This window comes from Dermacentor variabilis, chromosome 6 (genome assembly GCF_050947875.1).
Source record: "Dermacentor variabilis isolate Ectoservices chromosome 6, ASM5094787v1, whole genome shotgun sequence".
Lineage (NCBI taxonomy): Eukaryota > Metazoa > Arthropoda > Arachnida > Ixodida > Ixodidae > Dermacentor > Dermacentor variabilis.
In genome coordinates, this window is record NC_134573.1 from 188377148 (window position 1) to 188665505 (window position 288358).

The 288358-nt window shown below is 47.9% G+C and overlaps 2 protein-coding genes and 1 non-coding gene across 21 annotated transcripts; 1 reads left to right on the top strand and 2 right to left on the bottom strand.

Moving 5' to 3' along the window:
* Positions 1-26050: 26050 nt before the first annotated feature.
* On the bottom strand, positions 26051-51008 carry LOC142585971 (popeye domain-containing protein 3-like). Of its 2 annotated transcripts, XM_075697123.1 has the most exons (8): positions 50660-50997; positions 49435-49655; positions 49098-49279; positions 41972-42102; positions 34284-34392; positions 30595-30747; positions 28477-28618; positions 26051-26306 (listed from the first exon to the last, which is right to left on the bottom strand). In XM_075697123.1, exons 1-8 carry the CDS (start codon positions 50677-50679, stop codon positions 26224-26226), a joined length of 1041 nt encoding a protein of 346 aa, XP_075553238.1. In that variant the 5' UTR covers positions 50680-50997; the 3' UTR covers positions 26051-26223. The 2 variants fall into 2 exon arrangements, with proteins under 2 accessions (XP_075553238.1, XP_075553239.1); XM_075697124.1 differs by lacking the exons at positions 26051-26306; positions 28477-28618 and adding an exon at positions 28676-29071 and having other exon boundaries at positions 50660-51008.
* Positions 49819-49891, bottom strand: TRNAT-CGU (transfer RNA threonine (anticodon CGU)). Its single transcript has one exon. It is a non-coding gene; the product is annotated as a tRNA-Thr (tRNA).
* Positions 51009-51448: 440 nt separating the features above from the next.
* On the top strand, positions 51449-200327 carry LOC142585972 (uncharacterized). Of its 18 annotated transcripts, none has more exons than XM_075697125.1 (15): positions 51449-51601; positions 112609-112674; positions 114676-114825; positions 119268-119339; positions 123711-124018; positions 130527-130785; positions 133621-133725; positions 138616-139161; positions 143733-143939; positions 146635-147125; positions 163692-163963; positions 175400-175694; positions 181828-182444; positions 198316-198524; positions 199002-200327. In XM_075697125.1, the coding sequence occupies exons 1-15, from the start codon at positions 51556-51558 to the stop codon at positions 199013-199015; spliced, it is 3657 nt and encodes a 1218-aa protein (XP_075553240.1). In that variant the 5' UTR covers positions 51449-51555; the 3' UTR covers positions 199016-200327. The 18 variants fall into 18 exon arrangements, with proteins under 18 accessions (XP_075553240.1, XP_075553251.1, XP_075553255.1 ...); XM_075697136.1 differs by having other exon boundaries at positions 138616-138945; XM_075697140.1 differs by having other exon boundaries at positions 138616-138831.
* The last annotated feature ends 88031 nt before the right edge of the window (positions 200328-288358 follow it).

The window sequence follows — 288358 nt, forward strand, 5'->3', positions numbered from 1 at the left end:
CTCGGCCAAGGTGGTGTTGGCTCGGGAACGACCTCTCCTCTCTCACCACTTCCCTGCAGGAGAGGGCTTCACGGCGGGAGAGAAGGATGGCAGTCGCCCTCCTCGCCGGTGCTGACGTAGCTGGTGAGTACACACATATGGCGTCACGCAGGCGTCACGAGAACGTGATCTTTTTGGGTGAAGGCAACTGGTCAATAAACCCAAATATGCTATCTGAAGGCATATGCAAGGTTCTCGTGCCGCCTGCGGCAACAAGGACGTTCCACGTCCGCCGCCAAGGTCTGTGAGTGGTGGCGCTGGCTAACAGTCCCAGGGTTTACTAGTACACATAAATACCCAAGAAAGTGGATGGGGAAATAGCGCCGCGGTAGCTCAATTGGTAGAGCATCGCACGCGAAATGCGAAGGTTGTGGGTTCGGTTCCCACCTGCGGCAAGTTGTTTTTTCATCCACTTTAATTTCCATTAATTTATCGTTTCTTCATTCCATTTATTAAGCACAACTAATTTCTCCTATGTCGTACTTGGTGTCAGTGTTTGTTGGCTTCTCATGATATGACTAATAAAAATCGAGCCCCTCGGTTAGCCCCCTTTCTTCTCGTTTATATATATATATATATATATATATATATATATATATGTATATATATATATATATATATATATATGTGTGTGTGTGTGTGTGTGTGTGTGTGTGTGTGAACAAGAATAGAGGGGGTTAACCGAGAAGCCATAAGAAGCCAACAAACAAGTACACCAAGGACAACACAGGGGGGAAACTACTTGTACTTACTAACTGAATTAAAGAGATGATAAATCATTGTAAATGAAAGTGGATGAAAAAACAACTTGCGCAGGTGGGTAAGGATACCACGTCTTCGCATTACGTATGCGATGCTTTACCAATTGAGCTACCGCGGCGCCGTTCTCCCACCACTTTCTGGGGTATTTATCTGTTACTAACTAACCCTGGAAGTGTTAGCCAGCGCCACCATTCACAAACCTTGGCGGCGTATTGGGAACATCATTTCTACCACAGGCGTCACGAGTACGTGATCTTTTTGGGTGAAGGCAACTGGTCAAAAACCCACACGTGCTACCTGAAGGCATCAATGTTGCAGGATTCGTGACGCCTGCGGCAGAAAGGCAGAAAGCTCTCGACCAAAACTACGAAACATAAATACCCTAAGTTTTTTTCTTGTTAAACCAGCAATTATCATGCAAAAAGAGGCGACGAACGTTATGAAAACATTTTAGTAACGTTTCGGCTGAAAGACCGGTCTCCGTCCGAATTAACGTTCAGGTTCCCTCTGACGAAGGCAGGTTCCTCCTCCGTAACGTTATACTAAAATGCTTTCATAAAGTTCGTCGCCTCCATTTTTTCCGTTTGTGCCTTTGGGTCCGTTATGAAATGAATCTTTCTTCTTCATTTTCTATATATAGTTTTATCTTTCAGGTATGTTCAAAGTTTGGTGATGGAGGCACAGTAAAAAGGAGACAATAAAAGATTATTCGTGAATTCTGATTTGGCCTTTCGAAAGGTTAAAAATTTATTCTACATAGCACTTTCAAAACGATGTCGAAGCATGGCCAGTACCAGCATCTGTAACGCAGGTCCGATGAGCAATTACTCTGCATGGGGCAGTCGCGGTTTTGTCAAAAGTTAAGACCACATATCATGCCACTTTATAACATATGGCTCTTACCAGGGCAGTACCATCTACCAATTGCCTTAAACTGTCCACTGGTAGCCAGGAGAGTAATTATCAAGGTGCAGTTCTCTGTGTCCGATCTTAAGAAAGAGTCGTGGTTTCGTCTAACCTAAGCACTTATAGCCATAGCTAAGTATTACACAGTAATTGAAGAAGTCAAGCTCGTAGCTTGCCGGCTGTAAACATTCGCTTCCTAACTATATGATCATGATGCCACGTGCCGGGAGACACACATGAACAGAGTACTCGATTATTGCGAGCACTTGCCGTCACAACACTGGCCCGAAAAGCGCCGGCAGTGGAGAGTGCACGTACTTGACCCAAAGCGAACATTCCATGCTTCGTCACTTCAACTGTCGCATCAAGGCACCACCCTACTCAGGTCGCCCTCGCTCCCGCAGCAGATCACGTGGTCTCAGACGTGCGGTCGTATGCATCGGGCTTGTAGGGCGGGGCCACGCATACACCTCTCACTGGGGACAACATGGCGGTACCGACAACTCTAACACGCCTCGAGTGTCCGTCAACACAATAAAAGCAATACATTACCCAACCAACAGGCGCCACAAACGCCCCACTCACGTAAGCCACGGATCGGTACCCAATGGATCAATGCTTCCAAATAGCTGTTGTAGCCTAAGTGATTTTGAGGCCTTGTACACATTGAGGGAATCAACGTTTTCTTTGCTTACCTTGCGGTAACCAGGATGAGTCATGCTAATGCTTAAAAACTTGCGCCTCTGCTTCATAATGTTCTTTTATTACATAAAATTGCATTGAGCGAGAACAATAAGGTGATCGAAGAGGCTTGATTTTCTGTTATTCGCAACAATATGCAACCAACAGTCAATGAAACCAGAGGGGAAATTAATTGCTTTGTTTAATTGAATTGAAGGAACAATAAGGTAAGGTGAAATGAAAGCGGACGAAACGATAACACACCAGAGGTAGAAGCTGGACCCATATGTTTCGCATTAGACGTGCGGTGATTTACCAAATTAGGCTACCGCAGCGGCCGTCCTCCCTTCCGCTTTCTTGGGCATGCATTTGTGTAAGCATACAACACAAGGCCGGCGAGTTCTGGCCAGCGCCACTCGCAGCCCGGAGAACGGATGTGAAACATCTTTTTAACAGTGGGTGTAATGTATAGTATGCGAGTTTAGGAGCACGCGACTGGCCAATAATCCCGCGTATGCTACCTCATGGAATCAAAACTGCCAAATTCGAGGCCCTCGCCATGCAATGAGCGAGAAGAATAAGTTGATTTGACGGGGCTTCATGCCATGAGGTAGCACTCGAGGGTTTATTGACCAGTTGCCTGCTGCTAAGCTAATGTGACGCTCCACTGCTCATGGCCAAGATCACTGATGTGGAACACAAAAGATGACCTGTGGCAGTAACATACAAAAGTCCCATGACGTGATAAATTATCCATAACCATGCTTCGAAAAAAGAAACGAATGTTCAGTGTCTAATCTTGACCTGTATAACTCATCGCCATGGCATAATTCTGCAAAACTGACTCATTTTAATGAAACGCTGAAGATAAACCTTCTGGAAGCTCTATGTCAGATATAAAAGCAAGAGCATGGCCTTCGAGATTTGCGCGCGCCGGCTGGTTTGCTCGGTCCGTCCCATTCGCCGCGCTCCCCAGCAAGAAAGTGTAATGCGGCACGCGCCCCTGGCTACCCCGAGAGGGCACTGTTAGCCGAGGCGTTTTAGGGGGCTCTTGCTTTTTAGGGGGCCCACGGGCGCTCAGGAGGCCAGAGTAGATAGTAATGAAGAACGTCCCTATAGGGGAACTTCAGAAGAGCATCGCCGTCGATAACAAAAAAAAAAAAGGAGGAAAGAAGGAAAGAGAGCTCGCCATGCAATAGACTACAAAACATGCAGGGCGGCAGAAGAAAGGAAAAGTGGGCAGAGATTGAGGAGCAGTTAAATAGAGAACAAATAGGGTGTATGCGGTTGCAGAAACGCACCTTAGAGACTCAGAAGAGCCGCCAGTTATTGAGAATTATGTTTGGGAAGGGGCGCAACAGAACTAAGTCGGAAAGAAAGGCAGGGGGAGTCGGAATGCTCATCCATCAGGGAGCCATATGGAAAAGAGTAAATTCCAAATGTCAAGAGCATCATTGGTTATCAGGTAAAATGAGCGGGGGAAAAACTTGGCTGGGCGTTACGTATTTGTGGACCGGAAAAAAATTGCACAGAGAAGAATAAAGAGTTAGTGGAATGCATAGGCGCTGATATTAAGGGTTTCGGGAATGGTGCTGAAATTGTCCTACTAGGTGGCGTGAATTCCCACATACAGGATTTAGATGGCTATACCCACAACAACGGGAAGTCAATGCTAGACCTTTGTGAGCAACATAACCTCATTATCGTGAACATAGGGCCTAAGTGTGAAGGGCAGATCAGGTGGGAAGTGGGAAACCGGCAATCGACCATTGATTACTGTCTGATGACAGAAGGAATTCATGATAACTTGAGAGAAATGGTCATTTATGTGGATGGGCAAAGCAGCATAGGGAGTGACCATAAACGCATCATCTTGAAAATGGGATATTTAGTTGGAAAACAGAGCAAGGAGTGCAGAATGGACAGTCCAAATTTGAACGCTGAACAAATAGCAAATATAGTCACTAGAGTCGAAGAAGAACTTGGCAAATGGCCAAGTAGTGGGAATATGGTGATCTTCTAAGTGTAATAACGACAGAAATACGGAAAGAGAAACAACAAGTTCGTTGGAAAGGAAGAAAAAAACTGAAAAGCTGGTGGAACAGGGAAATACGAGAAGCGATCGCCGAATGATAGAAAGCATCTCGAGAGCACAGGCAGGCAAAGAAGGCGCAGTTGCCGCAGGAAGAAGTAACCAGTAAATGGGAAATATACCGGGAGAAAAAGCATATGGTTCAAATACTGGTGCAAGCAACATTAAAAGGTGAAAGCGAACGTTGGTAGTCACAAATACGTGAGAAAAAGAAGGCCGCACCTAGAATATTTTGGAACCACATAAAACTATTAGGCAGGAAGTCAACAACAATAAAACAACATATGCTAAACAAAGATGAAAACAGACTGGAAGGAGAAGCTGTAATACATTACATCCAAAAAATAACAGCCGAATCTTTCCAAGCCAATGACGAGGTTGTATTTGAACAAAAAAAGAGCATGAAAGAGACCGAAGTAGAAAAGGAGCTGGTGCTGACAAATTTCAACTGGAAGAAAGCGGAAGAGAAAATTCCTAAGCGCACAGCCACTGGGCTAGACGAGGTTCCCGTTAGGCTGATTAATGAACTAGGACCAAAAAGTAAGGAAGCTCTGGTGAAAGCAGTGGAAAATACCTTAAAAGATAGACGAATACCAGACAGTTGGCGAAAAAAGTAGAATGAATTTAATTTATAAAGCTAAGGGAGTGAAAGATAGAATTCACTCGTATAGACCGTTGACCATTACATCGGCAATATACAGGCTAGCAATGCAGGCAACCAAATTAAAGCTTCAAGCATGGGCAGAGAATAATGGCATTTTGGGAGAACTTCAGAATGGATTCAGAATAGGTAGGCGTTTAGATGATGACTTATTTGTTCTTACTCAGTGTATTGAAATATCAAAAGTAGAAAGCCGACCGTTGTATGTGGCCTTTTTGGACAATACAGGAGCCTATGACAACGTAGACCACAACATCTTGTGGGATATTCTGAAAGGGGGAAGCTTAGGTGACAATTGTCTACACTTTTTGAGAGAGGTTTACCTAGAAAACACAGTTTGCGTTGAATGGGAAGGGATGAGGAGCGAGGAGAAAGTTCATATCAACAAGGGACGGAGGCAGGGGTGCCCTTTATCCCCGCTGCTGTTTATGATGTACATTGTGAGGATGGAGAGAGCGCTAGAAGGAAGTAATATCAGGTTTTATCTCTCATACAAACAGGCGGGTACAGAAATAGAGCAGCAGCTCCCAGGTTTATCTTATGCGGACGACATTGTGTTGCTAGCTAACAAACAAAGTGATTTGCAACGTCTGGCTAATATCTGTGGGCAGGAAGGCAACAATTTAGGTTTGAAATTTAGTGTTAGAAAATCAGGTGTTACGGTATTCAATGAAAACAGTGAACAGACAGTGGAGATACAGGGCCAGGAAATACCTCGGGTAACAGAATATAAACACCTTGGTATATGGACAAACGAAAGCAATAGATATATGGAAACACAGGAAAAAACCATAAGAGTAAAGGGGAAGAGAAATTCAGCCATAGTGAAGCACAGAGCGCTATAGGGATAAAATAGGTACGAGGTCCTCCGAGGTATGCGGAAAGGTGTAATGGTTCCAGGACTTACTTTTGGAAATGCGGTTGTTTGCTTTAAATCAGGGGTACAATCAGGACTCGATGGGAACCAAAGGTCAGTTGGTCACCTCGCAGTGGGCGCTCACGGGAAGACTACAAATGAAGCTGTGCAGGGTGAAATAATAATAATAATAATAATAATAATAATAATAATAATAATAATAATAATAATAATAATAATAATAATAATAATAATAATAATAATAATAATAATACTTTATTGATGACTTGAGAATAATACAGTGGAAGAATCCGGCCTTCCAAAGCCGCAGTGGGCTTGAACGGCAGTACCTGGAAGACAGCGAGAGAGCCATCAGTAACACGTTATTAGACAACAGTGAAAAAAAAAAACACACATGACAGGCTTCCCATCACGCATTAATGTGTCTAAGAGCCTTTCTAAGACCATATTTCGTTTTCACATCTTGTATGCTTTGAGGAAGTAAATTAAACATTGCTGGGACATAATAGTTACGGAGTCTTCGACCATATCTCGTCTACAGCGGGGTGTAACGTAAGGATTCTTTGGTCTCAGGGAACGAACGGGCACATAAGGAATTTTGTACTGGCATATCCAAAAATGCTTTAAGATAACAGTTTCTAGCAGCAAAGAATTGAAATCAGGTAAAGACAAAGTTTTGAACACATCTGATTTTGGGGAGACATCATAAGCAACATGCTTCAGAATGCCACGAAGGACGGAGTTGACCCGGTTTACCAAATGTTGAGCGCCATGACCATATGTAGATATCCCATACCGGATTACACTGTAGCATAAGGCATGTTCTACAAGCTTTCGGACAGACAATGGCATGTAAAATTTATTATTATGCAAAACACAAGACACTGCGCGAAGTTTTTGATAAATATATGCGAAATGAGAGTTCCAGGATAAATAACTGTCAAAAAAGACACCAAGGTATTTAATTGAACAAGCGTATGGCACAGGGGCACACGAACAGGGATTGCAATGTGATGTAAATATGGGCTGGACTAGTTTTGAAATGAGGGAAGCTCGCAGTAAAATTGAGTATGAAGAACGGCTGAGGTATATGGAAGAAAGTAAATGGGCTGGGAGAGTGTTCAGGTAACTGTACAGGAAAAACGTTGATTCACAGTGGAGGAAAAGAACTAGGAAGCTTACCAGCAAGTATGCGGTCTGTAGGGTGGGCAACACAGCAACAAAGAAGGTCAAGCGGAAAGTCAGAGAGGCTGAAATAATCTCATGGGCGGCGGCAATGGAAAAGAAACCTGCCATGAGTAACTATACTAAAGAGGAAAAAAACGAAATCAGGAAAGAAATAATTTATGATAACTCAAAGGGAAGCTACTTTTCGAAGCGAGATCGGGATGCCTTAGAACACGCACTGTTAGATACGGGACCTCTTCCTGAGCCTCCTTCGAGTTCAGCAGACCACATCGAATCGCGCCACAGCTAATTAAGGAGCGCAGAAGCACATCTACCCCGTTCCCGAAGCGCGGCACGTGCAAACGAGTTGGCTTCCCCCACCTCGTGCACCGCAGGTGGAGATATTCACTTCTTGACTCTTCCCGAAAGTGTAGCGGGAGCCTGGCACTGTTCCAGCTAACGTGGGTCTAGAGGCAAGACGGCTGTAATGCACCGTGAAGCCCTGGCAGCAATCCCCCCCCCGTACGCCTTTGTGACGGTAGTTGCAAGCCGGGACGGCAATACCGCAGAGAGAAGTAAGCGCTCGGACAACTGGCGCCGAAGGAGCGACCCTGTGCGCTGGGTGTGACACAATCGCACGGGCGCCTACCATTGGCTGAAAATGACGACACCTGAGCGGGCTCGCCGATTGGCCGAACGTGACGTGACTTCGAGACACCGAAGGGCTTAAAAGACACAGACGGGGAGCAGCAAAGAGCATTCCTTGATTCATCTCTTTCGAGCTTCTTGCCACGGGCCGCAGCGTCCGAGTTGCTGCCGGCCCGTAATGACTTTATGACTGTTAATGTCTTGGTACTCTCACTGTAAATAATGTAACTAAACCTCCAGTTTTCATCCCGACGACCTCCTCAACCTCGGCCAACTCCCGCACCCAACGGCAAGGTCCAATATCTGGGCGACAGCAATTGGGTTCGCCCTCCAGATCCAACATCTGGTTGACAGCGGTGGGATCGTCCTCCAACTCCAACAACTGGTGGCAGCGTTGGGATCGTCCTCAAACCCCAACAGCACCTATAAAGTGAGATATAAGAAGGAAGAAGAAGCATGTGCTTGCTGCGGTAAAGCTAGGGAAAATATGGATCATGTTTTATTAGAATGTGAAGACGTCTACCCCACGGTCGATTTAGGCACCACTGGCCTCCTTGAAGCCCTTGGGTTCAGCGGGAGCAGTGGAAAAATAAACATGTCCGCAATAGGCATTAGTAAGAGGTGATTGGAGGATTGGTGGAAGAAAAGTGGGGAAACGACAAAAAGCGGAGACGTACAAAAGCACAGTTCGCAGTAGGTCATCAGAAAATTTGGGTGTGGTAGTTCATAGTGTTTTTTTATTGTTTAACCTAGGTAGGAAATTAGGCAGTATAATAGCAAGAGCTTGGTGGTGCAACTCATCGCCCCGTTCCGAAGGGGACGCTTATAACATTGATCCATCCATCCATCCATCCATCCATCCATCCATCCATCCATCCATCCATCCATCCATCCATCCATCCATCCATCCATCCATTTTCCAGGACTCCGTGGTGGTGACAAAAACATAAGTTTTTTGGTCATGCTTTGAGCTTGCTTCTGTTTTTGACTTGCTGATTGTTTAGCCTTTAAATAGTAATTGCTAGTCTTACCTTATTTTATTTTTTGTGTGCGCGGGTGTGTTTCGTGTATATTTGGTTTTGCAGGATAGTCAGAGCGTCCCTTCGCGCCACGTTTATAGCACACGCAACAGTCTGGGACGTTAAGTCTTTATAGCCTTTAAATACTAGTCTGAAAGTCGCAAGACTACTAACTATTAGTGGTTGTAGTGGGTGAGCATTCAACGCTTTTAGGTTCCCTTAAAGAATCTAAAAACGTTGGTTTGCATTGGTATCGGGAATATTGTTTGGTAGGACAGTGAGAGCATGGCCGCGTGTTTGAACACATGCGAACACGTGTCATACCTGAAGTCTGTGCGGCATTAATTGCTTCCAAAACATTGCTGATAATTACTTTGCAGCATTTTAAGGATTTAGATTCTGTGCGTATCGGCCTTTGCTAGAAGGCACATGCTCTGAAACCTTCGGTGTTGTATTGGAAAAAGTCAAGCGCAGTGCCCTCAAGGTGGACGAGCGGACGGATGAGAATGGAGAGGAAATCGAGTCAATCGGCAGACAATGTGATGTCGATGCTAGGCCGAAGAGAATCGAGGCTTTCCAGGATGAGCTTGTCAAACAGGTCGAAGAGCTCAATTGAGCTAAATATGGAGCGCGATGCACAGAAGGCAGTGGAAAAAAGACTTCAGGCAGCCGAAGAAAAGCTGAACTGGGCCGCTATGCGAACGAGAAAGGTCTTCACAATAGAACGCGGTCTCCAGACGCGACAGGAGAGAGCGTGTCAGCAGAGCACGTGAATGCGCGCAACGTGGGGAGGGGGCAGCGTGACACATCTCCACCTACCTTGATGCGGCCACAAAGGGAAAGCAGGAACGCAGGGGTCAATGCCCCTTGTCAAGTCCAAATCAGCAGAAAATGATGGCAATGGGAAGCAGGGAGGGGCCTCAGCACTGGAAAAGAGTCAAATGGTGATTATCGCCGGGGTCTCAAACTTGGCTAGGTGCTCAGAGGCACTTGTAGAGAGGGTGAAAGGTGACAAAAGAGTGGCGGTAGGTACACTTCCACGACGGTCATTGGACGCTGTCATGGAGCAAGCAAAAGCAAAGCTCGCGGAAAATACCCATGGACGCAACCTTGTCGTAGTAGCAGGTGGGCTAAATGACGTATTGAACAGAAAAGGGACAGGTCTAGCCCAGCGCTTGTCGTAGAGGGTAGACGACTTGCGCGAGCTGTCCCCTCAGGTGCAGATCGTGGTGTGCAGTGTCGGAGGTACCTGTATGTTACAGTAACGTACAAAGAACCGTAGTGGCTGCTAATGAGGCTATATGGAATGAGCAGAGAGAAAGGTTTCGAGGTTGTACGAAGGTGTGGTGGTTTCTAACGTGACGGGATCCACTTTAATCACAGGCTTGGACGAGAAGTGGGCTGGCGACTTGCTGGTCGCGCAGTTGCTTTCTTTTTTTTTTTCCTTGGGGGGGGGGGGGGTGCGGGCACACGGGCGATCACGAGGCCAGTGTAAGTAGTAAAGAAGAAGGTCCCCTAGGGGAACCTCAGAACAACATCGCCGTCAAAAACAGAAAAAGGAGGAAAACAAGAAAGACAGTTCGCCATGCAATAAGCTATAGTATACATAAACACGCAGGGCGGCAGATGAAAGGAAAAGTACGTACCACAGTGGGGAGCAGTTAAATAGAGAACAAATAGGGATGTATGCGGTTACAGAAACGCACGTTAGAGACTCGGAAGAGCCGCCAGTATTTGATAAACCACCTCTTTCATTTTCGTGTGCTGCCCTCTGCCGCACGCCACTGAAAACCCCGGGCTTTCGCCGGTTGGTTTGTGTTAAAACCCCTCTATACACGTTTCCGCCGACCAGGTTAAGTACCGCCAACTTGCCCTCCTCCTCCGCGCCCCTCTCCCACTCACCCCCTTAGCTTCCGGCGCCAAGCGGAACTTACGTAGCTGCAGCTTCCTGTTCCGAGTGGAACTGACGTTTTGTTTTTTAGCTTTGCTTACTTTCGCGTCGCTGGAGAGGCTTTAATTGCACCAGCTGCGGTTGAAACTGTGAATGCAATTCCATTCAAGAACCACCGCCTATTGTAACCAGCGATCTGCTCGTGTTCGCTGCTTCGCGTCAACCTGCGACCGGTTGTGGCACGAGCGACAACGTACAGTGGAATGTAGTGCCTGGGCGCTTGGAGACCACTGCTGTTTTTCGTGAATTTGGAAAACAGTGACCGCCAACTACTACTACAGCGGAATACAACAGCTTGTCCCCTTTGCATTCTTATGGCGACTGCCACAGCTCAACTAAGCACGCGCGGGCGTCTCACCATCGTCTAACAGCAGTCAAAGCGGAAATTCCCGCAGCGCAACTCCAGGAAGCGGAAACGCCGGAACCGGAAATACCGGAACCGGATTTGGTGTGAGGAGAAAAGGCGGCGCACAACAAAGGTTGGCGCTACTTAAGAAAGCGGCGGTGGCGCGTGGATGCAGGGGCTTTAGTTTGTGTACCTGCGCCCACGTTGGGTGCGCGTCGGTTGTGCGTTTCGTGGATCGCGAATCATTATTAATGGCTTCTTAAGGACAGCATGTCGTTCCTGAAGCCATGTAGCACTCAATAACTACTGGGTGAGCAGGCCTGAGTGCGCTGTTCTGCAAATAGTGCGGCCGATAAAGGCAGGTTGAGTTCCGTTTGGCGGCCCGGCTGCCTTGGAATTTGTCACTGAATCGCTAAAGCCAGAATTGAACTATGAAAACAGTTTCGTTCGACCTAACTGCTTACATTTCAGTATAGGTTCACCGGTAGCGACTGCACGAATTCGACGGCGCCAGGTTAACCTTCGATGAACAGGATCGACATTGGCTCAAATTTCGTGGGCACGGCTTGAGAGGGTTAAAACTTGTGCATTTCAACTTGGTAGGCGTGCTTGACTGATTTTGAGCACGATTAATTATATATACAAGCGAAGACGCTGTCGCTATTGTGTTGTCGGTTCGACGGCGGATCGCGCGGGGTTCGGTCGAACGATGGTCGGCACGCTCATTTTGCCGGTGCCCTCGACACGAAAGCCTGTCGCAGTACAACTCGCACTCATCGGTTGCGTCGTTGTCGACCTGGTATGATAAAAAGGTTTCAGTGACGCACAACAGTTGGTCAATCATTGGAGTGAGCGTCTTGTGGGTCCCTTATCGACCCAGTGTTGCCGGGCCTTACGAGTACGTGCAGTCAGGAACGCGCTGCCACCACCAGCAAATCAGGACCGACGCTGCAAAAAGACTTCGTCTGCAACATGATGTACTTAAGTGTCGCCCAAGTGTAACGGACCGGTTTTTCGTTAAATTAGCGAGCCAATCATGAAAGGCGGCAACTACCTGGCTCACGGTGCAGTCCAGACAACTCGGACGATGCCCTGACCGCTTTCTCTTTTAAAGTGGAGTTGCGGTCTTACGCTACGCACGTTTTCGGCACCGCACCGACGTCGAGCTACCAGTAGAGTTTCAACGCGGCACACGGCCCGTGTGTTTGCAGCAACGTGCGTCCGAGCGCATTTTTTTTTTTTCGGGGGACTTTCCATCGCGCGGCCAAGCGCGCGGCCCTTCCAAAACGTTTCGCGACTAATCCGCTAGGGAGGGCGCATGCGCCGTCGCGCCGTGAAAAAGGCCGATTATGTTTGGGAAGGGTGCAGCAAAAATCAATCGGAAAGAAAGGGAGGGGGAGTCAGAATGCTCAGCCATCAGGGAGTCAAACGGAAAAGAGTTAATTCAAAATGTCAAGAGCATCTTTGGTAATCATGTACAATGAGTGGAAGGAAAACTTGGCTGAGAGTAAGGTATTTGTGGACCGGAGATACATGTAGAGAGAAGAATCAAGAGTTAGTAGAATGCCTAAGGGCACATATTAAAGGTTTCGAGAATGGTGCCGAAATTATTCTATTAGGCGGCATGAATACCTACATACAGGATCTAGATGGCTATTCCGACAACAACTGGAAGTCAATGATAGATCTTTGTGAGCAACGTGCACAACCTCGTTATCGTGAATGCAGGGCCTAAGTGTGACGGCCAGACCACGTGGGAAGTGTGAAACCGACAATCGACCATTGATTACTGTCTGATGACAGAAGGAATTCATGATAAGTTGAGAGAAATGGTCATTGACGAGGAAAGGTGCAGCAGCACAGGGAGTGGCCATAGACGCATCATATTGTAAATGGGATATGCAGTTGGGAAAGTGGGAAAGGAGCACAAAATGACCAGCCCAAGTTTGAACGCTGAGCAAATAACAAATATAGTCATAAGAGTCGAGGAAGAACTTGGCAAATGGCTAAGAGCGGGAATATAGTGCGGTTGTAAGTATAATAACGACATAAATACGGAAAGAGAAGCATGTTTGTTGGAAAGTAAAAAAGAAACCGAAAATCTGTTGGAACCAGGAGATACGAGAAGCGACCGCCGAATGACAGAAAGCATCCCGAGAGCACAGGCAGGTAAAAAAATCGCAGTTGCCGCAGGATGAAGCTCCCAGAAAATGGGAAATATACCGGGAGAAAAAATCTATTGTTCAAATACTGGTGCAAGCAAAGATAAAAGGTGAAAGTGAACTTTGGTTGTCAAAAATACGTGAGAAAAAGAAGGCCGCACCCGGAATATTTTGGAACCACATAATGTTATTAGGCAGGAAGACTAAAACAATACAACAACATATCCTAGAGAAAGATAGAAACAAACTGGAAGGAGGCGCGACAATAAATTACACCTGAAAAATAACAGCCGACGAATCCTTCCAAGGCAATGACGAGGTTGTATTTGAGGAAGAAAAAGAGCATGAAAGAGAACCAGATGGAAAAGGATCTGGTGCTGACAAACTTCAACTGGAAGAAAGCCGAAGAGAAAATTCCTAAGCGCACAGCCACAGGGCTAGACGAGATTCCCGTTAGGCTGGCTAATGTTCTACGACCAAAGGTAAGAAAGTTCTGGTGAAGGCAGTGGAAAAAAAACTTTAAAAGACAGGCGAATATCAGACAGTTGGCGACAAAGTAGAAAAAAATTAATTTATAAGGGTAAGGGGGAGAAAGAATTGACTCGTATAGACCATTGACCATTACATCGGTATACACATGCTAGCTATGCAGGCAATCAAATTAAAGCTGGAAGCATGGACAGAGAATAATGGCATTTTGGGAGAACTTCAGAATGGCTTCAGAATAGGTAGTCGTCTGGATGATAACTTATTTGTTTTTACTCAGTGTATTGAAATGTCAAGAGTAGAAAGCAGACCGTTGTATGTGGCCTTTTTAGACATTACAGGAGCGTATGAAAACGTAGACCGCAACATTTTGTGGATATTCTGGAAAGAGAAGGCTTAGGTGACGAATGTCTACAGCTTTTGAGAGAGGTTTACCTAGAAGATACCGTTTGCGTTGAATGGAAACGGATGAGAAGTGAGGAGAAGTTGATATCAACAAGGGACTGAGGCTGGGGTGCCCTTTATCCCCACTGCTATTTATGATGTACTTGGTGAGTATGGAAAGGGCGCTAGAGGAAAATAATATCGGGTTTAATCCCTCATACAAACAGGCGGGTACAGTAGTAGAACAGCAGCTTCCAGGTTTGTTTATACCGACGACCTAGCATTGCTAGGTGACAAGCAAAGTGATTTGCAATGTCTGGCTAATATCTGCGGACAGGAAGGCAAGAGTTTAGGTTTGAAATTTAGTGTTAGCAAATCAGGTTTTATGGTATTCAATGAAAACAGTGAACAGACAGTGGAGATACAGGGCTAGCGAATACCTCGGGTAACAGAATATAAATACGTTGGTATATGGACAAACGAAGGCAATAGATATATGGAAACACCGGAAAAACCATAAGAGTAAAGGGGAAGAGAAATTCAGTCATAGTGAAGCACAGAGCGCTATGGGGATACGTTCATAGCATCCGTCGAGCATACATCCATCCATACCAAAACCCCTCTATACTGGAAAGTGGCGCCACTCTTAGTTCTTTGCAGTTACACCCTCACGCTCGCCGCTGTCCACCTGTTTTTTCTCCTCCCTGTCGCCGTGCCGGCGCTTCCGGCACGTTGATTGGCTACAGGGCACGAAACCACCCTATCAGCTGACCTCACGTCAAGGAGACGTAACTTGTTTTCGCTTATTTTTTTTACTTTTTCCCAGCCGCCATTCGTGGGCCGGGTGTGGATCAAGTTGCCACGGCGCACGTGCGTTTTGCAAGTATTGCAACTTATAATATAGCTTATAGGTGAGCTTCGTTTGCCGGAAGAATGCCTGTCTGCTGCGCTTTTCAATGCAGCAGCAAGCGGGAAAAAGGACTAGCATTGTTTGCAATCCCCAGGCGTAAACGAGACTTTGTGCGGCAAAGACAATGGCTCCACAACATCGGAAGACTTCGCACCTCCGAAATACGCCGTTATTTACGAGGTAAGTACTGTACTTTTGATACTTGTAGGCACATTTGTGCGAAGATTTTTGAAAGCTAGATTCTTTGCTAAATTCATCACGGTGCAGCACTACATTTAGCGCGTGTAAAACATGTCGCGAACTATTTTTTCTCTAACTAATCGCGTCATGATACATTGATTTCTTTTTTCGCGTTCACATAATCTTTAAGCCAGATATCCTTTAGAATGTTGTCCCTGCGACTCAGCACTCTCTTAAATAATTATGTGCCTTGTTTTCCCTTTATGGCTTTTGTGTGTAGCACTTGGGAAGCGATGGAAGCGTGATACTTATTGCTCTTTGTATCTTCGTATGTTAACATGAGTCTATGTGCTGCAAAAATATTTTTTTCATACAAGCATTTTTTAACGGTGCAAGGCATGAATCCCACTATGAGGTTAGACAGTAGTAGGAACGGAGTCGCCTCGACCCGACATGGTCTTTCTCGGACGTTACGTGCAGCCTCAGTGTACCCCACCTACCGGCGGAACGCACTATTCCAACTGCCGAAGCAAGGTTTCTTGTGCTAGACCACCTGAGCACAGCGTTTCAAAGCCACCTACAAGTGTACACAGACGGGTCGGTGTGTGCACAAACAGACAGCTGTGCAGCGGTATTCTGCACACCCTCCCTTGAAGTGTCCTGGTCTGGCCGCCTGGATCGCGTAGTGTCGTCCACAACAGCAGAAAGTCGCGCCGTTACCGCGGCCTTTCGAAAGCTACGCACTTATTCCGCACATGACGTCGTGGTGCTGACGGGCTCAAAATCATCGTTACAACGATTACACCATGGCCTACCTCGAGACAAGTTTACAAGGCAATCTCTGGCACTGATAAAAGTTCTAATGAGCAAGGGATGTAACGTAAAATTTCAATGAATCCCATCCCACGTAGGAATTGAAGGAAATGAAAAACCTGACACTCTTACACGCCTGGAACTGACATGCGTCCCAAAAGTAAGAGCGCCAAAGATTTTTCAGGATCCTAAGAATGCAATCCGCATTCACTTTAGGGCGATCCACGAGACTCCACACCCAGCCTGTGTGACCCATGGATTTACTCGGGCAGAAGCAACGCTGTTGTATCGCATCCGAACCAACTCCGCGTACACCCCGGCTTGATTTTTCAAGACTGGACGATGCGCTTCCATGTTCTGTGCCTTCTGTGGTGATATCGCCGACATCGAACATTTCATTTGGATATGCCCGCAGTTCGACACAGAAAGGAAAGCGGTGGTCGACAGCCTGCAAAAGAATGGTATTTCGCACAGGACTTTTGAAGACGTCGTTTTCCCCGGAGGGCCTGCGGCAATTAGGAAGAAAGCGCAACGACTGCTGATTGCCTTCATGCGAGACACGGGGCTCTTCGACATCTGGTGACACACTGTGGCACTCATAGGAGGCTCAGGCGGAACAACTGCCGGCTATGTACGCCAGGCTAATTCCGCCTCCTGCAACACCACCACCAATACCACCACCACCACCTAGGTCACTATCGTCTTTTGACATATATACAGTAACACCTGTAAAAAACATATATATTCTTGCTTATTTTTCTTAAGTGTTTCCTAAAGCAACGCATATGAAATGAACGCATGAATCGTTTGCTTAAGCTTTCCGCACACCGTCCTCCGCCGACCATCGATGGCCAAAGCGGCGCGGTCATGGAAGCCGCTAAACGATAGCCATATTTTAGAGTAGCTCATCTCGGAGTCTATTTCCGAAAATATTCGTCAGCACGACCTATCGGAGGTTCACCATAGTCGTACCAGTGTCATTATGCGATGAATTCCACAATACCGCTTCAAACGAGGGAAACAACAAACGCGCGCATTCATTCTTCCGCGGCGCCCGGTGGGCGCTGGCCCGAATAGCGTGCCGTGCGGAACGCGCCGCGCGTGGGAGAGTGAAATCTGAGAATTGAGAAGGAAAGCGCGCGCGAGGAAGAGAGTGTCGCTACTCTCCAGAATAGAGGGGTTTTAAGGCATTTTTAACGGGTTTTAAACCTCCTCGATCATTTGAAAGCAGCGACTCTCTCCTCCCCGCAGTGCTTTCCTCCTCGATTCTCCACACGCGCCGGCTGCGCGCGCTGCGCTTTTTCTCCTTGGCTCAGGCGAACGGGCCGCAGCATTCGATGGAGTTGCATGATTTGGGCCAGTTTCGCGACCCAGTGGTGTAGAAAATTTTGGAAAGTGGTGATAACCGCATCGAGAATGCTGAAAGTAACCTTTACGAGAAGGTTGGTTTCTTCTTAAAGCCGCATGAATGGGGCATACTGATATAAAAGGAGCTTTGAGGCGAGTTCTAGACTAGACGTTTTTTCTACCATGTGATAGGATGCTTTACTTTGTGCATCTGAGCTAATGTTGCTGGCACATTCCTCTGCGTTGGACTTTCTTTTCTTGCCTGTGCGCGCATGTGCACCACAGATATTATATTCAGTGTGCCTTCTTATAATGAATTAGTCGCGAGTGCATCGTACGTCATTGTCTCTGTCTTCTCAATGTGCAAGTAGCTTTTGCGCTGTGGTCTCTGAACTGAATAGGATGGTTGCGCAATTTCCGTGCGAGCAAGCATGCGCGATCATGTGAACATCTCGCATGGCCTGTATCCCTGAGAAAACCAAATAATAATCGTCACCCACTCACGCGTCCGTGGGAGCCCAATTCAAAGCAAATTCGAGAAATGAAAAAAAAAAAACGCAATGTGGTCTAGCTAGCGCTCATCACCCGCGACACCAAGGGTATACTTGCCATGAACTTTTTCCAGGGCCTGCATTCACTGGGTTCAACTTACTGGCACACACATCGAAGTAAGCTGAAAGAAAGCTCCTCTACAATCTGCTATTTCGATTTTCAGTAAAACAGGCAACGAATCCCAACAATAACGAAAAGTGCGATCAAGAGGCTGTGTCTTCGCACATAATTGTCCACAGCGGAAAGCAAAACCTGTACGCGCCCTGCACGCCGACGGACGCGCCACTGGTGGCGGCCTTGCGCAGAACACGCGGGAGAGGAGCCTGGCGTGCGCCGTAGTTTGTTGTGTCGTTGATCGTGCTTCTCTGTCTTATTCACGTTTTCAGAGCAAGATAGGCAACAGCATTCGCACGTGTGGGGTGGCCAAATGTTCAGGGAATGTCGAAGAAGAATTGTTGCAGGGTGGGGGGCTCAAATACCGGTGAAAACGTGCCGGTGATACGGTTCTAATCATTCCCGGCAAAGCCTCATCAGCGGGAGCAACGGTAGCAAAAATGGACCGTCGTTTCGAAGGGAAATTTCTTGTTCTCATCATTTCCTTTGTCTCGTTGGTGTTGTTTTCCACTCGATCATAGACGCGTGAGGAACGAAGTTTGTCTGCAGTGCAGCATGAGGTTTAAAGGCATTTCGTTAAAGTTCGGAATGCTGTTTGCCGCTTATATTGTTTTCCGCTTCTTTATTGCCTTGCGCTAGCTAGGCAGCACGACTGCACGAGCGCATTGCGTTGTATATGTTAAAGCTACTGAAGTTTGTAAGAACTGAAATTGTTGGTTTCATGTGGCGCGGTAAATCCTCGCACCAGCTGCCGCGCACTTCATGTTTTTGCATCTATTTTATGCGTGGCTTCGCACATGTTTAACTGTTGCTAGTTGCTCCATGCATAACTCTTGTCGATTCTTTTGGGCTGCGAAGTTTTCACCCTGCCTTGTTTGTAAAGGGTGTAAATCACGCTGTGTCTTATCGGAATGATACCAAGGAAGTGCTTCTTTAACAGCTTTATTCTTTTCGCCCGAGGGCATCTTAGATATTGTTTGCGTTTTTAGAAATGTGTTTAGAAAATACGTAGTTCAGGGCGAGAATTGCTAATAGCTGCTACATATGGTATTTTTGTTCCATTTCTCGCTGAAAAGTTCGCGTCCCGTTTGGGAAGTCATCACACCTCGATGCTGCCTGAGCAAACTTAACACGCCGAGTGATTTGTTTGTTTCACAACGTAGTCCCTTCTTGCATGTGAGTTTTGTACTCAACTGAATTCTTTCTTTAACCGGGCCTTGCCGCCAGCGCTCATCTTCTTTGAGTGGCGCTGCTCTGCCTTTAAATATATCATGTGGCACCTCTCTCTAGTAATATAAAAAAGTACTGAAAAGTTAGTCAGTCTTTAGCTTTGTACGTTTCCAAGCAGCTCCCTTGGGGAATTTAAAATTGCACAAACTGCAGCGGGAATGGCAGTTCATCGGCGTATGCAGCACAATTGCATCGGCGGTACAGCACTAACACGCGCTTTTATTAGCCCGTGTGTTTGGTGACTTCGTTGGCTAGTGTACGCGTTCCCATCATATAATTGGCAATTACTCTTCTTGAGGCGACTTCGACTGCACTTATTCGGCGATGTCAGATGTATTCATCGGCAGAAAAATCACAACGGCATATGCAGAGATTGCACCGTGCGGATTTGTTTGATATAAGTCTGAACTAACAACGGGTGCTTATTATTCAGGTACAGAAGCAGCATTGCGGCAAGGGTAGAATGAAAAAAAAAAAACCATCGAGAGATCGCATCACTCAACAAAATTTCTCGGCTAGTGAACATGAGCTCCACGTCATGTAAATGGGGCTCATGGCGTTGGTCTGCGGGACACACCTTGCACGTATGCGGACCATGTCGTCCCAAACACCGGTAAAATCGTGTTGATACCCGCTCGCACAGAGTTCAGCATCTTCCCTACAGCTGTCACCGCAGAAGAAGCAGCCTGACACCCGAACAAAGGAGAAATCGCAGCCGCGAACTTCAGCCATCCTTGCTGCAAAGGGTTGTCGTCTGCTACTGCTCCCGCGTGTACTGTTGGAAGCGTCCGCTAGGTGGCTTTCAGTGGCGCCTCTATAGGCGTTGCACGAGGCATTTCTGACTGAATAACAGTTTACGACATGCGAGGTGATGTAGTACCAGGAGAATATTCAGCATACTGTGGACAACCCCATTTTTATGCAACATACAAGTTGTCGCAGCAAAAAATTGGATGAACAGTGTAGTGAACAGTGTATAGTTGGAGAGCTGTTATTTGCGTCTATGAAACCTGCTGTACTGTATGACGAAATGTGACACTGACTGAAATGCCTATTGCGTGCTCTATTTTTGCAGTTCTCCCTTCTATTTGTTTGTGTTATTCTTTTTCCCATATCGAGCATGTAGAATCACTAGCCAGCGCTACATGAGCGTATTAATTTTTAAAAAATTGTTTGTAACCTAGCGCATCGTTACCAAAGTTGGAATGGATATACACTTTGCTTAGAGATGTTACTTATCTCTCCTGCTGTGAAATATACTCTATTGAAGCTCTGTAGCAATTTAGTTCATCATCATCATCATCGGCCTGGTAACGCCCACTGCAGGGCAAAGGCCTCTCCCATACTTCTCCAACTACCCCGCTCATGCACTAATTGTGGCCATGTTGTCCCTGCAAACTTCTTAATCTCATCCACCTACCTAACTTTCTGCCGCCCTCTGCTACGCTTCCCTTCCCTTGGAATCCATTCCGTAACTCTTAATGACCATCGGTTATCTTCCCTCCTCAATACATGTCCTGCCCATGCACATTTCTTTTTCTTGATTTCTACTAAGATATCATTAACTCATGTTTGTTCCCTCACCCAATCTGCTCTTTTCTTATCCCTTAACGTTACACCCATCATTGTCCTTGCCATAGCTCGTTGCATCGTCCTCAATTTAAGTAGAACCCTTTTCGTAAGCCTCCAGCTTTCTGCCCCGTACGTGAGTACTGGTAAGACACAGCTGTTATAAGCTTTTCTCTTGAGGGATAATGGCAACTTGCTGTTCATGATCTGAAAACGCCTGCCAAATGCACCCCAGCCCATTCTTATTCTTATGATTATTTCAGTCTCATGATCCGGATCCGCAGTCACTACCTGTCCTAAGTAGATGTATTCCCTTACCACTTCCAGTGCCTCGCTACCTATTGTAAATTGCTGTTCTCTTCCGATACTGTTAAACATTACTTTAGTTTTCTGCAGATTAATTTTTAGGCCCACTCTTCTGCTTTGCCTCTCCAGGTCAGTGAGCATGCATTGCAATTGGTCCCCTGAGTTACTAAACAGGGCAATGTCATTAGCGAATCGAAAGTTACTAAGGTATTCTCCATTAACTTTTATCCCCAATTCTTCCTAATCCAGGTCTCTGAATATCTCCTGTAAACACGCTGTGAATAGCATTGGAGAGATCGTATCTCTCTGCCTGACGCCTTTCTTTATTGGGATTTTGTTGCTTTCTTTATGGAGGACTACGGTGGCTGTGGAGCCGCTATAGATATCTTTCAGTATTTTTACATATCGCTCGTCTACACCTCGATTCCGTAATGCCTCCATGACTGCTGAGGTTTCGACAGAATCAAACGCTTTCTCGTAATCAATGAAAGCTATATATAAGGGTTGGTTATATTCCGCACATTTCTCTATCACCTGATTGATAGTGTGAATATGGTCTATTGTTGAGTAGCCTTTACGGAATCCTGCCTGGTCCTTTGGTTGACAGAAGTCTAAGGTGTTCCTGAATCTATTTGCGATTACTTTAGTAAATACTTTGTAGGCAACTGACAGTAAGCTGATCGGTCTATAATTTTTCAAGTCTTTGGCGTCCCCTTTCTTATGGATTAGGATTATATTAGCGTTTTTCCAAGATTCCGGTACGCTCGAAGTAATGAGGTATTGCTTATACAGGGTGGCCAGTTTCTCTAGAACAATCTGTCCACCATCCTTCAACAAATCAGCTGTTACCTGATCCTCCCCAGCTGCCTTCCCCCTTTGTATAGCACCCAAGGCTTTCTTTACTTCTTCCGGCGTTAGCTGTGGGATTTCGAATTCCTATAGACTATTCTCTCGTCAATTATCGTCGTGGGTGCCACTGGTACTGTAGAAATCTCTATAGAACTCCTCAGCCACTTCAACTATCTCATCCATATTAGTAATGATATTGCCGGCTTTGTCTCTTAACGCATACATCTGATTCTTGCCAATTCCTAGTTTCTTCTTCACTGCTTTTAGGCTTCCTTCGTTCCTGAGAGCATGTTCAATTCTATCCGTATTATACTTCCTTATGTCAGCTGTCTTACGCTTGTTGATTAACTTCGAAAGTTCTGCCAGTTATATTCTAGCTGTAGGGTTAGAGGCTTTCATACATTGGCGTTTCTAGATCAAATCTTTTATTTCCTGCGATAGCTTGCTGGTATCCTGTCTAACGGAGTTACCACCGACTCCTATTGCACACTCCTTAATGATGCCCACGAGATTGTCATTCATTGCTTCAACACTAAGGTCCGCTTCCTGAGTTAAAGCCAAATACCTGTTCTGTAGCTTAATCTGGAATTCCTCTATTTTCCCTCTTACCACTAACTCATTGATCGGCTTCTTATGTACCAGTTTCGTCCGTTCCCTCCTCAGGTCTAGGCTAATTCGAGTTCTTACCATCCTATGGTCACTGCAGCGCACCTTGCTGAGCACGTCCACATCTCGTACGATGCCAGGGTTAGCGCAGAGTATGAAGTCTATTTCATTTCTAGTCTCGCCGTTCGGGCTCCCCTACGTTTACTTTCGGCTATCCCGCTTGCGGAAGAAGGTATTCATTATCCGCATATTATTCTGCTCTGCAAAGTCTACTAATAACTCTCCCCTGCTATTCCTCGTGCCTATGCTATATTCCCCCACTGCCTTGTCTCCAGCCTGCTTCTTGCCTACCTTGGCATTGAAGTCGCCCATCAGTATAGTGTATTTTGTTTTCACTCAACCCAACGCCGATTCCACGTCTTCATAGAAGCTTTCGACTTCCTGGTCATCATGACTGGATGTAGGGGCGTAGACCTGTACAACCTTCATTTTGTACCGCTTATTAAGTTTCACAACATTATTAAGTTTTCACAACAAGACCTGCCACCCTCTCGTTAATGCTATAGAGTTCCTATATGTTAACAGCTATATTCTTATTAATCAGGAATCCGACTCATAGTTCTCGTCTCTCCCCTAAGCCCCGGTAGCACAGGACGTGCCCGCTTTTCAGCACTGCATATGCTTCTTTTGGCCTCCAAACTTCACTGAGCCCTATTATATCCCATTTACTGCCCTTTAATTCCTACAATAGCACTGTTAGACTCGCCTTGCTAGATAACGTTCTAGCGTTAAACGTTGCCAGGTTCATATTCCAATGGCGGCCTGTCCGGAGCCAGGGATTCTTAGCACCCTCTGCTGCGTCGCAGGTCTGACCACCACCGTGGTCAGTTGTTTCGCAGCTGCTGGGGACTGAGGGCAGGGGTTTGATTGTTGTGTTCATATGGGAGGTTGTGGCCAAGTACTAAACCAGGGTGGCCAATCCTGCTCTGGTGAGGGCGTGTGTTACCGGTTCTTATCACCGGGATCAGGCCACACTCCAGGCCCGTTTATGCAATTTTATCAACACGCGGATTTTTTTTTTTTAATCCGGTGGAAAATAGCGCGGCACCAGGATTCGAATCACGGACCTCTTGCACGTGAGCCGTGTGTTCTACCTCTATGCCACCGCTGCACATTTGACTTACAATCTAGTTAGCTGATGTTATTTTGTTGCTGCTGCGTACCTCTTTTTTTCTTTATTTAATACTGTTTCTTTATGTATGTGCTGTACCATGCATTATATAAATTTTCATTTTCTTAGAAGCACTGCTGGGTAAATATGCAAAATTTTAGTTTAAATCTCCCTGCGATACTGGAATACCTTATTCACACTGACGTGTTTAAAGGCCTTCAGTCCAATTAAACATAGTCAAAACAGAATGCATAAGTTCCCCAATTCCGTGCCTCCCTGAAGGACTCATTTGTTGTGGGTGCCCCTCCGCCCCCAGTCATAACATCCTGGCGCCACCCTTGGAAACGATAAACAATGGGGGTGCACAAAAACAAAGTTCCTAATGAGGGTTTAGAAAGTTTGGTGATGGGGATTCTTTGTGGTTTTCGTTCTTTTTTCTTTTTTAACATAGGTAGGACATTAGACAGTATAATAACAAGAGCTTGGTGGTGTAACCCACCGGCCCGTTCCAGAGGGGACACTCATAGCCTCCATCCATCCATGCATGCAACAAAAGTGCACGGCGCGACATAACCCACAACCAGAAAGAGGCTACTGTGACAGGAAGCAAAGGCAGGTGAAGCAAATACATCATGCAGACTTCTGGTCAAATCTGCCTATTTCGGCGGAGCAAATATTATTGCTCCACAGAGCGATCCAGAATTGGCAGCAAGTCCCGATCTGCCATTGGAAGAGGATTGCTCCATACAGAGGAGAAGAACTTGATTCAGATCTACCATTGGAAATCAACATTATGCTGACCCGTGAGTGTGAGGCTGGCCGAGTATAAATTTGGCGAGTACTTGAGCAAAAAATGAATGTTCTGATTATTTTCTGACTATATGGTGAAATTGAAAAAAGGCATCGCTAAAATTGTTTCGGCGGTGGCAACATCAAAACTTGATCCAAGCGCACCATACTCTGAACGACTGTATCAAGAGCAAAGGACTCATCACGGAACTGTGCAACCGCCGCATTATCCGCTGCACAATGCTCTCACGTATACACTGAACTTCCCCATTGCTTCAGACCTACAGGTGCACACACATGTACAAGTTTCACGTATGTGCCTGTAGCTCCTGTCCAGAGCCGTCGCAGCAGCGTCGATGCTCAGTCGCCGGACGCTTCCACTTCCACTGCCTTCACTGCCCAGTGCTTCTTGTCTTGCTCCTACAAGTGTGTGTGTCCACATTTCGCGCCTCCACGGCCCGACGGAGGAAGTTTGGAAGGGAAACGTCGCAGGTGAGCGCCAAGCACTGTGCGCAATGCGAGCATGGCTTTTGCTTTCACCTCCGGCACCGCAGGGTCTGGCGAGTCCTGATCCTCCTCACGAATTTGAGGTGACGAAGGATCAGGAGTCACCAGACCTGGTGGTGGTGGCGACACAGTGAGAAGTGAGCATGTTCAATGCCGAGTGCCGAGTTTCGTTACTTCAGTCAGTGGGCTGGCGAAACTGCTTTGAAACTGGCTGCTTTGGTGAGCCAGCTTTGAAACTGACTCCCAAAAGGATAACATATTATTACGATATCATCGACCGATCCTCAAGAGACGAGCCGCCGCGAGAACAACAAAGAAGTTGGCCGGTGCCCTTGGCACGAGCGTGTGTCAGCCTGGTTGCCTGGCTCCAGTGTAAATAGCGTGTATATACCTGCAAATAACCTGCAAATTTCTAACTATAATGCTATTTCAGCACATGATGATATTTTGCACAGACATTCCACTTCTACGTACTTACTTGAATGAAGCGAGTGTATACCTGCAGAAAAAAATGAAGCATTTGGGAAAATAGCTTCCGGCACGCACTTTGACCCTCGTACACCTTGAGCCGTTATTTCCAACTCAGTAAAAAATAATATAACAGCGCAAAAACATTATTTTCTCGCTTCATCCATGCCGCGGCAACAGTACCAAAGTGCCTGAAAGCCTCCGCGACACCTCGCTTGCGAGCACCGTGGCGCAGAGGAGGAACTGACCACGCCCACCTCTGAAAGTACACTCTCTCCGTGTGATTGGGACAGCTGGGGGAAAACCAGCTGGTGTGCGCAAATCTCGGAGGCCATGGCAAGAGTGACTTCTTACTAATTAGGCTCATCACAAGAGCTCAACCAGTCACCCTGTCTTGTTCAGCACATACAGAGCATGCATAACTTCTTCAACTTGCTGAGGAAGAAATGGTCACACAATATCTTTATCAGCATATTTATTATATATTAAAAAGCCATCATAAATTACCCTAAATATGACTAGAACAACAATCAATCTCGTGAAGCATCATAGAACAGACAATAGCCAGAATAGCCATAACCTAGTAAGCATAAGCTTGCTTGAAGTAGGGTTCCCTTGTGGCAAGTCACTCTTATTCAGATGATGCTTGCCACTTACGAGATCTCCTAAGTCTCTTCTTGGTTTCTCGCACAAGTGTCTGTTGACTTGTGTATACTGAAACAAGAAAAATGTAGTAGAATGGTAGAAAAATATGCAAGAACAAATGTTCAGGAGCCCCTAAAACGAACAAGCATAAGTAACTTCACTCTTCTAAATACAGCATAAAATATAAAATAATTTTCAGAATAAAGTAAAAGCAAACATAGTGAAGGTCGGCAGTAAACCTAGAAATACATTGCACTACCATGTAAACTACAGGTGTGGCTATTGTATTTGGTGCTTTCATTGGTACTATATATGAGTACTATTTATAGTACAGTAAAACCTTGTTAAACCCTACCCGCTTAAAGAGTAGTTTCCTTTTTAAAGTAGTAAAGTCAAATCCCCGACTCAGTGGCCATTGAACATAATATGTTTTGTATCCACACAAACCATACTAGCTTATTGCGTATGTGTCGGTTAACACGTAGTGTTTCCACTTTTCGTTGCGCAAGCGCGGCGGTGCGTCATCTCCATCGGGTCGCCTGGCAGAACAACAAGACTCAGAGATAGGAACCATGGATCAGAACAGCGGCCTCCAAGTGCCCTATGCATTTGCGCGTGAAGCCACATCAACATCATTTCGGTGCCGTGCCAGAGAGCGTTGTCTAGCCTGTGGTGTCGTGCAAACAAGGACTCGTGTCATGCTGAAGCTCGGATAAAAAAGATGCCGGGTGCTCAGCTTAGAAGGAAAAGACATCGTTCGTGCTTTTGAACGGGACACCAAGAAGTCGGTGCTGGCCCGCGACAGGGATCGACTGTTGACTACGGTGTGTGGCATTTGGAACGCGAAGCAGTTCCTCGGCAGCAGTGCTGCGACCGCGGAGAGATGTCGGCTACGAGGTCCAACTTTTCACATCATTGCCAAAGTGTCGCCTAGCGACAGTGATGAGGACAACACAGAAAGCGACAGCACAGGCGATTCAGGCCTGACAATGGCAGAAGCTGCGCGTTACATCAGCCTCATGAATGCAATCGTCGCGATGGGAACAGCACCCCGCAATAAAGAAGGCGCCCCGCGGCATCTGCAGCGCTACCACGTTTGTGCACGGAGAACATGCAACGCCAACAAAGGATCTGCCATGTGAGTGTTTGCCATGAAGAGGGGGCTGTGGCTAAAAAGCTGGCTCGCAGCTTCAGTAAGTTTGAGGCCGTGGTCGTCGATGTTAGGCTGCCGCAGCATCAAACGAAAATAACACTTTTGTTGCGCGAAGTGAATAAATACTGCACATTCTTTTCCCATTTCCTTGCACTCTCTCTGAGTTCTGTTTTTGACAGGTAAGTTGGCGATCACACGCTATTTCGGTCATGCAGTACTACCGTTTAGTACATACTTTTTCCGAGCTCCGGCCAACTACAGTTTAACGAGGTTTCACTGTATAAGCATTGAGCATAACATATCACTGAAACATTACATACTGCAAGGAACATTGACTTCATCTGCGTGTTGCAATTAGCTTGTAGCGCCTTTGGTGTTAGTAACTGTTAGCTCGCTTCAGAAGACTGCCAGTTTTATTCTTAAGCAACCTCACCCATATTGCATGCTCTAGCAAAATGTACTAAGCCAGTCAGATATGCATTTGAGCTAGTTACTATCCTGACATTGCATTTGCTTGTATGGCCTTTAGGTACACCTTTTGCACACACCGAGTTGCTGCACTTCTCATCTCTTCATTTGGTCATCCAAGAATGGAATTATCCTTCTAAATTTACTGCTACAAATTGTAATTATACTAGCTTTGCAAATGCTCTTCAAGATGTTACAGTGAAGTACCCGGAATGAGACCTTCAGGATTTACCCTGAAGGCCTCGTTCAGGGTACTTCACTGTAAATAAAATAAAAAGGGAAAAGTGAACAATAAACACTAACTGCATGAGAAGTTATTGTGTTCAGCTTTTTTGCTGATGTAGGAAGCACAAGACAGTGGCATCACTACAGCGTAAGGTTCCAGCTTTTCGCTTCAATGACATTGTCATGGCAACAGAAGTACAACAATGTGAAACATCCAGCACCATGGTTGGCACACTGGTACATAATCAAACCAAAATTTTCTTCTTTTTTTTTAATGTGCCAGCCGTAATGTCAACTACATGCTCAAGGAAAACAACTGGCTCATCCTTAAGAAACAACTTCAAATTTATGTCACTACTGATAAGCATATTGAATTAATTTACTTGTTTTTACCTTCATTGTACTTGTAAGCATTCACAGGAGAACAAGTGATCGAGTTTCCTTGACTCGGTGATGACAGCTGTCCACGATAAGTCATTGAACCAGTCACACTTGGAAGGCGAATATCTAGATGTGATCCCTTCTCTGTTACTATCTGCGGTTTGAGAGGTCACATAAAACTTTTAGGTGGCTATCTAACTCACATGCATTGAAATTGAATGAAAGGCATCGTAGGAAAGCTAATAATAAAGTGGTGGGTACACAATAGCCAGCTGAGCTGCAGAGAAATAATGTGCCTCTTTACAACATCTACACGTGGCAACAAAACTTTTTTTTATTGCTATTTTTTCTCTCTAGGTAGCTGTGGCAGAAAAGCAAGTGCGAAATGGTTGTTGCTGAGAATCAGCACCCTGCCCAGATATAAGGTAATGCCATATCATGTTAGAGTGAAGAAGCATGAAAAAAAAGAAAGAAAGAAACATTGCTTCAACATGGTCGCATTCATTTTGTACACATATTGTTGCACATTCTTGTACTTAAACATTATTAATTCCTGTGTATTCCTGCCAAAAAAAGCTTGAAGTCATCCAAAATGTGCACATCCCATCTGAAAAAACAAAGCCAGAATATATATAATCATGGTGCGCACATATGGTGATGCAACAGGGACTCTAAAACATTCATTCTGTAAGGAGTACCCGCTATGCTGGTTCAGTGGCTATGGCATTCTATTGCCAAGTTCGAGGTCGCAGGTTTGATGACGACCGCAGCGGCCACATTTCGATGGAGATTAAATGCAATATGTTTGTGCACTTGAATTTAAAATAGCACTAAAAAAATTATGTGGTCGAAATTATTCTGAAGCCCCCACTACTATGGCATCTCTATGGCGTCGTGTTGCATTCAGGACATTAAACCTCATTAATCAATTAATTCTCTAAAGTACAATAGTCCAAAGTCCAATGTTTATGACGTGTTTCCGGCTCCCAAAATCGCTTCACCGCATCCAATTGGCAAAAGCACAGCCTTTAAAGGGACAGACAACCGCTCAGAACATGAATCGAGATAGTCCCACTGATGGAATGATTCCCTATTGTAGTGGCTAAAACGAGCCATGTTTTTCTCATTAAACATGGATTTATATTTTTGATTCATCGCTATAAGTAGTGAAAAATGTCCTCTGGGGCCCCAGGCGGCAAAAACATGAAGCTGAATAAGAGGTCCACCGCGTGACCTTCTACTAGTGTATGTGGTTGCTGGTCTTTTTTTCCTGACTTACAACGTGCGGATAAGCCTTCGTTTGCAGTGAGCAGAAAAGTGGTGCTGCCTTCGCCTTTGTTTTCAATGAGTTGGCTTAGCTTATCTATCGACAGAACAACAACGACGGGGGCCAGCCAGCCATGGCATAGGCATGTATTTGGGGAAAATGCGGCACAAATATAAGAAATGTCTGTACAACAATGCAAGCTTATACAACCAGCTGTTTATTTTCAAAGTGGTCGATGAGATCAAAATGTAGGTGGTTAAACACAGTTACACTCACTCCTGTGAAAGCAGAACATATTTAACAGGGATAGGCAGCCTAGTTGCGGCCGCCTATCCCTGTTAAATATGGCGGCCAGTTGAAGTTCCACGCCTGTCCTGTGTGTTTCCTTCTTTGTCCTTTGTTGTTTTCGCGGTTACATGATGCATTCCAAGAAAGCAGAAAGATGGGCGGCTTTCACAATTTACAAGGCGGGGTATTGACATCGCTCTCACTTCTCGGCGTTGCTGGAGGAGGGACTCTTACTTTTTAGAGGCTGCTCAGATCGAAAAATTCTGCTTATTAAATATCTACACGCTTTTGGAAGTAACCGCTGCAGATGTAAACACTACTGAGAGTGAGCTTTGAGTTGCGCCACAAAATACTAGGTCCTTAAATATTGGTTGTCAGTCCCTTTAAGATCTGCATTTTAAATCCAGATAGTGCTACCCTAGGGGGCATGGATTGGAGGCCACTTATTTTTCTTGGAAGTCTACACCAGTGAAATGACAGTTTAAAGAATGCATCATGAAAGAGTAAGCAGTCATATATCCACAACCCAAGGAGACAATGAAATGAGCTGCAGAATCTAGGCAAATTGTACATGCCTTTTCATTCATAGCATACAGCTTGGAAGTGATGTCTCTAGCGATCAGCAGTGACACAACCGTTGCAAGCTGAGGCTCCTTGATGAGCAAGTACTCCAGGTTGGAACGCTGCCAGAACAGGTATCGACAAGGAGTCACAGCCAGTATGGACACCTGGAGGGAGACATCAGACGTATGAGATATACGCTCCACAAGTTGACAAAATACAAGTATGACCACTTGTAGTCGAGTGCCACCACATCGTCATAAATAAGTGCATCTGTCTACCACGCGTCAGTATGATGATACCATATGCAGAGCGGAATCGGGACTGTAAAAAAAGCAGCTGCAAGGTATTGTTACAGATTGATCCGAAAATGAATTAACGCAATGCTTGGGAGAGCGACGAAGACGCTTGCATGTGGGCCGGATCAGATATCTCTTCGCCTAGCTTTCCTTGTAAATATTTTGTAAACACATCTTTCGCCTACATTGCACCTCTATCAGACTTTGGTGGAGGTGCGGCGGCATGTCAGGGCTCGCAATGAAACTCTGCAGCGGCCGTTGTTGCGGATGTCTGTCTGCAATCGTGAAAGACATGGCACCTAGATTAGCGCCCGTCACTTTAACAGTCATGCTTGTGCAACCCTGGGGTCCTGGCACACACTGCTGTTCTGGTCAAGCGGATGTTGAAGACTGGCTGGTGGAGTATGAACGTGTGAGTGCTAACAACTGATGGGACCCTACCCTGATGTTGGCGAATATTATATTCTACCTCAAAGGCACGATAACCACAAAGCTGAGATCGGGAGCTGGGACACATGCAAGGAAAAACTACGAGACTTGTTTGGGAAGCCTGTTAGCCGGAAGATCACCGCGAAAAAGATGCTCGCATCGTGTGTGCAGACATCTGCAGAATATTGCGTCTCATACACAGAAGATGTGTTATCGGTTTGCCGAAAGGCCGATGGCGAGATATAGGAAGATGACAAGGTTGGGCATATCTTGAAAGGGATCGCCGACGACACTTTCAACCTTTTAATGTGCAAAAATTTTTCTACAGTTGGCAATATTATGAGGGAGTACCAGTGCTTTGAGCAGGCTAAAAGCTGGCACATTGGCCACGTGTTTGCCTGGCTTCTCAACACAATGGCAACGTCCACTTGTGAAGACCACACGGCAGCACAGCCGTCAGTTCCACCAGATCAGTTGACTTGGATTGTACGCTGAGAACTTGGAGGCCATGACCCTTGCCCCAATTCACGATGGTGACTTGAGCTCGATTATGACTCCATTTGTCCAAGCCATTGTCCAGCCTGAGCTCGCCAACATGGGAATTCACTGTGCGTGCACCGTGGCCAGCCCAGTGCAAACTTCGTGGCATCCACCTTCATCCTATCAAAAGCAGCGATTCCCCACACGATATCACAACCTTGCTACATGGAGAATCCCTGACAATTGACCGATATGCTTTAATTGTCAGCGTATTGGCCACGTTGCCCGTTACTGCGCCACCCGCTGGTTCTCGAACGCCATCTACCCCTTATTGCAGTATGGACCGCAACCACTTGCCTCCTTCAACCCAGTCGTATTTCCCCAATGCCGATGCTCCCACAAGGATATAGTTGCTCCCTGTTGCCGTATGGCCACCACTCACGTTCGCATCCAGGCCGTTGCCTGTCGTCTCGCTCACCACAGACTTGCCGCCCATCATTTCCCTTTAGTCCTGCATGTGCTTATCAAGAAAACTAAACAGCGCAGCACCCAGAGGTGATGCTGCATTGACAACTTCCATTAAAACCCCTCTTCTGACGCTGCGAATGAGACAAAGCTTGTTAGATGTTGATGTTGATCGCGTCACTATTTCTGTGCTCATAGGCACTGGGGCACACATCTCTGTAATGAATGCATATCTTCGTAGTCGTCTTCATAAAGTGCTCATGCCTGCTGCTTGCTGCCTCCTCTGTGTTGCTGATGGAGGAACTCCTGCCGTTCTTGGGTAGTGTACCGCACATGTCTGAATTGCTGGTCATGCTACTCCAGCCCAATTTGCCGTCGTTGAGAAGTGCCCCCCTGACATAGTCCTCCTCTTAGATTTATTGTCCACTCATTATGTCCACATTGATTGTGGGACCAGTGATCTTCAGCTTGGGCTGCCCCGTGTTCCTGATATTCCAGCCGACATATCACCACACTTATGCCCTTGCCATCACGTTCGCTTGCCGCCTCAAGCTGCTACATACGTTACTTTGACGTCTTGGTGGTCGTTCCCCTTCTCAACATCATCGATGCGAGGCAAAAGGTAGACGTCTTTATGATTACTTTGTTCAAATTCAGATAATTAACGCAGAAACGCCAGCTATCATTCTTCTTTTCCACGAAAACGACAGAGGAGACTCCATGGGCTAGATGAAGGTTTGATGACGTCTTCTGTAATCATTTTGTCGACCTCGTTTTGGATGACTTGACGTTCCTGATGGGATACACAATATGGATGTCGGCGCATAGGATTGGCATCGCCAGTGTTGATACGATGAGACATGACAGAGGGCGGTCATCAAAATCAAAGATGTCACAATAGGATGCCAGAACATAGTAGAGATCTTGAGCTTACGCCTGGGTCAGATCGGGAGCAATCATCTTGTTAACGTCATCGAGAGATGAAGGAGCGAAGTTGGCCGAGCAAGAAGGTGGCGAAACATCTGCATCCAAAGCGGCAATCTTACTATCAAGCACGGATATGGCGGCCAGCGACATGCCTTGTGAAATAACCTTAATCAACAGTATGTTTGCAGGGTTCATACAGAACATTTCACTCAAAATTCAAGATCAATTCAAGGATGCTGAAGGCCAAAATTCAAGGAAGGGGAAACGCATTATTTGTACACACACTGAGAAATAGTAAAATCTCCTTAGCTGAAATTTCTTGCAACTAAGCAGCTGCTGAGTTGGACACACGCACCAAGTTCTTCAGGTCGCTTTTCTAAGTTGCCTTTCCCATTGTAATGATGTCAATCGCCTCTGGCATCATGGTCGGTAGTGTCGGACTTCAACCAATAATACTCTTTGAGTCAATGCCAAATGGTTTAAACTTACTTTCTGCCAGGCATTTATAAGACTAGAGCACAAAAATGGAGCCATGATGGCTGTGGTGTGAATCAACTAGCAAAAGAAGCAAACGGTGGCAACGGCTTAGTCACTTGATCTGGCTTTGTCCAGCTCCATGGTGTAACCACTTTGAAGCAATAAACTTTGAAACTTTGAATCTCTAGGATTGCTTTCTGGTAGACAGGGCCCATGGCAAAGCTCTTATGCAGATTTTGTTACAGTGAATGCTCAAAAGTCACCCACAACCCGTTTTCAAGGAATTTAAAGAACATGTTTTTTTGCAAGGAGTTTTGCCCTTGAATACATCTTTTCAAATCCAAAGGCTTTTAAGGATTTCATGGAGGTGAATGAACCCTGTGTTTGAGATTAAACTATTATTAATTCATGTGAATGATAATAAAAATAAAGGTATTTGATCTTTTAATTACAAATTAGTGGCAAACTGTGCATATTCTTGGTCAACACAGGCTAACCATGCTGTATTGTTAGAGCACGCATAAGCAGACGAAAACAAAAGAGAAATTATTAGCTCCACCATCTGTAAATCAGAATCTTACTATGAAAACATTTAAAGAAAGGGGCATAACACTGTGTTGGCTTACCTTAAATTTGTCATCAACACCTGGTCGAGTAGATTCAAATTCAGGGGAATCCAGAAACTCACGGGGATGTATGTAATGTAAAAAATGATGGTCTGTCAGCACGCTGACCCTGAAATATGTAAAACATGCAACTTTTGGAGCACTTAGAGAGAATTTGACAACATGCTGTCTATACAAGGAAATGACTGAGTGAGTGTTTTATCTGTAATGGTACAAGCTGTAAGTTATGCAGTATAAATAAATGTGTTTGCATAAACACAAGTGTAAGGCTGGTTGTTAATTACTAGAGGCTAGAACATTAGGCAAAATGCAAATTTTTTTCATTACGTTATAGTGCCTATGTTATATATAAGCACGAATTATAAGCCTAGAAACATTTCAGTGGTACCTTTGTCATGTCTATAAATGCCTATTTCGATTTTGGCGCCTATATTGGATCTGCAGTGCATAAAAATATATTTCTCTGTTTTGCCATAGCCTCATCCTGCTTATAATGGTATCTCCCGTTGGGTAACTCGGCTGAAAGCAGCAGATTACTAAACAAACATTGCCGATGTAACCTAACACTTATTAACACCTTTACAGCAGATGAGAGTATCACTGTGAGAAGCGCTGAAACTGCTCTACATAACAATACACTTGAAGGTGACCTTAGCATACGTGTGTGCTCACTTCACATTTTAGCTGACATTTTAGTTGAAAGCTTGGATGCAACTCTGACCTGAAATGTGACGCTCATTTTGGACATTCAGGAAATGTTTGACACAATCCGCATTGTACCTGCTGCTGAAAGGTAGTACCAACTTCAACCCATCTCGGACATAAATCTAGGGCTTTCGCTACTAAAAGAACTGTCGAAGGTTCTGACTGATGAACATTCCGAAATTCCAGAAGGCACTGCGCCACTAAACATTCCGAAGTACAGGTAAGTGCTGCCAACTTCAGTGGATGTTGAGTGTGTTCTTTTTCTGCATACAAACTAACATACTCAGTAAAGAAAGGCACAACATGAAACATACAATTTTTTAGATGGTGCTTCTTTGTCACTATTGCACAACTTTTCTCATGGTCTCTAGTCACACTAAACTTCAGATAAAAACTGCAACCTACACAACTTGCCTCACTCAGTTTTATTGAGAAAATAAAGAGAGTATCACAAAACTGGGGTTTAGTGTGCAATGTTCCTCAGAAAATCATAATTTATCTTCAGGTGCACAGCAGAAGTTCTTATACTTGCCTAAAGGGCAGTTTTAGGCATATATGGCTTAAATGACAGGTTTAGTACCTGTTATAGGCACCAAAAACAGCATTATTTAGTGCCTAAACAACTTGTCCTTATTAATTATACACATGTGTACCAAGATGAATATCAGATATCATGATGGTGTGGCAAAGATATATGGTTATCTGATTATTTCCTTTAGCAGGTCCTGTTCAAATTAACAAGCACATGGCATTTAAAATTAGAGTGGTAAACACTATGCCTGCAAGTGTGCTTACTCTTTCTTTTTATGTTTTAAAGGAAGCAGACTAATCATGCAAGAACCTGCTCATTGTGGCAGTGTCCACATTGACAGTGAATGCATCTAATGTAAATATGAGCGTGCATTTACAATGTGTACTTGTGTGTTGTGCACATGTACACTTAAAGCGGCCTTGAAACACTTTTCTAAACCTAAGCAACATGCTGAATGAGTGCGATGCCCTTCAAGGATTACATCCCAAAAGAAATTTTTGATAAGATCTGAATATAATTATAAAGAAGGCAATGTTCACTTTCCTTGTTCCTCCTCAACTCATTAGCTCCTCTCAGCTGGTGTAGCTTTGGTAGCAACACCCTGCTTATCACTCCTTTCTGTATTTTCTTTTCACTGTGCACCTTTTCAAATTGGTGCATGACAAGCATGCCTGAGAACAACAAAAGAGTGGTGGCATAGTGGATGGACGAGGACACATTAAGAAGAGTCACTTCCCTCTTTACTAGAAGAACTGCAAGGGTGTGCATGCATGCTTGCAGCTCAAGATCACGAACGATCATCCAATGACTGGCATCTACGAGCTGTTGTGCCCATGGGCATCTGGGAGGGGGGGGGGGCAAGGGGGGGGGGTCTTGCCACTATAGTGTGCCTCATAATCCGATTGTAATTTTTGCATGTACAGCCCCATAATTCAATTACAGTTTCTCTTCTGCCGCAACGCAATGTGCCATGTGAGGCAATGATAATGCTCAACCCTCTCAGAGATTATGAACAACGGCACACAACAGTGCCTCAAGCAAACACATCTCCCTGTGCGTTCTGTGTATTATGCAGACAGACAGCTGTGGTGCACAGAAGGTAACGTTTAACATCAATTAATCACTCTTGTATTGGACTAAACACTGAAGAAGTTACACATTCACTATCAAGTTCACCGCTCATTATAGTCAATCAAAGCAAACAGCATAGAAAGCTTCACTTACAGAGGTTCCACAGTGCGTGGTATCCACATATTTTTCTGAACTCAAAGATATTCGTGCAGTCTTATCGTGAGAACTTCAGTTTTTGCATAAATTGACATCTACATCTAGGAAAAGAAATCTTGACCACTACACTTTGTGGCGAGAGCGTAACACCCTTCCCTGGCATCACATCTCCTTACAGACTGTCCTTGCCTAATTGCCGTCCACCGCACCACCCAAGCCCCCAAACCTATAAATCTGCTTCTCAAAATCTTGTACTGCACTGAAAGTCAGAGAGGCCAGTACTATGCTTATTATGCGAGCCATTTAAACGGGATTAAGATAGCACCACATAGTTATCTTGGTCCCAGGTAAGTGAAACCAAAACCAAGTTTGGTGAATGGTTGTCTAGCTAAAAAGGATAGTTCATTAAATACGCTTTTTTATTACTGTAAGAGTTTAATACGCAACATTGCATGCCTTGCTCCATTTTCTGTGTGTGAGAATGAGAACCAAGTGCTTCAGAATAATGTAAACATAATGTAAACAATGTAAACACCCAGAAAGCCGCACTGTCATATGGAACTGGTTGGTTGAGTCACGGGACACCTCGTATGGGGAGCGGATGATCGGCCAGGTCAACACATCAACACCACACATTGAAGTCTACGATGAAGTTCTGCGATGAAGTTCTGCGATGAAGTTCTGCGATGAAGTTCTACGACTCAAAAGTCCCTTAATTCAGAGAACCCCATTTGTGCAGCATTTACATACAGGTGCGAGCTGTCAGAAGTTTCATCCATCAATCCCGTACACATGGCCGGTCTGCACATTACTCTTACATACACCCACGTCTTTTCGGCCGGCCGCGAAAAGTAGAATCGTAACACGCGTTTCTTGGAAAGTAAGCCCCTGTCCGTGTGTGCGTCTCCGTGTGTTTGTGTGATTCTGTGTTTTTAAGTGCCCTGCTGTCAATGGAGCTGAAAACAACCATGACAGCGGATGAGAGAGCGACGAGCGGCAAGCAGTGTGGTGTGTCGCTCATCGTCAGTGTGGATGCGCAAGCGAGATCAAGCGAGATGTATGAAGTTGTGAGCGTATATTTTACCATGTAAATAAGTTTTCCTTGAAGATATAGTCATTTTGTGTTTTCAGTGTGCGCACTTAATTTTCCTTTCAATCAATGTGTGTATATTTTCTAACACTATCAACCATGAGGAACTGCCTAGCCAGCTTAGACTTGCGTGGCCCCTAATGATGGACATCCGACGCTTCTTCAAGCATAAGTGGGTGTCTGATGGAGTGTTATCCAGCTGCCCGGCTGAATCTTCTAGTGTGCCATGTGACAACGTCGCAGCATTTGACTATAGTGATGTGAACTTTCATCAGCGGACAGTAGCTGAGGTCGTCGACTCCATGGAAGGGACTCCACTAACAGTGAGCTCCTGTGACGTAGTAAGCCATGATGATTCCCTTTCTCCTTGCTTCGGATTAAATTATGGTGAAAACAGCAAAGAAGTGACTAACTTGTCTCAAGAATATGACTTGGGAGAGTTTCTAGGCAAAGCTAAACACACGGGCATCCCGGACTGTTTGAAGTTAGGCCTTCTTACTGACCCATGGTTGCCAAATGTTACATACAATTTTAAGAAAGATGCAACACCTTACAAGAGGAGTTTTCGCTACCAATGGCTGGCAGATTACGCCACATGGCTTGCGTATTTAGCGATAGCGGAAGACACCCTTCATCGTTTCTGTGTCACTTTTCCACTGAATGCTCACTGGGGCACTCAAGGTAGTTTTATCGTAGTGGCTTTCAGTAAATACAAAAAAAAAAAAAAGAAAAAAAAAATACACGAGGCATGCAGGGATCCCGTAAAATCCTAATGGCACCAGGAGGTAATAACGGCCGCACAGAACTTTATGGATGTGATAACAGGCAAGCAGCTACCTGTTGTACAGCAGTTGAACAGAGCACTGTACAAGAAAGTTGAATGGAACCCTGAGAAACTATTTCTGATAGTTCTTACCAGTATCTTTTGCGCAACGCACGACTTCTCAATTTGCGGGAAGCAGTCTGACATTGGAGTCTTCAATGATGTCCTTGACTTTCAGGTAGAAGCTGGAGATACTCAACTTGAGGAACACTTCACTTCTGCTGGCAATGCGAAGTACACTTCTGTCCAAATTCAGAATGAGATCATCACAATCTGTGGTGACATCCTGAGAGAGCAAATAATGGGTGAAGCTAACACAGAATTCACGTTTTCTGTTCTTGCAGATGAAACTGAAGATATTACACTTTATTGACAAAGTGGGAACCGATGTCTACGCTTGAGAGCAGTTTATTGGATTTTTAGAGCTAGAGGAACTGATCTCCACTCCCATTGCCAATACGATCTTGAAGTTTTTGATGGATGCTGGGGTGATTCTTTCAAACCTTGTTGGACAGGGGTATGATCGATGCTCTACAATGGCTGGAAAAGAAGCTGGAGCGAAGAGAATGATACAGAAACAGCTTCCAAAGGCACTATTTTTCCACTACCAAGACACAAACTGAATCTTGTGATCAATGATATGAATGAGGTCTTTGAAATTTGAAACACAAGAGGGATCATCAAACAAACCATAAACTTCTTCTGTGAGAGCATGCTTTGAAGGAAATTGGCGCCCAACATTCTGATGCTGTGCGAGACAAGATGGCCTGCAAAATACAACTCAATTAGGATCTTCTCTCAGCATTACTGGCCATAGTCGAAGCACTCGAGGGGCTCGCGTCACTGGACTCAACCTTGAATGCTGCAAACAGGCAATGAGCTCACATGCTCAGCTGTGCAAGAAGTTCATCTTTCATCATCTGCTTGCACACTGCAGTGAAGTACAGCACATGGCTGGGACCAGTTATGAGCGTCCTGCAATGTGTATCCATGGACGCGTTCTGTACATGACCACATCTCTGAAATACAGAATATTTTTCGCAGCCATCAGACTAATGATCAGGAGCAATTCTCTGGCAGCATGAAAACTGCAAGTGAAGCAGCCTATCGCTTAAATCTGTTGATATCTGTACCAAGACAAGTCTCTTTCCAGGCCCGCCGAAAAAGCTACAGGATTCAGTCACTGGAGAAATACTACCGTGTGGTAATATAGGTGCCCTACTTGTACTCTCTTACTGCTTCTTTGGCTCGCTGCTTTTCCAAAAGCAACGTGAAGAGCTTCAAACTTCTCCAGCTGCATCCAGCAAAAATCAAGTATTTGAGCCGTGTTGAGTTTGGTGTCCTCGCTGAAGAACTCCAAGGCTTTTACTGCATTGAAAACTTCGAGGAAGACGGCATCTCCTGGTATGAGATGTGGCGCAAAAAACTGGGAACTCTTCAGAGATAACTTACTCTGAACTTCTGCTTCAGGCCAAGATATTCTTCCCCGCTGTAGCGAAAGCAATTGAGGTAGCTCTGGCCTTTCCAGTAACCGCTTGTACTGTCAGTATGATGAGGAGAGTGAAAACCTGGATAAGCTCAACAATGACAAATGACAGGCTGGACGGCCTTTGTATGGTGAGTGTGCACCAAGAACGTGTAATGACACGCAAGAATGACTGTATCGCCCGTGTCATCATGCAATTTACCCAAAAAAAACCCAAGGCGCCTGCAGCTGTTATTCAAGGAAGGCCGACCGACCGACCGACCGACCGAGTTACACATGTTGGCGAACATAATGTGGTGTGTGCTGGTGATAAGTTTTCATGAGTCAAGAAACTGCCCGCAGCGAGACTGATCACTCTTTTACTGATCACTCTTTTACTTTTTACTGAGTTCAAATACGGTGCCGCTGGAAACCAACAGTTCTTTTCTGGTGGGTATCTAGAGATGTTCCCTGGCCTCGTAATCGGCGTCTCGTGGGGGTTCACATCTCGAAAGGGGGCCCAATAGAGGTTTCCCAAGTTGTCTCTTGGGTGCCTCTTGTCCAATCACAGACAACTATGTTGAAGGGTACCTGCCACGGTTATGGGAGGCAAGTGCTGCCACGGGGACCTACCGGTTAAATAGGTACAAGCACACTCCTGGCCAGATATTTGGCCATTATGGGACTTCAACGCTTGGAAAGGAGTGTTTGTGCTCAACGCAAAGGTACCCCCACCTCAATAGGTGCATTTGAGGTGCCACATGGATAATTGCCGCCATGGGAGCAGACCAAACCTCCCTTTCTTTTGTGCTCACAAGGGTTTTGAGGGTTGCGTTGCAGTCTTTAACATTGGGAACGTCGTCTGTACACTGTCTTTTACCCATTCATTGTATTTAAAGAATAATAAACTGAAACTGAATGGGAATTTAGGGTGCAATCTCATTTCCCAAGCGTATCACCCCCTAAGGATGCTGAACGCCACGCCACAGTACACTTGTGCCCAATTGAACCAGTGGGCGCCAGGCAGCAGTGGGAATCGAACCCACAACTTTCCGCAGCTGAGGAGTGCACTCTACAACTAGGCCACGCTACACCAGTTACTCTTGTGTTATTTGCTTTACCACTTCACACATAAAAAAACTATTATCAATGGCGCAGTCATCACTGCACATTGTATAGAACAACAAATTTATGGCTTTGTAAAAACTGTTGCACAACATTTACAGTGCCACAATGAGCTCATCATTTATAACCTCTAAGCACACTTGACAACATGATGCAATTTCATTAAGTCAAAATGACTACTGCCTGCATACATTACGAAATAAGAAGTGATACACAATGCAATGATAAAGCTCTGTCAACAGTTGACAAAGCTCGGTTTCAACACCTGGAGCTTGAACTGTATGGTTTCATTAATGCCTGCAGTGTGGCTTTCTGGAGAAACACATAGGGGTGTTTCTTTTTTAAAAAAGGCATGGTGCTTAACTTTATGCTGGGCAGTGCCAAGTCTGCAGAACACATTTGCTTCTCTTAGTGCACAAAAATTTGTGCCTAGCAGTTTTTACCTCAAATCAGAAATTATGACTGCTGCTTATGACAATCATCATGGCAATTGTTAGATAAGAATATTGCGCTGTTACACTAATAAATATGTAATTTCTTATCAGCTCCGGGAATTTGGCTGAAATTCAAAGCCCAACAATGACAAATTCAGCTAATGAGCAACAACCTTTTTTTATGCAGATCTATTGGCTTTTTAAGCATGATAAAAGCAATTCACAAAATTTCCCTCAGCAGTAAATATGTATTTTGTGAAGAAGAACAGTATGTGAGCAATACTAACTTTCCTGCGATCAAGAGTCCCAGGCGATCTGTCTTTGTCAAGTTTTGCATGGCATAAGCTTCTCCAGCGTGAAGGTTACATATTTGGGCATACTCCAAGCTCACCAATTTCTTGAACAGCAGTCGTGGTACCTGGTGGGGAAACTCAAATTTACAACTTTTCATGTTTGTTTTCAGCTCACGTGTAATCAAATTATTATTTTTGAAGAAATAATGTGAAAAGAGAAACCAAGAATTTGCCACTAAGTTCAACTTGTGAAAAGAAAAAAGAAACTTGGGATAATTGCAAGCTCTTGTGTGCTAAAAAAAAAGAAATTGGTAGACACAATGCATCCTGAAATTGCAAAATCCAAACAGGACCTTTGATTAACTTGAACTTTAGGCTCCCTGAGGAAGCCAACACGAGAGTAAAACAACTTCCACTTCTCCACTGGCAACTAGTACTGTGCATGCAGTGACCACAGGATGGCAAAAGAGCTCTCGGTTTGCATTTAAATGAAGGTTCAGCAGGGCCTCCTTTTTAATACTAAGTAGAAATTTGGCATATGAAGTTGCATATCATTCACGTGCAGATAATTAAAAAAACATGTGTGTGCTGCTTAGGAGCTCCCAGGTACCAACATGATAGCCAGTGTATCGTGCATTTTCTCATGGCACAAAACTCACTGCCCTATTCTCCAACAGGCATGAGGCCAACAAGACCAGCAGAATTGTTGATACGCTGTAAACTGACAACTACATTCAACTGTCCGCACCCACATCTGCAGCCTCAGATTCTACACAAACATGAAAAAGAAGTTCAGCGAGGAAACAGAATTGTTAAAAGGCTTGATGTGGGTGACATGGCATTTATTTGTATGCAATTTTATTTTCGGGTCTAAGAGGTTGCCAGCAATTATTGATTTGCTCACTGGCCAGATGTGCCACAGAGTCACAACATCTGATGGCATCAGATGGCTACCACTGGAAACGTCAAGTCCACTAGTTAATCTGTTTGGTTACAGCGAGTTCCAGCAGACTTCAACTGAATGTGAAGAGGATCACCAGCTCAACAAAGCACCTTTACCACCAGGTTTTCAGCTAGACACTCCACTGGAAAAGCTTACTCGGTATTCAAGTGCTGAGGATGTGAGGGCTCAAGAGCTGCCCAATCCTGCAACAACCAGCAGCCCCATGATCCATCCTCCCAGACTTTCACAGAACCATCTAGTGAACTTCAAGGACTCAGTGGGAAGAGTGTTGTGAAAGAACCCGAAATGCTGTTGGCAACCATGGTATCATACTTCCTGGTACTATTTCTGACTCTGTGTATTCTTAATCAGCCTGCATCTGCACGGCATCACATGCAGATGTAAAAACTGACTTGTTCACTTTTGTGCAAGCTAGGTGCATTTACGTGCATTCAGAACTTCTACATATGGTTGGCTGCCCTGTTTTCCTGACCCTCCATTAGGTGCTGGTAGGATGCCACTTAATGGCCATTTTAATATCAGCATAGTAATAAGTTGCAGTTTCGCATGAAAGGCGAAGTATCAGTTGCAATAGCAAATTATTAGGCAGCTATATGAAGTAAGGATAGTAGTTTTATCAGCTGTATGAACTTGTAAACATTTGCTTAATAACTAAATTGATAAGCATCGTGTCATGTGTGCACAAGCAAAATGAACACATCTCACTTGATTACCATGAAAACTCATCAAAAATGCTGGCTTGAGGAAGTGTGGCAGCAGCAGTAGCAAGCGAATTCACCTTAGTGCTGCCTCTTGCTTCTACATGAACTAAGCAGTGAGAAGACAGCGCACACTAAGTTATCAGCACTATCAGCTATCAGCACTCTGTCTCCATCGCAGATTTCTTTCACGATAGGGCCTGCATGACCATGTTCCGCCACGCCATACACAGCCACCACTGAAGTAGAACCTCCCCGCCCCTGGTGCCTGGTGTGTGACGGAAGACAGCGCTTCCTCCCTTGCATGTGCGAGGTTGAGCCACCATCGTCGGCTCACCCTCGCACACTTTCACTTGCACATACAGCACACGGTGCGCGGCCACAATGTTATCACTGTTGAAATTCATGTGGAACAACACGGTGACAGCAGAAATGCACCTGGAGTATCCATATAACTGCTTTCACAATAGAAAGTATGATACTCTCTGGCGTACATGTGAGCTGGAGACACGATAGTGCTTGCTTATAATTTGAACATATCAAAACACACATTTATTTCAAGAGCACAAGGCTTGAACAGAAGCATTATTAAAATGCAGAATCTAGCCTTGCAGAGGCATGCTTACAATTGCTCCATCTGAGTGTCTCATTTCAAAAGTGTGGGGGATAAATACACATGGGAATAAACATTTCATCACAGCATACAGAGGTAGAACTCAACCAAGTTCACCCTGTATCCAGTGAGTCTACCTACAGCATGGCTGGTGATGTTTAGCATTATGTGCTAGACTTGCTTCTTGCATTCTTGCTGGCAGCATGAAAATACAGTGTAGTGAGGAAGCTTCTGATCAGCCGAGTGCCTCGGTCACGCAGGACTGGTATGGTGAGGACCCCAAGGAGTGACAGTGGTTCATGATGGCCAGCCTTGATAGTCGCTGGATGTTCTCAGGTACTCTCACCATCAGCTTGTATGCTAGTCCTTGGCGTGCAAGACAATCAGCATCTTAATTTCCGGACATGCTGATATGCAATGGGAGCTTCTGGAAGTCCAGGTGAAATCCTAAACTGCATAGCTGCTTGATGCTGCGTAAAGGCTGCTGCAGACAAATGTTAAATGGAGTATCTGGAATACTGGCTTGCAGCCTCACTGCAATACCAGTTGTACTGGGCAAAATTTAAGTTTCTGCAAAACAGCTTCGATTGCGATACTTTTGCTTAATGTCGTAAGAATAACCCGCTCAAACCAGGCAGCACAAGAGGCTCCCAAGGACAGCGCTAGCTTCTTGTTTCACACCAATAGAGCCATCGGTGAATACTTGTAGGTGGTGCCAATATGTTTTATCTAATTGCTCGAGCACTAAAAAGTTGGCCTGTGCCACAGATTGGTGTAATACAAGGAATTCTTAGATGACATTCCACAGACTGAAATAACCATGGCAGCTCTGGTCGCTCTCTTCTTCATGAAAAATTAAGGCCAAGGAGTCTGAGCACTCGGAACAATGAAAGCACAGAATTCTGTTCTTTTTTGGAGGTGTTGGAGCAGAGCTCTTCCGGTGTCTGACTTGCTCATGCGACAAAGCTGCATTAGCAGTCTTTGAAAAGCTAACAGATGTAGAGGGAGTGATCGGGACTTATAAAGGACCTTTTCATTCGCTGTTGCCTGAGGTATCCCAAGGGCAATTTCGAGACCTCGCCTTTGTAGTGATTCCAAGATGTACTGGATTTTGGATGATGCGATCAAAGGCAGATGATGAAGAAGCACTCAGGTGACCACCAGGGCTGTGCGCAGCTTCACATCACTGATGTTGAATGGCTTCACCAACGTGTGCCAGTTATTCTTTGAATCGCACTGATACACAGAATAGGCGATGAAATGATGGTATCCATTGCATGCCACTGCAAGCATGACACCAAGAAAAGATGCTTGCCTTGTCTGCTTGATTGGTAAGCCTCCAATGCTGATTGTCAAGTTCACTGCCCTTTGATACATTTCAGAGAAGAGAACAAAGCATGATTTTTCCATTGATATTTCTAATCCGGCTGCCACCAGGTAAGCCTGCATAGTCAAGGGGCTATTATTTCCAGACATTTGTGCTGGTAACCACTGAACCAAATATAAATGCCATCGGCATACATAGAAAAACGAATTACTTGTTGAATCTCTTCAATGCTTCGGGTAGGCCAGCCATGGGCACACTGAGCAGTAAGGGAGACGGGAAACATGAGGTATGCCTAGGTATGCCTTGTGCTCGTGTTTTTCATGCACAAGATGTGTGTGTGCTCAGAGTAGTCAAGGTAAAATTAAAGCCCCTCCATCCACACATCACTGCCGCTTTGCTAAGTCGCGCCAACCTTTGATGTGTGCTGCCATTCTCTGATTCGTCGCTCATACCAGTTCCAGTAGTTCCATTTCTGGAATTTCCACTTTCACTGGTGCTGCTCGCTCACACCTCAAAGCAGCAATAGTAGATGGCAAATGACATCACTTCCACTCGGGACCAGAGGCTGAGGACAATGTATGCTGCACTTTACACCAACAGCTCAACAAATGAGTGATCGGGAAGAGTGCCTAGGAAGAGGGTACGATGACGGTAATTAACCTAGTCAGTGGGAACATGTACGGAGGGGTTTTAGGTACAACATACGAGGTCCTTTCTATTTACTCTGCACTTTATGAACTAGTTCATGTCCGTTCAGCACCAGTTCTTGTTTGTTCACAGAACTGTCTCATTGCCTTCTGCACAAGCCCTTCTCTACCTCTCGTGGAAGGAACACTGTGGACTCATTTGGCACAAAGCCTGCATTGTGTGAAATGATTGGCAATGTGCAGATACTGTCACGATGGACTGGTAGAAAAAAAGCCAAAATGCAACACCTCCAGAGATAGTCTATTAAATACAGGCAAATTTATACCATCAACATTTTATACCACCTTTTTAGGCAATCTTTAGCGACAGGTCAACTTCCCTCCGATTGGAAAATCGGTAAAGTAGTGCCTGTGTTTAAAGCCGGTGATAAACATACTCCCGAAAGCTACAGTCCAATTTCCTTAACTTGCATCTGCTGCAAACTTCTTGAACACATAATCGCTTCTTTTGTTTAACGACACTTGGAATCTAATAATTTCTTTTTTAACAACCAACACGGATTCAGGAAAGGTTTCTCTTGCAAAACCCAGCTACTAGAATTAAGTACAGGACTACATTGCAGCATGAACAATAACCTCCAGACTGACTGTATTTCTCTTGATTTTTCAAAAGCTTTTGATCGTGTCGCCCATTGCCGTTTGGTTCCTAAATTATCTGCCCTCCGATTAGACTCGCTAACCTTATCTTGGCTCTGTAACTTCCTTTCACTCCGCCAGCAGTTCACGGTTATTAACAATTTCCAATCCTCCCTTTCTCATGTAACTTTGGGCATACCGCCGGGGTGCGTCCTCGGCCCCCTATTGTTTTTAATCTATATATATGACCTGCCGGAAAACATTTCTTCCTGCATGCAAATCTTTGCTGACGATTGCATCATATATAGTCCAATAACTTGTACCGACGGCCACTTACCGCTGTAAAACGGCCTTTACCGAATTAACAACTGGTGCAAAAAATGGCTTGTGTCAGTGAATACAGAAAAATGCAAAATAATCTCCTTCACACACAAGCAAAACATTTCCAACTACAGCTACACCATTAATATTTACCCACTGTCGCAGGCATCATCTTATAAGTACCTTGGTATTCATTTCACACCCAGCCTCTCCTGGTCTCACCATATTACCACCATATGCGCAAAAGCTTCAAAATATTTAGGATATTTATGTTGAAATTTACATAGCTGTCCCACTCACATTCGTCAACTAGCTTATCAGACCTTCATTCGCCCACAGCCTGAATTTGCTGCATCTATCTGGTCCCCCTACCACAATTATTTAATTAATATGCTTGAAGTGGTTCAGAATAGGACCGCCCATTTAATTTCACGCAATCATGACTACCTTAACAGCATAACGCAAATTAAGCTCAATCTTTCACTTCAACCCCTAGTACAGGCCACGACATTACCCTTTTATGCCCTTTTCACAAACGCACACAGCAACAGACCATTCTCACTTCACCTTGATGCTCCTTCCATTACATCACGTCGGCTGCATAATGTTTCACGCGATTATATGGGTCAACTGATGCCTTCAACTTATCTGCTCTTCCTCACGTCATATGTTTGTGGAATGGTCTTCCAGATAATATCGCATCCGAATCAGACCACGATAGTTTCCGTTGACTTTTGCACTCTTTCTTTCGGCAATAAAAATTTACCACTAGATTTTCCAATTTTGTTTTACTTTTTGTGCCATGTAATGTATCCCACCCACGTATTTATTTATTTGTTATTTTTACTGCTTTAAGACCGAAGACATCTGTCATTTTTTTTTTACCACTGCATGAGTTTTCCTGTTTTTCTTTTTTTTCTTCTCAGTACCCCACTTTGTGCCCGACTGCATTTCTTATATTGAAAAATGTTTTTACTGTGCACGCAATTAGACCCTGCATTTTTTATCATGCTCTACCCTTTTGCGTCTTTCAAACAATGTCAACTGTTTCTGCGCCTAGAATCTGCATATTTGGCTGTCTATCTTTGGTTGTAGTTTCTTTTCTTTTTACTGTTGTCATTGTAATTGATATACTTTGTAGTTCTTGTGTGTAGTTTTGCCATATGTATCATGCCAGGCAATATTTTTTTTTTCATGTTATCCTCTTTCCTGCCCAATCTTATATTGCCGTCATACCACATTATCATTGATTCCTGTTTCTTTGTGTTAATTGCAAATGTGAGCCGTATATTTGTACTCTGTCGAGACACTTTGCACTTTTGTTACCCCCCTTACTCATGCCCTGTCAAGGGGCCTGTAAGGTGTGTGTGTGTGTGTGTGTGTGTGTGTGTGTGTGTGTGTGTGTGTATATATATATATATATATATATATATATATATATATATATATATATATATATATATATATATATATATATATCAGATGGACCTTTAATAAGATATCCAAAATTGGAACTGTCACAGATGCCCAAGATGTGCATGGATGCTGGGTATGCAATGTGTATTGCCCATTAGGAGTTCTTAATAAACTTGAGTCAACTATATATTGGCATACTTGGTGAACAGAAGTGTTCGAAGCAGAAGCATCTATAGAGCAAGAAATTAGCCCAATTTCCATCTTTATCACACATATTAATGCTTCTTCAATAACGACAAGATATTCATTCATATACCTTTCTTTAGCTGCACACAATTATGGTAATATGAACATGTCATTAGTGGGCGCATACTTAGAAATACACATAACTTAATGCACTTCAGTGAGCATTTTCTTTTTGTTTTATTGCTTAATATACGACTTGGACATACTGCAACATCATTGGACACAGGGCATGTTTGTGAAATCAATGCTTACTTGCAAAGGCTGGAACATCAGGACATATATATCTTCCAATTCCCGTGGAAACTTGACTTGCCTCATGGTGTACAGAAGGAACATGGTTTGCACCATGTTGAGTATCATGAAACTGAAGCTCCAGGAGAACATGTCTGGAGCACATATCACATTCCATGCCCATGTGGAATTAAGCAGAAAACCTGGGGAAATGAAGCTTTCTCGTGAGCATCACAACTGCAAATGAAATATTCATTCAACAGGCTGCACGCACATACACACGCACGCACAACAACCAAATATTGCTAACTGAATGTTCAAAGCAGCTTGAAATGCTTCACATCGCTGATAGACTAACCTAGAATAAGAAGGGCGTGTAAAAACAGTATCCCATAACGACCATTGGGTGCTAAATAGGATACGCAGAAGCAGGTGTTGGCCAGTTGAAATAGTACATGCTGTGGTTGTTTCCAAACATCACACGTTGTGTCTCCAAAAAGGCCCGGAATGGAAATGTTGCGTATAGTGTACGCCTGGGCGCTTGCATTGGCTATCATGGCTGTCTTTGGATAGGACGAACTGCGCACGAAAGAAAGAACAAACGAAAAATAGAGGATATTCAGCGTTGCACACATCTCCGATCAGAACGGATGCCTTATGCAAAACGAGGTTCACAAACGACTAGAAATGTCAGAATCAGCAAGAAATCGAAAAGAACAAAATAAGAAACAGGATACCACAAAGCCACCAGTGAGGTTCGAACTCACGACCCCTGGTTTACGAGACCAGTGCTCTAACCACTGAGCTATGGTGGCTGACGTCGACGAAGGTCCTAAATGTCGTTCAAATACCCTTTGTCTACTTTGAGTGCTTTCCATGGATCTCGCGTTAATGCGGAGGTGCCGCTTACCCATTGAAGGTACACCTCGCCACATGAAGCGTTCGGTTTACGTAAGGAAATCGCCTAAAATCGAGCCGCCATCAACCCAACCCTTCCCCTGCTCTCACTCGCAGCACTAGCTCAGCGGTCCATTAACACTGTGAAAAATCGGGTCAATCTTAATTTAATGAGTTATCATAATATAAAGACGATTTAGAGGAAAAAATAGGTTATTGCTACAACATGAGGGCAGATTGTATGTGTTAATGCGCCTACGCTCGGCAAAACCGCGCGGTCGGCAGTCCAAACGCTTGCAAACGCGAACTCAGTTTTGATTCCTACGCATCTTGCGCCATTTATTCATAAAACAGCACAAAATACGTCGCACGTTATGTTGAGTTCAGTATTTGTTCATTATTTCTCTCGTCTTTTTTCGTTTTTTTTTTTCGATCTCGGCACACTTTTAAAAAGGTGCGTTTTACGCAGCGCCCGCTGTAAGTACGATTCGTTACTTCATCCGAAAAGAAATGAAATTCGCTAGAACAATACGCACCTCATAATGAATAAATATTAGCCCATATTATACGCAGTGGATAGGAAATAAAAAGGAAGAGAAACACGGGAGGTTCGCCGCGAAAGAAATTGCTACGAATAATAATCCCGTGGCGATATTTCAAATGTATAAATTTAGCAACGAACAAACCTCATGAGCAGTAAATCCATTCATACAGTTGCAAAGCCAGCCGCCTCATTCTTGCAAAGTACAGTTATTCGGCAGAAGTAACAACCAAAACATATGTTCGCACATGGCGACGATGCACTCAAAAATAGAGGAGGCACTGCACTGACGAACTGCAGATGGTGGTGGTGCTCAGGTCAGAATATAGAGTTTCTCACTACAGTGAGAAACTCTATGGGTCAGAAGAACGCTTGATTCTACCGCATCGATCTTCTCTGCATCACGTAGCTAGCTCGCATCACTCAGGACCCTATTATGACTATTAGCTATATAGCTTGTGGTCTTATATCACAGCACTATAAGCGAATTTGTTCGCGTCTTTACGGAATCAACGATTAAGATAATTCACGTCGTAGCACTAGCGCTACAAACATTCATAGGTGAAAAACTTTTGTCGTTGAGGGGCACGCCTGTGCGGACTAACCAACCACTATAACGTTAGGCCTCGAAATTGTTTAACAAGAACGTTCGGCAAAAACGCTCTTGTTTCTACCGTTAGGTGGCAGCACAATATTTAGTTACCGCGCATCTTCACTGTTCGAGGCCAGACAAGCCAGAAACGAGCTTCGACTTCATTTAAATGTTCTTTTATTTGCGAACTATGCAACTAATTTTATTGACCTCAAACTGTGCACGTGAATACACAACTTACGTAACTATTTATGTGTTTCTGATCAATGTCCTTACCTCAGAAATGTGGTTGTTTCGCAGCGCCATCTGCTTTGACAAACTTGCTTCGCATCTCGCACCAGAGTCAAAATGACCACTAGCGACGGGGTGCGGTGTTTTCAGAGCTGGTTCTGTAGGTGTGGTCGCGTGAGAAATATTTACACGCATGCGCAGCTGATCTGAAATCTGACATGGCGGATGATCCGCAGCTCGCCAGCCCGAAAAGAAATACCTCTGGTGAGTCATCATTTTCATATGGGATTCCAAAACGGCACCATCAAGCAGCGAGTATTCATGCGTGCCAAAAGTGCAGCACGTTCTACGGGGATGTCTTCTTGTGCATTACCGAAGACGGGCATCTTATGTTAACCCTAAAGAAATCTGCGATGGTATTTCATTCACTGCGTCGAATGATACGCTTCTTAGATCGTGCCGGTACTCATCTTTTGTTTGTCTTCAGAGAGACTCTGGGAAATGTTGACGGCACTATCTTTCCTTGTCGGCTTGCAGCTCTGTCCCTCTGCAAGCATATTCGTGGCATGCGGTTCTCGTTGGCTGACGCCAATATGAAATGATCCTGACGAGCAATGCATGTGACAGCGCCTAGGCTGCTGCAGTCATTGCGGGCTCTAACTGGCGACACCATGACATATGATTATGTCGAGAAGCGCAGTGTGAAGCGTCTTCCCTCTTACTGCTGTTACGTTTCTACTCCGAACTGAAAATGCCGGTCCAGCACTGCTCTGACCTGCTCCGGGATGCGCATACGTCGTCCTCGGCCTCGCACACCTTGATCGCCAAAAGTAGCCAAATGGTGTGCTTCTCTTTCCAACACCGCTTCTCTTTCAGCTGGTGTGCATAGTTTATGACGGTGCGAACATTTTCCCGCAGCTTTCGTCATGGGCTTGAGATGCAACACCCGCTAGTGCTTTGTATCGTAGACTCCTTTCTGGCCTTAGCGTTTCTCCCTTACTTCAACTGCTATTATGTGCCCTTGGCATGTAGCTAGACGAAGCGCTGTGTTTCGCGGCCACGCATAATATTGCCTAAATGGCCGTCGTTGCTTTGCCGTCTGTCTGAGCGGAAACACGGACGTCCTGTTTATGCACCGCGATTGTGGCGTCAATAACTACGCTGGTGCAGACACTAACTAAACTTTCTTGCCCGCTTGGTCACAGCTTTCTTTCTTTTTTAATTTCCGACTTAGGCGCTTCCTTTTTCTCGAACGGCATGGGCGAGTTGGTTTCGGGATTTAGTTGCATCGAACGTCGGTTGCGATTGTCAGCAGAGGATTTATTTCCTGCTGGACGGATCCTGTTCAAGCCGCTGTTTATATTTTACTTAGAATTGTTGACAGTTTTTCTCGTGTGTCACTCGCATACCTACCCGCGTCACACCGATTAGTTCTGTCCATTGAAAAATTTAGCTTTACCGCATTTTTTGCGTCTTGAGAATCATGTAACGCGTACTTCTGCAGAACGTATGTGAAACCGCTACATGACGACGTACCTACAGAGATGGCACACTCCCAGGCTTTCCTGCCAAACACCTTGCAGTACAGGTCCAATCAAAAAGTGTGGCAAGAAGTATGCCATGCGTTTAAATATCGTTATTTTCATCGCTACTTTTTTGCTTTTGAGGCACGATCACGCTGCGCTTGAAGGGGATATGGCTTTTGTTGAGTAAAGAGAATTATTCACCGATGCGTTGCTGGCGTCAATACCGAGATAATTGTGCGCATGGTGATGTGCGAGTGAGATATCATTAAGAACTAGACGCGGTGATGCCAACGTTGAGTGTGTGCGAACAGTGTCTGGCTGCATAATATTACCGCTTGGTAAGTCGGTCTGCATGAATACGTTGTATTCAAGGCGCTATTTCGTTTATTAGTCTTCAGAGACCGTGTCTTGTGTGGCGCCGCTATTTTGCTACTTTCGCCGGGACCTCGGAGACCTTGCGTGCCGAGGCTGGTCTGTGCCGGCGTCGTGAAATGTCAAGGTTCAAGTTAAGGGATCGCCGGCCGAGTCCGCGGGAAGGCACGCCCAACACAAACCTCTCTAAGTAGGTCTACCCTTAGCCAGTACGTGCGACTTCCTTCAGTGAGTCACGGAATATATCTGCGAGCAGCTTCGGCAGCGCTGATAGTCCTCCACGCGAGACAAGATATCCTCGCTCACCCCCGACTCTATCGCAACCCCGCAGCAGTGGATGTAGTGTGCGTTCGCGTGCATAACAAGTGCCAGAGCACAGAATGCTTCGGGAAGGCGAGGAGGAAGTTTTTTCGGTTATAGGCACGCGTGCATTTTTTCTTTCTCATTCGCGTTTCTCTCGCTGTCTTTGGCCGTGTCGTGCCGGGGCGGAATGCCTCGGACAGGGGTCGCCGCCTTTGTTTTGGCCGCCCTACTGGGATGGAGACTTCGGCGGAGACGCTCACCTCGAGGCCATTGTCACGAAGTTTTCCCTTTGTTCGCGTGCGTCTTCTGTTCGTTTGACATTCGGCTGATGCGACTGCGTTAGTGTGTCTGTGTTGCGAGTGACGGTCGAACAGCTGGCAACAGGATATGAGTGTGTGGTGTTTGTACTTTTGCAGGGAGGTTAATTTGTTTGGGAAGCACGTAAACAAAGCAGCGTTCCCATTTTCTTGTTTCACGTGGTAGGAGTTAACCAGTGCACGCGTCTGATTTGTGCTGCTCTGGTGCCCAAACGATAAGGAAAAAAGGCGACCTTGACAAGTGTGGCCGAACAGGCGCGATAATTGCGGCTGACGACATTTCTCCTTTAATTGATGCAGCAGCGATGCTGTGGGAAGAGGAAGCTGCTATGTAGCGGGTGTGGCTGTATTTTTTTCGCCGCTGTTACCTTCTAGTGTAGTCACCATGGTTCACGTAGTTCGCCATTGTGGAGTAAACAATATATTTTATTATTTATTTTAGTTTTCAGAATGAGTGTTATTCCGTCGTTGAGCTAATTGCGCAATGTCGATGCCTCCTGTACGAACCCTTGTTGGAAACTTCTTGCAAAAGCCGCAGGAACCGTGAATTTTGCATTTGACCATCGTGGTGGCTATCGAAGCGGCGAGACGCACCGGGGAAATTGCGATGCGCTTGCGAACGCGCGTTATAGAGTCGCCAATTGGTGCCGTTTGCATTTCTGCGGTCGCTTGATGTGCTCAATTTAATGAATCGGGACATTCAACGCGTTTGTGTCGTACGGTGTGCGGGACGTTTGCACGGTTGCTTGCGAAATATGTTTCGGAAATAAGGCCTATATCACTCAATGTCGCGCCGTGTTTGATAATGAAACTCCCAGGCCCACATTTCTTTTTTCTTGGTGCACTGGAGGCAGTCGTGTTCTGCTGCTATGTGTGCGAGGTTGGTAATTCGGTTCCCGGCTAACGTCAGTGTTAACCGCCGCAGCCATTTCTCGTTATATACAACGCGGCAAAGCGAACCTAAAAGAAATGGGGGGAAGAAATGACTGTAAACAAGGCCAGTTCGCCAATGATTTTGTTCCCAAGGCCAGCGTCAAGTGTCGGCAGCTGCTTCTTTCTTCGATGCCCGATAGGTGTCGCAGGCGAGAGAGGGGCGATCGGAGCGGCACTGCGGGCGGCGCCGTCGGTTCCCTTCGGTTTGTTAGCAGAAAGGGACAGACAACCAATTTTCGTGGCACCATTTTTTTTTTTTTTAGTTCAATGGAAAGCTTACCGGTCAGAGTGTCTAATCATCAAGTGGTAACGCTGTTATGCTCTACCTGTCAAGTGTGAGAAGCATTCAAACGGGCTTTCCCCATGTCAACGTAATTGCCCTCTACTCCGAAAAGCGGCGTCACCCTTTTTCACTCGAGCTGACACAAAAGTGTAGACGAAGCAGGACAAACCAAAGGGCGAGCCCCCCTCCCCGCTCTCCACAAGCTGACACAAAAGGGAAGACAAACCGAAGGGCAAGACGGCTCCACCCCGGTGCACGCGAGCTGACACGAAAGGATGGACGGCGAAAGCACTGCTACTTCCACGGGCTCCGGCAGAAGACGGCGACGACCACAGTACTGCAAGGTGTTATTTAAGGCCGTGCTGGCCCCCGTGTTAATCAGAACCGCTGACGACTCAGATGAGAGTCACATCCGCGTACCAATGGAGTGCATACAATCTTTTCAACTTTTTTTTTTTCATCATCACTATGCCCGGCTTCGTCGTCGTTTCCAGAGTCCTGCGGTGAAGACCCACCTCACGTGGTCGAGATTATATCAACGCGGAAAATGCCGCGGAACATCCTTTGTCAGACTTTTTCGATGTGCAGTGAGGATGTAGTCGTTCACTGGAAGCATGATAGAAGCGGTGATGGTGAGCGCGATAGCGATTATACGTCGGCATCAGTGAGGGGCAAACTAGTGCGGCCGTAGCTGTGAGAAAGTATAATTTTGTTTATCAAGTCAACGTTCCTGTGATTGATGTTTTCAGAAGTGTTAAAATATTTCTGCGATAATAGCTACGTGTTTTCGTGGTTTTCGGTCCAACGGCTTTGGTATTTAACCAGTCGGATCGAAAACAAAACGCCGCTTTTACCCGTGATACGCAGTTCAGCGTATTGCCGTAGCCATGCGCGCACTTTTAATTTCCGAAGCGTAGAATAAAGCGCGAGTGTCTAATTGCATGGCAACTGCAATTTTAAGCATTAATTATGCTGTACTTAATAACAGGCGACTTACGTACAGTAATCTCACAGAATACATCCGAAGTGTCAAGATTTCACCGCCAGGCCTCGCCACTTACTAGTCTTTTCAGACTTTACCGATTTAAAATTGTAATTCCTAGCGAACAGCTTCCTGGATTCTCTCACTATAAGTCATGCTCATGTCATTTCCGTCAACGCCTCACAACACATTTTGGCCAGCTGTCAGTCCCTTTAATTCCTGACGTCGGAAGCATGAGTCGCGCTGATCAGCACCAAGTCCGGTGACTGTAACGTGGAAGCGCTTGTACCCGGCCGGCGCCCTCGCAGTATAGTCTCAATAAATGTCGTGGGGTACGGATCGACTACGATAAAGAAAAGCCGAGCAAGTAACGCAGTGCGCGCATGTGTGGCTCGTCGTGAATGCGGCTGCACAGCGGCGGCCCAGTGCGTGCACTGTCGAGATCCTCGACGAAGGTTCACGGGCGGAAGGTCCGGGTGGCTGCCGCTCGCCGGAACAGTGCGCCAATCAAGGTGCGCAGCGAGTGCCGCGGCGTGGCTCCAGTAACTCCTCGGCCATTGTCGGGAGGCCTTTGCCTATAGTGTGGCCGTCGGTTGGGCCGAGAAGGTGTTTGCTCGATGTTCGTGTCACGGTGGAAGCTAAACATTTTGGCATAATTGCCGATCTGAAGGAGGCAATCGGGCTTAACAAAGCTGACCACGTGAAAGACACTTCCCGTATGATCAGCGTATTATGGGCAGCCGAGTTTTCCCAGCGCCGTCGAAGGCTACGAGCAGTGGATGGGCGAGAGTTCGAAAACTGGTCAGGAATTCCGCGGCGTCACGTTGTTTGGTCCAGTCGGGAAATGGCCACGATTGAGGCGCCGAATTCCGCGTGTCCGCAATACGCTGCCATCCCGCCTTGGGACGCACGCTGCCGCCGTTCTGCGCAGTTTGCACTCCCTCCCCTCTCACGGCTGCGCGTTGTGGTCGCCCACCAGTGAGACGCCGTCCAGCGCGCGGCGCACGATTTCCCCTTTTGTGCGCTCCGGTCGTTTGACGGTGCTCTCACACGATTCGCCACTTGCGAGAGGCGATAATCGCGCTTCAGTTTGGCTCTTTCATTTTTCTTTCATTGCGAGAGCACCTATATGGGCACTCCAAGCGAATTCTTGCCGTCGGTGTCGCCGTGAGATTCCGCATATATTTAGGTATATGTATGCTATATGCCACGCCCTGCCATGTTACATGCGTTATATGCGAGTTATAGTGCTACCCCATTCTATCACTAAAGTTACTCATACCAGGTCCTACATTCTTGACAGCATCATTTCTCAGAATTTTGAGAATGCAAGCCGACAAACAAATCTCACGAAACAAAACACCGACAGCGCACGCCTCTCATCGTAAGTCATCTCAGACTTAACAGCGTCCGTCCGTGCCTTTTCCTTGTGTGCACGCCATTTGTGTTTCGCTGGTACCCCCTTTTTCGAGTTAACGAAAGTGTGCGACAATAACTGAGCTCTCACATTAAAATGACGCACGTTCATCGTTGCGGCTGTGCACCACGGCCCACGAAAGAGGTTCGAAACATACCCGATACGGAGAAGCGGTGGTAAATTCGCCAAGCAAGTCGTTGGCTTTTTTTAATAAACACAGACGAATGTTTCCGATTTGTCCATGATTCAATCAGAGGGCCCCTAGCACAACAGCTCGTTTTTACTCAGTCAGCTTTAAGTTTACTTCGATTGACACTGCCGCTACACAGTTGCGAGTCTCGCACTTCGTCGTGTAATTTTCTGAAATATTGCTATCGCATTGATTATTTCGCCCATATATATATATATATATATATATATATATATATATATATATATATATATATATATATATATAAACTTCAGAAGACCACTTGCGCCGTTCATTTGTTTTATTCGTTACCGCAGTTAAGGCATATTCACACCGAAAGCGGAGCGTCTAAGCGGACAAGCGGATTTTCAAAGCGGCGAGGCGGCGAGCGCCCGCGCCTGTTCAGACCGGCCGCGTTGTCTGGCTATCCGCGCCGCCGGGAAGGCGGGGCATCTCACAATTTCTTTAGCAATTTCAGGGACGTGCCGCCATCTCGCGGCACTTTGGGTTTGTACGCGCACTTTCGATATTTTTTTCTTCGTGGGTCGGCGCGCTCCCGTCCGCTATCTACTTCTGCAAAATGATGAGCTCAGACGAAGAGGACGAGATCGTTGGCATTTTACTCGCCACTTGTCTAGTCGATTTTCAGGATTTGTTACAGCGCAACACAAGACAAGCACAAAAGAAGGTATAAAGCGACAACACGGCGCCGTGTCGTCGTTTTATACCTTCTTTTGTCCTTGTCTTGTGTTGCGCTGTAACAAACCTTACTATGAATCCCAACCAACTGGCCCAACTTGCCGTTTTCTGGCCCAACTTGCAATTTTCCGCAAAGCGGAAAATCCGCGGCCGCTTGGCCGGATCCGCTTGTCCGCTTGTCCGCTCCGCCTTCGGTGTGAACGTGCCTTTAGGATCCTTGCGCGCTTAAATTCTCTCTTCCTGTGGTGGCTCCGCCACTTGGCGTTCCTACCGTCGGCGACTCCGGGGAGCGCATTCATTTCCCCCGCAGCTTCACCGCGGTGGGCGAAAGGCGCCGAGGCTCGGCTGGTCTCGCCGCGCCTCATCGCGCGGCAAGACGTCGACGCTTGGAGGCTGCTGGCACCGCGGGTCTCGGTTCTTGGTCGCTCAATGTGCAGCTGGCCAGCGAATGCGGAACTGAAAATCGTACTCGGGGAAGCGACGCCGTACTAACGTGCCCGAGGTTCAGTACGCAGCTGGGCCGGACGCAGGATGATGCGCGACAGGAATGCTAAAACGCCGGTGGAACAGAATGGCCGTGCCTGTGGTTGGAAACGCAGGTGTGCGGCAATGATCCGAACTGTACGGTGTCCCTCATGGGCCACGCGTAGGTTTTCTTTTTTTTTCTCGTGTGCCTTATGACCGGAGATGTTTTAGGACGGCGTGATCAGCTGGAAAACGAAAGTTAGTCGCAGCCAACCCTGGTCCGTTATTGGAATACACTCGCGGAAGCTTTCGTGGTCAAATGTAGGCTAAATATTCTCATGTTAGCAGTTCACCGTGCGAAACCCTCTTGATGGTATAACCGCCGGAAATTGCGCTTCTGACTCTTTCCTTGCTGGAGATGTGTTATCGCATTATTGTTGTTGTTTCCGACGCGCAGCGGGTGTGTTCTTATTGCCCCCCCCCTCCCGGCGTCGTTACGTGCGTACACAGTTGGGATGTAGTTATCACAGGCGTTTTGCACATAGTTGGTATCATGGGAACGATGAACGGCTGTTGCACTAAAGGAGTTCAGAGCCGGAGGAATCGGTCGAGCCGGCCGACTGTTTCATTTTCGTACACGTACGTGTCAACAGCTGTGCTTTTAAAAGTAATCGCGTCTTTCTTAGTGGATACGGCGGCCTCCCGACGCCGCCACGGTGTCAACGGACTTCGGCGGCGTGTTGCAGCGCCGTCTAGTGTGCAGCGTGTGCTTCGCGGAGTGAAAGCGGCGCATGCCTCCGCGTTTCCGAACCGTGCGCGGGTCGCGATTGGTGGCTGTGCGGGAGAGCGCGAAGAGGCTCTATTTTCTGCGGCCCTTTAGGGAGCACGACTCAGCGCCTCAGGGGGACATAAAGACGAAAGAAGAAAGCGAGAGACGGTCGAGGCGATCGCGAAGCTCGGAGGCACCGCTGTCAGCGGTAGCCATGCGGCGCATGCGCAATTTACGCGACAGCCCCGCGTCCTCCAGGAACGCAATGGTGCCGGCCGGGGAACAGCAGCTGCGAGGCGTCGGACCGAGAGCGGAGCCCCCTCTTTGGAGAAGGCGGGACAGGAACAAAGTCGAGTGTTTCGTCCTCGCCGCACGGCCGTGTGCCTCCGTCCATGAGCAGCCAGGCTGGCGGTCGGCGCGTGCGGAGAAAGCGGTCGCAGGCGGCTTTTCTCGACGCTGCGCTAATCCGCCGATTAAGGTTGGAGCACTCCGCCGCGCTGGGGCTCGCCTTGCCTTCGACGGGAAACCGCCTTCCTCCTCGTGGAGAAAGCGTGCAAAAGAATTCCTTCCCCGACTTAGGCACCCCTGCGCTAAAGCTTTGTGCAGTTGACAGTGCGCCAGAACACGCAACCTCTATCGAGCGGTGGAAGCAAATTGGGAGGGACGCAATAAACATTCGTGGTGACAATTGCGATCGCTTACCACGGGGCAAAAATGTCCGAGATGTGGAAATGTCTAAGTGCGCTTGTTTTGTACATGAGTGGGGGTGAGGCGGGAACATTCGTGAGCTGGGAGTTGGGCGAAGCTCGGCGCGTAACGTTACTCGGACAGGCGGTGAAGCGTGTGTCGTTGTCGTTTGAAATAGCGCTCTCACTTTACTCGCACGCCTAGCGACCGCTGTCGGCGACGCTGGGGTGGAGCGTTGTAGCGTGACTGTTTTGTCGCTGTTACCCGCTCGTCATGGCTGTGTGAATTCCCTCTGTGTGAAAGGACACACCGGCAAAGCTATGGAGTGGCCACAACTGCGCTGACTTTTCGTCCGATATGGATGCTCTATGGCGGCAAGTTGAGACGCTGCATCCTAGTAATCACAGACACGATTTTGTACTAATTTTTCGTCACTGGGTAATCGCGGCTAACGGTAATCACTGAATACCATATATATTAGAGTAAAAATAGAAAATTAGTTGATGACCTCGAGGAACAAAGGGGCCCAGTAGCCAGTGTTGCCACCTTGGTTAACAAGAATTCCGCCAAGAAGTGTCCTAAGTAGCCGCTAGAATCCGCTTCTTTTTTTCTTTTTTAGCAAAGCCGCCAAATTATCCGCCAACGTATAATGTTAAAAAAACGTTTAATAAGGAAAAGTGTAAGTACTAAATAGAGAGCAAATTTCTGCAGCCACGACAATAATCTTAACACATTAGAATTCTAATGAAAGTGAGCGTAAATAATTACAAATGAGAGAACCACGCTGCTAGCTTGCCCGACTGTCGAATTCAAATGGTGGCTGAACTTATATGTTGAACGTCGGTCCACTGACTAGAAGGAAATGTCACACTCTTGCAGAGTTAGACAAGATGGTGTAGTCATTTTTTTTTTCACAATTATATTTAATCCGGGGCTGCATCGCCTCTGTATTTTGGCACAGGCAGAGATGCCAAAAGGTGACTGCTAGTTCGCCGTCGGTACGTGGGCCACGGCTTCTCACTTGGCAGACCGGATGTTCCGACTGGCTCGCAGCGCCTGTTTAACGGCTCACTCACCATTTCCAGGCATCACGAGTGCGTGCAGCTAAAGCGAAGGATAACACTCTGTGGAAGCTCGGTTAGGTGAAAGATTGGGCCAGTTGGTCTTGCGTCAAGGTCACATAGCAGCGCAGACTCAAACATATTGCTACGAGGCGCTGCAGTAGCGAACGATGATGAGAGGACTGAAGAGGATCGCCGATAGTCGCGCGCACGGGCTCCATCTTGTATGCCGGTCATCTGCCCGTTGTATATATTTTGTAAAAATACTGTCAAACATCTTTTCTCCCCGTAACATTTTGGCAGAGGTTACAAAGAAGCACACCTATGGCCGTGCAGTCCTCTGAAAGCTCGTAGTCGAAGCGCCCCTTTTGTGCGTGTGTCATCGCATTATTTTCAACCAAACGGTGCCCACTTAGCATAGAGAATTCTCATTGCTGTACGCTCACTTTATTGCACTAACCAGCCGCCCCGCCATACAGCTGCGAATTGTCCCTCCCCAGGAACACACACAGGATGTTTCTTTCGGGGGGAGGCCCAACCCAAGGTATCTTTTCTATGCAAACGAGGGGGGGGGGGGAGTACCTTTACTAGTACAAGCGTAAATAATGGGCACCGTTCGCCATAAGTACGCCTAAACCCTGAACGGAGAAATGAAATAAGGTGTATCTCACAGGTACGCCTGTGAGATACACCTCTCCTTTACTTGACAAACAAGGAACCGCACCAAATGGACTCGCGCAGGAAAAGCACTGCCAGAAGTGCAGGAAGAACAGTGCCAAGAAAAGTAAACGAGCGAAAGTCTAAAATAAAGATTTCTAGTAGCGTGCCTTTAATTATCTCTGGAAAAATTAGGGAAATATATATTTGCCGAACAATCACAGTTCATTTTGATCCCTCGTTTCCTGCTCTACCAAGTGCCAAAACCGACTCGTATTGTTGTTTGGAAAGTTGCGTAACGATGCGTGGCCGCCGGTCCCGTACAACCGCGTAGAGCGCAGGACGCTCCGTTTCTAGACGTACTGCGCCCTGCGGCGGAAGGTTAGAAAACGATCCACATAAGCACAGCCGAGAAGTGGCAACGTCAGGCGGCTCGCGACTGGTAACTGTAGAAGCGTCATTCAAAACACACGGAATCATACTCCCCTTCCGGCGGCGTTTTCTGTACTTTTTTTTTTTGAAGTAAAATATGTTGATGCATAAATATTTTCATAAACTACCGTTATATTTGTGAGTTTTCGCTTTTCCTTCCTGTTTGGCTGTTGCCTCGGCTCTCGCGCTTAGTAGATCGCTTAATTTCTCAACTCCTTGCGACTCTTGTTTCCAGTTGCCGATTTTGCGCGAGAAGTGCTGTACAATTGGAGAAAAACCAAACGAAGTAACGGGTGACAGATATATTGCTTATAGGTTTAATTAAGGGTTGTTGCAGGGATTGATGATGGACGCTGTTTCGCGTGGTTTTATTTCCCACTTAGATTATAGCTAACTCATGTCACTGGTATATGCTTCCGAGGATCTGCCAGCGTCGCGGAGGAAATAGTGAAGCAAAAGAAAAGGAAACGCAATTGGCGTTTTCTTCGACCTCAAGTCGTCGCACGAGCATGCAGACCAGCCGACTACGAACTGAATCCTTTTCCCGGTCCCTAGGTCAGTCTAAACAAAAGGTTGAACTAACGAAGCAACAGCGATGCGCGTGACCGTTGCAATAGATGGTGACAACTGAACGCATCTAGAGTTAATCGCGCGGTTAACCGAATCGACGAGAGAACCGGCCTTCACAACCCAGGAGACGCCGATAGCTACCGCCATCCAAAAGGCAGCAAAATGTCGACCGCGGAATCGCCGTCGAGTTTCGAGGTTGATTTGGCTGCGCTTGAGGAATGTGTGTGAGGAGTGACGGCGTGGGCGAGGAAGGGGGCCCCCCACCCTGGGTACGTGCTTGCCCCTCCGTCATGGCTCTTCCTCATCATTAGCCACACGCCACTTGTTTCGCTTGCGTTGGCGCCCACTTTAGATGACACTGTCTTCCGGTTGCGTGCGTGCGTCACGTGACCTACCTCGGGACTTGCCGCTTGTTTGTCTGTGGCGATTGACATGTCGCACCACGATGTATGGAAAACATTCTGCGGTAAATGCGAGAGCAATGCGCTAGCATTATGTCGCACCTCTTTGAGGTCTCGGGAACCGCGTTCACCACATCGCAAAGTTGTTCAGGAGCTTACTCGACAGACGTCCTGCCTCTTCGAGGAACCAATTGCCACTTTGACCTATTGCACAAAACTTGGTACAGCAAAGTACGCCGAGGACAAACCAGGGCAACAATGCGGTGGCAATGAGCCGGAGACTCGTGGAGTGAGCGGCGCGATAGATCTGCCGTCACACTTGAAGCGAGCTCGAGCGCAGCTCGTCTGGCTTGCGCGCCTGGCCGCAGGGCTCCGCGGCAGTGAGCCGGCGCCGTCCAACGCCTGCTCACGGACCGGTTCTGGCCGTATCGGGAAGATCGCTCGCGAAGATATGCCGGATAGAAACGTAACGGGAATTGCTGCCGCAGAGCTCTCCGAAAACATAATGGCACTTGTCTGCGCTCCTGGAAAATTGTAGGCATTAGACGTGTTCGTTATACGCCCAAAACGGGGGTGCCTCTGCGACTGCAGTCTTTCGTTCCGAAGGCGCCCGTTTGCTTTTTTTTTTTTTTCGCACGCCATTCGCGTTTGCGCGAGCTAGTATTAATTCGCAGGGGCGATGGTATTCTGGAACGCACGACCGGCTACCGTCGTGTGCGGTGGCAGCGTTTATTTTTGCAACGTATAGAGCGGCTGGTGTCTGGCGTTTCGCGTCGAGGTTGTGGAATGCGGCCTTGCGAAAGGATAGTCACGTGCGACTTGGTCGACTCGTTCTTTGCCACGTGTGCTCCGCAGTGGCGTTGCCGTTGTGCAGCCCGGCCACGCGAACGCTGATGGGGCAGTGCTCTGCCGGGGCCGAGGTATCGTCGTGTCGATCGGGCACCCCGAGTCTCCACTCGCAGAGTCTTCTCGCCAGTGGCGCGAGCACATGTGCGGTGGCATTGCCACGCATGCTTGACTGCCGCCATCCGACACTGGATTGAACTGTACAGTGATGGATAGTGTGGCGGGAGTTGGTTTGGATGAATGCGTAAAACTTGCATACTACAGTAAGGCAGCGTTCTCAAGTTTGAGCTGGCAGATCTGCTTATGGGTAAATGTAGCCACAGCAGTGGTTAGGTATAGCTTCACTATTCTGAAAAAAAAAAAAAAACAAACAGCGCTGGCTACAAAACCGCCGCGACGCGTGCCGTCCCCCGGCCCCCTTGACTGAGCTCGCGGTGCTTCGGCGACGGTCCCCGTCCCGGGGGTGGCCCGTCTCCTCCTCGCCTCGTCCGTCGCCTGCTAGACACGACGGCCTTGGACGTCCTTGGTGTGAGGCGGAAAGGTGACGCCCCTCCCCGTGAGAGAGAATGCCGCTTTCTGTGTGGTGGGCGGGGTCTGCAGAATGGCGTGCCGGCTTGGGGCCTGTTTTCCATTCACGTTCGGTGCCGCACAGTCGTGCGCCACTTTCAGAGGAACCATTTTTCTTCACCGTTGGATCGCGAGGCCCCGACCGAGTCTTGCTCGGCCGCGCAGCGTCCATTGCTGCTTTGATGTAGCTGCTCTGTACGAAATGCCTGTCGCGCTTGTGACAGAAATTGTGTACACTAACGCACTTGTTGGAATCGGTGTTAGTAAGCGGAGCATTCGCGATGCTATAAAACTAATTGCGATCAGTGCAGTGTTCGTCCTGTGCAACGAGTGATCACACGCAATCATTGTTTACGCCTCGCACAAATCACGAGAAGTGTTCGCACAGAGAAGTACGACATATGTCTAAATACATTTAAAGGGACACTGAAGTTTACCAGAAACTCAAGTTAAAGTTGTTGAGCAATGTTATAGAACGTCTAAGGCGTCAATATAATCGCGAACAGAGCTTTAGTAACCGAGAAATTGAGGTAAATGCATGACACGATTTGAGACCCACCAGCGACATTCCGGTACTAGCCCGATGACGAAAGCACTCCTCATAATTTGTGTTACTAATACTCAACTACTCGTATTAAAAATATCATTTCATTCGATTATAAGACGGAAAAAAATGCTACTTGTCTACGTCTATTCGATTCTAAGAAAAAAATAACATTTTTGACGTTACCCTTCAGTAATATGCCCGGGCGGTCGAAAGGTTTCGTTTTCGCTCGACTCTGCGCGCTCGACTCTGCGCCGCGCACGCTTTGGAGTTTCAGTAGTTTCGTTATCGCGTCGTGGTGTGAGGGTTCTGCTGGCTCGCGAAACTTTCATTTGGAACAAGCAGCGAGAATGCCACGTCCATGTGATGTCGTGGGAAGCCCTCGTTGCTTTCCCGTTCCGGAGAGCCGGTGTCGAGGTTGCCGTCGTAGTACGCAACGACGCCGGCAGCGCGAGCCCTCAGCAGCAGGTCGCGCTCGTCAGTGCTCAGATCGCTGAAGTTGAGCCCAGCATCGCGAGCCAATCTGTCGTTGTCAGGGTCCATTGCGACGAGCGTCGAAGTTTGCGTCATAGAATGAAGTACCAGCTTATGGTCGCGCGTTTCTCCTACCGCTAGCCACCATACTCCCACTTTCGCTCTGCTGATCGGCTCTGTCTTGGCTCTGTTTCTGGCCGCGCGCTTGCGTTTTGCGCAGAAAAGCCGTAGCGCCGTCTGCGGACGCCGTTCTACTCACCGATGGCGCAACGTCACTATGAGACCATGATGTCAGTACTCCTCGATCGGAGGGCGGGCGATTTGAACTGCGCTAGAGGTACGCGGACGCTTCAGAACGCATTTTCTCTTAAAATAAGTCTCTCCTTGGCACGAAACAAGCGTTTCGAGGTTTCTGGGATGGTATTCAACAGTCCACGTTGACTTAATAGTAACCTTTAGTGTCCCTTTAAGGCTTTTGTAGCGCCTCTGTCACAGTGGCACACTGCTATAACGACTCCAGAGTGGGGTAGGCCAAATGTTAGAATTCAAGAAAATTGCGTCGCTTTTAAAATAAAATATTCACTTAAAGCCGTGAACAGAACGTGCAGTGGTCGACCGGCTGTGACAAAAGCGTGGGGGAGAAATTGCGTTCGTAGTGCACTTGCGCCCGCACGCATGGAAGGAAATGGAACTTGGTCGCATTTCTCTGTCAAGGTCTTTCTTAAGTTCGCTATGTCATTTAATAATTTCCTTCGTGAATCTTTTGATTATGTAGTGTTTCTCATTTTGTCGCCGTCCTTGCGTCTTCTGCGCCTACTTCATTCCCTACTTGTCGCCGATGTATACTCATTGCGCGTCTGAGCCGCCTCGGTCTTCACTGCGGCATTATCGCCGCGGTAGTTTGCAGAACGCCGCAATGTCTCCATTTCTTGTTCATTTAACTATCCCCATTATGAATGCTTGGAACCTTACACTGCTGTGTGGACTTTGTTGCAGAAAGCGTGGCCGATGTACTGTCGCGCTCAATGTGAGCTGCAACGCGAAAGCGCGTGCTCGCGCGTTGTGTATGCGGAGTGCGATCACCCGAAGTATAGTTGGTAAATTCTAAAGCTTCGTTAAAGAAGTATTACTATTGTTTCATCAGAAATAGTGTAAGAGGACGCCGATACAAAAGGTTAGGAATGCCTTACGGAGTCTCGGACCCCTTTACATAATTACACAACAAATTGGCAATTGACATTTGGGCAGATGGATTCCGCACATGGGATGAAAATGCAAATACGCGATTTGAAACAGTTTAGAACCGTTCAGTTCTAACCATGAAGTATTAACAAATCTGCGAGAACAACCTTAAGAACATAACTACGCTTATACCAGCTGCTTTCTTGTTTATTTTTTTTAGCTGCACCAAAATTTAAAAAATGCCTGTGGCAGGTAGCGCAATTCTAAACCTCGAGTTGTGTTGCTCCACGCAGCATCTGTTGCTTCTACAGGAAATCAAAAGGCCAAGTTTTAAAGTGTCCGATGAAATGCACTGGCGTTCCAGTTACTTTTGTGCTTCAATGCACAAAACAGCTTGAAAACAAAGCGAGTGGAACAACGGTGCACATTTACCGCAAGTTTGACGGCGCATACCTCGAAACCGGTGCCATCCTCAGGCTTCAAGTCGATGCGCCTTGCAAATTCACTAGCTACAGTTTGTAGATTGAAATATGACAGTGACAGTGATGTATATTTGCATCAGTACATGACGCGAGAGGCGTGCAGAAAAGCTGCCACATGGACAGCTTGACGAAGCCGCAGGCCCCCGCATTGGCGTTTGCGCGGCGTTAGCAAACACAAAGGGCAGTACATCATTGCTTACAAATGTCCTTTACACAAAATTGAGCATCGCGAACCATGCGAAGCAAATGCAAAAAAAAAATGTCCTCTAACAGGGCATAGTAAAAAACATCTCTAACCAATAAGGATAAAAAAAACAATGATAGGCACAACGGTATCGCAACTGTTCAAAAACACGAGAAAGATATAATAACGCAAGCTGTAACAACATTTCTCATGCAAACTAAACAAAATGAGAAACCAAGAATATTAGCTATACAATGGGACTAGTTGGTTTAGATAAGGAGAAATGTGCGAAAGCCAGGGAAACAATCTAGTGCAGGCAGAAATAACTATGCAGAGCTTTAAAAGAGGTATTTTCCAATCCGGTGGTTTCGTTGTGTAATTTATTCAGTAACCTTGGCAGGTTGTTACGAATAGTTTGTTGTCCGTATGTCGTTCTAACGGTTTCTACTTTCCAAAACTCTCTGGACCTTGTATATGTTGCAATGTTGATTTTTAAATCCGCTAGTGTTCTTAGAAAGCTGGCTCCGTTTTTTATTTCTTGTTTGTATGCTCTACAGAGTCGACAATCGTACATACTGGCAATTGGCATTACATTCTATTTTATAAAATATTCACGTATATGAACATATTTTGGAACATTTTCTACGACTCGTAGGAATTTTTTTGCATTACATAAAGTTTTTCCAAATTTCCCTGTGTGGTATAGTAGCCCAAACCAAGTTACAGTAGTTTAGTCTAGAAAGAAGCAGTGTGTTGAAAATCAGCATCGTTATTTTTGTTGGCAGTATATAACGGTATATGCTGGTATATGATGGTATATGCTACTTAAAACGATTAATTAAAAAGTTAGCGTAATTATGTTAACTACTCTGTTAACGATTTTTATTTCTCGTAGAAGTAATGGCCGCTCATCGAGTAGTTCAGCTCAACTGTTGGAATTGCGCTATCCGCCTGGGGCAATTATGAGAAATTCAGTGCAGCCAAAAAAAGAAAAAAACACCCCGTATTACAAAACTAAACAGTAGCCTCATAGATAGGAGGCTATGAATAGACATGCGCGCGCACACAAACGCACGCCGGAGACAGGCCCAGACAGAGCAAGGTTAATTCATACATATTTCAACATGCTTATTTGTCATAGTCAATTCGGAAGTATACACAAAGCAATGTTTGTGTACATACAGTTAAGTAGCATTGCACTATACGTCATCATCTTAGGCTGTCTGAGAAAAGAAGTAAAAGCAAAAGCAAAAAACGCGCATACTCACACGAGAGGTCACGAATAGTGTAAAATTATTGAGGACATTATGCGAGTAAAAAAGGCAATATATATTTTACGCGGTGTCTCGTACATCCAGTTTTGAACTGAAATAAAGAATTAGAGCAATCAAATTCTTTCACCCATCTTGCTTAGTACGTTTGCTGTACTATAAGAGAGTTTGGTGGCCGTAGGGTGTAAAACAAAAGCGCGTATACGTTCTATTTATGTAGCTTCGATACGTTTGCAGCACTTGCGGTCTTAAATAAGTAGCAACCGCGCTACGTCCGACGAGGACGGTCACGCGCACCGCCGCCGGGGGCGCGTTCTGGAGCACCTTCGGTTTCAGATTGACTCGACGCCAGGCAACTGGTTTCTGGCAGTCATCCACCGGCGCACAAGTCGCCATAGGCGGTCGGGTTACGTCATGTCGTTATATCCGCCAGCGGCAGGCCGGACAGCTCAGGAATTCGGGTTTCCTTCTTTTTTTTTTTCACGTAACCTTTGCAAAGTGGGAAGCCATGCAAAACCTGCACGGACCTCTCCGCCGCAGTGCCGAGCCCGTGCCTTCGGCCGGGGGTGGGCGCCGCTTTTCGTGGGCCGCTGTCGCGCGGCTGGCGTGCGACCGTGGCGCGTGCGGGATAGCGTTTGTGCGCGCTGCCTCCGTCGGGCCCGCTCGTGTGAGAGAGGCTGCGTCACGGGGTCGCGGTTCTCGACCACGGCGGCTGCAGCACTCGACGACGGCGCCCCTCACCCACGGTGTTGAGGCGCAGGTTCCGCTCGAGCGTAGTGATTCGACGGCCGACATCGCCTTGTCGAAATAATGCGTGCGCTGATGCACCCTCGCCGCTTGAGAGGAGGGTCACTTTCCGAGTAAACTCGTGGGACGGTGAGAGCTGCCCCGGGGACACCTCAGCCGTCACGGATTGCCCGAGAACTCGCTCGCCTGTGGTGCCATGAAACACGTGGTGTTGTTGGCGCCAAAATAAATTTGTGGCCCACCACTGAAAGGCGTCAGTGTCTTGCCAACCTAGGCACACAGCTCGGAGTTTGAAGGTGCCGTCTTTGCTACTTTACGTGTGGCATTTAGACACCCGTGGGCCGGCTGTACCTTCTCGTTGTAATCGTCGTATATTTTATGTCCACTGCGGGACAAAAGTCTCGGCGATCCCAATGGCCACTGTCTTCAGCCGAGTCCGTCCTATGCGTGCAAATTCCCTAATCTCGTCACACCGTCTGCTGCCCTCGGCGACGTTTCTCTTCACTGGGCTCCCATTCTGGGACTCTAATAGATCGCTGGATATTTTCTCTGTACAGATTACACGACCTGCTCAACTCCACTTGCGTTTAATCTCGGCCAGATTATCAGCCATTTGCCGCGGTAGCTTAGTGGCCGTGCCGTCGCGCTGCTTAGGTCGAGGGTTCGATCCCGGCCGCGGCTGCTGTATTTCGATGGGGGTGCACATTATAGAATCTCAGGTGGTAGAAAACGGTGTGTGTGTAAGCGTGCCGCATAATCAGATCGTGGTTTTGGCTTGTAAGAAAACAGAAGTTAATATTAGTTTTGTAGGATATCACCTGCTCCATTTGGCCTTGTAGTCTATACTACCCTCTCCCTGCCTCTTAACATTACCCCTTTGATTTTCATTTTCATTCTCTATGGGCGTTCCTTCTCTAGTGTTTTTGTCCTAGTGTTTTTAAAAAGCCCCATAGGTCAATGCTGGTAGAATGAATTGGTGGTACACTCGCGTTGACTTGTCATGTGTGGCCGTGCCTGCAGTGGCGAACTTTATCGCTGCGGCCGTGCAGTTTTGCTGTGGCCTCCGTGCCGCTGCCGTGCGTAGCCGTGCGTAGCCGAGGCTTCCAGGGCGTTGTCGCGGCCCCGCCGTGCACTGCAGTCGTTTACGCGCAGCGTTGATCGCGAGGTGTGCGGACCTACTAGCAGTGCCGATGTGCCGGGACTCGAAAGTTGCTTCACGAGCGAACTACAGGCTGCGTCCCAATACTTAGTTGCCGTAGACTGCTAAATAGACAGCTAAGGAGACAGCGGCCACCGTTTACTCTCGTTCTAAGCCTGGCTAAACCGGCAGAAAAGACAGCTTCCCGAAGACGGTATCGAAACCAAAAACTGTGCAGGCTGCTGTCCAAGCAAGATGGCGGCTAAGGAGATTGCTTGGAAACGCGTGGGAGGTCCTCTGCCTGTATATAAGGTCCCACGCACGCTTTCTTATGCGCCTAATGTTAATAAGAAAAAAATAAAAACGCAGCCATAATATGTGCTTTCCTTAGCGTTTTCTTGTCGACTGTATACGTGTCAAGTCGCGAAGACGTCTTCCAAATCTTCTCTTGTGATCGAAGCAGTCTTCTTATCTGTTAACGTGTACTGCCTCCAATGCGTGGCCAGAACTGAAGCACATCCATTGTATATATGCATAAACATCTGCCTAGTCGCTGTGTTGTATATATGTTTGTAAACAGCCCTGTTTGATCTTTACTCTATCTCTCTGCTATGCTATCTTCCTGTCCTTTACTCGCCTGACATTAGGGGTACAGCGACGCTGAAACTTGTGGCAAGAACTAAACGTCTCCTTGATGTTTGAAGGTGTGCTGACCAAGTTTCGAAAAGGTCTTAAATCCCTAAGCCCGAGAAAAAAATACTGGCATGCCTTAGCCTTAGTTTTTCTAAAGTCAGTTTCGGTTTCGTTCGCCAGGTGGTGGTTGTGTCACGACTCGGAGTGGTGGGACCAGCGACGTTTGACACTCGCGCGGTCGCCTCCTGCATACGCTGCTACCCATTGTGATGTAGCGGCAGGAGGTGATCGACCGAGCGAGTTGTAGCGAGTGTCAAAACGTTGCCACGATGAACACTGCTCGAGCAAGGTATGTCGCCGAAGCCAACCTTAATTTCGTCGAGGGGACTTGGTGAATTGCTGCCTTGGCAAACACGACAAGTCCCCTTGTCGAAATGTTCGCTTCAGCGACATTACCTGGTCCGAGCACTGTTAAATCAAGCCTCCACCTTCCTGTGAACTGTTCCCTTGTTTTGGAAAACGTCGCAGTGTCCTGCTTCCAGATCACTATACCTTCGGTGTCTTAACGTAACGACAAAGTAGAAGTTAAGCCGAAACTGGTTGTTTAAAGCTGTTTATTAAATATTTAGGGCACTCTATCGCCGGAGAGCATTTTTGTTCTAGATTTTTAGGAGTCCCGGACCTTCATTTAAGGCAAAAGAAACATAATGATAAAAAGAGTCTAAACGTGGCACGGTTTTCGATGTGTCGGGCAGCGTGCACCGTATCGCGCCGGCGACCCACCGTGACCAAACTCGCCCCAGCCGGGTATTTCACCTGCGTAACTGTGCGCGGACGCTTCGTTGAGGGACGCCAACGTTCACGGCCGGCAGTGTGTGCGACGAGCGCCTTGTCGCGCACTCGGTGGCGTCCTCGTCGCGCACCGTCCTCGGCCTTTCGTCTTGGCGCGTGCCTGCCGCGCCACACGACAGTGCGTGTCGAGCGCAACCGAACGTTGACGGAAGCCGTTCTCGTCGCCTGGTTGTGCAGCAGCCCGTTGGCCGTGCAGCAGCAGCGCCTCCGGATCGCTCGCTGCGCGGGCATCGCTCTGCGAGAGTCCGGCAGTTCGTGTCCCGCGACCTCCTCGGGAGGGAGTTAACGTGAATGCCGCCGCTTCGTTGTCTACGTGCGGTCTGCGCTATGTAGGCGCAGATTGCTCGCCTTCTGGAGAGTTTTGTAGGAGTGCGCACGGCGCTGAATTTTTTTCGAACAGAGGTTAAACAGCGCGTATGACACAAGGAAACAAATATCACAGACAAGCGCTGTATTTGTTTCCCTGTGTCCTTGTTTAATTCCCGCTGTTTAATCTCAGTTCTAAATATGAACCAACTAGCCCTCATCAAGTCGCACGCTACTTTCTGATTTCCATTTGCCGGCACCGTTTATTTAAGCTTTGCAGTTAAATAAATCGCGCCTGCGGTAACAACTCGGGCACGCTTGGCGCGCGACGCGACCGCGAGTTGGGTGCTCGACGGTAAAGCGCCGACGCAGGCATTTAGGCGCGTGCAGTGCAAGCCGACAGTTGTGCGCCATAATTTGAGTGACCGTTGAGATTGGCGCCAATGCCAGTGCCGCACTCATGTTCGCGCGCGTCACCGGCGGCGCGCATTGATCCGCGGCCCTTGCCCCGCGTGGAGCTGGGCACGGGCCAGCGCGTCTCGAAGAACGCCTCGCTCCAGGGAAGGGCATGAACGGCCGGCACCGGTGCACTGCCGCCCAGGGCGTTCTTCGGGCCTTTGAACGAGACACGATTGTCTGGCTTCCCCGCGGTGACCCAGAACCGCTCTCTTTTGTTCCCCCTAGTGCGTGCGAGATGGTACGTCGCGCCGATCTGTTTTCTCGTCGTCTTGGCGATCGACATTACAACTTTAAAACTGGGCTACCGAGAAATCACGTTTTTTCTCTCCTCCCAGTGCGTACACCTTCGATTTGAGAGCGTGACCCAGATTAGGCGGGAAAACGCGAAGCTATTGTTTAAGCAAGGGGAAAAAAAGAAAGCTCAGTGCCCTTCCGCTCTGCGAGTAAGGATGACCAGCGAAACTGTGGGCCCCGTTATCGCGAACTGCACGTCCGCTGCGGGTCGGCCCGGCATTGCACAATCTTCGGAATCGGCCCACTTATGGAGAGCGCTTAAGGCGGGCATGACACCCAATTTTCGATCGTAATATGTGTTGTGTGAGACAATCTTTGTACGTTTAAGAACACGTTGGCGAAACTTTAGCGCATTTGAGCGAGCACGCAATTTGTTAATTGAATTTTTTGTATTACACTCGAATGGCAAAGCAGTGGGGCAGCACTGGCACGCTTCCGAGCCGTGATGTCACAGGCTGCATGCCTGCCGAGCCAGGCCTGTATGTTCCGGCGAAGAATCGGTGTGTCAGCTGTGCGCGCATGCGGGAAACTTCTGCTTTGTTCAGCTTTCTATTGGAATTGTTCAAATTGCAGCGGCTGAAACAGTGCCACAGCGGTGCCTATGTGGTGCTTTGGGCTGCCCGAGCAAACGGAGCAAGGAGTGTTCCGTATCGTTCTTCAGTTTCCCCGAGGAGCCCGTCAAGCGTAATGGCGGCTTGCGAGATGAATGTGGGCAGGAAGGACTGGCGTTCACCTGACGCTATTGTTTTGTTCTGGCAACACTTCACGCCAGACAGCTACGACGACGATTTGCGTCTGCTCGCCGAGTTTGGGATACCCGTGAAAGAGCTGAGGCTGCGGCCAATGCGATGCCGACCGTGTTCCGCACCGACCCATACGGCAGGCAGCGCCTTGCTATTTGTTTTATCGATATCAAGCAAGTTCAAGTGAAAGTTCAGCCAAAGCGTACATCGCGCCAAATCCTTGCGCCGGGGACACATGGTTCACTCACATGCGCTGCGCGCAACTACAGTGGGGAAAAAAAGTCGTGGTGGGAAGGCGCGGTAGCTTAACAACATCGTAGTTTTGTTGAGTACGGATCCTAGAGGAATGCATGCCAGCAAACAATCTACGAGCCTAACAATTTGCATTGTACGAAGTAGCATCAGCAGACTTCGCCTCCCGTGTACGGATGGCTACGCGGTGCTCAAGAATGCGGAAAAGCGCCAGCAGCATTTAGCGCAACACCAATGTCGCCGTCTATGTCGACCACGTTTACTACGCGGTCTTCGTCCATGGCCACTGTTGCGTACTCCAGGGTAGCGTATCGTACTGCCGCCGAGTTGTAGCGACGCCTGCCTATCGAAGCTCGACCGACGTTACTATTTGGTAGCGTGGCGTTGTCGGTGGGCTGCAGGCATCCGGTAGACCATGGCGACCAAGCAAGGACGAGACGATTTCTAGTGCGAAACTTGCACGATTTATTCAAAGGTTGATAAAAGGTGATGGGAAGAGAATGAAGGGATTTAAAAGTACATTTCGGAGTCCCTTAAATAGGCTCTCTACAATCGTGGGAGGGATCTTGCTTCCGTCGACGTCACGTGAGCGGCACAGAGTCTGATTGGCGGAAAGAGGGCCCCGCCTCCGGTTATACCACGCCTCTGGTGGTACCGAGCCTCCTGGAACTGTATACGTTTGGCCGTCTCTTTTGCGCGTTGCTGGTTCGTGAAAGTTCTCCTGTAGAGTTTGACCGTTTGAGGAAAGGGTCCCTCTGAAGTCGCGCACGCACGCGCACGCACGCACGCACACACACACACGCACGCACGCACGCACGCACACGCACGCACACGCACGCACACACACACACACACACACACACACGCACGCACGCACGCACACACACACACACACACACGCACACACACACACACACACACACGCACGCACGCACGCACGCACACACACACACACACACACACACACACACACACACACACACACACACACACACACAGACACGCACACAAAAGAGGCCTGTAAACACTGCGAGGCTTCCGGCAGACACTCGAGATGGTCATGGGCGAATGAGGAAGTCACGCTTCATTGCGACGAGGCATGGTGGGAGAAGGTCGGGTGAAATTCCTTTCTGCACGTGGTGCCAGACGCAACACCACCGAGATTTTAGCAAGCCAGCCGGCGCGTGCAAATCTCTGAGGCCGTGTTTCGTTACTTGAGCTGGTGGCGATGAGGTCGAGGTCAAAATACACCATCGTTGCATGTTCTGCTCAACGATTCCTCTGTTGCTTCATCACGTGAAGTTGGCAGTGTCGCAGACATGGCACGCGACATCTGTAGCAAATACGGCAAGAAACGGCAGTTATGTCCCCACCTCACAAGGCGCGGTGGCTGGTCTTGTAGCACACGATGGCTCGGTTCCATGTAGCGGACGACGTCACACATGGGTTGGCAATATGGCGGTGGGCGCCGGAGGGTGGGGCTTAGAGCCAGCGAGTTCTAGCTCATATTTTGGACAGAAGTGTACTTTTACTGCCCAGTTTTTATGCGTGTAAGCCATCATAAACCATCTGCTGCTGCAATGTCTCGCGGGAAACCGAAAATTGTTGGGTGGACCGTGTCATGCCCCCTTTAACGCCTGCTTCATCTCCGCCGCGGGACTGCCCGGTTTTGCACTGTCTTCGAGATCGGCCGACATGTGGGGAGTTCTGTGTGTTCACGCAGACACGATCCTGGGGGGGGGGGGCGACTAGCCCTTAACAGCTTCGCTGTAAAATTGGTTACGTCTGTGTGTTTCTTAATAGAGTGTTTTAGTTTTAGCGTGTTTATGCTCCGCTAAGCAGCTAAGCGGAGCGTAAGCGCGAATGCGCATGCGCCGTCCGCTTAGCCGTAAGCGGGCTAGCGGAGCGAGGAACACGGTATGCTTAGAAGCTGCCTGAGCGGAGCGTGCCGCCCAGCGCTTTGGCTAGCGTTGGCATCAGAAAGGATTGGATTGGATGCAGAAAGCAAGCGCGGTGGCTATCACGTGGCGTTCCTCAAGACGGCGCTTTATTTTCCATTGTATAAAATGGACCGGTAACGCATTCCTAGCGCACGTCTAGATACTTCATGGAGAAATAATATATATATATATATATATATATATATATATATATATATATATATATATGTATATATATATATATATATATATATATATATATATACGTTTTACTTTATAAGAGTGATCAATAGGTGTATTTATTTTCTTTCATTACCCTGACTTTGGCCAGGGGGCGCTGCAACTACCAAAGGTCCGCTCCGCTAACGTATAACTAAAACGTGAAAATCGCCCGCCGCTCCGCTGTGGCTTAGCGGGGAAGCTCGGAGCGGGGCGTACCGTAACGACGCTCAACTAAAACACTCTAATTAATCGGTGACGACGACGAACGCCGGAGCACATGCACAAGCGCGTTCGCGCGGTAGCGCCGAGCGGCGCCAACGAGCCAGCTGTGGAAGGAGACGACGATGCTGGAGCCAATCCTGATGATGGTGACAGTTTTGTGTTAACACACGGACACGATCCTCGTGAAAGTAGCCCTTAACCGCTTCGCTGTAAAACATCTTTTAGTGTGCAACTCGTAGGAAGGAAGGAAGGAAGGAAGGAAGGAAAAGAAAAAGAAAGAAGGCGACAGTACAGAGCGCACTTGAAATTGGCACGTGAGGATGAAATCGTCAGCGCTCTCTCTGCCGTTGTTTTTATCGCGACGAATTCTGAGGTAATTCTCACGTCTCCGTGCACTTCCTCTCACATCTCGTGTTCGTGGGGGCACAAATAAGAAACGCTTCCTCGCTCGGTGCGCATGGAAATAGTTGCTCTCGTAGAATAAGCGGCTGTATACCTAATCACGGGACAACCATCGCCCGTTCGCTTACCGGCGTGCTAACGAAACACATATACCTGTGCACCGCCATTCGTTTCAGTTCGTGATTAGTACTTCTGTAACGTTCAAGAAATATCCATGCTTATGTCTAAATGCAGTGCAGCAAAAGGACTTATAGTAAATGCATCTTGCGCACGCGGGCGCGCTTGCCCCTCCACTCACTCACGTGCGGGCACTCGCGGAGACGTGGCCAAAACTTGCAATTGAGGAAGTGTGGGCTGTAAGGATATATATATATATATATATATATATATATATATATATATATATATATATATTAAATATTCGTCAGCATAAGCGTCAACTGGCGCCGCCTATGCGCTGTCGGCGTTTCCTCAACTGTGCGGACAAATAGCCACTCAGCCTGTTTAATTAATCAGATTTCACTGCATCTATCGCTCTAGCCTTTTGCCTATCTGATTTCGATTTTGTGCATTTGCAACCGCTATCACTGTGTTGTACATTACCTACGCTTGTATTGGTTATATATCACTCTCTTCCTTGCTTTCTTCCCACGCATGCTCTAACCTTCTCTCACCTCGATCGGTGACCAGTTAATCCTCTCGCGGGGTGAACACCTTGGCATTCCGTGACGATGTGCAGAGTCGTTTCCGGACTTTGCAGCGCGCACACAACATTTTGTGGATAAACAGGTGCAGATCTTTGAAGGCTTTGCTTTTGCTGGTTGCGTGCGGTGGAAGCTACTGCGGGAGCCGGAAACACGTCAAAGGCGTCGGGTTTTGGAGAAGAGTACGCATTTGGGCTGGTTTGGTTCGCGATTACGGGCAATAAAAACAGCGCTAAACGACGGGACGAGCGAAGGGACGCAGCGCTGACCAACGACCAAAGCGTCTTTTATTCTTTCAGTCAGCGATATAGATGCTCCGCCGCTATCTGAAACCACAGAATCTGCAGAATTGGGCATGCGCAGAGGGAATTGCAATTAATGTGATAGGAAGGCAATCTCCTTCGGAAGGAGGAGATTGCCTATCGTGCTTCCTCAATCATTGTCTGCGTCGCCTTTGCTGCGTCAGGGGGCAGCTTTGGCGGTGACCGAAGCGTTCGAGAGGTCGTCTCGCAGGGAGGCTGCAGTATACGGAAATAAAGATGTACAGTCAACCGCAAAAGTTTACGGGACGCAGGATCTGCCAAGAAGCTGAATTCTCGCGAAGCATGGTCACACAGCCTCGAATTAAATGTTCCAGCATGTAGTAGCCTTCGCAACCTACACAGAGATTCTTTAAATACGAAGTGTCATGCCTTAACAGTGTAGGAATTTACATTTGAAGGGGAAACCGCATCCCGTAAACTTTTGCTGTTGACTGTACATAAATAGAAGCGAGGCTTCTGTACACTGCTGGCTTTTCAGCGCTCATGGTTTGCCATGACTTAATTTCGGCGCCTGTCGCGTGCATTCAGAGCGCGCGGAAACTGTTTTAATGGCATGCGATCTGCGCTTACACTACACTTGAGCTGCCCACGCGCGTTCCGCCGAAGCGGCCCGGCAGCGTCGGCGGTGCGCCCGCGCCTGAAGAGCCGCTTGCGCACCGCGGAGGGCAGCAAGCCGTGCGCGGCACCGCCGAGGCGAACGCGGTAATGGCCCGCCAACTGGCGGCCATGCTTGTGCGCGTGTGTGGCGTGGGAACATCTTCGTTTCTCGGCGCAGCGTCACGGCCGCAGGGGTGGCGTGGTTTCGGCCCGACCCGGACGGCAGTTTTCGGCGGCACGGGCATAGCGGAGCACTGCGGCTTGGCCTTTGCAGCCGGCACGGAGCAGTCGTTGGCCTCTGCGTCGCTGCGGCACGATGGGAGGCATTTGGCGCGAGCATTCGATTGAACACTCGGCAGCCGTCGTCTGTCCACAAGCGATATTGCGTAGCAAGTCCGAGCGGCAATCTTTTAACAATAACGACTCGGTGAACGGTCATACTGGCACAACTCGTACTTTTTTCCCTGCTCTAAAGGGATCCTGAACCATGCTTGGTGAAAAAAATGTGGGGGCAACTAAGCAATTCTTATGATGCGTAAATGCGTGAGCATTACTCTTCACCGAATGTATCGCCGAGTTTAGTGTTGCGGCGCGCCGAGATTAATGCTGCTGCGTTATGTTTCCGCGTGTAACGTTGCTGCTTAGGAGATCTCAACGACGCAAGCCGGCCGGACACGCACTGGCCGTCTATTTAACGGTCGTGATGGCCCGTACTCGCTTACGCGCCGTGCGTCGCAGCGTTGCTTTCGGTCCCAGTGCGGGCCAGAAGCCGCGTTGCAAAACGTGGACAAAATCACCGGCCCGAGGTTTCCACCAGAATTTCGGAGCGTCACCGCTATTTGCTTGACCGCCATAACTGCGAGCATGGAGGAAGGAGCACGCGAAGCTGTGTAGTCTGCGGACCGATCCCTGCGCCAGGCGGAAGTGCCCGGCGGCGCGCGCCCTTTCACTCGCTTGGCGGAGGCTCCGCGCGGATTGAACTAATTAGGCTGTTTCCCGGACGATTGCGCGGCCGCCGTTCACTTCTACGCGCCGTTTCCCGGAGGCGGCCGTCACAGGCTGCGTGCACACGGTAGGCACCTGTGGAGGACGGAGTGCGGGAATAACTACCTCGTGCGGCCAACTTGTGAAAGGTTCGGTACGGAGGCCAATTCAACCGTTTAGTGCCACTTCTCTGTACTTGTAGTGGAGAGAGACCTACTCGGAAAGAAGGCAACACCGAGTGAATAGGCTTTTCTTTTTTTCCGTCGAAGGGACGCCGCCGCTTTGTGCTCCTATACGGAAACACTGCTGTTGTACGGCTTACGCACGACGTGTGTAAAGCGCTCAGATGCATTAACTTGGCTGCGCCGTCGCGTACGTTATGGAAATGTAGCTCAGCTTCCCCGGGGCAGCAGTGCCCATCGCGTTTCGGTGTTCGCCCAAGGCTGCTGCTTTTCCAATTGGGGCAACACTTTCGCCCTCGTCTTTATCGATAGCGTCGACCCGTGACTCGTCAAGCTGCAGCCTCGCCAGCCGCATCTCTGCACGTGTGTCGGGTGGCGAACGCGGATATTCGGAAGCTCCGTCCGACTCGTGCGGCCGCGTATTTGCACCGAGGTCGGACGAGCGTGCGCGTGCCGTCAAATGCTGACGAGAAACAGCGCGTTTAACACTCGTAAGCTCTCCAAGAATTATTGCCAGCGGAGAAGCACCTTGTAAGGAACGAGGCGAAGACCTAGAAGCGCAATCGTAGTCGGGTGCGAGCAGACCTGTGACACACACATGTAACATTTCTAAAGCTTTTGTATGTTTATGTAACGTTCTGTTGCACCACATGTGGCTACGCATTCGTACTAAGCTGTGCATTTATCAGTGTCTTAACTGCTTATGCCGCATTGATACACCAAGAAGGCGCCACCTGCTGCAAAGGAATAGGCTTTCGTAACTGTTGAATGTGACCCGCCGCGGTAGCTTAGCGGCTATGTTGTTGCGCTGCTAAGCGGAAATCCCGGCAGCTGGGGGCGAAATGCAGCAACGTTCGTGTCCCGTGCAGTGGAGGCACGTTAAAAATCCCCTGGTGGTCAAAATAAACCCGGAGTCCCCCAGTACGGCGCGCCTCATAATCAAATAGTGATTTCGGAACGTAAGGCTCCGGAATTGGATTCTACTGTTCAATTTGGGCATACTCAGCAGGTACGCGAGCCTCCCTCCTCGCTATCTATTTTAGTGAGAAGGGCTACGAGGGTAGGTCCAAAGAGGAACGCATCGGGGCTCGACGGACCCCAGGAAGTGTCGACATTGCTTTGGCACAACGCGTTACGCCATTGCATGACGCCCCCTCGGTCTGTGGATATCACGATGGCTCTCTCTGGCCCATTGTGATGCGGCCGCAGCGCAGCTCCGTCCGGGCAATAAGCGCAGTGTGTGCGCGTGCTGGCGGCATGCGTAACAGACGGCGTGGGCTGCGCAGCTGTTGGCCGAAGGCGCGGCGGGCCGACCTCGAAATAGCGTCGCCCGCGGCGCCCATTCTGGCGCCAGCCGCCGATCGAGGCGCACCGACGGAAAAGGACGACGCCAATGGATTACCGCTAGCGGCACGCAACGCTTCCTCCGCAGTTGTTGTTGTGTGCGGTGCGCGTGCTTGGCGTGAGCCGTCGATCGCCAGCGAGGGATGCGACTCTACTACTGCGGCGTCGTCCAGTTTGCCGGTGAGCGGCGGCGTTCCCTTCCCCTCTCGCGGCCCGGCAGCGTAGCGCGTGGCACTGCTTCCACCGTGGGCCGCGCGTTGCACCGCGATGACCGTGCTGCCAGCGCGCATCGTTTGAGGCAAGTGCTTTGCAGGCGTCGCAGCCATCGCGCGAGCACTGACTCTGCTCGCGATAGAAATTCGTCTTGTCAATACACCTCTGCGCACCCACTGGAATGATCTCAGCCCGCCGATTCTTTCCGCGCCCATGCCAACGCGTGCTTTCTCGATGTTCCCTCGCGAGGAAGGAGCGCTTTCTCAGCAGGACGCATGCTGCGTGCATCCGCGCCATAGTTGCAAGCTGTCGATGGAGCAGGTACAGCGTGGCCTGATGCCTTCGTGTAATCAATCGATGGTCGCTAGCGGTGTGCGACTGAATGGCTTGTCTAAATTGCGATCCATATCGGAGGTGCATCTGCGTGTCGCGGTAACTTCGTGGTGGAAAAACGAGTAGAATCGTGCCGTGCTGTCACTCGGCGAGACGGCGGGATGGTGGTGGTGGTAGAGACATTTTATTCGAGAATAAGAGAGTTGCTTGCTGTGCGCCTGAGTGGCAGCCTCTAGTCCGGGATGCCATTGGAGATGGCCGCTGCCCTCTCGTGCGCCACCGAGGAACGTTGAGCTTCCAAGGCAGCCGAGCAGGTGCTCCTCCCAAGCCTCTCTAGTAGGGATATGGGGTAAGGGGATGAGAAGGAGAGTGCAGTGGCGGGGCGCGAAGCCACAACGTGAAAGGTATCGGCGAGGACCTGACAAGTCGGGCACGTGCCTGAGATTTCCGGCATGAAGCTCCGGGCGACCGCCGGACTAAGGAAAGAATTGGTCTGAAGGCGGCGTAGTAGTCGTTCGTCCGCTTTCGCCAAACCGCGTGCAGGGTCAGGGTAGAGTCGGCGCGAAGTGCGATAATAATCCAGAATGTCGCTGTAGCGTGTGAGGCTCGAGTTGCCAGGATCCGGCACGGGACATGAAGGGGCAGCGGCCCGGGATGCGGTCGACAGTGCGCCACGCGTGATGCCCGGCGTGCAGGACTCGCAGGTGAAGCACCACGCTGCGCACGGTTTTTACATCCAGCAAAATGCAGCTGCAGTGCGGCTATGGCAGCGGCGGATTACCGCATGAATCAAATTATGGAAGAGCTGTAACTATCTTTACAGCGAAGCTGTGCACCTCTACTCCCCCGATGCATTTGTCGTGTCCGTGGGCAAAAATGTGGTTAATGCAGTTAGTGCAATACTGGGCCGACCCGCGGCGGAGGTGAAACAGGCTTCAAGCATTCCGCGCCTAATGAAATAAATAAATCAAGATGCATTGTTTCAAGTCGATGGGTATACTGGAATCGTTTGTGAACAGCACATGTACTCACGAGCAGGAGGCGCTGTCATATACGCAAAGGACAGGATGTATGTACAGCCACGCACCCTTGACTCACAAGAGGACAATGCCACCGACTGTGGGGATGGCTGTACCGTGCCAGCGAAAGACGGAATTGTGATGTTCACTGTGCGTATATCTCCAGGCACACCCAAGTGTGATATCGAGAAATTCATGACCACGCACTTCGCATGGGTAGGCCGTGATGACATTACCCTTGCGATCATTGTTGGAGACTTGAGTGTGAACATTTAAAAACTAGACAAGAAACGATTCGCCGAGTTTGTGCTAGAAGAGTTTGGTTTGAAGTGCCACACCAATCCAAGTCACTCGACAGCGGTCCCGTATAGATTTAATTTTGGACAATGTTCTGTCTGAGGTAACCGAATCAGTCAGTGTATATCACAGTAATCACAAAGCTGTCTTCACTGCCATTGACAAATGATGAGAATGTATACCGCTGCCCAACAGTCCGTGCGACGTGCTGTGCAGCTTCGCTGGTCATCCGCCTTCGCAGGCTGCGATGGCTCTTCGGTGTTTTTATTTATTATTATTATTTTTTTGCGGGGGAGGGGTGCGTTTGGTTTATGAGGCGTCGCGCACCTGTGATGCGCATATATCTCCGGGAGTCAAACCCGCGGTTCGCCACCGTCGCCTCCCCCCCCCCCCCCTCCTCGTGCGGTGCCCGAGCGGGCCCCAGGGAAGGGGGCGCCCGGTCGCTATAATAGGAGTGGCCCCGGTGCGTGGCGGCCTGAGCCGGGGGTCAATGCTCCCGGGCCACGAACCTGGCACGGGTGGCTCGGTCATTGCATCCGCGGAAGACGCCATTCTGGTGGGGCGTTTAGCGTCGGTCGCCTCTGCAGCCGCGCGCGCCTCCCAAGCTCCTTCCACCTTGACCCCGCATCCTTACCGTTGCAGTCCCTGAAAGTTATCTGTTATCGCCTCTTATTGAGGGCATACAAATCCAAGTCCTTTCTAATCCAGGAATTAGAACAAGACGTTTCGAACGTCTCGAGTTAGGACAGTTGTCGAAGTTGTCAGCAGAAAAGGCCAACTATCGCTCCGCCTTTGTGGAGTCGTCTGGAGGTTTCGGCAGCGGAAGCCTTCCGACAGTGACTGTATCGGCCGCTCTGTAAACTTGTGACGGAACATGCGTGGGGAGACCGTACGGGCACGTCCTGCTGCAAGAGGTGCGCGCCGTGTCGGTTTCGACCGGCGGCGGCGGCGTTCATTGCAACCATCGGTGTCAGTTGCATTCAACTTTTTATATGAATGCTACAAAGAAACAGCACCATGCAGTAGACATGTGATATATAATATACCATTGAGTTGCATCTCTCGTTGATGGCGCTATCAGACATATCGCCCATTCTACCCGCAAGTACAGTGCGCGATTCCGACGTTCCGAGGCCGCTGTTTCTTCTCGTCGTGTCACGTTACGTTTTTGGAGGAGGAGCTTCGGAATCCCACGTCGGGCTGACTTGTGACGGCACGCATGCGCGGACGGGTGGAGAGGAGGGTTCACTTTTGTTGGTATTGTGTTATTCATTGCTCCCCTACTTGACGTGATTGTATGCTCGAGACGGGCAAAAGAATTAAACGAGACGACACAAAATCACGAAGCTGGACTGACTTAAACAAAAACAAAACAAAAAAAGCACTGCTTATGCCTATTTAAATGACGCGCCGACCACAAACAAACATCGGCGGCGGCGCCTGTGAGCTCGCCCCCCCCCCCCCCCCCCCTCGCGGGCTCGGCGTCGCGACCGAGCGCGCAGAGGCGCGCGTGGCGACACTCCGCTCAGTCTTCTAGCACGGACGGTCGAGTGCAAGAGGGGAAAATAGAAGTGCCAGCGTGACTCATTTGCGCATAGGCCTTTTGCAAGCGTGCCTGTAGTCGTCCTCTGAGAACGAACGCATTTACCTTTCGCACGTATTGTGCGAGGGCTTAGCCCCATTCATCGGTTGATGTACGTGCTGATATAAGAAGCTTCGCTAACAATGCGTAGGCGCGGGAGGCGCTCGTACGCGAACGCACTGTCTCGGCACCTGCGCCCGCAAGAGCGAGGGGAGCGTATCCATCGCTCCCGGAGTGCTACAGCCGCGAGCGCCCGCCGATCGGCGAACCTTGGCGGCGTGTTTTCACAACTCCCAGTGCGAGCGGAGGTGGGGCACTGCGGACAATTGAGGGCGTGGCGGCTCGTCTTCCCCGCTGCGTTGGGGTGTGAGGCATGCGCGCTTGGGCGTCTGTGCGCGACCAGTCTATGTGACACGAGTGACTACTGTAGACTAAATGCAGATTCAATATTAAATTTACCAGGACTGTCTAGAAAATGTACCAAGTACCGTCCTGTCGTGTATACGCTAGTCGCAGCGCCATTACAGAATGTTCTCTTTCAAGAACCAATAGTCTCTTGGCTGTCCACGTTTTAGAGCGCAGCTCTTTGGCGTCCGTTCCTGGGTTTCGCGTCGTCGTCGGCGTTGTCGTCGGCCTCGTAACCAGCTCCGCCCCCCTTTCATCCCCCCAGCGCTAGCAGCGACCGACTGATACCGCTGGATGCCGCTGACGCCGCTAGAGAGTCAAGATAACGTGACTGCATAGAACACCGTCGCCGCCATGCAGAAAGAGGAGGAAAGGGTCCCCCCCCCCCCTGTTCTTGTGTGGCGGATAGGGTGCTCTTCAGTTGCCGACGCGCCGGTTATTTCACGTAGGCCCCGGCACGTCGACGAATACGTGACCACCTTCCCACGGCTAGACCTGGTTCTTAGCGCTGCGGAAGCGAGGGTATCATATTGTTTGTGTCGGCATCGGCGGCGTTGTCCCTGAAACCAACTCCGCAGCTGGGGTTGACTCACTATCGGCGTCAGCGGCATCAGTCAGTCGCTGCTATCTCTTCCCTCCTCCCTTTATCGTGTTGTCCGCTTGCTGCGCGCGCTTCTGCCCCCATCGTTTGCCGCTGGGTGTACACGCCGCCCCCCTCCCCCCTCTTCCTGCGAGTCTCCGGTTGTCAAAGCGCCGGCTCGAACCTAATTCCTTTCTTCGCTCCTCCTCCAATGCAACCCCTGTGCGGTGGCAATCAGAGAGCCAGATCGGTGGCGGCGGATCTGTATATGTGCACCGCCCGAGCCGAAATTGCCGCTGCCGTTCGCCCTGTGCGGTGGCAATCAGAGAGCCAGATCGGTGGCGGCGGATCTGTATATGTGCACCGCCCGAGCCGAAATTGCCGCTGCCGTTCGCCACTGCGAAATTATCTGCCAGTTCTTTCTGAGCCATGAGCGAGACGACCGATGGAAGTCCTCCGTCTGCTGCTGCTGCTGCTGCTGCTAAACGAGCTGCCAGAGCAGAGGCCCAGCGCCGTCGCCGTCAGAATCCAGAGGTGCGTGCCGCCGAAGCAGAAGCTTACCTAGTGGAGTCTTTGTTAAAGGAATACGTGTGAAAAATAAAAAAAAATTCTGTGATAGCGCATACATGTGTTGCTCGATTTCTTTGCCTCAATCTATCGAAAAGGTGAAACAGCTTATTTGCTGCGCTCAAATTTCGCATTAGGAAGTAACGTAATCGTCGGTAATTTTTTTTCTTATGTTTTCTCTGGGATAGACAGTCGGCGCATGCGCGCGCTGTCTTTCCTTGCATTCGGAGGGGCGCGTCCGTTTGGTGGCTCCTCCTCGGTAGTTGGCGCAACTCGCGCGTGGCTGCAGCGAGAGAGCTTCCGCCACAAAAAGCGTGCAGCGCCCGTCGAGGCTACCGACGCCGCTCGCTAGGCGGTCGGCGCGCAGTGACGGTTCGGCCGGCGACCGAGAATGCATCGTGACAGCGAAAGCGGCGTGCCGCGACAGACTGTGTTTACGTCGCGCGACGCAGGCTGACGCATTTCCGGCTCCTGCAGTGCACACGGCGTGGGGTGGCCCTCCCGAGAATCTGGCGTCTGCCCGCGTGAAGCGACGCGACGTGGGGGAGGGATCTGCGCGAGAGGTCCGGTTGACTGAACGAACGCTTATATTTGAGAGGCCTCCATTGTGCGCCGCGTGATGAAATATTCTCGATCCTCAATTTGTGGAATCGCTTCCGTAGGTTCGTGGGTCCTTCACCTGTTCGCGAGCGGTAGTCTCGATGTTTCGTGATTTACTGAACGTTTCTCACCCAGTCGGTAATGCTCCCGTTCGCCGTTCTCGAGAATCCACGGTTTAGGCGATATCGCTTCGGTTCGTTCCGGCTGTCCTGCGTACACAGGAAGAGTTGTTCCGGCGTTGGCGCGCATCTGTCGGCGCGGCGAGGAGCGCCCGGAGCGTTGCACGTTTTACACCGACCGCGTGGGAGACTTGGGCGCCGTCGTTGCGTGGTTCCGGCGGCGACTCCTCGCGCCTGCCGCGTGTACACCTGTCGCCTCATCTGCATAGTGCGCGGCAGATCCGTCTGCTGCGGCCTCTCCTCGTCGGGCCAAGGTCCCGCGCGGGGGACCCACGCTTCTCGAGTCTGGGTGTCGCCTGCCGAAGAGTGCGGTGCTGCGAGAACACGAAAGTGTGCTCCATTTTGTTGTCAACGTTTATTCCTCTTCCAAACGCGTCAAGCCTCTTAGGAAGGGGCTTTTGGTGGATCCCGGGTAGGAAATAACGGGGAGAAAATAGCGTGAGATGGATTGCATGCAAAAGAGTGTCCCGGGCTGCTTTTACTAATTGGGTATGCGTGTGTCGGAATTAAGGGAGGCTGTGGATAACAATACGTACGAAGTATAAGCGATTCGCGAAATGTTTTGTAGCCGCCTTTGTCTCGTCGCCCTAGTTTCTTCGCTCGATGTTGCTGCTATTGTACCCAAGTGAGCGTTTGTGCGTTCCCGACGGTACGGTACACGAATCCGAATGACAGTCCGAGGGGAGAATTGGTGCGCGTTCTTTGCAATGGAAGAGCAGAGCGGCTGCTCCTGCAGGAAATGAGGAAGAGCAGCGCAGGGCACTGCAGCGGCGTTATCCCTTGCCCCGCGCATCTTTTGCATTGTCTCCCACGACAGAGAAGCGCGCGAGTTCTGACAAGCAGTCAATATTTTTCTCAGGCAATATACAGGGTGTTTCAGCGAACGCTTTTGAACATTTTTAAGGTTGCATCTGTGGCAGATAGCTTAATTATAGTTCACATGCTGGTCTACTCGAATAGGTGGATAATACTTGCACGAAATTTCGAATGCATAATTCACTAATTAACAAAATCACCAATTAAGTGTTTAACTGATTACCTTATGGCCCATCTTGCAATTTACAAATTCTAGCCGTGGAGTTCGCAAGGCGGCTCCACTTGTAACAAATTCTCTGGATGACACCATTTTCGGGATATTAGTTGCCGAACTTTGCGGAGGAATGCATTGGCGTCCCAGTTAGTTTGTTAAAAAACGTCGTTTTGTGCATTGAAGCGTAAAAGTAACTGGAATGCCAATGCATTTATCCGCTAAGTTCGGCTATTAATATCTCGAAACTGGTGTCATCCTGAGAATTTCTTCCAAGTGGATCCGCGTTGCGAACTCCACGGCTGGAATGTGTAAATTGCAATATGGACCACAATGTAATTAGCTAAACTTTTAATTAGTGATTTTTTGTTAATTATTCGATTACGCATTTCATTTTTTTTTTTGCAGGTATTATCCGCCTGTTCGAGTAGAGCAGCGCGTGAACTGCAACTGTGCTATCTTCCACAGGTGTAACCTTCAAAGATGTTTAAAAGTGTTCGCTGCGGGAAAAGTTGAAGTTGAAATGTGCGTGTGAAACTGGCACGATTACGCGGAGTCGATCGTTAATGTTTTGTTTTTAGACCAGTTTGGGGATCGCTCTGAGGAGAAGCGACGCGCACCGACCTGCTGCTTTGTCGGTCATTCTAGAGAGGCGATCGCGGCTTAATTTTGAATGCACGCACGGATCCTGCCGGAGACGCGCGCTCGAACGTGTGAAGCACAGTCGCACCAGCGCTGGCTTCTCGCCGTTCGCGGCTTCCGTCCGTCTTGCGACAGGGTCGGGAGGCACAGTCACCCAATTCATGCCTGGTGGCGTGCGCAGGCTGCGTCAGGGATTGTGGTGTGTGGCCTGGCCCTGCCGGCTGCCTTCTGCGCAGTTGCCACGTCGCAAGCACCGCGCCATAGCTTGGCTGCGTTCACGCTGTAGCGCGCTCATTATGCACGCCGTGTCGCACGCGAGCCGTTCGCGATTGTTCGTGGTTTTGCCGCCACTGCAGGATTTGCCGCACGCGAATGCGAGAACGGCCGCCGCTCGCTGTTCCCGTCTGACGCCCGGCCTTGGCTCCGGCCGCCTCGCACGTGTCAACGCGCCGTTGGCACTGAAGCCGCGGCTGGGATTCAAAGCAGACGCCGCTATTGCGAACGCGCCATCCGCGCCGCTTTGCCAAACAGTGCGCTACAACGGATGACGTCAGGCATAGCCGATTTTCGTTTCAGTCGTTCGCTTGGATTTTACCGCTTTTCTTTAATCTTTTCATACAAATGTCGCGTGTATCTCGAAATTTGTTTGTAATTAAATCTAAATACGAAGGAGACGTTATGTTGACATTGCTCTGTAAGATAACTCCGCCGTCGAATCGCTGCTGTTTTGTCTCACGGGCGGGAAGTCGAACCTGACGAGTGATGCGCGCCCGTGGCGTTTGGCCAGCAAGGATGGCCACGGCGCACGTTTCTCCCAGCCTCGGGCCGTCGGTTCCGCGCCCGCGAGTGGCCGGCACAGCTGTGCTCGAGCAGCGCGCGCACCTTGGCGCGGGGCGAAGAGCGGCGGACCTGCCTGCGACTTCGTCCCGAGGCGCGCACGCCGTCGTGCGACGAGTGTTCCTTGCGTGAAATGCCCAGTCTGCTGTGTTCGCTTTCGGAATTACGCGTGCGCTTGTTCGGCGGGGAAAACCGACTCGCGACGTGCGTTAATTTCGCATCGCGGCGCGATTCCCGAGCATGTCTGCCGGTTCTGTCGAGGACGAGCCTGCGCTCGTAGCTGTGTCGAGCGTTCGCCTACGTTAGAACCTTTCCAGTGTTAGAGGTGTCATCTGGAAGTATGCTTTGTTGGGCGCGACAGAGACGAATTGCGCCGTGTTTGAGGCATTACCGCCATGTTGTTGTTGCTCTTGTATGAAAAAAGATAATGTTGAAGTCGAAAAGCATTTCAGACAGAAATGAAGGCATCTATTTATTATTCCGTTCAACAATTTTTTCTCTCGTAAAATCGGACCGCTGACCACTTATGCCCTCTAATGTGCCACGACTGCTCGCAAGAGCGGTCGAAGGCAAACTGTATACACACTGGTGCGTTGTACTTTTAGTTGCTTAGCACTGGCGGTACCGACGTCATCCCGCCTGCATGTTGGCTCGTGTCACAAAACGAAAAGGCAAGCCAGTGCTCCTATACGGATGCCCGAGGGGTTGGGCTTTTCTCAGTGAGAGAAGTCACTCGATATAACAGCTTGCGTCGTTATTCGTGAAGCAACCCCTGGAAGGATCTACCTTGCACATCATCTAGTTAACCTCTTGGCAACTTTCTCGCTCATTTTCCGATTTGCCTTCGTAAATCGAATCGCTTTGCCTTTCGTAATACGATTATAAACCATCTACGAAATTTGGCTCAGCTGCAAGAAAAAAAAAAGAGTAACTCACGCTCCACGACACACGTTGAAACTCACGGTCATGTAATGACTTTTATCTCCCCTAAAACTCTGCAGTGAAGCGTATACACAACACACGCTCTCCCAAACGCGCTGACCGGCTTGGGAACTTGGTTAAATGTATACCAACCGGGAGTTGAAGGTAAACGGTACGAATATATATATATTTAACATTTTTTTAGTCTATGGTTTGTGCCGTTCATTTCGTATGTGCAATTTGCTCCCTTTGTTGTTGAAGATGTTGTTTTCACTGCTGCCTAGAGAATGGGGGCTACAGCTTTCACAAGCTGTTTAGGACATCCTTCTCTGCAGCTCCTCTGTCTTTGTTCCTGTTTCAAGACTGAAATAATAATAATGTGGTGAAGACGAAGACGAAGAAGGCGCTCTTGTGTCGGCTGTGCGCGTGATCAGCTTTCGTCTACTGCCAGTGCTACTAGACTGGGCCTAGTGCCTCATAATAAATCATCTTATTACATTTGGTGGAAGGTGCTGCACTCCCCGACCTCACCCTGGAACTTCGCAGCCGAACTTTAACATCTGCTCCAGCCGCTACTATGAACGACGCTCCCAACAATCCGCTTGGCGCATCTGCCGTTCCTGTCATGTGCGGCGCCGTGCAACGGCAGCGGGACCCTCCTGTTTATAGCGGATCAGGTGAGACTGACGTAGAGGATTGGCTCTCTACCTACGAGCGCGTCAGTGAACACAACAAGTGGGATGACCCGACGAAGCTCCGTAGCGTCATCTTCTATCTTGCTGACGTTGCGAACCTCTGGTTCCACAATCACGAACGGGAACTCCAAACTTGGTCCGCTTTCAAAACTGCATTCGCGGAAGTCTTCGGTCGCCCAGCCTTGCGAAAACTCCGTGCTGAACAACGCCTCCGCCAGCGCGCTCAACAGCCCGGCGAGACTTATACTAGTTACATAGAGGATGTCGTTGATATTTGCGCCCGCGTCGATTCCACCATGCCTGAAGAGGACAAGGTGAAGCACATCCTCAAGGGCATCGAGGACGACGCATTTCAAATGCTCCTGGCGCGGAACCCTCCTTCTGTCGCAGCTGTCGTCACTCTTTGCCAGAGCTTCGATGAGCTGCGTCGACAGAGGGTCCTTGCGCGCAGCGCTCTCGCACCTGGCGACTCGCTCTCGGGCCTCACGCTTCGCTCACACACCACACCAGCAGCATCGCTCTCTGTTGAGATTAAGGATTTCATTCGTGAGGAGGTGGCGCGCCAATTGTCTATGCTGCCTCTCAACGATGGACCTTCCCAGCCTGACACATCTTTGGCTGCTCCCATTAGGCGGGCCATTCGCGAGGAACTTGCTGGGTCTTTACCTTTCGCCCAACCCTGCCCTCCCGTGGCTGCACCTCTGACCTATGCCGAAGTCGCCGCGCGACCTGCGCCGCCGACGTTCTCGTTTCCGGCGCCAATGCGACTTCAAGCTGCACCTCCTCCCGCATCGCCTGCCGTTCCATCTCGACGCCCAGTTCAATCCCCTTGGCGCACACGCGACAACCGACCCATATGCTTCGCTTGCGGTGTCGCCGGCCACGTTGCGCGCTTCTGCCATCGTCGTATGCCAGCTGCTAACGCTACTGTCGCACCACCTGGATATGCCTATTCCCACGATACCACCGGGCATGCGATGCTTCCCGACCACGAGTTTTCGCCGCCTCCTCGACGCCCTGTCGGCACCCATCGTTCGCCATCACCACGTCGTCGCTCACTTTCCCCCTTACGTCGCCGCCAGTCACCTAGCGAGGGAAACTAGTTGCTGCAGTTCCGCAGGCACGAACTGCAAGCTTCGCGACTTCTACAAGGCCTGCACAGTCGCCACGCAATTTATTGGACGTTTTGGTCGAAGGAACCGCCGCAATTGCGCTTATTGATACTGGGGCTGCAGTTTCTGTTATCGACGAAAAGCTTTGTCGCCGCCTCCATAAGGTCACAATGCCGTTGTCTGGTATGCTTCTAAGCACCGCGACTGCGCAGCATATAGCCCCGCTCGCTCAATGTACTGCAAGGGTGGTCATCGACGGCATTGTCTATGTTGTTGAATTTCTCGTGTTGTCATCATGTTCGCATGACATTATTCTCGGCTGGGACTTCTTGTCTCACCATCGTGCCATCATCGACTGTGCCCGGGCCGAAGTAGCGCTTTTCCCGCTTGCCGATGCCCCGCTGCCTGACCCCTCTGAACAAACAGCCTCCAAGCTCACTATTGTGTCCGATACGGACATACCACCCGACATGTGTGTGCTTGTGCCCGTCTCTTGCTCTACCGCGCCAGACGCTACAGTACTTTTTACACCATCGCCGATTTTTCTACGTCGCAAGGCTCTACCTCTCCCATTTGCCGTACTCACCACTGAGTCTGGATTATCCTCAATGCTTGTGTGTAACCCGTCTCAGTACCATGTGAGGTTACTGCGCGGCGAATCACTCGGTCGTGTTCAGCCCCTTGACCCGCTTCACATTCTCGATGTTTCCGACGACACGGCCTGTTATGAACTCGACGCCCTCACTTCTCCCGTGCCGTGCACATCATCATCATCATTGTCGTCGTCCGACGTTCTTGAATCTGTCGTAGACGCCGATCTGCCGCCTCCATATCGCCAACAAGTCTTCGCGCTTCTTCAGAATTTTCGCTCGTCGTTTGACTGTGACCAACTATCTCTGGGGCGTACGGCAACCGTCACTCACAGCGTCCACACTGGTTCCCATCCTCCTTTACGCCAGCGACCATACCGCGTGTCGGCAGCCGAGCGAAAGATCATCAACGAGCAGGTCGACGACATGCTGCACCGTGGCGTCATTCGCCCTTCCCACAGTCCTTGGGCGTCTCCTGTAGTATTAGTACGCAAGAAGGACGGGTCAATACGCTTCTGTGTGGATTACCGTCGACTCAATAAGATCACTCGTAAAGATGTCTATCCGCTGCCTCGGATAGATGACGCCCTCGACTCCTTGCAAGGCGCGGAGTACTTCTCATCTTTGGATCTTCGCTCCGGCTATTGGCAAGTGCCGATGGCAGATGATGACTGTGAGAAGACAGCTTTCATCACGCCCGATGGCTTGTACGAATTTACCGTAATGCCATTCGGGCTCTGCAACGCGCCCGCTACTTTCGAGCGTATGATGGACACCATCCTTCGCAACTACAAGTGGAAAACATGTCTGTGCTACCTTGATGATATCGTGGTGTTTTCGCCAGATTTCCCGACGCACCTCGTTCGCTTGCATGAGATACTGACCTGCCTCACCTCTGCTGGCCTCCAACTTAACATCAAAAAGTGCCGTTTTGCTGCTCGCAAGTTAACAATATTGGGTCACGTTGTATCGAAGGAAGGCGTGCTTCCTGACCCTGCCAAGCTTCGCGCGGTCGCCGAGTTTCCGACGCCCACTACTCTTAAGGCGCTCCGCAGCTTTATAGGGCTCTGCTCTTACTTTCGGCGTTTTGTGCGCAATTTCGCGACTATCATCGCACCACTGACCAATTTGCTTACCGCTACCAACGGCATCTCCGCGTGGTCAACTTCCTGTGACGAAGCCTTCCAGCAACTACGTCGCCTACTTACTTCGCCACCGATTCTTCGACACTACGATCCCACAGCGCCTACAGAGGTACATACGGACGCCAGCGGTATCGGACTTGGTGCAGTCCTCGCACAACGGAAAGACGGCTATGACGAGTACGTCGTCGCGTATGCGAGCCGCACTTTAAAGAAGGCAGAAGCCAACTACTCAGTAACAGAAAAGGAGTGCTTGGCCATTATTTGGGCGCTCGTCAAATTTCGTCCATACCTATATGGTCGCCGTTTTGACATTGTCACCGACCACCATTCACTTTGCTGGCTGTCCTCGTTGAAGGATCCGTCAGGTCGCCTAGGGCGATGGGCACTCCGCTTACAAGAATATGATATCCGCGTTGTCTACCGATCGGGCAGAAAGCACTCTGACGCCGATGCGCTTTCCCGATCGCCGCTACCTTGTGATGTGGCTTCAGTGTCTCCGCTCTTCGCATCCATGTCAGCCTTCAACGTCGCTGATATGCCGGACGAGCAGCGTAAGGATCCCCTGCTTTCAACTATGCTGAATTTCCTCCACGACCCATCCGCCACACCCTCTTCTCGAACACTTCGTCGCCAAGCCGCTCACTTTACTGTCCGCGACAACGTTCTTTACCGCAGAAATTATTTGCCTGATGGTCACAAATGGCTCCTGGTGATACCACGACACATGCGTTCTGACATATGCGCTTATTTTCATGCTGCTCCTCATAATGGTCACGCCGGTGTTCTGAAAACGTATACTCGGCTAAGGCAGCGTTTCTACTGGCACGGCATGTATCACTTCGTGCGCCAGTACGTACGCGCTTGCACGGCGTGCCAACGGCGTAAAATTCCACAGCGCCCTTCTGGTGAGCTACAGCCGCTGCCCTGCCCGGCTCGGCCCTTCGATCGCGTCGGCATAGACCTATACGGGCCACTTCCCTGCAGTTCCTCGGGTAACCGATGGATAATTGTAGGTGTCGACCACCTGACGCGCTACGCCGAGACTGCCGCACTCCCGGCAGCCTCTGCGCGCGAAGTTGCGTTCTTCATCTTGCGGAACTTCGTTCTTCGACATGGCGCTCCACGCGAACTGCTCAGCGACAGGGGACGTGTCTTCTTGTCCGAAGTCGTCCAAGCTCTTCTCGCTGCATGCAGCATCGTTCACCGCAAGTCTACAGCCTACCACCCGCAAACGAACGGCTTGACAGAGAGGTTCAACCGCACACTCGGTGACATGTTGGCTATGTACGTCGCCTCGGATCACAGTAACTGGGACACTGTTTTGCCTTTCGTCACATATGCCTATAATACGGCCACACAAGCTACCACTGGCTTTTCGCCCTTTTTTCTGCTGTATGGACGAGAGCCCTCGTGTACTATGGACACAATGCTCCCATACCGACCCGACGCTTCCGAATGCACGACTGTGTCTGAAGCCGCCAAATACGCCGAGGACTGTAGGCAGCTCGCGCGAACCCTTACGACCGCGGCTCAAGGTCGTCAAAAGCTGCGGTGTGACAGTGACGCGCTTACACCAGTTTTCCCGACTGGTTCCCTTGTTTGGTTGTGGGTCCCGCCTCACAGCCCTGGCCTTTCGACCAAACTCCTTGCACGCTATGATGGCCCCTACCGCGTCATAGACCGTACCTCCGCTGTCACCTATGTTGTGGAACCTGTGACACCTTCACCCGACCATAGGCATCGCGGGCGTGACACGGTTCATGTCAACCGACTTAAGCCGTACTATGACCCCCTCATCCTACCTACGCCGTAAGTCGCCAGGATGGCTCCTCTTCTCTCCCGGGGGCCATTGTGGTGAAGACGAAGACGAAGAAGGCGCTCTTGTGTCGGCTGTGCGCGTGATCAGCTTTCGTCTACTGCCAGTGCTACTAGACTGGGCCTAGTGCCTCATAATAAATCATCTTATTACAATAATAATAATAATAATAATCACTGAAAAGCACGGCTTTTGAGAACTTTGGGTGGGAGAATGAACCCGGACTTTCCTGCCACCATCCAGGCTCTTCGTTGGGTTGCAGTTTGCGAGCTCGCGTGGCGATGCCCGTTTGCACCGTCGTTGCAAAGTTTCGGTACGCGCTTCATGGCACGTGACGCACTTAGCATCTTCAGAAGCAGAATAAAAACAAAAAGGCTGATAGACGCAGTGCTATTGCGAGAACACGTCCGTTTGTGTTTTGATTGAGCCTGTATGGAAAGTGGAGGCCTGCGCCATCAATCTGGCGTAATGATGTGATATTGCTTTTCTACTTCAGCGCCAGATTTAGAACATGGCGCAGGCGTGACAAGAAACAGCTGTAAAGGACGAGAAGCAAGTAGACTGCTGGAACTTCGCTTTATGACAGCACAAGAAAGTATGCATAATCTTGTAATACCCGTGTCACACGGGCGTTTGGAAGGCCTTCCAACCGATAGTCAGTTGACTCAAAGGTCAAGTTTGAGCTGCTACACGGACGGTTTCGAAGCCCGCCGAGTCAATAGACTATCGAGTCAACGGAGCACCTTACAACTCTATGGAAATCTAGATGGCCTTTGTGCAACGGAAACGGAAACAACGCGAACATGCCCTCTCGTTCACAGGGTGCTCGTACTCACGGTTAAAAAGAACAGATCAAACCAAAATGCTCTAAAATACTATGTAGGAGTGTTATTAATTATTCAATAAAGTATTTTTGCCACTTGATATGTGCGAACTGCACGTACCCTCCACAACAGCGACGTGCAGCGACGCAAACGTTGCCGCAGTTTCGCTACTCAAAAACTTAAAAACTAAACATATATGTATGGAAATTTATAAACAATTTTTTTAAATGTATAAACAAACATGATAAAAATTATAGTGCTTTTAAGTAGTTTTAATGTTGTTTAACTTATCGTGACATGAAAACGAAAATAAAGATCCGCAGCGCCACACAATTTTGCGAGAAACACCTGAACCACTCGGCGGCCTTTCAAAAGTGCCGTGCAGCAGCGTGACAACTCCTTTGAGTCGATAGAGCTGTGGCGTTTCGAAGGCCGTCGACTGGAAGGCCTTCCAAGTGTGCCCGTGTGACACAGGTATTAAACGACGGCTGCGGCTCAGCGAAGCTCTTCCGAGAAGGGAGGCGAGGAGTTCACCGTGAATGGGCTCCGCCGGTCGTTAAAATGGGACGCCAGCTTTCGACCCTTTGTTACGGCGCAAGCACCTCGGCGCTTTCGAAAAATGTTCGCTAGACAGAGGAAATATTGTCTGCCATTGTGACGATGACATTCGAGCGTGCTGTTTGTCCGGTGCCCGTAACATTTAATGCTCGTGCGGTTCATTCGGAAGGTCCATTTGCGTCCTAAACGCGGTTGTTTATTACGAAGCGATGCGGCAAATATCGGGAGGCCTAACGTTTGCGGATAGCGCCGTGGTCCAACGGAAAGTTTCGTCCGAGCCATGTTTTGGCGAAGCTACGTCTTCGTGTTCCTTTTAACTCGATTTTCGGCAGTGCTGTTCATCGTCTCTATATTCTGTGGCGGTGAAAAGAAATTTGCAGAAGGTGCGTGCCCTCCTGGGACGTTATGGGCGCAGACACTCTCCAACGGTGCGCGCTTTGTTAGAGTTGGCGTCGGACACCACGGGCGATGCGTCATCCTCTGCACTTGGTCGGAGCCCACGGACGACAGGTCGTTCCCGCTACCCACTACTTGGCCGGAACCCACGGGCGACAGGTCGTTCCCCCTACCTTCTACTAGGCCGGATCCCACGGGTGACAGGTCATTCACCCTACCTTCTACTAGGCCGGAGCCCACGGGTGACAGGTCGTTCCCGCTACCTTCTACTAGGTCGGAGCCCACGGGTGACAGGTCGTTCCCGCTACCTTCTACTAGGCCGGAGCCCACGGGTGACAGGTCATTCACCCTACCTTCTACTAGGCCGGAGCCCACGGGTGACAGGTCATTCACCCTACCTTCTACTAGGCCGGAGCCCACGGGTGACAGGTCGTTTCCGCTACCTTCTACTAGGCCGGAGCCCACGGGTGACAGGTCGTTCCCGCTACCTTCTCCCTGATTCGTCGAAAAGAGGATCGACTTCTCCTTCCTGTGCTCGGTGATGCAGGAGGAGGGGCCCTCTCTCTGTGCCTGTCACGTGTCATCGACGGAAGCAAGATCCCGCCCACACTTGTAGAGAGCCTATCTAAGGGGCTCCGAAATGTACTTTTGAGATACTTCATACTTCATGCTCTTCTTATTTTCTTTCAACTACCTTTGAATAAACAGTGCAAGTTTCGCACTAGCAAATCGTCTCGCCCTTGCTCGGTCGCCATGGTCTGCCGGATGCCTGCAGCCCGCCGACAACGCCACGCTAACCAATAAGTAATGTCGGTCGAGCTTCGATAGACAGGCGTCGCTACTTCTCGGCAGCAGTACGGTACGCTACCCTGGAGTACGCAACAGCTTCTCTGCAGGAGCAGCGGCTGCTTTTTTTTCCTACGCGCCGTCAGCTGCCATCGACCGGTTGTGAGGCCGTGCGACCTCGCGCCGGCTGAGACACGTGCCCGTCTCTCTCTTGGCGGACGGGTGAGCAAGTGGGCCCGTCGCATGCGGCCATCCTGGTCGGGAGTTGCTCCTGAAATTAATGAAGGCCGATTTGGCGCCAGAACGCAGCGCACAGCCGATGCTGACGAACTTTGTTGCGCTCGGCTCTGCAGACGTCAAGAAGCCGTGCTTCTGTCCGGTCCCTCGATCGTTTCAGTTGGTGCAGCATATTTCAGTGTGGCACTCGCCTCGTATCGTAGTGGTCCCTGCGGCATAAAGTCGACACAGGCGGCACCGAACGCCTGCTGTGCTGCCGTTTGTTCTCCGCAGGAGTCCTTCAGGTGCTGTAATGACGTCACGTGCGTGTATGCGTGAGAAACGTAAAAGCTCACCGTGGGGGGGGGGGGGGGGGGGGCAGGCGAGGCGGACGTCTCTTCTGCGCCCCCTCTCCTGCTGGTGGGCAGTGGAGATGCGTGCTCCTTTTCCAGGCATCACGTGTCGGGGAGCTCGCTGGACGGCGCACGAAGGATCGAATGGCACGTGTCGACGCCGTAGGCTACCTTTGTGTGACTTGTGCCTTTGCCGAATCGGGGCTCATTCCGAACCTTAATTGTACTCGGCTTTCTGTATAGAGACATCTCGCCCTATTATCTACTTATTTCGCCTCACGTGTGCAGCCTTTGCCAAAAGCTTTCTTTTTTTTTTTTTTTTTTCAAGTCACCACTGCCAGGACGCACCTATCGCCGAGCCGAATGCCTGAAGCCGCGCAAAGCGTTCGTTGCTTCAAAGCCCTGGGAGGGACAGCGCTCGATGGCAGACTCGGGTTGCCAGGCATTCCGCAGGAGGCCCCGCTTCTTCCGAGCGCACAAGTTGCGGCGTGCGCCATCCACGCCGCGCGCACGGCTCTGAGCGTGCCTGATCGACGGTGTTCCGTCGCTTCGCGATTATATAAGAAGTGCAGCGATCGCAGCCGCCATTTCTGTCTGTGCCCCGTCGACCATCCTGTTCGCAGCCTTGTCCATGACGTGAATCTGCGAGTAGTGTGGCCATATGCAGGAACACTATATATGCGAATGATAGGAAAAGAGGGCCGCCAGACGATGCGCCTTCCTTGCTTCGCATTCTTTGTACGGGCCTCTCGAAAGCTTGCAAAGTGTTAAGGCAGAGAGCACGCTACATTTAGTGCCGTGGTTGCCAAGCTCGCTGTCGCGCTGATGAACGAAACAGCAATGAATAATTGTATGTTTGTCTGAATGGGCGATTCGTCGTACACCGTCGAGCGTGGATGGAAGGTAGGAGCGTCCCCTTTGAAACGGGGGAATGGCAGTTGCCACTATGCGCAGCTTTTTATTTTTGTGGCGCCGGCGAAACTGCGCCACCAGTGGAAACAATCTTGTGTCCGTGGCGAGTCGTTTGTGCAGACGAAGCTCGCTTCCCGCCAGCCACCCCAGCCCCGTGCGACGTGCAGTCGAAGAGCCATCCCGCCGCAGGGTGCCCTTCTATCGAAGGCAGCGCAGGCCGCTGCACTCCATCTGCCTGTGCCGGTGGAGGGCCGACCGGAACCAATTTTCGCCGCCATGCTGGCCGCCGCGTCTTCGCTCGCCCCCCCCCCCCCCCCTCCTTCCGGAATAGCGGCGTCGCGCGGCGCCGTTCTCGGCGGGCAAGGACGTCTCCGCCGGCGTCTGAATGTTTCTCCTCTCCCGGTCCTGTCGCTTCCGCCGGCCTCCGTGGCGAGAACGAACGAGGCTTTGACCCCGCTTGCTGGCATAGCGCGAGTTCTCCAAGGATTGTGGAGCTGGCGACCGAATTGGAGAACGTTGCGCCGCCGCGCAGAGGCCCGACTGATGGCGTCCCACTGTTCTGCTCCTGTTCGGATTACCGGTCGTAGCACCGAAATTTCGATGGAGGCAGAATGGAAATACACATTTGCTATTCAGTTCATAAGTGTTCAAACTCAATCCACGCCAGTGCGGCTGCGAGGCGTGGGCTTGTCGACTTCTTTCCTCTTGCACGTTATGTTTTTTTTTTTTCCATAGCTGAAATGTCGCACTTTAACACGTCGCTTGTGCAGGTTCCTCATCTGGCGAATCCATCGCCGTAATCTTGCCGCGCACAACTGCGCTCGTTTGTGTGCGCGTTTGCTGCCGTACGTGTTTGCACGAGACGGCACCGACGTCTGCGTGCGCGTTGAGGGCACTGCCCTATTAGTCGTATTCGATATGCGCGTAGCTGACGGTCATTCGTTGCATTCGGAAAGTTCTGGATACCGTCCCCGACAGTGGCGTAGCTAGGTCGTCTCGCACCCGGGGCCCATAGGTCTTCTGTCACCCCCCTCCCCGGGTGTAGCCGGCGGAAAGAGGGGTGTCTTCACACGTATATGACCCCCCCCCCCCCTTCACTGGCCCCTTGCACCCGGGGCCCACGGCCCCCCGGCCCCCCCTGTTGCTACGCCACTGGTCCCCGAAGACTTTATTCGCATGTAGATTGCATTGTGTGCACCGCGCGGTATTGTTATGGAACATTTGAGGAAACGCGGTAGTTGTCACCGAAAGCGATGTTATACCATGGTTTCGTGCGAAATGGAATTTTTTTTTTTTTTCACCGTTGCTCTATAGTCGGATACAACTCAAGTCTGCAGTGAAGCGCCGCCCACGCCCTTATAACCGCCAGCCACTGTTCCTCCGCGAGGCTGCAAATAGGTCGTACTTCAAGCTTTCCCTGTTACCTAAATAAGACGGTTACCACAAAAGTAAAATTATAAGCGCGTGATTTTATACGTTTTCAGTCGTCTATTACAGTAGAACGGTGAAAGCCTAATTCATTATTCGACTGAAATTAAATACTTGCTTCGCTGCAACTATTTACTGTCAAGTTTCACTTCAGTTGGCATTCAAGTTTCATGAGTAAAATGGGCTCAGCAGTGAAATGAAATTTACCGCGGACTTTTGAAGAGCGATATGCTCAGACTCCATACACTTTGTCTATGTCTGTTGCACACCTCATTGCTTCCGCCGATGAAAAGGCTCTCCAAGAACAGTAGACGCTCCAGAGATATCAAGTACGACGCCATTTTGAAAACGTCGCATGATGATGACTGTTTGCTTCTGTGATTGGCTAGCGGAGTAACCCAGCCGCGCGGTCCGTGTGCCTTGGTTGCCAACTGCTGTTCTTCTTAAAGTTTTATCCTACTATAGTGTGCCTAACTTACCTCTATGGAGCCAAGCGAGCGCGCGCTTGCCGCCAGAATGCCCTTCTGGTTAGGCATTTAATGTGTTCTGTCTGCTGGCAGTGCCGCAACAAGCTTCTGTCCCGCAGTCACTTCAATGGGACAAAATGTCGCTGGAAATTGTGGAGTTGAAGTTTTTGCAGCTTGGACAACCCGCCTGACCTGCGTGTCTCTCTAGTCGTCGTGTCCCAGCTTCGCTAGCAGCAGATTCTGCGTGTACGGAGTAGGCTTCCCTGTCCTGGTGTCGCCGAGTTGCATCACGGGACAGTGGTACCATCGGCTGAAGTTTAATGCTCTGAACGAAAAGGGGTCGCCGTGGAGCCAAACTCGTCTCTTCCTTCCTGGGCCCGTCGACGACGGCTCTTTCGTGTCGCCCCGTGCCTCCTGCCGGGCGTGAGCGTATGCGAGGCCCGCGCTACGCTCGCGTTGGCGTGAATAATCGCCCGGTATGCGGCGCGCTTGCGGCTCGACGGCGGTGACCTTGACGAAGATCCGAGCTTGTCGCTCGGTGCGCCAGCACTTCCCGTTGCGCTCGCTGTGGAGGAATGCGCCAGTGAAAGCTGGGGTGTGGATACGTGCGCTCTCGTCGTGTCATAATGTAGGCCTATATTAAACGTTGCAGTGTGGGCTGGCTGGATCAGCTGAGTGCATCACGACACGCGTCATGCATCAATACTGTGACCTCTTCGCGAGGGCGCATATGTTCTGCTTTGAACAGGGCGGTTGTTGTGGCACCATGGTTACGTGGTGCGCTGCCAGTAAGTGGCGTAGCTCTCCGCTTCTTCGAAAATAAGTCTTTCGTTAATCTTTTCGTTTCGTTATGCGCGCAGAGCGAGGTTTTGTCAAGGGAGCAAACGCTCCAATGGGCGATATGGGTCTCCATCCACCTTGGGTGCGTCATCCGAATGCAGAGCTTATCCCTCTAGAGTTACAAATGATGTTGATGATGATTTGGGATTCTTATGGCGCATCAGCCGTGCAGGCTGTGACGCGCCAAGCATACAAAATCTGGTAACTTATAGCGAAAGCGTCGTTACTATATAGCATTCAGTGAACGCTGTTGAAGAATGGCCTCCGAAGCAAGAATGTGCAAGGTCCCATCGCTACTGTACCATCAGCTAACTGCAGTCTTAGTAGCTTTGTTGATTCAGATCAAAGTCGTGGCTGATAACAACCGTGAAGAACGACGCTGTTTGACAATTTTTGTTTCTGATGCACTGAACGTCTGGCACTGCGTCACGATTGGAGCCCTTCTGCGAAGACGCCTTGTCCGTCCCGAGTGGCAGTTCTCTTCCTCGGCTGTTCCCTGTGCCTCAGGTACGCGGGGGCCCGGGGGTGCCCCCCCGTCACCACTTGTCACACGCATGCCTAAAGCGCCGACAAATAAATCTATTCAGTGGTCGACATTTTGCTGCCTTTTACGGCGAAAGCTGTGTATGACTAACCTTCCGTAGTTTTTTACCGACGTCAACAGAAAAAAATCATGTGGGTCAAACCTACTGATAGTGCAGAAAGGGTCCAAGCTCAATGGCGCATACCCCTGTGGGCTCGGGAACCTGTAACGCGCCCTTCGGGATCCTCGGGATGGACCCACGTATACGTAGCGCTGAACGCCTGCTTCACCTCCGCCGCGGGTCGGCCCGCCATGGCAGTATCTTGGGGTCTGAAGCAGTTCGCTTTTCGTTTGAGAGCTTTGACTGTCGTCAGCTTTCGCTGCCGTTCCATCTTCGCAGAGTGGAATGGTTGTCAATTTTTTCAATCATTTTGCATGGCGGTAGTTATCGGCATCTCCTGGGGTGTGAAGGCCAGTTTTCTCCGCAATTCGGTGCGCGCGCGATTAACTCGAGGTGAGTTCAGTCGTTACCATCTTATCAATGATAACGCGCATCGCTGTTGCTTCGTTAGTTCAACCTTCTTTGTTTAGACTGATCCAGGGACCAGGAAAGGAATTCGGTTCGTAGTCTGCTGGTCTATATGCTTGAGGAACGAGTTACAGCCGGAGAAAACGCCAGTTGCTTCATTATTTCCTCGAGTGGCGGCTCGCCGCGACGCTGGCAGATCGTAGGAACCATATACCCACAAATTAGAATAATGCGAAACAGCGTCCATCATCAGAGACTGCAATAATCGTTAAACCCATAAGCAACATGTCTGTCACCCGTTACCTCGTCTGGCTTTTCCCTAATTGTACAGCACTTCTCGTGCAAGATTGGCAACTGGAAACGAGAGTCGCAAGGAGTTGAGAAATTAAGCGATCTACTAAGAGAGAAAGCCAAGGCAACAGCCAAACAGGAAGGAAAAGCGCAAATTAACAAATTTAACCGTTGTTTGTGAAAATATTTATGGCTTTTTATTTAATAAAAAAGTAGGGAAAACGCCGCCGCAAGTGGAGAATAATTCCGTGTGTTTTGAATGACGCTTCTACAGTTACCAGTCTGGTGTAGCCACTTCTCTTCTGTGCTAGTGCGGGTGCTTTGAAGCGAAAAGCTTCACTACGCCAGTCAACGCCGCGCTTCGCGCGAGCCGGCGTATGGCGGAATTGGCTCCGTAAGCGTGTTCGGAGTCTTCGCAGGTGGCCACTGCCGCGCGCTATGCGTCGTCGTTTGACGTTCGCCGCGTGTTTATCGCGGAGGCCGACTGTTGCCATAGAATAGGCGTGCGCATTCAACATGGAAGGAGAAGAGAGTGACACTACCGATATAGAGAGCTGTGTTTATGGCTGTACAGAAATCGCAAGACAATGTGCCCAACACTGATGAATAAAGAAGTTTAATAATCCTGCATAACTTACGGTATATATCATTGATAAGCAATTTGCATAACTACACAAGGCACACGTATAGCATAACCATAAGCTAACCAAAGCATATCCATAAGTGAAACCGTAAGCATAACCATAGGCTAACTCATAAAGTATAACCATAAGCTAAACCATAAGCATCACCGAACCTTTTCGCTTCGAGATATCCAGGCTTAACCTTAGCTAAGCCCCATCCAATTTTTTCACACATTCCGCGGCGGGCGCTGTACGTCTAGAAACGCAGCGTCCTGCGCTCTACGCTGTTGTACGGGGCTGGTGACCACGCATCGTTACGCAACTTCCCAGTAACAATACGAGTCGGTTTTGGCACTCGGTAGAGCAGTAAACGAGGCATCCAAATGAACTGTGATTGTCTTGCAAATATATATTTCTCTAATTTTTCCAGAGCTAATTAAAAAAAATAGCGTTACTAGAAATCTTTATTTTAGGCTTTCGCTTGTTGTTCTTGGCAGTGTTCTTCCTGTGCTTCTTTCATGCGAGAGTCCATTTGATGTGGTTCCTTGTTTGCCAAGTAAAGGAGAGGTGTATCTCATAGACGTACCTGTGAGATACACCTTTTTCATTTCTCTTTTGCGGGTTTACGCATCTTTATTGCGAAGGTAGGCATTTTTCACATTTGTACTAGTAAAGGTGCCTCCCCCCCCCCCTCCCTCATTTGCATAGAAAAGTTACCTTGGGTTGGCCCCCTCTTCACCGAAAAGAAATCCTGGGTACCCGCGTGGTATGTCTAGTTCTCCCGGCTTTCCTGTTTCTCTCTCACTCTCTCTCTCTCTCTATTTTTTTTTTTTTTTACTTCGCGTTGGTATTTGTATCTTCAGTGAAAAGTATGTATGTTAGATCTTTCCCTTCCGTTAACGGTTGTGTGCGGCACGGCCGACTGTTTTATTCTGCCTTTGTCCGCTCCCTAATAAATCATTCTACGCCCTCTGTTGGGGGGCGGGATGTGCCGTCTCACCCCGGGTCCGTCTCGCGGAGCTGCTCTGACTCACACGGCGCAGGCGTAAACTGCGTGGCTGGTTAGCGAGAGAGGCGCGTTAGCGTGGGTGGCCCGTTGTGTGGTTTCAAAACACGCTCGTTCCTATTCCTGCTCTGGCTGACTAGGGCTGTGGCTCCTGCTTGGCATACGTAATGTCTATTGCGACGGCCGCACGTGATCCAGACAACTTTTCTGGACATATGCTGCAAGGTGAATTCACATGGTCGCGAAGGCAAGGCTGAAATCAGTTACATCAGTTACAGTCGTGCGATTGAAGCACGGCTACATCTCGCGGGGCAAAACACTAGCTGATGAAAATTATACTTCCAATACGTCACCAATGGAAACGTCTGAAAGGTACAGACAATGTCATTAGAATAGGAAAATGTCAAGTCGCAGTCTGTTTGCTTCCTTAGGCAGCCCGTAGTTTGCCCGTAGGAGCGAGGGTGCGGAAACTCCCTATACCTCCCCTGGCACACTCGGTTCCATGCCGATACTAGCCGATACGCAGCGGCAGCGCCGCTACCATGCCGAATATCCAACTGGAAATAATTAACAAACAAAACTATGCCTCCATGACGTCACGGATGAGGTCTGAAGATAGAGGGGAGGGTGCGCAGCCGGGAGGAGGAGGCTTGCCGCGAAGCCCTCCTTTCCCACTTGCTAGCGGGCTGTTTTCGTGCTCTCTTGCAGGTCCGCTGGCCGCGCGGCGACAGCTTGAGCGTCTTGACGGTCCGCTCCGCCCTGAGTTGCCCCGCTAAGCCACAGCGCAGCGACGGACGATTTTCACGTTTTCGTTATACGTTTAGCGCAGCGGGGCGGACCTTTCGTTGTTGCAGCGCCCTCTGGCCAAAGTCAGGGTAATGAAAAGAAAAAAAAACGCCAATTGAACACTCTTACAAAGTAAAACCAATATATACAACTTATTTGTCGGTGAAGTATCTAGACGTGCACTGGTAATGCGTTACCACTTGATTTTATCCAGTGGAAAATGAACTGCCGTCTTGAGGAATGCCACGGGATAGCCAGCGAGCTTGCTTTTGCATCCAATCCAATCCTTTCTGATGCTAATACTAGCCAATGTGCTGTGCAGCATGCTCCTCTCAGGCAGCTTGTAGATTGTTTAGCTGAGCATCTTTACGGTCTGCTCTGCTCCGACTGGCACCGCTAAGCCACAACAGAGCGGCGGGCGATTTTCACATTTGAGTTATACATTTAAGCTCGATAGCGTTAAGGAGCCCGTGTCGCAGCATATCCGCCATCGGACGTCATTTCTGAAAAAAGATTTTCGAACCAACCATACCCAGGCAATACATGTGACGCAAGGAATTCACTGAACTAATTGAATTTCTCAATCGTATGTCGAAATGCGGGGTTGGTTTTAGTGTTCCCGTTCTGCAGTCAGAGCCATGGCAGCGCAGCCAAACAAACACCCACTGAATAAAAACTACTGGCATAGCTACTGGGAACCAACCGTCTCAGCAAATCTCGATTCTTTCTCCACGATCCTGGTGCAAGAGTGTTGGGCCACCACTGTGCTTCATGGAGCATTTGCTTGCCAAAGCTGGCTGCGTGACGTAATGTTCCCTCCTATACTTTTCCTTCCTCCATGGGAGCTTCAGTTGTTGAGTTGGCATTGCTTGAGAAGGAAGCAGAGTGGTAGGAGGTGCGATATTCAAATTCCGGTGTCGCTTTCATTTCTCTAAACGAACAGTGCATTGAGCAGCTGCCTCTGACGTGCCGAGACCCGGGGGCCTAATCGGATATTGCAGTGCGACGACATGTTGCCTATTGAAAAGTGCGCCACTGTTTCCATTGCTTATTATTATTATAATTTTGTTTTCTGGCTTTGTGCGACACCCTCTAGCTACCATGCAGAAAAACTAATACTAATGAATGTACTAGTGGTCATATGTATTACTATTTGAGAACATGTATAAGCTTGAAAAGAAAAATGTTTCTTTTTATATAATAATTTTATCTGTAAGAAGCAAGAAGTATTTAGTATTGTAGCCTATTTGCACCCAAGCAGACAAGAACTAGGCACGTCAACTTCTGAGGAGTTCGCCGCTTACCGATTGGCTGCTCTCTCCCTCCCGTTCTCATAAATTTTGCGGGCCGCCTGCTTTGTGACACTGCAGCAACTGTATGTGTCCTGTTACGAACGAAAATGTCTGATTGTGCCCCTGTTGTGTGCTTTGTGTACGCGTGTGATATGAGCTAGAGATGGCCACAACGGTTCACTTCAGTGAGCGGCTCAGAACGGCTCGGCTTACTGAAATGAACCGGTTCATTTGAACAGCTCACCAGTTCACTTAAACCTGTAACCTGTGTTATGCGTCCGCCCTGTCTCGTCTTTTTATGCCGGCTCGTCCCCTCTCTGTCACACGTACCTATCATTTTCTTTCATTTTTTATTCTGTTGAGCAAAAGCGCTCATGCCATCGCTAACATCGCTAACATCGTTAACAATCATGCCATTGTGCCAGGACAAAAAAAAATAAATAAAATAAATGAAGTCATATTACAACACAACAGATCATTGGCCTCGTTTTATTGACCTGCTAATGATACAGGCTCAGAAAATGCATAGAAGTGGATGACATGGAGGACATTTTCATGAATACACTAATTAGCACAAATAAAGACCAGGACATAAATTGTACATTCAATTGTTGTCTTGAAAGATACAGAACACATAGTTTTCGAAGGTTGTTGCACCAGCGCACAATGTGCAATCTGTGAGAGTCATGAGACATTATTCAAACAGCAGCAGGAAACGAATGGTACAACCCTTTGCTAATTAAGACCTCTTTACTTCTCCCTTCGGTTGCATCAGATGCCACACTATAGGGCACATGCAAAACCACAAGGACTGCCGCGCACACCGCATACAGCAAGCAAGTACGAGTAGCATGAGCCTGCCCACGCCGGCCACGACTTATTGGCAAGAAAACAAAACAATGAAACCCAGCAGAAGATCTGGCTCTGACGGAACAGTTTGGCATGGCTTGCTGAACGAGGGAACTGGCTTCCTCTCTCCAAAAGAACCACCTCTTACTTTTACTGAACCACAGCTCGCTCATTCCTTAAAAAGAGTGCCTCAAAAGACAGCCGAAGGCAAAGGGGTGGGGGACAGGAGGATAGTCGCTTTCTCGCATCGCTTATAGAAGGCGCGGAAGTCACACCCAGCAGAAGACCTGACCAGCTCTGATGGAATGGTTTTGCACGGCTCACTGAATGAGAGCGAACCAGCTTTTTCTCCAAAAGAACCGCTGCTCACATTTACTGAACCACGGCTCACAATTCTTTTGCTTTCTTGCGCCGCTAATAGATCGTGCGAATGCCGCACCCAATAGAAGACCCAGCTCTGATGAAACGGTTTGGCATGGCTCAATGAACGAGGGAGAACCAGCTTCCTCTCACCAAAAGAACCGCCACTCTTTTTTACTGAACTGTGACTCACTCACTCTTTAAAAGCCTCAAAAGTTCTGGCTCGCTCCTGAGTGACCCATCTCTAATGTGAGCTGGCGTAGCAGACGACTTGGCACTAGAAGCTTCAAAAGACACATGTACATTTCTTCCACCGAGAAGTTGGCCCCCGAAATGTAGATGGCGCAGCCGTGTATCCACAAACTGCCATTGCAGGACGTATGGGCTTTTACTGGAGCGAAGCTACCGTGCACGCATATTCCTTGTACGCTGTCGCTGGTCAAGAAGGGAGCGCCATTTATTTATGTATTATTGTTATTGATAATAATAATAATAATAATAATAATAATAATAATAATAATAATAATAATAATAATAATGTTGTTGTTGTTGTTTGTGTTAGTAGCTCTGAACAGTCTTGCCACCTGGGCCTTGCATTCGCTCCTGGTATGTCCTTGAAAATTCACATGTAGAGGCCAATTTCTGAACGGCGTCCTGTTTTGTCAAGTTGTGCGGAACCGCGAGCTTTCGGAAGTATCTTTTATTAGGTTCACAATTTCTGCTGCATGACAAAATAGTTAAGGAAGCTGCCTGCTCACTGCATTGTCTAATGCGAATGCTTTGCATTCGCAGTGCTTCCATCGGGCACACTTTCTGCATGAACAGTGCTTTTTGACAAGAAAAGCATTTACTCTTTCATGTGTCTGTGTATAGACAGATGCATTTTGAATACCTAAAAAGAAAATAATTTGCGACTTGAAAATGAATCTGCCACAGACTTCGAACTCACCGCTCCACAAAGTAAAAGCGTCCCCAAGTTCTCTCCAAAGTAGAATGCCGGCCACTGCTTCTTCCTGGGCGGGAAGTGCGATGATGGAAGGCTGCCCATTCCTTTATTTTTCCCACTGGTGCTGTCAACACGCCTTGCGAGGCTGACACCTTTCTCCGTTGGTTGTTGCTACCCTTAGTTGACAGGTCCGCACGCGGCAACAGCAACTTCATGCGGGTCGTTGAATGACCGGAGCCGACAAGAATGCCTCGCTTTGTTATGCTGTTTTGCCACTGTTTCTTTTGGTAGCTCAACGCAACTGCATTGGCAAGGGGCTCATTTCCGAAGCTACTTTGACTCTCATCTTTGTTTCACACACAGAGTGCACGTCCATTGCTCAGCTGCGAAGCTTTCTGTCTGAGAAAACCGTATGGGTTGCCTTAGTAATCTCGTGCTACATTTGAGTGGATGACACCTTTTCCTTTCACGAACCTTCCTCCACCTTGCAAGATTCCACAGAACTGATTTGCCAGATTTAGTGTCCGTGTGCTTCGAGTTCTCAAATAATTCTCCCTCGCGCTGTGTTCTGCTATCCTCCTGGTTAGCTCAGATAGTGGAGCTGCCACTCCAGAAATTTTTGGTTCCGGGTTTGAATCCTGAGCCAGGACGGAATGTTCTTGAACTGTGAAACTCTTTCTCATAAACCCGTATAGGCTTCCTTACTAGTCTTGTGCTACATTGGGGTGGATGACAGTTTTTTCTTTCATGAAGTACTTGTACATGTTATTTCATCTGCTTTCGCTTTCTACCTGCCCAGTAGTTCTTGCTGCACTATTCTTCCAATGAGCCACACAAGCTTCTTACCCTAGTTCATTCCTTGCACAGTCAACAATAAACATGTTTTATTGCAATAGTAAATATACGCACACTCTGGGCACATCTGTGCCATCGTGCTGCTCTGGCATCAATGGCGCATTTCCAGCCTACGCGTGGATGGCTAGGCTTCCGGAGATGCGCAGCGTGTTTGGCTGCATATACAAAGGAAGCTTAGTGGTTGCACCATCAACTCTGCTCAGTAGGCTTAGCTGGAGCAGAGCATTCTGGATTCTGCTGAAGAGCCATGTGCATACTACACCATGGTGCATACACTGTCTGAGCGGAACGGAGACTAGATAGTAAACATCAAGCTAAATCTGATCTTTTCATTGGGAACTGACAAACACTGACGTCTCTCTGTCAGTCTTACCTCTTGCACCATTAAAGCGCTATACCTGTAATGCCACTGCCAGTGTTCCTCTCCACACTAGCATTCCTTGTCCTTGCTGTGCAAGAACAGTTGTCTACCGGGCTGCATCATATCGTGTCACCTCCCCACATTGTTAGAACACCGTATGAGGCGCACAAGTGCAACCTAAGCCTTTCTACAACTTTCAATGCTTCGCTTTCAGGCAAAACTTCCAGTTTTTTTCTGTTTTTAGGTGATTTGGAGAGTACTCGTGCTCCAGATGGTGCAGACTACCAGGGTGTAGACCTTACTTTTGGAGTGGCAACTATGAAGTTAGAATGACACCATAATCATCGCCCATTTTCAAATCCATGGAATGGAACAGGAATGGAATGATGGCACCAATCAGGCAGATGGAAGGGAAATGAAATGAAGCTCAAGATCATGGAATGGAGTTAGAATTGAAGGGACACATAGTCATGTAGCGCTAAACATTCAGTTTAATTGAGACTAAAAAACTGCTATATTTGCCTATTACTCTTAACTAGACTTGGCCAATATCTTAAATTTCTCAGTTTTTACTGAATACCGGCTCTTTCAGTGTCTACTTATAGGTGACTGCCTCTGTCACAGTAATTACTGACAAAATAGTATTCTAAACATTCTACACTTCTGAAGACTTGGAAACTTTTGTGCATTACAGGGTTTTAACTTCAGTTAAAGACAGTGGTTTTTATTTGCCAAGAAGGATTTGATTTAGCAAGAGAATGCTTGTTTTATGGCACAAGGATGGAGGCCAGAAACAGTGTCATAAACGGTTGCCCCCTGCTTCATCGCATGATGATTTGATGCACGCATCATGTTTTCTCACACACTATCAATACCCAGGAGGCATGGTAACAGGTGGTCACAAAAGAGTGCCTGAGAACAAGAAAAATGAGGTTCATTAAAGTATGATGATAAATGTGAAACAAGAACACTGTCCTGCAGAATGCATTGTGCTTTTTAAAGTGACAGAATAATACTATGTACGTAAAAATATAGTATGTAACATTATTTGTAACGTTGTTAAGGATTCACAAGTACGTTTTTTGGTATGAGCCACGCAGGTAGTAAACAATTAGTGAAAGCATTTCAGTTAATGGAATTGGAAGAGTGGAATGGATCAGCTGAGCCACTCCAGGAGTGGTAATGGTTCAGCTCTCACCATTCCAAGGAGTTCAAGGGAGTGGAATTAATGGGATTCCCAATCTCCGGAATAGAGTGGGAATGGATGGAAGGCTCCGCTCCGCAACTTTGGTGTAGAGCTCATTTGTATGCACTTTCCAGGCAGTTATTGTTCAAATTCCAAATGCAGTGAATGAATTAAAGGACATATTTTTGTAGAAACAGTACTGTACCTTTCTTATATACAGCACAAATAAGAGCAGCTTTGTGCTGCCATGTCACTCAGGATAAACCAGTGTTCTTGCAATTCATGCTCATGAAGTTGTGTTAGTATGAAAGCTGACTGTTTGCATTAGCCAACGAATTAACTGGTTGGCATTTCTTGATGTTACAGATTCAAATCACATAACGAAAAAGTCAGCATGTAACACACCCATGGCACAAAAGTCACCAAAGCAAGGTGAGAGTTATGACACCGCACACTTCTTCACGTAGCACATTCTTTGTTTGCAACTAATAAATATTTCAGCTGTGTGTGTATCTTTTGACAGTACATGTATTGAAAATCATTTGTATATGTTCATTTCTAAAAGGAGGAAAACTCTTTATGTGATACAAATTAGTTAGAGACCTGTCTTTTGAAGCTGGAGTACAAATAATCATTAAGGAACTGTGGCTAGGTTTGTTCCCTCTGTTTCCTGTAAGGTGAAAGTGGCAGGTGAGGCCATCCTTGAAGGGGTCCCAGATAGGCATTTGCTTCTGGCAACCTCACTTGCCACTGTTTGTGATGACAGACGCATAACCTATTCTCTTGTTTATGTTAATCACCAATTGCTGAATACTTGCCACTGTGCAACTACTTCCAGAGCTAAGAACTAGCCCCTGTTTCTGAAAACTTTAATCCCATACTGTTCATGAGCTTACAACTATGTTATGAGAACAAATGGATAATCACTGCCTCTTCTACATCAAGCACTGTGTACTGTAACTTAGGACCATAGGTAAACCTCAGTATAACTAAGACAAATATAACAAATAATTTTGTATAACAAAGTAAATCAAATGTATCTTGTTGGTATTGGCTTGTAACAAATTTATGCTGATACAAGTGTTGGATAAAACAAGGGTATTTTCATATTGGATGTGACTTTTTTATAACAAGGTTCAACTGTATTCCTTCAGGTTACATTTGTTCTTTGCTGCTTATTTTCTTTCTTTTTCATTTGAGCATAACTTGCTTGCCTAATTAATTTTTCACCACTGGACTCAGCTTTCAGTAAATCTGTAATAGTAAAAAGGTCTGTTCAAGGGCACAACTATACAAATTAAAATTAACTGGTAACCTAAAGAAACCTTGAATAATTCACGAGCAGGTAGCTTCACGCTCAGGTGGCTCATGAAACTGTATGCTGTGCAGAGAATCTAAGTGGAACATGGGTGGTGAACGTCATGTGCACTGGCGTTGGGGAAATGCACGCAGCGCAATAGCTGCTTTCCTGTTCTTGCTCATGCCGCATCTACCAATTAATCGCGATTAAATCATTCATTGAAAAATAATGTGAAGTGAGCATGGACCTGCATGCCCCATGGGCACCACAGCAGCCTTCTTGGAAGGGGTTCAATTAACAGACTTGTCTGAATGGCTGACTTGGTGACTGCGCACAAGTGTCAAGGTGTTGGCAACTGGAAGCAGCGGTGTGGTGCTTTCTGAGCATGAGCCTTGCTCACCGGCTTATGGCTTAGATCCGTGATAAAATGTACGGGTACTCGTAGCAGCTGCCGACAGTTACACTAATGCCTGGTCGCATTCATATGGTTGTCAAGTCAGCCATTTAGTAGAGTTAGTTTGAAGTTCCTTTAAAGAGCACTGCTGTCACGCATGACATGTTCATTTCACTGTTTCTTTTTCTTTTATTCATTTTCGTTTTTTTTTGCTACACCTTTAAAACATGCAAAAAATATTAAAGAAAGATGTAGCAGGCTAGAAACTGTTGGATATGTTGTTTCCAAATAGAAAGTAAAATTTGGCATTCAAACTTATGCCATTAGACCAGTGATTATAAATCAGCTGATTAATTCTGGCCATTTAGGTATTTAAATGTAGCAGAAAGAACAGTCCACCTTGCCTAAGACTTTTGCTGACAGAACACCACCGGTCCCATGCTCGCATCTTGCAGCCTTTCTTTTTTAAAAATAATTTGGCTTATGTGAGCTGGGACACCCTGTACATGTAGGTGGTGGCACTAAGAGGATAATTTAATAACAATGTGGCATGTGGCGAGCTTTCATGTGTACGGGCTTCTAGGGGTAGTGGCCTGCTTATATATCTGTGAAAAAAAGTTAATAAAAGAGTGGATTTGTCAGTTGTCAGTCATTGTGTGTGAGGAACAGTGAGAAAGGAGGAGGTGGGTGCTGAAGGGCAGGACGTGTGATTTGAGTGGCTCTTGTGCTGGGTGCCCAGACATGTACTGGTTCGCGTATGCCGCGGACCCTCCAGCGGAGCGGCACAGACGGGGTCTCTGGGCCCAGCAGGTAGACGAACTAGCAAGTCCCGAGCAGGAGCTCAGTGGTGGGACAAGTGCGCAGAAAGAGTCCCCCTGCTCTCCTCTAGGTACGTCGGGGTGTGCACCCCACCAAGGGCTCCCTTTCCCTCCCGTGCAAGAGCATGCTGGCCGAACCCCCTTGGCTGAAGCACGAGGTGTTATAGATGGGCGCATGGTCCAGCTGGATGATCTACATTGGTACAGCTGGTCTTGAGTTGCGTTTTAGGGCTGTTCAGTGCTGTGGGCTGGATGGGGCCAAGAGTTAGCTATGCATCATGTTCACTAATTTGGGCTGCTTGTTTCGCTTTTGATAATTCAATATCAGTGTCTGCATTGTGCATTGTTTTCTTGATTTTTCATATCACGAAGCTTACTGGCACTGTAAAGGCACTTTGTAAGGTATCTTACATTTTGCGGCCACAAGAAGCAGGCTGTGCCCCTCAGTAAGAGATCCCATCTCCTTTGTGTTGGGCAAGCTATTATTGTGGTGCTGGAAAGTTATGATTGCAGGATGTGTTTACAGTATGTAGGCATGGCCTGCCTATGTATCTATGAAAGAAAGTAAAGTGGAATTCCTGTTTTTTGACCATGTCACTTCTTGGTCTATGGCCTGAATCTTGAACTGTATGAGTTCTATGGAATACAAATGTGTTTGTTTTGCTTTAGTTTGCTTTAGTTTGATTAGATTAGACAATTCAGTACTGGTAGACTTTTTTTGTCTGTTTCCTAAGTTTTGATGGCAGGCAATTTTTCATTCCTCTTTCACTCAACGTGTGCTTCTGTTAATTGATGATTGATAGTATCACATAGATGCAAGATGCCACTCTGTCTCGGCAGTGAAAACAATTGCTTAAACATAAACTGCTTTGGCTAATGTTAGGTGATACAAGTAATTAAGCTGTATTGCATGATTTGTGTTCTGACTACTGCTGGCAAGGTTATTCTTCTTGGAGTTTCCTAAAATTTATTGAGAACGTGCAGTCTGGTTGCATTTGTAGAGCGTGCAAAGTGTAGTGTAATTGCATCCTATCATTGCACGCCATTTGAAGCTAAAGCCAAGGAAAATGCAAGATTCACATGAGGGTGATTTAGGATAGTAGAACCGTTTTTCCCTTGCAGTCCCACCTACCTGGCAGCTTTGCACACTCTGGCTAATCTGTGCCACATGTGCACCTGGCATGGTGGAGTACACAAAGTCACAGTAATAACAGTGTGCTAAATGTTATGTTGACTTACAATGACCTAATGAGACCTGAAGAAAGCCCAGTGATTCAATACCCTTTCAAGTCAGTTATTACCGACTAATAGGTTACAGACTTTAGGGGCGGGGGGGAAGTACCATGGTTAGATGTGTTAGGGCAATACCTCCATTATAAGGACAAAGTGACCATCTCATATAATCTGCTCTGGGAAAAACGACTTTACCTGTACAGGTAAAGTAGCATTGTGTGGCAGGTAAGAAGGTTGATGCAACTCCGGTAATAAGTTCATTGAAATGGAATTGAATCGTTACACTTTCTTCAGGTCACATAGGGATATATGAAGTCGACATAGCATTTAGCATATCATTATTACTTTCTGTTAACATTAGACAGCCTAAGTTTAATGGTAGCATAATAACGAGGTTAAGGGAAATAATGTTACTCTTTCGCAAACGGACCTTGCAGAAAGTGGGAAAGCATGATAGTTTAGTTCATGTGCGGGACACTATTCCATAACACTTTGAATTTCGCGTACATAGTGCACCTCAATGATTCTATCTATTCGTCAAGCCTTGTGTATGCTTTCAAAGAGTGTGAAAGGGAGTGCAATGAAAATGAAAGCTGGGCGTGTGTTGTATTTGTATTTTCGATGTTTGCCAATCCACGGCGAAATCAGCACAAGGAGTACAGCTGTTGACCGTAGCACCCGAGATCTTCCCATCTCAAGAGGCCATATGCCGTCGCACCTATCTCCCAACTTCACCGAGAAGTGGCGCTGCCATCTCGGAGGTTTCCCTCATTATGCTTCAAAGCTTTGGAAACGAAAAGTGATAGCATAAAATCCATAAGGTTGTCCATAATACTCCATTGTCCAAGCAGTCTGAGACTAAGTGATAGCCATTTACACAGTCATTTGTTACGAGTGAAGTGACTTCTAGAAAAGCAATGCCAAATTCAGTTAGAAATGGGCGGCCGGGACCACTGCCATGTTTTACATAAGCTATGTAAACCATGCGAAGATGGTTACATTAAATCAGAGAAATAGCGTGCATACACTAAACCCTATTGGTTGTTGAGTGTTCTGTGCATGCACATTTGTAACATGCTATTCTGTTAAGCCCGCTATTATGCTAAACATTCTAAACTAAAGCTGTCTCAGCATACCACACCAGGCGCCTGTGTGGCTCAAATTAGCCAGCATGCACAAAGCTATCGAATGGATTGAACCAAGGGCAATACAATTCCAGTATGCTGCCCTCTAGATTAAGGCACCATCTCGTGGCATTCGATGTGTACATCATAGGCACTTTTAGTTGTCAGGGAAAATAAAACAGCATCACACAAATTAGCATCATTGTCAGTGACAGCAACACGATACACCATTTACCTATAGTTTCTTGTGCACCTGGCTTCAAGTCTGGAATTAATATTTCTTGTTTACCATTTCTATTTTATTATTCAAAAGGAATACTATAGTGTGTGAGAGAGCGTACAGAGGCATCAATAGCAGATTGTAGCCACTACTACCAAGATGACAAAGAAAAAAACTGACTGGCTAGTTGGTTGGAAGTGCACTAAAGCAACCTTTCTTATTATCTTCCAGCTGTGTGTTTGCGCACTTGCAGGCATGAGCATGCGCCTGTGTCGAGTGAATTCAGATGCTGTACTTGTTCATGATGTTTACTTAATGTTTTGCAAATTATAAGCTGATGCTGCCTTGTGTGTTCTACTTTCTTTCACCCTCAGTGACATCATATGAGCCATTTTGTTTGACGTTCTTGTGCAAAGTGGAATGGGTGCAAGCATATTATCGCATTTACTTGATGTCACTGCATGTCTTACCTCAGTGGCACTCATTCTTACAGCAGCTCACTGGTGCCAGCATGTGGCTTCATAACCTTGAAAGCATTTGCATCACATAAGTTGGTCATAGCATTAGAGGTTATGGTAGAGAAACAGGAAATGGTGGCAGTCAGCTTGCATTTTAGCTAGTTAGTGCTGATCTGCTTGGATCACAAGTGTCACAAAAGTGTCGCAAAAAGAATCGGGTGGAAATTTAGGAGCTATATTTTTATTAACAACACTTATATGAAGCTAATGAAAGCATAGGGGGAAATCAACATTCTTTTTAAAATTTAAACATAGAAAAAATAATGAAAAAGGAAGTAGAAGAAAAGACAACTTCCTGTCCTTGGCTTAATGAAAAAGGAAGTAGAAGAAAAGACAACTTCCTGTCCTTGGCTTCAGTTGCTGAGCCATGTGTCATGCTTGCTTTTGTCTGTGTGTTGCGTCAGTCATCTCAGAATTTACACAGGAATTCAGGCAGGTTAGGCACACTTTTCATGTTGCCACAAGCATACAGTTCAGGGCTTATAATATGGAGCATAACCTTATAATCAGTGCTTTCATAACTTATGTTACTCGAGATAACGCAATTGCAGTTTAAAATGACAACACATGTATATCGTTTGCACTGGTAGATAAACTTTTGACATCAAGTACCGTTCGGAATGCACCTTGCTCCTTGACCTGCTTATTTTGATTTGCGCATACGTTTTGTGCTGCTTGGTGAAGTCTGTTTGCAGCCTTCATGTGCTGAATTTGCACTGCCTTGCTTTTTCGTGTATTATGCAAATCACACCTGCATTTCTGTGTGCACCTTTCTTTCCCTGTCTATTTAGGGCTCTTAGAAGCTCACTCAGTGCATTTCTTGTTTTGTTTTGCGTATTTTACTGCCTTATTGATTATTGCTAACTGATCATCTTTGTGGGCCTATTATCTGATGTTTGTTTGCAATGCTGTGACGCTCCCAAGCTGATATTGGTTGATTACAATTTTACTTCAAATAAAATGGGAATAATAATCGGTTCATGCTGAAACTTGGTACACCCTTCAAAGGGCCAATATGTAACGTTTCTACTGCAAGACATTCTTGCATAGCAGCCTGAACTTATGCATAGCAGGTATGTTCCGCCTGTACTTTCTAAACTTCTGCACTTTTAAACCAGGCTAATCCCAAATCAGTTTTCTTAAATTTAGAACACTGCTCTGCTTATTTGCAGTGCTTTATGAGATCTCCATGCATAAAACTGTTTTGTGAATGTCTATTGTTTTGTTATTTGCTAATACCATCTGTAGTTTTCTGTTGGTCAAAATGCATATTTTGTTTGTTTTCTCATTGCCATTGCATCTTTATTGTGCTGTTGAGTGCATGATACTATCGGCTGCTTTCCAGAGCATTTGAAGCTCATGAGCTTCTTGGCAAGCTTCTTATGTTTAGTTTCTTTTCTTCCATTCTCCTGCACTAGACACTTACTGGTTTGCTCACGCTGGCGGAGATGCACCCAGTGAGGATGGCACCGAACGTAGGTTATCCCCAGGTAAAACACTGCAAAACATTGTTGGCCAATTGATTGATTCATGAGATTGAACATCCTAAAGCGACACATGCACTGTGCGAGACAGCATAGTCGGAGGGCTGCAGAATAACTCTGACCACCTTCACCCAAAGCCCGGTGCACAGCCACTGTTGCATTGTGCCCCTGCTTCAGACTCGCGACATTGTGCTCATTAGCAGAATGCTGTACAGCCACTGAGCTACTCTGGTGGGAGCTAATATGTTATGGCTCAGTGTTTGATAATGTGGAATCATAGTAGTTATTAGTTAGCCAGCACTTTGGGAAGCTACCAGAGCCTCCAGTACAGTGACTGCTAAGTCCATCCAGAAGCTCATAGAGAGAACAGCAGTGCTGCAGTAAGAAAAAATGTCATTTATACATTTAATATGTAGATCTATGGTTATCTTCAGAAGGTACAGGCTGAAATCATAGAAGACTGAGAATGTTTGCATATTGTTTTTGACTTATGTACATGATGTCATGGGAACAGCTTTTAGGGGTCTTTAGTGGTCTTTTGCTGCATTTAACTTTGGAAGACAATAACATCAACCAGAAGCATTTTTGGAGTACACTCAATGGCTTGTAAGTTGGTGAAATGATAAATGAGTGGAAACAAATTGCTGCTCTTGTTTAAGTACTTGTCACTAAAGGCTGCTAAAATTAGAGTATTTGAAAGCTATGTTTGTATGTAAGGTGGTTCCAAGAAAATTTATTGCCCATATAACCATAATATAACTTTAGCCGATATTTTAGTAAGCCTGTAAATGCTCAGAGCTAATGAAAATGATAGTGCAGTGCAGAGCTGCATATGCTGCACATGTCGCTACAGGTAAGCAGCACTTAAGTATTTAAGTGCAGCTTTGCCTGGATTCCTATGCTTAACACAATAAGGTTCCTAGGAATATAACAAAAAACATTTTTTTTCCTTGCTTAAAGTAGCAGAACTGAAACTGCTTCAGACCTATGAATATTAGTTGCAGCTCTCAGCAGTTATATCTGGAAACACGAAATGGCCGAGGTCATACATTTCTGGTAGTTAGTGTAGGAGCCGGGAGTCGTAACCTCAGAGTCTGGCGCTTCACTGAGGGTCGCTCTCTTGCCTATGCCGCCGATGTGTCTCGTAATGGGTATCTGGCTCATGCTTCCGGGGTATCACATGGAGGCTAAGTGGGCCCACGCCATCATCCGAGTTTTCTTGGCGAGTGTTGCTTCTTTTGTGAAGATTATGAAGTTGAGAGAATGAGGAATGGAACAGGAGGTTTATTTACATTAGAATTGAAAACTTGTTTACATCGAACAAGGGTATCATACTGGCCGGAGCACGGAGCGCAGTACATTGTCAAAAGGCTACATCTTTCTGGCGAGCACACAAAAGAGCCCACTACACACACTTCAGCAGTCCGCTTAAATCCCTTTTGTCCTCCCTAGATCCCGAGGTCAGGGAAATCTGCGGTTTCACGTTCCTCCAACCGGAGCGTCCAAAGCCGCCAAGGGTTCTGCCTTGAGACTGAGGGTGCACATAAGCACTTCGGCACCTTTGTTCCCTGAGCATGACGAAAGGGGGAGTTTTGTAGACAGGGATTGTCACGCTTGACTCAAGCTGGTGCGTCTTGGTTGACCGTGGCGGTTACTGGAGTCCGTGAGTAAATGGCGTAGAACACCCTTTTCCAGGAGTTTCTTGCTCCCATCATCCATGACAGCGACAGTGAACCATCAAACAGCACTCAATCCGCGAAGCATGTCTCTCCTTGTTGTCGCTGCAGGTCTGTCCGAGGGGACACATTGTAAGCTTCACGAAGCGATTCGTCACAGTAGTGCAAGAGAGACTACAAGGTCACTGCCCCCACTGGTCTATCATAACATTAGTTGCTCATATTTCTCATATGGAGTCATCCCCAATGGTGATTCAGGACATAATTTGTCATGTTGACTCGCTCTGTATTTAATCACTAGCACTAACAGGGAAAATTGCATGTTTTATGATGGGTAGACAGTAATTTGATGTTGGTAATATGGCCGGGAACCACGGGGTCGCAGCAGAGCGCCAGAACAAGCAGGCTTCTAGAACAGAACTGCTCATGCCGTGCTTGCACATCGAGCTTGTGCTGCCCATTTTTATTTTCTTCTGTCTTTCACAGACGGTACCAAGGCGCCAGCTGAGAGCGCCGACCTTAATGTCCCTGCGTTGCAGGGTCAAGCGCTACAATATATATATATATATATACCTACAAATCTTGATTTGTACTGCTAGGGTGGGAGACCAATAGCAAGAGCTCATTTAACAAAATGATATTTAGTGAGCAGGTATGGCTATGCAGCATGTGCTTTTATTCAAATTGACTAGGGAAATTTAGACAGCATTACTTGTCATTGCCCTAGACAACAGCACACACACTAGTGGAATGTGTTAACTCTAACGTTGGTGTTTATGGTATAAAATCTAAGCAAGTTTACAGTTCAAAAGAAGGTGTTGCCAAGTTGGCTGATCCTTGAGGAACTATTTTAGCACAGAGTGGGCACAAACAACAGAATAAGGCACAGCAGTAGCATTGCAAAGCGCCTGTGCTGTCATGCCTTTGTGGTAATCTAATTTGTCCTACAATGGCTTTGCCAAGTTTATAGCTACTTGATAAGATTCCTTGTGGAAGTCAGCGATGGCTGAATATAAAGAATTTTGAAGTGTAGCCAACAATGCTTAGTGCCTTGGGATGAAGTTTACAGGTCAAGCGTCCTTGCATTAGGTGGCATTCAGAATTTTTAGCTGCTGGTTTTATACCATTCATAACATTGTTGCCTTGTGGCCCAGTATTTATTGGTAAAAGTAATGATGATTGTTACCTACTAAGAGAAAATAAATTCATAAGGTTAAAGTATTTCTGCTCTAAAGAGTGAAAATGCACTATGGTGCTCAGTGTGAGTTGCGTGAAAGCAAGTGGCAAAGCAGTTGCAGGTTGTAGCGTATACTGTGCGTGATAGTACAGCGGTGTGGTGCCAAAAGACTGGTGTGAAAATCATGAGGTGTATAAAATTAGATTGGAATAACTTGGCATCTCTTGGCAATCTTGGGCATCCTTCGCATCTACTGCTCTACCTCGTAAGCTAGCTTTGTTTTTCCCATCTCATTAAAGTGGAAGTCTGAAAATTAAAATTCTAGATCTATTACTCAAATTCACACGTGCAGACCTGACCCTTCTCTGTATCGCAGCCCGCCAGTCACTCACTGGCACTTGGGCAGCAGCCCTAAAGTCTGAGCTGTGACCCATAACCCTGCAACTCACCGTGTATCGCGACCACAGCAGGTTCAGGCCAGGGGACAAGACACATTGTTAACTGAAGGTGTTTATTGGTCCAGCTCAGTTACACAACGGCAGGCAAGAAACAATAGGCAAGAAGCACAGAGGCCACAGAAGCAGAGCATTCTGCATGGCTGGGGCAAAAACTGCAATAATGAGGGAGACACACAAAAGACTGATAATGGTTCAGCTCACCTAGTATGGATATGCACTTGGGCCTTAGGGCCATCAGTCGCTTATAAAAGCCGGGCCACTGCAGGGAGACGGTGTGCAGCAGTCGCTGCGGCCGAGCAGATGTGCAGCTGGTCACACACTCGTCAGCCAAAAGACCAAGAATGACTCGGGAGTATAGTGTTTCACCTCAAACTGCAGTGTGGGGAGGGAGTCTCCCCAATTCCAAGAAAGGAGAAAGGAGGGAAAACGCTACCTTGGCTGCCGTGTTGCAGCCAGATGGGAAAAGTCATGGGAGCAGTGAAAGTTCCCTCCACTCCACTTTCCTCCGAGATTGCACATAATCATCATGTGATAACCACATGCAGCGACTCCTAAAATATTTAGGTGGGCGTGCATCTCCACAAAATACACCTGCACCCAGCCGCTCTGAGCCACTGCGCTTGACTCAACCATTCTATGGCCCATTGTCAGCAAGAACTACATTAATTGCTCTGCAACCTTTAAATTTCACACGTGTTCAGCTTTCTGACTTTCTCATTGCCAGGTGTTATCTCCATATGTGTGTTAAGTGTGCTCTTAAAAACGGTTCCAACTGCACCCTTTGAGCATCATCACACCACAGTGTGATGGTGCAGACACTGAAACCCTGTTTGCGAGGGCATTACTGCTTTGTGCAGTAAAATTCATGCCCTTGGCTCGAAGGAAAGCGAGATATGTCAAAGCCGTGTCTGCCTCCACCGACTTGTGACATCGCCCTCTCTGTGACTGTCTCGAGAAAATCCTAAACCACTCAAAGGCCTGGAGCGTATTTTGCAAATTTGCATCATGCTCTGTAATTTCCAGAAGTGTTCAAGGTATATGCCTTGCATAATTGGTGGCATTGCAGACAGGAGCCAAGCAGGTGACAGTGAGTCTGGGGGCGGGGGCGACTTGCCCCAGCACTTGCAGCTGTCCCAGCTGTCGCGAGAGGAACGCCTTCGACTCGTGAAGGAACGACAGGAAGAGCAGCGGGCACGACGGCTGCAGGAGCTCGAGCACCAGACGCAGGCTGCGCAACACTACCGCGAGCAACTGGAGGAAGAGCGGCGCAGGCGCATTGAGGAGATGCGGCAGCGAGACCATGAGCGCCGGCTCCAAGTGGAGGAGCGTAAGAGGCTCATCTGGGAAGCCGATCACGTAAGCAGCTTGGCCCCTGTGAGTCCAGAAGCCTTCAAAAGACATTGCCAGTGTTTCACCCCATGTTTGCCACCTGTTGTGTCTCCCTCCCGTCTGAGAGAAAGAAATCTGGCTGTGCTACCGGCGTGGGCTTGAAGCCATGCCAGCCATGAGTTTCTTGCAAAACTGGCACATTGATTTTTGCATGATGTATTTATTTATTTTAGGCAATGTAATTACCAGGGTACCTGTGGCTGCAGAGCAGTACTGGTTCATTCAAACGTTTGCCACCATACGTATGCTTCAAACTAGTGTTGCTGTGACTTGCTGTGGTAAAGTGCAGTTAAGTCTAGGCTCCATTACAATGCTGCTCGTAACTCCTGTTTCACAAAGTGGCTCTTCCAAAGCCCTAGAATTGTTTAAAGAGCCACTGTAGGGTGCAATGAAGCTGTGTAAAGAGCAGTTGTTTTCATAGCTCATTTTGTACTATATTGCTCTTGTTGGCCATATTTATGTTCAAGAAATGGCATCTTTCTTAGACTGCTGTCACTTCTCCCAATTGTGAGGAATATCGTGGAGCTTCAGAAAATTATCTTGGCATGGTATTTGGGCCCACTTCTTAGAAATTGAGCATATGCATCTGATCTGTGACAGAAGCAAGGCTCACATTCTGGTAGTATAAACTTCATATACGTGAAGCAAGATTTGCCACACCAAGGCCAAATGTAGGCACACATTTCAGGAGGGCTGTTTTTGTTGAACCTAACATCAGAATTTCATTTAAAGGAAGGCAGATTTGTGTGACCTACATGATCAGTACTTTGGAGTATGCAGGCAAATTAGGTGGTTGTGCAGTGAGGCTCACATTTAGTGTGTGTTGGTCAACTACAGTTGCATGTCATCATCATCATCATCATTTATTTTTCCTTAAGGACCCCTGTCGGGGTATTACATAAAGGGGGGTTACAGAAGATAAGGATAGAAACAAAGATATGGTTACAATTTCTTACAAGACTCAGCCTGTGGATTCGCATTAAAACAAACAAACAACAACAACAAAAAAAGAAGCCAAGAGGCACACTGAATAGAATGCAAAAGCAAATCAGCAGAACAGTCACAATGTGAGACGGCAATTGCAAAAGAATGAAGGCACAGTACGGTCATTATAAGGTTAGGGTTTAAGGTGATCAGTAAGCAGCTGCTTGAAGATAATGGGGTTGCGTTCATTGACAACTCTATCTGGTAAATTGTTCCACTCTATAATGGCGCTAGGCAAAAACGATTGATTAAAGGAAAGTGGTGAACCATGCAAGTGCTGGATGCTGCAAGAGTTAAAAAGGCGACGAGATGTATGGGTTGGTGGGATTAGAAGCCTTCCATGCAGTTCGGGGAAGTTATAATAAAGTCGCTGGAAAAGGCACAGTTTTGCAATTTTCCGACGCAACACCAATGGTTCGAGTCCTCGAGATGATTTAATCGCACTGACACTTTCTTCACGGCTGTATCTGGAAGTGATGAATCTAGTGCCACGATTTTGTATTGATTCTAACATATTAATTAAGTAAGCTTGGTGCGGGCTCCAAATAGCTGAGGCGTATTCAAGTTTACTTCGAATAAAAGTTTCATAAGCTAGTTTTCTTGTGGATGAGGGGCACAGTGCAAGGGTATGTCTGACGTAACCAAGTGATTTATTAGTGTCGGTAGCCAATTTTGTTATATGGTCGGACCAGGTCAACTTGCTATTAATAGTAATACCGAGATAACGATACGACTCAACGGTGGATAGGGCTGTCGAGTTTAAAAAGTACGAGTGATTCTTGTTAGAGTGTTTACGGGATACCTGCATAACGTTACGTTTGGAGATGTTAAGTTTCATTAAAGAGTTGGAACACCACGTTTCTAATGAATGTAAGTCTTTTTGGAGCGTTGCATGGTCGGCTGGGTCTGTAATGCGACGGTAGATTACGCAGTCATCTGCAAAAAGTCGGATATTGGATGATATGCCGTTGGGAAGGTCGTTTATGAAGATGAGAAAGAGAAGGGGACCGAGGAAGGACCCCTGTAGTACTCCGGAGATGACACTAGCAGTGGTTGAGCAATGATTTCCGATAGCTGTGTACTGGAATCGATTAGTAAGAAAGCAACGGATCCATGACAGTGCAAGAGGGTCGAGACCGAGGCATGAAAGTTTGGCCAAAAGCCGCTGATGGGGAACACAGTCAAATGCTTTGGCGAAGTCTAGATATATGACGTCAGTTTGAAGTGATGAGTCTAAATTCAGGTGAAGTTCAGTAATAAATTCAAAAAGCTGTGTATCGCATGACAAACCAGGCCGGAAACCATGCTGATTGTGAAAAAAGAAGGAATGATCACCGAGATGACGTGCTATTTGTGAATATATTATATGTTCTAGGAGTTTACAGGGAATACTCGTTAGGGAAATGGGGCGATAGTTGGAAGGATCAGAGTGGCTGCCTGACTTATATACCGGAACCACTTTACTAATCTTCCAGTCATTTGGAAGTGAACTATCAGTAATGGACTGGGTAAAAATTATTTGTAATACTAGACTGGAAATTGCTTTCGTACCTTTTAGTATCTTAGCAGTGATGTTATCTGGCCCGGGGGCACTAGAAATCTTTAGGTTATCAATAAGTTTCATAATGCCTTGAGAAGTAATTGTAATGGGAAACATGAGGAGAAAACTGTGGATGGGCAAATCAAAGTCCTTCAGTGCAGGCTCACAAGTGAAAACATAAGAAAAATATGAGTTCATTACGTCTGATCGCTGATCAAGCGGCACGTTTGAACCGTCAGGATAAGTCATGGAAATGTTATTGGAGCTATTGTTTGGTTTCAGAATATTCCAAAGTTTTTTGGGGTTGACACGTATGATGTTAGGCAAATCGTGGTGGAAGAACTTCTTTTTGGATTGTTTCAAAGTGCTAGTGTATTTGCGCAGGCATTTGAAGTACTTGTCCCACTTTGAACAAGATTTAGAGCGTTTCGCATCACGAAACAGATGTTTTTTCCTTCCCGACAGCCTCCGAAGTGTGTTGGAAAACCAGGGTTTTCCTAAATCACCGCGAATGCGAACAAGAGCTACATGTCTCTCAACAAACCGTAATAATTTATTCTTAAATAACAACCAGTTTTCATCTACTGTACGAGAAGGAGCAGTCTCACAAAAAAAATGTGAAAAAGTGTTCAGTTCAGTGTTAATTTTGCTAAAATCTGCTTTGTTGTAGTCCCTAATGTATTTGGTCGAGGGCTGTCTGAAAGGAACTGGGATGCAGAGATTAAATAGCAGTAATTTGTGGTCGCTTAGACCAGCTACGGATGATAGTGATTTTATTATTTTGGGGTTAGAAACAAGGACAAGGTCTAGAATGTTCTCCCCACGGGTTGCCATATTAACCATCTGAGTAAAGTTGAATGTAAGGATTGTGTCAAGAAAATCTTTGGATTGCTGGTTATGTGCATCTAGATTTGCCCAGTTAATGTCCGGAAAATTAAAATCGCCACAGAGCATAAAATTCGCAGACGGGAAGCGTGACGGGAAGATTCGCTAGTACAGAATTTAGTTCATGGTTGAAAGAAACATCACAGTCAGGAGCGCGATAACAAGCAATAATCACAGTCATACTTGACCGAAGTGATATATTTACACACAAAATTTCATGTTGACAGTTCAATTTGGTGACATATGAAGTAACACTTTCTTTCACAAAAATCAAAATGCCGCCTCCTCTGCGCCCCAACCTGTCAAGCCTGTGAACAGTGTATGTTTGCCTATCATTTAGTAGCTCGTGGTCAGCAATATTTGGATGCAGCCAAGATTCCGTAAGTATAGCAAGGTCAGTATTGTTGTCTTTCAAGATAGATTCTAGGGCGTCTTTCTTAGGCAGGTAACTACGCATGTTTGCGAGCAAGACCGACATACTTTGATAAACAGGGACAGTAATCGAGGTGCGGCAGGTCTGGGGGGGGGGAGAAGAGGGTCGCGCATGCCTGAGTAGTCTGGCTGGCTGGCCTGAGCATGGCTGAGTAGTCCTCACGAATCGAAAAATTCGTGCCCTTGAGCCTAGAAGCCACTGCAAGAATTCTTGATTTATCTTTAAATCTTGAATATTTTACAATAATAGGCCTAGTTTTGTCTTGCTGGTAACGACCAAGTCGGTGTGCACGCTCCAAGTCGTCTGTACTAACGGATAAACCGAGTTGCTCGGAGCAGAATGATACTATTTTTGTCTGAGACTCAAGCCAAGTCTCACCCTTTGTGTCTTGAATTCCACAAAAAAGTAAGTTTGAACGACGCAGGCGATTTTCTGCATCATCACACTTTTCGGTAAGAACTTTGATTTCAGTGGAAAGTTTTGCAAGGCTGCCATTCACGTCCGCCTTTAAACCTATTTCGTTTGACTGAGTCGACTGGACAATCTTCTCCAGGGCATCAACGCGAGCCGAAAGGCTGGTCACGAGGGTCTCGGTGCTATTTTGTGATGCTCGGATTAGAGAAAGTTCGGACAGAACAGAGCTTTGTGATGTTTCTATGCGAGATATGGCCTTTGCAATAGTTTCAATGGACGGCGGTGAAACGTCAGTTGGTCCTGGGTTTAATTCTACGTCGCCCGACAGCAACAGGAGCAGAGTAATTGTGTTAGCATTGATATATAGAGATAACGTTTCACACAACAGCCCACAACAAGTTCCAATAACACAAGGGGGGCACGACACCGCAAGAAAACAGCGATTTCCAGAACGGACACAAGCCGCGTTTGGAAGGTAACTGATGTGCGTCAAGAAGGGGATTTTTGTGACCACTGTCGTTGTGGTGGCGTGCCCCAACTGGCCCCAGTCCGGTGGTGCAATATGTAGTCGATGTAGCTGTCCCTCGTGCATAGTTGCTCGATGTTGCCAGACGAAAAACCGGACTGTGGCAAGGAACGGCCTGTGTGAGGTGACTTGCGAAGAATCGTTCAGGGCCATGGGTAGCATCTGGGCGGGTGCGCTTTGGTGATAAGCCAGAAACGTGTTGCTGCCGTGGAAGCTCAGCCGAAGCGACAGTACGAACCACAGGACGAGAACCTGCGTCAAGAAGGGGATTTTTGTGACCACTGTCGTTGCGGTGGCGTGCCCCAACTGGCCCCAGTCCGGTGGTGCAATATGTAGTCGATGCGGCTGTCCCTCGTGCATAGTTGCTTGATGTTGCCAGACGAAAAAACGGACTGTGGCAAGGAACGGCCTGTGTGAGGTGACTTGCGAAGAATCGTTCAGGGCCATGGGTAGCATCTGGGCGGGTGCGCTTTGGTGATAAGCCAGAAACGTGTTGCTGCCGTGGAAGCTCAGCCGAAGCGACATTACGAACCACAGGACGAGAACCTGCGTCAAGAAGGGGATTTTTGTGACCACTGTCGTTGCGGTGGCGTGCCCCCCATATTGTTAATGGGGGGCACGCTCGTTAATTTGAACGCATTTAATTTGAACTTCCAGTTTATTTCAGCTGATTCTGTGGTCCTGTCAAAATTATCTGTATTTCAATGTGCAAGAATGCCTGGCAGTTTGAATATGTAAGCGTTTTGCACTAATTAACTGTTTGTGATGGCACAGCAGCGCGAATTCACGGTGGCACCTCTGACCCTGTTGTGCAGCCATGCGCCAGCTGCAGCTCCTGTCTCCCATTGCAAGTACTGTATTTTTGCACACCAAAGATTCAAGAAGCTTTAAAGTAAAATCCGGGTGCAGGCTAAACGCGAATTTTGCCTTGAGGTGCGACTTCACAGCAGCACATGCTAGGCTGCCATGAAGCCACATTTCCAGACTTTGTCACTCATTTGTTGGGCCAGTGCACATGCGCCGCCTAATGCAGTACTGCACACGAGTCCCCCATTCGGTGAGCTTCCTTTTGTTTAATTTGAATAAATTATTGAGATTCAACTGTGATTTTGCCGGACTAAAGCCCTGTGGTATAGGCTTGCCTATCGATATGTCTTTTTGAAGGTGCACTAAGATCTGCAAGTATGAAATTCTCAAATTTTAGGCGCAGATCTTAGGTGCCCATTCCTGCGGTGAGCGTTGGCGTCAGCTTAACCAAGCAAATGAGTGCAGCGAAGGATAAAAGAGTGAATTCAGAGCGCAGCGGGGGATGATAGATGTGAGGAGGAAAGCGGAGGAGGAGGATATGGCGAAAGCATGAGAAGAAAAGTGGAGTGTGACGACGATGGCTGCGAGGTGGTGCCAGAGTAGTGCACATCGTCGGAGAAGTCTGTCTGCTGCGGCTGCTATGAATCGCGCCCACACATCATTCACATGCTGGCTCTCATGACTTCCAGATTAGCAAGCCAGTTGTGTCTTAGTTCGCTCCGTTTTCAACATGCCACACGAGACAGCTTGTCTACGCCAGCCAGCATATTGCGAAATGAAAGCATGTATAGAGCTGAACTCAAGTTTCGCATTCGGGAGTATGGAGTATTGTAATCACCGGTGAATTTTCTTGCCAAGTCTTTCTTTCATCAGTACCAAAAAGAATAAATGTTTTTTATTCCAGGAGCGGAAAGAAGCCATGCTGAAGCGGAATATAGAACGAGAAAGCAAGCTAGATGCTCGGCGAAGCACCAATCGTATGAGCATGAGCTTTGCTTTTGGCAGCTCAACACCGAGGACCTTTGATTTAGATTTGGCCACCATGAGCTCAGCTGGTGCCCCTGTGCTCATGTCAGCAGCGCCTCAGAGGAAATCAGAAGAGCGAGACTTTGAGAGCAGCCGCAAAAGGGCAGCGTCGGCCTACAACTTGTGCCAGGCAGCAGGTAATGGCAGCTTTCAGAGTCCTCTGTGTCTGGGCTAGTTGGTTTTCCATCATAAGCAGAAGTAAATGGCACACAGACTGGCAAAACGACTGTTTTTATTCTCAGTGTGATTGAATATATTGCGTAACATATAGTAACATCTATGAGGAATATTTACTATATATATCCATGGTACACTAGTGTGTTCTTACTATATTGTCGCAACCATTTTCCCATACCTTCTCAAGTCAAAGTGCAGTCCACCTACACATGCCAAATAGACATTATAGTGCTGTTTCATGATGAAACAAACTCCTCTGTACATTTTATTTGGCCCATTTAAGGTGGTGAGTCTCGCATCTCCAACAAAAGCAATTGTACATGTGTTTGTGGGTGCGACACCAGCATCCATTTCTGACTCCTGGCACACATTTCTCAACTTGTATGGCACCTTTGAACAAACGCTCAACCATTTTGATAGAGGAAGTGTAGTATGTGCTTGCAGAAATTCACATAAGGTCCACTCACTTATGTGTCATGCATGTATTGCAGCCTTTTCATATTTTTAGCATGTTCATATTTTTCCACTGTTTTCATATGGTGTTACTCTTTTTCACTGTTGTTAGATAATAACCCATTCAGTTTTGCATGGCAAAGCAATGTATTGGGGAAAGATAGCATATGTCTCGTACTCCTTGACACAAACAGTAGGGTGTGAAGTGTGGCAGAACACTGCAGCTTCAAATGCAACCGTAATGACACTCGTTGCTATGCTGGTAGACAACTCTTCAGAAGCTGAACAGCTCGAATGACACATGCAAAAAAAAAAAAAAAAATGAACAGGAAAAAACTGGCGTTCTTTGTCTGATGCATTTGTGTAATCTTCCAGTATTGTACTCTTTATAAAATCAATCTTGCAAAACCTTGTGAAAGCCGTAAGGAATTTAATACTGTCAACTTGATATGAGCCTATTTTGTGTTTCATACTTGGGAGGCAAGGTTGTGTATGCCAGGGTAAAATTCAACTGCCTTCAATTGGGGCCAGAGAACAGTGGTTCACTTAATGGAAGCAATATTGGGGACAAACATAAATTATGTATTGGCAATCACTGTTTAGTGGCATTCCACTTGCATTTGTAGGCATTTAAAGGACCATCCATCATCTGGAACGTGTCCCGCGATAATGGTGCCGATAGAAAGATAATGTATCATTGTGATAGAAACAAGTATAGTCTCATTCCTTGAATAAACACATTTTTAATTTGGTTCAGGAAATCATGTAAGGACTACATAAGTCAGCGCACAGTAGTGAAACAACATAACAAAATACATGTGGCTTAATATAAATACGTACGCCTTATCTGCTGTCAAGTACATTATGGTTTTCGTAGAAAGTTATTTTTTCGCTAGCGCAAAAGCCATTGCGCCTTTTAATTCTTGCTCTTTCTTTCTAATGTGGTGCTGCCTTTGCACGATGAAAGGTATTCTCGGTTTACGTTTGAGAATGGGATCATTTTCATGAAATTTAGCATAGTGCCAAGAATGCTGTAGTCCACATCGAATGCTGCTGCCAATGCATCTGACACTAGTCATCCAAAACCTGGATGGAGAAAGTAATTGTATTCTGGAAAGTGAAAAACCAAGAATTCCACCCTGCATATAGTTACAGCACCTACTACATGCACCTTCTTGCAACCATTAATGTCTACCTGGCTGCTTCAGCTTGGAACATTTCATGCACGCTTATTGGTTCCCTCAAAACGTTTCGTGTACCATTTCCATTTTCTTCTGTCATCGGTTTTCTAAGAATGTCCATATCAGTGGTCCGCCAGCTACATGGAATGCATTCAAATGACCAGCAAGAAAGTCTGTATATCAAACCATAAGTTTTACAGTATGCTGTCAGAATTTGCATAAATTTTAAAATACTTTTGCAACCAAAGCTGCACTAATTTCGATCTCTTCAGTTGTGAGTGCTGAGTACTCTGTAATTTATGGAGCTTGCAGATATAAAAATTCTGTTTTAGAATTTTTCACACATTTTCTGAAGGAACCACTGTATATCAACTCTTGACAGTAAGTTTTTGGTTCCACCACAAAAATTGGGAGGGGGGGGGGGGTCTTTAAATATAAGTATATGGTCCCTCTAAGGCAGTGTCTGACTTTCTCATTATATATTATGGTTTTTCTCCTTTACTAATGCACTGTGCTAAGTGCTGTAAACGTATTCATTTCCACAAGTCAAAAAGGTGTTTTCATTTCTGTGATGCATGATTTTCTGAGCATGTGGACCATTTGTATGTGGTGACACGTCATAAGGCAAGAGTCACTGTAAGGGGTATTCACACCAAAAAATCGGTTTTACTGCCTGGACTGAGATAGAAATTTTGTTTATGATGCACAGTGTATTTCTAAAAACTCTGAATTTATTTAATTTGTTTTCATCTGAGTGGTTTTGGATGTTCTGTATGCAAGTACCATATGTTAAGTCACGAGCTGGTGGTAACATATTTGGTGCTAATTGCCTGGTAGTAAAGCTGCACATTTTGTACTGCCCTGTCAGCCATAGTACACATGCTGTCACATCCTGTGCATAGTAGGATGACCAATTTTTTTTACTCTATAGGTTTTCTTTGGTCTGGTGACATCATGCATCAATCAGTCGAACTTGTCCCCTTCCAAAAAGCAAAACTGTGGTGTTGAAACTTATTAAGTGTTGCTTATTGGTGGATAGCATATTGTGATTCATGATAAGTGATCATACATGCATTGTTCTGCGGAAGGGAATGCACTCAAGATTTTTTCGTGTCTGTACCCCTTGAAAGCAATTAGGTGGGGCCGGGGCTTCTCTTGCAGACGCAGATCAGACTGATTCATCCCCAAGTCAGGGGGCAGTGCCTGATGTGGCATTCATTTCCCCTACCATTGGGGGTTGGCTTGTGGGGTCAGGGGTCACAGTGGGTGAGTAGAGAGACGACAGAGGGGCTCCTTTTGCTTGCTGCACCCCTGTCCCCTCAGCCAGCTGTTTGGTGGTGTGTCCGCGAATGTGTGGTTGTCGCTTTCCTTTGGGGATTGAGGAGGGGGGGGACAGTTGGAACGGGGGAGGGGGCGCTCTGCTTACTCTTGGGTCCTTCCTCTCTTGGGCCACTCTAACACTCTCCTCTGCACAGAGGTCTGCATTGAACACATTTCACACTTGTTGCCTTTGTGTGTGGCACTGAAAGCTCTGGCTTCACTTACCTGCCATGGAATTTGTTGTTGTCAATATGTATACAACTGTCAAAGGCAGCCATAGTGTGTGGAGCTCAGAGCAGTTGTTTCCTTGAGACCTCCTTATGCAGGCATGATCAGCGATTGTCTAAAACAGCTCTTTAAAGCTGGCAGACACTGAAGCCAAGGAGAGTGTCTGGTTACTTGTGCTTGGCTAGGTGCACCCCTATTGATCTGATGTGTCTGGAGCCAAAGGATCACACACATGGTGACACGCCGAGTCAAGAGTTCAGGCTTGCGATGCTGGGAAAGCATCACCTTTTTCATGTCCCTTCACTTAGCTAGCCTAGTCATTACATTTGACACCATCATACTTATCACTTCATGCCAATTCCTTCATAATTAGTCCTAACACATCCATTCCCATTACAGTATCGGAGTTGTGATGAGTACCGCTCATATCGCAAGCAGCCAGGAATTCTTTGCCGACCTCTGTGTTTGAGATCCTTTGCTGTTTCAAGTAAAGACATTGCATCTTGTAAATTGGGTTGTGAACTGCATTCCTGTGTTACGATAGTGCCATACTCTGTTTTGGCCTGTCATTGTCTCCTTTCCCTGATGGCCTTTCTTGCTGGTTGAGCGTAACAGGCAGTGTTCTCGTAGTTCACACTTGCTTCACTCACTTTTGGCTGCTCTGTATCAAGTTGCTGTCATTACCTACAGTGTAGCTTGCGCAGCACTGTTGTGTGAAGTTTCCCGCTTACTTTGCTCTCACCTTTGTGGGCTTCTTGCTTTGTGGGGCCATTCAACTAGTGCACGTTCATTTGGGAATTGTGCGATGATGTGCACTGTTGCATTTGTTTTCAATGCAAGATCTTTGACAATAATGGGCTACTAATCCACAGCTGTTGCGACATTCATAACTTGTGATTCATGCCGAGAGTTGCTGTACCTTTCCATCTGTGGCATTTTCGACAATTTGGTAAATATAACCAGTGTAATGCTTAGGCCACAGGATTTCTTGTAACAATTAGTCAGAAGCCATAAATTCGGTCTTCAGAATTGTGAAGCACAAGATGCCTACAACCTTTTCATATTTAAGGGCCATAATAACCATATTACCATGGTAATTTAATAGCTTAATAAGCCTAATAATGCAAACAAATTATGACTAACCATCAACACTGAATTGGAAGTTTATTGTGTCCTTCACTTTCATTATTGTGGTTCTCATAGCTTGTAATTTTTGGCTATACATGGCTTTTCTTTTCACGCTAATCATCACTTGCACTTCAACACACCCACTGTGTTTTCACAGCTGATAATTTGACTAGAGCTACGGAATATAGTAATTACACATGGACACCTGAGCACCATTATACTGAAATCTATAGAGAATGATTTTAATCTGATTGACATAAATGTTTAAGATAACTAAATTACAGGACTCATTAGTGATGTAATGCAAAGCAGCTACATACACGAAATACTACCGTATTTACTCGATTCTAAGCACCCCCTTTTTTTCACGATCGCGATGCCCAAAGTGAGGGGGGGTGCTTAGATTCGAAAAATTTAGAATGACCCCCCCTCCCTCTTTTCGCTACGACATCACGACGAGACGGGTGCGAGAAATAAAATTTTATTTTACAAATATCCAAAAGAAAAATCGTTGCAGACAGTGAACCCACCGCTTGTGTCGGATGCTAAGTTACTATCACTGCCACTCGAGTTCGTCGCACCGCTTGAACCGCCGCTCTCGGTGTCCCACAGCAGGCCGTCTTCCGTTCCGTCGAAGTGGTTTGTGATCGAGCACTTCTTAAATGATTTGACCACAACGTCCACTTGGAGCTGCTTCCAAGCATCCGAAATCCACTTTGCGATGGTTGATGGGGACGCTTTCTGCAGCTTTCACCATACAGCCGTACAGTCCGGTTGTACGGCGTACTCGCGCCACGGACGCCGTGCCACCTCGGGACTCGGACTATCTGACGGCTCCGGCTCAATGACAGAGTGAGCAAGCGCGCTTGGCAGCCTTGGCTACCCGCTCCTCCTAACAAATAGGGGGGTGCTTAGATTCGCATGCAAACTTTTTTCCGAATTTTTTCGCGAAAATAGAGGGGGGTGCTTAGAATTGGGGGGTGCTTAGAATCTCGAAAATACGGTAGGTCTTTTCTTTCACATTTTTTATACAGTACATATTAGTAGTTACATTTTCGGCATTTACGCGGCATTAGTATCCATCACATGATTTGTCAGAGGGCCTTATTTTTGTAAATTATTTATTACAGCTTGTTTTCCCACTGTATGGAAGAGCTCTTAGTTTATAACACTTGAGGAGCTCCCCATAGGCTCGATGTTTACGAATCCAGACACAGTAATTGAAGAATGGCATGGAGGTCAACTTATTGTTAGGCCACCTATGGGCAGCAAAACTAACTGTAATATACCACTTCCTCTAGCACCACAACAAGAAAAATAGAGTAGATCTGTGAAACCGCTGTAAAGAACAGCAAATAGGCATAACATTCAGTCAACACCAGTTTGATTTTCCAAAAGCCACATGTCAAGCTCGGGGAGCGACACATGGATTGCTGCAGTTTCTGAAAGCTGACAGGCTTCCGTGACTAGCCACAGTCTTGTCGGTGTGCCTCATGATGAAGTGGAACCCTGAGTGTGCTCTCTCCTTTCTCTATATCCTGTGACCTTTCTCCCCCTTTAGGTGGGGTAACAAACCAGACATGCTTCTGGTTGATCTTCCTGCCTACTTCTCTCTTTCATTTTGAGCAGATTTTATCAGGTGGTAGGCATCAGAAGTTTAATTTGGTCACTTACTGTTACCTCCGCAGATTGGTAGAATGGCTGAAATTTTGAAACCGGTGTGATTGAGGAACTCTTGCGGTCCCAGTTGGGCTGGCAGACACTTTCTCCAGCTACATTTAACGGGGCATGACCGAGTGGCCTTGCAGTAAAAGCACTGACTGCTGGGCCATTTGGCAGTGCATTGCTGGTGGGAAGTGCAGCGGCATGGGACGAGCACTGAATTATAACACGGCAAGCTGGGCGAGTTGGTGATTGAACATGTTCCTATGGGTGGGCAGCGCAACCCGGACGAAAGGCAAGAGGAAGTACACGATACGAGCGCAGACAAACAACTGGTTTATTTTTTCAGGCAAGGGACTAAAATATACAGAAAATGTAAACACATGTAAAGTGACGCTTACAAGGGTGAAAAGGTGTTAGCCTATCTTGCCACTCAAAAACTCAGTTTCTTTATCCTGCAGAGTGATAGAAGTCTCACTGACACATGCGCCTGAGTTTACATGCATGAAGTAGGCTTCCACAATGTCGCGGTTGATTTGATTCATATTTTTATACAATATTTCCATTTGTTCAGACATAGGTTTGCATAAATAATGTCTACAATACGCAGCCAGATTAGAACCTGTTGCATCCCTGATCGCACCTTGGTGCTCCCTCCCTAAGGCGGATGTTAAGGCAGTGTCCCGTCTGCACAAAGTACTTTTTGCCGCACGAAACTGGAATGGCGTAGACCATTGCCACCGAGCATGCCACAAGCTGCCCTGAGTGCTTGATGCAGCACATAACCTTGGATGCCTGTTTAGGTCTATTGACAAGATTGCAAATCTTGTTTGAGTTCTTTGCTGAAAAGGCGACTTGAACACCATATTTCATGGCAGTCCTTTTTAACCCATGCCCCATCTGATGTACATAAGGGATGACTGCATACTTTTTTACTTCTATCACTCTGCAGAGTAAAGAAACTGAGTTTTTGAATGGCTAAATAGGCTAATACCCTTTCACCCTTGTAAGCATCAGTTTACATGTGTTTACATTTTCTGTATATTTTAGTCCCTTGTTTGAAAAAATCAACCAGTTGTTAGTCTGCGCTTGTATCGTGTACTTCTCTTGTCTTTCATCCAGGTTGCTCGACCCACCCATAGGAACGAGTACTGCTTTTCCTCCAGGAATCTTTGAAACCAGAGACCATACTTTGACTCCAATGCCATAAGGGTTGTGTGCAATGACTGGCAAAGGCATAGGGTTGGTTGCATGGAAACAGGCAGCCACCACACCAGTGCCCAATACCTTGCAATTAGTATTGCGTGTTGTTACTTAAGGTCAGGCAGGCCATGATGTTCTCAGATTTGACTCTTATGAAACATAAATATAACTTGAAATTTGGTTCAAGTTGCAAAGTAGTAGCAGCTATTTAAAGGGACACTAAAGCCAAATATTAAGTCAAGCTAAAGTGATAGATTAGAGCTCGACATCTAAGGTGCCAATTGCAAACAGAGCTTTAGTAATCGTGAAATTGAGATAAATGCAGGACACAATTAGCGACTTCCCCGGGACATTCAAGTACTTTTCATCCACCCAGGAGTAACACAATGCTGTGAAGAAAACCCATATATGTTTCCTAGAGAGCTCTTAAGTTAAATAAAAATTCCCTTTGCCAAGTCAACCCAACTGCTTCCATCTCTGCAACTGACAAAAATTTAAAGTCTGCCCTTGCTAGCTGAGCTGTGCTGGCAGGCACTTGTGGTAGCATCCCACTGTGTGCCCTCCCATGCCGCTGTTCCCTTGTCGGGCTCTACAGCCGCCTCTTGGCCACCGCAGACTCTTGCAGACATGGCCCACAAGTGCGCTGCTTGGTGTCTGGCCCCGACCCAGGAGAGGACCCCATGACGCGCAGCATGACGGCGTTGCCAAGCCAGCACAGCCGTGGACGGCGCAAGACAGACCTGATGCCAGTCATCCCGTGGAACCGGAGTGCAGCAGCCTCGGCCTCGCGCTCCAGGTCACCAGCCACGGCTCCATCGTCGTCCTCGTCAGGTGTGGCTCAGCGCGCCGTGAGCATGTCGCGCCTGGACATGCTTGCACAGCCCCGGCGGCCGCGGCTGCTTCCAGCCAGCCCCAGCTCGGGTGCCTCTGCTGCCACGCCACCAAGTATGGCTGCCAAGAGCATGCTCAACTTGTCTTCAGGCAGCCCTCCTTCCAGGCGGGGGGTGGTAGACATGTCCCAAAGCATGGTGCTGTCGGGCAGGGGTGGGCTGGGGAGCAGCAAGCTGCGGTCGGCACGCAGCATGAGCCAGCTGGCAATTGCACCCCGCCCCACACGGGCCTCGCAGCTCAGGGCCACCAACCGGATGGCAGGAAGCGCAGGTGGGTGGCAGTGCATGCTTTGCTGCTAGGGACAGCTCTGCCATGTCTGCACGTTGGAAGTGTGACTTTGGAGGCCAGTTCTGTTTGATCTTGCCACACTTGCATAATGCCCTGAAGTGTGGCAGTTGGTATATACCAGGCTTATGATATACATGGTCGCTTTAGGTACATAAATCTGACCACATTTTAATCACAGCCCTCTGGCTTGTACGGCAAATGCTTGTGAAAAGCTTCATGCTCAAGCCTACTTTGGGAGCTGTTATTCAAGTACATAGGGACAGAGAAATCATTTTGTTCAGCATCTGCTGAACCAGTTTAGGTGCGATTTGTTGAATGTAAATGGTGAAAGTTAATCTCTGTGGGGAGCAGATTTTTTATTTTGAGTATCGAATCTTTTTAAAGATTTTGTCAAAGACCAGAGAATAGAAAAAATGAAACTACATCTCTTGAACTTGGCTGTAAAGGATGAGATTGCATTTCTATTAACTGCTCTCAACTAAGGCATCTAAAGCATGAAAATTTATATACTATACAACCATCTAAAATATGTCAGTAATTTATTAATGTAACTTTTGCAAAGACCCCAAAACAATGTAATGATTTCATGAAAGCTATGAAGTAATCCAACATAAAGAAATAATTTGTCTACATCAGACAATCTAACAGTTTACAAAAATTGCGATATCTGTTTTTTTGTTTTGCAGTTACATAGCTGTAAACTCTTTTTATTTTCTTTGTTCTTTTTGGATTTAAAGATTTCTTGGCAATACATTTGAGGTCCTAAATAAAAATTTTGATTCTTACAGTTGGTCAAATTGCAAGCTTTCTTTTTTTCTTTTTGGCCAAGTGACAGTGCTTCTAGATAAAAGAATTAACATCGGTTGCTCCAAAGTGGCTTACCAGTGGAGCGCTTCTTGCTTTATTTGGCTTGCACGCTTGTATAAGTACTCTTCCTACCCTGACCATGGTGATGGGTTCCTTCCGACCACTTGTGAGTATGCCATCTGTCTTCTAACTTTTTTATTCACCACCACGGGACACTGCTGCTCATTCACCATCTTGGTATGCTTTGCATGGAATTCTTATTTCTTTAGCTTTGTGTGCTGCCTGGAGGGAGGGTGGGGCTATTGCTCAAGAGTGTTTTCACTCTTGACTTCCCTTACTTTCACTGCTTTGCGATCTCACTCTTTGCACTAAGATTGTGTGATCTCCTAAAATAATCGGGGGCTTTTGGCCATGCACAAATATGCATCTGATATGCATGACAAGCCTACGCAATGATTTTTCATATCCATGCTTTCATTATTTACATGTTTACAACTTTTCAACTTGCACAAACACTTTCTCGGAGCACCTGCTTGGGACTAAATATATTAGTGTTTCATGTACGTTATAAGATTTGAATGTTTCGTGCACCTTTTCCTTTCCGGGAGATTAACACTGCAAAATTAATGTGGTGGTTAATATCTGCGGGTGTGGTGTCTCCAAGGGCCTTTTCAGATACAGTACTATGTATTTTGCTTTCTTGTGTCAAGGTCATAGCACAAGCTAAAGATAACCTTAAAAGCTACAGTGACATAAATATGAAACTGTAGTGAAATTACATCACCTCATGTGCATGACAAGTGTTCCCATGGATTGCGATCAAGCTTTGTTCATCAGAGACTGTGAAGTGCTATCATGTGTTGGTTGGTTGTGTATGTGCTCTAATTATATTGTTACTAGATAGGACAGGTCTATTCACTCTTTTCTGTCTTCTAGCATATCCATTTATGTACAAACTAATGGGATACGCATGCTAACAGCTTGCCAAGTGGGCAGCAGACGAAACGCTCTGGCTTTATTTTCTTTTCATATAATATTGTTACGTGGTGTTGGGCTGCTGAGCACGAGGTCGCGGGATCGAATCCCGGCCACGGCAGCTGCATTTCGATGGGGGCGAAATGCGAAAACACCCGTGTGCTTAGATTTAGGTGCACGTTAAAGAACCCCAGGTGGTCAAAATTTCCGGAGTCCTCCACTACGGCGTGCCTCATAATCAGAAAGTGGTTTTGGCACGTAAAACCCCAAATATTATTATTAATATTGTTACGTGAACGAAGGATTAAGAACTGGAGACTATTTACAAAGTAACTTTGCAAAAGATAACTGCAGTGCTTGCCAGTTCAGCATGAGACAGCTCAAGAGCCAGAGAGCGTTCGTCGTCCACAAGAAACACGCAATATGCACGTATCATTATCCCCGGCGGCAGGAGCACCGTCCCGGTGCGTCTAAATATCGTAGATAACTGGAGAGTGATAAGGTTTGAGGCGTGCGACATGCACAACGTCAGTGGAATTCGGGGCAGATGAGGCACTGGTACTGACTGCATGGGGCAATTTCGTACATAACTGGAATCGCGGCACGCAGCACTCGATATGGGCCTGTGTACTGAGACGGGACTTTTTCTGACAGGCCAACATGACGAGTTGGGGACCACAGGAGTACCAGAGATCCAGGCGAAAAGTGGATGTCTCTGTGTTGGCGATCGTACAAACGCCGTTGCTTCTCTTGGGAAGTCAGGAGGCGAGCGCGGGCAATTTCGCGTGCTTGGGCTGCCCTATAGTGATAGCGTCAAGTGCATACTCGCTGGTCTCTGCTGCGGCGAATGGAAGGGATGCGTCCAGTGGCAATGTCAGTTCTCGGCTGAACAACAGAAAGAACGGGGAATAACCGGTGGTGCCATGATGCAAAGAATTATATGCAAAAGTGACATCGGATAGGGCAAGGTCCCAATCGGTATGGTTGGATGAGACATACTTTGCAAGCATGTCTGTTAGGGGGCGATTCAGACACTCTGTGAGACCATTAGTCTGTAGATGGTAAGACGTAGTCAGCTTGTGCTTGGTTAAGCAGGACTGCAGGATGTCGGCGATGACTCTAGAAAGAAACAATATGTGTAAATTTAATTATATATGTGAAGAAGAGCATGTGCTTTATTAGAAAGTTATAGTCAGCCTTGTGCAAGCAGTGGTTTTGGCATTCACTACTGGATCTTCACCAAAGATCAGAGAGTTACCTAATCGCTCAGAAATAAAGGTAAAAAGCTAATTTTATTATTATTTGTCAAATGAAAGATGGGAAGATAGGACACACTAGAGCCAACTAAACCAAAGAATGGTGATTTTCAGCAACTCATTAATCTTGGTTGCAAACATCAACCTAGCAAACAAATTTACAAAATACAGCTGACGGACCTTTGATCTGCAGCCTTATGATGCAAGTTAATGTGGCCAAACTAAAAGCCAAGGGGTGTCCAGAGCACATTAATTTGCTAGCAATATTCAAAAGATTAATTGCTGATAGTTTTCATACTCATAATGAATTGTGTGGCATGTCAGCATTTCATGTACTATCATCCTCCCAAAGTGTGGGGAGTGGGAGCAGTATGTTGTAGCAAACACATTTCTTCGTGCACTCTGGGCACATGAGCCAGTGTGCTAGTTTGAAGATTACTAGCAAATTGCTCTGCCTATGAAATGAGATTATGAGAAGTGCTGACTCTGTTCTTACTGTTCACTGAAAACCAGGTTTCTTGGAGAACAAGAAGCAGTGTTTTGTGCATGTACAAGTTACCACCTGTTTCTCAGGGTTTACAATCGGAGTGTTTACAGCGTGGTGCTGCTGTATGCATCTGAAGACAAATTTGCTCGACAGCAAAACTTGTCATATAGTACGCTTAAGTGTGCTTTTGCAAGATTCTGCAACTGGCTGTGAGCAAAAAAATGACAAATGAAATTCATGTGAACACACACACACACACGCACGCACGCGCGCGTGCACACACACACGCACGCGCACACACACACACACACACACACACACACACACACACACACACACACACACACACACACACACACACACTTGTTCAGATTAAAAGAAGGATTTGTGCATGAAGTATTCGTGCACTGTAGCACGATGCACAAATGGTGCAAGTCGTGAAATATTGCAGCACGCAAGCACACAGCGAGCGAGAACCACTAAACTGCCCACACCGGCCTACGCTCGCTTTCCGATAACTGCAGAAAACGAAACTTCAAGGAGCGGACTAAGCTGGCGCCGGCGCACACGCACGGTGACTGTCGAAGAATAGGCTGATGATGATTATTTTTTTCTAAGCAAGAAAATCACAATACTTATGTAAAAGTGAAACAATGTTACCACTTTGTCACGGTGCAACAAACGTTATCATATTTCGTAAACGACCTAAGAAGCAATTAAAGTGGCCAAATTTGATGCTTTACACATAACATCGGAGCACAGTCGTGAATGAAATGCCGGCAAAACTCATGTAGTTGAGGCACCAGACAAAAGCCATGTGCAATGCAAAACCTATATTTTGTTTACATGTTCGATCCCTTTAATAAGATGTTTTGTACGCCAATTATGTGCTATATTTCCTGCTTTTCAGTTCAGTTCAAAACTTGTTCAATTTTGCTGGAGCATGCATAAGCGCTTCCACTAATGTCTGACGCACATATCTTTGGTGTTTACTGCATATCTGATGAAGCTTCCATATCTGTGTATAGCTACCGGCAAGGAGCAGCAGTCACCATCACGACCTCGTTCGTCTATGTCAGTGGCATCTGAGCACTCGGTCGCCTCTAGCCAGATGTCCTCATCGGTGGTGATGCGCCCAAGGCCACCTCCACGGAAGCCCAGGCCACTCAGCATTGCAGGCACCATCCCGGACAAAGCGCTGCAAAGTAGGCAAAATCTTGTCACAGAAAAGACAGGTATGCACCAAGCTACTACCAGTGCTGCTTGGTTCCACATTCTAATGTCGCACATTTGCATACATGGTCTCTTCAGTGATGGGACATCTTTTGCTTGCTACTAACATGATAGTTTACATGTCCCCACACTGTGAGCTTTCGTTCTTTTGCACTCACGTGCCTGGTTGAGATTTTTTTTTTTAGATGAGGTGACCGTTTTCAACTTCCAGTAAAATTGATTTTGACATGAACCATTCAAATGCAAACATACAAAAATTGGAGACACAGTATGTGAGGGTGTTTGATCACTTCAGAGTGCATCACAGCATTGCTGCTCAGCCAGCCTCCAATGAACATGTTGCAGTATCACATATTCTGGGGAATGTGAGAAAGAGGAATGTTACAGGGCATTTCAGTGTAACTGCTCTTAACTTTTTGTCGTTAGAACCTGCAATGACTACAGTCAAATGTCGTTATAACGAATCACGCGGGATCGCCGAAAATTGTTCATTATTTTGAAATATTGTTGTAATTATAACATTGTGGTTATAAGCCAGTAGACAAGCCTAGGAATGAAAATGACATACCTTGGTAGACGCGTGTGCAGACGAGCATACTCTCAGATAAAAATGTTTCACTCACTTCACAGCTGCTTTATTTAAAGAAATAAGTGGTTTTCTTCTGGCGCATGCCAGAAGAAAATCACTTGGGAATCGTAGGAATGCATCTACATCCAAAAAGGGCTGCGATACTGATGACATTGTGCAACATTCTCAATTATCACCATAATTTTATATAAGCTTGGTATTCAACTTCACTTTTCTTTAAAATGGGTTCTGTCTTCCTGGTGACGAAAACAAATGCCAGCAGTCTTAACAACAAAAAAAAAGGAAGAAAGTAAAAGAAAAGTATGAATTTTACTTGATCCAATGTTTACTTTTGGTGCTAAAGGCCTCTGTCATTCTAATGTCGCAGCCTCTTGTGCTGCTCATTATTTTGACCTTAAGGTAAAGCAAAATGAAGCACAGCTGTGTATATACTTGCTGCCTTGAGTTCTCACATGCCTGCACAAAATTAAACACCATTTGACTCGTTTTTCTTAACGTGGCACCTTCTGATGAGACTAGATTTACTTGAGCATTCCAGGAAATATGGTAGAAATTATACATTCAATAGAGCACGCGTGAAGGAGCATGAGAAGTAAACTGAGCTGCAGCGCAGTGAGCAGTTGAAGGGGGAGTAGTACAGTCGCCGTCCGTTTATTCGGACCTCACGGGGACTGCTGAAATGTCCGAATAAACAAGTGTCCGAAAAAGCAGATTAAGAAAAAAAAAATGAAATCCTTTATTTCCATGCACTTATTCGGGCTCGGCAGTAGGCTTGAAGAAATCGTGAATGCGCCATTGCACGCTGTTCCGTTTACACACAATCAGATAAGCCTGAATCTCGGAGAGGGTCGTACGGTCACTATAGGCGGCTGAAAGCACAGTCATTGCTTGTACTTACTCCGCATGCGACGGCAGCGTAGCACATGGTGCATCATCTTCCGACTCAAGAGTCATCGTACGGCGGTGCTCCAGAAATGTGACGAATGATCTCGCCGTCGTCGAGTTCTACGCATGTCAGCACAGCAGTGTCAGCACCTGTGAAACTGTCAAATGAGACGGTGTCCGGAATTGCAATACAGCCACTGCACAGGTCTCAGCAGAACATTTTCCGCGTCAGTAGGGAGCACATCGGAAGGCGACAAATCTTAGGCTTCCCGGCACCCGCTGGTCGGCATTCCCCAGCGCAGTCTGCGCGGGCACTGTCGGCGCCATTAGACACTTGACACGATGTTTCCGTATGCCGCGTTGGATCACCGGAACCTCGACACAGCACACAAAGCAAACACCACCATGCCGACATCAGTCACACAAACAAAAAACGTGGCCTACTCGCAGTGTCGTGCGCGAAGAAACAAATCAGCTGCTGCATTGTCTTGACATGGCTTACTAAGCTGAAACTGGAACTGCTGTAGAGCAACTCTATCAAACCGGGCAGAAACGATGATGATGAGCGGGGATTTGCAGTAGCGCCATTTCATGGAGCAGCAAGGAGGCTCCGTTCAAAACAAAAATGGCATTCAGCAAGTCGATCCATGCACCGGTCAGAGTCGATGCATGGTGCTCTCGATCGAGTTGGCTCAAGGAGTGTCCTAAAAACCAGACGAGAGGTTGCAAGGTGTCCGAACTTTCGGCAGTTGTTATACATTATAGTCTATGGGGAGAATGGCGGTGCCGCGAAGCAGACCGAATAATCGAGCATGTCCGAATTTTTGGAGTCCGGAAAATCAGTCGGCGACTGTAGCTTATTATTTGAAATTACTATATAAAAAGCAACATAGGTTATGAAACCACATGCAAGTTGTAGGTGTATCTTAAGAAACTGGGAGAAAAACGGCAAAGTTCAGTAGTGCGCATGCACTGATGAGACTTGCAATGAAGTGCTGATTTCGTGAATGCATAGCATGTGAAGTCGACAGTATTGATGTTGACAGAGGATGGGACAAAGCAAAAGCTGAAGCGGTGAAGTTATGAAATTTGTGTGTCTCAGAGAAGATGTAGTGGGCTGAATACTGCGGTGGTAGAAAATCTTTGCAAGAGGCCTATGTTTCTTTTTTTATTGTGTCTAAAGCCTGCAGCTAACGGCAACAATGCGCTCTCTTCACCCACAGCACCTGTGGTGGTGGAGAAGAAAAAGTCGGCGAGATCATCAAATGGTACTGAAGCGGTGGCTGGCACCGCACCCGAGGTGCCACCCAAGCCAGCCCACCTGCGCAAGCCACAAAAGCCTCAGCCACCAGCTGCCTCAGCCTTCCGAAGAGAACAGCGCCCACCAGCTCCTCCTGCCAGGACTGCCAAGGATACGCCACCCAAGGAGCGGGCAGGTTCCAAAGAGAAGAGCCTCTTGGTGGCCAAGGATCCCAGCCACACCATGGGGCCTGCTCAGGGTTTGCAAGCTTCCCTGCCAACAGCAGCAGTTGCTCCAATTGTGGCCACAGCGGCTGCAAAGCCAGCTTCAGTGGCCGTGTCTGGGGCAACAGAACCTGCCACAGCACCCCCAGATGTGGTTGCTTCAAATGTAATCGCAGCAGCCGACCAGCAGCAGGGGACACCGTCTACAGAAAACAACGCTTCTGATGTGCAGGCTGCAGTGGCCGACCAGGTGGCTACCCCTCTCCATCTCTCATTTTTGTTCATAATGTGTTCATTTGCAGGCGTTTCTTATTTACATTTGTCTTTAGACGTCTAAGAGAAGGCACAGGCTTCTTTTTGTTGTTTCCATTAACTGGTTCAATCTTATGGTGAATAGTATGGCAAGTTAAAGATTCAAAGCTCCCACAGGACAAAGAAAAAAGACATGAACACGAGTAGGATGCAGGGTAGGCCTTATGTTTTACTCTGCTTATGCTTACATTGTTTTTTCACAGTACGCATTATGTTATCAAGGAAATGGAATATTTTACGTTGACACACCTTTGTGGTTGCCCCAACTTTCTGGGCTGCTCTGAAATTAGTGTGATAATGGAAGAATTTACCTAGACCATCCGAGTAGCTTTTTCGCAGTTGCATTGGTACCATGGTAGCTTAGGGAAGCGTGTACATGTTAGCATAATGAAGCACATCATTGCTGACTGAGCATTTGCTGCCTTGATGCAGTAAAAGCTCATTAATTCACAACTCGTTAATTCGAAATTTCTGATACTTAGAAGTAACCGCCATGGTCTGTCTAGCAATGTATTGAAAGCAATATGTAACGCATCACGCTAATTCACCCTGAAATCTGCTCCGTCACCGATAATTCGAACTCCGCGCCATCGTGGATGGGGAGAGTGCTAGTGCGCAAGAGCACCATGGGAGCACGTTGGTGATGCTGGCATCACCGCACAGCTTTGCTTTTTCCATCTGCGGCCCTTTGTTTAGGCCTGACTGGAGAGAGATGCATTTGCACCTGGCCAGGCATGACCAATGTCTCTGTTGCAGGTCGCTTCTCTCCTGTGAGGTTCCGTACAAAGCTCAAGGGCGATAAAATCGCTTCCGTGCACCCTATGGTGTATATGTGAGCGAAAGCGTGTGAAGGTGAGCCAGCGTATGTGGCTCAATCTCGCATGTGCGAGTGAGGAAGGCGGGGTGGACGCGCGCCCTCTCCTGTCGCATGCGAGGCACGGGGTGAGGTGGAGGAGAGAGGGGGGGTTCTTCACCGGCGGCTGCTGCTTACGGTGTGGCCACGTGGGCGCGGTACCTTGAAAGTGCATGCCTGTATGGGCTTCAGCTTCAAACTGATCTGCGATGTTTGCAGAGCACGCATAGTGCTGGTAGCTTCATATGGGATGCACTTCCTATGTTTCATTCGTGTTGAAGCAAGAGCTGTACAAAGGTCAATTGGCTCGCCGCTACTGCCATGGTGCCTCACTCCAGCGTTTTTCAGCGAGTTTCCATGGTCATCGAGCGAGATGTGTTCATGTTTAGCTGTGCGTGCGTGACACCGTACTTGTGTATTTAGGTAGTAAGCGAATGTTTACTAGTTTACACGGTCAATAAACCTACTATGCTTACTTCGTGTAGCTATCTACTAATTTGTTATCGCAGTTGATGCTTCGCTTTTCTACCAAAACTGCGATATTTTGTTTTTCTCCACACCAGTGAGCGCGACGAACGCGCGGATGGAGCAAGAGCCATCTCAACGTCAGACCACATTGGCCATGGCCGGTTACGTTGTCTGCGCCAGTGCTTTGAAGTATAGATGTTGTTGTTCATGCCAACGTGACGTAGCATGTGTGCGCACGTGCTCAAGTAACGTCGCTCTATATACGCGCCTTAACCGAGCGATATTTTTTCTCCGACTTTCATTAGTTCGAATATTGTATAACTTGGAATTTTTTTAGCTTCCCTGCAGAATTTGAATTGACGAGCTTTTACTGTATACAGGGAGTGTCAAGTCTGAATGGGTAAAATACACAGCTTGGGCTGTCTCCATTGTGAGTGCAGTTTTCACTTGTATGGTCTCACACGTGCTCTTGGGACAAAGGAATGAGAAACAGTAGTGCAAACAATTTCAAGGGCATTTATTGCACCTTTCATGCACTAATGCCTGCTAGCCAAATTACTACCCGTGGTACATGCCTATAGGCGCGTGACAAATCGTGGACGTCAGACTCGCCGCGACCGGATAATGAGCGAATATATTCACCCCTGTGCTGGACACTAATGCCTAATCGTTCGCGTGTATGGTCACGCGAATGGTGGCGTGTTCAAATGATCATGTTAATCCATTCGAGTGTCCTGCTTCTAACCCTTTCGCAGGACGGTACCAAGAACTGTGGGTGAGCGCGTGAAACCTCCGTGCAGTTTACCAACTCTAAGCCAAAGAGAGAGAGCCTGCTTCCTTTCGCACCACAGTAACCCCTCCGTTAGGTGGCATTAGCAGTGCCACACTCGCGCCATCTCTCGTAATATGCTGCAACCACACTGACCACCGTCGGCACTTAGCTATGCCGAGACACCGGACTACAGGAGACGCGAGAGCCATGCAAGGAAAACAACATCAGGGGACGCACAAGAGTCAAGTGTCCCTACACACACTTTTAGTCAAAGGTGCATTCGGAATAGCTTGGGAATTGTCAACAAATCCATGATGGGAAAGCAATGTCTTTTTAATCATCATAATCTGCTTGAAATGAAACACACATGAGATTCAGTTGTGTTACAATACTGGACGTAGCAGCCAACGAATGCAAGAAGGAACACGGCAAATATATAGTTGTGTGCAGTAGTGTACATGTTTCTTCTCAAACCATAGGCCATTCACCCTTGATGATGTGTCTCAGTGTTAAATACTTGGTGTGCCAGGAACTGTGCTCCACAAAAGCTGCATGTGATTGTCGCTTTCACATTTAATTGTTAATTAGCAGTGGAGCAAAAATAACAGTACACACTGTTTGAACATCATGTAGCATTGCATTTGATCCATGTTAAAATGAATTAGCACTGCAAGGACATGTGCATAGAAGGCGAAATGCGAAAACACCTGTTTACTTAGATTTAGCTGCACGTTAAATAACCCCAGGTGGTCTAAATTATTCTGGAGCCTCCCCACTACGGTTTGCCTCCCCACTATAGCATGCCTCATAATCAAATCGGGGTTTTGGCACGTAAAACCCCATAGCTTAACAAATGCATAGAAAGGTCGATCGATTCGTGCATTTTCAGCATTGAGGGTTCCTAAACCAGGTTCACAAAACAGCCAGATTAAATTCAGCATGGCATAGCATAGCTTTTATATAGGTTGGATTGCCATCTGCACCTTCATTTATTCCTACTCTATGCAGAAAAAATAGAAGAAAAAGAAGTAATGGAGGCAGGGTATGTGATACCGGACACCTTTAACGCGATAGTGTTAAGGAGTTCATGCAGAAGATGTGTCGGCATCGGATGATGTTTCGGCGAAAAAAAGTTTCAAACCACCCATACCCAGGCCCTCCATGTGATGCAAGGAACTTACTGAACTAATTGAATTTCTCAAGGTAAAATACGGGAAAAAATCGTAAACTATGATTTACATACAACCTACAGACATGATAGCTCTCAGATTGTAGTTTGACTGTATGAGAAAACATAATTCTGTTAGACAAAACTCGATGAAACCCCTTTTCCAGTGTTTCTACCATTCACAAACCAGCTGCGACAACTGCCATTTGCGCGCGCCAGCGCGCGGGTGTCTAGGGGGGCCACGGAGCGGCGCGCCCGGTTCCTTGCAGTACCTCCAGCTGGCGCTCGCCTCCATTGTACCAGAGAGCCTGCCTTCGTGCATTGCATTCGCGGTCAGCATTTCCCTGTAAACATTACGGTTACATATGCTCCGGTTGCCGGGAAGCATGAGAAGCAGTCGGGGATCTTTTAATGCTATCAAAGGCGAAGCTTAAGTGTCCCCCAAATTTTATGTGCATGCTGTCAGTGGGCTATGCATCCCATAATTTTTAATGTTATGCAGCAGTGACTCGCACATCTGCACAGTGTGGTTCTAAATAATCTGTTGATTATGTAATGACCAAATTCCTGCTGAACTCATATTAAACCTGTTCATTAAGAACACTGGCAAACAAGAGGATGGTTATGGAAACAGGTAAAGTTATTTTCAGTGCTGAAACATATATACCGTTCCTTAATAAAAATAAATTGTGGGGTTTTACATGCCAAAACTACCATACGATTGTGAGGCACCTGTAATGGGGGACTCCAGATTAATTTTGACCACCAAAGGTTCTTTAATGTGCACTCAAATGTACGATAAAGAGGCGTTTTTGCATTTCGCTCCCGTCGAAATGCAGCCGCCATGGCCGGGATTTGATCCCACGACCTCTGGCTTAGCAATGCAACGCTGAAGACGCTATAGTGCCACCAGAGCGGGTAAACAAAGGCTTGATCGATCGATCAATCAATCAATCAATCAATCAATCAATCAATCAATCAATCAATCAATCAATCAATCAATCAATCAATCAAGTTTGGGTGACTAAAAGCTGTTTGTCAGAACATCTTGACTAGGTCACAGCCATGACCATGAAATGGTTATTTAAATGTTCAGCTTCCAGTTGCAACTACAACTTCATTAAATTCAGCAGCGCATAGTTTGGAATTGACCATAAAGGGCTCCCTCACCAAGCCCCATCAGGAATTTTGGTTATAGACCGGAACTTGTTAAGTGCCAGCTCGAGAGCGCCTTGTTGCAATAAGTTTTCGAAGGGGTTTGTTATTAGAGGAGCTACGGGGGGAAGGCCTTGTCGCCGTGTAGCCAGTAGGGGGGCTTCACTGCCAGCATAGGCACGCTCTCCCGCTGCCCTGCTAACTAGTGTCCCCATGCCGGAGCCCTCTCCTTGCCTCCACGTGTTGAAGCTCCCTTCCCCCATATTTCATGGTCGCCATTTTGCATTTTGGCTGTGTTAGGTTGCATATTAGTTGCATGTTAGTTGCTTGTTAGTGTGCATATTTAAGAGGAAGCTTTAGCTCGGGCCCAACTCTGACGCGGCCTATTCAAATACATGTAAAACGCAAAAACATTTTTGTGAGATAACTCCTGGTCCGATTTTATTGGAATTTGTTGCATTTGAGAGATAAGGTTAAATTCTAGTGACTGTTGGAAGCGGAATTTCGATTTAGAGCCTGAATTTTGTTTAAAAAATTTTCAAATATTCGACCGTTTGAAAAAAGCAGAAGTCGAAAATTTACAAATTCATAGCTCTGCATCAAAGACAGATATCACAGTTCTGTAAACGGCGTCCGTTAGATCATTCAAAGCGTACAAATTTGATTTGTCATTCTACATCTTACATGAATTTATTACATTGGTTGCAAGGGTTCTGCAAAAGCTGTATTTCCATATTACTAAATATTTTTATATTTATGTGTAACATATCAATTTTGTCTGCTTTGGATGTACTATTAGATGCAATTCACAGAATTGCGTTATCCTTTTTTCGTTGTTGAATTAGAGTTGTAAACTTGATAGCTTCGTTTTTTTGAAAATTTTTCTATTTTTCCCAATTTTTTAATAAAAAGTTGACGACCGAACTCAAAAATTCTAAACCAACAGTCACTAGATTTTAAGTTTTTCTTTGAAATGCAAAAAACCTCGTCAAATTTGGTGCAGTGGCTGCCGAGAAAAACGAATTCTCTTTTTTACATGTAATTAGATAGGAGCACTCGAGCTAAAGCTTCCTCTTAAGTTCTTTTTTCTTGGGTTCCTGAACTGACACCTTTGCCTTATAATCAAATAAATATGGTATTTGAAATCATTGATACCACACTAATGTAACAAAGCTGGAGTTGTGGTGCAAAATTCAGTAAAATAAGTGCTTGGCCTTCATTTTTCTGTTCTAGCAATCATCTTACTGCGAAATTATTGAACATAGAGTTTTACAGAAATAGTTTAATAGCATAGACTAATCAGTGTTTATTTTTTCATATCCTTTAATTTATTTATCTATCTATCTGTCTGTCTGTCTGTCTGTCTGTCTGTCTGTCTGTCTGTCTGTCTGTCTGTCTGTCTGTCTGTCTGTCTGTCTGTCTGTCTGTCTGTCTGTCTGTCTATCTATCTATCTATCTATCTGTCTGTCTGTCTGTCTGTCTATCTATCTATCTATCTATCTGTCTATCTATCTATCTATCTATCTACCTATCTATCTATCTATCTATCTATCTATCTATCTATCTATCTATCTATCTATCTATCTATCTATCTATCTATCTATCTATCTATCTATCTAACTAACTAACTAACTAACTAACTAACTAACTAACTAACTAATTGAATGGTGACCACGGAAAGCTTTGTGCCTTTAACATAATGCCTTTATCATAATGCCTTTAACAAATGGAATGGTCTGCAAGGCAGCAAAAAAGCATAATAAACATATTGCGTGGAGCAAAACAAACTGAAAGACAATGACAGCATTTAAATGGCTCGAGCCGGATACACACAAACTATACATATACACATCTACACATACAAAGACATACCCGTACATATAAAGTAAAGAGATGTAAATGAAAGGACATATTAAAGAATGGTAAGACAAAGTATGCTGAAGCCATTGACGTTGATTGTCAGTGTAAGTGGGTAGCCTGTACTAACAGACGAACGAGCATGCGAGCAATGTGCCTCCCCCTACTTACTTGCCACCCATCCCCGCAACTCAGTTGCCCAAGAGCATGCACCCTTTTCCTGGGCCTTTCTCGGAGTTCCTTCATGGCAGCCATGGAGGGCAAACGCGTCCACTTTATGCTCTCCTCTCTGTGTCAGCGTCAATGCCATCAGCGATAAGTGGAACGCTCGCCTGCATCTGTGGTGTGTACTTTGTGGGCAAGCATCCACTGTGGATCCTCGTCCACCGCACCGTCCACAATGGGCTGGCCGCCGCTGGACGGCAGTGAGACGTGCAACGAATGAGCAAGCTGCTCTCCGCTCCTCCTCCCTCCGATTCCTCTCTGCCAATTGTATGCCTGAGAACACACACCCTTTTCCTCTCTCCTTCGTACGACAAATGAGTGAGTTAGCTAACGAGCTAAAGGATCGGTTTGGACCAGTGGCACCCTCATGCATCAGCACTGCCTTCATGCGCCACTACTGCGAATGTGACGGCATGTGACAGTGACCAAGCATGGCAGGTGTAGCCAGCTGTGATTATGTTCCATCATTTCTTCTGTTATGTGTTTGCCGAACTACCACGTGGAATCAAATCTGAAAAAACGTGCAGCTTTCTTGGGTGCATCAGCAGTTATTCAAGCGTGACTGAAGTTGGTGCTGCTATCCATTTCTATCAGTTTTCATTGTGACCTCACCGCATACAATAATGGTAAGCCTTGATATGCGCGGTCCGTAGGCAACGGTACACACATTTCTGATGCTGCTTTGCTATTGCCTAGTTTATCTAATGTAAGAGCCGTTCATTCACAAGACCTTCGGGTTTCATTTAAATAGTGTCGTCACCTCCGCAGGTGTAACTGCCCCAGAGATCGGGCACTGAAGGTAAATGTGGATTCATAGTTGTTATTTTGTTGTCCTTTGAGTAGCTCAGTATTTTTCTTTTAGGGTACATTTTCCTTCCTTGGACTTCGCAGCGCTGGCTACCTCTGGTGCATCACTCTGGGTACTCTGCATTAACAGCCATCCACACGTGCACCCGCCGCCACTACCAGTTCTGGTAGTGGTAAACTGTGTGAAATAAACCAATACTGAAGGTTTGGCTAGTTTCTAAGACATTAAAATTGCTGAAGCATAGGAAAAAAAAAAAGAAAATGTGCAGAGAACAGGACCATACAGACACGAGCGATAGGCGAAGCAGCAGAAAAAAAAAAGAAACAGTGGTGACTTAGGTCTCCTTTTGTCTGTGATTTTCATGCTGCTACGCAAGTCTACATGATTAAATGCACAGCACTGTTTACGTGCACAGCAGAACATCTGCAAAATAACTGCTAGAATTCCACGTCTTGTCACAGTCAGCTTTGTTTGCCGGGTGCATTTGCATCACAATTTGCACTCGTTTTCTGCTTCATATGCATACTACCCGATGCCATGAAAATGACCTGCTTGATACAGGCTGCAAGCTTTCTCAAGAGCAGATGCACAGAAATGTGTTCTCCGATTTGTCAGACCTTAACAACCGCATCGTAAAAACCGCGTGTCTCTTCGCCCCGCTGTCTCTGTCGCATGTCATTGCCCTTGCTGTTTGTGGCACTGTTCGCCAGCACGCTGCTGGCGCCTTACGACGGCCACCGGGTGCCTGTAGCATTAACATTCCCTACGTGTGCACATTCTCCTTTTGTGAACCTCCATTAATGGGACGAATCACGTTTCAAAGAAAGTTCAACAGAGTCCACATGCCATCTCACTTTAAGAATTGCTTAGCCTCTTTCCTGTGATCACTGAACTGCTGGTATGAAACGTTGCATCCTGATGCTTTGTATGTGCAGTGAAGATATACATTCTTTTTGAGACACCGTCGCAGCTTTTTCAAGAATCGGGCAGGGTATTTTAAGGTGCGAGAACGACGTGGTATGAATTTGATTATCGCATCTCAAACCAGGCAGGTCAGCTTTGCATTGGCTGAGATCGGGCATTGATCCTTAAGCTCTCTGGTCCAGTCATAACCATTAAAACCATTAAGGCACTTGTAAAGATTGAGGCGTTTCTGCCACTAAATGCAAAGTGGCTGTGTACGTAGTGTGTGTGTTAAATAGTGGTGAAAGGTAAAGTGATCCCAAGCGGGGCGTAGTACGTATCAAGGCACTAGATTAATAGAGGCCTTGTGGACTAGTGCTACAGATGTTGTGAGCACAAGATCAAGAACTTTACCCTGGTGGTTGACCACATTGTTGTGCTGTTGAACGCCATTGTATAATGCAATGTCCACAAGAAAACTGGCTTTGCGGCAGGAGCTAGGGTAAAGATTGGACGCACTACCTGTGCCCCACTCAATGCCAGAAAATGGTGGTGTACTTACTAAAATTTGTGAATGGTTCAACCTCAACGAAGTGCTCAATAAAGTTAGGATTGTCAAACAAATGTGGGAAGTAATAAGTACCCAGTAGGTAGTTTGGGGGCCGTCGTTGGCAACAATTTACAATTCAAACTCTTTCAGTATGTGACTCAAGGTCAAACTTGCTATATAAGGAGTTCAACACTATAAGGACGCCACCTCCTTGTTTAAGACATCGGCTATCATAATCACTATCACGATGAAACACAGGGTAGTTGAAACACTGGTTGGAAGGTATAGTGCCATCGAGCCATTTTCTGTAATGCACAATTGCAGTCAGGCTTGAGTAGAAGGCTTCAGCTTTAGTGTGAAGGCCCCTCCCATTCTGGTGGTAACCGTTTGTAACGCGCCTGTTGGAGTGATCTCATTGCTTGCAGTGGTCTGTGCACATGCTCGCAAGGTGCCCACGAATGGTCAAAAGATATTGTAGGAACAGAACGCCCCCAAATAATAGTCATTTATATATCAGGGGACTGTGTTGATGTCGCGGTTACCATTGTCTAGCCTATATGCCTGATCGCGCCTGTCCGGTCTCTTCTTCCACCGCAGGGCTCTATGAGTACTGTCTGCTATATGTCTCCTCCCCCTCCCCCCATCATAGCGATGAAGGCACTGCCATGGAGCGATTTAAGTTGTGGAGATAGCACTGCCAGAGTGTAGATCAGCAGGCTTCAAGCGGTCTATCGAAATGGTCTCTTCGTGTCCGCTGACAAGAAGTGTGAAAAACTTGGCGTCACGCTTGAGGAATTTGAAGGGACCGTTGTAAGGAGCTTGTAAAGGAGTGCGAGTAGTGTCGTGATGGATAAATACGTGCCTGCTTTGAAGTAAAGATGGGCTCATGTAAACATTTATGCGGCCGTTACAAAGCGGGGCTGGTATAACAGTGGCCATACGTTTTAATGTTGGAACCGTTGATGGCAGTGAGAAAAGACTTGTCTTGGTGACGTCTTCTGCAGTCTTGAAAAGTAGGGGGAATGACACAAATTTCCGCACCAATGTCTACAAGATAGTGAACTTTCGTGACACGGTCGGTGATGTAGAAGAGACTGCTTAACTCTTTCGGGACCGCGGTCCGGATATCGTGTAAGAATGCACGATCAAATTGCGCGCGCTCTCAAACGCAAAATTTTCGCGGTGGAACGCGTGTCGCCATCTAGCGGGGTTGTTTCAAGTCTCTAGTTTTTGTTTTTGTGCAATTCGCCTCTCTCACGGCAGGCGGCGACGTAGGAGAGATTTTAATCTTGGGCGCGGCGGCGGCCGAGATTGAGAAGCATGGCGTCGCGTCAGGCTGCGTGAAGAAAGAAGCGTCTGTCGCGCGATTCAGCTGCTTCGACTGCGGATTTTTCTGATACAACGAGTAGCAAAGAGTCCGAAGATGAATTCTCAAGCTCTGATTTCAGTTCAGAGAGTGATCCAGCGTCGCGATCACCTGGACCGTCAACTAGTGTCCGAAGGTGAGTATTTAGTTTCGCTTTCCGCTCGCTCTTGAGTATTTACGTGGGATCACTATATGTTCTCATTATTTTTCTGTGTTTGGTAGGGTTTCCACAACCTACGGGAACGACGTCCTGCCCCTGCGGCAGAAGCGTATTCAGTTTTCTCCCAAGCGGGAACCTGGTGTGCATCTGACCGAAGATGTGGGTGTGGCACTCCGAAGCACCACAAAGAGATTCCTGGCCGCCCTGGACTTCTTTTTCCTTTTTTTCTCGGCCGAAGTTATCCAGACTGTTTGCGAGAACACTAATAAATATGCTTACACGAAGATCTTGGAGAAGCCCACTCATGCCCGTCCCGATGGGTCTTGGGAAGAGGTCACTACAAGTGAAATGAGAAAGTTCATTGGCCTCATAATCTACATGGGCATCTTGAAAGCACCGCGAATCAAGCTTTACTGGAATGTGGGAAGCATCTACAGTGGTCTGCTGCCACCACGAATTATGCCACGGCATCGCTTCATAGCACTGCTTGCGATGCTACATGTCGCCGACTTAGACGATGTCACTCAGATGTCGAAAGGAAAGCTTCGTTTCGTGTGGTGGCTTCTGCAGCACATGAATAAAGTGTTGGCAAAGCTTTTTCAGCCTCATCGAGACCTCTCTGTGGATGAACGCATGGTGAAGTCGAAAGGGAGATCAGGGATACGGCAGTACATCAAGGATAAGGCGACCAAGTGGGGCTATAAGCTGTGGGTTCTTGCAGACCCGGTCACCGGGTATACAGTGCAGTTTGCTGTATACACAGGCAAGCGCGAGCAGCCAGGGCCCCACGTGTTGGCTTTCGATGTAGTTTGCCAGCTGTGTGCAGAACACTTTGATCAGGGCTACAAAATTTTTATGGATAATTTTTACACCTCCACACACCTGTTCAGTCACCTCCTCGATCGGAAAACATTGGCTTGCGGGACTACGCGAAGAGACCGCCACGGATTCCCTGTTGAATTGAAAGACGCGCTGGGAAAAGAAAGCTAAACGAGGTGAAGTAGTATGGTTGCGCGACCAAGAAATTCTCTATCTTCAATGGAAAGACTGACGCGTAGTAAACATGATGAGCACGATGCACACAACCAACGAGACAGTCACTGCAAAAAGAAGACAAAGAAGTGGAAGTACCTGGACCGAAATTTCTATCCCAAAGCCTTTGCTAATTCACGATTACAATTCTGGAATGCTTGGAGTGGACAAATCAGATCAGATGATTGGCTACTACAATGTACTGATGCGCAGTGTCCGCTGGTGGAAGACTCTTTTCTTCCACTGCATCGACATAGCATGCGTGAATAGTTTCATACTATTCCAAGAATATCGCAAATTACATCCAGACGTCCCTGAGCTGGCCAGAAATGCTTCCTTTGACCATTTAGCTTTCAGGGAGGAACTGGTGCAACAGCTTCTTGATCTTGAAGGAGCCAAGCAAACTCGTGCTCCTCCACCACCACCTGCAAAGCCTCCACTTCACAAGCCCCAAAAAGTAGAGAGACGTAAAAATTGTAAACTTTGCTATCGACAAACCAAGAATAAGGTCAAGACTACTGTTTTCTGCAGTGACTGCAACGCACATTTGTGCTTCAATGCTTCGCGGAACTGCTTCCTCGAGTGGCACCGAGAGGGTGCACAGAAGTGAGGGGTGAACAGTAGTGTGAGAAATCACACACACAAAAAAAATGTACATAAGCCTGCAAAGTATTTTTGCCTCAAAGTTGTCATAGAGGTATTTTAGCACATTTTGTATATCCTGGAATTTTTTAGTGCTGCTTTTTACTTTCATATGCAACAATTTCCAACTTTTTTTTTTTTACTTGAAGAAAAAATTTGCATTTTGAGATTTTTTTTTCTGTTATGTTTACTATTTAGTCATTTCAATTTTTCTACAATAAAAGTCCAATCACTTAGCTTCATTTTGATGCATGTTTTAACAAGATAGTGCAAAAATTTCATTGAATAAAAAAAATATTTTCAAGCATGTATCAGAATTGCCTTCTTTTGGGCGGTCCCGAAAGAGTTAATGTAAGGCCATTAGCACTAGCCGTCATCAGCGACTGGCCCAACTGTTTCCCGGAAAGTTGCAAGACGGATGGTACTGATGTGCGCGAGTCCCTTTATATGGCGTGATACCAACAAATAAAGGGAGACGGAGGGCGTGACACATTTTGGTCATGCGAGCAATTCCGCTGCTGATGGTTACTCGCACAAAAGCGTTAGGCAGCCAACTGGTTAGTTAGTTCCTCTACTTGTGCAGCAAGGTGCGTTCTTGAACTGTTAGGTTTGTCAAAGTGCTGCTGTAACTGGGCTCGTGTCGCCACGGATGCATTACAACAGTCAACAGAGGATACACAGGATGGAAAGAATCCATAGTCTGGTCTGCCATTGTTGCTAGGGCCTCGACAGATGTTGTAGTGGGTGAGGCACATAAAATCATGCATACCTGGTTTGGTAGACTCTGGAAGAAGAGCTCCCAAAGAATTTCTGAGTCTGCTGATGATGGACTGGTTCCCAGGGGTTGTGTCATGCGGCGAAGCAGCTCAGTCGGTTTTCTGTCACCAAGTTCCTCCGACGAGAGGAGCTGTTGAATCCGTCGCGACTAATAGTCAGTGGTGCGCTGCAGTAACTCCCACTTAAGGGTGTCGTACTGATCATCGGGCGGAGGAGCTAGCAAAATGTCACGGACCAAAGTTGCAGTGTTCAGGTTAAGCACACTCATGACGTCGTCATACTTGGCCGCCTGAGATGTGACTCGGTGAAGACGAAACTGCACTTTGATGTGGACGAACCAGAGTTCGCAGTTTGAGGGCCAGAAATTGGAAAGTTTGAGTGTGGCGATGGAAGACGTTCCGTTTTCTTCGAGATGTCCTTGTTCGGAGGCCGGTTCCATGGTGTCTAGAAGAAACTTGGTAGACGTATACAGTTGTGATATGGTATCGCATCCATGTCACCAACTTGTAGGAACAGAAGGCCCACAAAGAACTGCCATTAGTGACTGCATTGATGTCGTGGCTACCATCGTCGAGCCTATATGCCTGATCGCACTAGTGCAGTGTCCTTCCACCGCGGGGCTCTATGAATACTGTCCACTACAATGAAATCCACAGGCCATACTTCTGGTGAGTTTATGCTCCCAAAGTCTTGTTCTCCAACAGCCACGTGTTAAGGCGCACAGCTTGGCTGTGTGGCACTGAGCCTTGCATTGATTCTTTGTGTAAATGATTCAGTAATGTATGTACTGCTTCAGTTCTCATTTCCGTATAGTATGCTAATCATAGCCTGATTTATTGCACTATTCTCAGGAAGCCATGCATAAGTGCAGACTGGTTACATTTATAGAAGGCGCCAGTTTGGGAACCTCTTTGCCTCATCTTGGCACCTTGCGGTAGGTAGGTAGATAGGTAGATTCCTGTCTCGCCTCACTTTAGTAAAAGGAAAATAATGGGCGACTGATGGCGGAATTGAATCTCTGCCATTGAGCACAGCAGCCTGGTGCTCTAACCATTAGGCCACGATCACACGCATACAACCCTCGTTCCAAAGCCAGCCAGATCTTTGAAACACTCAGCATGTGTGCCTCATGCCAATTTCTCATCTTCTTTCTTCATGGCAGCTCACGCTGTGAGCTGGCCAAACTACACGTACTCCAAACTACACGTACTCATGCTGGCACATGAAAGCTTGCGCCAACACGTCTCAGGCACACGCAGATGGTGCAGGACAGATCATGTGCATTGAAGTGCAGAGCGAGCATAGATACCTTCTCCAGACAAGTATCAGTGCTCTGGCTGCCTCACAAAAATACAAAACGATGTTTACTGAAGCAAAAACTGAGGTAGCCTGCACTGATGTGCGTCTTGGAGGTTCAACCCACCATTCCTCGCAAGGCACGGCAAATGCAAGGGGCGCGAGCGCAAGCTTTCGAGCACTGGCAAGCGTACATGTAGTTTGGCCTTTAGACTGTAATATCTCCGGGACCGACCCACTTTTCTGAATACTTTCCTCGTAGCAGCTTGTACTACATAGAGACTGTGTGGTGTTGTATTGACTTCATGATCGCCAAAGTTAATTATGTTTTCACATTTCTTTGCCGTATTACAAATGCCCTCGTTGCTTGACAGACACCAGATTACATAGCCATAGGTATGTCCAATTGTATAACATGAAGTCGCTGATGACGTCACAATCTATCTTTCTCGCTTATGCTCGTCCAGTACCTATGTAAAACCTAACAATTGCCATGTCATAAGCTCACATTGAACGGCCGGCATAGAAATCGTGCCGTTGCTGCCATATGATCGTCTTCAACGTGGTTGTCCTTGTGCTGTTGTCATTACACACACATACGCACATGACCAAGGCACCTCTTCACAACCCACACACATACAGCTACCCCAAACAATGCTGGATAGCCAGGTACAAACAAAAGGCTTTGCATAACATTGATTCCCACAGTGCATGGCATCTGCATAATTTTTTTTATCTTGTTTTACGGCATTACTGTACTCCATCTAATAATTCAAGTATCTACTTCAAGTGTCATCCTGTATCATATCTTCAAGCAGTCCTTGTCGTCTGGTGTCTTGCCCGTTGACTGGAAGATTGCGAAGGTTGTCCCCATTTTTAAAACTGGAGATAGACATAAGCCTGAAAACTATCGCCCAATATCGCTAACATCTGTGTCATGCAAACTATTTGAACACATAATCGCCTCGCACATTTACACGCACCTAGAAAAAAAATAACTTTTTCTTTCAGAAACAGCATGGCTTCAGGAAAGGTCTATCTTGTGAAACACAGTTACTAGAGTTTACCACCGATCTACACAGCAGTATGAACAACAGTCAACAAATAGACGCCATTTTCCTGGACTTTTCAAAAGCATTTGATCGCGTTGCCCATTGCTGGCTCATCTTTAAAATATCTCATCTAGGTATCGACTCACTAACCCTTTCTTGGCTTAGAAACTTTTTATCGCTTCGTCGCCAATTTACCGTTGTTAACAATTGTCCTTCTCCTGTCACTGAGGTCACCTCTGGTGTACCACAGGGGAGTGTGTTGGGGCCTCTGCTTTTCCTAATATTTATTAACGACCTACCTTCAAACATTTCCTCCTGCATACGACTGTTCGCCGACGATTGCGTTGTTTACCGACCAATTAATTCTATTAACGATCATACCGCCTTGCAGCATGACCTTCACATTATTACCGACTGGTGTAATATATGGAAAATGTCTCTTAACCCTTCCAAATGTAATAATATATCGTTCTCACGCAAGTGCACTAGCTCCATATTCACATACACCATAAATAACACGAAACTGTCACGTACCACTACTTACAAATACCTTGGTGTAAACCTCACTAGTAACCTTTCTTGGTCTCCGCATATCACTACAATTTGCGCAACTGCATCTAAAACCCTTGGCTTTCTGAGGCGCAACTTGCAAAATTCATCTGCTGACGTGCGTAAATTAGCATACCTGACGTTTGTACGCCCGCAATTAGAATTTGCATCAGCTGTATGGTCACCACACCAAGAATATTTAATAACCAAGCTGGAACGCATCCAGAACAGAGCTGCCCGATATATAACTCGGAATTTTGATCGAAAGTCAAGTATAACGCAGATCAAGCTCAATATTTCTTTACAGCCCCTAGACATCCGCCGCAAGATTGCTTTGCTCTGTCTATTTCGCAAATATGTTCATTCCGATAAGCCATGCATATTACCCCTCGAAACCCCCGTCTGTACGTCCTCAAGATTACATAATCAATATAGCTTCAAGCGCATTTTCGGTAAAACCACTGCTTTCAATTTATCTGCTGTACCTCGTGCCATATACCACTGGAATGGTCTTCCCGATGATATCGTCACGATAACTGATCGTAAAATATTTCGTGAACGCCTGTGTGTGCTTTTTACATAATCTCCTTCCTTTTATATATCTGCTATGCTTGATCATGCTGTGCTTTGTTTTGTTTTTAGTTCAGCCACTGTACAGTTGTCTTAGGTTTATTTTTGAGTTGTTTCCATTGTACTTAACAGTTCTTTGCTACATTGCCCCCCTTACTCAATGCCCGACAGGGCCTGTAAGGTGTTTTCTAAATAAAATAAAATGCAAGTGGTGGTTCATTGATGCAGCTTACTTTAATAAATTTTTTAAAACTCAGTTACGTGACAAAACTGACATTGGCTGTGTATAAACGTACTCTAGGAGCAGAAGGGACCTGTACCTCAGGAGGTTCACATCACCACTGGGCCTGCAGAGCAGAAGCCAGCCACTTTCCAGATCGGTGTGCCTGAAGGTCCCATGCAGCCGGCTGCGCAAAGTGGAGATCCAAGCACTGAAGATGTGCCCAGTAAACCAGCACCACGTGTCATCTCCGAGGAAGAAGCACGAGCCCTACTGGCCGAAAAGCGCCGTTTGGCACGTGAACAGGCTGAGAGAGAGGCTGAGCGGGAACGTCAGCGGCAGGAAGAGCTCAGGTTTGTGCTGGTATACTCTGGAGGTTACACCAAGGAATACATTCTTGATATGTTACTTTTAACTAGGGGAGTGTGAATACTGAATACACTTTGAATCGAATTGAATAAAGAAAAAAAAGCTGAATATCGAGTCGAATATATAATGTCAAAAGATTTTGCGCAGAATTTAATGCTTACAAATTTTGGGCTAGAAAATATGGTGCTGCAGATGCGTGGGAGTCTGTTAGCCAGTGGCATTGCCAGAAATTTTAATTTTCAGGGTGGGGGGGGGGGGGGGCGTGTTCTTTTCTGGCGGCTACCACTCTTTACCCTTACTCTCGATATACAGCCAATGTGGGATTTTTCGGACTCACTAGGGGCTGCAAAAAGATCTGAAAAATCTGGCAGCCCGAAAAAAATAAATGCATGCCTTATACTGCCCCCAAGGGCTCATATTGCCAAAGGCACATGCGAAATCACTCGGAAGGCCTGCCAGTACACTTATTAGGTGTATCAGTGCTCATACTGTGAAAGGAGACAGCAGGAGCATGTGTGTATAATTAAAGGATACATACAGTGTCCCATGACAATTGTCCCTTCTGACTTTTGGTATGCTTCACCGCCTAACACTACTCTATTGAGGCGAAGTTAACTTTCGGGGACCAGCATTATGCAATGCGCTGTGCAATTCTAGCCACCCTAACCGTGCTTTCCGAGCTTCGAAGCCATTGGTGACGATTACAAAGGCAGAGTTGGCACCATTGCTAACAGCAGCAAATTTTTTCAATAAAAAACACGGCACCGAACAGCAAGAAGCTAGGTAGCGAACATCGAAGTAGCTAGGCGTAGCGTTGCCATGTTGTTGGCTATGGCTGCTTGTGGACCTGCGTGCAAAAGTGCCGGTTCGAAGCGGTGAGATAATCAGAATGGTGGTAATGATGGCTTCAATTAATGCTGTTTCAGGCCTGTGGTCATGGAAAAAAGTCCAGGAAATTGGACAGCGAAGGTTTCTTGCATCTGAAATTTCAGACATTCTTATACATTGACTCTATGGGGTACGTGGCGGTGCCGCGAAGGTGTACAAATTATCCGGCTTTTCACGGACAGCATGGACTGGAGTTTACACTTTTCTGTTTGGCTTCTTGTTAGTGCTTGAGACGGTGCCATGTTGCAACAGGCTGCGATCGCTAGAAAGAAGCGTCGATTTGTTGGGTTGAAACCGATTTTGGCAATGACTTACGAAACGAGTGACAGCATCATCATCATGTTCGTGTGCATGCATGCGTATGTGTGTGTCGAGAGATAGAAAGATACACAGAAAGAGGTACACCATTCACAGACGGATACTTCTTGCACTTCCTGAAAAGCATGCTTTATCAACGAGGAGCATTCTTTATCAACGAGGATACATGTTTTACATTGTAGAAACAATGCTTTCAGGGGTGGGACTCCTGCGCCAATTGCGCCATTTTGATGCAAACGCTGGTTCCTGCACTAAACTGCGCCAAACACAGAAAAGTGACCGAAGTTGCACCACACTGCACCAGAACAGTTTTGGCATGTGTGCTCTAGCAGTGATCACGAACAGTGAGCGGATTCATTCTCTGAAAAAGAGCACAGCCATTCACATTCCACACACAGCGCGATGGCGCCTCCCGCACAGTTCCTTGTAATTTTCGCGCTTATAGCACTGGACTTTCCGGCGCTTCTGACAAGTGGCCAGTGCGCGCACGGCCACTCCCGGCTGTTGTTGCTGCTGTAAAGGCCAGGGCAGGTGTATTTAGTGGCGCACACTCCATTGCTGAGGCACAAAACGACAAAAAGTAGACTGAGGGTGCTGCGAGCAAATTAGAACCTTTTTTAACTGTTTTTAAATTTCCTTCGCGTCCAGTGCTTCATTATCTTGTTATCACCGTGGCCTCTGGTTTTGCTCTTGTAGTGTTGGCGTGAATAAAAACATGTAACGAACACCTTTTATATGTAATTGCAGTCAATGACCGATTTTTTAGACATGTCCGTAAATTGGAATGCCTTGGCGGAAGCACCACGTCGTACCCCCCTCGGGAATTTTGGATGCAAAACTTCTTGCTGTTTTATTTTCCCAACTCTTTCACCGTGGCTGCAGGTACAAAGTAGCATTAATCGAAGCCACTGCCATTTATATTATATCACACCCTTAAACCGATGCTCTCGCAGGCCAATTCGCTGGCAGCGACCACCGCTGGAATGCTAGACCTGGTTGCTTCAGACGTTCGCTGCCAAGTTTCTCGCTGTTCAGTGCCGTTATGTTCATTGAAAGAATTTGCTGCTTTCATCAATGGCCCCGACTCCACGTTCGTAATCCTGATTGATGACTTCGAAGTGCAGAAAACATGCTACATTGCATAATGCCGATTTTAAAAAGTCAGCTTCGCCACAATGCAGAAATGTTACGCATTCAAGCTCACGAACTGTATTGCAGTGAAGCATACCAAGTGTGTAAAGGGGCAACTGTCATGGGACATGGTATGTATTCCTTAATTACACACGCAGGCGCCTGCCATCTCCAGTTGAAATATGAGCTACGATACGCCTAATAAGTGTACTGGCAGGCCTTCAGAGCTATTTCAGGCTTGCCTGTGACGATTTGAGCTTTTTGGGCACTAAAGTGCATGCATTTATTTTTTTGGACGTTGACTGGTAGCTAGTTTGTAATCATGGAGTAGTGCCATGTGTACGTTTCAAAGTCTGAATTAAGCTACTGTTATTAATGTACCCAGTTTCACCTGAACTGGAAACGAAATAACGCATTGGAGTAGTCTCAGAAGGGTGTGTGTTTGAATTTATGCTGATAGTGCCTTCATGTGATTATTTCATGCATAGAGTGAAACCACCTTGTAAACCCATACCTAGAAAGAGAATGACAAATTATGTGGCTATATGGTAATTAAACTAGTTGGGCCTAAATAGAATGCATTCTTTCCTATATGTTTTGCCAATATTTAATGTCAACATAATTTTGGCTTCACGCTTCAACCAGATAAGCAGCTGCATGAGATCATGCGAGTGAGTTATTGCATAAGAAAGGTGTTCTACTTTGTGATTTCTTGCTTACACTTCATTTGTTCGTGATGGTACATCTGCTTAAATAAATACATAGGTGTAGCAGTAATTTCATTATGGAAATAAAGTGCCGTCCAAAGCTTTGATTTCATGGAATGCAAAAGAATCCCGCATTAGGGGCCATGCGCTGCAGCGGGTTCAGCCGGTGAGCGTCTCTGTGTGACAGGGCCGGTGTGACGTAAAACTGTTCCAATCTGTTTTTGGGCCCATATGGAAGAGGCCTCAGACATTTTGACCTATCACGAAGGGCTAATGGTGGATTTGGAATAGCTTTACGTTATACCGGCCCAGGGTCCGCGTCTCTGTCTGCGGTGACATATGGTGACCCAGGAATTATGTTACTGTGTCAACTGAACTGCATAATTTAAGAACATTTTCTACTACCATCATGAGTGTTGGAACGCGGAAATATATAGTTCGATTGTAGTTCCATCGATGTTTTGGCTTTACAGGAAAGCATGCACCTTGCTGCAACTTGACCCACTCCATCCATATTCTAGTACGCTATAGCTACAAAGCACATTTTTACGTCCCTGCGTTCTGATTGACTTGCAGCAAGACGAAACCATTTCTATTATGTAGAAATGACTTTCAGTAAACCACAGTAGTTCATAACTCTGGCTTCTCCATACAGTCTGTTGGTGAAGCGCATTCCCAGGCAGTTCACCAATGCTGTCGAGAAATTAAAGAAAAATCTGTTTATAATAAAGGCTATGGTTACTTGTAGATTTCCACAAATAACCATAGCATTCACTCATATACTACTGTTACTGTTACAAATGTACCCAGTTTCACCTAAACTGGAAACGAAATAACGCATTGGAGTAGTCTCAGAAGGGTTTGCGTTTGAATTTATGCTGATAGTGCCTATTACTCAGATGCTCTTACTGTGCTGTGTCCATGCTATATTCACCTAACTTTAAGAACAGGAATGAAGCTTTGTGCAAGTACTTTGATAGTAGCACATGACACAGTTTCACTCAATTTCGGTGACCTGCTGCCTGACTTGTTTAAAGAGATGTTTGGAGGGAACTTGCAATCATAGTATTGTGGTCCTCATCATGTGACACACACATTATTTTATCACATTCGGGAATCAATGAGGCAGACAGTCAGAAGCAGGGCTGCTTTTCGTAGTAGAAGTATTTGCCAAAATTGTGGCATTTGTAATTCACAGTAAAATAAAGGCTAGCAGCTCCAAGAGATCTGAAAGTAATGTCTACTGACACCTGGCTGGTCTGAAGACTGCAGAGGTATTTTGTGAGGATGGGCTCTCAGTAGCAAGCAGCTTGTGTTATGACAGGGTGGAGAAACCACACCTAGGCAGCTGACCACAGCTGTCTGGTGTCAAGGGATAGGGCAGTGACAAGACGTTCTTCCGATGCCCCTAATTTTTTGCCACCTGCATTTTTGGCATCCTTGATGTGCATCTTCCCCCTAGTGGGAAGCAATCAACGAAATAATTTATTTTTTCTTTCATTGCAAAAAGGATGGGGCATGAAAGGGACTGACAACCGATTTTTATGACAATTTTCAGCCACATAATAAGGGTTCTGGTGAATTTGTCTGGCCGTGTCTTCAGTGATTATTCGGTGCTTGGTAAAGGGCATGCGACCAACTCCTGATGTCGAAGCTAAGCATTCCTGAAAGCCGGCTGGTAATGCGAGGAGTTTTTCTCATTCTTCCTGTGGCAAGGTAGCGCTGACGTCAAGAACAGGAGCTGGATCTTGTGCGGATGTTTCTTCGAGCATTGAAAAGCAGCCTTGGACAGCTGCGACACCATCGAAATAAGTCACAGCTGCGCCCCCTGGAAGGTGCTGATGCTCTGTGCTGAAATTTGTCAGCAACAAATCCGTGTGCCCATTAATGACGCTGGCAATACTTCGTGCAACTGAAATACTATGAGTAAATAACAGTGGGGTTATTTGGCCTGCAACTCCTTCGAATGCTGTATCGCATGCCACAGAAACAAGGGTGCACGACTTAAGTGGGATGACGTCGTCATCACTCAGATGTAATTAGTTGCATGGTGGTTCTAAGCAATCAACTGGGTCAGGGTTATGGTAAAATGTTACCAAATGGTCTGGGATGTTGATGACTGTGCCACATTCCTTCCGAAAGTCCATCCCGATAAGTCTTTACAGCACGTGGGGAAAATGGCGAAAGTGGCGACAAAAGATGCACCTTCTATGTTGACTCTTGGTGTACATCATACGGCAGGCATCAGTAACTGGCCACCTGCAGTGCTTATATGGGGCCCTGTCCATGGCGTCTTTACTTTCTTGAGACGAACTGCAAGGTCTTGACTTATTATGGAGAAGTCAGCACCAGCGTCTACCAAAGCTGTCACTTGCCGCCCGTCAACAAAAACAAAGTCTGCGCTTACAACTTCGTCGCTGTTATAACTCATTAGCTTCATAGCATCCTGCAGCAGAAGCAACAGGAGCTTTTTATCGTTGTGACGGCTTGCAACATTACCCCTGGAAGTTGCCACCCTTAGATTCCCCGGCATGGGCTAGGCGACCTCCTGCCTCCAAGGTCAATGAACGTGTGATTTATTGGTGCAGGCGAATGTATAGGAGACTGAGAGAGACTGGTGACCTATGTCGGCCTGGTGATTCGGCAGCGACTCCTCGTCATTGGTTCGGCAGTCGTAAAAATAAAAGCGGGTTTCTGGAGGCTCTTGAAAAGGTGCTTGGCGGCCTAGGGAGTAGTCGTTGGCACGTCGACTGTCAAACCATGGGCGGAAAGAGCGAAACTGTATGTCGTGATGTCAGCAATGACTGAAAATGTGGCTGGCACCACCGCAGTTGAAGCAGAGTGAGCACCGATCTGCAGTCCGCCATATTTCCATTTTACAAAACTGCGCACATCCCGAAGGCTCTTCCTGGGGTGACCAAGGTGCGGCAGTCGACTGCTGGTAGTACAGTGATATCAACTTAACAGGTGGTGAACGTCGGACAGCGGCGGCGCTGTTTATGAGATGCGGCTCGGAAGTAAGGTTCGGAAATGAGAACACTTGCCTTATTTCGTTTTGTATCACTTTGGCGACAGACGCCACTGGCGGTTCCACTGTTGGAGTCACGAGCTTCTGAATTTCTTCATGAACAATCTCCCTAGCTCTGGGTGTCAACTGTTATTGCGGTGGCGTTGACCTCGTTGCTGCTGGACAAACGATCATACTGCCTACATCGTTGATGAAATGCTCACTCAATAGCAGTAGCTTCCTTGATAAAATCAGCCACTGTACTTGGTGGATTGTGTACCAGTCCGGAAAACAACTGCTCTTTCACGCTACGCATGAGGTGGCTCAGCTTCTTATCATCTGTCATGTTTGGGTCGGCATACGACACAGATGGGCCATGTCCTCGGCAAGCATTGCAACAGTTTCGTTGGGTTTCTGAATCCGTAACTCCATTAGCTGCTGGGCATGGTCCCGTCAGTTGACACTTGCAAAGGTATTAAGGAGCTGCTGGCGGAAGTCGCTCCATGTTGATAGACTGGCTTCTCAGTTTTCATACCACGTATGAGCGCTATCACCAAGAGCAAGATAGACATTGGTGAGCTTTTGTTTAGAGCTACACTCATTGACCCTGGCGACACGCTCTAACTGGTCCAGGCAGTCTTCTATGTTTTCAAGAGTGCCACCGTGAAAGTGATCCAGAATCAATGGACGAAGAAGGGTTACCTGTGGTGGGCTGTACGAACAGATGCTTTCGGGATTCTGGGGCGGGCTGGCGTCAGCCAGGCGCGGCGATGGGTAGACAGTGTTTCCGGGCTGGATGGACGGCTCCCAGGAGGGGTCCGGATCATCGGGTTGTCGTACCCCGCACCTCCACCAGTGTCGCGGTGCAACGAAAATAGGACAGGAGGACACGTAATACAAAACCAGCTTGTTTTAGTAATCGAGCGTAGAGACTAGAGACGTCCTCTTCGTCTTCTGATGTCTCCTAGGCCAACGCACGAGACGAAGCCTATGAAAGCTCCCATCCTTGTCTTTGTCATTGACATAGAAAAGACGTGGCAATATGCTGCTAGAGCTAATTCAGATTGGCCACGTAAGTGAGGCCAGCAGTGCACTGCATGCAACTTTTTCTGCCAAACGTATGGAAAGCACACATGCATGTCATTGTTCATGAATGGTTCCCCTTTTTTGTGTGTGTGACAATGTTTTGTGGTGTTCTGGTGGTAGTCAAAACATGCAGTGACTGTTCGACAATCTTTTGGCATCTGTTAGATGTTGGGGACTTCGGATAAAAGAGACATTCTGATTATCAGGGTCCGTTGTAACGAGAGTTGACTGTCTAAAAATGAAATGGGTGGGGAATGTAACACTAATCAAACAGAGCACTTTGGGTCTACAAAAATAAGAGGTGATGCGTGGAATTTGGAGAAGTGTAATGGTACCTGGGTGCTAGCTTTTGCAAATGCAATTCTGTGCTATAGATCAGAGACCTTGTCAGGGTTGGAGATTAACCAGAGGGTGGTGGGCTGATTGCCTTTGGGTGCACACGGTAAAACCGGGCGGTGCCTCTTTTGAAGTCAGAGACGCGTAAAGCAAGATTAGTTTTATGAAAGACTAAGGAACATGAATTAAAACAAATGGACAGCTAATGTGCACAAATATGTGTACCTCAAAAGTGTGGACACGTAATGGAGGAAGGGGTCAAGAAAGGTGGCCACCAAGTAGTAGCCAACGGACTTTTAGATTAATTTAGGCCCCAAAGTTTGACTTTCCAGTCTAAATCACTCGTTCTGAGTCATGCCACCCGATCTTGGAGACCGCCATGTTGGATTAACCAGTGGCATGGCCAGGCTTGGCTTCCATTGGCCCTCTCTATAGCCTTCATGATTGGGAGGCGCACCCTATCAATAGGCCTGTTCAATTTTCAGAGTTCTCGTAGCCTGCTGGAAGCCAGACAGCAGCCAGCTAGTTCCAGTCCTGATAGGAAGTCACATGGGCTGGGATCCCAAGACAACCCAAAGCTGCCCGAAGTTTGCAAAATCAAACTCTGGGACAGCTGATGTACCAGCATCACAGTGGCCTCTGAGGCCAGCGCATGCTTGACGCACGCTCAGAGTAGTTGACCCATTTGTGCATTGCCAGCTATCACGAGATTTCGTGCGACTCGGCACAGGACGTGTACTGGCACTGCTGACTTTGCACAGCGCAACAAATGGCCTCCAACGCATTTGTTGCCAAGACGTGAAATCGTGCGTAAGTGAATGTCTTCGTGAAAGTGATTGCTTGAGGATGCCTGCTCGTAGAGATCACGTTGCCCACCAGCAACATTGATGAGTTGGCGTTTGTAATCATTTGATGAGACACAAAAATGCAGGATATTGGATAAAAATTCGTGCCGACTTGTTTGGACTTCGATTTTAGAATGTTTGTTTCAGGTGTTGGTGCTTCTCTTCTGCCCCTGTGCTTAATGAGATGGGGCTGCAGCTGGCGCATGAAAATGTGCCAGCTGCACACGCACGCACGTAAAGGTTTCAAATCATCAGCCACTGCACATATCGCACTGCCTCGCAAGGTTAACGGTGCATTAGAACTTTAGAAGATAACGCTTGGAAGTAATGGAATCCGGAGATGACTGTAGCCAGTTGGCTGAGTGAGGTAAAAGAGTCCTCAAGCGCCCGCATTGCAATATGTCAAGTCCCCACAGAGGTGTCGCGAGCGCTCATCATCTCTTTTTGTCGTCTGCTAGCCAGAGAACTTCCAGAGAACAGCCAGACCAAAATTGTCCTGGCTGGTTCTGGCAGCCCGCGGGTAGCCAGAACTGTTCAGCCCAAATAAAACGAGTGCATTACGGAAGTGAGTTGCGCGGTGGGTGGAGCAAACAGAGAGGCTGTGGAAAATTAAAGAGGCCCGATAGAGGGCATGCACCATCCTCCCGTATCGGAGGCCCACGCACGCTAATGCGAGGCCCTAATACGCAATCTGCGAAGTGGTGGGGTGGACGTTCCTGCCACAATGACATTCAGGACTTTGCTAGTGTGGATGATGACACACTGTCTGCCGAGCTCATGTATGATGAAAATGTACACCAAGTCCCTCAGCCAAAAAGCTGCTCAGATGATGATGATGACCGCCCCCCTTGTCGACGGCGAAGATCACCAAAGCGGTGATGCTCTTGTCGACGTATATGGAGACTATGTCACACTTGCTCAAATCCAAGCAAATCTGATCGCCTCCAAATGTAGCGGGAGGCAGGGCATTATTAGTGATCTTTTTAAGGTGCTCTAAGCCCAGTAAATGTTACTTTTTTGGGCTGAAGGAATTTTTCTGTCTGTTCGATTTTTTTCTGACAATATTTTTCAGTCCCCGCTGTGTCCGGTTGGTGACTGTAATTGAAAGCATAAATAGACAACCAAGAGTCTTAAAAGAGAAGGTGCGAGAAACAGAGATGGTAAATTGGGTGCAGAGGATGGTAACATAAACAACCATGGAGATTTACAAAATGGCAAAAAAGAAATCGGGAGGGAAAATCTGTATGATAACATAAAGGGGAGTGCCTTGCAATTAGAGGACTGAGCTGGCTGCCTGAGGGTACCGGAGCAAATATGCGCCACAGGATGTGGTATGTATGGGCTTTAAGAGAACCCGGGAATGACTCTACAAATTGTATGGAATGCCAAGATATTCACCCTAGCGAGACTCATAGGGAGTATCCACATTCAAGAAAGAAGTGTTAGGATTCAAAGAAGATGGAACTGGTCATCAGTCACGATAAGTAAGAGAAATTAATTAGTGTATTGGTGGAAGAAAAGCAGGGAAGAGAGTGATAGGACTGTAGTCATCGCAAGTGTAGGTAATGTGTGATATAGTGATAGAGGTTTCAAATACGAAAGTTAAGATCAAGATCAGATAAGCAAAATGCCAGATAGCGATATATGTAGTGAAACCTGATTAAACCAAGCAGGCTAGGTGACTATTTATCCCTGTCCCATTTCAAAGCGGGTGCCAATAAAAATCATCACATTGCATGCTTAGTTATCAGCTGAATTAAACTGGACCTTGTACTTTCCATCATTTCTGTGCAGGACTAGTGCCACATTTACCTCTAGGTAAATTCTAGAGATTTGTTGGCGATATGTTGATTTTCACATATGACATTCAGCTTGATGCCTCTCCATAACAATATGCATTGCCCATTCTGCCAGGGCACTCAAGAAAGGAAGAGTGATGCACAGTGTGCCGTTCCACAGTTTTAGCCAACTCTGTATGTGCTCAAAAGGATATCTTCAAATGCTTTTCATGGAGAATGTGATTCTTTGTTGGTGGCCTTACGTAGCAAAGCCCCATTTCTGCGTAAGTTGGCCATATTTGCAGAAATAGTTCAACATGCAAGGCAGGCTGTCACCAGGAAAGTAACTTTTTCTTTTTTAACATTCTGTTCCCTGCAAGCAAAATGATATTAGCTCATTTGAATTTCTGTCACATGGGTTCACAATTTATAAATTGATGTGGACATTCAGAAATCGTAAACTTTGCACTCTAACTGTATCATATAAAATGCTTGTAACACCCGTTTTCATGTTTTCTGAGTGCTTGTTAGGCAGCCAGCAATCAGCCAATTTAATGTTTTAGCAAAGCAAAAGTCAGTATAACATAGTTGTGATAGACCACATACCCTTCAGTGACTGCGTCCAGGCTTTCTAAAAAAGTTTGCATTTTGTCCTATAAATACCAGAAATGTGTTTAGTGCGAATTTTTGATTAATGCAAAGCATCCTATCCTAGATATCGTACTGTAAATAAAGATAATACACGGAGAAGATAGCTATAAAATAATAACCTTAGGTCAGTAAATCTCACAGAAAACACTAAAGGAAACAAGATAATCTGCTGAAAGACTTCACTCTGTAGATTGGCCTGTAATGCCTGAAAGTTAGAAGAGTATATTGTCCTCTTAATTGCATGATCTTTCTTTTTGCATATTCTTATATCTTGCAACCCTCTTCTTAAAATGGTATTAGGGGACCTTTGCCTTTATGATTTAGGGCTCTGCAGAATTACCAGACATAGCATAATCTAAGGAGCAAATAGTTTGAGCTTCTAGTCCTGGATTGCTACAGAAACAGTTAATCATTTTGTTGTAAGCAAGTGCAAGCGCTTCGTGTATCTGCTACACCAATGTCACAATGTGCAGTCGGGAGCAAAAGCCTAAGGGCCAAAGCAGCAACAAAAAATTTAGATTACTTCTGGCACAGTCATGCTACGTAGAATTTTCTCAATTGGTCAAACAGGCGCACAGGACTGCGTAGCCCCATGCTCTTAGCCTGTTGTTGCACTGCTTTAAGTGCAGAGATAGAACAGGTTGCCATCAAGGGCTTTTTCCCTGCACTGCAGGCGCCAGGAGGAAGAGCGGCTGCGCCTGGAAGAGGAAGAGCAGCGGCGTGCCGAAGAAGAGCAGCTCCGCCTGGCCGAGGAATTCCGGCGGCAGGAGGAAGAGAAGCTGCAGCGGGCCATCGAGGAGCAGCAGAAGCGGGAGGCTGAGGAGCGCGAGCGGCGGGAGCTGGAGGCCCAGCAGAAGGCCGAGCGGGAGGAGCAGGAGCGCAAGGCTCGCGAGGAGGCCGAGAGGCAGCGCAAGGAGCTCGAGGAGAGGCTCAGGCGGGAGGAGGCCGAGCGGGCCGAGAGGAAAAAGGTCGGCAGGAGCTTTTACCACTGGCCTGTTAGCATCGAAATCTCGCACGCTTGTCAGTCTGCTCATCAAAATTATGGAAGCAATGGTACCACTTACCCGAATCGTCATACAGAAAGTATTACCCAGTGTTGTCTGCAGAACTTACTCAAGCGCACGGCTAGGTTTAACCGTTTTCATCGTTAACATGTGGAGCTTTCCTGCTACACCGTTTGTGTTTCTGCTTCTTCATGGCAGATGGCAACGCTATATATTTGGCTGCTTGAACTTACACTTGTGAGTGCCGAATTCACAGTCTCCCTGCCTGAACAAGCTATTTCAAGTTCAGCATTTACAGGTTCTACAGATGGCATTGGTTACTTCTTTCTTTAGGGCATGCATGGAAACTGATTGCTAGAGCTGGTGTTCATACAAAATTTGAGCGCTCACCTGCCAGCAGCAAGTGCAGATGTGTTCTTATAGGGATGGGTGAATAGTAAATTTTAGGTTAGAGTTGAATTCGAAGAAAATAGTAATTTGGTAGAATAATTTCAGATAGAATAGTTTGAATAGCAGTGCTTTGTATACCACATATTTTGGTGCAGAAAAACGAGACAGGTTTTGGTATAATTAGGTTGCTACAAACGTTAACTTTTTTGGCTAGTAGTGAGTAGTTGTGAGGCTGTTATACAAGTGTTTTTATGCAAAAAGCACAAGTTAAATATTTCTTTACAACATCATCAGCGTGAAATTAAATTTATGTGCATGTATAATTAAGAGACACATAGTACCATATTTACTCAATTGTAATGCGTCCTTGATTGTAGCGCACACCCGTCCTCTGCGACCAAAAAAAGAAAAGAAAAAGAAATGCTCTCGATTCTAACGCGCACCCATTTGTCATGACCTAAAAAAGAAAAGTCCTTTACAGTACTGTGCACCTCATTCTTTCATACAGAGATACAACTTTCTCTCATATCGAAAAAAGTAAGATTTACTCCCCAATGCACTAAAGTTGCAATAAATAAAAACAGTCGCAGTTTCGCCCGAATAGATTATGATAGCAAATTAGTAGACCCTCCTCAAAACTGCAGTTTCTCCTAAGAAAAACGTATATAAGTTGCACCGGTGTATAAGATGCGTGTGTTCATTTGGTAACCAGTTTAAACACTTGTTGAGGATCGGGTCATGAGAAAGTTCGATGAAAATACATGCTTGCAGTGGGCGCTGCCTCTGCGCGCGTCCTGCTGTAGGCTGTGCTCCAATGCGTGCAAGTGTCTTCCAACATCTAGAAAATAGTTTTAAGAAGTATTTTATTCCGGTAGCATGAACAATGCTATTGATAGTTTACATGGTGTTATGTTTTGCCTCCGACGTGCGGTAATGCCGGCGTGGATGCAACGGACGCCGAAGCTTCGTTCACAGCCGCGGACATTTTGGCTAGTTCAGCGCTGTCCCAACGCCTCCTGCTATGCGCGTCCAGGCATGTTTCAATGCCACGTGTCTTCGTGTGTGTGTGTGAGTGTGTGTGCATGTTGGTGCCCACGCTTGTCAAAGCGCGGCAGCCGGGGAGAGGAGCTCCCCAACTGTGAAGCGAGGAGGTCTGACCGGCGCCGGCCCGGTGGATGCGTCACTTCTTGTCTCAACGTGTCCGTGCGCCGCCGTCACGGGCGCCTCTCCCAAGCCGTTCCTTCTTGCCCTCGACTCCGAGAGTATAAAAGCCGCTGCCCCCGGACGCCAAGAGAGAAGCTTCGATTTCTTCAGTCGAGTAACGTGGTCTCCCATTTCTCCACTTCGGTTGACCTGACCGGCCGCTCTTTTGCGATGCTAGAATAAACAAGTTGTTCTGTTAGCAGTCCGACTCATCCTTTGCCAGGACCTTCGGATGCTTCCAGCTGTGCCCCAGGCCGCCAGACCAACGCTACCCTTGGGGCTTGCGACCCATTTGCAACAATGGCGGCATTTAGTCAAAGCCATCGAAGTCGTCCTCCTCTGGGTCGCTTACAAACAATGCTGCTGCTACTTCAGGTTGAAGTTCCACTGGCACATCACTGTTGTCTTCCGAGTCGCTGGTGGAGTGCACTGGAGGCTTTGCGCTAGTCTCGGACCATTTTCTCGCTGACTTCGAGTTCTCCCCCCCTGCGGCTCAGTTTCCATGTTCCATTGCAAATTCAACTGCACAGCACACAGCTTGAATTTTGCGTTGTAACTTTGCCGACTTTGCTTTGCATGAGGCATTATGGTTAGCAAGGCTGCAACGACACACGTGAAGTGCGCAACAACAATGGCAACCAGTGCAATGAAGCCATAGCGTCCAATCCAATTTTGAGTGTATATAAGTCGCCCCGTTCTATGATGCAGACAAAAACTTGAGAAAAATGAAACTGCGACTTATGCACTCTAAAATACAGTATATGGAGTTCTATGGCAGGGTAAACGGGAGTAAGAAAAGGCCACATTAGTAGCTGGTTCTGCACCATAAGTCGTTATAAGTGGTGTAAGCTGTAGTTAAATTCGACCAGAATCGGATATTGATTAGCATAACATTCACTGAATATTTGAAAATGTTGAACATTTGCCCAACCCTAGTTCTTATATTGTCTAACCACACAGATCACAGTGTTTTGATTTGCATTTTGTTTACAGTTTATTGGAACATATTTTAGAAGCTACCAACATACACTTGAGTCTCGTAAAAAAAGGTTATAAAATTCATTCTGAAGAGGCTAAAGTGGAGAAGGCATCCTAGAATATATAAGAAATAATCTCCCACAAGTAAAAGGGTTATGGCTATATTCTATAACCCTCCTCAACTTGAAAAAGTGGATGGCAGCACTGCCACTGGACAAAAATGGTCGCCGCAGTTCATTGACATGCCATGACAATTCTCTTCAGCCGAGGGGTGGTGCTGTGCTCAATCAGTTGAAGTGGAGAAACAGCTTCGATTCAAGGATCATCTGAGAATGCAGGTGTTGGTGTTACTCTTTTAAGGTACATGAAGTAAATATACATTGATTAGTACGTTTGCTCATAGTTATATTTAACTACATTGCTCTGGGGCACCATCTGTCTTTTATGGTTGCAAATAATAAGTTTAAGCTTCACAAGTGCCGAGTTCTAAGGATGCGACCACCATTGACCATTGTGGCTGATTGTAAGACGTCATTTGAACAGGTAACAGTGCCTGCCTTGGTCTAGGGAGGTGCTTGAAGTAGTCACCAGGAGCAGTGACATGGTTGACCACTACAGTCGTTCAGACTCATTCATTGCCTCATTAACTTTCAAACTGTCAAGTCTCGTGAGCGAGTCATTGCCTATGCCACTCATTGGCTGTCCACACCAGAGAAAAATTATACAATTACTGAGCAGGAATGCCTCGCTGTTGTTTGAGCTGTGAAAAAATTCTGCCCATATTTACACGGCCACCGTTTCATGGCCATTACAGACCATCATACATTGTACTGGCTCTCCTCGCTGAAGAACTTATTGGGTCGTCTTGTGCGTTGAGTGATTTGATTACAGGAGTAGAACTTCGACACCCTGTACAGGTCTGGAAGAAGCCCCAAGACACCGACGCTCTCTCTCGTTGCCCGCTTCCACTCTTGCATCACCCACCCCCGCCTCCACAAAATAGCCTGTCTCATGAGCCGCCTTCATCCCATTTACAAATATCAACACTGGGCTGGCAAAGTGCTGATCGTCATCACACTCTTATTGTGCACCAGCATGCAGACCCATACTGTCGGACAATTTTTGACCGCCTTAGCTGTTCTCCCTCGCCCCCAAACTCCTGTCTGCATCAACAACTTGACCAATTCCAGTTGCACAGTGGCACCCTATGCCGCTACATTTATCACCCAGATGGCAACAAATGGGTCCCCTTCATTCCCCATTCTCTGCAAAACGACATTGTACAAGCTTTTCACGACAATCCAACGGCAGGGCACCTTGCATATCACAAGACGTACGACTAAATCCGAAGTTGGTTCTCTTGGCCTGGCCTCTCCTCTGCCGTGGCCAAGTATATCGCCTCTTGCGTGCCTTGTCAACACCGCAAACGCCCTACATCTGCACCCGCTGGGCCCTTGCAACCCCTCCCGTAGTCCTGCCTCTTCCTTTGCGGTCGTCGGAATAGACTTGTACGGGCCTTTTCCCCTGACCGCCTATGGTAATCGCTGGATCGTGACAGCTGTTGATAGTCTCGCTCGTTATGCTGAGGCAGCTTCTCTACATTCTGGTACAGCTTCTGAAGTTGCGGACTTTTTCCTGCGAAGCTTATTTTTACACCATGGAGCACACGCATTCTCCTCAGCGACAGCGGCGAGGTGTCCCTCTCTTCCATTCTTGCCGAAGTTCTATGAGCTACCAACACTGTTCATACGACAACTTCCAGCTACCATCCACAGACCAGTGGCTTGACCAAGCGTTTCCATCGTGCACTCTCCGACATGATCTCAATGTACATCAGCTTGGACCACGCAAACTGGGATGCAATCCTAGCGTTTGTGACTTTTGCCTATAACACTGCGCCTCAACGTACCACCAGTTTTTCCCCATTCTTCCTTGTCTACGGCCACTCACCAACTTTTGCCCTTGATGCATCTTTCTTCTCGGCCCCTGTCTCTGGCCCCTGTCTTTTACCATTGGCAGTGCTTTTTTCCAAATAATTTGTTTCCTGCTTCGCCCACTGCCACTACCTCGCCCACATTAACACCGACATCTCCCAAGATGCTCACAAGCACCGCTACGACTGCTCACTGCAGTGTAATTTTCTGCCCTGGTGACAAAGTACTACTCTGGACGCCCTACCAGATTCTTGAACGAACTTCGCCTGTTAATTACCACATTTCGCCTCATTGTGCTCCCTCTGACCGTCGTTGTTGCAGGCCCAAGATTGTGCACCTGTCTCGTTTCAAACCTTATGTACGGCGCGTTTCGTAGCACACGTCTGCGGCCAGGCTGGCCGCTTCTGCTAGAGGCGGAAATTAGTGTGAGCAAAATATTCACATCTCATCTTCCTCATCATACATATCATCATCGATTTATGTCATCATTGTATCTGTATATATCATCATCAGAGCCGCGAACTGCTTTGTCGTCGTAGCGTGGAATCTTCGAGAATAAAGAAGAAGTTACAGTTAAGATGTGTCGGTACATTGGGTGTAGTCACATGTTCTCTGGTAGAGCCAAAGCTACATTAGCAAGGATTCCTCTAGTGTGCCTGTTATTAAAGTCTAGAAATCATTTATGTATTGGTGTATGCAATGCACTTTGTGAGCAACCTACTTTCTTATAAGCAAACTGAAGTCGCCTATAAGGAAAAAACTGATGTATGTGTTTTCTGTGGTTCCACATGAACTAGAACGTTCATGTGGAACCATCACTCTTGTCAGAATTGAGGGAGGCAACTGCACAGCTATCGCAGTAGTTGTGTAGTGCAACATAGTGTAGTGATCAGAAATTACAGCTGGTATTTTATTCTTCCTCAAGTTGATCGGGAGATATTCATCCAGCTTCCAGAACACATATTAAGACATAATGAACAAAGGTTATCTTCAATACAAATGAATCAGATCTTTGCACTAATATTTCAGGTTAAATGATCCCCTTGTTCTGGACAGTTTTCAGAAATGCAATGCTGCTTATTTGCGTTCGTTTTTCAACACATATCCACTTTTGCAGTAGAATTCATCTCCTCACCCTGATCCGCACAAGTGAAAAAGCATGCTCTGCAATGATCGCATGGTGGCAAAGATGTGTTATGAACAGCCATATGGTAGAAGCCTTGCTTTACATCTAGATTCAACCACGGTCAACTTAATGTGGTTTCTTCTTTACTAACCTGTTACAGTGTTGCCTTATTTTTTTGGCAGGTATGTGCCATGATTGCAGGGGCTTTCCATTTCTACCATCCAAGCTGTGTGATATAAAATGATAGATTACTTATATTGGTGGTTGCAGTTATAAATGCAAAGAACTTGTGTCTTAGAAAAATAAAATTAGAACAGAGACATTTCTTTCCAAATTTAGCTGGCAGCTCAGTTTTTGAAATGCATCTAAGTAGCATGCATTTGATCGCAGCCAAGAAGCTTGCAATAAAACAGCCTGTTTCTGATCTGTGAACCATTCATGCTTGTTGCTTCACCTATGCATGCAGAGGGTCGAAGAGATCATGAGCCGGACACGAAGGAGGGGCGCCAAGGACTCAGGCTCTGCCAACAAGGCTGGAAGCGATGCGCAGGCATCACCTGAGAGAGACAGCTCTCCATCGGTGTCGGGTCGATCCTCGCCCCAGCCACTGCAGGGCAAGTCATCTGATGAGAAGGGCACACAGCAAGAACCAAGTGCCGCCCCTGACACAGTGCCATCTGGTAGGCAACAGCAGTCGCCACAGGCACTAGAGCCGGAAGTGGCTGCACCAAAGCCAGAAGGTGTGGGTGAGGACAGTGGGAGGAGGGAACAAGGGTCTCTAGTAAATGTAGCTATGCTGGCGGCTGGCTCGCCGGAGGAGAACTGTGTGAATGGTAGGGAACCAATTGTTGTGGAGCAAGCTGACAGTGTGGCAGACAGTGGCAACAGTGCGGGTGGGGGCTCTCAGGGTGGTGAAGGATCCACAGTGGTGGAGGAGCCTATGGACCAGTCTCCGCCTCACGGCAAGTGCTTCTCCCCTCCCTCCGCGGCCAGCGAAGGGACAGCAGCCCCGTTGCCACCCTGCACCAATGGCTATGGCTCACACCACACCAACGGCGGAGGAGACATCATCAATGGCGTCGGGTGAGCCTTGACATTTTGTTTTCTTGCTTTGCTCCTTTTCATTTTACTCCCTCTGTAGTCCTCTAGCAACATTCGAATGAGCCACTGGCTGTGACTTAAGAGGAAGTTTTAGCTCGGGCCCAACTCTGACGCAGCCTATTCAAATACATGTAAAACGCAAAAATGCTTTTCTGAGATAACCCCTGGACCAAGTTTAATAAAGTTTGTTGCATTTGAGAGATAAAGGTAAATTCTAGTGGCACTGTTGGAAGTGGAATTTCAATTTAGGGCCTGAATATTGTTAAAAAGATTTTCAAAAATTCAAAAGTTAGAAAAATATAGATGCCCAAAGCTTACAAATGCATAGCTCTGCATCAAGAACAGATATTGCGGTTCTGTAAACGGTATCCATTAGATCATTCAGAGTGGACAAATTTTATATATGAATTTATATCTTACGTGAATTTGTTACGTTGTGCACAAGGGTTTTGCAAAAGCTCTATTTCCATATTACTAAATTTTTTGAGATTCATGTGGGACATATCAATTTTGTCCGCTTTAGATGTACTATTAGATCCAATTCACATAATTGTGATATCCTTTTTCATTGCTGAGTTACAGAGTTGTAAAAATGTTTGATTTTTGCCGATTTTTAATAAAAAGTTGACGACCTAAATCAAAAATACGCAACCAACAGTCATTAGATTTTAAGTTTTTCTTTTAAATCTAACAAACCTTGCCAAATTTGGTGCAGTGGTTGCCGAAAAAAAATGAATTCTCCTTTTACATGTATTTAGATGGGAGCACCTGAGCTAAAGCTTCCTCTTAAGTCTCAAGATAATTTGAACACTGGCACAAAGCTTCACAGGTGATAGGACCATGACAGTGATGTATTGGGAAAGCTGGGAGTCTGTAAGTGTGGGCATGAAACTCCTATTGTTTGGTCAGTGCAGTGAGATATGGAGGACATGGGACAGGGAGTGTGAGAACTTAAAAGGAGAAAAGGTTGCTGCACAGTCATCAGGTATAAAGGCAGCAAATCACACATTCCTTTGAATATGAAACACGCATTTGATATGAGTGCCAAGATTGAATTAATCTGGCAGGTGCAGTATGAACCGAATCAAGCTAGTCATAAGAGCAGGGATGGAAGTGCTGCGCCAATTGCACCATCTTGCACCAAACCGTCGAGCTGTGCCAATCTGTGCCAAAGTACTAATTTGGAATGAAGTTTCCAAATTTAGCAGGATGTGCATGTTCAGTGGCAACCACACAGCCAGAGGCATGCATCGGCTAGCGCTTAGCGCTGCAAGCCACGCTTAAGCAATCCGTTTCAGCGTCGGCGTCATTGGAGTGCAGTGTGTTTGGTGGCGTAATAGTAGCTAAAGAAGAGGAAAACCGTTTTGTGCTATACAATGCATTACGAATGTTTTCTAAATGTGTTACGCATTTGTGTATATGCAGACCAGCCAAAGATGATTTAGATGGCACGTCCGGTATTGATTTAATGGTGGTTTCTGAGAAACCTGTATGGGATTCCTTTGTAGCTCCATGCAACAGTCAGGTAGATGACAACTTTTCCTTGGAATGAATTTTGCTCATCTTGTGAGCTCCCAAAGAACTGATCTGCCTTAACATAATTGTGTTCTGCAAAGTCAAATAAGGAATACTTTTTCTTCATATGCCTGTATTTCATTCATATTGACTTTACCAAGCTGCTCCAAAATTCGCATTGCCACCTGCAGTAGTGGGGTCATTGCAAAAGAAGAGGCAGGAAGGACAAGAAGGAAGAAGTGTGCGTGCTATCCCCACCCGCCCGATAGCCTGATTCTGCCGCCATTGTTTTTCAGAAGCCAGCTGGTCCTCATTAAACGTTGCCAGTCCTCTTTGTAGACACGTGACAAACTGGTGGAGGTGTGGGGTATTTCTCACTCATGCCACAGACACCCCCCCCCCCCCCCCCCCCCCGGGAGCAGAATCACCAGCCCAGTGCTAATAGACACTCCCGTCCATCGGGCCAGCCGCAGGATCAGGGGGCTGCCTTCAGAAGACAACACAGCGATCCCAACCACCTTAGCTGTCACGGATAATGCGATGACGACCCGATACATGCTTCAGAACCCACGAGTTCCGAAGCCGTTCCATGGCAACGTGTAGTCTTTTCTGGAATATTTGAGCAACATCTTCATGGCCTGCAGAATGTGCTGCAAGTGATCCGATTGGCTGATCTCAAGCTTAAACCAGAAAAGTGCCACTTTGGCTATGAAGAGTCCAAGTTTCTCGGACACATCGTAAGTGCCAGAGGAGTCCAACCTGATCCCGGCGCAATAACAGCTTTTCCTCCTCTGGCCGACAAGAAAGCCGTGCGACGTCTCCTATGCTTGTGTGCGTATTATCGCCGTTTCATTGAAAACTTCTCACAGATAGTGGAACCCCTGACTCGCCTTACAAGAGATGACTCGCCATTTGCCTGGACGAATGAGCAACAGGCCGCCTTCGCTGAACTATGACAACACATGCAATCAGCACCCGTGCTGGCACATTTTGACGACGGCGCCAACACCGAGGTACATACTGACGCCAGTAACATCGATCTTGGCGCAGTACTCCTCCAACGTCAAGACTGCAATGAAAGAGTAATAGCTTATGCTAGCCGCTCGCAGTCCCGTGCCGAGGCGAACTACTATACCACAGAAAAAGAGTGTCTCGCGGTTGTGTGGGCGATCACGAAGTTTAGCCCTTATCTCTACAGCCGTCCTTTCAAAATGGTGACAGACCACCATGCTCTATGTTGGTTAGCAAACATACGCGATCCTTCAGGACGACTGGCAAGGTGGAGCTTGCGGCTGCAGGAATTTGACATCACTATCATTTACAAGTCTGGCCGCAAGCACAAAGACGCTGACGCACTGCCAAGTGCACCCGCCGAATCTGCCAGTCGAGAGTTGAAGAACGATGACGGCTTCCTGGGCGTCATTACTGCATCGAACTTGATGAAACGGCAGCGTGACGACACTGAAATTCGACCTATCATCGACCACTTAGAGGGCCAGCCAATAACCATTCCACTCCATCTATGTCGCCTATTGACGTCCTTCTGTCTGTGAGACAATGTGCTTTACAAGAAAAACGCCCGTTCAAATGACCAAGCCTACCTTCTGCTGGTTCCAAAAGACTTGCGGGACGACATTCTTTTCGTTTGCCATGATGAGCCCGCATCTGGCCGCTTAGGCTCCTCACAAATGCGAGACGTATTACTGGCCCAGGCTTTCGGCAAGCATCAAACACTATGATACAAAGTGCTGCGGCGCATGAGGGATGTGAACTGCGAAGTCGTTCCAGACAGTGCAACTCAAACGCAGCATAGACAACAGCCTAGCCCTGACATCACTGTTCACATTGTATGCATGAGACCATGTGTTGCGCATTTGCGATTATTTTTTCTTTATTTATTCATTTTTTATATTTGCGCTCATATGTGCAGCTAATGCGATTACCTCTCTGTTTCTTTAGACTCTGCACATCACGCGTCACCCTTGCTGTACTTGTGTTTTTCCTGTGGATGTCACTGTGTTCTTTGTGCCAGCATCTGCCTTGACCACATTTTTGTTTCCCTTACACCGCGTCTTAACCATCGAGCCAATTTTCTTTTCGAGGAAGGGGGGAAATGCCGTCTGCAATAGTGGGGATGGTGCAAAAGAAGAGGCAGGAAGGACAAGAAAAAAGAAGTGCGCGTGCTACCCCCGCCTGCTCGATAGCCTGGTCCCGCCGCCGTTGTTTTTCAGAAGCCAGCTGGGGGGATCCTCATTAAACGTTGCCAGTCTTCTTTGGAGACGTGACAGTATTTGCTGCTCCAAAACGGACAATTCATGCTCTGAACCTGCTCCTAAGTGCCAAATTTGTTGCTCCCAGAGCTGCTCCAAAACTTCCATGGCCGCTTCCATCCCTGTGAGACCCATTCTTAGATGAACCTCTGCAGTTTACAGTTCTTCAAATGTTAAACATGCATTTGGAAGGGCTGCCATGTGGTGTATAGCTGGTTGTCAGGTAAAAACATGTGGGTTTAGATCTAACACCACAGTCATGTAAAAAACTATGCACTGCTGTCATAGTCATTGTCTTGTGCACATGCACACAAAACGTGGTTCGTATAAGTGTATTGCCTAGGGCAGGCAGTATATCATTGAATTATTGCCTCGCAGTTATGAAAGCTCTGTCAGCAACAATTATTTCACTGGGCACATTAAACAGTTGGCAAACATAGTTATACAAAGAGGGCCGAGAAATCTGTAAATGTGCGTTATTGAATTTGCTCAGGAACACAACTTATCAGTAATAGAAGAAAAGCTTCGACATATTTACTGGCACACTATAGGGTCTGCACCATGTCAGCCACTGCTTTCTAAAATCAGTATTCTGGCCAAAAGTGGTACAGTAAAATCTCTTTAATTTGACTCTCATTAATTTGGACTCGTCCTCTGGTCCCGGCAAGTGTAGGCATCTTCTAAGGAAATCATACTCTCATTAAATTCAGGCAACTCTCTGAGATTGGCGAGCGTGGAGCACGGTAATTGTTCAATGCAAAAGAACAAGAGTGCCCTACCAAAATGAGGTGGCAGAGTCCGTATCGCCATACTCCTGAGCAGAAACCGTATGTGAACAATGGGGATGCCAGAACGCGTTGTGCCTATCTGGGCCTTTATAGCCTTTATTCTTGCGTTTACTGCCATGCCTAACAGTGCATTGGCCACCTGCCTTCATAGCTTCATAGTTGCCATTCGCGATCTTGTTGATAGCGACCATGGTTTCGTCCACAGCGGCTGTAACATACAGGCGTTTTGTTTTGACTTTATGCGTGCGTCGACCGCATACATTCAGACCTGCACAGTCACTGCCATCACTGTAGATGATGCAAATTTCTGATTTAAGTGTCTTCCAGCCCACACAGATGCTATCTAGCCCACAAGACTTCCTTTTTAAACTTCATTCTTGTAGCTCACAACCGTGTATACTCTGAAGAATCCTTAAAGGGACACTAAAGGTTACTATTAAGTCAACATGGACTGTTGAAATGCCATCCCAGAAACCTTGAAGCACTTGTTTCGTGCGAAGAAGAGGCTTATTTTAAAAGAAACTGCGTTCTGAATTGTCCGCCTACCTCTAGTGCAGTTCAAATCGCCCACCCTCCGATCGAGAAGTGGTGACGCCACAGTCTCATAGTGACTTGCGCCGTTGGCGAGTAAAACGGCACCCGCAGATGGCGCTATGGCTTTTCTGCGCAAAACGCAAACGCGCAGCCAGAAACAGAGCCGACAGCAGCGCAAAAACGGAACTATGGTGGCTAGCGGAACTATGGTGGCTAGCGGAAGGGAAAGCGTGGGACAATAAGCTGGTTCTTTATTTTATGGCACCAGCTTCTACACTTGTTGCAATGGGCGACCCTGACAACGACACATTGGCTCGCGATGCTGGGCTCGACTTCAGCGATTTAAGCACTGATGAACGAGACTTGCTGCTAAGGGCTTGTGCTGCCGGCGTCGTTGCGTACTACTACGACAGCGGCCTGCTTTGAAAGGCATTCCACAAGACTTCAGTAAGTCGGCGTTGAACTCATAATCCTTCGGATGAAAGTGCAGCGAGCACACTACGTGATTTCTCGGCTCTTTGCCAGCGCACTGTGGCAGAGGTACGGCACTTAACCACTTTGAACGGAGAGGTTCACTCGTTGGAACACAGTGATAAGTAATGTTGGATTCGCCGCTGCAACTGCCCTTGGCCAAGTTCCACGGACCATTTGCGCATCCCACGACATCACATGGACGTGGCATTCTCTCTGCTTGTTCCAAATGCAAGTTTCGCGAGCCAGCAGGACGACTGCAGCACGACGCGATAACGAAACAACTGAAACTCTAATGCGCGAGAGACGCAATGTCGAGCACGCAAGAGTCGAGCGAAAACGAAACCTTTTGATCACCCATACTACTCAAGGCTAATGACAAATTTTTTTTTTCTTAGAATCGAATAGAAGTAGACAAGTATCATTTTCTTCCATCTTATAATCCAATGAAATGATCTTTTTAATACGAGTAGTTGAGTACTAGTGACATAAATTATGATGAGGAGTGCCTTCGTCATCGGGCTAGTATCGGAATGTCGCTGGGGAGTCTCAAATCGTATCGCGCATTTACCTCAATTTCTTAGTTACTAAAGCTCTGTTTGCGATTATATTGACGCCTTAGACGTTCTATAACATTGCTCAACAACTTTAACTTGAGTTTCTGGTAAACTTCAGTGTCCCTTTAAATGTATTTAGACATATGTCGTACTTCTCTGTGCGAACACTTCTCGTGATTTGTGCGGGGCGTAAACAAAGATTGCGTGTGATCACTCGTTGCACAGGACGAACACTGCACTGATCGCAATTAGTTTTATAGCATCACGACTGCTCCGCTTACTAACACCGATTCCAACAAGTGCGTTAGTGTACACAATTTCTGTCACAAGTGCGACAGGCATTTCGTACAGAGCAGCTACATCAAAGCAGCAATGGACGCTGCACGGCCGAGCAAGACTCGGTCGGGGCCTCGCGATCCAGCGAGAGTTCTAAGAGTATTGCTTTATCACTTTAACTTGACTTCATAGTAACCTTTAGTGTCCCTTCAAGATGTGAACAAACTGTTGCATTTGTTCCTAATGCTTTGTTTGCACTTTAATAAGCTGTGCTTCATAATTTGCTGTGTAATGGAGAGTTTTCGGGACAACCATGCAAGCAGCTCATTGGCACCAACTGCTGTCAGCTCAGTGGTGAGCAGGTGCTGAGGGTGATGCTAGGCCTAACCTGCCTCACTTCACATGAGGTGCTTAAAAAGCAGCCACCAACAATGCTAAAATGCATAATTTTGAGGGTGCTTTATTTTTAATCACATCCATTTCTACAAACAAGAGAATTTATTACTGTTTAAAGCACCCATGCTGCGAAATATGTGATGCTGTAGATCCATTTCACATGTGCACTCTAAGGAAAGTTTGCTGCTTTTTTGGTTTAACTTCTCCCCAAACAATAAGTGTCATTGGTACTTCCAGGTCATGAAAAGCATGCACTATCAACATGACATATTATTGACAGAAAAGTAGCAAGTGCATATTTAAAAAAAGAAAGGAAATGCAAGCACTATAGATAACAATTATTGCTTATGCCCAATGGGTGTAAACCTTTTTTAGTGTAGTGCATCTGTGGCAGAGTTCAGGCTCAGAGATAAACTTTCTTCGTATCACAGGTCTCGTTCGTGCTTGAGGTTTGACAGTGGTTGTCACTTGTCCTGAAATTAAAAATTAGACGTCACTTTATTCCTCCAAGATAGTTTTGTGTAAGAAATAAACTTTAGCCGATGTTTTTGTTATTGGCAACGGTGGCAGACCAGCTGGCCGGGAGCTGGCCACAATGACAGAAATATTGATACATGCATATTGCGTGTTTCTTGTGGCCGATGCACGCGGGCACCCAGACAAAGACGACAAGCGCTCTCTGGCTCTCGAGCTGTCGGCTGAACTGGCCAGCCCTGCAGTTACGTTTTGTAAATATACTTTGTAAATAGTCTTCAGTCTTAATCCTTTGTTTGCGTAACATTTTGGTGGAGGGTGCCGTTCCCCGTTCTCGCCACGGAGCTCCGCAGCGGCCGCACTGTCCTGCTTTCCGCCATGGCTCCCGGTGACGACACCTCATCTCCTTCTACTCCTGCGACCCTGACAACAACGTACGTTACGGTTACCAATTTCTGCGATCCTGGCATATTCTCCAGCCAAGATAATGTAGACTGGCTGGAATGTTGAGGACTGGCTCAACCTGTATGAGCGTGTTAGCCAAAACAACCGCTGGGACCCTATCATTATGCTAGCCAATGTCCTATTCTACTTGAGCGGAACTCCTTGTGTCTGGTTTCGGACACTTGAGGACGAGATCTCTAGCTGGGATGCTCTCAAGGAGAAGCACATCAACCTCTTTGGGAATCCCACTGGTTGGCAGCTAGCTGCTAGAAAAGAGCTTGCTACCCAAGTTCAGTCTTCTACTGAATCGTATGTCTCATACATACAAGACGTGCTCGCTCTTTGCCGGAAAGTCGACGAGAAAATGGCTGAGGTTGACAAAGTCTGCCACATACTCAAAGGGATCACAGACGACGCCTTCAACTTGTTGGTCTTCAACAATGTGTCCACCATCGATGTCATTGTCAAGGAATGCCGCCGCTTTGAGCTCGCCAAAAGCCGCTGTGTCATTCCACAGTTCTCCCGGCTCCCTAACACGGCTGCGACTCCATCTTGCATTGACCTTGCCGCTTCACTACCCTTAAATGTGCATGTCACACGTATTGTTCGCTGCGAACTCAAGGCTACAAGTCCTGCGTCGTTCCATTCACGCCCTCTTGAACCCACCATTGACCAACCAGCCCCAGCGATATCTCTCATTCAGGCAGTTGTACGGCAAGAATTTGCAAACCTAGGTTTTTCTGCTGCCTGCTCCGTCTCCCGACCTGACGCCTGACAGTGTTTTTGCCTGTTTTTTGACACCCTTTTTTTACCTTCAGGAAACACTTGGCATTGTCATATTGAAGTAATTAGGTGCAATTTAGCACTCAAGAATTTATGCACACACCCAAGCATGCACACACTCCAGAACACCTCCCACACACAGCGCTTACTACCAACTGTTTATTCATGGGAATAAATTAAAATGTTTGCCATTGTGCTGCGAGGTAGAGTTATTATGCTCTAGTGTGAGAAAACAGCCACTTTTAGAAAGCCAGCGTCCCAAAAACGATGACGGCAAGGCTCCGTGCCGCTAGTGGGCTTGTACTGTTACCACTGAACTTTTCTTATTTTACTTTTGATTCTTCCATTGTTTTTGCGATCACTTCTGGGTTCCTGTAATCAAACACTAGATGGCGATACATCCAATGTTCCACCTTTTTGCAACATGCCGTGGCCCTAATTTGGATAGAACAAACTTCTGATATAGTGGACTTTTCTTGCTGGATTATTACAGTCTGTTGTAACAAGCATCGAATTATGAGGATGTAAATATTGCTTTATGGTAATGATGAAAGGTTGTTCATTATTTGAAGATATCCTATATTCAGTTTGGTTAGTTTCTGGCATTCATTAGGTCTAATAAGTGAATATTTGTACCCCTCTAGGTATTTCTGTGCCTTTAATCAGACATATTGAGCAGGAGTGTTTGACGGACATGAGAGCATATACACATTTACTACTTTAATGGAACAAAGGCACAGTAAGCACAGTAAGGTTGTTTTCTGGGCAAGTTGGCTCATATCGGTAGGTGGAAGGGACTGCCGTGTAAACACAAAGAAGACATTAAATGTTAGCAGTAAGTCCAGTGCTTGTCCAGTCCAGTTATTCTTTATGTTCTTGTTTATTTGATGGTTCCTTCCACCCACCAATAGTATGTACATCTGCAATCACCATCATTCAAGAATCATGATGCGCCTTATGAAATTGCAACAGAAAATGTTTCAGGCACATATGTCCATGAAATGTCAGGTGCACAAGAGCACAAAATTTCAACTTAGCGTGGCAGTCTAAAAAAAACTTACTTGTCAATAGATAGAGATCATGTGTCAGCACTCAAAGGAGCGCTGACACAGGATTCATCGACCTGTATTATCTCTTTAGCTTGGATTACATCCCAGGCAAAGCGATCCTTGTGGCTGCTCAAAATGGCACATTCATAAAAGGGACACTAAGAGAAAAATAATTTTGACTGTATTAGCAAGTTACCTTTCTGCAATACCAAGAATGCCACTCTGATCTCTAAAAGAGGCTTGGTAAGCTAGAAAAGATGCAAAGGGGAAAGACAAGTGGTGACGCAGCCTTGAAGTTGTTGCATCAGCTTGCCAACATGTTGTGGATTTTGATGCCCTCTTCTAAGTCCTAGTTATTGGTTTATTGTTAAAAATGGACTGCATCGTGTGCTAAAGGAGCCAAACATTGAGCATGGCAAGTTTCAGGAACTTTCTCAGGAACTTTTTTTTTTCTTCACTGTAACGCACGATCAGCTAGGCACTAGCATGACGAGTTGATCGCGCTTCTCCGTGACTTCCCGTTTCAATTTGACAATGTAATGATAACGGAAACATGGTATAGATCAGACTAAGAAATGTTTCGAATGTCTGGTTTCCAAACCTTTTATTTGAACCGGTCTGATAGGTATGGCGGGGGTGTATTACAGCTTGTATCTGATCAAATTTCATGTAGCATGCTTCCAGCTTGCTCTGCATTGACAACAGATTACGAAGTGTTAAGTCTAGAATCGCACAAGTGTGTTTTCACTGTTCGGAATCCTCCCCCTATCAGCGAAATTGATAATTTTTTTTTGTGTTTCTTGAAAGATTGTTGTGCTTTATCAACAAAAATCACTTGCAACTTGTCATTGGCGGGGGTTTCAATATTAATCTTTTAGTAAATATGCAGAAGTCGCAAAGATTGCAGATTATTCTTGATTCTTTCTGCTGCAGAAATGTAATTACGGCACCCACACGAATTTGTACCAATTCCGAAAGCTTGCTTGATTTGTTTATCACAAATAGCTCGAACGTCTATGTGCAGTCTGGTGTAATTGAAGGAAACGTAGGAGATCACTCACCCATGTACATGATATATAAGGTTAATCGTGCATTTTGGAAGTGTCATCGTTCTGAGCCACTTCAGATTCAAGCAATTAATCCGAAAACTCTAGAAAATTTTCGCACGGAAATAAAAAAAATAAACTTCAGCTCTGTACTTGACTGCACAGACGCAAATGAAGCGTATAATATATTTATCCATACACTTTAAAAGTTTACGAAGTTTGTTTCCCCTACGCAAAAATTAAAAAATCGAAAAAGTTTCGGAAACCATGGCTTACTGATGAATGCCTCAGAATGATCTGCGAAAAAAATTCTTTGTATGCAAAGTTTCTTAAGACTCGGGATCCTGCAGACTTCACTTCCTTTAAAAAATACAGAAATTCTAAATAAATTATTGAGAAATGCCAAGAACAGACATTTTGAAAACGTCTTTTAATAGAGTGGGACCTAGAAGCGATGTCGTTTGGCGTGAAGTAAATAAACTTCTACTGCCGGAATCTCATAATAAGCAGGAATTGGAGCTGACAATTGATAGCAAAGCAATTAGTGGTGAAGAATTAGCTGACAAATTTAACAAACACTTTACGGCTTTAACCCCAAGCACGCATAATATAAATGCGACTTCCTTTCTGGGTACTCCCAATGCTTACACAGCTTTTTTTGAACCTGCTACACCAGAAAAAGTATACTCGACCTTTATGTCCTTAAAAAACAGCACATGACGCGCTATAGATGGATTGCAGATTAAACCCATTAAATTTCTTGTGCTTGATCTTTTGTTACATGTGCTTACTCACATTTTTCACATTTCCTTATTAAATGGTGTCTTCCTTGAAAAAATTCAACAAGCGAAGGTGATTGTTATATTTAAGTCCAGAAACAAAAACAAGTTAACAAATTATAGGCCAATATCTATACTTCCTGTAATTTCGAAGGGTCTCGAAAAGATCATTTGCACGAGAATTAAGTCATTTTGTGATAAACATAGCATCCTAACAGATATGCAGTTTGGTTTCCGGCAGGGAATGTCTACAGAGCTTGCCTTGCTGACGCAAAAGGAAATCATTTTAAATAATTTTGAGAACAAAATGTTAACTCTAGGTGCATTCGTTGACATTTCCAAGGCTTTCGATTCGGTTAACTATAAAGCCCTATCTTCAAAATTAAACCATTATGGCTTTCACGGGATTCCCCTTAAACTTTTGAAATCATATCTTGAGCACAGAAGGCAGTGCGTCGCAATTGGATCAAATCTTTCGTCAGCAAGAGAACTAACACAAGGCGTTCCACAAAGAAGTGTACTCGGACCGATTCTATTTAACATTTATATTAGCGACATAACGAATATTAGTGAGCATGCACAAATCATAGTCTATGCGGACAATACTAGCCTTTTTTTCAGATCACTTGATATTGCACAACTTACAAATATGGCAAATAAAACTTTAAACTTATTGCAAAAGTGGAGTAGTCTAAACTCATTAGCAATTAATGTGAATAAAACTAAGGCTGTGTTGTTTACGCCACCACAAAAACAAGTAAACTGCAATACTGTTCTTTACCTCGGCACAGAAAGGATAGAATTAGTTGATAATGTCAAAACGTTAGGTGTAATTTTTAACAAACATTTTATTTGGGATGCACACGTTGAGCGTATTATGTCCACTTTGGCGAGAGCATGTGGAATAATCTGTCGATTACGACACATACTGCCCTCTGAGGTAAAACTGATGTTATATAACAGTCTCTTCCTTTCACATGTTAGCTATTGTAATCTAGTGTGGGGTACGACATCGCAAGCAAACATACGAAGCTTAAAAACATTTCAAAAGAAAACTGTCCGACATGTTGTCAACGTACCGTTTGATGCACATACACTCGAGATATTTCGTGCTCTTAATGTGCTTCCTATTAAATATTTTTATGATTATAACCTAGTGTTAAAAATTACAAAAATATTTTCGCTGTAACAATGTTTCCATAAACTTGTGTAACTTAGTCAAATCAAGGGAAACATTATATCAAATCAGAAAACAGAGCCAGTGGGTGTTACCTTTCAGAAGAACTAATTATGGTTTCAAGCGATTGCAGTACCAGGTGCCGAGAATATTCAACGTGATACATGCTTCCCATATCGAACTAAATGCTATTGCGAGAAAGGCACTGAAATTAAATTTAATTAATAATGGTCAAATTTTATAAGTGATAACATTGCAATTTTTTTAATTTTTTCTTATTTATTTATTTTTTATTCATGATATTTTTCCTTAGCATGTTGCAAAGCTCGCTTTTCCATTGTCCTGCATTTCTTGTTTTTGTTCCGCTGAACATTGCTGTTACATTCTGAGTATAATTGTTGGTATTTTTAAAGTGTATTTTTTCAGGTGTTGCTTATCATTTGTTCATGATCTTTTTCCTCCCCTTTTTCTGGCTACAGATGTATGCCTACATGTACAGATGCAAATATGTATAGATGCTGGGTTGGTGTTGATACACATATGAATATATGTATATAGATATTATAAATGTTCTGATGTGAATATCAATGTCTGTTTAATATGAAATTGTTGTGTACATATGTAACAGATTCTCTTTGGGAATATGCTGCAACTGTTAGTCAAAGACGGGACAGGAGCCCCGCCAAGCTGCGATTGTGCAGCTTCTTGTTCCTGCCCTTGCATTTTCTTTTGCTGTAAAAAGGAAAATGCGAAATAAAGTTGAAAGTTCACTGAGCCAGCATGCCAAATAAAAAAAAAAAAAGATACATTGAAATCCGTTATGTCTACTGGCGTACCACTGCTGGAGCTTTGGTGTGAACTGGGAAAAAAGAAGGTAGAACTCTGACCCCCCATATTTTCTTCTAATAATCATCCTATTGTTACAAAATTAACAAAAACTGTTTTCAAAGAATACTTTATCAGTCTAAACTAATTTAGTGTTTCTCGTCATTGTCACTCTTAAATACAGCAGGGAAATCATGGTATTCCCATTGGACTGCAAAGCTGCCCTTTAGGGGCGTAAATTTTGACATAAATGCTAACATGTGCACCACATTTTGTGTACATTCAGTATATTTTGTGTTGCGTCTTCTTCTGGCATATTCTTTTCACAGGAGTGATGCATTTGGTGGCCTGCAACACCAGTCAACCTTGCCCAATGTCACTGGGCAAGTGTTTAAAGGCACAGCCACCATATTTATTTATTTATTTATTTATTTACAGCATACTGCAGGCCGTGTGGCCCAAGCAGGAGGGGCATGGTAACAAATAAAAGTACATGTATAAAAGGCAGAATTGCAAAAATATGAAATTCAAGAAATGAAACAATATAACATGAAACAGCAATGTTAGTTAAGAAATACTAATAATATGAGTTTGAATTGATTCAGGTGAGTTCAGATGATGGAAAGGGATGAGGTTCCATTCTTCTATGGTTCGAGAAAAGAATGAAAATTTAAAGAGGTTTGTCCTGGCAACGTAAGGGGAGAGAGCGAGGGGGTGGGAATGATGGGTTTTCCTGGATGCGGAAAGTGTTATGTATGAACTAGGATCTAAAGAAAATTTACGGTTTATCAAGGAGTAGAGGAACTGCAGGCGCATTATTTTTCTCCTCGTTTGAAGGGTGTGAAAGCCATTTGTCCGCAGTAATTCAGAAACAGACTCTTCGCGGCTGTATTTGGAAAAAATAAAACGTATGGCTCTTCTCTGTATCCTTTCAAGGGCGTAAATGTTGATTTTGGTAAACGGGTTCCAAATAACGCATGAGTATTCCAATTTGGGTCGAATAAATGTGGTGTAGGCTAAGGATTTTACTTCATGGGATGCATGTTTAAGCTTATGGCGAAGTAGACATAGCTTTCTGAAAGCAGCGGAGGCGGTAGCAGCAATGTGGCTATTCCAATTTAGGTTGTTAGTAATTGTAATTCCAAGATACTTGTACTCGCTCACTTCGGCCAAGGGATCTTGGCCAATAGAATAAGAAAATTTTAGGGGTAGTTTTTTGTTTGTTATACGTAGAAGCACAGATTTATCTGAGTTAAGTTTCATTCCCCACTTGTTGCTCCACTCAAGAATGTTGTTTAAGGCTAAATGAAGAGATAGTTGATCATGAACTGTATTAATATCGTTAAAAATGATACAGTCGTCTGCGAACAGACGAATATTGACAGGGGCCTCTATTACATCAACTATGTCGTTACAAGCAGTTTCTCAGGCTGCTAGATGCCTCTTTCTTTCCTCAAGTTTCTTTTTTTTCCAAACACCAACATAGAATAAATTTTTCAACTGTTGAGCACCTGGCTTCTAGAGACTGAAACAGAAGTGGCTCAGCAGAAGCAGCTTAGAAATTAAATCTTTTGTCTGGGTGCATTTGGGACTCATTTTGTGGTACTAATAAATTAATTATCAGCGTTATAGAGATTGTCCCGCATAACTTGAGCGAAAGTTTTAAAAATTAAAGTCACTTTGGACGCGAGTTGAACCGAATGCATAATTTTGGCACTGGGCCTAGAGTTACTCGGGCTATATTTTATTTTCCCCTTAACTAATGGATTAGTTATGTTTAATTAATCAACTTTCTAAGTATTGGCTGCAGACCCCAAGTGTGATACGCAAAGTTGTAAAGTACATTGAGAAACCTCTCAATAAATTGTTTCCAACACAATACATCTCACGTGGTCCTTCCGCGTTCCAAAGAAAGCCTGTGAAATAGGAAAAACATGCTATGTGACGGGGCGACAGGCCGGAGTGCCTTTCATGTTTAAAACTTTGCCTCAAGTTATGTGGGACAACCTGTATAATTCCAAGCAGAAAAAAAAGATGTAACATTGAAAGTAAAATTTTAATACCATTATGACTTAAAATAGTGCTGCTAAATGTAAAATGCAAAAATTGGGATGGCTAGCTCATTACTTTCTTATTACCTTCAGAGCTGTTGTTCCATAGATTTTTGCTCTTTTCAAGAACAGAGTGCAAGAGTTGCCACTTGGGATTATTTTTTCACTCTGCCCACTCTGGACAGTTATTCACTTTCCAAAAATTTCCACAGTATTTGAGGTTACAGAATGATGTATCTGGAGTGCAAAAGGTCATATCAGCACATATCTTTAATTCTTGCTTCATTTTTATGCCTACCAGTCCTAAGTAAAAATGATACGCTTGTTATTTTGGAAGTGCAATTCTAGCTGGGCCATTTAGTACTTACACCACCTCATTATCAGTTCAACAAAGAGAGTTGTGTTATGTTTTTGGCAGGTCAGAGAAAGTTGCTGACTTGATTGGTCTAGACTCGCTGGGACCCCTGAAATCTGAAGCCTTGAACACTGGAAGCCAGGCTGTGGAGAACCTTCGCAATTCGGGTGACATCAATTCCAACCGCATTGTGCCAACCGGGAACTCTCTCATTGGCTTTGAGGAAGATAACAGGAATAACAGCGCCAAGACCCAAGAGATGCAGTTCACCGGTGAGGGCATTAATGACCAGCTCTTTCTTTTCAAATGCGGTGGTGTTGTGGAAGAGCAAAGCGACACAATTCAAAATAAACACTGAGTGATGTAATTTATCTCTTATTTCAAACTAAGGGCTGTAGCAAATAGGGTGTTTATGTTCCCCATCTTAAGTGAACGCAAATAGGACTTTATTTGCAGGAGTGCTGTGGGGGCCTGCATGGTTTGCCTCTGTAGCTTTCCTGTCATTGCCACCGAAAGTTGTCCACATGTATACTGCAATTTAATTTCGTGCTCTCCCATAGCGGAACCGTATTTTGTGATTTTGTTGTGCAACCAGATTTCAGACCGTCATGGCTGGCTATCAGCACAGTTTGGTTAGATATTCTTGCCTCAACAAATTAAGTCCGAACAACTCAATAACTTGCATGTAGTATTAGGCTTCTAGTGTGGAGCTTGTTGTCACAGTTCTTATCATTCCCTTCCCTGTGCAGATTTGCTCTCGTAAATGGACCAGTGCTGCAGATTCTGCCAGTCTTGAACGGTTGATCCCGCCCCCAAGCACCAAGCTTCCCACTGTTGTGCCATCATCAGCAGTCTCTGTGGGAGCTGGTTCACAGGCAACCTTCTTGTTTCTTCGTTCTTGTGTTCAGAACGTAGGAGCTTCAACAGTTGGTCGCGCTAAGAGGCAGGACATTGAGTCTCTTGGGAAAGCAGTAGCTGGCTTGTGTAGGTGACCTTGCAAAGCCATGCCTGCAAAAGCAGGCATCCTTAAAAGGTAGCTCTGGATTTGTCAACACCAACTGAGGAAAGAAAACTGTCAAGAGCATTTGGTTGTTAACATGCAATAGCATCAAATAATCTGAAGCTTTGTTGTTTTTGATAACACTGGATTGCCTGTGGGATTTTTTAGGTTTTGAAGTTATTTATCGTGCAGTGTATGCATGGGCATCATGAGTGGTGCACCAAGAAAAACGTGAGACAGCAGGACGTTTTGCTGGCATACTGAAGTGAGGAAAGCATCTTTCTTTTTTCCAGATGCAGACATCATGCTACGCAAAGCATTGAACTGAAAGGCACTACATATTATTTAGGATATTCTAAGGTAACCAAGTTACTAATTGTTGGCAATGTGGTTTCTTGGCTGTATGGGATAATAATGGCATGTTGAAAGTGCTGTTTCTCTGGCACACACTGGTGCAGTAATTGCAGCTGTTTCTCTGTAATGTTGGAAAATGTTGCTGGGCCATCGTCATTGCTGTCGGCTCAGCAGTGACTTACCAGACCAGGTGCATTTCGTGACTGTTTTGCTCCTCTCTGTGCTTCTCTCTGTTCTTTTTTTTTAGCAGTTTGTTTGAATTCACACCAGTGCTCTTTCTATGAACAGAGGTGCCGTTAGCCCAGAAGATTCTCAGCATGTCAAAATGCCAGCGCAAAGACTTGGCGTTTTGTGCGATAGTCAACAAGATCTTCAAGCACCTACTACTACTTGTAATGAGGGCCACTTTTAGCGTTGTTGTCGTGCTTGCAAGGAAAGCCTCGTGGTCTCAAACATGCCTGTAAATATAAGCAGCAAGTCTGTTGTCCTTTTTTCCTCTTGCTTTTTCTTACTGATGAGAGTTCCCAGTCATCAATGCTGTGCCTCTATCTTTATTGTTTTTAGCATGAGAACTGGGATGTGCTCTCTTTACCATTTTTTTGTTTACCTGTTCTGTAAAAATGTAGGTAGCCACTTTGTCCTCTGTTGTTCTTTCTTTTATCTACCACACCTAACTTCTGTATGCTGTATAGTAAAATAAAATGAAGAACTAACAATGGTCCTCCTGCTGGTCTTTGTCAATTTTTTTTACTTGGTTATTGCAATAAAAATGGGAAATAAAGGGCTGTCGGGTACAGGCTGACCATAAGATGCGCTAAAATGATTATTGAAGGCAAGAGAACATGACAGTGACAGTGCTTATCCGGTACATGAACTGACCTCTTGCCTTCCAAGCATTGTCTCTCACAGTTTTCATGTGATCAACATTATTACACTACAGGTTATGGCATAAGAAATCGAATGTGTCTGGCATGAGCTGATTCCTTGTGCTTTCGTATTTCTTGATCCAGTTTTGCATATCTTGGCAAATCAGGGAAGCTCTGAATCATGCTGAAAACTTGTTCGTGAAATAGTATTTGAAATGTGTAGTGTATAAATATAAATCTATGCTACGAAATTATATATAGCAGAGATTTCCCAGGAAAAATCTCTGCCCAATACGCTCGTGAGAAGGGAGCTGTCTGCATTGGCTGAATGCTTATGTCAACAGGCTGTGACAGACGCATTGGTGCACCCGACAAGAGTACTATGCACAAAGTTGTGGCAGCTTGCGGCTCACCAAACTCAAAAACAAAAACGCGTTGGCACAAGGATAAGCAACATTGAAGAATAATGCAGTGCTCCGAGCTGTGGATGCAGAGAAACTTTTGCAATCAGTTTTGTGAACAGTCCATAGGAAGTCAGAAACTGCACCATTTTTGCTCTTAAAGGGACACTAAAGCGAAACAAGAAATCAGTTTGGACTAATGAAGCATTGTTTGAGAAACCTGCAGGCAGTCATTAAAAAAAAATAGTTTATTAGATGAGAAAATAAAGGTCCAAGTATCAGTATGTGAATGTCGCGCCGAAACCTCAGCGCCGGTACGTCAGCGTGACGTAGGGGATCCCAAAGTATGTTCTTGCATTTGGGCCGCATTGGCTTAGTAAAGGTTCCCGAAACTTACCATGTTTAATATTTGGTTCTTTTAGAACACAATGTAGTCAATCTGTACTGCTATATATAATTAGTAGGCCCTAGAAGATGCCATCAAAACCCAAGAAGTCACAGCCCCCAGGTGCGGGAACTTAAGTAGGCGTCGCCACCCGTATTTCGTTCTTGCGCTTTTTCTGGCTTACCAAACGTCTTAGCATTGCAAGAGTGGTGTTTTTGGTGTTGCAGAACGGTAATTTTCTGATGCAGAAGAAATCATTTTTCACTTTAGTGTCCCTTTAAACAGTGAACACAAACTTACTTATTTGCTCCTCTAGATAAACAAATATAAAGTCAATATGGAACCAGTTACCGACCATCTTCCGCACCACGTTGGAGCACATCATTGCTACTCTTGTGTTTTTCTTTATTTTGCTCCCTCAGTGGCTGTTGTATGCCTACACCAAGTTTAGATTTTATGAAGCGTAGTCAAGCTGCACACTGTCCTTATAGGTATACAGTGTGGCGGGAGTTTTATTGGCACTGCCCTCATTCGTTTTGAGCACTCAGTGAACCCAAAGCAAACACAATCTGTTAACTATAGCGCAAAGCGGTGTGCATGCCAAGCTGGCTACGAACCCTAGCACGAGCACAGAAAAAAAAAAATGGCCAGCCATCTCTGGTCTCTCACTGGCTTCAGTTTTTGCACTCCACTGTAGTAACACAGTGGCACTTGTACTGTCTGAAAGCTGTTGAATGATTTCCACGTGCCTCGGCAGATGGTGCTACGCAATGAGAGAAAGCAAAGTTCGCAATAGAGGATCAAAAAATTTGGTTGTAGGAGTTCAGTTTCTTTTTCTTTAACTTAGGTAGGACATTGGGCAGTATAGTAGCAAGAGCTTGGTGGCGCAACCCACCGCCCCGTTCCAAAGGGGACGCTCATAACATCCATCCATCCATCCATACAGTTGGCGGGAAGTGGAACGTAAGCAGAAAGCATGGTGGAAGAAAATAATAGGAGGGAGCATGCCGCAACGCGATTGAAGCCGATGTGGCGACCCAACGCGTGGTAAAAACGTCCGAGCGCGCGGTAGATTTTAGTACTCCCGGTTGATTTTTTTTCGATACACATTCGAAATTGTCAATCTCTTCAAATAAACAAAAAAACATGGCTACCGGCACTTTCGTTTAATGCCGCGCTCAAGTTGTGGTATGGAATCGCGGTGTTGCGCTATGCGTGTCCATTCGGCGAGCCGCATCAGAGAGAAAGCAAGGCAAATGTTGCAGGCTTCTCCGAAAGGTGCGCGGCAAGTGCTCTGTGGCGTGGCGTTGCTACACTGTTGACTGCTTTTGCGGTAACTGTACGCTGCGGTTCGCGTTACGTAAATTGCATAGTAATGTATGTTGTCATTTCAGAAGCTAAGCACGCATATCCTTCACTTATAAAGGGAATCGTGAAGTGGTCAGTTCACGTGTGAGGGATAAAGCAAAGGTTAGTTTACGAGTTGGAGTGCAGCTTTCTCTTTCGCTTGCCGATACTGCCTATATTTTACCCGCAGTGGTTGCTTAGTGGATGTGGTTTTCGGCTAGTAAGCACGAGATCGTGAGATTGAATCCCGACCACGGCGGCCGCATTTCGACGGGGCGAAATGCAAAAGCACCCGTGTACTTAGAGTTAGGTGCACGTTAAAGAACTCCGGGTAGCCCAAATTATTCCACCACTACGGCGTGCCTCATAATGAGATTGTGGTTTTGTCACGTAAAACTCCCATAACTTTTGTAGCAAGATCGTATGCGTCCGATGACCTACCGCTCTTTCGTGTTCGCAGTACGCAGTGTTCGAAGCAGGATCAGTGCTTGGGAACGTAGCGGAGACTGCATGACCCGGCCCTATGAGGGTCTCAAACTCCAAAAGCTGGAACAAGCGCTGTTTGCAGTTGCTGCTGCTTTTCTTGGGAGCAGACAGATTGAGAACGCACCGCGTTTCACGAGAAAGCAGCATAGCACGTACGTAACCAATGCGACTCACCGTTTCTTGCGGGAGTCAGCGTCATCATGAGTCAATAAGCTCCACTGCGTTTCGCCTGCAAGGATGACTCCGCTCCCACAACGCGATCAATCGCATGCATGCAAACCCTAATCTTAAGGTGGCACGTAAGGTGCCACTGAGTGTATGGCAAACGAGAGAACAATTCTCAGTGTTCGCAGGCACCGGTGAGCAACGCTTGTCGTCTCAGAGGCCACGCGCGCACTTCTGGGCAGTGCCACTAGCTGGCACGTCGTGTTCAGAAAGAAATGTGCCGCATCTTTGAAATGCGCCCAGCTGCTGCATGCACCGGCGGGCCATTCATTTCAGAGGCAAGGCGCAGGCTTTGCGGCGGTGCTAGGTGGTGGTGGTGGTGTGGGATCTCACTAGAGGACCCTACACACTAGGTGGTGTCGTATTCCGGGACCCAGTTGGTTGAAGCCGCCGCCCCGCTCTCTGGACCAAGGCCTGCTAGGCCTGACAATCTGAGCAGTCGAGCAGGGCCGCTTCCCAGTCCTCTCGGGTAGGGTGAGGGCTGTGCAGTTAGGTGGCGCCGAGTGTTCTTAGGGAAGTGAGTATGAAGAATCCCGTTGCGGCACACGCCTCGGGCAAACTCGTTTCGATGGGGGCAATACATCGTGTCGCTATATTGATTCAATGCTAAACGCATTACCGTTGACAGTCATTGTCATACGGTTGGGTTCCGCTGATTCTTTTTATTTGTTTTCAGCGATAACTTCATGTTATCGTTATTGTTATGTTACTAAAAAGACGCTCATAACATCCATCCATCCATCCATCCCAATGGTGGAAGAAAACTAGGGAAACGACAAACAACGCAGGCATGCAAAAACTGAGTTCACAATAAGGGTTCAGAAAGTTTGGTTATGGGAATTCATCGTGTTCTTTTAACGTCGGACATTAGGCAATATAATAATAAGAGCTTGGTGGGGCAGCCCACCGCCCCGTTCTAATCCAAATGGGACGCTCATAACGTCCATCCCTATTCGGTGTCACTCCCTCAAGTGACACTGAAGGGAACAGACATGCCGAAGGAAGGAGCCTTTTCAGCGCAGCAGGAGCCGCGTGCCAAAGCGATAAGATCACGCAATTGGCCTAGGCCAGTCGCGTGAGGCGAAACGGAACGCTAACTGAACGTGCGTTTCGAACAACGAATTCCTATCGCACCCCTGGTTTCCTGCGTCTTCCATTCCTTGCACACCTGATCAAGCTTCTCTGTCTTTCCCATCTTCATACTTGACTGAGCACGATCCGACTTGTAATATCGCTGAGCGAGTGGCAATGGTGAGCGGATGCAAGCTCGACGGATGCGTGAAGTCAACCACTTCCTGTGCTTCGCCCGATTTAATATCGACAAAGAGAGAAAAAAATTACAGGTTCTCTTAAGATATCTCTTCAGAGGTGAACGGCGAAAGGCTACTCTTCCTCCTCTTATCATTTGCCTCTTTCTCTTTGCCTCTTCTCTTTCTCTTCTTTCTTTTACTCATTACTGCTCGCTACTAAGCATTTTTAGTCATTTGTAATCAATTGTGGTCCTTACAAGCCGTCGTTAGACATGTTGGTCTAATCATAGTCATTACAGGTCATTTCAATCAATACTAGTAATTACTGGTCATTACTAAGCATTTTTAGTCATTTCTAATGAATTGTAGTCCTTACAAGTTCTCAGTCATTGTTAGTAATTACTGCTCACTACTAAGCACCTAGTCATTTGTAATCAATTGCGGTTCTAATTGTCCTTACAAGTTTTCAGTCATTAGTTATTACTGCTCACTACTAATCATCGTCATTTGTAATCAGTTGCGGTCATTACGGACGGACGGAAAAAACTTTAATGGAAAAAGGACCTGCGAGGTTGCCAGCCCGGGCTCAGGCCACCCGGGCATTGTGTGCGGTGAGGCATAGCCTTTCCACCGCTGCCCGGGCCCGCTGGATAGCCCATAATTGGTCGTGTAGTTCTGAGCCGTCGTTAGATATATTGTTCATTTCGGAGTCATTCGTAGTCATTACAAGTCCCCAGTAGTCATTATTATTACTAGTCATTATTAACCCTTACCAATCTCTATTATAACCGCGGAGAAAGGAAAACTGAGGAGAGGCCCTACCCCTTCCACGCGCTAGGAGAAGTGTGGAGGAAATGACGTAGTAGGTTCTCCTTTTTTTGCTGTTCTTTTATTTCTTTTGCGGTAGCGGCCACGCTTTCGGGCCCAATGGCGGCTTTGTTATGGTTCTGTGTGCGCGCACTTGTGGCCCCGTAGGTTTCGTACCGCGGCAAAGGCGCAGTGTGGGCAGGTTTGCGTTCGTCTACGTGTTGCGCTGTGCTACCTGGACCGTGCTCTCCCGGATGTGGCTGTGTCCAGGTGGGACAGGAGGAACGTTCCAAAGCTCGTGAAATAAACGTGCCTGCAGCGCTGTACGCAATGTACCGCGTCACGGCAACGGCAACGGACGAAGGAGTGCCTGCGGGAAATGTTGCCCCCTTCGGGGGAATCATGCTAACGTGCCAGCGCAGGCCGAAACCGATGCGTTTCGGAATCGGTACAATGGACGCCTAGCAGGTCAGTGGTTCCTGCTTTCGACAGCGCGTGGTGCATTTGCGGCACGTAGGATGTACGTTATGCAAGAATGCATAGTCCTGGTTTTAGAACATTAGCGTTCAGTAACTTGCTTTTGTGAAAATTAAAACACGTGCTGCTTAACTGTTGATTGTTTCACGCAGTACTCGCGACAGCACGAACTCTTTTAGGCAGAGAGCGTTCGAGGTTCATGCACTCTCTGTAGTACTCTCTGTAGCGACTATAATATTGGTGCAATTACTCACACAACCGGTGAGAGCTGCTCCTGCGCGTTACATTAGAACGAAGGACAGCATCATTGAGATTTTTCCCAGGCCGTCGCATATCTACAAAAATGTAAGGAAGGTTCTTGTACTACAAAATTTCAAAAGAGTATTTGTCCTCAACTTGTTCATTTCATGGCCTTCACGTTTTTCATATGAGCGCCATGCACTCCTTTGCTGGTTTCGAACTAATATAGTTCTAAAGTTCGTGTGATATTTTCTTTTAAATAGACAAGAAAGGTGGAAGCACTGATATCAGTTATTTTTGGCACAATCTTTTGGGACATACGAATTTATTTTTTTATGAAAAAAAAAATACATATTTTACATGTCTCTACAGTGCGTAGCGCTCAAGAATTCGTTTGCAGCATCTTTGGCAATGGCAATGCAGTTAGCATTGATGTATTTTATCCCTAGACAAATTCTATAAGGAGCAGGGCGAGCTGGAACGGGAGCTCCCTGCTACACCCCCCCGCCCCCCTCCCGAACGAAATGTCTGGCTACGCCACAGTCCGCTTGGTATGGGTACCAGGACACATGGGACTCATAAAAGCAGAATGTTTTCATTTTCCCGCGGGTGGGGGGGGGGGGGGAGGCGGGGCTCCGACCAGCCTTCCGAACACCCCCCCATATATATAAATATATACATATATATATATATATATATATAGTAACTTTAATAACAGTTGCACTTGAAGAAACTTAGTGTGACCTCGAAGAATTCTTCACTAAAGTGACGGCCTTATATGAGTATTTACAAGACATCGTAGTAGGAGACAGTTCAATTTCACAGTTTTCACAGGCCTTCTCGCACCACCAAGAATCTGGCGTCTCTTGGTGATGTAGTCTTCGTTCGTGTATTTTTCGTATACTTCGCTATCACTAATAGTGCTTCGCCTTTCCGGAGAAACTGTAGGCTCTATCTCTCTCTGTCTCTCTCTTCCTTTTTCTTCCTTTTTTTCTTTTTCTTTTTTTCCTGTGATGCGAGTATAACCGCTGCTGCGCGTGACTGCTGTTGATTCTGATTTCGAGTGAATCCAGCTTGGTCTCATTTAGGTTATTGAGTGAATTATACAGGGTGTTCCAACTATCATGCACTAAGTCTTTAAAAGAGAGCAGTTGCGTTACTCGAATAAAACCTAGTGCATATTGTTTCCTGTACAGTGTAGTAGCCGCCAGTAATTTTTTCGTTACTGAGATTTATTTAGGTAATTGTAATTAATGATCTAACTCGAGAAGTACTGTCCTAGTTATCAAAGTGTCAATTAGGCATTTGTAGGCCCCCCCAAGTACCCCCAAATGACATCTAACTATGGTGTTTTCAGCGACGCACTAATTGCGTACTGTTTTTTTCCGACTGGTAAAGAAACCCCACGAAATGTGGAAAATATTGTTGTGTGTACCCTGCTGGAGTATAGACGCTGAATGAAGATCCAGGCGTTTGCACTTTACAAAAACGTAAGCGGCGACGCGCGATGCCGAGACGGACCTCGTGCTCCTCTTCTTCAGTACCCCCGCTGTGCCACACCGTGCGGCATTACCCGCTCTTCGAAAAAAAAAAAAGGTAAACATACATAGGCTTGACGTGAGAGCCCCCGAGATGGCCTAGGACGAACACATAGGCTATAGTCACAATCACTGTGGTGTGCGGTATAGTCACCAGGCACTGAGGGACGAGCAACAACAAAAACTAACCCAAGCGGCTGAAAACGTGGAATATTAGGGGCTATAGTACGGTTTCAACCGCACAACGTGCACAATCTCAGATTGCGGCTGTCGACGTCGGGGAGGCTGGCTCCCGTCAGGACGGACTTCTTAATTCACGTCACTAATTCGCTGCAACACTCTGTAAGGTCCGAAGTAGCGACTCAAAAGCTTTTTGGATAGTCCTTTTCGGCGTACGAGAGTCCAGACCAAAACTTGATCATCAGGTTGGAACTCGACTTGTCGATGGCGGAGATTGTAACGGTGCGCACCGATGCTCTGTTTCTTTATGTGCACGCGGGCAAGATGACGGGCTTCTTCCGCGCGTTGCACGGAAAGTTCGGCATCTCAGTGGGCGAGGTCGAGATGATCGAAGTTGTCGCACGGCAGTATTGCTTCTAACATAGTCTGCACTTCACGGCCGTAAACGAAGTAAAACGGCGTGAAGCGTGTTGTTTCTTGCGTAGCAGTGTTATAGGCAAACGTTACGTAAGGGAGTATCTCGTCCCACGTCTTGTGATGTACGTCTACGTACATAGACAACGTGTCAGTCATCGTTTTCAGCCGTTCGGTCAAGCCGTTTGTCTGCGGATGATAGGCAGTTGTCCTTCGATGGATCGTGTAGCTGAGTTTAAAAACGTCTTTAATGAGCTGTGCTGTAAAGGTTTTGCCTCGGTCTGTGATGACGTGCGATGGGGTGCCATGCCGTAGGATGATGCTCTGTATGAAAAACTGAGCAACTTCGGAAGCTGTGCCTCGAGGCAGCGCCTTTGTCTCAGCATACCGCGTCAAATAGTCTGTGGCGACGATTATCCACCTGTTGCCAGAATACGACAGTGGAAACAGGCCCAGAATATCCATGCCGACCTGGTCGAAAGGTTTGCCAGGTGGGTCTATCGGATTCAGCAATCCCGCAGGCTTCACAGCTGGTGGCTTTCAGCGCTGGCATTCACGACAGGCTTGGGCGTACCGCCTAACACACTCAGTCAGGTCAGGTCAGTTTTCCTTAAAGGCCCTTTATCAGGGGTGTTACATAAGGGGTGGGGTGCATCTTGCAACAGCAATTGAACGTGATAAACGAAACTTTTGAATTGTAGATACCCTGTATAAACAAATACATACTCGTCACAAATTTTCGTCACAAGTTTCGGCCAGCAGTAGGATTTGCGCACTCTATCAAGCGTTCGCGTAAAACCCAAATGGTCATACGGGGGCGCGTCATGACAGGCGAACAAAACTTCGGCACGGAGGTCTGTTGGAACGACCAAAAGGTAGGTCTTGTTGGTGGCAGCGGAGTTCTCATACAAGACGCCATGTCGTAAACAAAAAGATGACAATCATCGAGCGATATGCCGGTGTATTGATGGGTTTCGTCCTTCCTGATGTTCGAATATAGGCCGTAGTGCGTCGTCTGCGCGCTGCCGTGTGGACAAATCAGTAACGCTCACGGCCGCAATGAAAGCGTCGTCGTCCTCAATGTCCTGGTTGGTAGTGTCGATAGGGGCGCGCGAGAGTGCGTCAGCGTCTTCGTGTATGCGGCCCGACTTGTACACGATGGTCACGTCGTATTCCTGCAAACGTAGACTCCACCGTGCCAGCCGTCCAGAAGGGTCCCGCAGATTTGCAAGCCAGCATAAGAGTGATGATCGGTTACGACTTTGAATGGGTGGCCGTTGAGGTAAGGTCGAAATTTGGCCAGCGCCCATACGACGGCAAGACACTTTCTCCTCGGTGGTGTAGTTGGTCTCTGCACGCGATAGTGTGCGACTTGCGTAGGCATGCTCTTTCAATACCTTCCTGCCGTTGTACAAGCGCCGCACCAAGACCAACGTTACTGGCGCCTGTATGAACTTCCGTGTCCGCCTACTCGTCAAAGTGGACCAAAACTGGTGCTGACACCAGACGCTGTCGAAGCTCAGTGAAAACAGTCTCTTGCTCTAAGGCCCAGACGAACGATACATCGTCCCTCGTGAGGCGAGTCAGCGGCTCCGCCATCTTCGAAAAAATTTTTCGATGAAACGCCGGTAGTGTGCGCAAAGGCCCAGGAAGCGTCGGACACCTTTCTTGTCGGTCGGTGTTAGAAACGAGGCTACAGCGGCAGTTCCTGCGGGATCGGGGCTAACGCCTTCCATGCTGACCACGTGTCCCAGAAACATCAGCTCCTTGTAGCCGAAATGACACTTCTGAGGCTTAAGGGTAAGGTTAGCCGATCGGATGGCTTCGAGAACTTGCCGCAGTCGTTTCAGGTGGTCGTCAAATGTCGCCGAAAAAACTACCGCGTCGTCGAGGCGGCTTTGCCACTTCACACCAGTGAGAACGGTGTCCATCATTCGCTGGAAAGTTGCTGGTGCCGAACAGAGACCGAAAGACAGTACTCTGAATTCGTAAAGGCCATCTGGAGTGACGAAAGCATTTTCGCGGTCTCTTTCATCTACCTCAAATTGCCAGTAACCGCTCTTTAGATCGAGAAATGAAAAATACTTAGCTCGCCGCAACCTGTCTAAAGAGCCATCGATACGTGGTAGTGGGTACACGTCCTTGGTAACATCGTCGAGGCGTCGATAATCAACACAGAAACGAAGCATTCCGTTTTTTTAACGCGACAGCGTTAAGGATCTCGTGTCGCAGAAAAGCCAGTGGCGTCGGCGTCGGCGGCGTTGGTCGTGAGCGATAAATCCCTGGAGGCACTTCATGAATAAAAAACAACTTGCAAAATGGGCTGGGTGGGAATCGAACCAGGGTCTCCGGAGTGCGAGACGGAAACGCTACCACTCAGCCACGAGTTCGATGCTTGAAAGCGGTAAAAACGCCTCTAGTGAATGTGGTGTTGCCTTAGAAACGAGCCGTAGAAAGTTATACTTTAGCAGGATGCGTTGTTGGGCAAGTTGGTTCATTGTAATAGGAAACATTGGTTGCGCTTTCTAGACAATCACATGTAAGAAGACAGGACAGGCGCAAACCGCTGATACTTGGCATGATGAAGGGAGAACACAAAAGGAGAACACAAAGGGAGAACCTTCTACATCGGGCTCTTCCTTTTGTGTTCTCCCTTCATCATGCCAAGTATCAGCGGTTTGCGCCTGTCCTGTCTTCTTACATGTGATTGTCTAGAAAGCGCAACCAATGTTTTCTATTACAATGAACCAACTTGCCCAACAACGCATCCTGCTAAACTTCATTTCTTCTACATCGGCCTCTTCCTTTTGTGTTCTCCCTTCATCATGCCAAGTATCAGCGGTTTGCGCCTGTCCTGTCTTCTTACATGTGATTGTCTAGAAAGCGCAACCAATGTTTCCTATTACAATGAACCAACTTGCCCAACAACGCATCCTGCTAAACTTCATTTCTTCTACATCGGGCGCTTCCTTTTGTGTTCTCCCTTCATCATGCCAAGTATCAGCGGTTTGCGCCTGTCCTGTCTTCTTACATGTGATTGTCTAGAAAGCGCAACCAATGTTTCCTATTACAATGAACCAACTTGCCCAACAACGCATCCTGCTAAACTTCATTTCTTCTACATCGGGCGCTTCCTTTTGTATTCTCCCTTCATCATGCCAAGTATCAGCGGTTTGCGCCTGTCCTGTCTTCTTACATGTGATTGTCTAGAAAGCGCAACCAATGTTTCCTATTACAAGAAAGTTATACTGTGGTGTATATCGGTAATTATGAACATGTAACTTACAGAAGTCGCAGTTACACGAGTAGCGAAGTGCGTTTCCGCTACATTTCTTCTGCGCTTTCCGCACACGCAGAGCCATCTTGCGGCAAACACAGAAGACCCCCTCCTCTCAATGTACGGCGCTGCCCCGACAGGTGGCGCGCCACGCGCGCATTGAGGCTGTGCGGGGACCGGTGCGAGGCGCGTCGCGGCCCGGACACCCTCTCCCCTGACGACGCTTCGCCGTGCTCCCTCACGGGTTGCAGAATCAAGCGTCCTTCCTTTCTTTAGATCACTATCTGTCTATCTCTCTGCCTGTGCCGATCACGACGTTTGGCTGGCGTACATCGTTTTCCCCTCCGAGAGAGAGAGAGAGAGAGTAAAACATCTCTATTGATAATATCTGAATGGCGAGAGCAGTGCGGGAGGAACCCTCAGTCCAGGGTCCCTAAGATGATTCCGGCGGTGTTTCGAGCCCGTTGTATCACTGCTCGGAGGACCTCGGGAGGTCCGTGGCGGAGGGCATCGTCCCACAGCTCATTGTTGCGTAGGGGGTAAAGGAGAGTTGGCAAGGGAGGAAAGAGGTTTGCAGTGCACTCAATCGTGACGTGGAAGATTGTGGGCGAGCTGCCACAGCCAGGGCAACGATCTGCCTAACAGTGTGGGTAGAATTTATTGAGAGAGACAAGATTAGGAAAAGTTGCGGTTTGTAACTGGCGTAATGCCACTGCTTCCTCCCGCGAGAAGGACGGCGGTAGTGCGGCGTGGGTGCGACGAATGCGTGTATAATGACGGAGTATGTCTTTATAACGGAGCAAGGGATCCCCCCACTCAGAACTAGTCGCCTCACCACGCCGAGTCGCCCGGAGGGAAATTTTTCGGGCAACCGCATATGCGCGTTCGTTACCCGGCAGCGAGGTATGACCAGGGGTCCAGAGTAAGTGGATGCGGGGAGGTGTGGTTAGAGTATTTTGCGGGATCTGTTTGAGAATTTGGTGCGCCGCTCTCGGGATGCCATGTCCTGATAGGAACGCCCGGCGTGCCTGTTGCGAGTCCGTCAATATATACACTTCCTCAGGAACACGGATGGCGTATCGAATTGCAAGAGCAACACCGAGAATTTCCCCGTAAGCGGCATTTGTTCCGCTCATTGCAGCAGAGTCTCTCAGGGATTCGGTGCCATCCAAAACTACCGAGGTATAGCCCTCTTGAGTGCGTGATGTGTCCGTGTATAAAGTGTGTGTTTCCGGGATGTTTGCAAGCATGCGGCCAATGTATCGTACACGGGCTTTGCGCCGCCCTTTGTCATGCTCGGGGTGCATATTACGTGGCAATGAATGAATACTTAGTGCTTGACGTATCGCTGACGACAAGATCGTTTGACGGGTTTCAGACTCAAGGGGTGGGACAGAGTATCCTAGCCGTGTGAGAAGATGGCGGCCAGTAGGAGTGAGTAGGAGGCGCTGGCGATGGCTGACCCAATGTGCCTCTAGCAGCTCGCCTAGTGTGTTATGTGTCCCTAAGTTAAGGAGACGGTGTGTGGAAGTATAGTTCGGGAGGCCATGGGCCAGCTTCGTCGCTTTGCGAATCATTGCGTCTATGCGAAGTTGTTGCGCTTGGGTCAACCGCTGAAATGGGAGATGGTATGTAAGGCGGCTGATCACGCATGGCTCCACCAAGCGCAGCAGGTCCTCTTCTCGAAGGCCCGAGCGCCTGTTGGAGACCCTCCGGATCATGGCCAGAATTTGCTCAATCTGTCTGGATAGAAGGGAAACAGTGTAGTTTGACCTGCCATCCGCTTGGATGTGTAGGCCGAGGATACAAGCACGATTAACCTGTGGTATCGGTGTGCCATCCACGTGCACAGTGATAGGGGGAGTAGAGGAACGGCTCCGGGGGCGAATGATTATGAGCTCCGACTTTTCCGGAGCACATCTTAAGCCGTATTTTCTCGCGTACTCGGAAACTGTATCGACTGCTTGCTGCAGTCGGTCCTGGATGGCTCCGTCGGAACCCCGTGTCCACCAGATAGCAATGTCGTCCGCATAAATAGCGTGGGCGACATCAGGGATCTGGTCGAGTAGTCGGGGGAGCCCTGCGAGCGCGATATTGAATAAAGAACTGAGCCCTGGGGTGTCCCACGTCCTACAAGGCGAATCGTACCGGATCGATGCGGTCCCATTCCTACGGTGGCTGTGCGATCTCGAAGAAATGCGCGGATATAGTTGTACATACGAATTCCACAGTGTGAATGTGCAACATTGCGAAGGATGAGGTCATGTTCAACATTATCGAATGCCCCTTTTAGGTCTAAGGCTATGAGTGCTCTCGTTTGGGCGGACGACGGAGGTCCTATGACTTCCTCCCACAATTGTAAAAGCACATCTTTGGCAGACAGATGAGCCTGATATCCGAATTGAGAGTTAGAAAAGAATGATTTTTCTTCGAGGAAGGGCTGCAGACGCCGCAAGAGTACATACTTCTTGAGCTTACCAATGCAGGATGTCAGGGAGATGGGTCGTAAGTTTTCAACCTTAACAGGCTTGCCCGGTTTGGGGATCAGTGCGATGTCGGCGTGTCGCCATGCTTGGGGAAGCATGCCCTTGCGCCAGCAATCATTGAAGATATGGGTGAGGTGGTTAATATCCGCGTCACTGAGGTTACGAAGGGTGGCTAATCGGATGTGGTCGGCTCCCGGTGCCGTGTTGCGGCGTAGGTCTTGTAGGACCACCCGCACCTCGTCAGATGTGATGTCCGCATCTAGCAATTCGTTCGCCTCGCCTACATAAGGATAGTCAGGGTACTGCGGCGGCGGGCCTGTGGGTATGAATTGCTTCTCTAGCTCTCTGAGGAGTGTCGAGACATCGTCCCGGTACTCGTGCATTAGGATGTGCAGCTGTTGAAATGTTTTTCCCTTTGTTGTGGTGGGATCTGTGAGTGAGCGAAGAATCGACCACGTTTTTGCTGTGCTCAATGTGCCTGAGAGGCGATCGCAAAATCCTCGCCAGTTATTCCTCGTAAGAATCTCTGCATACTCCTGAGATTCCCGTGTAATTTGATCTATACGTTTCCTAAGTTTGCGGTTGAGGCGTTGTTGTTTCCATCGTCGTGTCAACCCTCTGCTGGCGTTCCAAAGATGAAGTAAATGCGGGTCTATGTCTGGTGTCTCGGTTGTGGTGCGCAGTGTGCTCGTGGTGGCCTCTAGATCTTGTGCGAGAGAGTCAAGCCAGCGTTCGTACCTTTGGCGCTCAGGTGGGTCCTGGCGACGTTCCCTGAATTTCGCCCAATCCGTTATACGCACATTTCGCTCGGGCCTGCGCGCACCCCATAATGACAAGGTGGTCGCCACAATGTAGTGGTCACTACCAAAGTGCTCCTCTAAAGGCCCGTGCGCAACGACTGGGCCAGTATTGCGCACGAAGGTAAGGTCAGGGCAGGTGTCACGAGATACGCTGTTACCCATCCGAGTGGGGTGCTCTGGGTCGGTAAGGAGTGTGTATCTCATGTTACAGATGGCATTCCATAAGCGGGTCTCTTTAGCCTGCGATTTAACGTAACCCCATGCAGTATGCGGAGCGTTAAAGTCGCCGGCCACCACACAAACCCGTCCAAACCTACCAAATTCTGTTAGTAGGTGCTGAAAACAGTGCGTTAGCGAACGGGGGGAACTGTATGCATTGAATATAAACAGACTCTCGCTGCGTTTACCTTGCGTAATTATTTCCAATATTTGGTGAGGAATGTCAATGTTAGTGGTATGCATGCGACATGTAACATGTTTCGAAACTAAGGCTCCCACAAGAGGAGAGACACCCGAGAGCGTGCTGTAGCCGGATAAAGAAGGGGTGCAAATTGACTTCCTGTGAGAGGATGACATCGGGAGGGTTCGTGGATGTGGCGATATACTGCTGTAGGGAACCTCGTTTTCGGCGGAATCCCCTACAATTCCACTGCCACACCACTAGTTACTCCGCGTTACGCGGCGCCATCATCGTCGCGAGAGGAAGCAGGCGGTCGTGCATAGGGATGCGGGCGCCGGGTGCCCACATTTGAAGGTTGCGGCCGAGAGCCTTGGTCGGAAAGCGCGCTTTCGTTGTTACCGCTAAGCTCAGGAACTTGCATGCGTGCGAAAGTGAACTCTATACATGATTTTACTTGCTCCGAAATCCCTATTTGAAGGGCCTCCATTTGGCGTTCTATCCTGTCCAAAGCCGCCTGCATACTGGGTGCTCATGTCTGCCACCAGCGCGTCCATTTGTTTTTGTAGGCGCTCACAGCGCGCCTCCATGTCACGACGTAGGCGGGCTATTTCTATTAGAGGATCGGGATTTGGTAACGAATTGGTAATAGGGGAAGGGGTAGGGAGAGATTTACTGGGCGGAGCGAGCTGTGGCGTACCCTTCGCCCGACCTACCTCCCGAGGCGCCTCCATTGCTGTTTTCTTCTCCGGGGTCCGCTGCACCCCTGAAGGGACCAGGGTCACCTTGGCTGGGGCGTTGGTCTGCAGGGCCTTCTTGTAGGGTTGTCGGGAAGATGGGGAAGGAGGGCGCTTCTCTGGGAGGCGCACCGATACCTCGCGGGATCGGGACCGAGACTTGGAGCGGGTCCGGAACTTGCGACGGGAGCTCGAACGGGTCTCCGACCGGACTTTTCTGGTCTCCTTCATTGGGGCGCGCGACGTTCGGGTCTCCGCCGTATCTGTGGTAGTGGTCGGGTCGCTGGAGGGTTGGAGTTCACGCTGCTCCTTCTCGAGAGCTTTCCGCACCCATGCTTTGTTCAGTGTCTGCCTAGCACGCCGCGGGCAGTTTGGATCCGCTGTAGGGTGGGTGCCGTCACAGGATCTGCAGTGTGGGGTGCACGGATGTGACTGGGTGGGGTTGTCAGTCCCGCACGTCGCGTAAATGACCACGTGCGGCGTAGGACAGTAATCAGCCCAATGGCCGAGCTTGTGACATATCTTGCAAACCAGTTGGCAGGGTCGATGGGGGTAGCAGCGGAGTTCGGCACCATAGAAACGCACGTAGCGAAGCACTTTAAGTCCTTCAAATGTTACCAACGCAACGTTGGTTTGACCCATCATTCGTGTTTGAAGTATTTGAGTTCCAGGAGCCACAAGCTCATCCACTAGCTTGGATGACGATGTGCCGGGCAAAAAGCCAGGAACAATTCCCTTGCATGAGTTGTCTGGGGCCGCAAAATATGTCGTGGTGGGATAGACCCGCTGACCAAGGTTCAGCTCCCTCACCTTGTACAATGCGTCGGCTGCGTGTTACTGGGGTGTGCTGATGATTGCCAAGTTCTGCTGAGGTCGCAGTCGGAATATGATGTCCTGACGATCCTCGGTGGTCAAGCCGGCAGCACTCCATAGAGCACTGGCGAGTTCTGGGCGCGTCCACTTATCGAGACAAAGTCCTCCGTGACGCCGCAGAATTATCTTTTCATCGTGCAAAGGAAGTTGAGGCAGGTTCTGATTCCGAATGCGCTTGCGTACGGTAGGCTGGGAGGCGTCCGGAATGCCCAAGATGTTCTCGGAGGGTTGCGTCTTAGCGCGCGTTTGACGGTTGCGTCGCTTATGTATGACTGTCTTCCAACAGCCACCTGTGTCGTCGTCAGTTTTGTCGTCGTAAATGTTCGGGGCAGCATCTTCCTCCATCCTTTCCCCGGTCGGAGTGTCTACCTCTCGTTGTTGGGAGGGAAAATCTGCGACGATGGGATCGGCGGCCACTCCCGCGGTATCCACCTCGGGCGTCTTCGTTGTTGTCGAGGAACGCGCGTCGGCGTTCTCCGTCGCCGATTGCGTCTTCTGCTCGTTGGAAAATGACGTTGCGGTAGATAAATGCTCCATCGAAACAGAGCGGTGAATTGGTCGAAGGCCCTTTGCACGCCCGTTTAGAACATGGGCCTCGGAAGAGCTGGTCGCTTGGCGCTCTTGGTTCAAGGTGTAGAAAACACGCCAAGGCAGCTATGGCCCCGGCAGGGGCAGCCGCGTTGGAACTACTTCAGAGCTATAGAGGCGCGGGGAGCGGCAACAAAGTCCCGGGAAGAAAAGGCGGTCGGTGGGAAACGGCGAGAAAGCCGCTTCCCATACGACTCCCGGCGAAAGCTGCCCGGGCAAGGGCGGTCAAGGGCGTCGGTGAAGGTCGCGTAGTCTCGGTGGTTGCGGAGCGCGCCGACGACACGTCCGTTCACTTCGGCCGACCGATTGGAACTCTCCCCCTCCGAGACACCAAGTTCTTTTGTTCGTTCCGCTTGCTCAGGCGCACGTTTCGTTGCCGCGCCGAACGCTGCATTCCTCGACGCTCACCGCGTGATTGTTGGGTGAAAAGTCCGTTGCGGGGCGCCTCGTAAGTGATCGCTGCGCCGTAGCGCATTGTCTTACACCCCTTAGCGGGTCGACGGGAACGCTGTCGCGTTCCACTCTTGAAGGCGAAGCTTAAGCGTCCTCCAATTTTTTCTTGACCAGAACGACCGGGGAGGACCACGGACTGTGCGAAGGCTGAATGATACCACCATTTAGCATCTCCTTGACTTGGGCTTGAATTGCCTCACGTTCTTTCCGTGAAACACGATAAGGCCGTTTGATGGGGCGTGCGTCGGCGGATGTCGTTATTTGGTGCTTCGTGGTTGGCGTTTGGCCCACCTTAGTACACCGAGCGAAGCACGCGCGGAATTCGTTCCAGAGTTCCTGCAGCGTGCTCTTTTGGTTGTTCGTAAGCTCGTAGTTTACATCGATGTCTCTGAGCGAAAGGTCGTATGTATCCATTTCAGAAGCAAAGCACTCGACGATGTCCGTTGATGGTTTGGCGTAGGTGATGGCAGTGCCACGAAATAATGTGCCGATGCTCAAAGGTAAAGTTGGTAACGAGGACCGCTGTCTGGCTATCACGAAGTTCCACAAGGCTTCGCGCTACACAAATACCTTGGGTCAGCAACATAAAAATGTTTCCTTCTACAACGGCTTCACCATCTTGCAGCTCGTCGGACTTGACCGGAACCATAACACTCGCACGCGGCGGTATCGTGATGCTGTCGTCCGAAACGCGAAATGCGGATCTGTGTCCAATGGCGTCGGTCTGTGTGTTGCCCTTTGTGTCGAGAAAGTCATGCAGCGCTCGCGGAGGTCAATAATGACGCCATATTCCCGGAGAAAGTCCATCCCAAGAATTAAATCGCGGGGACACTCGCGTAGAAAAGCAGCACCGCGAATTTCTACTCTGGCCGTGCAAAGGCCAAGCGGTGTGACGACGTGGCCACCTGCGCGTACGAACTGGTGCCCCATTCCAGGGCAACGCAACTTTTTTCAAAGCGCTCGCCAGTTTGCCACTAAGAATAGAGTAATGGGCGCCGGTATCTACAAGTGCACCCATTTTTCTGCCGCCGATCAACACAGGTTTCCAGGGAAATCTTGTTCGTGGAAACGGGCTCCGGCGTCATCGTGTTGTCGTTGTTCTGCGGTCGGCACGATACGAGGTCTTCAGCGCGTCGAGTATCAGCGGCCCCGCCTCGGAAGGTCGCGGACGTCAGTTTTTCCGGCGTGTACTTGGTGATCTCCCTTGCGTCGTCCTCGAGGTGGTATCACGAGCAGGGAAATATCGCCGCGGTGAGGGTGAGCGTGACTGTCGCTGCGATGTGCCCGGCCTGCGCTGCTGTTCGAGGAATTCTGCGATGTCGGGAGGCCTTTGGCCGGACCTAGGTAGAGGCGAATCGATAGAGAAACCCCGCAGCCCGAGTCGTCGGTAGGGGTACTCTCGAGACACATGACCAGCTTCGCCGCAGTGGTAGCACAACGGCCGTCGATCAGGTGCTCGCCAACCCTCTGATTTCCTCGCGGGTGTTCGGCGGTCGTCGAAGCACGTTAGCGGAGCTGTCGGAGCGGCTTGCGCCGATTGCAACGCGACTGGCGGCTCAACATAAGCAGGTGCGAAAGCTTGGGCGGGGCTGAGTAATGTTTCTGCGTAAGTCTTGCTCCGGGACTCGCTTGGCAGAGGTGGTGCTTCACTGCTGGAAAGAGATGCCGGCAGTGCCTGCTGTATACTTCGTTGCGCACGACGCTGGCGAGGGAGCTGACTGGAGGCAGCGACGTACCGTGGTGCTTCTGCAGCTCGTCGCGAACAACTGAGCGAATTGGCTCGCAAAGCAAGGCGACGTCGCACCCGAAGCCTACCGGCGTATCCGGAGTGCAGGCGGCATTTACTTGTCGGTTGTACATGTTCGACCGTTGCTGAAGCGTCTTCGCCATCGCGGTGGCTTCGGTGAGGAACTCCGCAACAGTCTTGGGCGTATTCCGAACAAGACCGCCAAAGAGCTTGTAACAAGCACGTGACGCCCTCTCGGGCAGAATCTTCGTTGGCCCGCCAGGCTCGGTAGGCAATATTGGTCACCGCACCGCAATAAACACCGACGAGCACAGCTGCTCGGCGGTCAGTCATCGTTCATCACCATCACGCTGCGGAGCGTCCGTCTAACGGAGGGCGCCTCGAGCCCTCGTTCACGAAACCGGGCGGATCGTGACACTTGCGACGAGTACCCACGGATCGTTCCACGTGGCTGCGAGCGGCGAATCGCTGCCCCCCGTTGCTTCCACCATGCCGCTGTACGGAAGGCTCGAGCCGTTCGAGGGAGATGGGTCCGCCTGGCCAATTTGCGAGGAACAAGTCTACGTGTTCTGCCGGGCAAACGATACACCCGAGGCCAAACAGTGGGACATTTTCCTGGCCAGCTGCGGGACCTGCATCTTCAATCTCCTGCTCGACCTTCTCAAGCCAGCCACGCCGCATATTAAAAGACGCTGGGTGAGCTGCTCGCCTTACTCCGCTCTCATTTCAACCCAGCACCGTCCACACTAATGGAGCGTTTCCGCTTCTACAACCGGAGCTGCCGGGCAGGGGGGGTGGTACAAACATTATTTAGTGAAGGCCGAAAAATGAAAAGAAAATTAAGATGCCGCCGTTGCGGGGGTGGCCTTCAGGCTGCCGGTCGTGGCCACCAGATCATGCCTGCGGCGACTTCCGCTGCCCAGATCGTTAGTCGTAGCTGGACATGCGGCTCCGAGCGGGCCAAAGCAGCCTCCCACAGCTGCGAACTAGACACACGCCAAGAGGCAGGGGGAGAGTGTTTCGGGCATGAATAGAGAATATGAGCATAGTCTGCTCGTGGGTGTCTGCAGAGCGTGCATTCGGGTGAGAAGGCACCGGGGTGAATAAGAGCAACTCGGGCAGGAGAGAGGAAAGTGTGGGCCTGTAAATGGCGCCACGTGCTCTGTTGGAGCTTAGACAGGGATTTGTGAGGGGGAGGGAGGGATAGGCGAGAGTTTCGGTAATGAAGGGTGATGTCATGGAAGGTGAGGCGGGAGTCGCGTGTCCGTCCCGGAGTGGAGGGGGCCAGCTCGGTCTGTCATCTCGCGAGCGATGGGATTTGCCGCCTCGTTGCCAGGGTGCCCCGCGTGAGCCGGAACCCAGAGGAGTTGGATACGACGAGAAGGGGGAGGGGAGTGCTCAAGGTTGCTTAGCGCAGAGGAGGAGATGCGACCCTTCGAAAAGTTGTGGACTGCAGCTTTGGAGTCGCTGAATATGGAACAGCCCGGGGAAGTGGCAATGGCGAGCACAATAGCTGCTTTTTCTGCGGCAGTGGAGGTGGGGGCAGGTATAGTGGCAACGGTCAGGGGAGAAAGTGCATGGGAAGTGGTGGCAAGGGCGTAGGCGGCGTGGAAATTGTATGGCGCTGCATCGCTATACGCAGCATTAGACTGTGTGCCATACTGGCGCCAGAGGGTGGAGGCGCGGGCAGAGCGGCGGGCGGCGTGATGCTCAGGGTACATGTTCCTGGGAAGAGGGTTGACAGTCAGCATGGAAGATACAGAGGAGGGTAAGGGGTGGGTTACACAGGCAGGGGGCACAGGGGTCAAGCGGAGGGAAGAGAGAAGGGCTCTACCAGAGGGGGTGCGAGAAAGGCGGTCGAGTTGTGCCGTGCGAAGGACCTCCACAAGCTCTGAAAGGATATTGTGGACGCCCATCGCCAGCAGTCGAGAAGTGGGGGTGTAAGTGGGGAGCGCAAGGGCCGACTTGTAGGCTTGGCGGATGAGACAGTTCACCTTGTCTTCCTCGGCGCGAGAGAGAAAGAGATAGGGGAGGGAGTAGACAAAGCGGCTGAGAACGAAGGCCTGTACAAGACGACGGAGGTCGTGCTCACGCATGCCGTGGTGCCGGTTAGCGACACTTCGAATAAGTCGGACTGTTTGGTGGACGGTGGTAGTTAGGGGGGAAAGGAAGGCAGTGTGTTTGCCGTTGGATTGGAGAAGGAGACCCGGAATGCGGAGGCAGGAGACAGAAGGGACGGGGTGCGCGTCAATAATGATGCTAAGATTGGGGGATGAGGTGGCAGCCGTGCCTCGACCTGGGAGGAGCAGAAGCTCCGACTTTGACGGGGAGCAGGCGAGCCCGACTGCGCGAGCATGACCGGCAACCACGTCCGCGCCCGCCTGGAGGACGGCCTCCATCTCTCCAATATTTCCGGTGGACACCCAGAGGGTGATATCGGCGTAGAAAGCATGGGACAGGTTAGGATTGGTAGTGAGAGCGCGTGCCATGGAGAAAAGAGTGATGTTGAAGAGAAGTGGGGAGAGGACGGATCCTTAGGGGGTTCCCTGATTGCCAAGAGTGAAACTTTGAGAAGACAGAGGGCCGAATGAGATCTCAGCCGTGCGACGGGCAAGGAAAGCCGTGATATAACCGTGGATACGAGGACCCACGTTAAGGGTGGAAAGAGCATCTAGGATGGCGGAATGGAGGACGTTGTCAAATGCTTTCGTCATATCCAGTGCCAAGACCGCACGAGTGCGCTTGGCGTGAAGAGGGTAAAGAACCACTTCGGAGAGCTGTAGCATGACGTCATGGGTAGAAAGGGAAGGGCGAAAGCCGAACATCAAATCGGGAAAAAGGTGGTTGTCATCTAGAAAGTTCTGCAAGCGGTCGAGAACAATGTGCTCCAAGAGCTTGCCGAGACGAGAGGTGAGGGAAATGGGGCGGAGATTTTGGATGTCTATTGGATTGCCATGTTTGGGGATGAAAGTTACCTTAGCGTGGGTCCACTCGTAAGGCAGAGTGCTTTCATGCCAATGTTTGTTAAAGAGGTCAGTGATAGCCTCGAGGGATGGGGTGTCCAGATTACGGAGGGCCTTCTTAAAGATTTGGTCGGCCCCCGGTGTGCAAGTGGTGCGGAGCTTATGCAGCGTGGCACGAACCTCGCCGAGGGTGATATCTGCGTCGATCGCAAAATTAGGGTTGCCGGTGTAGAAAGGGAGAAGGGAAGGGGGGTTGGTGCAGAGATAGCGATCACGAAGAGCAAGAAGAAAGTCGGAATCAGATAGTGGAGGTGAGTAAAGGAGGCGCGTCACGTCCCTGCGGTGCGTGGCCTTGGAATGCGACGGGTAAAGGAGGACACGCAGGAGAGCCCACGTATTTTTCAGCCCGAGGTTACCAGCCATGCGCTCGCAGGTCTGGCCCCACTGCTGCCTGGTGAGAGAGAAGCAGTGCTCCTCCATGTCCACTGCCAGGCGAGCAAGGCGGAGGCGCAGCGAGCGGTTGTGTTTCTTGGAAAGCCAGCGGCGGTGCAGGGAGTGATACGCCTCCCAGAGGTGCAGGAGGCGGCTATCAGCCGTGTAGGAGTGAGGAGGGGTGGGGATGGTGGAGGTGGCAGAGGAAACATCCTGAAGCAAGTTGGTGGTCCACTGAGAAAGGTCTGAGATGGAGGTGGAGGCCTGTTGCCGCTACTGGCGGAAGCGATCCCAGTCAGCCACCTGCACCAGGCGCTTGCTGGAGGAAGATAGGGTGGGAAAGGAGAAAGAGACGGACAGGATATAGTGGTCGCTACCGAGAGAGACCCAGGTGTTCGTCCACACCGCGTCCGGGATATTTTTGCAGATGGAAAGGTCCGGATTAGTGTTCCGTTGTACGCTGCATGGAGCCAATGCGTGTGGGTTCCGAGAAATCGTTAAGGACGGTCAACTGTTCGTTTTGCACGAAGGTCCATAGCGCCAGACCCTTCCTGCAGTTCTTGGGGTAGCTCCAACTTATGTGATGAGCGTTGAAGTCCCCAAGAATTGGGAGTGCGTTCCGGCTCGCGCGTGAGATGGCGTTGCGGAGAAGCAGGAGGAGAGGAGCTGCAGTTGTGCGGGGAGGGCGGTATACATTAAGGACAAAAAGGCTTGCATCCTCCCGCTGCCGGGGAAGGAATTCCAAGAAGAGGTGAGTGCACATCGGAATGTCGAGCGGATGCTCAATTGCCATGTAGGCGCGATGAACTAGCGTGGCAATGTTCATAGGTGAACGGGAACCAGGGTGGAAATCTGTGTAGTCACGTAGTTTTACTGGGGAGAATGTTTCTTGAAGGGCGATGATAGCGGGGAGGTCGGAGGGAGGGATGCTCTGGAGGTGGAGCAGCAGCGTGTTCCGCTTTGCGCGGAAGCCGTGACAGTTCCACTGCCAGAAATTAAGACGCGGGGGATGTCTGGTCATCTTGAGGCCGGGCTGCCCCTGCTGGTGCAGGGTGCTTGGGAGATGAGGATGAGGGAAGGAGGGATGAGACATTAATGGTCATCTGGGCAAGATCGGCCTCGAGGGAACTCTGGCGGGCCTCAATTTTGGCCACGCGGTTGTTAATTTGAGTCATCCAGGTCTGTGTGTCCGTACGCAGAGCTGTAATGGCGGCCATGAAGCGTCGTTCATGTGCCTCGAGGAATGACGCTGAGTTGGATGACGTTGAGTTTGGATTGGATGTGTGTGGGGAGGGACCTCCCCGTTCGAAGCGGAGCTTACCGGGCGGGACCCCGTGACATGTGTGCCGCTGCACAAGATGCATTTAGGAGTGCAGTCAGGGGGGTCCCGAGCCGCGTGCACAGCTCCGCAGCGTGGGCAGCGTCCGGACCTGGGCTTGGTACATACGTCGGAGCGGTGACCATGGCTCCAACAGTTGACATAAGCTTCAGCCTTGGGGCGGGAGGGGTGACAGATGAACAGACCGCAGTTAAATACCACGGTGCGAGGGAGTTCTTTCGTGCCGACGAAGGTGATCAGGATGGACAGGAAGCGACCCATCTGCCTTGCGTCGGCGATGGCGTAAGTGCTGCTGGGACTCATAGCCTGCAGGTCCTCGATTATCTCCTCTTGGTTGTGATTGTCCACGGCGTTGTAGATTATGCCGCGGAGGGTGTTGTCGGGTGCGGCCACATAAGCGCGCAGTGAGTACAGCTGGGTGGCGAGACGCGACTCAGAGGTATGCACGTACTGCCGGGTGCGTTGCTCCGAGGGCGTATTGACGGTGAAAGAGTTGTTGTATTGGTTTATACGCACGCGGTCCTCGGCACGGGCGGCGGCGTACTCAACGCTGGCGCTAGAACAAAGTGAGGCAAGGAGGGCCCCATTGGCGGTTGTGCGGAGGTCGAGGCCACCTCCAGGGCGGAAGACGACCTTGTAGTCTTCCGCTAGGAGTCGAGGCAGTGGGACGTGGCGGCGCAGGCGGTGTCTTCAGTGATGGTGGGGGTGCCGTGGCGGACTTAAGGTAGGCGTTCGTGGCTGAAACGGCTTCCTTTGGATAGGCCGCACGGTGGGCTTGGAGCATTCAGGTCGAGCGGGGGTCGTCATCAAATTCTTCTTGGGAGATGAGTGTACCGTCGACTATACTTTTCACATCGGCGGCGTCGAGGCAACGGGAGCGAGTACCGGCGCAGCGGACGCCGGTGCGACGCTAGGTGCAGCTGCGCGCTGCGGGTGAAGTGGCGTTGCGCCGAGCATTGGGCTTAGCTCGGCGGCCGCGTGGCTGCTCAAAGATGAGGCCCTGGTGAAACGATGGCCGGCAGGTCCGGGAAAATGAGGTGTCAAGAAGGTCCTTACACCTTCGCGTGCTCGGTAGTAGAAACTGGAGGATTTCCCGGGCGAGATGCCAAAGCCAGGAGAAGAAATCGCGGAGCCTATGCGAGGCACGTCCGAAGAACGCCGGGCGCGGGTTGCGTCCCCCCGCTGAATCAGCTGCCGGGAAGGAGAGACCCTCGGGCAGTTCGTTGCTGCGCTACGAGAGTTAGCTAGTGCTTGAGCCTTCGGGGACCAACTGGACTCGGTGTTCCGGGACCGTTTTGTCTGCGGTAACAACACCGCCATGCAGACGTGACTCCTGGAGCTTCCCGACCCCTGACTGGACGACGCCATGAAGGCAGCGCTGGCAATGGAAGCTGCCGCCAAGAACGCCGGCGAGATTGCCCGTGCGACTGGCTCACCGTCGGCGGAAGCGGCGGTCAACAAGTTGGCGACAATGGGCAGTACCTGCGGTCGCTTTGGTGGTACGCACTGCCCCTCACAGTGCCAGTTCTCTCAAGCACAATGCTTCACGTGCGGGAAAACTGGGCACCTGGCACAGGTATGCCGAAGGGGGAAGACAAACAGCAAACAGCAGCAGCAGCCTGGTTCAAGCTCAGGTACCACACAAGCCCGCGGCCAGGTTAGCCGTCGCAAGGATACGCGGCTGGGGCGTGCGGCAGCAGGCTCAAGTTCTTCCGCGGCCAGGCTCCACGTCGTGGCCGAGGACCCGCCGATTTTCGACATGTGGCACACAGTCTTTGTACCGTCGTCTGCGCCGCCGTACATGCTGACCGTAGAAATCTGCGGGCACCCCGTTTCCATGGAGCTGGACACAGGGGCCGGCGTGTCAGTAATGTCCGGGAAACTCTCCAAGCGTACTTTTCTCGGCGTGTCCGTCGAACTTCGGGCGTGATGCTGCGCAGCTGCTCCGGAAAGCTCTCCCAGGTCCAGGGTCAGGCACAGGTCAGCGTTCGCTTTGGCGACAGGGAGGCAACTCTCCCCCTCTACTTAACCAAAGGGTCGTCGCCGACGCTTTTGGGCCGAAACTGGATTCATGCACTAGGCGTTCGTCTGCCAGAGTACCAGAAAGCCAGCCTGCACCTGGTGAAAGACGTCCCCACTCCCTGACTGAGTTCAAGTCCCTGTTCCAGCCAGGCGTGGGCACATTCGCAGGCATAACAGCTGGCATTTATGTACCTGAAGGAGCCCGGCCACATTTTTTCAAGCCTCGCCCACTGCGCCGTTCGCCCTGAAGGACGGGGTCACCCAGGAGCTGCAACGGTTACAACGAGAGGGCATCCTGGTGCCCGTCTAGACATCTGAATGGGCCGCTCCCATCGTACCAGTCCTCAAGCGAAATGGCAGTGTCAGGATCTGCGGGGATTTCGAGGTTATACCGTCAACCCTGTTGCTACCGTCGAGAAGTACTCGTTGCCCCGGATTGAAGATCTCTGGTCAGCGTTGTCCGGTGGACAGAAGTTCACCACGCTCGACCTCAGAGATGATTACCAGCAGCTGGTGCTCCAAGATGCCTTCCGGAAGTATGTCACAATATCGACAACTTTGGGGCTCTTCCAGTACATACGCTTACCGTTTGGCGTGGCCTCAGCCCAAGCCATATTTCAGAGGGAGATGGACAATCTCTTCAGGGGCATGAGGCACGTGGCGGTGTACTTAGACGACATCCTGGTTACTGGCATTGACGACGAGGACCACCTGCAGAACCTGCACAATGTCCTGGCACGACTGCAGGACGCCGGCCTCAAGCTCAAGCTGGAAAAGGGCATTTTCTTGGCTGCCAGTGTTGAGTACTTGGGATATGTCATTTCCCAGGCAGGCCTAGCCCCGGCTCCCCGCAAAGTTCTCAAGGCGGCTGAGCCCCAGAACAAAAAGGAGCTTCAGAGCTACCGCGGCCTCATCAACTTCTACAGGAGTTTCCTGCCAAACCTGTCGCAGCATCTACAGCCGCTCCATCTTCTGCTTCGAGATGGTCAGCAATGGGTCTGGGAGAAGGAACAGGACCGGGCCTTCCAGCGCAGCAAGGAGCTAATCACCAAGACTCCAGTGCTAGTACACTTTGATCCTGCCAAGCCTGTCGTCCTGACCGTAGATGAGTCGCCGTAGGGTGTGGGAGTCATCCTGGCGCACCGGGACAAAGATGACCAGAAACCCCCTGTGTCGTTTGCTTCTCGTCGGCTTCATGCTGCAGAGCAACGCTACAGCCAGCTGGACAAGGAAGGCTTGGCCCTCATGTTCGGTGTCGAACGCTTCCACCAGTATCTGTGCGCCTGGAAGTTCGAGGCGGTCACGAACCACAAGCCGCTGTTGGGGCTGCTGGGACCTGACAAGGCAGTTCCCGTGCAGGCATCACCTCGAGTGGTACGCTGGGCCCTGAGGCTGGCAGCTTACAGTTACCAGCTGGTTTACCGTTCGGGAAAGGACCTGGGACCTGCTGATACCCTGAGCCGCCTGTCCCTGCGAGAGGTGCCTGATGCTGTTCCGGAACCTGCGGAAGTGTTCATGCTGGAGCACGCATACCCGTAGGTGCTCTCCAGATCTGCGGTATCTCAAGCGACCAGACGGGACCCAGTCCTGTCTCAGGTGGTCAAGGTGGTGTCCCGTGGGGAGCAATTGGTTCGGCAGGCCTACCGCCACAAGGCCGCTGAGCTGAGCTTGCAGCAGGGCTGCCTACTGTGGGGTTCCAGGGTGGTGATCCCACAAAGTCTCCACACCAGGGTCCTGCAGTTGCTGCACGCGTGTCATCTTGGCGCGGAAAAACCAAGATGGTGGCCCGGTCCCATGCTTTGTGGCCTGGCCTGGACCAGGACATCGCTCACATAGTGCAGAGCTGCCAAATATGCCAGGAGCATCAGCGGGCCTCACGTCATGAAGAAATCATTCCCTGGCTGTTTCCACAGAGACCCTGGTCCCGCCCACATGTGGACTTTGGGGGGCCCTTCAAGGGTCATTACTTCCTGATAGCGGTGGATGCCTTTTTGAAGTGGGTGCATGTTCTACCTGTCACCACTCTATCAGCAAGCGCGACCATTGCAGCGCTACGACAGGTCTTCGCCGCCCAGGGGTTGCCGGACGTCATCGTATCCGACAATGGTCCTGCTTTCGCCAGCACAGAGTACCTGGCCTGGCTGAAGAAGAACGGAATCCGCCGGATGATGGTGCCGCCATACCACCCAGCTTCGAATGGTGCAGCCGAGCGGATGGTGCAAACCATCGAGGACAAGCTCAAGAAGAGCCAGACTGGGGATTTCCGGACGCAGATTGCCCGGATACTGTTTCATTACCGGACCACGCCCCACGATGTCACTGGCCGTGCCCCCTGTGAGCTCCTGCTGGGTCGGATGGTCAAGACACCCTTAGACGTCTTGCATCCGGACCTCCGATCCACAGTGCTCCTCAAGCAGCTGAAGCAGAAGCTGGCTGCTGACCGAGGGTGCCGTCCCGGGCCTTTGCCGGAGTTGGGAGCTCCAGTTTTCGCCAGGCACTTCCGTCCTGACCCACCCTGGTCCGCCGGACAGGTGGTGGCCCCTGCCAGCGCCTCATCGCTGCTCGTCCGCATGCCAGACGGGGCCACGTGGCACAGACACGCCGACCATGTTAGGCCTCGCCTCAGAACTTGGCCAGCACCCTCGACAGACACTTGCGAGTTCCAGCCCGCAGGAGGACTAGCGGCAGCACCAGTTGCTTCCAGTGGAGCACCGCCCTCCTCGGAGGCGGCAAGCGTTGCCAGTGGTGCGGCGCCCGTTGGGTCGGTGTCAAGTCCGGCACCACTCACAAGGCCGACCACTGCGGACCCTCCGGATGGAGCGAGGCTGTCAACAGGCAGCACCTGTCGTTGCTACACCCGGCCCATCAACACCGGTGCCCAGGCGGAGTACTAGACGGCGGAGGCCACCGGACCGTTTCTCGCCTTGGGTAGCATGCACCGTCGACCCGGCTAGGGCGGAGGCAGAGCCTCGCACTTTGAACTTGGACGTTTGTTGTCGACAAACAAACTGGGGTAGGGGGTGTAACAAGCATGTGACGCCCTCTCGGGCATATTCGTTGGCCCGCCAGGCTCTGTGGCCTGCCAGGCTTGGTGGTCTGCCAGGCTCGGTAGGCAACATTGGTCAGCGCACCGCAATAAACACCGACGAGCACAGCTGCTCGGCGGTCAGTCATCGTTCATCACCACCATGCTGCGGAGCGGCCGTCTAACGGAGGGTGCCTCGAGCCCTCCCTCGCTCACGAACCCGGGCGGATCGTGACAGAGCTGTTCCTTTACGCCTCTCATCAGATGACGCACCTTCTTCTCTTCCGGCAAGCTCGGATCGGCACGGTGAAAGAGACGCGTCATGTCCTCCACGTACATCGTGACGCTCTCGTTGGGCTTTTGAACGTGTGACTGAAGGGCCCGCTCCGCTTTTTCCCGGCGATCGGGGCTGGAGTAGCTTGCGCTGGAACTCAGGCCAGGATGACAGGCCACTATCGCGGTTCATAAACCACGTGCGAGCACCATCCTGGAGGCTGAACTAGACGTTCCTGAGTTTGGCGTTGTTGTCCCACTCGTTAAACGCAGCCACGCGCTCGAACTCCGCCAGCCAATTTTCCACGTCTTCAAATGTGTCACCACGAAAAGCCGTCGGCACTTGGGGTTTCAGCAGCGTTAGGTAAGTCGGTGTCACCCTTTTAGTAGAAGTTGCAGTGGTCGCAGTCATCACTTTTTCCTGGAGGTTTCCAAATGTCGGGGCGAGGCCTCGTATTCGCCGGCTGGTGCGGTGAACTCGAGTGAACTCCAATTGTGGCGCGAGGTTCTTGCTGCCCAGTGGAGTCTTAGAACGACAGAAAGCTGAGCTAGTTGGTAAGGATTCATCATGCAAAAAGAAGTGAGGCGTGCAGACAGGACACAAGAGTAGAGAAGTGGACCGGCGTTCGTGTTGTCCACTTCTCTACTCTTGTGTCCTGTCTGCACGCCTCACTTCTATTTTGCCAGTGGAGTCTCCTGCATAAGTTGAGTGTACCCAGCAAGCTCCACCGAATTGTCGTGTATACCCTGCTGTAGTATACACGCTGAATGAAGATCCAGGCGTTTGCACTTTACAAAAACGTAAGCGACAACGCGCGATGGTATGGTATGGTATGGTATTCCTTATGCGATGGCGCACACCCACGGTGGGGGATTGGCCAAGATTTTGATGAAATTAGGCAATATTTATTAAATACTAAAATTGGTAAAGCTAACTGGAGGAAATTAACAAATATAAAATGTTTAAGAATTCAAGACAATCTCTTTGTAGCAATTATAAATTCCTCCACGGTTGAGCAAATATCCCTGTGGCACTTTCCAAGAGAGGAGGCTCCTAGAGAAATGATATTTATAATTGAAAAGCTTAAACCAAGCTGTGTAAATCTTGATTCTAGAATATTTTTTCTTAAAGAAATCTTAAATCTTTTCTTAAAATGATCTATTGTTTCATCTTCTCCACAGACTGGGCACAGAGGGGAGGGCACCAGACCAGCCCTGTGACGATAGAAGTTTAATTTTGGTATTTGACAACGTAATCGGGTAAAGATGACTTCAGTTTTTCTTGTGTGAAAGGAATTTTTGGGCCAAGGGAATAGGAGGTGTCGATATTCTGAAAAATTAGCTACAGCTGGGTTCTAAAAGTCTTGAATAATTGTATATCTCCTGAATCTAGTAGTCGTTAGGTAAGCTATTGTAGGAAGTAATGGTAATACAGGGCCACTGAGGGCCGCTCTCTCGCGAGACTGTCAGCCATTTCGTCCATGACTAATCCTTTATGTCCAGGCACCCAAAGCAATCTAATTAAATTTATGTAGGCAGGTACTAGAAAATGGAATGTACGTAAAAGGTTAGTGACACAATTTGCTGTGAGCGAGGAACATAATGATAAAGAATCTGTTATTATTACTACCGCCGATATTGACGAATTTAGTTTGCGTAAGGCTAGAACTACAGCTAGAAATTCAGCCAAAAATACGGAGAAGTCCGGAATCCTGACTGCAAATGACCAGTCTAGAGCGGGAGAGAAAATGCCAATTCCAGATTTTTCTTCACACTGTGAGGCGTCTGTCGCAATGCCCGTATTTATAGATAAACTCAATAAATGGTCCTGTAATAAGCCGTTTATTATATTATGAGAGAGACGAGGAGGAATAAACTTTTATTTCGGAAACAGTATTCCAGGTAAGCCCCGGTTCTACTCTCGGTGGGAGGTCTCCTCATTCCAGGAACCCTCTGGCCTTCGCTGCTTCCTTGGCCCTGGCGACGAGACGTCGTTGTTGTTCCAGGTCCTCGGAGACGAGCTTGGCCTCCCACGTTTCTATGAGGTATTCGCTTTGTCTGGCGTTGCAACAGTCTCTCGGTGAAGGCAATGCGTCTTTGTCTAGATGCCATGGACATTCGAGGATCAGGTGCGCTAAGGTGTCCGGTACGCCGCACATTGGGTAGTGGTATCCTTGTAGCGTTGGGTACAGTCTGTGCATGATGATTCCGTGGATATAAGTACTACTTTGCAGTCTTCTGAGTGTAGTGCTTTCTTCTTTGTTGAGCTTTGGGTGAGGTGGTGGGTACACCCTGCGTTCCAGCCTGTGATGTTGAAGGATCCCTGAGTACGTGATGGGTACGGTCTCTGCCTCCGCTGGCGCAGACCGGGCGTCTCGAGAGTAGGAAGGGTTGGCCCCGCAGGTGTGGCCTCGGGCCGCGGCGTGTGCCGCTTTGTTCCCCTCCAGCCCCTCGTGCCCAGGAACCCATGTCACGCAGGTGTAGGGGATCGGAGTACTGCGGTGCTTCAATAGCTTCAGTGCTTCTGTCGACACGCGACGCTTAGCGCAGTTCCTGACGGCTGCTTGAAAATCGGAGAAGACGACAGTTGCATCCATGCACGGGGTAGTTGCTAGGGCGATCGCCGTCTCTTCTGCAGTCTCGGGGTTTTGTGCACGGACTGTGGCAGACGCTAGCTCTCTGCCCTGAGAATTTACGACGCTCAGGGCGTAAGCGTCTCTTTGCGGGTATTTGGCTGCGTCGGTGTATCTGGCGTCCGGATCTTGCTTGTGTCTTCGCCGTAGAGCATCCACTCGGGCTTGTCTTCTTTCCTTGTGGTACGTGGGGTGCACGTTGTGTGGAATTGGGGCTATGCACAGGGATTCGCGGAGGTTTGAAGGAATTCTTTCTTTTCGGTCCGTGGTGGCTATAAATGTTTCACCGTAGCTCAGCCGTTGCAGCACTGATCTTCCGGTGGGCGTGAGCTTCAGTCGTTCTAATTGACTCGCTTTGTGAGCTTCAGCTAGTGCTTGCCAGGTGTTGTGTACGCCCATCTTGAGAAGTCTCGTAGTCGAAGCCGTAGATGGTAGGCCTAGGGCGATTTTGATGGCTTTCCGTATTTGAATGTTAATTTTTTCCACCTCTACATTCTTCAGCGCGAGGTAGGGCGTGCCGTATGTTATTCGACTGGTGAGGAGTGCTTGCATCACGCGTAGCGTGTCTTGTTCTTTAAGTCCGCTTGTATGGCTTGCAACTCTCCTGACGAAATGCGTGAGCTGTGATAGCGTTCACTGTAGTCGCGGGAGGGTGGCCGCCCCGGACCCGTCTTTGTGTATGTGTAGCCCTAGAACTCGTAGGGTTTCCGCTTTTGGAATGGGCGTTCCATTGAGGGTGACGTTAGGATCGGGTTTATCGTAGCCGGATGGTCTGCCTCTCGTTCTTGACTTGAGGACGAGGTGTTCGGACTTCTCGGGAGCACAGCGGAGGCCGCATTTGTGCAAGTAGCTCTCGATGGTATCTACTGCTTCCTGTAGGCGTGTTTCTTGTGTTCCAATGTTTGAGGCCCTTGTCCATAACGTGATATCGTCGGCACAGAAAGCGTGTCTTACGTCTGGTATCGCGTCAAGGAGGCTGGGTAGTTTGATCATTGCGACGTTGAAGAGCAACGGCGATATGACCGAACCCTGCGGGGCGCCTTTGCTCGGTAGTCGGAAGCTGTCGCTGCGCAGGTTGTATATTCCAACTGTGGCCGTGCGGCCCGTGAGGAAATTCCTGACATAGTCGTATGTCCGAGAACCGCAGCCCAGGTCTTCGAGCTTGCAGAGGATAGCTTCGTGACTGACGTTGTCAAAAGCTCCCTTTACGTCGATGGCTAAAATCGATGATTTGCTTCTGGTACTCAGGTGGTCGATGAGGTATCCCTTGAGTAGAAGGAAGACATCTTGCGTTGACAGGTTCTGCCTGAAACCGAACATAGTGTTTGGAAAATATCCGTTGTCTTCGAGGTACGAGGTTAGCCGGTTGTAAATCATATGCTCGAGAAGTTTCCCTACGCAGGAGGTAAGGGCAGTTGGGCGCAAGTTCTCGATGCTGAGCTGTTTATTTGGTTTGGGGATCATGGTAATCTCCGAGTGCTTCCACGCAGCCGGTAGCTTTCCTCTCTCCCAGCATGCATTGAAGTACTGGAGCAGGGCTGCGGTAGCCTGCTGCCGAAGGTTGCGAAGATGCTTGTTCATGATCCGATCTTTGCCTGGGCTGGTGTTTCTGGTGAGCGTCGATAGTGCTGCAGAGAGTTTAGCATGCGTGAAGGGTTGATCAAGGTCGGGGTTTGGTTTCCCACCGTAAACTTTGTGATGTGCCGTCGTATTAACGGGTGGGTCGCCGCACAGCTTCTGAATTTCTCGGAGAAGGTTCTCTTCCGATCCGGCGTGTTTGTGCACGAGCCTACAGAGGTTCTGTCGCTGCTGCGTTTTCGTAAGGCCGTTGTCGAGAAGGGCGCGCAGGAGATGCCACGTCGTCTTTGTGCTCAGGGTTCCCTGGAGTTCGTCGCAAAATGCGTGCCAGTTCTGTCTTCCTAATCTCTCCGCGTATGTCTGTGCTTGCTCGGTGAGGTGGGCAATTCGCTTCTTTAATCTCTTGTTTAGCTTATGTCTCTTCCACCTCTTGAGGAGAGCTCTTCTGGCTTCCCAGAGGTGGAGGAGGTGCGTGTCGACGGCTCGCACTACTTCATTCAGCTGTATTGTTTTCGTGTGGCGTTCTGCCGTGTCGAGGACTTTCTCCAGCCAGTAATCTATGTTCTCGACGGTGGTCTCGACATTGTCAGGATTGGGGGCTCAATCCCATCGCTCGTGATCCGCTGTCAAGATTGGAGTCCGGCATGAATTCGAAGGTAGCTGGCCCATGCCGTCTTCCAAATTATCCACGCTGAGGACGTTGATGAAGGGAAGGACTGCTTCTCATCGAGAACGAGGAATATGGGTTTATTTACAGTATTTATATCAGTCTAACATGACTGTGTGAGAAAGTACATCAGTCTAACATGACTGCTTGAGAGAAGTGTCTCAGTCCAACATGACTGCTTAAGAAAAGTGTTTCGAGCATCTGCACAACAGCAGTATATAAACACTTGGTCCTCCCGCGATACAAGACGACGCGAAGGTTCGTTTAGTCATCGCAAACTAGCCGCCTCTCCGCAGGACGGTTTACACACACACATGCACACGTGTTCATGGTCCGAAACCGACACCACACGAATTTCATAGAACTCGGAGCCGTTCCGGGTAGCGCGTTGTCTTGCGTCTTGGTCGGTGCGTGGGAAGGAGTGTCCGTCGGCGTTCCCGCGGCAGCTCCCCCGCCCGTAGGAGATCAGGTCCGCTTTGTTGTGTTGCGCACAAAGCTTGCTTCGTCGAACTCCTTCAGTCACAACGCATCCTAGCTGAAGCGATGGAGAGTGGAGGATACGCGTATTCATATCGACACAAAGTCGACTTAGTCACGCCGTGGCTAGAGGTTGGCGGCGATGTTCCCGGGATGTTGCCTCCACAGACGCAACTGGTTGGCAAAACTTTGCACTGCAGCTGGCCGTTCCTAACAGCGCCTCCATGGCCCGGAAAATCTCGACTGTCTAGCGCTGAAAACCGCTGGGCAGGAAGAGAACGGCTGGTGGCCAGGGGGTGATGTCTTGGCTCGCAGTAACCACTTGTGCAATGATGTCACCGCCCCAAAACATCCATCAAGGACAGGCAACTGCAAGATGAACCCCACAACACGGCTCTGCGCCGAGATGACGTACCTTGGTTCTCACTTTAGACCCGCTAGGCTTAAGAAAAATATAAGTGCAGAAACAAAAAAAGAATGCTGCATTTCGCTATGCCAATCTCTGAAGCAATTTCGTGCTGACAAATTCAGCACTCATGGAGGGAATCTTGCTAAATGAGAGGGGATCTTCTTCGCTTAATAAAATCAACACTAGTAACCCTAAAATTTAGGCGGGACCCTCAAACGCAGAGTTCAAATTAGCTTGCTCAACCTATCCGCATTGCTATGCAACTTTCCCTTCTTATATCTAACGGAGAAGTACTCTTGGAGAGTGAAGTTCCATCGGAGCAAGCGGCCAATTTTGTGTGACATTTGATTGAGCCACGTCAGAGGACAGTGGTCGGTCTCGGAGATGAACTTCGCTCCGTACAAGTAACACGACAACTTCTGGGCGGCCCAAACTAAACAAGCGCATTCCTTCTCTGAAGTGCTGTAGGCTTCCTATCTTACATTTAGTTTACGGCTGGCATAGAGGATAGGATGCTCCTCGTTATCGTCGCCGACCTGACTAAGTACCACGCCCATACCTCTGCGCTTGCGTCGCATTGAACTATGAATTCCTTTGTGTAGTCTGGCGCGCGAAGCACAGGACGAGAAACCAATAGCGTTTTCAAAGTTTGGAAAGCGTTCTCTTTGTCCTTATCCCAGCGTACGTTACTCGGTGCTCCCTTTCGGAGGGCGTCCGTTAATGGACTTGCCATTTGCGAGTAATTCGGAATGTACCGTTGATAGTACACCACAAGTCCCAAAAATGAACGAAGGTCTGTTTTCATGCGCGGCTGAGAAAATTCTCCAATCGTAGCTATTTTCAGCTCGGCCGGCCGTCTCATGCCCTGGCCGACAACATGGCCCAGGTAAGTAGCCTGCGAACAACCAAACCTACACTTTTCCGCTTTCATCGTTAAGCCGGCTTCCGTCAACCGTGAGAACACCTGTTTGAGGTGCGATACGTGTTGTTCCCAGCTGTCCGAAAAAATTGCTGCGTCATCAAGATAGGGCAAGGCGAACTGCTGCAAGTCTTTTAGGACAATATCCATTAACTTAGAGAAGCTAAAAGGCGCGTTATTCAGCCCGAAGCTGAGTGCGAGTGGGCGAAAAGTGCCTACAGGTGAGATGAATGCGGCATAGCGGCTGGCACTTTCTGAAAGGGGAACTTGCCAGTACCCCCGCACGAGATCTATAGTTAAATGTATTTAGCAGCGCTAACTCTTTCAATTCGTTCCTCAATGTTGGGTATCGGGTACAGCTGATCCCTAGTGATGGCATTTAACTTCCTCTAGTCAACACAGGGACGAGGGTCCTTGTTAGGGGTTTCTATCAGTATTAGCGGTGACGCGTAGTCACTCTCAGCGGGCTCAATAACTCCCAACTCTAGCATGCGCTGTATCTCTGCCTCCACAATCCCTCTCTGTCTTGGAGACACCCTGTAAGGCTTTGATCTTACTGGTTCGGTTGATGTCAGCTCAATTTCATGCGTTATTACTTTGGTTCTACCCGGCCGATCGCTGAATCTGTCGAGATATTCCCCTAACACCTCATTTAGCTCATCTAGCTGCTCGGGTCTTAGAGCGTGCGAGCTTACCGAGTGTTCTACTACTTCTTCTAGGCCGATTTCAGAGTTGGAGGTCGCCCTATACTCCTTAAACTTGGTACTAGTGCCATCCTGCTCTTTGATGGTATAGTTAACGACTCCGCTCCGCTCTACATACGGCTTCATCAAATTACAGTGATATATCCTCACTTCCTTCCTGCGACCGGGCATTTTCAGAGCATAGTTAGTATCTGAAAGTTTGTGCAATACTTTAACGTGCCTGTCCCAGTGAACATCAAGCTTGTTCTTTCTTGAAGGTTTGAGGATCATTACCTGGCCTCCGGCGTTAAACGTACGAAGCCTCGCATTCTTGTCGTAATAGAATTTGGCGTTCTTTTGAGCTACTCCCATGTTCTTTCCGACTAGTTCTTGGGTTGCGCTTAGCCGTTCCAGCAAATTTAGCTCGTATTCAACCACTGTTGGACTCTCTCCTCTTTCCTCCCACATCTCTCTTAACATTCTCAGTGGAGAGCGGAGTGTCTTCCAAATACACTAGTTCTGCTGGCGAGAACCCAGTCGCTTCATGTGGAACCGTTCGCAAAGCAAACAAAGTTGCCGGCATTCAGTTCTCCTTGTGCTCCTAACAGAGCGCACGCAAAACTCGCTTAAGCTCCGAATGCCACCTCTCTACACTGTTTGACTGAGGGTGATAGACAGAATTGTGTATTAACTTTACCCCGCACTTTTGCAAGAATGCGGAAGTCAGTGCGCTCGTGAATACTGACCCTTGATCTGCCTGAATTTCGGCTGGGAACCCAACTCGTGCAAATACTGTCAAAAGCGCGTCTACTACTTCGGTGGTGCTGAGCTCTTTCAGAGGGATTGCTTCTGGAAACTTTGTAGCCGGACACAGCATGGTAAACAAATACCTGTAGCCCGATTTTCTTTTTGGAAGAGGCCCTAACGTGTCTATTACAAGTCGTCTGAAAGGCTCTGTTATTAAGGGCACTACCTTCAGTGGAGCTTTCCATGTCTCTCCTGGTTTACCAGAATGCTGGCAGGCGTCGCATGATCTTACAAAGTTTTCTACGTCTTTGAAACAGCCAGGCCAGTAGTATTCCATAAGCAATCTTTCCTTTCATTTGTTTATGCTTAGGTGGCTGGACCACCCATTTCCATGACAGAGACTCAAAAGGTCCTCCCTATACTTAGTAGGTACGACTAACTCATCTAAAATCCTACCCTTTCGATCTCTGTAGTTCCGATACAACAATCCTCCTCTCTCATGTATCGTCACGTTGCGCCTAGCAATGCCTTCTTTGGCTGTGTCATGTAATTTAGCTAAGCTCTCATCATTCTTTTGCTCGGCTGCCAAGGTCTCTCTATCCACACGTAAGAGCTGATCAAAGTTCTTTGAGGCCGGTGATTACAACGACCCTGTCTCACTTGTGCGTGCGTCAGCTTGCTCTTCCTGCAGGCTTGAACTTTGACACTCTAGTGCTACGCTCTCATTGAAGTGGTCAGCTGGCAGGCTTTCCTCAACTGTTTTTTCATCACTCGAGCCTAGCTCGGATTCGGTTATTGCTGTTATCTCCTTTGCTACTTCCGCTGGAGCAGCTTGTGCATTTTCGGCCGAAAGCGACGCGATTTTACGAGCTTGGCCTCGCGTCAATGCCAGTACTACGCCCTCTCCCTGTTAAAGCCCTTTCTCACGCAGTAACTGATTTGAACGATTCGAAAAGATGTAAGGGTACTGCAGTGACAAAAATTTGGAAACTGCAGCCTCAGTCTCTAGCTCCCCGAATGGTCCACTGATTTTGACTTTGGTCATGGGCAGACACACGCTGTGTTCTTCTACAACCTGTTTGATCCATGCTACTTCTCCGGTGAAGTCATCTACTGTCACGTAAGACGGATGGACAATGTCCATCGTGGCGGCACTGTCCCTTAGCACTCGGCATGGTTTGCCATTAACTTGCAGGTTTTGAAGATGTGGACTTAAAAGTTCCATATTCTCGTCTTTTTCCTCTATGTAGGAGAAAACTACGCTAGGCTTCCCGCATTTCACAGCGATATGTCCCAGTTTGTGGAACTTATAGCAGCGGATTGTCTAAAACAGTCAAGTTATCTTTTCTGCTCTTTTTGTACGGATTCCCCGTTAGGTTTCTCCTCGCTCTTTTCTGCGGGCTTTTCCTCCACGTCTACAGGCTCAGATCGTCTAGTCTGCGAACCCTTTTTGAACGGAAAGGGTTTCCGCGGTTCATTTGGACTCTCCCAGTTTCCGTCCTCGGCGTTCAACTTTCTACGCGTTGCGTACTCTTCGGCTAATTCAGCCGCCCTTTCCACAGTGTTTACATTCCCTCTGTCTTGCACCCACAGTTTCACAGCTTGGGGGATGGTTTTGTAAAACTGCTCTAGACACATGCATTCAATGATCATGTCTGTGCTGTCGTACGCTTCCGCGCTTTTCAGCCACTCGACTAGGTTGGCCTTTAAGCTATATGCAAACTCCGGATATCCCTCGCTATCTTTCTTGCCTGTGCTCCTAAACCTTTGCCGAAAAGCTTCGGCTGAAAGGCGGTATTTCTTCAGGAGACTAGCCTTAACTTTTGCATAATCATATGCATCCTGTGCACTCAGTCTGGCGATTACTTCCGCCGTCTCACACGGCAACATAGACAGCAACCGCCGTGGCCATGCACTCGGGCCGAAGTTCATCTTTTCGTAAGTCCTTTCAAAATTGCTTAGGAACAAGCCTATGTCGGTCCCGACCTCCAATGGCTTTAATAGCCTGTCCATGCGGTACGATTCTTCCTCACTTGATCGTTCCAGAGCGCCTTCACTTCCTTGAGACAACTCCAAACGTTTGCTTTCAAGTTCAAGTTGCATTTTTCTTAACTCGCGATCTTTATCGCGTTCCTCTCTCTCTCTTTCCCGTTCTTCTCTGTCCCGTTCTTATCTTTCTCTTTCCCGTTTCTCTCTTGAAAGAGCGTAGGTTAGGGCGTGTTGGTTCATAACTGATGTTTTTTAGCGCACGAATAGGGACACAGGACAGTGGCAAGACGCGGACACAGCGCTAACTTCCAACAATTGTTTTATTCCACGAAGCGGTACACATATATATAGGGAATAGACACCACCTTACGCATGCGCATATGTACTGATTTTTTGTAAGATGAGACAGCAACGAGACACGTGTAGGATGGTATCGAAGATGAAAAACGACCATACATAGCAAAAAAAAAAAAGAAATACATCGGCCAAACCGGAAGGTGTGTAAATGATAGGTTGCGTGAACACGCAAATAATGTGCGAACTGGAGGAGTGGGGCATCTGGCTTTTCATTGCAGAAAAAATGGATGCAGCCTCATTTATAAACAGTGCACGGTGATAGGAAGAAGCCCGACGCAAAGAACACGTGAGATAATTGAAGCGGCGAAGATCGCTAGTTTGGGGAGCGCTTGTGTTAGCGCCTTCAATTGATCTTTCAAAAAAAGAATTCGATTTTTTAAACGTGACACAGAGGGCGACCTGATGGAGATGACATTTTAATCTTGCAATTACAAAAATATTTTTTTTTGGCTATGCATGGTCGTTTTTCATCTTCGATATCATCCTAAACGTGTCTCGTTCCTGTCTCATCTTACAAAAAATCAGTACATATGCGCATGCGTACGGTGGTGTCTATTCCCTATATATATATGTGTACCGCTTCGTGGAATAAAACAATTGTTGGAAGTTAGCGCTGTGCCCGCGTCTTGCCACTGTCCTGCGTCCCTTTTCGTGCGCTAAAAAACCTCCGTTTCTCTCTCTTTTTGAGAAGTTACAATCCCATTTCAATTTCTTCCTGACTGGCCTGATTGGAAATTAGCTCCAATAATTCCGATTTTAGCATGTCCTTGCGTACATCTAGGCCCAGTTCCTCACCAACAATCAACAACTCGTCTTTCAGCAGTGTCCTTAACTCCATGATTGCTGCTTTACTGCCTTGATCCTGCTCTCTAAATCTAGCTAGGAAAACACAACCTAGCTAACACTCAACAATCTAGCTTCCCTACTGTTCTAAATAGAACAACCACAAAATGAAGCCTAGAGAGTCAAAGCAAAAACCAAGCACTCACCGCAGTCACAGCACCACGTCGCAAAGTCCATCTCACCGCTGTCAGCCAGTTGTCAGGATCGGGGGCTCAATCTCATCGCTCGTGATCCGTTGTCAAGATTGGAGTCCGGCATGAATTTGAAGGTAGCTGGCCCATGCCGTCGTCCAAATTATCCACGCTGAGGACGTTGATGAAGGGAAGGACTGCTTCTCATTGAGAACGAGGAATATGGATTTATTTACAGTATTTATATCAGTCTAACATGACTGTGTGAGAAAGTACATCAGTCTAACACGACTGCTTGAGAGAAGTGTCTCAGTCCAACACGACTGCTTAAGGAAAGTGTCTCGAGCATCCGCACAGCAGCAGTTTTTAAACACTCGGTCCTCCCGCGATACAAGGCGACGCGAACGTTCGTTTAGTCATCGCAAACTAGCCGCCTCTCCGCAGGACGGTTTACACACACACATGCACACACACACGTGTTCATGGTCCGAAACCGACACCACACGAATTTCATAGAACTCGGAGCCGTTCCGGGTAGCGCGTTGTCTTGCGTCTTGGTCGGTGCGTGGGAAGGAGTGTCCGTCGGCGTTCCCGCGGCAGCTCCCCCGCCCGTAGGAGATCAGGTCCGCTTTGTCGTGTTGCGCACAAAGCCTGCTTCGTCGAACTCCTTCAGTCACAACGCATCCTAGCTGAAGCGATGGAGAGTGGAGGATGCGCGTATTCATATCGACACAAAGTCGACTTAGTCACGCCGTGGCTAGAGGTTGGCGGCGATGCTCCCGGGATGTTGCCTCCACAGACGCAACTGGTTGGCAAAACTTTGCACTGCAGCTGGCCGTTCTTAACAACATTTAGCACGTCTCTGAACGACTTCCACTCCGTTACCCGGGCCGTTCCAAGCCTAGCAGGCTTGCGAGTGTGACCCACGGTTAGTTGGAGGATGTGGTGATCGCTGCCCAGGGTTTCTGGGAGTCGGCTCCATTCTGCCGAGGGCACGTCTAGCGTGAAGGTGAGATCCCGGTTTGTGTCTCTGGAGACACTATTACCTATCCTCGTTGTTTGGAGTGGGTCATTCCACATGGTGAGTCTGTGCTGTTGTGCAGTGTCGTGCACTCGGGCTCCTTTCTTCGTGGTGGTCTGGTATCCCCAGGCCGTGTGTGGGGCGTTGAAGTCCCCTACTATAACGACTTCATGACCATCGGTGCGCTTCTTAATTTCTCGGACAAGGCGGTCGAAGTCTGAAAGGGCGTCTCTGGGAGGGCTGTGCACAGTGACTACGAATACGCTCTTGAGCGATTTCCTCTCCGGTATGATTTTGATTAAGGAGTGTTCGATCGGTGTACTGACGGGCTCCAATTCCTGTACAGTGAGATTCTTCTTGGTGAGAATTGCCGTGCGTTTTGTTTGAACGTGGGCGTTGTACCCTTGTAGCCGGACGTTTTGTGTATTTGTTTCTTGCAGCCCTATAAGGTCGGGTGGGTCTTGTTTGACAAATTCTTGTAAGATAGCATGCCGTGGTCGATAGGAACGACAGTTCCACTGCCATATGCGGAGAGTTGAGAGCGCATTTGTAGTCCTGTGATTAGGGACCTCCATCTTCGGTTGTTTCTGTTCCCTGCCGGCGCTCGCGGGTAGGGGAAACTGAACGAGAGGCACTTCGGCCGTTTGCTCGCGGCCGCTTTCTGTCGGGCTGAATGTCATTTAGTGATGTGTTGAGGTGCTGTTCTGTTACGTACGTCTTCTTGATGTGGGCTATGAAGTTGTTTTGTTGCGCTGCGAGTCCATCCATCTTGGCGTCTAGCGTGGTGACCTTATTGGCTATACTTGCGGCGAAATTCTTTATTGCTGCCTGGATGATTTTCTCAATTGTGTCGTGGGTACTTTTCATGAGGGTTTCTTAGAGGATTTGTAATCTTGCGTCAACTACGGTTTGAACATCTGCGTCGGGAAGTGAGGGTCGCGGCTGTGCAATATTCTCTTGGACTTTCGTACATCTCTGTTGCAGTTTATCAATGATATCTTTTTGCTCCTCGCACTTCTGTAGAAGCCTGTTTATGTTGTCTTGCTGTATCTGTTGACATTGGATCAGCTTGTCGATGAGGGCCTGTTGGCATTATAGTTGACTGTTTTGATTGTGCAACGTGTTTCGTTGAATTTGAACCTTAGTTTCGAGAGCCTGAAGGGCCGCAGTTTCGGCCGACAAGAATTTGTAGCTGCTCGTGGTTCTCGATCCACTCGATCCGCTTACCACATCCGCGTAGCTCACGCGCTTGGGCGAGTGCGAGCGTGGGCGTGATCGGGAAGGCGATCGGAGTATAGTTCTAGATCTACTTCGTTTGGGGATGCTGCCATCACTGCCCCCCAAGCTGGTGGTTGAGCTTCCTAATTGTGGGAATTGTTCGCCGCCTGAGCTCCAGCGACTGTCTCTCCCTTTGAGCCTGTCGATGCGTTGCTGTCGTATGTTGAATGGCGGCGGGTTGGGTTTCAGTCTTTTCTTGCAATCTTTGCTTGCGGTTTCGTGCCCTTCTCCACATAACTTGCATGCGGGTTTGCACTCGTGGTCGGCTAGTTGATCGGTTTTGCCACATTTAGAGCAGAAGGCTGGCAATGGTCTCGGGCAGACATCCTGGCGGTGTCCCGTGTTGCCACAAGTTCTGCAGTATTGCGCTGACTTGCGGTAGGGTCGGCATGGCAAAGCGAGACTCTGGAAGCGGACGTAATAAGGAACGTGCGGTCCTTGGAAAAAGATCACGGTCGCGGACGATTGCCCGAGCATACGAGCGTGGAGGACGGTGTACCTCGCTGGTGCGCGAAAACTTGACTTGAGTTCTTCTTCACTCTTGCCGGGCAAGAGCCCGCTTATTGCGCCTCTGGATACATCGTCCGGGGTTCTCGTGTTGCCTTTTACAGTGAAGAAAGTGCCACCATGTTGTATTGTGCTGATATTTTCGAGTTTCTTCGCGTCTTCCCAATCGGCCGTGCTTGCAATAATCAGGTTCTCAATTCTTTGCACTTGAACACACACTTTTTTGCCGAAGTGTTGCTGCGAGAAACCGCTGGCTCTTCCGAGAGAAGTTTTGCATGATTTGGGTATATGTCATCATATATAATTTGTAGGTTCTCTCGCACATCACAAATAGTCGGTACCTCCCTGAGACGTACATTTAAGGGATTGATCAATGTTTGTACGAAGACCACCTGTGGTGTATGAAAACGATGCCAGTGTACTCCGAAGAAAAGTGCAGGCTGGGAAATGAATATGTATTCCAATCTTGTAATAGGGGACTCATACAATTTTAAGACTGTTAAGACAATTTTAAGATATTGAGGGCAACCTAACTTCTTGGTGTAGTATGTTATTGGCAACACATTTCGGTAATCCGCAACAAAGTCGTAGGGCTTCCCGCTGAAGTAGAACAAGGGGACGTAATTTATAAGCTGGAGCACCAGAAAATAAAACACATCCAAATTTTAAAATAGGCCGCACATACATTTTGTATATCATTAAAAGTGGATCTCTCCGCATTCCGGACCGACTGTTGCACAGCTTACGTACCAACTGCTCGCACTCCTTCTTTAACTATATGGTCAATATGGCCGAGCCAGCTGAGGGAACCGTCGTATACTACACCTAAATATTTCACCGACTCCACTTGAGGTATAGTCTCGAGGCGATAGGATATCGATATGTTAACCGGAGTGTTAAGAGGGAAAACCAATATCGAGCATTTTCTAACGTTAAGTGAAAGGTGAATTTTGTTTAACCAGGTTTCTATGGCGTTGAGGTAGTTCTGTAGTCGATAATATAGAGAGTGAATATCAATGTCTGTTGCGAAGAAAGCAATGTCATCCGAGTATACGTATGTTTCTACATCTTGATGAGGAGGAATGGAACACATCAGAATATTAAATAGTAATGGTGAAGTGACAGCTCCTTGAATAACCACCTCGTGATTGATTATATACACTAGAGGAAACGCCACTTAGACAGCAGTAAAATGTTCTTCCATTTAAAAATTCATCAATCCAGCTTGAAAAATAAGTTGCAATCTCTAGAGTTCGCAATATATCTAATAAACTTAAGTTTTCTACACTGACGTAGGCTTTGTAAATGTCTAATGTCACAAGAGCACCTATTTGCCTCTGTCGCCGTGCTAATTTTATTCTACTTTCTAAGTCCACGTGAGCATGCCAAATTGAACATGATGGTCGGAATACAATTTGGCAGGGGCTAAGCAAGTCTTTGTTTTGTATAAATTTAATCATACGGGCATATAGAATTCTTTCAATTAATTTAACCAAATTTTAAGTTAGCGCAATTGACCTAATGCTATCTATTGTATATCCTTCCCCATGCTTTTTAAGAATTGGGATGATTTTAGCAATTTTCCACGCAGACGGAATCCATGAGAACCGAATTGAGTAATTTACAATAGCTAAAACGTCATCAGGAGCTTCCTTAAATAAAATTCTGATCATAGTAGATGTTGCCCCATCCACGCCGGGAGCTGAATCTGGAAGTCGCGCCACGATTTCAGCCAATTCTAACATGGAGATTTCTCTAAAATCATCTGATGCTCTTCGTAAGCGAGAACAACTTGGCAAGACAGAAGAAAATCTAATTTCTAATCCCTTCGCGATTTCTTCTAGTGATTCTTTCATTTCATCGCTACTTAAGATTATAGAGTCAATATTAATTTGACGCGGAAGAACTTTTCTACCGCGGAGAAAACGGAACAATCCACGCTTATTTTTATTGTTAGACAAGAAATCAAAATGCTTACAGTCGAATTCATCTTTGGCTTTAGAAACTGTATGTTTAAAGACAGCTCGAAAAAAATTTGTAGTCCCTCCAATTTTTTGGACTCTGGTTATGCAATATTTTTTTCCAAGCAGCTTTTCTCTTTCTGTAGTTTCGAGTGCATTCTTCATTCCACCAAGGACTGTAAGAATTTCTTTTATTCAATCTAACCTCAAATTGGAGCCTTATTTTTTTAGAACTTTCCAAAGCGGAACAGATAATCGTGGTTTTCTGTTCTGTAGGCGCACCAGACAGAGATGAAAGAACATTTCGTAAGCATTTTTAAAAAATGTTGTAATTTATGAAAGTTCGAACCTGGTCACTCATAAATGTTACAGGACGTGCAACCTCAAATACTATTGGAAGGTGATCACTGCTTGTCGAACAACCAACAGTCGACCAAGAACTTACGGAGAGACTCGGGCCACAGTATGTAAGATCTAGTGAAGAGTAAGATCGGCTTCTCACAAACGTAATAGATCCGGAGTTTACACACGTTAGTCGTTTGTCCAACGACCAGTTACACAATCGGGTGCCGCACAAATCTGTTCTTAAACCCCATGAGATATGGTGAGAATTGAAATCACCTGTGATTACAATGTCACGTCCACAAGAGTTAATAACACTATCCAGCGTACTAGTGTCCTGTACGCCAGATGGAAAATATGCATTAACTACGGTAAAGGGACAACATCCCGGGAGAACCAGCTCTACCGCTAGGATTTCACACTCTGGAGTAGAAAGTTGAAATGAAATTTTAGCCTTATGGCAAATTTTAGATGAGATAAATGTAATTAATCCGCCACCTCTTGTAGGACGGTCTAATTGAAATGATCTGTAGAATTTCAGGGGGGAAGAAGAAGAAGAAACGAGAGCGTGCGTCAATATCTGCTTCTCCTGCTTCTCTACATGATTAAGGTCGAAAACTTGCTTCAATCTTAAAGATGTCGGCACCAATCGACGGCTAAAGTTGCAAGGATTCCGCCGATACCAAGTTTTCAACGGTGGGTGGACATTTTCCCAATCGCTCGAGGACCTTTCTGTGCGACCTCTGCTCGGCAGAGGCTCGGCGGGCGAGCTCAACGCGGTTCCGCACGCTCAAGCCACGATGTCTACAGCTATGCAAATCACCGTTGAGGGTGAGGATATCTCTCCCGATGAAGTCAATCAAAGCGCTGGGTGGACCACGGCATTACACAAGCGAAAACCCATCATCCAGGACCCGCTCGGGCAGGGCGGCCGAGTCACCGACATGCGACGTGGCGGGAATAAAAGCCAGGCTACGGCGAGTGTCAAGACACGGCTAACGACTGCTTAGAGATTGCCTCGCTTACCGAAAGAGCATGTTCGAATCATAATCCGTCCCCGTGGAAGACTGGACATCAAGAAGATGGGCCACTTCAGAGTTGCCCAAGCACTCACTACCGCTGCGAGACTTACGGAGGCGGATACGGCGGAGGAAATTATATGTCCGAACATGGTGCAAAACATATTGGTGGCAAGCACGCCATCAAAACGCAACGCCATGGCCTACGCCGATGTGAAAGCTATACTCATTGGACAAGCAAGCTACGAAGTTAGTACATATATCGCAGCCCCCGAAAACTCATGCAAGGGAGTTATTCGTGACATTGATCCCACCATCGATCGAGAGGAGCTCAAACGCCTTATCATTCAACCCAAGAATCCAAGCGCCCTCGAGGTGAGACGAATCAACAACACAAGCACGGTAGTCATCCTGTTTGATGGACTCAAAGTCCCGGACTACGTAAAATGCGGTCCCAGTTTAATCAAATGCTCACTCTATCGCAGACAAATTGACGTTTGCTATGCATGTGGAAAGCTTGGCCATAGAGCTGACGTTTGCCCAGCCCCTGAAAATTCCATCTGCCGCGGCTGTGGTGCGAGCAACCCGGACGATAAGCACGAATGTACGCCGAAGTGCACCCTCTGCGGAGGCCCTCATCCCACGGCTGACAGAACCTGCAAGCAAAGGTTCCAAATTCCGTTTGTAGTTAGACAACGGAGAAGGGAATGGCGCAACCGCGACCAATCCAAACCACCAACTGGGTCGCCAATGCCTCTCAAGCCGGCCCTCAGCAGCTCGCACAGATCCAGGAGCCGATCCCGAGACCCTGGCGGCGAGGATAGCGGCTACCAGGACCGTGTCCCTTCTAGGGGTCGCTCGACGGAACGCTCGTCTTCCAGAGGCCGCAAGGCCCCCGGGACCCGCTCCCGCTCTAGAGGCCACTCTCGATCCAGGGGGCCTGCAGTTCAGATCCAGGAGCTTGCTCATCGTGGTACCACATGGGCTGACCGGGTCAAGGAATCACCGAAAAAGGTAACGGGGGGCCAATCGCCAGAGCACGACAGGATTGCACAATTAGAAAGAAAAAACGCTTCGTTAAAATACGCAATGGAGCAGCTCAAAGCAGAAATTGCAGAACTAAAGAAAGCCAGCAAGCGAGAGTCAGTTCAACCCAGTCAGGCCCCTGCAGTAGAAACGCCCATGGAGATCCCCGTAGCGGAACCGACTGCCAATGGTTTACCCAAAAAGAGGGCGCTGGCAGTTCATGCCTCAGACAAGAGCGCCAGTGTTCGAAAATTGGAAAAAACGATAGATAAAATTGATGAATCCCTCGAAAAAGTTCAAATTGTTATTGACAAACTTGCGGAGGCGGTCAGAGCACTAGGAATCAGATGCGATAATCTGGAACGCCACGTTTCTACAATGGCTTCAGTTACACCGTTGGAAAAAGTGAATAACACCGGCAGTGAACAACGTCGGCAGCGGCTGCGCTCCGCGGCATTTTATAATACAAGCTATCTACTACGTCCCACCATGGCGGCACATCACAGGGTAATTAACATCTGGCAGTGGAACTGTAGGGGATTCCATCGTAAAAGGAACGTCCTCCAACAGTTCATTCGGACCCACTCGGAAAAGCCACATGTAATCTTATTACAAGAAACGCTCACGGATAAGGTCACCCTTCCAGGCTATAAATCGCATACTCAATATGCTGACGGGAAGAGGGGAATAAGCACATTAGTCATGAACTAATGTGCGTTCATAGCCCACGATCTGAATCTTGAATCCAATAAGGTTGAACACTCGCTTGTTGAAATCATCCCCAGCGGACCATTCAAGACAAGTATATTTATACTTAACATATACAGTACACCCAAAGACCTCAGGCAAAGATTCGCGGCAATTATTAACTGGGCTACAAGCAAGGCCAAGACATTTCCACTCCTGGTGGCCGGAGACTTCAACGCTCCGCATCAAGCATGAGGGTACCAACAAGCTAACCGCATGGGCGTTGACCTATGGCAAACTACAGTCAATAATAACCTCACGCTTATAACAGATCCGGCTTTTCCGACCAGGATCGGCAACTCCTGCTCTAGGGATACCACACCCGATCTCTTTTTCGTACGGAATGTGGAATCGGCATCTTGGTCCAACCTCCAAGTTGACCTTGGCAGTGATCACAACATCCTGGCCACCTCCGTCAACGTGAGAAGCGGGGACCTCAAAGAGTTCATTATTACAGATTGGGATTACTTTCGCAAGATTCCAGAAGAGCGAGTACAAACGCATGACTCAGCACTTAGCCTGGAGCAGTGGGCTGAACCGTTAAAGGAGGACATCAGCGCGGCGACAAAGAAAATCCAGACTGAACTGGAGGTGGACAGGATGGACAGCCGCCTCGCTCATCTTCTAGAAGCTAAAACGTCACTGTTGAAACGATGGAAAGGGCAGAAACTCAACCGAAGGCTCCGAAAAAAGATCGCGGAGCTCAACAGAACTATAGAAGATCACTGCCAAACCTTGAGCAGACAACAGTGGTATGAGTTCTGCAATTCCGTGGATGGCCAGATGAGAGTTGGAGCTAAATAGAACCTACTCAAGCATCTGCTCGATGATACCAATACCAAGTCAAACCAAAGACAAGTGATAGCGAAGGTTCTACACCAGCCATCACAATCAGAGACATTGCAGACCGTACTCGACAGATTAGCTCGCAAGTATCTGCCACTGGACAACTCGAGTGACGAAGACTATCCCCCCTACAAAGGCTCATCTTGCCCCGAGCTAGATAACCCCTTCAAGGCATGCGAAGTAAGGGAAGCTCTCCAGAATCTAAATGGCAGGTCTGCCTCTGGTGCTGATGGCATCCCCAACCGCGCCCTCCGAAACCTGGACGACTGCTCTATAGAATGGTTGACAGAGGAGATTAATGAAATATGAGAACGAGGGGCTGTCCCGGAGTCCTGGCAAATGGCCTCGGTTATCCTCATTCCAAAGCCTGGAAGGCCCCCGAGTCTCTCAAACCTCAGACCCATTTCCCTCACGTCCTGCGTGGGGAAAGTAGCGAAACATGTCATACACAATCGAATTTCTAAGCACATCGAGAAACAAGGATTGTTTCCGTACAACATGATCGGCTTTCGTCCGGCCCTGTCAACGCAAGACGTCATGAAACTCATCAAATGTCAAATCATTGACAACACCACAAGAGATATAAGAGGCATCCTAGGCTTAGACCTAGAGAAAGCCTTTGATAATGTATCCCATGCTCACATTCTGAAGTCCATCTCAGAGCTCAATTTGGGAGACGCCTTCCACAGATACATAAGCTCGTTCCTACGGGATTGCAAGGCCACGCTCAAAATCGGTGACCTCAAGTCGGACAATTTCAGTTTGGGCCCCAGAGGCACGCCACAAGGAGCGGTAGTCTCACCACTGCTTTTTAACATCGCCATGAAGAAATTATCGCAAAGGCTCTCCAACCTAGAAGGGATCAATCATACGCTCTACGCTGATGACATCACAATCTGGTGCACCGGAGGAAGCGAGGGAGCTGTTGAATTAGGCTTACAGGAGGCTGTAGATCAAACAGAGATGTACCTGGAAAATACGGGGCTTAGATGCTCCCCGAGCAAGTCTGAGCTCCTCCTCTACAGGCCAGTCAGGAGAGGTCCCAAACCTAGAGGATGGAAACCGTTGTCTGAAATAAACATCAAACTCCACACTAAAAGCGGCTGTACCATCCCCAGAGCAGACAACCTTCGGGTCCTTGGCATGTTCATCGAATCCAATGGCAGTAATAATACTACGCTCAACAAGCTCACAGCCAAGACTGAGAACATGATGAGACTCATCAACAGAGTCTCGAATAGGCGTGGAGGCTTAAAGGAAGACAACCTCCTCCGGTTGTTCCACGCCTTCCTCATGAGTCATATAGTTTATGTGGCAGCCATGCACAACTGGTATAACTCCGAGAAGAAACGATTAAACACTCTCATCAGAAAAAGTATAAAAAAGTACTAGGCATTCCGTTACGGGCGAGCACGGACCTCCTTATGCAACTAGGAGTGAACAACACATTGGACGAGATAATCGAGGCCCAGGAGTCAGCCCAACTGGCCCGTCTATCCTGTACCCCGGCTGGAAAGAAGATCCTGGCAGTTCTTGGGATCAACCCTATCCTCATGGAAGAGCGGAAATATGAAATATCAGAAAATCAAAGGAACAACATACGAGTTCCACCGTTTCCCCGTAATGTTCATCCTCGACACAACGTAGGCAGACGCAGGGCAAGAGCCCTCGCCCCCCTCAAGCGTACCAAAGACGATCCTTGCTCGGCATGTTTTGTCGACGCCGCCCAATATGGACAGTCGTCTAACTTCGCCATTGCCCTCGTTGATCACAACGGACAGATAGTGAATGCGGCTTCCCTGAAGTGCTCAACACCAACCAGAGCGGAGCAGGTCGCAGTTGCTATAGCACTCCTAGACAACAGCAGATCACAAATCTTCACAGATTCGAGATCGGCGGTCAGGGCTTCCGCTTCAGGATCCATCGCTAAGGAGGCTCACAAGATTCTCAAGAACAAGATAATCTCTCCGCACACCATCACGTGGTTTCCGGCTCACCTCGACCCCCAGCTTGACTCGTTTCCCAATCTTAATGACATTGCCCACTCCCAAGCGCGCGCACTAACCCACCGCGCGGGAGCAAGATTGAGCTCAGACTCCGGGGTTCTCGAGTTTCGGGACACTCGCTACTTTCAGCGAAATTACTACGCACTATCACCTGGGTAGGAGGACTTATCCTCCCCCTCACTGCAAACTGGCTAGACCTCTGGCGTCCACTTTACGCATGCTTCAGACGCAGTGCTATCCGAACCTGGCCCTTTTCCACACTCACTCCAGAGGCTTTCAGCTCTACTTGCCCCGACTGTGGGGCTGTTAGCAATCTCGCACACATGCTCTGGCGATGCCCCTCGTTACAGGGACCCAATCGCATCACAGAACAAGAATGGAGCTCTGCCATCCGGAGCTCAGAATATGCACGTCAAACTTGGGCTGTCCAGAGAGCCCACGATGCGGCGGTTAGGCTCGGCATACCAGTCCCCACGTGGGAGCGGCCCGCAGCTCTGCCCTAGGGCAAAGCTTCTCAGGACCTTGTTATTAAATTCTTTGTCTGTCTGTCTGTCTGTAGAATTTCATTTGAAAAGATTTCTCAGGATTTAGCCACGTTTCTTGTAACATAATCAAATAAGCATTAAGTTGAGAAGTTAGACAAGTTAAATCTGCTGAAGCAGAATATAAAGAGCGGCAGTTCCACTGAAGCACTTTTAGTGATCCTATTTTTTTGAAAGTGCTGCAGTCGAAACTGCCTTCTGTAGAATGTTTTCCTTTAGCACAACACTGGACTGACCTTTCTTAGCTTTTGAGTGAGGACCGGGGGAGGAGTCTTCATTAATAGAAGACATGGTTCTTTTATATGCTCGAACATTTTGTTCTACCTCTGTCATCTCCAAATCTGTATTAATCAGATTACAAGTTGTAGGGCCCACGGAAGAGGGAGTTGCAAGTTCAATATCATTATTGCAAGGATTGGCATCTGATCTTTTATGGTTAGTTTGGTGCTCAGGATCAACTGTTTGTGTTGGTACAGGAGCTGGGCAGGTAGTTTGCATCAAATGAGATAAATGACTAGAAACGGCTTGTGAGATACATTCACCAGGACTCATTGCCAACCATTCCATAGCTTTTGTAACTGCCTTTTCCACAGCGGTCTCTATAGTTGCAGTAAGTGATAGGATTTTGTCTGCCTATTATCCCCGCATAGCCAGATGCCCTTTCTTTCACAATGTTTATGGCCTCCATCCTAGAGCAGCGTCGTCGATCAATTATTTCAATCACCTGTAATTCTTGAGCCCTAACAGAATAGTTTAAATAATTGGCTGGATGATTTCCATCACAGAGACAGCATCGCTCTTCTTGGGCACTACAATCACTTTGAGCGTGTTCTTCCCTACATGCGCAACAACGTTGTCTTGATTTACACCCTGCCATACTATGGCCGTATCGCTAGCAATTACGGCATTGAATCGGACGCGACGCCTGAGGTTCAACTCTGAACACAAGGGGCCACACCATTAGTTCTGATGGGCAAGAAGTTCCAGCAAAAGTTGCAATCATCGATTCTGTTGGGACCCGCTTATTGTCTACCACTCGATTGCATCGGTAAACAGCAATTACTCCAGTCCCAGACAATCTCTCTAGTGTTTCAGCGGAAGAAAGATCAGCATCGACACCTCTGACTATTCCCTTAGCGCAGGCGAGGTGAGCAGGGATGTAGGCACTCACCGGTAATGACGCTAATAATGAGCACTTAAGCAAATCCGCGACACAGGACTGGTCTGGCGATCGACACACGATACCTCGGCGGCCGAACTGCCTCACTTCCGTGATGGACTGGTATGAAGAGGTAGCAGCATGCAGAGATTTCTGGATCGCCTCGGGGTTGGTCATACGTATAAAGCCTCCATTTGAAGGAACCATAGCCACCGGGATGCTGCTCACACCACTGCGGATGAACAAATCTAGAGGTAATTCATCCGTTGGAATAGAGGCCGCCCATGGGGAAAAACCCCTGCCGGAGGAGTTTATGGACATCAGCCTAGGATCAAGCTGGCGTTAGAATCAGTGAGAGCTCAACAAATAAGATTAGTAAAGCCTAATATCACCCAAAACCTGGCCAAGTGACAGAAGCCGCAGCGAACGCTTCCGGCCGGGCGCCCTCCTCTTCTTCAGTCCCCCTGCTGTGCCACACCATGCGGCACCGCAGCACCGGCAAAATGTTTGCCATACTAGGTGATTCGAACACACATATGATGGCTGAAAATACAATAACACGAGAATATAATCAGCTGCTTTACTCTTACGCATGCTCGAATATTATAACCTTGCCAACTCGAGTTACAGCACACAGCCAAACCTTATTAGATGTCTGTATCACTAATGTACATGATTCCACTGTGACTGCTGGTGTCATGTCCTCTGATATAAGCGATCATCTTCCAATTCTTTGTTTTCTGCCTTGTCAGCAGAAATACAAGCATAATGCGCCAGTATATTCCTACCGTCTCATAGATACAACGACGCTAGCCTATTTTCGCTCTCTTATTCGGGAAAAAAACTGGGAATCTGAACTAACCGAAAGTGACCCAAATAAGGCATACAATTCATTTTTCGATAAACTAATCACTTGCTACGACATAGCCTTCCCACAACATAGTTCTACAAAACGACCAAAAAAATTCGAAAGCCATGGATAGATGTAGTGCTTTTTACAAAAATCAAAAACAAAAATAAAATGTACCATACATTCCTTAGAACAAGAGACATGAATGAATTAGCCAAATTTAAGGAGTACCGTAACCAAGTAAATTCAGAATTAAAAAAGGCAAAAGAAAAAAATTACCGACGATTACGTTACTTCCTAATGCGAAATTTGAGCGCAGCAAATAAGCTGTTTCACCTTTTCCATAGATTGAGGCAAAGAAATCGAGCAACACATGTATGCGCTATCACAGAATTTTTTTTTTATTTTTCACACGTATTCCTTTAACAAAGACTCCACTAGGTAAGCTTCTGCTTCGGCGGCACGCACCTCTGGATTCTGACGGCGACGGCGCTGGGCCTCTGCTCTGGCAGCTCGTTTAGCAGCAGCAGCAGCAGCAGCAGCAGCAGACGGAGGACTTCCATCGGTCGTCTCGCTCATGGCTCAGAAAGAACTGGCAGATAATTTCGCAGTGGCGAATGGCAGCGGCAATTTCGGCTCGGGCGGTGCACATATACAGATCCGCCGCCACCGATCTGGCTCTCTGATTGCCACCGCACAGGGCGAACGGCAGCGGCAATTTCGGCTCGGGCGGTGCACATATACAGATCCGCCGCCACCGATCTGGCTCTCTGATTGCCACCGCACAGGGGTTGCATTGGAGGAGGAGCGAAGAAAGGAATTAAGTTCGAGCCGGCGCTTTGACAACCGGAGACTCGCAGGAAGAGGGGGTAGGGGGGCGGCGTGTACACCCAGCGGCAAACGATGGGGGCAGAAGCGCGCGCAGCAAGCGGACAACACGATAAAGGGAGGAGGGAAGAGATAGCAGCGGCTGACTGATGCCGCTGACGCCGATAGTGAGTCAACCCCAGCTGCGGAGTTGGTTTCAGGGACAACGCCGCCGATGCCGACACAAACAATATGATACCCTCGCTTCCGCAGCGCTAAGAACCAGGTCTAGCCGTGGGAAGGTGGTCACGTATTCGTCGACGTGCCGGGGCCTACGTGAAATAACCGGCGCGTCGGCAACTGAAGAGCACCCTATCCGCCACACAAGAACAGGGGGGGGGGGACCCTTTCCTCCTCTTTCTGCATGGCGGCGACGGTGTTCTATGCAGTCACGTTATCTTGACTCTCTAGCGGCGTCAGCGGCATCCAGCGGTATCAGTCGGTCGCTGCTAGCGCTGGGGGGATGAAAGGGGGGCGGAGCTGGTTACGAGGCCGACGACAACGCCGACGACGACGCGAAACCCAGGAACGCACGCCAAAGAGCTGCGCTCTAAAATATTATGAGAAGGTGTTCTCGCGCATATATACGAATCCAAGAAAAGTTTGGCTGGAAATTAAGAAAACATCTGGAGGAAAGGCTAGCCCTCAACATCTACAAATAGCTTCGGTTAACGGCACTCTTTCAGGTGAAGAAGCCGTCTCTATCCTAAACACTCACTTTGTTCAATGCTGCAGCAACGTTTCTGCGGCAGATCCAGAAGAGATAGGGCATACTGTTGTGAAACCGTCTCTGCAAAATTCTTTAATGCTATTTCCGGTGACACCAAGCGAAGTAGAAATCGTGATCAAAAACTTTAAGTCAAACAGTGCTGCAGGTTTCGACGGTATCATGGCATCTCCTATAAAATATGTGTCTGACATCATCTCTAATGTGTTAGCTCATATTATTAAAAAAATGTTTGAGTCCGGAATTTTTCCTAGCAAACTTAAGATAGCCAGAGTCTGCCCGGTTCATAAAGGTGGTGCTGACCATAGTGTAAACAACTTCCGACTCATATCTATACTACCTCTTTTTTCAAAACTTTTTGAAACTGTTCTAAACACTCGACTAGAAGGTTTCTTAAGGAAATATTCTATTATTAGTACGGCGCAGTATGGATTCCAAAAAAATAGATCATGTGAGGATGCGCTCCTAAGCATAAAACATCAAATACTGCAAAATATGGAAAACCGTTTATACACGGTAGGCTTATTTCTGGACCTGCGTAAGGTTTTTGACAGCGTAAATCATGATATACTTCTGTGCAAACTTCATGACTACGTTATACGTGGTACAGCATTAGATTTAATGTGAAGTTACTTAACAGATCGTTACCAGTTTGTTTCATATAATCAGGCCACTTCCTCACTTCTCAAAATACAGATGGCGTGCCACAGGGATCCATACTTGGTCCTATATTATTTAATCTTTATATCAATGACCTTCCAAACATTTCTTCCTCACCTAATATCATGATGTACGCAGACGATACTAACCTTTTCGTTGCAAATCCTTCCTTGCGATGCATACAAAAAGAAATAAATGATTAAATTTATTATCTGAATGGCTGTACATCAACAAACTACAATTGAATGTCAAGAAAACCAAATATATAATATTTAGACCGATAAACAAGCCATTGCCTGTTAATATAACTGTTCTGTTTCAAGCAAAGAGGCTAGAACAAGTAACAACGCAAAGGTTTTTGGGGGTATGGTTCCAAGAAAACCTCTCCTGGGACAATCATGTCAATAAGCTTAGCAATGATCTTAGCAAAGTAGTAGGCTGTATGTATAAAATAGGTGATCTAATATTTTTATGGCTAAAGAAAGCAATATACTACGTCCTTTTTTACTCGAAGCTAACTTATTGTGTCTTGATTTGGGGAACAACTACAGCAAAAAACTATGATAAGTTATTAAGCTTGCAAAAACGAGTAGTCCGAATTTTTGAAAACTACCATGGTAGGCCGCGTGACTTACCCACACACAATCTCTTCGGCAAACATTTACTGATCCGAGCAAATCAAGTATTTTATTATAGATTACTCTTACATATAAAAAAACACAAGCTCCATGTTCTCAGCATACCCACTTCTCTTCGATACCCATTACGTTATCAAATCAAGAAAATACCGTTCACGCGTACTAACTACGGACGTCAGGATATAAACTATCAAATACCAAGGCTAGTCAACATTGTTGAGCAAAAAATTGATTTCTGTGCGCATAATTTTAAGCAATGTATAAAAAACCTTCTCATAAACAATCAAATTATTTACACATAAATTGCTCTCGCACTAAATTTTTTATGCACTATATATGTATTCCTTAATCTGCGCTGTAATGTGATTGCACAAACAAAAATTGAAGCATAAATCTCTTTTTCACATAGTCATTGTATAATGTACACATTATCTTGTTTATTTGTATTTTCTACATCGTACTTGCTTGTTTCTTGTTATATTTTGCTTTTTTCGTACATTGGATCATCATGTAAGCCGAACGCACTTAGGAGCAAGAGCCCCTGTCAGGCCAAATGGCCTTTAGCTCTTGTTTCCTCTTTCTGTAATGAAAAAAGGAAATAAACTTCAAACTTCAAACTTCAAAAAACTTCAAACATCACGTGACTGCGCTCCCACCCGCATCATAAAGCAGCGCCCTCGAGTAAGCTGATTGAAAGCAACTGATTTGCCTGTCGCAAACCCGAAGAGACAGCGCATCACCTTGATGTTGGTACAGAAGGAGCACCAACAGTAGGTTTCGCGGCTATTCCTTCCTGTCATTTCTGTGTCGCACTTAATATTTGTCTCTCAAAGACGACTGACCACATTGGTATCAAAGCCCCTTGATAACGCGGCCGAATCACCGCTCTTACCACGCACGAAACACGAAAAGCAATGGAATAGGCATAGAATGTTTCAATATTGCGGCTTTGCTCGTACCGCATCGAAAGAGTGCGCGTGCAGCTATATGGCTATATTTCGCGCCATGAGCTTGCTTAAGACCAAAGCCAAACTAAAATGATGGTTTCATTTTCGTGAGAGTGCATAGCTGCTGCAAAAACAAGCTCGTCTAAAAAAATAAGAGCGAATAAACAGACCCGGAAGTGACGCACGTGTAGAGAAAAGACAAAACCGATGCGTTCAAGACAGTAAATGTACCACTTTTGAATGAGCCGAATTGGCAATCACGCAGGACGCCTCCACAAAAACATCAGAAAAAGAAAACCATCAGATTTCAGTGTGCCTTTATTATATGTGAATTCGTAAGTGCCGTTGATGCCTAGAGGACGTGTTCAAATAGGTGTCCTTCTGCAGCTACGCAGTACTGAGTCCGCTTATCACATCTTCAGTGGCTTTCTTGATGACCGACGCTGGAAGTCTATGGCCGACATCCGTTATCCTTGTTTTGAGCTCATCTGGCGTCGTCGTCTCGATCGTGTAAACACGATCTTCCACAAAACCCCAAAGAAAGAAATCGAGTGGAGATAAGTCAGGTGACCTAGCCGGCCAATTCATAGGCCCGTGCCTTCCAATATATTGCGCATGAAAAGTCGCATCCAGCCAGTTTCGTGCTCGGCTGCTGCTGTGTGCTGGCGCCCCATCCTGCTGATACCACAGAGGAGGAGGAGCAGAAAAACTTTATTGATTATTCAGAGGGAAGGGAGAATAAGGAAAAGGGTAGGGTGGGAGGGAAGCGGTTGGGTGGGTCCCTATTCCAGGACATCATTGGGGGCTCATGGCTACTCTCTCCGCCTAGTCCAAGAGGCCCCTTTGGGCCCCAAGCCCCGGCCGGCCGAGGAGGATCTCCCACTGCTCCCTACTCTGGGTGAGCATCTCAGGCGAGCTTGCTTCTCGTGGTTTTTTTGTACATTCCCACGTTACATGTGGTAGTGACGGCCATGCACCGCACCATGTACAAGCGCCGGCATGTAGTGTGGGATTCATGTGGTGTGCTCTTCCCAAGTGGGGATAGGCGTGTGTTTGTATTCTGTACGTGCGAGCTTCTTGTATCCCCAGTTGCCGATACGGCTGGGGGGGGGGGGGGGGCAAGGCGCTCTCGTGCGGGGTTCGAGGATGTCTCGGGCTGTAAGTGGATTATCTTGGGAAGGGCTGTGGTTCCCCGCTCGGTTTGTGAGTTCGCGGGCTAGGGAGTGGGCCCTCTCATTGCCTGGGATGCCCTCGTGTCCAGGAGACCATATGATTGCTTGTTCTTCTCGGAGTGCGTCGCTTAAGATTCTCAGCGCGATTCGTGACAATCTGCCTTGCATGTAGTACATTCTGAATGCTGCTTGAGAGTCGGAGATAACCAGTGCAGAGTGCCCGGCGCTGTCGCTGTTTTATTGCCATCGCGATTGCCAAAGCTTCGGCAGTGGCTGTGCGTGTTGTGTTTATTGAGGCCGTTATCTCGGCTCTTTTCCGCTGTGTGTTGCCAAATGCTACTATGACGTGTCCTCTAGCAGTCCGAGCGGCGTCCGTGTATGACACTTCTTTCGATTGGTGCGAGCCAAGCTTTCGATAAGTTGCTTGGCTCGCACCAGTGGAAGACGTGACAGTGGGACTTCGCTGAGAAACTCATCCACCACTCCTTCAAGGATTTCGTCCACGTAACCATATTCAGTCAGTGGGTGATTGAAGATGATGGGACCCGTTATAGCCACGTGGTAATTTCCGCACCGCACATTGAACGCCCACTGGTACTGTGCCGAGTGCGCTTTACTCAATGTGGATTTGAGTCATTCCAATGTGTGCATTGTGCAAATGTACCTGGCCGTTTCTCCAAAAATGGGCTTCGTCTGTGCACATGATGTTGCTGAAAAAGTCCGGTGACTCATCGCCTTTTGCGAGGAACCAATTCAAGAAACCTAGACGGTTCTGCAGGTCCATATCTTCCAAGATTATTGCTGGTTAAAGTGGTACGAGTGAAACACCGAATGATTTAGAATCCTCCAAACTGGTGACTTGGAAATTGGTACCTGGGAGCACGCTAGGGGCATGAGGGTTTGAGGCCATAAATGCTAGGACATTCGTGCGTAGGCTAGGACTCAAAGATGGAATACTCCGCCGATGTTTCTGGAAGCTGCCGGTTCGCCTCAGGTATTTTATAATTTCTGATTATAGTCGATGCGTTAGGTATACCGCCACACTTCTACGAGTGATAAATATTTCCGGCCTTCCTCTTCTTGCCATTTGCAGCTCCCCAGGCAAGGATCATGTTTTCCTTCTGCTCATTAGAGAAAGGCATGGCGACTGGGGCGAAACAAAATGCGCCTTTAAACCTTTACACTGACGTTGTCGATTCGCTTTTGTGGTGGTAGGTAGTGTGAAAAAAAATCCATCCGTGTACTTTATCTACACTAAGACAACAACTATGACAACTTGTTTCGAACTAATAATAATAATAATAATATTTGGGGTTTTACGTGCCAAAACCACTTTCTGATTATGAGGCACGCCGTAGTGGAGGACTCCGGAAATTTCGACCACCTGGGGTTCTTTAACGTGCACCTAAATCTAAGCACACGGGTGTTTTCGCATTTCGCCCCCATCGAAATGCGGCCGCCGTGGCCGGGATTCGATCCCGCGACCTCGTGCTCAGCAGCCCAATGTTTCGAACTAACACCGAACGCGACGTGTTACTTCGGCCGGGGCACGGCAGATAAAGTTCGATCATGATGTTTTGCTTTATTTCCTTTATTTCGTTCTGACTAACTCAGAGAGCCTGTTCAAGGGCTTTGTAAATGATGCGGATGGGAGCGCTGTCATGTGGTATTTTTCATATTTCGCGGGGTTTATTTATCAGTCGAAAAAAATTTCTACGCAGTTAGTACGTCGCTGAAAATACCGCAGTTAGATGTCTCTTGGCTGTGCCTACATATGCCTCATTGACAATTTGATAATTAGGATAGTACGTCTCGAGTTAGATAAATAATTACAATTATACCTAAATAACTATCGGTAATGAGAAGATTACTGACAGCTGCATGGTCCACTGTACTGGAAACAATATGCACTAAGTTTTCTTCGAGTAACGCAGTTGCTCTTTTTAAAAATCTTGGTGCATCATAGTTAATTGGGACACCTTGTATATATTTATGACCTCTGCACGCAAATGTCCATGTTTCTGTCCCTAATAAATGTTATAACTTATTAAAATAGTTTCTCTTTCTTTCGTGACTCGTTAGTATTGCTTAATGAAAAGAGAAGCAATGTTGAAACACATATTATTCACGTGCATTTCATACTCTGTTGATAAAAGACTCTGCCGAAGGGGTCACTTAAGTCGGCTAGCTTTTTTCATGGTCACAAAAACTTGAAAAGCCACTTGAAGCGGGGTGAATATACAGCAACATATTCTTTCTCTAGGCGTAGGCTATCCATACCGTTATAAAATAATTGTTAATTGGCTACCTGCTCCTCTTTCAAAAATATAATAAAATTTGTCCTGTGTAATTATTGAAATATATTGTACACGTGCAGAGTGTTTACAGTGGAAATTTAAAACTGTTGAAGTGGAAAAATACGGATGAAGCAGCCGCTGTTTCTAATGCGCTTGTCATCCTACTGTCAGATTATGAAGAAATAAAGCGAAATTATAAATAAAAGCCGTGCACCTCTGCGGCAACAATGATGCAGTAAGCTATTAGCCACAATAAAATTTTAGGTGAAAAGGTCAAGGCAATTCAAAGGAAACCTCAAACGATGTGGGTTACGAAACTCTGCTAATAATATTTTAGGTATTTGTGTGTGTGTGTGCGCGCGTGTGTGTGTGTGTGGAGGGGGGGTTAGCCTTCGGCATCTCAGGGGGGGGGGGGTTCTGCCCCCCCCGGCAAACTCCGGAGGGGGCTCGGGCCCCGGAGCCCCTCCGTAGTCGGCGCCCATGGCGGCGGTATCTCTTAGAGACCCAGTACTGAAGATCCAGAAACCTTCGGCATACATTACGGCTGCAAAGTTTTGAAAGTTTTGTGTTCAAGAAAAACATGATAAATCATGTGTATTAATAACACCGATCTTCAGCACCTTAGCTTCCCTTGGCACAGCAGGTGGTTTTCAAGAAAATTTAATGTTTTATTCACGAGAATGCGTTGTCAAATGCCAATGCTTAAGTTTTATTCCCACAGGTCTGGTTTGGCATCTTCCCCTCAATGTTTTCATTGCAACGAAGCTGAAACTATCGAACTTTTATTTATAGAGTGTCGTAGGTTCGACATGCACAGAAAACACCGTCTTGAATAAGGTCCCCTTTGCCAACTTGGATTGGACATTACGCTCCCTGTGATACTGTCTCTTGGGGCATCGGCGCTATAGGACACTGCAATAGGAATGTATGTGGTGCCATATTTCATTTTGTGAGTGAAACAAGGAAACTGCGATGTTAATTTCATTGTTTTCCTTTCCTCAATATTAACACAAAATTTAAACTTCAAATATTAAAATAATAGAGCCCGAAAATTGATAGTAACGATAAGTATTCATTTAACATCATCTCTAAATTGAAAAATTCTGTCGCGTACCTCAGGACCTTATTAAAGTTTTGCATCCATCCATCCATCCATTCAAGTATTCATCATACTGCCGCCCGATGCACGGCCCCGTAGTGGGTTGAGCCACGAGCACGTGGGCACGAAAGGCCGACGCTGCTCCACCAGCTCTCGGCATCGGAATGGCGCAGCGTGACGACGGATCCGCGAGTCGCTACGGACGACGCAACCCACTGGTGCGGCCGCGCAGCCGCGGCGGTGGGCACTCCTCGAGCCGCAGTCGCCGGCGGTCCTCCTCGGCTTGGGGATTCCTGTCCGGCCTCTCCCTGCTCGGCAGGTCGGCGCCGAGCACCTCGCGTGGTCCCACCAGGAGCTTGAGGCGCCGCTTGGGCGCACTGCGCTGGCGCAGCGGGACTCGAAGGCGCGGTCGCCGGGGCCGCTTCGGGTTGGCGCCGTCGGTGTCCGCAACAAGCGACACCCTCTACTCGACGGCGGAAAAGATGACGAATGATGAAGCGCACCGCAAACTGAGCAACGCTTTCGCCGATTCATACGCGGCTCAGCCCGGGGCTTTCGCGCAGCAGCTGGCGAACGCACTGCGCAGCCCGGCGCCACAGCATCCGCGGTTTCCGCCGCGGAACAGGCCACAACCGGAAAATGCTGCCGCCGGCGAGAAGACTATGATGGCTAAGTTCTCGAAGCTCCGCGCAGCGTCTCCTGCGTCGCCATCGCTTCCAGGAGTGCCGAAGACGTTGCCGCCACCGGCGATACAGCCACCAGCACCGCCGCTGCAGCAACCGACATCGGCTCAGCCGCCGTTACCGCCACAGCAACTACAACCACCACCGGCTCCGCCACAGCAGCAGCCAGTACCGCCGCAGCAAGCGCAACCTTCAGCGGCTCCGCCACAGCCACGGCTGTTGCCACCCCCACAACCGCAGCCATTCTTGCAGGCAGTACCTCAAGCTCCGGTGGCAGCGAACATTTCGACGGGGACGTCGGCGTATGCAACAGGCGGAGCACCGCCGGCCACCGTAGTACTCGACGGAGCCCCGCTTCTCGCCGTGCCTGCTGATGCAAGCGCAAAAATGAGTGCCCCTGGTCCAGGTGACCGGATGGCAGGAATGCCTCAAGCTTCCTGGTTCGATGACACCGCGGTCGACAATTTTGCTGGTGCCAGCTACGACATCGCAGCGCGCCACGGCAACCGCTACCCAGAGGAAGGGTTCGACAACGGTGTCGACCAGTGGGCCGAGTCCAGCTTCCCACCAGATGGCTACCGATACGGAGGTCCAAGAAGGGACTCGAACGTTTGGGCTGGGCGTCGCGGAAACCGCAGGCGCAGCATGCCGGTGCGCAGGCGGCGCGGACGCAACAGAAAGAGGAGAAAGTACTACGAGGACGAAGACGAAGAGTCCGACTCCGAGAGCGATTCGGAGTCGTCGTCAGATGACAGCGACGACAACGGATCACCGTCGCCACGGTCGCGTGATCGTAGTAGACGCAAGCGTCGAAGAAAGCATCGAAAGGGAGGTAGGTGTCGCTGCTACAGGCGGTCCATTTGCGAGTGTGACGAAAGCCTTCCGTGGATATTGAGACCGCTGAGAGACCGCGCGAGGAGAGAGGTTTCTCAGCTCAGTGAACCAGTGGAGCAAACATCCAACGCCAGCTTTCCCGAATTCTTCGAAGAGGTGACTGAGGATTACCTAGCGCCGGGCCACCCCGATTACAACGCAGCATACGGAGGACCAGTCGTGCGCAGGACACGCACCGTACTGCCCTACAAAGATCAAGATACTTTCTCACCCGACGTTCAATCAAGTAAAGCAGCGAGGCTTACTAGCACTCGACAGTGGAAAAGTGGCCAAGAGCAGCTAACACCCTGGTCGGCATTCCGCACATGGGCGACTGCGCGTCGTCCTGAAGTCCACGCGCCAGCTGACAGCGGCAGGTGCGTGCTCTCGGGTGGTGGGTATGCGTACGAAGATCAGGCATTCGACGAATGTTACGCTTTGTACCCTGTGCCTCCTTACGGCGCAGTGCCGCCCGAATATTGCTGCGGAATATGCGGCTATTTCGGCTGTCCTGGTGATTGCTGGACTTACGCACATCAGCCTCGAAGCGAGCTAGAAGAACGCTTGCGGCTGGACGAACGCCAGCGCTTAGATTTTGAAGAGCGAGTGCGCATGCAGGAGAGAATGGATCGGTTGGAAGAGCGGATGTGGATCCACAATCTAGGCGCGCCTCGGTGGTATCGTAGTCCGAGAGACGAGCGAGGGGTACCTGTCGATCTGTTTGAAGGGTATGGAACAGTGGACGAGCAATTCGCCGAGAAAGTTTATACATCGGCACCAGAATACCGCGGGTACACAGATTCGAAGGAAGCTGTGTCCGATGCTTCATTTGGAGCAGATTCCCGGCTCGGAACAGATGAGATGCAGCGCCAGCGAAGAAAGTCGCTACAGAGCTCCAGCGACATATCGGAGCGCAAATTGATGCGATATCTGCGCGAGAGGAGCGAGTCTTTAAGAGACCGGCGCGGTTCCTGGGAACAGTCTCGGTGCTCGCTTACAGATGACACTCACCGCAGAAGGTCAACTTCGAGCAGCTCAGGGTCGAGTCGCAAGCTGAAGTCGGCGAAAAAAAGCAAGCGGCGGAGCACGGGTAAGCGACACGAGCGAAACAAGTTTATCGGCGAAGTAAGCGAGGACGAAGGATCCGAAGAGGCAGAGACGCCACCAATAGATGCCAAACCGTTCAGATGGAACTCTGCTACTTTGTTGCCGATTGCACCTTTCGTCTGGTCCACTTCCAAAGCACCTACGTCCACACGAAAACGCAAGAGTGTCTCGTATGGAGGTGGTCCAGCAGAGGACTCGTCGGAAGAGAAAATCGCTGAGGAAGAACTCTCGACAGCACTCCCTCCCGATAAAGCGGGAATGCCTCGCAAAAGATCTGTCACGGCTGTGGTCAAGTTGCTGAGTAGAAGAGCAAGCCTTATCGCAGATCAAGAAAGGAAGTCTGAAGGAACGAAAGAAGGCACGAAAGGAACCTCCGACCTCAGTTTGCGTCATTACGAGACAGCCGCTGGCACTAGTGACAGCGAAGCCAGAGAGGTTGCTGCGAGACCGGTCATGTCAGTCGCTGTGGCCAAAGGTGCTCCAGAACACGAAGCTATGACCCAGCAAGCAGATGCGTCACCAGACAATGTACCGGTGGTGGTTCCCGAACTGCCAGAAGGGCCGCAACAGATACCTGACGAGGCAACGCACGACGGAGACACACAGCAGATGTACGCTGCCGCTTACGGGGCAGACGTTGAGAAGGACATGCAAGATATGACACTGAGCAGCACCAGCTTGTTTCCAGAAACTGGTGTTGTGTGCATAATCTGCCTCCTAACGCTCGTGTGGATCATCGTCGTTCTTGTGACGAGCACGGTGGTTCACACTGATTACTCAACGGAGACCATTCCAACGCCGGCACCGCCTCCTCCTTGGGTGCCGCCCACCACGCACAACGTGTCTCCAGAGCCGTATTTTTGTCACACTGTTCGGTGCCTCCGTGAGGGTGACTATCTCAGGAGTTTGATGAACGGGCTCGAACGGCCGTGCGACAACTTCTACCGTCATGTCTGCGACCGCTGGTCCCGTGTCGTCGGCAGAAGAATCCCGCAAGCGCCGGAAGCTGCGAGCACCGACAAAGAATTGCAAAGCAGAATGCAGGATAATTTAGTGAACCTGGTTAAGAACCTCGGCACAGGTATTAATGTGAAGCCCGCATCGGACCTCCTCAGTGCATGCCAAGATCGCACGCAAGCAAACTCACGTTCCGTTGATCAAGTGAAAGCCATTTTTCATAAGTGGGCGATAAGGAAGTGGCCTGTAGGAAGCTACGACGACGGTCGTCTTGAGGACGTGTGGTCGCTTGCCGGCGAGCTCCTACGTGACCTCAACCTTGCAGTCTTCGCGGGGTTGACAGTAGCCTTCAACCCTGCTAACACTAGGACAGGCATAGTAGCCTTCTTTCAAGCCGATCCTTTGCCAGTTCTCTATCAGGACGACGATCGAGATCTCATTACTGCAGCGTTCAGGGAAGCGGCAACCGCCTTCGGCGTCGCCGACGCTGCTCACGCCGACGTACTGGTTCAGGAAGCCCTGTCTTCATTTGGCATTCTGGACGGCGTCCTCGACATTGACGCAAATACCGAAGGGGCCAAAGTTTCGACACTGTGGAGGCTTGACTCGGGATACAGTAGCCTGGCGAATGCAGCGCTTGGTTCGCACACCGTCCTCGACGTATCGTCGCCAGTGCTTCTGCTCAACACGGAGTTCCTTGAACGGTACCTTCCTGCCGCGCTGCGGAACGTCTCAACTCCTCCCCGCATTTTCCTCAACCACCTTGGCTTCCGAGCACTTGTGAGAATGGCGGCATTCCTACCAGACAGCCTCGCCGCCCTGCGCCAGCTGTCCCTCTTGGAGTCTACTGACGTCAGGGCGCCTCCGGACTACGTGACCTTGTGCGTGCGTGCTGTAGAACAGGCTATGCCCATGTGCCTCTTGAAGGCTCTGGCCATTCCCCTGTCACGAACCAGCAAAATGGTGTGGGAGCGGCGCTCTATCTTCGACCTGCAAACAGTGTTCCTCCGTGGCTTGCGGCGCGTTCGTTGGATTGACGAGCTTAGTCTATACACGCTGTCGTTTCGGCTGCAGCATTGGAGGTTCGATTCCCTCTACCCTACTGACCTGGCCTGGGACACCTCACCTTGCGCTCTCATCTCGTCCGCGCGCATGGCTCCCGTCGAGAGGCTCGTAGACGCCTTCTCACAGAGGCTACGAGAGCTGCCGCGGCAGCTACAGGCGGGGCCCGGATGGCGGGTGAGTCCTCCGCTATCTGTGTGGCCTCTGCTGGACCTGCCGGCTCTTGCGGTCCGCGTGCCTCACGGCCTGCTGAACATGTCGCTACCTTCCAATGACACGCTCTCCACATTCCAGCTCGCTGCCCGCGTCGCAGCCCGTCTCTACGCCACCATCGTGCCTCTCCTTTACACGGGCACCGTTTACGATCGCGAAGAGGCGCTCGACATCAGCAGTGACTCCCAACGGCGACTCGACGACCTGCGGGAATGCCTGATGGCCGACTGGCAGTCGGTGCGGCGGCGCTTGCGCTTGCAGCTAACGCCGTGGCGCGTGCTGAACGCGCAACGCTGGTTCCGCGACTGGCTGCTCGAGCAGTCGGCGGGCCTGCACCTTGCGCTGTACGCCTTCCGCGAGCTCATGCACGTGGGACGCGTCTGGCGCATCGACTTCCGTCTGGGCAACTTGAAGCACGTCAGTTCCACCAAGCTCTTCTTCATCTACTATGCCATTGACCACTGCGAGCGCAGCAGCGAATCCTACCAGCGTCGGCGGATGCGCATGCGCCTGCCACCGGCGCCACTGCGAGTCATTCTGCCGCTGAGGCACCTGAGGGTATTCGCCGACGAGTTTCAGTGCGCTCACCGGGATCTCATGAAGGCTGAAGCACCGTGCAGAATATTCGACCTGTGACTCTGTCCCTGCTATTTTATATAAGGTAGCGGGTTAGTGCGAATATTATTACTGCCGACCAGCATGGCTTTTCCTGTATGTAAATAGACATTCAGATAGCAATATCTTCCGGAGCCTAATTGTTTGGTCGTTGGAGTACGTGTTGCAGTCAAATAGTCGCTTTTAGTAAAAACATTCTATTGTAGTGCCTCATTTGATATACCATCACAAAAGGTGTCTGGGTAGTCCGCAGATACCTTTTGAACAAGCGAGCAGATTTAGTTGTACGCTAAAGTCAGGCGCTAAGTTGCGTCTCGTGGACTGTGCCCTGTAGAATTTTTAATAGGGCACCTGCTCTCGCCTTATCAGTGATTGTTCACGTTGCTTATTTCCTTCGCGGACAACTATTCATGTGCACGCTACACAAATGCTATCGCGGTTTTTGAGAGCATGCCACAATGAAAGTCAACATCTTTTCCTGGGCATGGTGGATGTGCTGTGATTCTTGAATACTGGGATGTTCACCGAGCCCTAATGGGAGCTCAATGACACCTTCACAGGGTAGACATTTCTTGGACTCGTATGTGCAGGCGAGAAAGACAACACCAGTTTTCTTTCCGGTTATCTAGCGATCCCACCAAGTTTGTGGACCATCCAGAAGATGGTGCAGTCTAAGTATGTGGGCCGATCCCGAAGGTTGCGATGTCTAAAATGTGGGCCGTACACGTGGGTACATGGCAGTGGGTATGTGCCGCTCTTCAATGAGACTATTTAACGCCAACTTGCACGTGCCACTGGGGATGAACCATTGGGCAGAGTCTCCTCTACTACTTTTTCCAATGCCAGTCACGCCGCCCGCATTTCAATGGGCAGCCCTCTGCCGCTGCGTTTCACGTCGACCGCCAGAGGCGCCAACTTCTGACACTCCCTTTTCTGGAGAAAGACTCGGGATCATGGAGCAAAATAAATGGGTGACTAAAGTGCACCAGTATCTGTACCTGAAAAACGGGGACACAGAATGGAGGAAGAGGTTAAGAAAGTTGGAAACCAAGTACAGGGTAGTGGAAAGTGTAGATAGATGCCAGGAGTCGTCAGAAAGAAAGTGAGAGAAACAGAGGCAGTGAATTGTGATATGAAGTGCTGTGCTAACACCTCTCAAACATGATTCGTTGTTTTGCGTTACGTCATAGGCAAGCAGCATATATATGTATATAGTTCGCGGTCACTGAAATAACCGTTGTTGTGCGTTTGCTTTTGGGTCGTCTCCTTCACTCTGCCACCCGCTACAACAGTGGCGTCTCGGTAGCGCTGGGAGTCCTGCTGGGTACTGAAGGTAATCGACTCTACGGAGCATCGGTGGTCATGACCCTGGCTACGAACCTCGCTACCCCAAATTTCCACGAAAATGAAGATAAGTGGGACATTTACTTTACTCGACTGGAGGCATTTCTAAAGCAAATGATAAATCGACGTATCTAAGCAAAAGTCACTTTATACAGGGTGTTTCAGCTACTTGTAGCCAGAATTTAAAAATATGCGGATGCACTCTAAGACGACGCGGCCAAGTGCATGTTGCTCACTTTTGTTAGTGTGTCACGCTATATCTTGTATTTTGCTTAATTAAGTTTTTAGTCAAGGTTAATAAACCAACTTCTGAAGTAACGAAGTTAGGAAAAAAATCCATTTAGAAAATTGCAGAGCGGTTTACAAAACGTCCGAATAAACATTTTCTGTCTTTCTATATATATATATATATTGGGTATTAGTGTATTTCAGCTCACTGATGATGCCCGCGAACTACAAAACTAGTGACATGCCAGCTTGCGCGTCGTGATTGCACTGCTCCCCAGCGTTCCGCGCACAAACAGCCAGAGGCGCGCTGCCGCTTAAAAGGCGACAGGGCAGCCGTGTAGGCGTCGGCTGGGCCGTTTGCGCCAGCGATTTGCTCCCGTCGCGAAAGTTTGTTATAGCGATACGCAGACGCAGCGGTTATCGCTTGTGCTGCCGGAAGCAACATGTACGTCACTTCACGATAGCTGTAGGCAAATTGAACCATCCCTAAACAAAAAAACTCAGTTTTCAGAAGGCTGAAAATGGTGGAATAAGAGTATCATCAATGACCAGACGCAGTCTTTCACTGAATTTACGTTTATTTTTCATGCGCTTTCACAGCAAGCGCTCGAAGAGGTCACCTTCTGCAACAACAATGGGACCTTCTGAGAACGCTTGCTGTCGCTGCCTTGAGCACCGTCGGTGAAATGCTGTGGCAGACATCAATTATCTTCTCCTGTAAGGCTTCTGGAGTCGTCGTTTCTGTCGTGTATACGTGATCCTTAATAGCCCCAGAAGAAAAAGTCAAGAGGGTTGAGGTCGGGTGACATTGCCGGCCACAGCACAGGCCTGTTTCTCCCTATCCATTGCCCTGGGAAGGTAACATCAAGGCTTGCTCATGCTTGACCGCAGCTGTGGGCTGGGGCCACGTCGTACTGACACCACATTGCGTCAAGCTGGGCTAGTGGCATGTTGGAGCAGAAGTCTTCAGCCTGCCCTTTGAGGAACTGACATACCTCTTACCGGCCAGAGTGTTGTTAAAAACACTGGGTCAATGACTGCGCTGTCATATATTCCGCGCCAAGCGTTAAAAGACCACTGATATTGGTGGCGGGATCTTCCTAGCCAGTGAGGATTTTGCTCACTTCTATAATGGGCGTTGTGGATATTTACTTGGCAATTTCAGGAAAAGTTCATCTCGTCAGTCCGGATACCTTGGTGAGAAAGTCAGAATCCTGCTCCTCCTGAATCAAAATCCAATTCGCAAAGTCGAGTCTCTTTTAACGATCCCTTGACACCCGGCATTGATGCAACTGCAGGTGACAAGGGTGCAGTCCAGCTGTTTTCAATATCATCCAGGCAGTTGAGTTGGACACACCGAGCTGTGCGCTCACGCTGCGCGTGCTAGCGTGTGGATTAGCCGCCATGAAAGACAAAATGTTGGAGCGAACCTCATTATTTATGACTGAAGCTCTATGCCTCTTTCTTGTGAAGCTGCCGGTTTGCTTCAGTGACTCGTAGGTGTTGAATATTGTCATCGGGCTCAGTCGCGTACCCGAGTGCCAGCTTCGAAATATTCTTGCAGCATGCCGTCTCTGTCCGCCTGCAGCTGCTGGGGCAAGGCTCATGTTTGCTTTTTCCTCGTTGGAAAAAGGCATCACGAAATTGCTCGTGCTTTAGCAGCCGATGCACGATAGTCTGTTTATTGCTGTCTGGAATTACCACCTACCACCACCACCACGTCCATCAGTCGCATTACACAGCGCAGGAGATAGCAGTTGCTAGTTTAAATCGAACAGCCAACGCTTGCGTCGTTGTTCTGTCGCTTTCTAAGTGGCAGCTAGTGCACTTATGGCTGTTTGTGCGCGGAAAGCTTCGGAGCAGTGCAATCACGACACGCAAGCGATCATGTCACGTTGTGTTTTTTGTATTTCGCGGGAATCCGCAATGAGCTGGAAAACACTAATACTTAATAGATCGAAAGACAGAAACTGTTTACTCGGACGTTTCGGAAACCGATCTGAAACTTTCTAATTGGAATTTTTTTCCTAGCTTCGTTGCTTCAGAAGTTAGTTAATTAATCTTGACTGATTATCCAATTAAACAAAATAGAAAAATACCTACACAATGCATACAAAAGTGAGCATTTCGTCGCGTCGTCTTAGAGTGCATCGGCATATCTGGCTAAAGTTAGCTAAAGCACCCTGTATAATGCGTCAAACAAGGCAAATAAACATGTGGCGCAATCACAGATTCACAGATCACAGAATCATAAGGCCCGCACGCCCCCCCCTCCCTCCACTCCTTCGACGCATTGCGCGCGACGGAAGGCGGCGCGCTTCCTTCCTGCTTTTCTCCGTTGCGCACACAAGACTGGCCCACCATCGTCGGCTCCCCCCTCCACACCCGCTAAGCTTTCACTCGCACATACAGCATGCGGCGCGCGCTGGCGATGTTATCGCCCTTGGACTTCATACGGAACATGACGGCGACGGCAGGAATGCACCTTTAGTGTCCACCTAATTGCTATCGCAATAATATAGTAAGAGTATCCGGCAAGGGAAGAGTCCCATGACCCGAACTTTCATCATGCGACAATTCGCTGCGCCGCAACAATGTCTTTTTCTGTGTGTGTGTGTGGGCGAGGGGGGAGTGACACCGAAATGAAGAAACGCAAAGGAAAGCATCTTGGCCACAATCGAATGCCTACTTGGGGCACCTAATGTAGCTACCTAAGGAATATCCAAGAAAACGTGAGACGCTTGGCCCAGAGAGAACCATATGCATGCTGCTCGTTATCCTATACACTGGCGAGGTAAGACTTTCCGTAGACGTTGCGATAACATCGAAACGATGGTGATGCCCTCAAGCGAACGCATTTCAATCTGTCGAGTCGCCACAGTGATGTCGGCGAGCGACCATTGCTTCCTTTTCTCGTCTGCTAGCCAGAAAGCGTCCAAAACTCTCCGAGGCCAAAATCCCCTCGACCAGAGACGTGCACCGCAGTGCGCCGCGCGGTTGTCAGGGCAACACGTGATAAACGCATGACCTCTGTCTGGCTCTGGTAGTCCGCGGGTAGCGAGAACAAAAAATTGGAGAGGCTGAATGTGTGCTCGCGAATAAAGTTCAAAGTAGAAAAAAAAATAATAAAAACGCAGTTGCCTTTGCTGGCTTTAGTGTCTTGACATGGATGCTTTAGCGCAGGTGAAAAAGATGTTGGTATTGTTTTCTGTGACATGATGGCGAATATGAACCCTCACAACGCTTCGTGTCATCGGATCTCGCTGCGTGCTTTGCCAACTTGTATGATAGTGTATTGATTTGGCTTGTTTCGTTGTATGGTCCGATGTACGACTTTAGATAAGTCAGTGCAGTTGTGACATCAAATGTTAATCAGAATATTAAACCCACAACGATCCGGAATTGAAAATGTAAAGCACGACATTGTAAAGGTGAATGCACTTTTCGCATCAAAACTTTATGGGATTTTTATACCTCTAAAGTTTCTTAATTCAAATCCATGTGCTCCGTAGATTCTGCGGCCTCTGCGAGATGCCGCGACGAGCCCGCTCGCCATCAAAGCGCCATTGAAACCTTGTGCTCGGATGGGGATCTTCGCTTTATGTGACTCCAGGAGCATGGGCGTTGCCACGAAATCCAGCTCGAGTTCACAATCTTCGCGACGAAATGTCTTTTCGGGCGTGAAAAATACATTCTAGAGTAAATCCACAATGATTTCCAGCGCCGTCGGTTGTTTTAGTTGGCGGTGCATCACGGCACGAAAAAATTTCGGGGGGGGGGGGGGCAGAGACCCCATAAGCGCCCACCCCTCCTGGCTACGCCCCTGGGCCATACTGAACTCACTTGAAACTGTTGGAGCTGGTGGCCGGATGTATCAACGGATTCGGGACTATTGACTTGAGAGGTGCTTTTTCTTACAGACCGAAGACGGCCCAATTTTGGAATATTACATCTGCCGTGGTGCGCCGCAGGGTGGAGTGTTGAGCCCCATTCTGTTCAACCTCGTCTTGGTAGGACTAGCGGAGTACCTACCGCGGTCAGTTGACGTCTGAATATACGTCGACGACGTTTGCATCTGGGCTTCTGCGGTGACTCACCCTCAGCTAAGAGCCAGGCTTCAGCGGGCGGCAACCATGACGGCGTCTTATCTCCGAGAACAAAGCCTCATCGTGTCTACTGAAAAGTGCGCATTGGTTGGCTTACGCGCAAACAAATGTCATCGTATCCTGTTTCAATCAATGGTCAAGCTGCATCCTATGCTAAGACACATCGCTTTCTGGGTCTAAGAATTGACCGCAACCTCTCGTGGAGCCCTCACTGCGTCTATCTAATGAAGAAATTAGTTGCCATTGCTCAGGTCTTTAAATTTCTCTGCGGCAAAAACTGGGGTACACCAGTCCGTTCTATGATGCAGCTCTACAGGGTACTGTTTCTGGGACTCCTACGTTACAGTCTACCAGTGTTGTCAAATCCATGCAAGACGAACTTTCGCGCTTTGGAGAGCGTTCAAGGTCAAGCCCTATGCACGTGCTTAGGGCTGCCTTGGTGCAGGTCAACAGCAGCAACAATTGCCATCGCTGGGGACCATATGATCCAGACACACGTAGCTGTCGACTCTCTCGGAGCGCACATTCGCCATCTGTCAAGGATCCCCGACCATCATTTGGCCTCCCTACCAGCCGAGAGACCTCAAGCAACCTTTTCAAGAGTTATTAACGCTCATCAAGAGTGCATACCGTCATATTTTACACCGGCGAAGAAGCCTTCATCTCCCCTGTGGTGCCTACGACAGCCTCAAGTGAATTTTGCTATTCCTAGAATTACAAAAAGAAGCCCAGTCATCCATCGCCTGCTCTGAAGCAAGGTACGCTCCTATTACTGCACCAGACGGATCATGACCGCATACATATATATATCTATGGTTCGACCTCACGTACCAGCTCAACTGCCGCATTCGTCATTCCAGCTAAGAAGGTTGCTGTTAAATTCAAATTGTCGCACACGACTACATCTTCATCGGCAGAACTTGCAGCTCTCCATGCCGCTATGATGTACGTCACCGAAGAGTCAAAAGAGAAATGGGTCGTATTTTGTGACTCTAAGGCAGCCCTTCACAGCATAAGGTCTGCATTACGTCACAGAACTTACGAGCAGATATCTGACATCAGGGAAGTGCACCACCATGCTCTGCAAAGAGGGCACACCATTATATTTCAATGGATTCCTGCTCTCTGTGGCATCGTCGGCAACAACCTAGCTGACAAGGCTGCCCGGTCTGCCCACGAAGATACCCAAACGCGTTCAAACCCTTTGGCGAGGTCGGACGCTGCCAGGGAACTTCGCCTACATGCACGCAAAAAGTCGCAAGATCTCTGGAGTTCAAGTGCCTTCAATTGCCGATTATATAAACTGGACACCACGCTACGGCTACAACTGCCATCTAGCCTTTCCGGCGGCGAAGCAACCTTGCTGTACCGCTTGTGGCTGTGAGTAGCGTTCACGAACTCATACTCGTATCGTTTGGGAATGGCCGAGAGCCCGATGTGCGATTCCTGTAGGTGCGAGGAGACCATGGAGCACCTATTGTGTACCTGCCCCCGCTACGATGTACAACGCCTCTCTCTGCGGGAAACTTTACACCGACTAGACTTAAGACCGTTCACCGAGTCAAAGATACTCCGACCGTGGCCACACCCGTCACTGGCACGAAAAGCGAATCGTGCATTAGTGCAATACTTGAAGTGCACCGAGAAAAGACACAGCTTCCGAACGCTGTGATTGCATAATGCATCGGCTCCGTCTTTTTTTGTGTGCTGTGTCCAAATTCTTGCCTCGACTCTTGTGATTTTTGGATCACTGGTGCTGTAAGTGACCCGCTGTCGAACGACACCTCTTCAGCGGAAATCGGACCTGTCATCTTCAGCTCATCGCCAATTATTCGAAACATCCAAACCCCTGCGCCCCTGCCGGGCAACGCCGGCAGCGTGCGTCGGCGGTAGCAGCTGCAGCAGCCATGAGTCAGGACGGCGTCGTCGACAGCGTCGACATGACTCCGGAAGAGATCCTCGATTGGCGCGAGAAATTTATTTACTCCGACACCAAGAAGCCTTCGCCAACCTCGCCCAGCGCCCTCAAAACTCCACGGCAAGTAAGCCACATTCTGCCTCGTCCTCCTCCACTTCCAGCCGCAGAACACAAAATAATTCTTCGTGTACACGGTGGAGTCAGCTGCGCCAGCATACATCCAGTCTCTCTCCGCGACATCGTCATCAAGTCCACTGGTCTCTCCACGGCTGCAGCGTCGCTAGATCGACTCCGGGCCAACGAGATTAACAACACAATCATCATAAGCACTCCCTGCATGGACAGGGCTGAACGCTATTTGAAGATCGCCACCCTCACCATCATAGGCAAGAGCTACGAAGTCTCCACGCACGTGGCAGAGCCTAAAATTCGTGTAGGGGTATCATCAAGCTGCCGGCCTCCCTGGTAGAAGGGAACGTGTTGGCTAACCTTCGAGAGTCCAATCCAGCAATCAACATCCTAGCTGCTCGAAGAATGGGCTCTACAGACTCCATCCTGGTCACTTTCGAAGGCTCAAAGGTCCCCTTCTACATTGACTACCTCCGCACAGACCTCTGCTGCCGACCATATCGACAAAAAGTGGAGGCGTGTACTAAGTGCCGGCAGCTTGGCCATCGCCAAGACCTCTGCCCCAATGTGACCATATGTCTCTGCCCAAAATGCGGCACGCCAGATCCTCCTCAGGACCACAGTTGTACTCCCACTTGCATCATCTGCAACGGAACACATGAGACTGGTTCCTCAGAGTGCAAACTTCGTTACAAACCACGGACACCGCCCCTGGCACCTCCAGAGTCTAAACTGACACTTCCGGCCAGGAACGCTGTACAGGCCCCCAATCAACGCACTGGACAAGAGACGCCGCAGAGCAGCTCTGGCCGCAAGAACACTGCAGCATCGGCGCAGCTCCCATCATCGAAGCAAGCTTGGCCTCCGCTGACCCCACGCAACGAGAAGACACCGCCAATCAACCATAAAAAGGTGAGCTGGGCAGGAGTAGTCTCCCACAATAGCAGCTCCTCACAATATGCTGATAGCTCTCTCATCAAATACATGCTAAATCAGAACGAAATGCTTAAAAACGAAATCAAGCAGCTCAAAGCAATGCTCCACCCCCCCCATCGATATCACTGACACTCCTGCTGCTACTTCCAAACCACTCCCACAAACGCTTGCGCCCACACTCACACGTCATCCGACAGAACACATGGACACACTTGCATCCACTGCTACGACGGACGCCGCAACTCCAATGCTGCTTTCATCACACACGCAGCCCCCACCCGCAAAAAGGAAGAATGCCAAAATAACAGACACCGAGAACACCGTTGAAAACGCCATATTTGTCCTCACTGACCGCATGGACATTCTGGAAAACAAACTTGTTGCCCTTGAAAATCGACTACAGAGCAAGCTTGATGCATTTATTTGTGAGGCGTCTGCACAGTTTTGCCGGTTTCAAGAGCTAATCGACAGCTGGGGAAGACGCTCCGCGACGTCACAAATTCCCGTCCTTCAAAATGACAATAATGATGAAGCCAGCCCGTAGTCTAGTCATCTGGCAGTGGAACTGCAGGGGGTTCCGCAACAAGCGCGCATCTCTAACACTATTTCTACAGAGTCTTAACGAGCTCCCTGACATTATAGCCTTGCAGGAAACACACGGGAAAGTCACACTACCTGGATACAATACGTTTCAAGACCCTCACATAGACAAGCCCAACACTGCCATACTTGCAAGGCGACATCTTTCTGTTAAACGGGACACATTCAGCAGTACTGAAATCCCCCACGATTTCATCAAAATTCTACCTCAAAGCCGCACACAACCCACCCTATGCGTGTTGAATGTTTATAGCCCTCCCAATGCTCGACACCACCGCTTTGAGAACATGCTTGCCCAGGCGAAAGCTAACGCCAATAAACAGCCGCTAGTCGTAACGGGCGACTTCAATGCCCCCCATCAAATGTGGGGCCACTCCGCATCCACTCCTAAGGGAAGAGCTCTATGGCAGCACATACAAAATCAAGGTTTCACCATCTACAATGACTTCACTCTTCCTACCCGGCTAGGAAATAGCGTAAGTAGGGATACATCCCCTGACCTCACCCTAACTCACCGCATCACTCAGGCGACGTGGCAAAACCTCCAAAACAACTTGGGAAGCGACCATTACATCCTCGAACTCCGTGTAGATTTTAAGCACAGACCGTTAGCCACGAAACCACTAAGGCTTACGAATTGGACGGAATTTAGAAAATATCGCTGCAACACTAACGAAGAAACCATTACCGACATCGAGCAATGGGCGAACGCCTTGCAAGCAGACGTAGAGGCCCATACCACCACTCTCCCGCTAGACACACCCTTGGCCACAATTGACTCCAAGCTATTACACATGTGGGAAGCGAAGCAAGCTTTACTTAGGAAATGGCTAACAGCACGTTACAATCGTAAACTCCGAATCCGAATCGCCAAATTAGACTCTCAGATCCAACAATATGCTATCAAATTGGCGGCACAGCAATGGACTCAGGTTTGCGAAGGCGCGCATGGTACTCTCAGCACTAAAAAGACCTGGCAATTGCTCCGGCACCTGCTCGACCCCACCACGTCTAGGACGCACAATAACCACCAGATGAATAAACTGCTGCATGAACATGCAGCCCACCTGCCGACCATGTTCAGCAACCTGGCTTCCAAACATATGCCCCCTCCTACGCAAATACCCATGCCCGACTATGCTGGTGAACCCAATCAGGAGCTTTGCAGCCCCATCACGGAAGCGGAGGTTCGACATGCCCTCAACCAAGTGCGAACCACCACGGCACCAGGCCCAGACTCTGTGACTAACAAAAACGCTTCGCAACCTCGATGAGCAATCCATCAGCAAACTCACCGAGTATTACAGGGTCTCCGGTGCCCAGAGTCGACTCACTCCGAATATTGGGGATGTATATCGAGTCTAACGGTGCGAATGGAACCGCACTCAGAAAGATCACCGCCAAGACGGAGAGTGCTCTCGGCCTCAATCGGAGGATCGCCAACAGGCACCGGGGAATCAAGGAAGACAACCTCATCCTCATTATACATGCTTTTGTTCTCTGCCACCTTTCATACTCGGCGGCCATGCATAATTGGAATGTTGCAGAAAAGAACAAGCTCAATTCACTCATCAGAAAGGTCTTTAAGCTCGCCCTCGGCTTACCTGCAAGCACTCACACCGAAAACCTGTTGAAGCTCGGAGTCCACAACACGCTTGAAGAAATTATCGAGGCACAAGAGTACTCACAGCTGCTCAGGCTATCCGGCACCCCGACGGGCCGCAAGTTACTCGGCGAGATGGGCCTCAATCCTACCGACCAGTGCCCCGACACCGTGCGGATTCCCAGCGACATCAGGTCTCACCTGCACATCGCGCCCCTTCCCCGCAATATGCACCCCGCAAACAACGTCGGCAGACGTCGGGCCAGGGGTACAGCTCTACTCGAGCATGTCCGCAATAACCACATTGAGGCAAGCTTCGTGGATGCCGCGGCATATGTCCAACAAGAGGCATTCGCCGTCTCCATCGTAGACTCCAATTCAAGGCTCACTTGCTGCGCTACGGTACGCACTTCGAGGCCCGTGGTAGCCGAACAGGTTGCAATCGCGCTGGCTGTGCTCGATGGTCGCAGAGAGGCAATATATAGTGATTCCAAGGCAGCCATTAAGGCCTACCAAACCGGTATGGTCTCCCCCCAGGCCCTCCGCATTCTCCAAAGCGCCAAAAGTATCTCTCCGCATTCTCTCATTTGGTTTCCCGCTCACTTGGGGTCGATTGAGGGTTCTCCCTCTAACCCTAACGAGGGCACACACGAGGCCGCGCGAGGACTCACTGACCGCGCCGCCTCAGCAGTCGCCCAGCCCCGCGGGGAACCCTTGCTTACGTTTAATGAGATCACCACGCACTACTATCTGTCACGACGGGTCTTCCCCCTCCCGCACCCCACCTTATGTAGGGCGCGGGCGGTTACCCTTCGACTTCTACAAGCCCGTGCATACCCTAACCTCGCGGTTCTTCATGCCATATACCCTGAAAGATATCCCAGTGCGGACTGCCCTGCCTGTGGACTAAGGGCAACATTGGACCATGTGTTGTGGGATTGTGAAGCCATCGGCTCCTCCTTCAGCGAGGATAGGTGGGCTGCGCTCTTGGGCAGCCCCGAACTCAACGACCAGACCCTGGCCGTCCAGAGTGCCCGCGATCGGGCCGTCAAGCTGGGCTTGGCGGTCCCTACGTGGGACAAGCCGGGTGGCGCGGGGTCTTCCCTGCGTCTTCTCTGGACCAAAATAAAGTTACTTCACTCACTCACTCACCACTGTCTCGAAGAGGGAGAGATACCCCAACAATGGAAAGCAGCCAAAGTGATCTTCATTCCAAAGCCGAATAAGCCAATTCACATTGATAACTTCCGTCCAATTTCTCTGACTTCATGCATAGGGAAGATCTTGGAGCACGTAATCCACCTACGCCTCTCCAAATACATCGAACATAATCACTTGTTCCCTTCGGAAATGACTGGCTTTCGCAAATCTCTTTCTTGTCAGGATGTCATGTTAAGGCTCAAAGAAGACATTATCGAACCGAGCGACGCACGTGACACACAAGCGTTGCTCGGCCTCGACCTCAAGGGCGCCTTCAACAACGTGTCCCACTTGGCCATACTACGCGAACTTAGCAGTATAAACTGCGGGGAGCGAATCTACCGCTATATACGCAGCTTCCTCACGAACCGCACTGCGACGCTACAATTAGGCAGCGAACAATCTGGCCAAATAAGTTTAGGAAGTACTGGCACGCCCCAAGGGGCAGTACTTTCCCCGTCCTCTTCAATTTGGCTATGCGACCTTTAGCTTTCACTCTCAAGAAGATTCCTGACCTCCGATTCACACTGTACGCGGACGATATTACGCTGTGGATGACCGTAGGTTCTGACGGGCACATCCAAGACACCCTCCAAGCCGCAATTGATCAAGTCGAACAAGTGGGTCACGAGTTGAATCTCAGGTGCTCCCCCACCAAATCACAGCTTCTCCTTCTACGCCCCACAAGACGCTTCAGGACTTCACTTCCGAATATCCAACTCACGATTGAAGGGCACCCTATACCCCAAGTAGACAGGATAAGGGTCCTAGGATTACACCTCCAATGCAACCGAGCAAATCAGCATACCTTGCAAACACTACAAACATCAGTAGATAATATGCTCCGCCTGATTGGGAGGATCTCCAACAAACACGGAGGGCTTCGAGAGAAGGAGCTAATTCAACTAATCAAGGCTTTTGTCTTAAGCAAAATCACCTTCGCACTACCGTATCTCTCACTCTCTAGGCAGGAAGAGGATACTGTGAATTGCTTGATTCGCAAGATACACAAAGTCGCTCTTGGTGTTCCAATTAGAGCATCCACACAAAGGGTGATGGCCACCGCCACACTAAATACCCTTCAAGAATTAACCGAAGCCCATCTATCATCGCAATACCATAGACTCACCACCACTGAAGCTGGGCGTGAGATCCTGAGACAACTTCACCATGCTCCACCATTCAACGAGAGTAGGCGACATCAACTTCCTCCGAACATACACGGCCAATACCACATCCAGCCCCTACCCAGAAACATGCACCCCGAATTTCACGTCAAACGCCGCAAACATCGAGCCAAGGCGCTACAACGCAGCTATGGACATGCTGAAGGAGTGTACTATGTGGACGCTGCAGCCTACACCCCTCAACATCGTTATGCTATAGCGGTCGTAAACAACCAGGGCAACACTGTTCGTTCAGCATCAGTCAAGACCACCTCGGCGGGTGACGCGGAAGAGGCCGCCGTTGCACTTGCATCGGGGCTACCCGATTGCGACGTCATGACTGCTATCCGGAACTTAAGTAATGGCTACATTAACAACCTCGCGCACTCTCTGCTTGTAGCTCATCCACCAGAAAAAGATATCGCTCTCGTATGGGCTCCAGCACATCAAGGACTCCATGGCAACGAAATGGCTCATGCCGCTGCCCGAGGATTCACGGACTGAGTGGCCGCAAATAGGGGCCTAACTCTAAAACCCAATGACTCCCAACAACACACCAATAAAGACACACTCGTCACATTCCATGAAATCTGCACACATTACAGAAACCAACGCCTATTGTATCCACCTCTCTCTGTGTCTAGAACGCGCCAGAGAGAAATACTGTGGCGACAACTACAAACTCGCACTTTTCTTACCCCGCGCACTTTGCACTTATTCTTTCCCGCCACATACCCGACACCCAAGTGTCGCTTTTGCCTTGTCCCCATAGCAGATCTCTCCCATATCATGCGGCAATGCCCCATCAAAACTCCCCCCCGCAAGCTCAAACCATTAATTATTAGCGAGGAGCTGTGGGAGACTGCCCTGCGCAGTTCCGATCCCACCCTACAGGACCGAGTCCTGAGGTGGGCTGAGGAGGTAGCGGAGGCCTACCACGACTGGTAGACGGACTTCTAGCCACATAATGTGGCGATGGACGCCTGCTGGGACTGGAGTAGTTAGACCTCCCTCTCTCTCCCCCGGCTCCTCCCCTTTCTTAAAAGGGGAATAAAGTTCATTCATTCATTCAAGTGCACCGGCTTAAGAGACCGTTTATAGTGTCCCTGTGCATAGCGTCCCGCCCACACGAACTCAGTGCTCACTCTCTCTCTTTTTCCTCTTTCCATTCCCCTCTCCCCCACCCCAGTGTAGGGTAGCAAACCGGATGCTCTTCTGGTTGACCTCCCTGCCTTTCCTGTCCTTGCTTTCTCTCTCTCTTTCTCTCTATCCCTTCCTGAAGCCAGCCTGTTCCCTTGGTTCAGTACAGTGTTCAGTTCAGTCCCTTGTTCAGTCTCTTGTTCAGTCCAGGGTTGCCCTTATTCTATGGGAGATTATGTTGGTGAATATTTATATAATATTGGGAGTAAGCTAATGGGCCTGTAAATTTTCAATTCATTAACGTCTCCCTTTCTGTGAATTAGTATAATGTTTGCATTCTTCCAGTTTTCTGGGACCCTTGCAGTTGATAGACACTTCGTTTTCGAAGCAGTATGTCTCCTCCATCTTTGATTAAATCGACTATTATTCCATTCTCTCCTGCCACTTTTACCCGTTTCATGCCTTGCAAGGCCCTTCTGACCTCATCTATAGTTACAGGAGGAGTTTTTGTATACTGTTCATTATTGTTTCGAATAGAGTAATCCTGAGTCCTCTGGGTACTGTACAGGTCAGTATAGAATTCTTCGGCTTCATTTACTATATCTTCGAGATTGCTGATGATATTACCCTGCTTATCTTTCAGTGCATACATCTTGGTTTGTCCTATGCCAAGTTTCTTTCTCACTGATTTCAGGCTGCGTCCATTTTTTTATGGCTTCTTCAGTCTCTTTCGCGTTATAGTGCTGAATACCACTTATTTTCGCCTTGTTGATCAGTTTTGACAATTCCACGAATTCTATCTTATCTCTTGAATTGGACACTTTTATTCTTTGTCGTTCCTTTATTAGGCCCTTTGTTACTTGGGAGAGCTTGCCTTGGTGCCTTGCCTCCCACTTCAATCGCTGCCTCTGAAGTCAGCCTAGTTACGGTTTCATTCATTATCTCTATGTCATCTTCACCTCTCTGTTCTAAGGCTGCATATCTGTTTGCAACTACCAGCCTGAAGTTGTCTGCTTTTACCCTTAATGCCTCTAGGTTAACCTGTTTCTTATTGACCAATTTCGCTCTTTCTCTGTTCAAATTGAGGTAAATCCTAGCCCACACTAACCTGTAATCACTGCACTTTACCCTACGTATCACTTCTACATCCTGCACTATGCTGGGATCAGCAGAAAGTATTAAGACAATTTCCTTTCTTCTTTCACCATTAGGTCTTTTTCAGATCCATTTCCTGTTGCTACGCTTCGTCAAAAAGGTGTTCATTATTCAAAGCTTATTCCTTTCTGCGAATTCTACCAGCATCTCTCCTCTAGCGTTCCTAGAATCGACGCCGTAGTTGCCAATTGCTTGTTCACCAGCCTGCTTTTCCCCCAATTTTGCATTGAAGTCGCCCATTACTACAGTATACTGAGTTTGCACTTTTCTCATGGCTAATTCAACATCTTCATAAAACTGATCTACTTCCTCATCATCGTGACTGGATGTTGGAGCGTAGGCTTGTACTACCTTTAATCTATACCTCTTATTAAGTTTGATTACGCCTACAGCTAGCATTTGATTAATGCTGTAGAATTCGTCAATGTTGCCCGCTATGTCCTTATGGATTAGGAATCCCACCCCGTATTGCTCTTTATCTAGGAGACCTCCATAGCAGAGGACATGTCCCTTATTGAGCAACGTATAAGCCTCACGCGTTCTTCTAATCTCGCTAAGGCCGATGATATCTCAAACATTGTCTGATAGTTCCTCAAAGAGTCCTGCTAAGCTATAGCCTCACTTGAGAGGATTCGGATGTTAAACGTTGGAAGGGTCAGTTTTCATTGGCGGCCTGTCCGGACCCAGAGATTCTTAGCACCCTCTGCTGCGTTACAAGTCTGACCGCCGCCTTGGTGAGGTGCTCCGCAGCTGCTGGGGACTGAGGGCCATGGGTTAATTGTAGGAATCATGAGGGAGGTAGTGGCCGAATACTGCACCAGGGAGGTCAATTCCTGTTCTGGTGAGGGAGTGTCTTTGTTGAAGCTTAGTGGGCCTTCCTGATTTGGTTGTACGTGGATTAGTATAGCCCCACCCGCTCTCGGCCTCTTTTACCGGGGTCAGGCGTCACTCCAAGCCTGCAGATGTAGTGCACTTGAGGAGGTGAATTTCAAGCTCCCATCGTCAAGTTAAAAAAAAACTTATAGAAGGATTCGAACTTCCGACTATGGCAACCAAGCATTCGACATAGCTCAGTCAGATAATCTCGTAGGCGGCGAGGCTACCTTATCGCCGACAAGTACAGCCCAGAGGGCCCTACGTGCCTAAAAACTTATTTGATGTATCCGTGATACATGTGTTTTCCTGATCGCGATGGGTAACTCTATATAGAACGATTTCTAAACGGTTCTGGCCTCGTAGTTTCGGAATAGAACGTGCACAGACGGCCGTAAATTCGGCTATGCAAACCCTACAGGCGTACCGACGACCTTTCCCAGTTGCGAATACATGCTCGTGGTCTACACGAGTAGAAACGGAAACCCGCGAAAACGAATATAAGTGCAAATGTAGAAGAAATAACGGGACGCAGTTAATTTAGTATATCTCAATTGCCTGAAAACATGCTTGAATTATCCACAGTATACGGGTTTTGATGATCGGGGTAGGTGGCACGGCATAGTATTTCTCAATGGTTCTAACATCGTGCTTTCGGAGCACCCTTACGCAAAGCGGCTTTGAACGCGGCTGGATATGTCTCTATATATCTCCCTCAGCAGCTCTACGAAATCGCCATCTGTGCTTTGTGGTTGAGAATACCCTATAACAATTCCCTGTCGACGTTGTCGTAGGCTCCCTTAATATGTAGAAATGCAATCCATAAAGGTCTATTCTGAGCTACTTAAATCTCTATGCACTGCGTTAGTACAAACATATTATCCTCTGAGCGTCTGCTTGGTCTGAACCGATTCTGTAGTTTCTCCAGTGAATCGTTTCTTCCCACCCACTTTTGTAATCTTATGGATTGCATTGTCGTTCTGTGTGTTACTCTAACTGGCCTAGGCGTACGAGCTCGTCTGGTGCTTATCACCTTTGCCTTCGTAGACGAGCTTGCTTTCACGTCATCGATCGGAATTCGTTTTAATCACTTGCTAAATGGCATTAGTAAGCAGTGTCTTGCGCTTTTTAACCAATGTTTTTAATTAGCTGTATCGGTATTTCATCGGATCATGCGGCGGTGTTATTAGGGATATCTTATTTTGCTTTTTTCCAGTCGAAGTTTTCTATGCTAAATTCTCATCTCTCAGGCTACTGTGTTGCTGGATGTGTTTGGGTCTGCAATGCGCTTTCTTTTGTGCCGAAGTTATCCCTAATGACGTCTGTGATGTACCGCAGCGCATCGTCTCCTTTGAAGATGTTACTATCTTCATCCCTTATAGCCGTTTGCGAACCTTAATTGAAGCTCCGAGTGCTCTTACATGGTTCCAGAATCTTTTTGGGGTGTCTTTGTTTCTTTTTCGAATGTTATGCACCCGAGGTTCAATTGCGTGCGCATTTAATTTTCTCTTGCACGAGCTCACTCGGCACCCTTTTCTTTTCTCGGTATTTTATCTAAGGAGCACCTCTTCTTCGTGCAATCCCAACCTTTTGCCTTCTCGATGATCCCTAGACGCCTGCTTACGCTCTTCTATAGCTTACTTTATTTCCTTCTTCCATCACTTGCATAGTTTCGTCTTTCCAATCCACATTTTTTTTGCCGTGTCTGTCTTGTCTCCTGCTGCATAACGCCTACCAGTTCTTTAATTTCCAGACTGTTGTAGGAAACGCCTCCATTTCCTTCTCTGTGTTATTTGCGATCTCTGTTATTTACTTTTTATTCATATTTAGAAATTCTGACGCTATTGGTTCGTGTTTTGCGTTTGTATCTGTTCCAAATTTTAAGGTTAAACGTGTGTGACCGCTAGCCAGGCCGTCTTTTCGGGGTTCAGCTATAGTCATTTGGTCTAGTCGTTCTTATACCGTTTCTGAGAGTAAGGCGTAATCGACACGTGACTGCTTATTTCCGCGTTGTCACGTTACCTGTACATGAGACTTGTCGAGGGCGCCGCAGGAACAGCGCCGCCGTCCAGGGCGGAGGCACCCTTTGCCTCGCCTCCTTTCGAACGCGCCGGCGCCAGGTTGGTCTTCTCCGTCGTGGTGTGCTGCATGCCGGATTTTCGCTCCGTCCGTCTGCTTCCTCGTTCCCTCCCTTGTAATTTTTTGTCAGTGTAAAACTCAGATCATGAACGCGCACAAACTAGCCCATTTCATTGCTTTACTTACTTTGTATACATGTTTGTGTGTGCGTGTGCCTGTTTTATGCGCGTGTGTTCGTGTGTGTGCGTGCGGGTTTGTGGGTGGACTCGCATATACTATATGTGTACGTGCGCGTACGTCTGTGTGCGCCTGTTTCATGTGTGTGCATGTTTGTGTGTATCTCTGTGAGTGCGTATTTGTGTCTGTTTGTTTTCGGGCTTGTGTGTCTGTGCGCGCGTGCCTGTACGCATGTGTTTGTGCGTCTGTGTTTGCTTGTTTGTGGGTGCGTGTGAATGTGCCTGATATGTGCGTCCATGTTTACGTATAACTGTATGTGTGTGTGTGCGTCCATGTGCGTGTTTGTGTGTCTTCATGCATATGTGTTGCCGTATATGTGCACATAGGATGTAAACGTGTTAGGTATGGTAAAGGGCAGTGACCATAGGTTAGTGAGGTCTACAATTTATTTCACTTTGAAGGGAGAAAGTAAAATTAGTCCAGAAGAAACAGGTCAACTTAGACGCACTATAGTTAAAAGCAGACGAATTCAGGCTGGTGCTCGCAAACAAATATGCCGCTTTAGAATAGGAAGATTAAGATAACACAGAGGTAATGAATGAAACCGTATATAGGCTGATTTCAGAAGCAGCATTTAAGGTGGGGGGCAGGGCACCGAGACAACCAGCAGGTAAGCTCTCCCAAGTAACAAAGGGCCTGAAGAAGGCATACGTGTCCAGTCACTTCCGATGACTGGCGACTACCAAATATATGCAAAGCGACAGTCATGCACCGGAGAAGTTCGCTGGCTTCGTCCGTATAAAGCCCCACTCGAAGAACTTTACGGCCGCCAGTGGCGAACTAAAAACCAGCACTTCCCGAGGCCACTGTGACAACGGTGAAGTCACACGCATGCCTGTTTAGAGTACAAGGAAGGCAAATTTATAGGTATGTTTTCGAAGAAGAAAAAGAAACTGGACTCGTCATCGTCACTGTCTTTAGCGCGTTGTGTCGCAAATGCGCAACAACTTGGCCACTGCGTTTGTCGTAGCGTTTCCGTGTGCTACATCGTCCGATGACTTATTCGGTTTCATTCCAGGAGAGAAATTTTTTTCGAGTTATACATTTCGCTCTGAGACGATCGCCGCCGATGTCTCGCTTGCCGGTGAGCAGCCGAATTTGTGTCCCGCGACGGCTGCTAGCTGGAGGCCGGAACCACTATACCAGTACCGTGTGTCCCCGCTAACGTTAGCCAAACTGCTAAACGAAAAAGCGATTTAGACAAAACGGAGCAAGTTGCAGTGATACAGCGTTCGCTTGTTAAAGGTCCGACGACCAACACCGTAGGTCGTATCTTGCACCGTGTTTTCTAAATCAGCTTTGTTGTATTTTCGTTTAACCACTTGGCTAACGTTAGCTCGGACACCCTGCAGAAAA

Bases quoted from the DNA above. Each gene is read 5' to 3' on its own strand.
- LOC142585971 (XM_075697123.1), bottom strand. From the start codon at position 50,679: ATGGATTTACTGCTCATGAG. The intron at 49,656-50,659 runs GTTTGTTCGTTG...TTTCGTGCGCAG, and splicing joins ATGGATTTACTGCTCATGAG to TTCGTCCTATCCAAAGACAG. The intron at 26,307-28,476 runs GTAAAAACAAGT...TTCTTGTTTCAG, and splicing joins TGCTTACAAGTACAATGAAG to TATACACAAGTCAACAGACA.
- LOC142585972 (XM_075697125.1), top strand. From the start codon at position 51,556: ATGGCGGATGATCCGCAGCTCGCCAGCCCGAAAAGAAATACCTCTG. The intron at 51,602-112,608 runs GTGAGTCATCAT...TTGATGTTACAG, and splicing joins CCCGAAAAGAAATACCTCTG to ATTCAAATCACATAACGAAA. The intron at 175,695-181,827 runs GTCGGCAGGAGC...CTATGCATGCAG, and splicing joins AGCGGGCCGAGAGGAAAAAG to AGGGTCGAAGAGATCATGAG.